Consider the following 256015-nt stretch of genomic DNA (forward strand, 5'->3'; position numbering starts at 1 on the left):
ATCCGAGACTCCAATTCGCGGAACTCAACCACGCATTCAATTCCAGTTTAATCTTTATCCAACACGCTCCCACGCGCTGCCACTGCTTCAACCGGTTACCCCTGCGCCATTTGCTTACCTAACCGGTGACTTTAGTGACGTCTCTCACTCATCCAGCCGGTTCCCTCACCACTCCAAGTCGAACCGGTGCGGACAATTCTGTTACAGGGCCTGGCACTTGGGGACGTGGGAAGAGTTCATTCGAAGAGCTCACGTCATTGTAGAAAAAGAGAGGGTTATTTGCGTCATAAAGTTTGTGGATTGTAAAATAGGGTGGTGCCGCCACGTAGTAAAGTTGCACAGGGATACGGTGCTACCTGTGGATGTGGTTCTGGTTCCAGCTGACCGAATTTCACTTTCATGTGGAGTGAATTTGGGTGAAGTTTTGAGGTTTTGCTTGCGGTTAAAACTAGAAAGTGAAGGGCATGATCTGGTGCTTTTGTATCCACAACCAGGCACAATGATCTTATGACGTGTAGAGAAGTAGAGCCAATAAGGTACTAAAAGTAAAATGAATTTACCTTCCCTCACTAGTTTTCTTTTTTTTTTTTTTGGGTGTGGTAATTTGCAAAGCTTACTCAACTACTAGCCCATTTCGAAAAGCTCTTCTTTCTCTAAGAGAATAATGATGATAAATATTTTGAGATTTAGACTTTAGCTATAATGATAGAAATCATGATAAAGAGGAAAATCAAGAAAATATAAAATCATAGTAAGAGCAACGTCTATGATATTTTGTGGTGGCGAAATAAATCATGACGATATGTAGGAAGCAATTTTATGGGTTAAATGCACGAAATTCATTTTATTAGGATATTGTCTTTCATTGTTGAGATATTGTCATTGTTTGTATTCAAATAAAAAATGATTAATAAGTAATAATGGAATAGTTATTTGAATGAAAATAGTTTTGACTTAAAAATGGCTTTTCTTTTTGCTGTTTTAACTGTTTTGTGAATGGATTGTTAAATGTGAGAAAAACAAAAATATTTGATTTTATCGACTAACCGTGGAGAAATTATTTCCATTCTTGAAATAGTTTTACGCTCCTTTTGTTGTGAAAATTCTATTTCCTCTAAGAGTTTTCTAATTAAGAACATTCGGACTTCAATTAAGATTGTAAATATAATCATTGGGATGGAAATCAAGAAATTATAAAATTCATTGTGAAGCAATGTGTATGACAATTTATGATAGTGTAATAAATTATGACAATTTAAAAGGAGCCATTTTACTTGTACGTGTTAAATACATGAATTGTGTATTTATAATTTTTTTGGCCGTCAAAATATTCTTGATGTCCCTGTTCAAATAAAATATGATTAAATAAAATTAAAGTAATTATTTTATGAAAATAACATTTGACCGAAAACGCTTTTTTTGTGCTATTGGTTAGCGTTTCTAAAGATAAAGAGCAACAAAATCTTTAATTTTGTCGTTTAGATGCCGAGAAAATCTTTTCATTAAAATACATTTTTTCTTTTTGTCGTGGTATATTTCTCGACTAACTATCAACACAATCTTCGTTTTGTCGTTTTATTCTTGAAGTACATTTATTTTCCGTTTGTCGTGATACATTTTTTTGATTAACTGACCATTCAAATTTTCTTCCGTCGTAACTAACTGTCAACGAAATCTTTCCTTTTTCTCGACTGACTGACCATTCAAATTTTCTTTTGTCATTTTATTTTTAAAATGCATATATTTTCCTTTTGTCACGATATATGTTTCCGGCTAACTAACTATCAACATAATATTTCCTTTGTCGTTTTATACTTAAAATACATATATTTTTCTTTTGTCGTGGCATATTTTTTCGACTAACTATCGACACAATCTTTCCTTTGTCGTTTTAATTATAGTGAATCCTAACAATAGCAATTAAAAGAATTGAAATCCCCACATATAAATTGGAAATGTTGAAGTGAATATATGAATTTAAGCCTAAAGAAAAGAATGTGAAACTTAAATCATAATGAAAGCCATTATACCATATCCATATTAGATTTGTAGTCTCCACGGTCAAATTTCCGCACACGCTCTCCTATTGGTACCAGGTCGGAATGGTTCAGAACCATGGACGCATAGGATAGCACCTCAAAATCAAAAAGACATCGCAGTCCACTTTCTTTCTTTGAGAAAAATATTACTCCGAAGAAACATTTACTAAATCTTTGTTTGGACATATATAAAAACGGTTTATCCCCTATTGGGTAGGCGTTCATTTCAATCAAAAATTACTCCAGACAAAGAGAGAGAGTGGTGTTCAACTGTGTGTAAAAAGAAATAGAAAAAAGAGAGGAGGAGTGATCGAGTATTACTTTTTTTAAAAAAAATAAAAAATTTTCAGTGCTATTTTTTGTAATATAATAATGATGGTCTTGATCATGAGTTGAGAGATTCTCGAGACAATTGAGAGTGAAAGAAAGTAAAGGGGAAGAAAGAAAGAAAGAAAAGAAGGACATAGGTAATGGCGAAACAGAAAGAAAGAAGAAGAAACTGAGGAGAAAAAAACAAACAGAGCACTAAACTAAACTAACAAGCACCTCCCTCTTCTACAGTTCTTCTTCTTCTTCTCTTTGCTTCACAACTTTTCCTTTCATCCCTTTTGTTCTCTAGATCTATAAACTCATCCCTTCTTCTATTTTCCCGATTTTCCCTGTCTTTACAGATTGTTTTTATTATGCATGCACTGGAAGAATGGAGCTGCTGAAGGAGTTTTGTTATTCTGATTAGCAGCTGAACCAATTTATAGTGGTAAGAAATGTTAGTATTACTATTACTTCATTCATCTTTTGCATGTTATTCAATTTGTGCTCATTTTTTTCTTTTCTGTTTGTAAGTTCTTTGTGCTGCCTTTTCAATCTTTGCTTCTTGAGATTATATCGAGATTCTGATGTATATATATGTGCATGCAGATAAGAAGCTTTTTGATGTGAGCAAATATTTGTGTCTATGTCTATAAATGTGTCAAGGGATGATGTTGTTTTGTTGTTAGGTGGGGATTTAGCGACTCTCTTTTCCTTTTCTTGATTGACTTTATTTTCAGGTTCTATTTTATTTTATTAAATTAGCTTAGTTTCTTTGTGTTGAGGGGTTTTGCTGTTAAACTGTTGATGCATCTTTGCTTCTTGGTCCTTTTTTTCCCTCTTTCTTGTTTTAATCAATTTGTTTTATATGATTATATAGTTGTTTTAGATTTTCTTTCTACTTTCTTCTTTATCTCTTTTACATGATCCATATGGTTCCTGAAAAATAGAGTACTGGAAAAGGAAGTGGCTTTCGTATATGAATAAAATGTTGTGCTTTACACTTCAGAAGTTTGAAGAGCCCTAAGTCAATGTACAAAGAAGAAACCTTTGTTAATGCATAAAGCAAAGTTCTTTTTCTGTCAATAACCGCACTGCCACCGAACTCAACCCCCTGGATTGGGATTCTGAGATTGGGGGGAGGAGAGGAGAGGGTGTTTTAGTGGTTTGGTTATGTCCAATCCTAGGCAGAAAGGTTAGATTCATTTGCCTTTTCTGTCATTTGCTTTTATGTCCCAAAGATTGAAATCCAAGTTCCAAAGTGGAGAAATCTTCTTCTTTCAGAAGTGTTTTCACCAACCAGGAATGGCATTTCGTCATTTTTCAGAAAATAATCGATAATGATACTGCCGCAAGTTTGGGGGCATTTTAGCTCTCACAAATACAGATACACTTGCACATGTGAACCTCATCCATTATTTGATATAAATTGGTGAGCATATGGATGAGTCTGTTCCAAAAATGGTAACTTTTAATTGTCCAATCTGATTATCTCTTTGGCCAGTCAAAATATTTTTCAAATTTTATTGCTTTTCCGTTTTTACATAAAAGTTTATCTCTTTCCCGTTATATTTTAATGTTTATTTGTTTCCTTTCTTGTTCTTGTACAATATCCACAATTTTGAACATAATTTTGGTCTATTCTGCCAAGTGGCTTTCTTTCATATTGCCAAGCTTTTGATTGGAAATAGCTGCTCTTTGTGCTTGTCTGTCACTAATCTGACTTGATTGTATTAGTGTGATACTAATATCAAATCTTTTATTTGCAGTGTGAAATGGAAGTATGTTTTATGGACTGGAGCGGTTAAAGTGAAGACTGCCTCAAATTGTATCATCTCCTTTTGGTTATTGATAATAATGGACATGAATCATTTAACTGTTGAAACTGAAGATGTTTTGGCCAGTGTGCTTGAGCTTGCTGCCAACAATGACATGGATGGCTTCAAAAGATGGGTGGAACCGGACCCAACTAGCGTTGATGAAGTTGGGTTGTGGTATGGCCGCCAAAAGGGCTCAAAGCAAATGGTTCTTGAGGAAAGGACTCCTTTGATGGTTGCTGCTACATATGGCAGCATCGATGTTTTGGAACTGATTCTATCTCTGCCTGAAATAGATGTTAATCGGTCTTGTGGTCTTGACAAGAGCACCGCACTTCACTGTGCTGCCTCTGGTGGATCCATAAAGGCCGTTGATGCTGTGAAATTGCTTTTAGCTGCTGGTGCTGATCCAAACTTGATGGACATCAATGGTCATCGACCTATTGATGTCATTATTGTCTGTCCTAAGTTCCAGGAAAGGAAACTTCTACTTGAAAAGCTTCTCAGTACTGAAGCTTCACTTGGTGACCACAGACTCAGGGTGTCAACAACTACTTCAAATTCGAATTCCAATTCACCGCCTCTTTCTCCATCCCCTGGTAATGGATCTCCATCATCTCATTCAGATTCAACTTCTTCTCCAAAGATTAGCGATCTTCCTGCCTCATCCATGTCAGAGAAGAAAGAGTACCCTGTTGATCCATCCTTGCCTGACATTAAGAACAGCATCTATTCAACAGATGAGTTCAGAATGTATTCATTTAAGGTTCGACCCTGCTCTCGTGCCTATTCACATGATTGGACAGAGTGCCCATTTGTCCATCCTGGTGAAAATGCTCGAAGAAGGGACCCGAGAAAGTTCCACTACAGCTGCGTTCCTTGCCCAGATTTTCGCAAGGGAACTTGTCGAAGGGGGGATATGTGTGAATATGCTCATGGGGTTTTCGAGTGCTGGCTTCACCCTGCACAGTATAGGACTCGGCTTTGTAAAGATGGTACAAGTTGCAATAGAAGAGTTTGCTTCTTTGCCCACACACAAGAGGAGATGCGCCCCTTGTATGTGTCTACTGGTTCTGCTGTTCCGTCTCCTCGCACGGGCCCCTCCAGCACTAATGCTGTGGATTTTGCTGGAATGAACTTCTTACCAGGTTCTCCTTCATCAGTTACGATGATGTCTCCATCTCCATTCACCCCACCCATGTCTCCTTCCACCAATGGCATTGCGAACATGGGATGGGCACAGCCAAATGCCCCGGCGTTGCATCTCCCTGGAAGCAATCTTCAGTCCAGTCGCTTGAGATCATCATTCAATGCCAGAGACATCCCTACTGAGGACTTAAACATGTTGTCAGAGTTCGATGTTCAACAGCAGCAGTTCCTTGATGAAATCTCTCGTATTTCTCAACCAAATATCAACTCAAGTTCTTTAAACCGAACTTCTCGTCCAAAAACCATGACACCGTCAAATCTTGAAGACCTATTTAATGTGGAGGGCTTATCTCCTAGATACTCTGATCAGGCATTAGCTTCTGCTGTTTTTTCCCCTACTCATAAGTCTGCGGTTCTTAATCAGTTTCAGCAGCAGCAGCAGAGCATGTTGTCTCCAATCAACACTAACTTTTCACCCAAAAGTGTTGATCACTCTCTATTGCAGGCTTCTTTTGGAGTTTCATCATCAGGGAGGATGTCTCCCCGAAGCATGGACCCCATCTCACCTATGAGTTCCAGGGTTTCAATGCTCGCCCAGCGTGAGCAGCAGCAGCAGCAGCAGCCGCAGCAACAGTTCCGGAGTCTTAGCTCGCGCGATCTTGGCTCCAGTTCAGCTGCAGTAGTTGGATCTCCAGCTGATACTTGGTCTAATTGGGGTTCGTCCATGGGGAAGCCTGACTGGGCTGTCAGCACCGAGTTTGGTAGGCTTAAGAGATCATCATCATTTGAGCTTGGAAATGAGGAGCCAGATTTATCATGGGTTCAGTCCCTTGTCAGAGACTCTCCACAAGAGATGAAGGAAAAGTCTGTACAGTATGTTGCTGGTGCTGCTACTTCAGCTGAGGGCGCAAATTTAGATCACCAAATTGATCAAATGGATCCTTCTGCTTTGACTGCATTGCTTGATCAAATGCAGCTTGACCATCTCATTGCTCAGTAAGATAAAAAAAGTTTATCTTTGCTGGTCTTGAGGTTTTGAAAGTCGCAAGGTTTTGGTAAATACAGCAAGTTTTCAATTTTTTTGGTTTTTGTTGCCGATGGCTTTTGGAAGATGGTAATTGCATCCTAAAAAGGTCCAAGGTGAAAAGGTCCAAAATTGTGGAGGAAAACCATTTTTCTTTATTCTAGTCTCATTTCAAGAAGATTTTAGAAGGATGAGGAAAGATTGGGTTTACTTGAGTAAGCAGGCCCTGTTTAGGTTATTACTCTCCTAATTACCAATATTTTTGCATTATTAGGTTCATTTGTCATTGTTTCTTTCTCTTTATCCATCGCCATAATGTTTCTTTGAAGTGGAGCTACTGATGCTTGGATAATCGTTATGGCGATGCGGTTGTTACTTTGAGGAGTTCATAATTTGTTCATTGGTTAACATCCATATTCTTTAGGGGGTAAAGAAAAGGAGCATGTTGCTGATGCAGATAATTTCTGTGGACTCTGATGTTGGAACTCCAAAATAATACCATACAGTTGTCAGAATTGCAGAGTAGAGGAGATGAAAGGACTACCTATAGTTTTATATATGTAAAGCATGTAACTTTTACTGTTATTGGTACCATTTATTACTCTTGATTCTATGCATGTGTTCTTTCTTCCTTTAATGCTAGTTGCATTTTTATTCCAAGTGTTTTCCTATGTCATGTCATCACATATATTATACTCTTGGCAATGGTGCTGATTGGAGAATTAGTTGAGCCATGGGAACCTGATCCATAGTGGATTCCAAATCCCAATATCCAAAAGCTGGATGTGAGTTTGTGGGAGATGTGGACATGGGAATATGGATGCAAGAAAAGGCTATCTACTTATGGATTCTACCAATCCGTGTGCAGATCAGATGCTTGAGAAAATGTTTTATATAATCTAGGAATTATGAATCTTTCTTTCTAAGAGATGATGATGATGATGGTGATGACAATGAAGCTTTTGCGCACCAAAATAAATAAATAAAGAAGGATGCGTTTATGGCAATGAATTGCACTCGATCTTCATTTGGTGATGCAACTTTTATACGGCATGTGGGTTCGATATTCTATGGTTCTGGATTTGATATTCTTGATAACAGATGTCAGTGGTAGAAAATGATTTTTACTGGGATCATCTCCACCTGTTCTTTCCTACAGTTATTTGCTTGAGAGAATCACATTCACCATATCTTGATCAGATAAAATCTTATTCCTTTTGATCAAGTGTTTTTCCCCTGAAAGGAAACTCGTGTATTCTCTAGCATTATCCTCTCATTCTCTAGTGTAAGCCCCTATTTCAGATTTTAATCAGGGCTTTTTGAGTCCATACACGAATACTAACAATTAGGGTAGGGCATGTTATTATTGACAGAACTCTTGTTAAACAAGAAGGTTATCCTTTTTAAAACGCCGTGATTCTCTTCACAGACAGTGCACAGTGAAATTCAAACTCGATTAGACACAGTTGTTTGTGAAATGACATATTATTGGTGTTATTAGGGTTTAGGTATTTGTTGTTTCAATAAATATTCATAAAGCTTTTTGAATGTATGCTAGAAACAATTTCTTCTCCCCCCCACCTCCTTCTAGGGGGAATCCAAAAACTCGTGATTTTGAGCGTTGGTGCTCATTCTTTATTTATTTGGTAAATAAAAGTTTGAGTGAGTTCGACTCCGATCACTACTACGATGGGTCAAGGCATGTTTTGAGACCTATAACTCGCTTACAGAGATTCTTACGGATCGCCCATAAATATCATCAGGAGGATTCGAATATACAAAATTTTTGTAAAAAAACAATCCGTTCTTATCAATTGAGGCAACTTGTGTCTGCGGTGGTGCTCGTTCCACGATAGCAGACTACCTTGCTAGCTAGCTAGCTTAGCGCAGAAGGCATGGTGCTTTGTCATCTAGATGTTGAGCAATATGCCATGAGAACCTACCATCCAATTAGAATGGGTCTAAATTTAATTCATTGAACCCCAAAATAAAGGTCTCTTTAATTAAAGACTAGTCATTTTCTTGAATTAACATGCATGAGAAGAAAATGAAAAGAAGAGGTAAAAGGGGTGGAAAAAAGTAGTGTCACGTCCGTGCTGTCTTTCGGTGCCCGTGCAACCGGGGAACTTTTTCCTTGTCCGTTCTAAGTTTTTCAAACTAGTACAAGAAGTAAACGGGAAAGAAACTTGACCCCCCCAACAACGCAAAACCAAAAAAATATTGACCACAAAGTAAATAAGTATATAAATATTAAAAAAAAAAGGCATAGAGTAAGTTGGAGAAAGAAACAAGACTGTGATAACAACATTTGATAAATTATTAAAGCAAATGGCCATGTCAAACAATGAATGACAATTAAGTCATTAACTAGTACCAACATTTGAATCATTTATGAATTTAACGTCCCATCAATCCCTAACTCTTTCCCCCCAAAACCCTGAGAAAAAAACAAAGAAAGGTAGCCCATCAAGTTGAAACAGGGGCTATAATATTTGTTAAACAAGAATGTTCCATGCGGCTGTGCCATGTTTGTTAGGCAATGCAGAGTACTTACTTTAAGAGTCCTCAGACAAAGGTTAAAGGGATTGAGATTCTCTGAGATCATATCAGGAAATGATGATGTTAAAGATGAAAAATGTACCACAACCTTCTTTACTTTTCTTTCCTTTTTTTTTTTGGGTTTTTTTTTTTAAAGTTTTGTTTTCTTCTTTTATTTATCGACCATTCGCTTCATATACATCCAAAAAAAAATTAGGATGAAAAATGTGGCACCATAGAGCTGAGATTGGTCACGTACGCAGCATTCAAATACGGAGTATATGTCATTTTACATGCATAGAAAGATACTTTTCATGGTCCATCAAGCACTACACAAAATTCTTCTTCTTCTTTAAATTTTATTTTCATGGTGATGCAAAGAGGGAGAAGGGGGGGGGGGGGGGGGTATAGTATTGTGGTTAGCCATGATCAAATCAATTGTCATTGGGTCTGATCCATTGGTAGGTTTAGGGTTTAAATATGAGCCACACAGTAGTATTAATATGAGTGGTTTTGGTGGATGAAGGCACCTAATTTTGGAAATAACCATTAGTAGCATCAAAATACAATGAGTGGAGCTAATTATCACCCTAAACAATTTATTCCGTGATGCGGTCCTCAAATAATTTTCAAGACTTGATTTTAAATTTTCATTTTAAAATAACATATTTTGTATTCTCAACTGCTTTTCATATCCCGATTTTATTTTAGATTTTTTAGCCTAAAAAACTAAAAAAAAGAAAAGAAATCAAAAGAATCTATTTCAATACTTTTTTATTCCGATTTTCTAAAACTAGCTATTATACACTAGCAGTTAAGAACGGCGCCGTTATTCCTTTTTCAAGTTTATATATATATATAACTAACAATTATTATCTTACTTTGCATTTACATTTTTTTCCTAATTAATTTTACTTTTTCAAAAATTTAACATCTGAAATATATGTTTTGGATACATGTTTTGGAAGGTTAAAAATATGTAAAGCAACATAGTTTAGAAAAAAAGAGAAGAAGTACTTTGATTGCGACGTGTGCCAAAATAGCCAAAACAACCATTATCTATTTTGGCAAAGAATGAATAATTGGTTTAAATTGAAAAAGTAATCCACTGAATTTTCTAGAGATATTTCTGTATTCCCGTAAAATAATACCTCGATATATTATTATATGCCATAATGGGTCAAAGAAATTTAAAAGGGAAAAAAAATGCTTATTCTTGTTTTTAGGTGGCATAAGAATCAACGCAATCACCAACCTTTCATGAAGGTAGGGCTGTCAACGGGCCGGGTCCGGGCCGGAATTCATTATTCCGGACCCGGACCCGAATTACTATGCCGGATCCGGATCCGACCCGTTTACCCAACGGGTCTTTTATTCTATGTTCCCAACCCGGATCCGGCGGGTTCCGGATCCGAATCCGGGTCTACCCAAACAAATTTACCAAAATTTATAATTTCTAATAAAAATGAGAAAAAAATATATTTGTAAACTAATTTCTAACTAATGCAAAGAAAAAACCAAATAAGAAAAGAAATCAAATTAACTTTATTAAAATACATCACCCTAATCAAATTATATTGATAAATATATATTTTTTAAATTATTAATTCATTTATATCCGGATCCGGGTCTAATACGGGTCGAAATACTATATTCCGTATCCGACCCGTTTTTTTGTTTGACAAAACGGATCCGGATCCGGATCCGGGAAACAGAATTAAATCCCTACCCATACCCGCAATAATTTCACGGATCCGGTCCGGATCCGGGTCTAGACCCGACCCGTTGACAGGCCTACATGAAGGGGTGCTTTTATCTCATTAAATTAGTCAGACTTTTAAGTGCGAGTCCAAAAACACCTCTTTAGGAGTTAGGCATGACTTTCCGCCTTTCTTAGGTGGAGTGATGAGGCGTGATACCAGACAGATTCCATTATCACGCCTTAAGGAGGTAGGTTGCGATCTCGCAGATGGCAGGTATAGTGCGGGTACTAAAAACGTTCACGCTTTTATGCTGCCCCCAGCCGTAGAGGGCAAGAGGCGTGATATATATCTTGCTATCAGTTCCACGTCTTTAGATTTTGCACACTGACACCTCTCATTAAAACTTGACAGAGAAAGCATGGTAAGGTTCTTATGGCTCTAATGTAATCTAACATTTGGCTTAAAAGGAAAAAGGATATGAAGAAAATCTAACCTAATTTTTCCTCCTCCTCCTTCTTTTCCTTCTTCTTTTTTTTGTTTTTTTTTGTTTTTTGGCAGTTTTACAAACACATTGATCATATGGATATCATTTGCCTCATACAGCTCTCAAGATGCTATTGATACAACAAAGAATGAAAGTAGTGATTTATACCTACTAATATTATGGCCATCTAATATTATCAGCCACATATTCCTAAATGATGGCAGGAATTCTTCCAAAACCAAGAAAAATGAGGCGGTGCAAATCCAGCTGTAATAAGCAGAAATTATCCCCGGAGATAGCGCCAAGGTCCTGTTCTGGTTCCTATCCTGCAGGTGTAAAAATGGAAATTAAGTAACAATTTACATATTTGACAATATTTCATGAAATTATAGTCTGAATGGAAATGTGAAGGGAAAGGTTCTCTCCTGTAGCTACAAGGGAAAAAAGAGTGTTTCTTTTCTATTGATTATGGAGAAATAACCATTAACCAATGCCAGATTACCTCCAAAATCCAGCTAACGCCCGCAAACTCATGAAGATAGATAATGCAAGCCATATACCAACAAAACCAAATCTCGAGGACAGCAATAGCAAGAGTATTATACTGACTGCTGCCACAGAAATCTGCAGGAGAAAATACAAGATAAGCTAAACCTTGTCTATGGTTTCTTGAGAAGCAGGGAAATTTCTTTTTAACTTGTGCTCATACTGGCAAAATATCATATGATAGACATGATGGACAGGAGTATGAGGAAATGCACAAGACCTCTCTCTAGACAAGCATCACGAATAGAAAGGAAAAGTTGAAGGGTTGAAACTTGCCATGGAGTAGGCAGAATAAGAAAAATCAGATGCTCCATAGTTTATTCCATCAAAAACAAAGGCCACAGAGTTAATTGGCTGCGTCACTACAACAAACTGCATTCAACCGTTAGTATACATTTTAACCGATACTGGAAACTTAAAAGAAGATCTTCGTGGAAAGCAAAATATACCGGGATGCCCAAACTTAAAAGATGGAGAACATTTATATCTGCTGTGAAAATTGTTGATGCATATTTCAGTATAACAATGACAATGAGTGAAAGAACCAGCCCAAGTACCAATCCCAACTGCAGAGTTGAAGATCTTGTCAGTACAGAATATAGATAGGAAAAAAATATAAGAAAAAGGCAGAGATGAATGAAAGTAACAAGAAGTTCTTAAAAGTATAAACAGTGGAAGTACCTGTAAGACACGAGAGGCAGTAGTTGTGGCTCTCTCGTAGTCATTTTTTGCAAATGCACTGGCAAGAATGGCCTACAAAACAATTAAAACAAAGCTACCTATGTCTTAACATCAACAAATCAAAAGTACATTCTAAAATTTGAGCAAAAAATGGGATAAAGCGTTGAATATTATGCAGAACAAAGGAATTAGTCCACTCAAAAGTAAGACTTAAACATGGTGTTCAATGAGTTATCTAGCTTCGGCCTTAAATGAATTAATCAGCTTTTCTAGTGCTTGGACTGCTAAATACTTGTTATGCTTGAAATGATATTTCAAATAGTTTGGACAAGAAACAGACTCATTCACATACATTTCACATGCTTATAGTTAGAATATACTAGTTATAGATGATCACGAACTCTCAGATTATATACATAACCACTATGGTTCCAATTTTCTAGACATTATTCAGCGGTCATCATCTTTAAGTTGAGTGTGCTTCTTTAAGCCTCAGATAAGCAAAATTAAGTACAGATTAACTAATAATAAATTGCATCATTTATCAAAAACAAAAGACAATTAATGTACACTGAATTAATGATCCTTACTTGTCCCGATACGGCCAATCCATCAGCAAGTAATGAGGTTGCCAGCCAAACCTGCAAGCAGACCTGGAAAGCAGCCATCGATGTTGATCCCACCCTTGCAGCCAATGAAGCTGCCAAGGTTACGCAGAATGTTGCTGCTATGACTCTCAATAATAGCAGAAATCCTGATCCCAAGTATGCAAAATAAATTAGTATTTCCATGCATATACATTTCCATCTATAAACAGGCGGAAGAAGTTAAGTGAATGCTTTGGGGGAAGAGAGGAAGAGACAAATAAGCATAGATGGTAAATCAGCCAAGAGATCAAATATAGTGTATTTGATTGAAAATTTCATGAAATAAATGGTTTCATTTGCAAAACCAGATACTGAGAGTACAAAACTACAAATTTCAATTGCTAGAACAGATGAAGAATTTAGAAACTATGTCATGTTGCAGGTAGACACTCTGCTAATCGAGAAATAAAGCTTTTATGAATTACTTAGCATCCTGGTTTTTCCTTCACAAAATTTTCATTTATTTTTAACAAATTGAACAATAGTATGTCTTTGCAAACTTCTTCCTTTGAAATATGCAAAGCATCATTTATACTGCAAAGAAGATTCAATAACTATCATGAAACTATCATCCCAATATATTTTTTCTCTTCTTTTCTCCTTTTGCAGGTATGGAGAAGGATTTGCATTTTTAGGGCCACGCAAACATACTTGAGTGGTGTCCGATTTCACTTGTAAACTCTGGGTATGATAAAAGTAAGAGATAATTGTTGTACAAGTTATATGTCAGTTATCACTTCCTTTTCAGCATGAGACTGCTAATTGCAGGTCTACAATATGTGCATGGATATTTGCCTACATCCCTGGTTGTATTCAATTCAAAAGGTACCAATTTATAGAAACAAGCATTGATGGAAGCTAGCTCTTTTCTTGCATTAAGGTTATGCATTCAATCAGCAACAACCCTGCAGTTCTAAGGTGATAAAGAAACTCCCCCATCATGCAGGTTACAGGAGGTATATGATGTTGGACAACACAAATAATGGATTGATGTCTTTAGCATCAGACATTACTCACCATTCTTAAGAAACCGACCCAACTGCAGATCTTTGATACTAGGGGCTAAAAGATCTACTTCACTCATTAATCTCCACATAAGTATTAGGGAAATAAAGTACCTGCAATTATTTAAAGACCAAATGAGAAGAAACTAAAATGAGCAAAGAATACAAAAATTACAAGTTTAGATAAAATTACAAATAATTTACAACAGGTGAAACTTAAATCTTACTGGGAGATAACATGGGCAATGGCTGCACCAGTAACACCTAAACCAAACAGGAAAATGAATATTGGGTCCAGAATTATGTTTGTCAGATCTCCAATCACTGCGTTCCAGTAAACAATGTCAGCCTAATTGCATAGGGTAACAATTTTCACATACAAGAGCAGATTGGTAAAAATCTGTCACAAAAGATAGTAAATGTATAAAACTAGTCTGATTCATTTGTCCACTAGTACCCCAAAAGCAAGAGAAACATAAATATTAGTCAGAAAAAAAAGGTGCCTAAGAAACTTCAAAGCTTGCTTACTGGTTGCATAAAGAGGGGTTTTTGTATCCTTGAATCCACGAAAGACACCCTGCATGGCCAAGGAAAGGAGGACAGCTGGAGCGCCAAGTGACCTCACTATTAAGTACTTTTGGGCTGGGTTCAGCATAGGTGAATTCTACATGGAGAAAACAAAGCACTGTTATTTCATTTGGTTGCAGTAATGATCATTGATGATACAATGGATACTGTGACAAGTAAGATAAAATGCTATTTGTAGAAATGTAAGCAATCCTGCATTAGATAATATTGTATAATCAGTTATCTTTATGAAACATCAACTGACTACTCCAAAACCCAATTACATTCTAATCCTTAAGAAAATTTTGAATTTTGAAAGTATAGAGCAGATACTCACACATTCAAGGCTAAGGAACAAACTTGACAATATTACAGCTTTGGGTATTAATTTATATCCTCATCAGTGAGAAATGAAAAAAACAACTTTGGTCATTACAATAATACACACCCAGTTGCTCTGTTTGCAAGAAACAACTGAATGACTCATAGAAATCTTGATAAAATTTGAATTGATCCTAGCTTAGGTATAGATCTTAAAGCAAAAGAAGTACCATCTCCCCAAATGGACAAATGACCTACATCTTGTAAGCTAAAGATTAGACTTGAAGAGAAGATTCTTCTTGTCCAAAACAAGGTTGATGAGTTAAATTTGAAAGTACCAATGGAGGTCTCAACAAGAATCTGGTACAATGCTTAATATTCACAATACATTCAACATGGTGAGATGTATAACATTCAGGTGAGGTATCATGTATTGCTTCTTACAATTCCATAAAATCTACTGATGAAGAACTAGGTGCAAGATAGGGATTAAACCAAAAATACAACTTAATATTTCTGTTCCACCAGACTATTTATCTTTCAAATTTGAAAGACATGAAGTAAATTAGAAAAAGCAAAACGCCCTGCTTAAAGAGTATATCTGATTCTTAAAGAGTTGCTCCATGGATTCTTTTTAACGACTTCACTCATATAGGAAACAACTTAAACAAAATTTGAATATCAACAAGAAGAAACTTCATTCAAGTTGAGCTATGAGATGTTCTGTTTATACTGAGGAGACCACCTAAAAAATGGTGAAGGCTGTGTGAAAGAACCATAAGTGATTACTAATATTAAGAAGATTAACTTACAGATTCTACACCCATGTAGTTTAACAAGGGTTTTGCAGCAAAAATGAGGAAAATTGCTTGGATGATACCAAGTATACAACCAATGAGCAATGCTGATGAAGCGGAAGAGTTATGCCTGCTGTTCCGCCTACCATCAACCACCTTCCCTTGGCTGCTGCTGAATGATTTGCTACTCAATTCTGTATCAAGGTAGAGAACATCGGAAAAGTTCACAACAGCAGGAGCAAGATTGCTTATTTAACTAACAACTGTAATCAAATAGATAACATTGAAAAAGTGAATTTTCATATTTTCAACAAAAAAGGAATTATCACAGCTCTTTTTTCTACGGATGGCAAAGAGAAAAATAGTCAAAGCCTTACCCACTTTCGGTAGCAACTCTTCCTTTTCGCCATCTGCAGCAACACCATTCTCCACTATTTCAATTTCTTGTGAATCAATGCTCAAACTTTTAGTAGCATCTTCTTCAGCAACAAAAGAAGTTGTCACACTAACGAGTGGGAATATTGCAATTTTTGATGCTTGGTTAAATACAGCAATTGCGACACCTACAGCTGCAAGTTCCACTGGACCTACATGCAGTTATGATGAATCAGTCAGACAATTAGGTTACCACTAGCGACTTTCCAAGACCCAATATGTAAAGAGCAAGAGGAAAGATATGACTTAGGTTGCATATAATTAATATTTTACAAGAGCTACAACGGTATTCAACATAACCAGTTCAGAAAAGAAAAAAGCAGAGAAGTACATTCCCTTTGCTGCTGCATTCATCTGAGAGCAGTTTAATAAAAAAAGAAACAAAAGAAGAAGAAGAAGAAGAAGAAGAAGAAAGTGGTGAATTGCAAACACAGCCACAAGCCTAGGTAGTTTTGCAATAAACATAGCTATAGTACTAAGAATCTGAAGATTTGAAATATACTTCAAATTAAACTAGCAATCTTTTTATATGATTTATCAAAAGCAGGTCCAATGCAAATTGATGTTTCAATGCCAGAGTAGCAGAAACCAAATCTTTTTGGTATTTATAAAAATGTCATATGGTATTCTTAGAAGGATAATTGTTTTCAGCTGATTGATGTTTTCTGGAGTGTCAAGTCCCTTTACATGTTTTCATTACCTCCAAAAGCACAATTTTTCACTATAGCACAAAGAAGCCTCAAGTCTTCATGTACGTTTTTCAATTATGGATGGAACAAAGAATCTTTATCGATTAAACAGGACAAAGTACAGCACAACTTTCAGAATGAAAATGCGATCACATAAGACCATCAGTAAAGTATCAGCAGTGATGAAAGAACACCAGGAAGAAAGGGAACAAACCTATATGACCAATGAAAGCTGTATCAACTAAAGAAGCAATTGGGTCAGCAGCTAAGGCCATTGCTGCAGGTATTGCAATCTGTGCAATTTCCACTCCTAACTCGTCCTTCTTGAAAACATTTCTGCACCACACATTATCAACTTCAAATTAAATTTCTATCTAACAAGAGACCTTATATTCCCTCCCCACCTAAAAAGTTAAAAGAGCAACCATCATACAAACAATTGACGAAAACAACACAAGCCTTTTCAAAATCAATCAGTACCTTATGTTCTTAAACAGACCCCATACAGGATTCTCGCCCATATTTCTATGCAGATACAAGAAATCATAGTCTGACATGGCTGAGTAAGGGCCTCCAAAGCTCTCAAGCTTAAAACTTGAGTAAAGCTCACCGCATTAACTTCAGCATCCCAAACACCCAAAATGATCAGAAAAGGCTCCAAGTTTACCAAGAACACTGAACTGGGTCCTAGGAAAAAGTGTCAAATAACAGAAAAGGAATTCAATTTCAGCAAGAAAACTTTACTGGTTTCTAACAAACACAACAAGAATACGGAAAGAAGAACAAACTCAAAGAATCAAGAACTGATCACCTAATAACTCTTCCTACTTTATGTAACGAAAAATTGAAAAGAATCTTGATTCTTGAATCCACAAAGAGTTCAAAGGAGGTACCCCAGAAAGACTTGGGAAAAAAAGTAAAAAACTCAAGTATCTAAGAATGCTTAACAGGCAAGCACTGGAACGGTCAGCACATGAGATGGAGGTTGGTTGGAAGTGCCGGTTTGATTCAGGGAGCGTATAGACCTTCCTCAGTAATGACAGCCCCAGAAAAGTTAAAGGAGGACTTTTAAAAGGGCGCAAGAGAGGCAGGTGCAATATTTTAAGGGGAGGGAACCTTCCACTGTCTGATATCCAAGAAAATCCCCAGCAATTCCACCACCTGTCCTGTGGGAAAATTCCATGCATGTACAATTGGATCGTCAGATGGAAACTAGCAAAAATTGAAAGTGGGTTTAGCATAGGATATCACCTTAAGCAATTGATTGTTCAGAAATGTTTCCAAGAAACAAGCCAAAAGAAAAATCATGCAAACGCGAGTTCTATATTGGAAAAAAAAAATTTTGAGAGCAAGAAATTATATATATCTCGGACTATGATGTGATAGTTGGATTGTTTAATTTCCTTGTGTTTCCTCTGTCACTTTCAAGATGTTATCTGAAAAAGATGTTTGAGTCAATTTTTCAGGTGTGCTTTCCCATATTCGTTTCCAACTTCGAGTGGTGTCCAGAGGATTCATGATCCAAACGCTTTGCACCAGTGATAGTGGCGGATGAGACCCACCCGCACGCAAATTGTTCGGATGTAGTAAGCTAATAGGAAAACAAACTCCATGTTTGTCAGTGTTGTTTAAAATGACGCAAACATCCATAAGGTTCTCTAAAAGTTTAAGTACCAATAATACCCCCAAGGTATAGTTAATAATAATAACCACTTTGCATTTATTTCATGGAGGCCTCTATACCCTTGACTATAAAGTTTTAATTTTTTTTTAAAAAGAAAAAGAAAAAGAAAAACACACACACACACAAGCATACGCACAATACTTTCAAAGTTGTAAAACTCCACAAAAATGAAGCAATAGAAAATTTCAAACCAAACATTCTTTTTACAGCTAGATCCAATCTCTCGGTCCCTGTGGAAGGAAATCTTGAAGGTTAGTGCTTTATTCAAGAATTACAAAATAATTTATAGTCACACGATATTGACAAAATCATAATTATTAGGAATTTACTTCATTACTAGTATCCAACAACTTGAAAGAGAGGAGGGATGGATTGGATGGTACGGTGGAGGGGTAAATTTGTTTTCTAAATCATTTTGTAAGTTTACGTGTCATTTCATTAAGCACAAAAGCAAAGAGGAGTACTTGGAGGGGTTTTTTTTTTGGAGTGCCAACAATGCATCATTAGTCAAAATTAATTCTATTAATGTGATTCTATTTCGACTGGCACTTGTCCCATGTGATTTGTCCAATCAATATGTTGATTCGAATTTATTTAGTGCAGCGAAGAAATTATTTGCTGTCCAGATCAGCTATTTAATAAGTCTATTAATTGATCTTTAATCAGCGAAAATACTTTAAACATGATCTACTATAGCACTCACTAATTCTACATTAAATATGGTCTTAATTATTATAGGGGGGGTCCTTATTTGTCCAACTGAAATAAGGTTTTTTATTGGTCAAAAATCAACAGTTCCAAGCGTAATAAAATTTCTCAAGCATAATATCGGGAGGGCACACTTTATCCGTCCATAATGCTTTTTTTTTTTCCCAAAGAGAAGGTGGTATCGCACTTTAGTTAGACTAATCTACCTCGTAGCTTGCCGAACCCTACCCGAGAATGCAAGCGCAATATCATAGCTAACTTCGAACAGATGACAGATAGGATACGACAACTGTGAGACGAGCCAATTTCGCTTGATTAAGCTTAAAAACTGGAGGACGGCAGGCTACTGGAAATCATGGCCTCCCAGTTTGAGACTAATTTTACCACACATTTACTGCCGTGTCCACACATTTACCACAATTTCCTTTTTTACCGTCACTGCTCCAAAAGGCCCAACAAACTAAAATATGGAGGAACCATCATTGTCAACTAGATACACTTACTAAAGAATAAACACCCAAGATGCAATATACCGATTCTTTTACGTACATTTGATAACATTGATCGCGTGACCAATGAGCAAGCAAGCAACCGGGTTTGAAACATCTCCTGCACTGCAACATCCAGAGAGCCAATGATTAGAATCTTGATGATGCTGGAGACAATTGTGTCCCTCGACCACACGTAAGATTTCATGGCTTGCATTCTTCAGCAGACAACACTGAAACCCCCAAAGAAACATATGCCCCAGATGCAATACATGATTGGGTAGAACACAGAAGAATTGCCTGATGAAAGGTGATCTTGCAGACCTTGCACTTCTAGATCTGCACATGTCTTGCTGTGATCTTAGCAATCACTCTGCAGCCCTGTGCCCAAAACTTAAAGCAAAAAGTACCAAATCCTCCGCACATGCCATTTATGTCTCAAAAATCATATTCAGCAATTATGTAGGTACCTACAGCAGAAAAGACCAATTATGGTGGGATCCAAATACTTTTTCATTGATTTCAATAATGCTGGAATCCATATTAAAAGGACTGCTAAGTATCAGACCAATAATATAAACTACTTGTAGCATCATTCCTTTATTTACCAAAAAAAAAAAAAATCATTGCTTTTATCTTTTTGCGGAAGGCAGCCCTTACTTTGTGATGGAACTGCATATTCTAAAGTAAAGGAGTTTCCATTTTATACCTTGATATCTCTCCAGTTCTTTTAAACTCTACAAGCAGCCAGCTCCAGCAAAGACAATTTGAACTCCTGCCTTTTCAAGTTCAGCAAAAACTTTTCGCTTTCTGACAACTAAGCAACTTCAATGCCATGCCAGACTTCTTGTAGAATGCACCAACACTGACTAATACAGAGTATTAACAATTAAACAGTACCTCAGTCTCAAAAAATGGAATATCCAATTGGCTTCATCATTTTGTAAGCAGAATAAGCTGCAAGTCAACAACAAACAGCCATTGCATTTGTAAACTCAAGGCAGCTACACAGCCAACGGTGCTATCTTGCAGATAATTAACATGGTGGACTGGAAGTCTGGAACTTCCAAATCTCATACTTCTGCTTTCCCCAACCTTAAGGAGAGCATCTCCAGCATTAGTAAGTACTCAAAGTTAAAACTTCACAGACTGGTATGCATGAATGAATCAAAAAACTGCCGGGCTATTATTGTTGAAACTCATGGAAGTGAGAAAGGGGTCGGGCGGGGGGTGGGGGAGAGTACCTTCTGGATTAAATCACTCTCACGCTGGAAGTTGATGGATTTTACTTGTAAAAAAGTGCTAAATTGGCCTTTTGATCCAAAAATGGGCAACCTCTCAGAAACAGGGTTCACTTGTTTATTAAAGGCATGAAGTTCCCTACCAGAGAAAAGAGAAAGATCTTGCATGAAGTCCCTCTCTCCTCCTACAACACCTTTCACTCTGGTACCCTGCCAGCCTCAAAATAATCAAGTTCAGCATCTTAATCAGAAGAAATTACTTGACCAAAAGAACATGTTCTCTGAATGGAAAGTAGCAATGATTATTCTTGTTATTGGTCCTTTATTTTTTCAGAGAATGAGATTACCAATTAATTATCACTTAATATTACAAATAACCAATTAGGTAGAAATACTTACCACTTAATATCACCAATAATCACCACAGGAACATTCCCCACCCGAAAAATGATGGAACCGTTTGTTATCTCTCACAATGATTAATCTTCCAGTGCACTTCGACATAAACTTAATAGCTGTGTGACAATCACCACAAACTCGCAAGTTCTTCATAATTCTAATTGGCCTTTCAGGTGGAAAGGTTATTAGTGCAAATGCAATAGCTAATCTTTCACTATGATACCTAATTGCTTCACTCTTCTCTTCATTGCCAACTGCTCGCAACACTTGACTGGTGTCCATAACATAGCCAGCTAGCTCCATTTCATTCTCTAGTTCCCCAAGTTTTTCATAAATTTCCTTAGATTTAAAATGTTGCCTTTCCCCTGCAGCAAATGTATGGACCCTATTTCCTTCCTCAACCCAACTTAAACCAGTTTCTTTCTTCACTCCTCGATCCCTTAACATCTTTCTGGCTTTGGCCGCTTCTTCATACCTACCAACAGCTGCATAAGCATTTGATAACAGAACGTTAAAGCCTGAACTTACTGAACCTAATTCAAGGATCCTATCAGCTGCATAGGCCGCCAACTCGGTATTACCATGAAGTCGGCAGCCGGTCAGTAGAGCTCCCCATACAGATTCTGTTGGTTGAATTGGCATTTCCTTGATAAGCTTCGTAGCCTCCTCCAATTTCCCAGCTCGCCCAAGCAAGTCCACCATGGAAGCATAATGCTGATCCCCTGGCTCAATGCCATACTCCTTCATTAATCCAAAATAGTAGTTACCTTCTTTGACTAGCCCCGCATGACTGCACGCATAAAGCACACACAAAATGGTTATAAAATTTGGCTTCATCCCACAACTCTTCATTCTCCCAAACAACTCAAACACCTTCTTTGTGTGTCCATGTTGAGCACAAGCAATCAACATTGAATTCCACATTCCTAAATTCTTATCAACTGCCTCATTGAAAACCTGACAAGCATTCTCTACAACGCCGCACTTCGAGTACAGAGATATCAAAGAACTTCCCACAAAACTCGAAGAATCACAATTCATCTTCACACACAAGCTATGCATTTGTCTCCCCAACTCCAGCAACGTAGAATTTCCACAAACACGAATCACACTTGAAAAGGTAAAGTCGTTTAAACTCAAACCCCCCTCCAACGCCCTCTTAAAAAGACCCAAAGCTTCATTATCCTCCCCCATCTGCGCATACCCATAGATCATCCCACTCCACGAGACAATGTTTCTCTCAGGCATTTCGTCAAACAACTTCCTCGCATACCCCAATTCCGCACATTTTGCGTACATATCCACCAAAGAACTTCCAACATACACGTCCAAATTCATTGCATTTTTCACTGCAAGACAATGCATTGACATCCCAACATCATGCCTACTCATGATCGCACAAGCCTTAACAGCGCTAGGCAAAATATGCTCATCTGGAGCAAACCCATTATAAAGCATTTCCCGGAAGTACGATAATGCTAAAATAGGCAGATCATTTTGGGCAAACGTGGAAATCATAGAGCTCCAGGTGGTTGATGACTTAAAAGGTGCTTCCTCGAAAACAAACTGGGAGTCAAATGGGCGTTGAAGCTTTGAATACAAGTTGATTAAGTGGTGGGAAACTAATGGAATTATCTGAATCCCAGACTTGACGATGTGGGAATGCAAGGCTTGGCCTTTGAGAAGGGAGCCTGAGCGAGTAAGGGAAAGCAAGAAATTGCATATTATCCTGAAGTTCTCCTGAAAACATTGCTGGTTTAATGGGTTTTTGGGAGGTTTATAGGGAAGGGTGTGAATAGGTGGTGATGGGCGGGAGAATTGGGGTGGATCTTGGAGGAGAGGGAGAACCATCACAAGGTGGAACTGGAGCTAAAGGCGCTGGTGTTGGGGAACCAACCGTCTGTTCGTTGGTACGGACTGAAGTGAAGGGACAGAGACACAAAATGGAGGGAAATTGTGGAATTTGGATTTGGCGGTTTGTTGAGGGATTTTCTCATAGTGAATATTTTAGCCTATTATTTGTAATTTTGTATCGTTTGTGTAGTTTAGGAAACTCCCCTTAAACTATAGTGAGATTCACAGTTTATGCTATAATTTTTATCTCACTTTGACTAGCAGTCTTTTTTTTTTTTTCCTTAGCTTTGAGTAATCGTATCCCTACCCTCAGCGAGACTAATTATCCCTACTTTTACTCTGGAATGAAAACCTAATTTAGAACTTTTCAAGACATTAAATACAAAAGTTGAATTTGAAATCTGTTATTGATCTTAAAAAAAAATAGATCTGTTGTTGGTATTAGCAACCCTCTTACCAATTGCACTAAACTCATGGCTTAAACTAGCAGTCCTTTGTACTAAGCTTTTTTTTTTTGGTGGGGAAGGACTTCGTGGGGTGGGATTTAGTCTGATAGTGGTTCAATGCTCATCGATTCCTTGTAGGTTCATTCATGTCTTTCCCTTAGATTAGGATAGAGTAGGGTAATATAGATAAATTGACGATAACAAAAAAAAAATTCATGGTGGTAAAGTAGCAAAGGAGTGAAATAAAATTATTGGAAAAAAAATATTAATATTTAATTACTTATAAAGAATGGTATACAAAATAATCAAACAAGAAAAAATTCATTAGAAGAAAATGAACAAAAAGATGTCCAAATAACTAGCATGTGAATGTGATTGTAATAAATGAATAATTTATTTCGAAATTTTTAATAAGCATATAGAGTATAATTTTTTTAAATTTCTTATATTGAAAAAATGGACAAAATAAATTAGAATATAATTGATTGATAATTTACTAATTATAAGTAAATGTAGGCATCCTAAATTTTTGGATGGGATGAATTATGACAAATGAAAACAATACAAAGTAATGTCGAATCTCCTATATTTAAAAATAAAATAGTAGTAGAACATAATTTTATGTAAACTTAATTATTTGATGGTACAAAATTTAGAAAAGGAACTAATGGGTGGAAGAAAATTTATTTGCTAAAAACAAAGAACACGACTAAAGAAAAAAAATTCAACATAATGGAGGGATAATTTTTTTCTCTTGAGGAGGTTAAGTAAAAAAAAATAGAGATTTTTGTTTTTTTGTTTTTTTTGGAGGAGGCGAGATGGCAGTGGATGGAGGAGAGAGGAGTTTGGATAGCAAATGTTTTCAAAAAAAAATTTCACTTGTATCATAAACACATTTGTTAATTCACTTTTTTATATTTTCAACCACTTTTTTATCTCACATACATCACATCACAACAAGTATTACAGTAATTATTTCAAATAATTATTTAGAATAATAATATTCTATCCAAACAAAGTTAATTCACATCACAACAAGTATTACAGTAATTATTTCAAATAATTATTTAGAATAATAATATTCTATCCAAACAAAGTTAATTTACCGTAGTGCCAACCTAACACGACTTCAGCAGCAGCGCTACCAGACACCGAAACTTCACTTCACACAGTCAAGACTAAAATCGCTAAATCCTTTCCCCTTTCTCTTCTTTTCTCGTCTCGTCTCCGGTCTCCCCATTTTACAATTAGCCTATTCGAAGTTCTTCTGCTATTACAGTGTACCACCAAGCACAATAATACAGAATCTGTTAGTATTCTATTATCAATGGAAGAGAAAGAACAACCAGAGTTGATGCTGAAACCGTCATCCTCCAACTTTATAGCAGAATCGAATTCAATGGTATCCGCTACACTGGGCAGAGTTATGCACACGCTACTCGACGCTCGCCCCAAGAAGCTCCAACATGCAATCTCCAATCTTCACTCCCCTCCTAAACTTGCCCCTCTTAGCAGTAATCTAACAAAATTTGCACTTTTTTTCCTGCAATAGTGATTTTAACTAAGTTAATCAGTTCATTTACTTGTTTTTTTTTTCTGGGTTTTTTTTTTTTAATTTTCAGTTTCTTTGGAGCAGTCATTGTTGTTTCTGCATAAGTACGTTGGGGATGCTGCTGAGAAGGAGGACACATTGGATGAAGTTCTTGTTCCCATGATTGAACATGTCTGTTTGGGATTCTTAGCTTCTTGTTTTCAAAATTTTGAGCTTTTTCTTGAAATTTTAGCCAGTTAAGATTAATATGATCTACTGGACCTCTTGTCTCGAAGATTTTGTATGCAAGAAAATAGAACTTTAGCTTAATTCTTTAAATTGTTATCTACACACTTTTCTACTGGTTCTTGGGGATTTTCTACCATGTTGTCTGTTTATCTGATTCTCGATTGATATTTAGCTTAGTTGTAAAAATTATGTTATCATTGTATCCAAACAATGTAATTCTGGGAAATGTTAATTTTTTCCTTTCATGGATAAAAGAAGATATTCCTGTACTTCAGTTCATCTTTTTGGTTTTTCCTTAAGCCTTTTTTTGTTTCTTTGGTATTTTAATCGTAGTGTTTTAATCCATTCTTTGATATGTCTATGACATCCATTTATTAACATTCTGTTGCGGTGTGTTTTATATGTTTCCTCTGACTTTCTCCCTGCAGTATTTGAAATTTAGGGAGTCAAGACACGGCAATCAGGCAATGGTGCTCCTCAATTGGCTTTTTCAAGATGAAGTTCTTTTCCAGGCTCTTGCAAGTAATCTAGCAGAGATTATATTGAGAAAAGATGACCATTATATTGCCTTAGGCTGGTGTTTTCTTGCACGTGATCTCATACAGTATGAGATTAGCATGAATAAGCTTATGAGCAATGGTAAGATCATTATTAGGTGATTGATTTTCTAAAAGAAGCATATTTTTGTTTACCTTTATTAGATGTTTACTACAGTTGTTCGTTTTTCATGCTATACTCGTATCTTAATGTAATTGCATTTCCTTTGTTTGATGACATTGGTGGCGCATTTAGGCCTGCTGTTCAAAGAATGGTGGTGGAGCTAGATGTCTTTGCTGGCTGATGAGTGATGTCTGTGATTGTTAATTCTGATTGTTAAATATGAGGATTGAGGCGACAGTGAGACTAACTTCATGATGCATGATAATAGGGTTTCAGATTGCTGTAAATGTTTAATACCAAATGGTTTCAGAATAGTAATAAAATGATACAAGAATAAAATAAAACGAAAGAATTGAAAACAGATGATGTCCTTACTGGAAGGGTGTTTGGTTTTGTAGCCATGCTGAAGTTTCAATGCACAGCAAAGGGTTGGGTTGTAAAGTAATAATGAGAGAATCTAACAACTCAGCTGAAGGATCCAAAGTTGTGCAAAAAGTCATGTAAACTGGTTATGATTGGACTGTTATTATTTAAAGTTACAATGGCCATGCCATTGTGCTTAGCATCATGCAAATTTGAAACTCATTTTGATGACTGAGATACCTACTGCACTTTTTGCAATTGGTAGAGCCATAGAGTTTTTTATCAAAAAAAAAAAAAGAGCCATAGAGGTTAATTTATTTTCTAATGCAGGAATACGGGAGAAGTACACAGCACTATTGAAGATTCTGTGTTCGTGTATCAGACATCTTTCAACCCTTATAAGCAGCGGAAGGTATGCTGTATATCCTATGTTCAAATGCTTGAGTGGCAAATTTATGTTAAATTCATTAGCTTTTGTGTAATGAGTTGTAATTGTAATGTTTGGGCACTTTCTTTATAGCACTTTGCAGGGAGGATTTGAGTTGCCAACTCGACTTGCAATTGCTTCGGCTGATTTTATTTTGTCGCTTACAGTAGCACTTACAAGGAAGGATCTGGTATCTGACTATAAGAAGGAAAAACTAATTAGTTCAAATTCTCAAGGTCGACCAGTTTCTTTACTAAATGTTGATTCTGATGAGGAAAAAGTGAAGGCAGACACAAAAGCTTCAGTAATCTTGAAGGACATGGGAACAAAATTGTTGCTTTGGGATCATATAGATGACCTGATTGTTCTTGTTGGGAGGCTTAAAGCAGTATGTTTTCAGCTCATTTTGCAAACGGCAAATTTTTATCATATCTTGCCCATGTTTGGTAGTTTTTTTGCATGAATCTGTGCTCTTTTTCATCTCTACTTTTTATGCTTAGTAGAATATAACAAATGATTTGAAAAGTGGTGCTTTAGACTTCTGAAAAAGAGAACATAAAATTTGAGAAGATAGCATATGATGTTTTTGAGATTGGCTGATACCTGTACGGGTGCATGTTTAATGAATCATTGATGATGAAGTGCCATAACATGATCATGTTAAAAGATGGCATATGAAGTTCTTAATTGCCAAGTTCTGTATGGATGCTTGTAGTTTGTAATTGTTGAACATCAAGAACCATGCTATGGAACTGTAGATTTTAATCTACAAGTTCTGGATGATGTCTAAGTCTTCTAATGGGAGGATCATTTTCTTCACTAGCAAGTTGTTTGATATACTTGTTAAGTAATTTGTTGAGGAATTTGGGCTTTGATTGAAATTATAAAACGGTTTATGAAGTTTTTAATTGAAAACTTTCATGCTATAATATGATATATGTATTTATTAGTTGACAAGTTCTGTCTGATGATTATAGGGCATTTGGTAAAACTGAAAATAGAAGGCTGAAATCTGACACTGAAATTTAAGTGCTGGAGTATTAATTTTCTAAATTCATTAAGTCATATCTGTTTGATAACCAGCTGAATTGCAAGCATATAATATGGGTTAACACCAATTTGATGCTTGTTTTTATATTAAATTAGTTTTGTTTTGATAGTAATTTTTTATACCAATAAATTAAATACTAATAGATAAAAAGTTTGTTTGTTTAAGATGAGTATGTGTTTAAAAATGTGTGTTTTGAGAGAAGAAAAATGCATGTTTCTGTGCATGAGAGGGAGATTATGTTTGAAAGTGTGTGTTAGAGAAGGAAATGTGTATTTCTGAGAGAGGGAGAAGAGTATATGTCTATTTATGAATGTGTGTGTGTGTGTGTTGGGGGGGGGGGAGAGAGAGAGAGAGAACCCACATTTGAAAGTGTGTGGGCGTGTGATATAGTATTTTTCAGTCAATGTTGCTATATTGGTTTAAAAATTCAGCAAATTAATTGGCAAAAGTTTCACTTAAAGTTTTGTACGGATAGTAGCTCCTAATGTATTCAGAAGTAAGAGGACTCTGTTATTAAACAAACTTAATATAAACAACATTTATTTCATTAAGTACTTAATGGGGTAATCAAACACCCTCAAGTCTTGAAATAAGATCTGGAGGATCTTTTTCTTTAGTACCGGCAGTTTTTTAATAATTTGGTAAATGTTTTCTTAAAGAATCTGGGTTTTGATAGAAACAACAGAGGACGAATTTAAAATGTCATTAGGATTTTTGCAAGGGTAGTTAAGTGCCTTGATTACCATGCAATTGAATTGTATAGTCACACAGTTGATTCAGTTAATTTGATATGTTATGTTTGTGCTGTTGCTAATCAAGAGTTTGGAATTAATAGGAGAAACAAGAATTGGGCTGAGTTTAATTCTTATCATCTTAGCCTACATAAGAAATTGAAGTTGATTTTTGTTGCTGGTGCTATTTTAGATGATATTCGACAGTTTTATTTTTATTTGGCTATGGTCAATCACTTGTGATGCTGAGAATTGCCAAGAATTATGCACCCAATCTTGTTTAATCCGGGTTGGTTCGTGTTTGTTATCTGTACCTTTTTAGGTTTTGAATTGCTTACTTGTTGACCATTTGAAAGATTAAAAGTCTCTCAATAGAGCATTTATTGTATGCAGTGGAGCAGAAAAAGCAGGTCATTGCATTCAAGGGGGTTGGAGAGGGTATTTAAGTGGTTACAAGCCACTCAAACACGATATGTTTGCTGTCAAAATGAGGCAGGTGTTTATTAAGTTTGTTAAGTTTTTCTCATCATTTTTATCTTCTTTTAATTTCTGCTCCATTTATATCCTGACAATGTTGAAGGCAGACATGCAAATGTTGAAGACTGGAGTATTGCTTCTCTCATCTTGTTGGAAACATTATGGCATGCTGTCACGCTTGGGAGATTGCAACTTTTCTCGCGAATACAATGAATTGTTGGATGAGTACTTATCTGGAACTAAGGTAAATGGCACCACAGTAATCCTGGTACAAGTATCTGAGATCTCTCCTCTTCTCTTGCATATATTTTTCCCTTTTTAATTTTTTGAGTTTGTTAATGTAGTTTTATGCAGACAACCATGCCCATGAACCTGCTGCAGATAAAGATAGTGCAATTGAGACCATAAAGTTCTTTTTGAACTGCCTCTCTCTTCTGTTAGGTCGGTTGCATGAGAAGCAACTTGAAACTGCACTGGCTGAAAATGGATCCCTGCTGTCTGAGGTTCTTATTTCCCAGGTAGCATTTGATGATACTAAACTAAAGCAATTATTTCATCATGGATGTTATCAGCTTCCCTATCTTTAAGAGCATAAGAGGGAAGGGTTGCCTGCCAAAAGCAGGGATTCTGTGTCAGGCTATAAGTTTTTGATCCATTTATTAAGTTAAACAAACATTTAAATACAACAAATGTATGCAAGCTCAAAAGAAATTCTTTTTAATTATAGATTTTTCAGTCTCGATGAAAACAAAAAAATCATGGATGTTTTAAATGGGCTTACAAAACCTTTGATGACTTAAGCATGAAGCTTGTTATATGATTATGTGCTTTTGATATTCTGTCTGCCTTTCCTCTGCAAGAATTGCCTGGAAACTCTCATTTCGATCCTTTTACATATATGAACTCCCATATGCTACTGGTTCTACATTGAAAAAAGAAATATCTTGGAGAACTTGACGTCTTAGCTATACTAACGTTCTTTGAGAAAGGAATGGGCGATTATTAATAACATAAAATAATAATATTTTGTGGAAAAATAAAGACACTATTTAAAAGAGATTTGGTATAAGATAGGACACTATTTCGCTTGCATTGTGTTGAAAAGTATTGTCGTCTAAAGTCCTGATTTGTGGACCATATTTATGGAAGATACGTTTTAGTTGGTAAGTAGATTAGTTCAGTGGCGAATATGTTTTGCAAGTGCAGAGCATTGAATATCTAGCGGAGTTGGTAAGTAGATTAGTTCAGTTCTGCGTATATGCTTTGCAGGTGCAGAGTATTGACATCTAGTGGATTTATTTGATACTTCAAAAAGAAGATTGCAAAAGAAAATTTATTTTAACTGGTAAGTAGATTAGTTCAGTTCTGCGTATATGTTGTGCAAGTGCAGAGTTTGAACATCTAGTGGAGTTATTTCATAGTTAAAAAAGAAGATTGCAAAAGCAAAATTAATTTAGCTTCCTCTGTTTAATTATCACCTTCTTTTTAATTTATTAATCACCTTAAAAATTTCCTTGCAGAATATTTTCTAGGTGTCATCATGATTTTATCTAACGAATGGTTCTAGTTATTGACTCATTTTATGTGGTCAAATGACGAATGAGATACTATTTGACTTGCTTAAAGCAGTTCTTAATTGGGGTTATCCACGGATGGCTTGTAGAAATCTCAATAAAGCATTTGAAATCTAGTGGGTGGTTTCCAATTGGTAAGAAACTTTTTGAACTTTCTTGAAATGGTCTCTGAAGTGCTTGGAGGAAAAATTAAATGACATTATACAGCATTTGAATGCTTCAAAGGTTCCCAACAGTTAAAGTGGTGCTGTATCACAATGTCTGGGAAATGTTGTGGCAGCTTAAGTCACACCTTGATCTTTGTGTTGTTAGTGGAAAGGTCCTAAAGTGTTTTAAAACACACTGAGTTAATGATTTATGTGATGGAATGGAGTCAGAAAGATGATATGGACCTTGTGGGAAAATTTTCTACATGATGAATGGAACCCAAGTGAATTGATCCTCTGCAGGGAAAAGCTTCTTTAACATCAATATGAACTTAAAATGCTTGTTGTAGCATATTAGTTGTTTACCTGAATTGTGGAAACCAATTGCAATAGTAAATTTGCTACTTTGATTTTGACCCTCATTCTGGTTATTAATTGCTCCTGTGGCTGTTATATATCATATAGCTTGGCTTGAAGTTGATTAAATGGACACAATTATGAACCCCTATGTGGAGATATAAATTGTGGAAACCAATTGCAAGAGTAAATTTGCTACTTTGATTTTGACCCTCACTCTGGTTATTAATTGCTCCTGTGGCTGTTATATATCATATAGCTTGGCTTGAAGTTGATTAAATGGACACAATTATGAACCCCTATGTGGAGATATAGAGAAGTCCTATGCAGTTTGGAATCTACCAAACTTGTTAGTGGACTAATATGTTGGATTTTTTGTAGTTTCGCTGTGCTGATGAGGAAGTAATTGATAGTGCTGTCTACATCTTCAAAGCTGCCATCTTTAGGATGCCGTATACTTCATCTGGGGACTATAATGCCAATAGGAGAGAGATGGATTCTGTTCTGCCAATGTTAATACATCTTCTGGATGAGCGGGATAGTGCTGCAAAAGCTGTTGTCAAGCTTGTTGCAGAATATTGTTCTTTGTAGGCCCAACTAAGTTTCCTGATTCACTTCCTTTGACATTCATTTTGGGTTTGAACTTCTAAGCTTTCTTCCTCATTTGTACATGCCAGGCGCTCAGACAATTGTCGTCTCCAAAATGTTCTGAAAGGGCTCACTTCTGGAAACTTTCCACAGAGGATGAATGCTATTGATGTTATCTCAGATCTTATAGACATATCATTAGAGTCTAGTAGCTCACTTTCAGATCAGATGTGGTACGAGACTTTTGTGAAGGGTTTTTAGCATTCCCCCCTCCCCCCTCTCAACTCCTTAATTGAAACTTAGGTCTTTCTGAATTCACAGGCAAGATATAGCAGATCACTTGTTGGAATGCCTTGGTGATGAAGAACTAGTTATTCAAACACGAGCATCTGCACTGCTTCCTGTAATTGGTCAGTTTGAAAACATTGAAGTGCATTTTCAAACTTGGAGCATTTTTTTAATCATTTATTTATTTACTTTTTGGTGCAAATCAAATATTTGGAGAGTTAAGGGTTATATTTGTTTATTTAAAATTTATGTTTTCACATCTTGGTAAAAAAGCTTTGGGTTATTATAGTAGAGATTTCGCCTCGTGCCCAGGTTTCACTATTAAAGGTTCTTGAATATGACATTTGTGTGTTGTCAACTCTTTGAAACATCAAAGAAGTAGCATGTCATGTCATGTCACTAAGCCCAAAGCCAGAAGGCTTGAAGAATGTTCTTCTTTCAATGATTACCTAATTCTGTTCAGCAGCGCTTGATCTTTTAGTTTGTTTCTTCTTCAAACACTTACTAATTTCCTCTGCTGGCTTGTCTTTGCTTTGGTTTATCCTCATTACTTTGGAAGACAGCAATTGTTCATGTGCCTACATTTCAATGTTTTGCTGATTCTTTTTCTTTTTAAAATCTGCTTCTCATTTTCTTGTATGGAGCTGCAAGGACTACAATGCCTCTGTAATGTAATTTTTTTTAGTAGGATTGGTTATCTAATTGCCTTGTAATTTTGTTCTGGTTGTTCAATGAGCTGTATATGATTACGGCATTACGGCTTGTTTAGTTTATCCATTAATGTGATTAATATCTTGGTAATTATAGAAGATAAATAAGCGAAATCCTAAGCAATATTCTAACATCACGTCCCTTGATGCCTAAGACCTTGTAACTTTATGCTTTTGAATAAACTTTCACAAAGAATTATTGATCATGTACTTTTTTTTCCTGCTCTTCTAAGTCTGGAATCTCATGGTCTGACAAGTTTTCTTTTAAAATTTTGAAGCTAGTTATTTTGCCTATGCATTTCTAAGACCAGATTGGAGGAATCACTTGTAGTTAAAACATCCATGCACCAAATTATAATCCATTGTCCCTTTTTTACTATTTTCAGCATTCTCCTTGGTAATCTTTTCAATCACAATTTTATGCTTCTTCTTTTGTAGAATCCTGTTAGCTTGTTACAATTTGTTTAGACTGTGGATCCTGGCTTCTCCTATATGTTCTTTTTGTTGAGTTTTTTCCTCTGGGTTAGGGAACATCATTTATTGATTTGTAGACAGCACCAAGATGAAAGCCAAACAAGATGTAACTTTTCTGTGATGTGGTCCAAACTCCCATATTTCTTGAAGTTGTCGGATGTCCCTCTAGGCTTGTATTCATTGATCAATCTATTCTTTATTTCTGCAGATCCATCACTAACTTTGCCTGCTCTAGTTCGTCTTATTTACACATCAAATGAAAGGGTACAGTCCTTGGCAAGTGAGACGTTATTAGTAGTGCTGAAAACTCACAAGGAAGAACCTGAAATATTGTGCTTGCTGCTTGATTGTCTTGGGTATGCATCAATCTTTTTGCTGCAATTAAGGTTCAATAATTTCTGCCTACTCTTATCTTTAACCCTGAAAAGCAGTGTGTGTGCAAAGAGTACATTTTCTTTTTGGCATGCTTTGAATGAATCCAAAAATCAAGGAGGAGCTGGCTGCCGTAAAGTGAATTGGCAAAACAGGAAACCTTTTTTTAGTAATTTGTACGTATATCGGCCAATCATAAAGTTTTTTTCCCCTTTAATAAAAAGACTTCTTGGGAGAAGGGGGGCAAATGTGTTAGGTTTGTTTAGTTTATAGCATTAATATTATTGACATACTTTGCCTCTAAAGCTTAATCTAATAGAAAGATATTTGTGTTCGTCTTATTCTCAAAAGAGCCAATGAAATTATTATTATTTTTGGGCGCCAATGAAATTATTTATCTTTTGTTTATCTGAAATTCTGCACTTCTGGCTAAAGCTTTTGAAGCGTCTACTTTGTACTTTAGATAATATTTCTCTTTGCAATTATTCTTTCTATCAGTAGACTTTATACTTTTGAGGCATGTCCAATATCATGCAATTTACAAGATATCATATAATTTGTTTAATCATGTCTAATTTGGAGTTTGGATGTCTAAATGATGAACTTTGCGTCTCTGTCTCTCCACCGAACTAGAAAGCAAACAAAGGAAAAAAGAGAAATGGAAGAAATTTACAAAGCACTATACCGGAACTTCTAGATTTCAAAGCGTATTCTTCTTTTGCGTATGTATTTTCATAATGGTTAATATTGACATGTGCAGCAATCTCTGCAACACTTCAGACCCTGATGCCACAGGAGACACACAAGGTGTTCATTTTTTCTTTGTTTTTTGTTTTTGTTCCTTTCATAATATTTCTTCTTTTTGCCTTTTGATCAAGGGAACTTGTGTGATATGTACTGTGATTCTTTGGTGATCTTAAAGATCATTAGTCATAATGGAAGTACTAAGTGCCATCATAGGTCTTGATGATTAGGTAACTGATTAAAGAAAAGTCATCAAATATATTTTTCAAAGATAATGTTGGGATGGACACGGTGCCATGAGATGTTACATACTTTGCTGTAATAATAAAATTGTTGCATGAAGCAACACCACACTTAAATTGTTGGTGGTTTATATTTGCCAATGTCTGGGTGTGAATTAGAGGGCTGGGCACCATTCTGAGTATGAAGAATAGTAAGAAGGAAGTCACCATTGGCTGCTTTAGGAAAGGGTGTTGCCAAAATATTGAAATGCAAAGCTCCTTCTCTATCTTAAAACCCTTAACTGTAAGAAACCAGGTAATCCTGATCGATGTCTCCCATCAGTGTACTTAAAGGTTAATCTATGTGCTTTGAGGCATTTGTAGACTGGGGAATACTAGAGCTCTAAGGAGTACTGATGGCTGGTTGTCATTACCTGTAGCTATGTTTGGATACTGTGCCTCTTTTCTTCAGCTGGTACTGTGTTTTGCACTGTCTCCAAATCTTTTTGGCTCCGGGTACTATGCCCTTGTTGTAGGTTGTTCCTTTTCAGTTTGTATCTTGAGAAATTTCTGTGTATGGTTCTTCTTCTATTGACTTTGTTCCATAACATCATAGATGTATCTGGGATATGTCTGAAGTATTTTTCCAGCTGCAGTTTGATATTTCAATTGGATATGCTTGAGAATTACTTGTAGCATGTTCTTAGTGCTGAAACACATTATGAGTTCATGTCTATTGAGACGATGAATTGAGATGGACTTCATGTTGGGAAGTATAATCAGATTTCTGCAGAGCTTGAGCTTGTTCTTGTTGGACAGAGAATTTTGGTCAAGTTGTTTGTTGAACCATGATCAATATTTATATATCTAGTTCCTGTGTGGTAAAGTAGAACATTCGCACTTGATGTTAGATTGAGTGGCTCTGTTGCTTGTACTTGTGTTTTTCTTGCTTTTGAATTAATGTAAGTGAGCCTATGACTGAATCCTATGCTTTAGAACTTGTTCACTTTCTATGGTAAGCGTTTTCAACATCAGTGAAGAATTGATGCTTCCAAATAATGCTACTTGAACAAAGTTCTCTAGGCAAGCACATGGTAATAATGAGAAAAAAGGGACTTATCTTAGCAATTAGTTTAGTGCTTATTTGCTTACCTCTTTGTTTCTTTCGCCCTCTCAAAAGTGTGTTTTTGTTTTTATTCTATTAGGAGCAAAATTGGACAGTGATAGGGTGCTGAAGCTGTTACCAGAGTGGTCAAAACTGGTAAGTTTGTTATCCTGTAATCTTTAAAGTGTTTTTCATATGTACTTAGTATAGTTTGTTGCTTATGTTCTTGTTATTTTTAGGTAGCTTCTTTTTTCACTTCCTTACCCATTAATTTAGATTGAAATGGGGTTGTTGACGCTAAAGGTTTTCCTTGATGTATGCTAATGCCGTTAATGTATTTATTGTGTTATAATCATCTTGTCTAGCTGGTGTAATAACAGTTGTACAATTCTCGCTTCCTGTCTGAAAAGTGGAAGAAACTCAGAACAACATTTAATCTTTTGGGTTGATGCTGTGTTTGACTCAGTGCTAGATCTGTCTTTTTTTTTTTCCCTACCACTTATCTAAACCAAAAGTTTGACCTGCAACAGGGATCCTACTTATTTAGTGTCAAGAAGGATGCCTCTTTCAAATGACAGTTAATTTTGTTGTAACCTTTAGTATTGATTGCTAGATTTCACATAACGTTGCAGTCAGGCTGCTTGCCATTTAGCACATAGTGCCAGCCATGACTTGCCCCCTTTCATGGATGGCACATTGCCTTGTGCCAATTAGGCCATTTCATGTGCTTTTCTTACCATTCACTCTGACTGTTTTCGTGAGCCTTGGAGACATCTCCTGACCACAGAAAATAATGTGCATTTGAGCTTGTTTATCCAGAAATTTGAATGTACCATGTAATTGGTTTGCTTAAAAAATTGCGTGATGTATGGAAACCATGCATCCCATATTGTTAGTTAAAGGGTGAAGCTTGGGTGTTTTTTAAGGACAAAGTTGTGGATTGAAATAGGATAATGTGGATGATATCTCATCTATTCACATGCATTTGATCACCAGAAGAGAAGTACATATCATATGGTAATGGCTTTTTCATGCAGCCATCCTTGAATGGGAGGTTGTGGTGATGTATGGAAGTAGGGTCAGATGTCACATTGTCACACCTTTTAAGGTGTCTCAAGGACAAAATCCTAACGCCTAGTGCACAAATAGCACCTGAATATCTGATGATGGATTAATAGCATCTTGCAATGTTTTTCTGCATTTCTACATTGTAGAGAGGAATTCAGAATCAACATGCATAGTTCTTTTATATTGTGGAAGCTTGAGGTCTTTGTACAATGCTGAAGCATAGTTTATGTAGATATGTGAAACTTGGCAAGGACTAAATTTCATATTCAAAGACTTTAAAAAATTTCCTTGGTTGTAGGACAGGACACGATTCCATCTTGTAACCAGTGTGGAATACCTCTTGTTGGTTTATCTGTCAAGTAAAATTTAGTTCTGGCTGATTGGTGTCTCAACTCTATGATCCTTGTTTTTGTACAAGCCACGGTGCTTCTATCTATGGAATTCTCAAATTTGATAGTGTTATGTAGGATAGAGTTATAAACGAGTTGAGAGTTGCAAAGAAGTAAGGGGATGATTAGGGGAAAATTTAACCTCTCGGTCTGACTAATGATCTGAAGCTGTAAATAGATCATGGAGTAGGGGCATCTGTATCGGATGAGTTATGATGGTCCGTTCCATTTCATTTATCGTCTCTCTCTCTCTTGCTTGTAAGTTTGAATTTTTCAAATTTGAGTTCTGCGGCCAATTCAGTGGCTTCGTTTTGGTTAATTTGTATAATCTCAGTTGGTTTCTGCAAGTTAATGGTTTTCTTTTGTGAAAATTAGGCTTTGAGAGATTCTTGGTTTCCATCACTTGCTGCTTGTAAGTCCCATTTTGTATGTTTATCAGTTACAGTGTGGCCTTTCTGGCTTCTAATGTGAAGGTCTCCCAGCCTCTCTCTGATCTTTGTCCTCTTGAAAGATGCTTTTTCCTCTTAGAACTGTCATCAGTCTTCTGCAATTCTTTAGGCATGTTTTCCATTTACAGCTAAGAAGCTTTTATTTGTTTCTGAGCATCTTATGATTCAGCATACTGTGGCCTTTTATCATACACTGTTTACAGTCCCTAAAGCACATGAGCACACTCATGGAGTTGGTCTCTTAACCATTACTTTCCATCCATATTCTTCTTATGCTTGTTTCTTTCAAGTGCTACCCATCTCATTCATATACTGCCCTTTTGGTAATTTATTTATTTTTTGAAGTCAGCATCAAATCACAGTTCCTCCACCCTTTCCCTTCCATTCATTTCTCATAAAATGTATTGAGCAATACCGTACGCAGCTTTTTTGCTGAAAATCTGTTGGGCACATGTATTCGCTCAAAATGTTCACATAGGTAGAATACGAAAGGTTGTCAGATAGTTGCATTTTACCTGTTTTGGCAATACTGACTTGTATGATTCCTTTTCCATTGCCTTTGCACCAAATGTTGAAGTCCTTATATTTGGATTTCCAGTGTAAATGAGTATAGGTGAGTGAAAATTTTCAGGTTGAAGATTGGAACGTGATGATCAGTGCATTGTTAGACAAACTCTTTGCAGAGCCATCAAACACAGTTATTGTGCGGTCTCTCAGTTACATCAGTGAACACCTGGCAGACTTGGCTGATTTGGTCTTTGATCAACTTCTCCTGTACACAAAAGGGCAGAACAAGTATGTATATCTTGTTTCATAATTCTTCAATCTGATCCATGGGAATCATATCCCGGAAGTTGGTAGTAGTCATTTGTTTTCTCAAAAAGTATCATTACCTTAGGAGCTGCTATTTTCTGTTGCATTTGGTTTGTAATCCTAGGTTTATGTTACTATCTATGAACCTGAATAGGAGATTAGATCGATTAGAACTGTTGTTCCAGTTTTAGGTTCTCTGCATATGGCTTCAGGTTGGTTGATGAATTGCTATAAACTGATTTACAAATTTTGGTATAAAAGGTTTTCCTGCCAGCAGCTTTAGTGATTTAGTTATTAACCACATTTGGTCTTCAGTAAGGGAAGCGGCTAGGTCCTTGTTTAGTTACTTCTAGTTGAGTGCTTTCTGAACTCAGTTTGCATAGGTCTATGGTGCTCAATAGGGTTCTGGGCAATTTTCAGTCTCTTTCTTGCTGTAATACTGCTTTATAAATCTGTATCAAATCCGACAATTTATAATTTAGAATGGAGCCATATGAACTCTCAAAGCTCTCTCCCTGGATCTCATGCATCAAAGATCATTCATCAGCTGAAATAACCTAAACCGGAACTGTATAAACTTCACAATTCAACAAGTGTGCTTCAAAATTGGAGTTTCCTTTCTTTTTTTTTTTTTTTTTGAAAATCTAGTTGGCCTGTCTCTTATTGAGATAATGTTACTTGGTGAACCACTAATGTTGAATCATGACATCTGTCCTGCATTTCTTGGCTAGATTTGCATCAAACTTGTTCAGGCGTTCTATTTTTGTTACCCTCTTATTTTTGGTTCTCTCTTATTTTTGTTCCACTGAACATGGTCGGGTGTTCTCTTTTAGTTGCCCTCTTATTTTCGGTTTCCTGGTTGTCTATTTGGTTAGTCTCAGCAAAATTTGTCTGCTTTATGTTTTCATTAATTTTTTTTCATAATACACGGTATTATTATTGCTACCTTCTATTGCAAGTATTGCTTTATCATATGTAGCTATTCAGTGGAAGGAATTTTTTGCACTATCTTGGTTCTTCCAAATTCACTTTTTGTGTCATTTCCTTAAAGAATGCAAAAACTTTTGAGCAGAGGAGAGCATCAAATTTTTATCATGTCTAGCTAATACAACTGCAGAATTCCTTGCACCTGATTTTTTCCATATTAACTTTTTGTGTCATTTGTGTAGAATGGAAATGGCAAAAATTTGTTAGCATGTAAGAGCATTGAAATAACTTTATCATTATTATTATTAATTTTCTGATAAGCACTTATATTTCTCTGTTTGAGCATAATTTGTTGCATGCGTTACTCTGCATGAAACGCTTCATGCTTTGCCATCTTTCTAATGCAACTAGAGGAACTATTGGTACATGTTAGCATGTCTGATACTGTTTGAATCCTGTTCTTGGCAAATCATCATTCTGTACATCATGTGATCAACAGTTGTGTTCGTTTGGTTTGTTGTGTTTAAAGCATCAGAAAAAGTTATTTTTATCTTCTTTTCTTTTCTTTTTTTCATTTTATACATTAAGTTAACTCTTCTGGTTTTTATGTCCATTAAATTTATCTCCTTCTTTGGCAGCATTCTGGAGAGCGTTTCCAAAAGGGAGAGTGGGACCTGTCAAGATGTTGATTCTTTCAATTCTCTTTTTAGTCGCCTTTGCCCATTACTAGTAATCAAACTGCTCCCGCTAAAAGTTTTTGACAATCTCAGTTCTCCTTTGGTTTATGGGCATTTGAAGGAAAGTGTTGTGCATGGTACGTCTACTGTTGATTTGTCTCTTGCTATTGGTTTTTGGTGCTTCATCCTCATCATTTAATAGATATATATACGCATGTGCCTAGTAGTTAGTCTCAAGCCCATGCTCCTCTTTCTTATAAATAATTAAAAATTCCATTGGCCGATAGCTTGTAGTGATGTTATTCGAACATTCTATTAATCTTGTGAACACTCCTGCTGTCAGGACAAGTGACCGATATACTTGGAAATAAGAGTTTAACTCTATGTGATGGGTGATGATTTTATAGATAAACAGTTAGTCTTAAGCCCATGCTCCTTTTTCTTTTAAATAATTACAAATTCCATTGGCCGATAGCTTGTAGTGATGTTATTTGAACATTCTATTAATCTTGTGAAACGCTCCTGCTGTCAGGACGAGTGACTGATATACTTGGAAATAAGAGATTTAACTCTTTGTGATGAGTGACGCATTTATAGGTGGATAAAATGATATTCTTTTTTTTTCTTATAATTTCTGATAGGCCTTTTGTTGCTCGCATTTTTTCTGAAAAGATTTTGAAACAGAAGATTTGACAGTTTTCTTATTGATACTGAAGGAGAATCCATATGGATATCACATTGCCTATTCTCTCCCTCTTTTTTTTTTGGCTAGAAAGATATTTAGTGCCATTCAATGTGCAGTTGTTATCGTTAGTATATAATTCCATTGTTCAGATATGCAATTATTCATTTTATAAGCATTTTGCTTTTTCACTTTGAATAGGTAATGGCATATGTTCTAACTTGAGCTTTTATGTACTTTGTTCTGCCTTCAACCAATGAGTAGTCCATCTGCTATTTCTTTGGACTTACATTTGCTTTCCCGCTATCTATGCTTCCAGATACTGGACGTCTAACCATAGATGATAGTGAATGCATTGGTGCGCTGCTAATTGATAGGTTTGTATATAAGAATAGGAATTCTGGAGCTTCTACTTGTAAAAAAAGATTATTAAGTTTATAATTTTAAACCTTTTCAGGGCGTTCAACAAGTTTGAATTCGAAGATGTTCGGAAACTTGCAGCTGAACTTTGCGGGCGCATGCATCCGCATGTATGTAAAGAAGTACAAAGTTTATTTTATGTTTTAGCTTTACACTCCTGCCAAACTCCGTTATCCGTGCTGAATGGTGTTAGTTTCTTACATGTGGTTTCAATAACTATTGTCCAACTCCCTACTGTATGGTAATGGTTGTCTAAGATATTGTTCTAATGTGGGTCTTTCACCTTCAAACTGATTAGTGGCCTCTAACCATGTTTATGGGAAAAATTGACTCAATACTTTTCTCTACGGATCAAGGGAACTGCCTGGTGGTTATGGGAGTATGTTAATTTTTGCACTTTGGATTTGAAGTTTGTGAAGTTTGTGCATGACTATTGCTTGTGTTGAATGAGCAACTAAATTAGACCTTATCTTAATCTTAAGGTGGATATCTGATTAAGACAGAAAATGAAAATAGTAGAAATTGAAGAAGCCATAGAGAGGTGGTTTTGCTTATGCTCTGAATCAAAGATCAACATGGTTATTTTAAGTAAACAGTGAATGAGATGGTTGTTTCAAGAAAATAGACCCTCTTGATTGGAATGGTTACAGTGCAATGTAGGTGCATTTTTAAATCTCTCGTGTAATGTTTGTGCACAATAATAAAGTCATGGACTTCTTACACGTTGCGGAACTGGGAAGACTGGTTGGTTGTTGAAGCAAAGCAACTTGTCAATTGCTGTACTATTTGCTAGTAGAACTATAGCAAACCACCACAAGATTTGGTTTAACACCCTTGGGGGAGGGGAAGAATTCTGGTATATGATTGGAAGCAAAAATGACTTTTATCTGAGCTTGCTTTACAGAGAGTATTGAGTTTCAGAATCGTGCATTTGAGTTTCAGTTTTCAATTGACTCCTCCTGTTTATGACTTGTCCTTTCATCGCAATCCACAGACCACCAGAATAGGCAACCATTTAGCGTCTCTCCATGAGCGGATACTATAAATGTCTGTCTTCCATTTCATTTGCATGTTGAAAAACCAGCTTAGACATTCTTTTCCCTTGTAAAGATTTGCCCAAAGACCATAACTTTTTGTGGAGCTTGCTGAGCAAGGTAGCAACATGGACATGAACTCCCTCAACAGGAGGGTGGCCTTGACAGCCATCTGTAGTGAAAGAAGTTGGCTGAAGAGGTTCTTTTGTTGGGAACAATTGTAAGATTTCGTAGAGAACCATCAATAAGTGTCCTATGTTTCTCTTCATCATTGCATCCCAAACTGATGTTACTGAATATTCTTTTTGCTGCCCCAGCTTGCAAAACCTAAACGTGTTTCCTCAGCTACAAAGTCTTGCCAACTGCAGCATTCTTATTGGACAAGACTGAGTTCCTTAGTAAATTAGCCAGTTCAAGGAAACCCATGCTTCACTTTACCTTCAAGGTTTTGAATTGAGCATGATCGAATAGTGTGAATCATCTACTTGGCAGTAACAGTGAGTTACCAGAATTGTCTTGCAATTGCACCCCCACCCCAAAAATTCTCCTCATTTTTATTCTGTGTCTAACCTCTCTTTAGTTCTTAGTCAATCCTGAATAGTCCTACTTTTTCAAGTTGGGACTCTAAAACCATAATACGTTGCTGTCCTTTAAATACTTTATATACAAAATGAATGGTAGTCTAACATGATCCTCCTTTATGCCTTTAAATTTCAAATAGTCATTATGGTGGCCTGATGTATTTCTTACTTTCTTTTGAATTGTTTTTGTTTTCAGAACTTTCTTATTGATGAAGGAAGTATAGCATTGCTTGCACTCTTTCTTATTGTTTTTACACAGTTAAAAGTTGTTGACATTGCGCAAATAATGTGTCCTATGGCCAAAATTACCTTATGAGTACAATAATATAGATGAGTAATTGTAAATTAGTGCATCTACAATCTATTAAGTAATCCCTTTTTGTTAACGGGACATGTAGATGGGGGAGGTTGCTGTACCAATTGTAATAGAACTTAACGGAGTCAATTTGATTACTTCCTTGATGTGTTACTAGATAATTCAGTATTGCTGCTCCTTACAAACATACTCATGACCAAATGGTGTTCATAATTATTTTTGTTGAAACCATAGTTTAGTTTGCACGAACAGGTAACTTGATAGGCTCTCCTTCAGCTTTGGCTGCATTTTCTCATACTGGATGTGGATTAGGCTTCCGAAATTTGTGGTGTGCACTGTGGATGTGTGTTTCAACACTTAAACCACTATAATACTGACCATGGTGATGCTGCAGGTTTTAATTCCATTAATTTCTTCACAACTAGAAGTTGCTGCAACAGCTGAGGACACAATGAAGATAAAATCTTGTCTTTTTACAATTTGCACTTCGCTCTTGGTATGGAAGTGCATGTTGTCCACACATTTGTTATCAACTCTTTTTACAACTTATAAATTATCATTTCAACCTTTTGATTATAGGTCAGAGGCATGGATTCATATAAGCATCCTGGCATGAGTGTAATAAGGAAGACTATAAATACCATTTTATCTTGGCCTTCGATGGATAAAAACGATGGTGAGTGCTTGATGATCTCTCATAAGGTGTAAACTTTAAATCAGATTTCTGATGGCTGCTCGGGAATCTTCAGTCTTGAAAGCACAACATGGATGCATTGATTGCCTGGCATGGATGATGTGTGCTGAACTAGAAGGTTTGAAGCGAGGAAGAAGTTCAACTAAAGATGAAGCACGCATGATTGATATGGGCCTATCTTCAGGTTGGATTTGGCTTCTTGTGTTCTCTTTTCCTTCTTAAATCATCTGGAAGAAACCTATTTATGTTAAAAGCCACTCATGCAGGGAATGTTGCTTTAGAGAGCTCAGTCTGCAATTACGTGATTGGACTATTGACTGCCAATGCTAATGATTCTGTTTCTTCTGGATTGGCTAAATGGAACACGGAATCAGAAGCAAAGATGCACATCTCATTTCGTCTTTGCATGGCTAATGTCCTCATTAGTGCTTGTCAGAAGGTTTCAGAGTCTGGCAAGATGCTATTGGCTCAGAAAATTCTCCCACCTGTCATTTGCTCCACCAGGGTATTTCGTGTTATTATTTCACAGGTTTTCCTATATGAGCTTGTCATTCTTCCTGCTCATCTCTTCATTGTTGGCAGGCAATTATAGAATCTGAAATTAGGGCTGCCTGCAACCAGGTTCTCTTCTCTGCGGTGTACCATTTGAAATCTGCAGTTCTTCCTTACTCCGCCGATATTCTGAAGATTGCATTAACTTCACTTACAGATGCTATGGAAAAGGTAATACGGTGACCTTTAATATGTTTGGATGTTGCTCATTGGAATTGCAATACAAGCACACATACACATGCACATGTACACCTGTGTGCTTTTTATGCAGACAGATGCATGCACGCGCACAGAGTTTATAACTGATGTACGACAATTGTAATTATTTTACCAACCATAACTCAGCCAATATGGCCAGGCCTAAATGGTGCTCTCTCTCTCTGACACACACACACAGAGATTTAGGAAAAGTTCAGAATGATAGGAACAAAGGAGGATTTAAAGGCATATATAGTCCTTCCCTACCCTTCCCCCTCCCCACCACCCCCCCCCCCCCCCCCCCAAAAAAAAAAAAAACCGCCCAAAACAATTTCCATCTCTGACACTCATGCACCAAGATGTGTAAACTGAAAGGGATTTGGTTTGAGGAAAGAAAATTCAACATATTGGAGGAATTTTTTATTGCTCTTGAATCTCTGATGTCTGGGTTCAGTAATAAATTTTTACTGGAAAACGTTTTGTTTTCTTTCTGAGGTGCGTGCTACCTTTTGACGTTCCTATGAATGTTTGTATCCTGTCCATTAGGTGAGGATAACAGGTGCCAAGTTATTGGCTTCTCTAATGGCAAGTGAGGAAGCTGTTATCGACAATATTTCAGGGGGACTGCTGGAAGCAAGAACATTGCTTCAAACAATATCCACATCAGATCCTTCAACGGAGGTCAGGCAACTGTGCCAGAAATTGCTTGCATGTCTGGCGTCCTAGTAACTTGTTTTTGTTAGTTTTCTTTTTAGTAGGCTTCTGATGAGGCTAAGCATTTTTGTCCTTTTATCCGTGTATATTAGGTAGAGTATGGTCCAACGTTGAAAAACATAAGCTGGATGTATGTTGTTTACACATCATGTACATATCTGATGAATGGCAGTGATATTCTGCAATTTCCTCCATCTCCGCCTGCATTTTATTTCTGTTTGTGCTGCCAATTTTTTTTTTTTTTTGGGGTCACATTTCAGCTAAATCGTGGAGACATGCATAGTATTTGATGACCTGCGAGGTGGAGATGCTCCATAATAAGAAACTTAGAGCTTACCTGGAAGAGATATTATAGAAAACCTGCGTGTTTATAGATGTTCATTTGATGATTCAATAAGAATCATATACCTCTGTTTTTTCATGCCTTGATTTTTAACCAAGCCGTACCATTCAGCCTCTAGCCTTCAGTTAACTTCTTCAGAACTTTTACCTAGAAGAGGTATCAAAAGCCCATGTTTTAGATGGTCATTTCGATTATTTAATTTCTTGTGAAGGAAAATCCCCATCTTTGTTATTGGTAAAGACAGCTTGTCTGCCATGGGGATTCACAAGTCTTTCTTCTCCTTATAGTTGCTTTCGATCTGCATTTGGTGGAGGTATATAGTCAAGATAGATGCATAGATATGGTACTTGGTAGATGCATAGATATGGTTCTTGCATCCTAGGAGATACACGTACACGAAAGATCAACACATGCCCCTGACCTTATAGACACCCCATGTAGTACAATTTAATCAATGTTTCCAAAAAAATTTTTTTTTCGAAACGATAGAAATTTTATAACATCATAAGCTGTACAATTTTGGAGCAAAGGCTCCTATCTTTACAAGAGTGCATTTAGCACTATGGAGTGGCGTAATTCCACTTCATGTCACAAAAATTCAAAAGAGCAATTTTGCTCAAACTGTAGCATGGGCTATCAGTTTCTTCATTCAACCTCACAAAAGAGCACATTCGAAACCACAAGGACATTTGCTGGACATCCTCCATAATAGCAACTATCGCTATATTCCCAGTTTTTCCATTTTGAAATTGTGTCATCATCTTCCTGTTTTCAAACTGTATGTTGATTTTCCTCCATCCTTTCCCTGCTGCCTTGACCATGCATAATCTCACTGCCTCTGCCAGGTCTTGATCTTTGTTCCCTGACTATCTTTCTCTTAGTGACCAAGCTGCTATCCCTTGGTTTGCAGCATTCAAAAGCTGTGATGCCAATGCCAATATTTCCAAATATCTTTGCAAAAATTCAGTGTTCTTATAACTTGATTGTTGGTGAAAATTTTTATATTGTTTTAAATAACTTTTTTTAGAAAACTAATTAAATAAAAAAAATCAGTTTACAAAATAGTTAAATTGTGGTCATATGCTCTTAGGACCAATCCAGGTCTATGGCGATGTTTACCTACTTGAGAATATTCAGCAGTGAAAGGTCCACCCATAGAACTCGCAAGTGTAGTGTGAAATCATAAAATTCCAGCCCCACTCAGGTTATGTTTCTAAACTAATCATGAAATGGTGATTGTGTTAAATATGTGTTGACCAAAATTTTAAAGTATGCTGCTCTTTGTTAAGAGTTTTGGAATTTGAAAGCGTTGCTTATGAAAGTTAGCATATGCCATCTGATCAAGTTTTGGAGTTGATGCAAGATGTCGGATAATCGGCAAAACTACCGGTGCAACGCCTGTTCTAGAAAATGTAAGAGCTGCTTCTATTGTTGTTATTCTTGTGACTTCAACCTTGATAGATATCTTGTGTGCCTTTTTTCAAGGCAAATTGGAACATTTAAGTCATGAACATCGATTCACTTGTGATACATGTGGAACAAAAGAAGACGAGCAATCCAATATTTATGCTACCTGTCACTACCGGATTCATAGGACTTGTGCTTTGCTACCAAGAATCAACCATCGAAAGCCTGACCAGCATCCTCTTTCTCTTTGCATATTCCTTTCCTATAGAAATTCTGCAATTTCCTCGACCTTTGCCTGTATTTTGTTTGGCTTTGTCCCGTCATTTTATTTGCTTATTTCAGCTAAATCAAGGAGATGTATAATATTATCTCTGATGTTTGCCGGAGAGGTCCAATTTCATCGCACTCCCAAGCTTGAGGACCTGTGGCAGCTATTGATCATATAGTTAGTTAATCCCTATAGCAAATGATCTCAAAAAATAATAATAATAAATAAGTGCATAAAAGATCAAAGATTCCAAAATCTGAGGAGTTGTTCACAAGACAAGACTGGCTCCACCACTGTCCTTTACTTTACTCAGGGCATAACATTTCTCAAATGGTCCAGTCAAGATCAGCAGCACTCCAGCCAGGATAAGCATTTTTGACGTTTTGCCGACATTAAAACGACAAAAGACATGGAGGGGGAGCTGAAACACTTTAGCCATGAAAAGCATCCTCTCATCCTCGCTACTCAGCTCCAGCAGGATGATCAGAAACCTATTCATAGTAGTGTCTGCTACGGCTGTCAAAAACCAATTCTTGAAGAGCCCACATACAAATGCAGCGAATGCAACATCTTCCTCCACAAAACATGTGCCGAGCTGCCAAGGGAGATGTTGCATCATCCCCTGCACCTTGACCATCCACTCAAACTCCTGCCAAATTCACCTTATCCCAAAGACAGAAGCTGCTTGTGCGACGCCTGTAGACAACCATGGAATAGCTTCGTCTATCATTGTTATCGTTGCAATTTCGACCTCGATATCTTGTGTGCTTTTCCTCAAGGCAAATTGGAACATCCTAGCCATGAACATCTACTGACTCTGGTACAAAGAATAGCTTCGTTCGCTTGCGATGCTTGTGGAACAAAAGAGGAGCAGCAATCCTATATTTGTACAGCCTGTACATTCTGGATCCATAGGAGTTGTGCCTTGTTGCCGACTATCAACCATCGAAAGCCTCATCAGCATCCTCTTTCTCTTGCATATTGTTTTCCGATTGAATATCGTAGATATGAAATTCCGTGTGACATCTGCTTCAAGAAAATACCCTTCCAAAATTGGCTGTACTATTGCGGTCCCTGTAGATACTTTGTCCATCTCAAGTGCATGACGAATGACAGGATTCTACCGTAAGTATTCTTTTTTTTTTCTTAGTTATATAACAATCCAGGAGATTCAGTTCAATGATTATAACATTATAGAGAACTAACTTCGTGGTAAGACACTGAATTGATTGATATTCAGTCCATCTATTGATGTAATCACCTTTAAACATCTACTTCTGTAGAAGCAGGCGTGGAATGCATGGACCAAAGGGTAAGGAATGTTAGGACCGGCCAAGAGTAAACAAACCAAAATTAGAACAAAATAGGCGGTATAACCGACCATATAATAATTAGGCGGTAGACACCAATCATATAATAATTAGGCGATAAAACCGACCATATAAAGAGGTTGTGGCAACCCAATAAAGACAAATAATAAAGCAAATAAAAAGCACAGAAGATTTACGTGGTTCGGTCAAATTGACCTATGTCCACGGGCGAGAGGGGAGCAATATTTCTACTATGAAGAAAAAATACAAAAGCCGTAAGAAAGTGATTTCTAGACCAATAAGGCACTTACAAAAGGTTTAGGAAATATTCCTAAACTCAAAATAAGAGAGCCTAAAATAATTGACTATAAATGGGGTAGATGACTTAAGAAACTAATAACCCATATAATGCTCTCTTGAGTGGTGCAAGTTCAAACTTTCATAAGGCTCCCTTATTTATAGGAAACCAAAGGAAGAATTCCTTTGGCTTTTGTTGACCAACGCATCGTTCAACAAATCTCCACCTTGATGAGTCCCCAACATCGAGAGATTATAAACTTGCTCTGGTACCAGTTTGTTAGGACCGGCTCAGGAATAAATAAACTAAAGTTAGAACAAAATAGGCGATATAACCGACCATATAATGATTAGGCGGTAGACACCAGCCATATAATAATTAGGGGGTAAAACTGACTATATAAAGGGGTTGTGGCAACCCAATAAAGATAAATAATAAAGCAAATAAAAGGCACAGAAGATTTACGTGGTTCGGTCAAATTGACCTACATCCACGGAGGAGGGAGGAGCAATATTTCTACTATAAAAAAGAAATACAAAAATCCTAAGAAAGTGGTTTCTAGGCCAATAAAGCACTTACAAAAGGTAAAGCAGATATATGTCCTGCCCTGGTAAAGCACATTGGCAGGCTGTGAAGTGGATTCTCAGATACTTGCGAGGTACTTCAAATGCATGTTTGCAAGGTACTTCAGATATATGCATGTTTGGTTTTGTAGACTCAGACTACGTTGGGGATCTTAACAGGAGAAGATCACTTTCTGGCTATGTATTTTTTTGCATTGGCGGTTGTGCTGTTAGTTGAAAAGTTACTCTACAACCTGTCGTAGCTTTGTCTACTACAGAAGCAGAATATATGGCTGTGACCGAGGCAATCAAAGAAGCCTTGTGGCTGAAGAGTTTATTTAGCGAACTTAGTCTACATTAAGGTGTTACTGTTATTCACTGTGATAGTCAAAGTGCTATACACTTGATTAAAGTTCAGATGTATCGTGAGAGGACAAAGCATATTGAGGTGAAGAATCACTTCATTCGGGATATCATTATTGAGGGAAAAGTCCTTATTCAGAAAATCAATACTAAGGACAATCCAACCGATATGTTTACAAAACATCTTCCACTTTACAAGTTCAAGCAGTGCTTGGACTTGGTTGGTATTCGTTGTTGGTGATTTAGTCCCATTGGGATTTATATGGAGAAGGTGGAGCAAGTTTATAATCTCTCGATGTTGGGGATTCATCAAGGTGGAGATTTGTTAAACGCTATGTTTTCAGAACCGGACCGGATAGCGACTCGGCTGAGGTCAGGGGTCAGGGGTCAATGGGTTCGACCAGGGGTCGATAGGGGTCGAACCGGATGACGTCATAAATAAAAATTATTTAAAAATTAAAATATTATATATATAATATCTAATAATATATTGATATTAATAAAGGTGTATTCATATATATTTGATGTTTCAAATATATTTAACAAGAAAATACAAAGAAATTAGAACAATCAAGTAGCAATTTATATTATTTAATAAATATTAACAAGTTTAGAATTTAATTAAAAAATAACATCAAATTTTAGGACAATATTTATAAAGTATCAAATATTTGAGGTATATCAATAAGTTTTAACAATTTAGGGGGTCAAAACATAATATTAAAAAGTTTGAATTTTTTTTTAAAAAAATTACTGTTGAACCGGAAAAATCGATTTTTGCCCGGTCAAACCAGGTTTTGATCGGCTTTGACCGGGTTTTTAAATTTCCGATTTTTTAATATGACTCGGACCGGCTACCTGGCCGGTTCCCCGTTCGACCGGCCGGTCCGATCCAAGTTTCAAAACAGAGGTTAAACACCACGTTGGTCAACAAACGCGTTTTTTGCTTCGTCCCACATCGGTAGAAGCCAAAGAAATTCTTCCTTTGGTTTCTTATAAATATAGGAGCCTTATGAAGGTTTTAACTTGTACCACTCAAGAGAGCATTATATAGGTTATTAGTTTCTTGGGTCATCTAACCCATTTATAGTCAAATATTTTAGACTCTCTTATTTTGAATTTAAGAATATTTCATAAACCTTTTGTAAGTGCCTTATTGGCCTAGGAACCACTTTCCTACGGCTTTTGTATTTTTTCTTCATAGTAGAAGTATTGCTCCTCTCTCGCCCGTGGACGTAGGTCAATTTGACCGAACCACGTAAATCTTCAGTGTCTTTTATTTGCTTTATTATTTGTCTTTATTGGGTTGCCACAACCCCTTTATTTGGTCGGTTTTTCCGCCTAATTATTATATGACTGGTGTCTACCGCCTAATCATTATATGGTCAGTTATACCGACTATTTTGTTCTAATTTTAGTTTGTTTATTCCTGAATCGGTCCTAACAAACTGAAGAAGAAATACAAAAGTTGTAGAAAAGTGGTTCTTAGGCCAATAAGGCACTTACAAAAGGTTTAGGAAATATTCCTAAACTCAAAACAAGAGAGTCTAAAATATTTGACTATAAATGGGTTAGATGACTCAAAAAACTAATAGGCCATATAATACTCTCTTGAGTGGTGCAAGTTAAAACCTTCATAAGGCTCCCTTATTTATAGGAAATCAAAGGAAGAATTCCTTTGGCTTCTACCGATGTGGGACGAAGCAAAAAACGCGTTTGTTGACCAACGCGTCGTTCAACAAGGAAGATGAGGAGGATTTGGTCCAATTACCTACCAACGATTTTGTCCAAGAAATTAGACATATTTTGGAGAAAAAACAGGGCCTGGAGATTGTGCGAGTTCCCAAGAAAGTGCAGGTCAGTTGTTGCCAACATACTTTGGCTATTGTGGACATCCAGAAACTTATCAAATCAAGAAATGTTGAACGCATAACATGCAACAGATGCATTGAACCTGTTGTTTCTTTGTGCTGCCAATGTACTCGATGCAATTATTTTGTCCACTTAACCTGTGCTCAATTACCAGAGGAACTGCAACACCCAAGTCATGAGAAGCATAAACTTAAGCTGGCTTTTGTTTCATATGTATGGGGGATGATCAAGCGTAGCGCTTGCAATCTGGACTGTAATGGCTACTTATTCAAGTGTGACACATGTAGGTTGTATACTTTTGATGTCAAGTGTGCTTTATTACCCTCCACAATCGATCACAAAGCCCACGAGCATTCCCTTGTTCAAACGTATAGGGGCGATGGCAACAAATGCAACTCCTGTGGAAATGTTGTTCGTAGTTTTCTTTATGCCTGTGAGCCTTGTGGTTTCTATTTGAACTATGAATGTGCTTTGCTACCAGAGAGTGTCAATCACAGGTGGGATAAACACACTCTTCCCCTAAGCTTTCCTCCTTTCAGTGACCGCCCTGATGAATTCTATTGTGAGATTTGCGAAGAAGAAATTCATCCCAGACGTTGGCACTATCATTGTCGCGAGTGTGATCAATCTTTTCACCCTCGTTGTATCCCCGGACTTGGTGTGACACGAAATTGCAATTTTGGGCGCATTCTTGAATTTGGAAGACATCCGCACCCTCTCAAGTTAGTTCGTGAAGGTGAATATCGTTCCACCTGCGACTCTTGCCATGAACGGATGTATGGCAACAGGGTGTTTAAATGTGAAACTTGCCAGTTCTATATATGCATTAAATGTGTAGCAAGAGTAGCTGATTCTGGCAAAGTCGCTGGTCCTGCTAAGATTTCTGAGTGGTGTGTTTAATTTAATGTACCCTATTTGGGAAAAGGCAAAAGCAGATATCCTTGTTCAAAAAAGTTGTATTGGTGTCACTCTTCAAATTGCAAAGTATATTGGGAATAAAAAAAGGTTGTTCTGTCTTCTACATTTGTTTTTTTTTCTCAAAGAGGTGGATGGTAGGGATCACTTCTCTTATAACTTGTCCTGCAACATATATCTATCGACTCAAAGTAGGCAGGTAGGATAATATTGCTAGGAAGAAAAGGGCAATAGAGGAAGAAAAGTTGACACTACAAACGGCTAAGAAATATGTTAGGAGTTAGGACAGGACAACTTAGGATGCTGAGGATCCCTACTTTGAGCCAAAGCGAAAGGAAACTGTTATAGCAGAGACGATAACATCAGCGGAAAGGAAAAGATTCCAAACGTGTAATAGATTAATTTTGGATTCACCTTTTTCTATGTACTATTAAGAAGTTCTTGGAATTGATCCAAAGTAGAAACACAACCTTTCGTCAAGCCATCCTCATAGTAATTTTTCCCATCTTAGCTTTGGTTTCGACATAGCATATCACAGAAATGGAAGAGCTGAAACATTTTAGCCATGAGCATCTGCTAATTCTAGTGAAAGGGTAAAGAGATGAGATTGTTCGAAAATCAATTTGCTATGGCTGCCAAACGCCAATCCTTGCAGAGCCCACATATTCTTGTGGAAAGTGTAGCTTCTTCCTTCACAAAAGATGTGCTGAACTTCCAGAGGACATTTCTCATGCCATGCACCCTCAGCACCGCCTCATCCTTCATGACAAACCGCCTTACAGTGGAGGCAGCTGCTTCTGTAATGGCCGCCAACAAATGTGGAGCATCACTGTAACCCTTGTGTATTTGCCCTCGACATCATATGTGTTACCATTGAAGACCGTAAATTGAAGCATCCAAGCCATGTACACGCTTTGACCTTCAAAAACCAGCGGGCCACGTTTCGGTGCCATGCCTGTGGGAATATAAAGGAAGATATGTCGTATTCATGTACTAGTTGTCCGTATTGGATCCATGAGAGCTGTGCCTCTTCACCTGCCACCAAGAAACACGAGGATCATGATCATCCTCTTTCTCTTGCCTATTGCCTTTCAGATGATCATATTGGCTATGGATTTTCCTGTGATATCTGCAACAGAAACATTATGGCAGATCATTGGAATTACTACTGTGGCCCCTGCAGACACTTTGTACATCTTCAGTGCATCAAGACACAGAAGAAAGGATTAAAGTATGTATCTCTTTCTCTAGCTACACACACGTACGTATTCATTTTTCCTTGAGTACACACTGCATATATGTTCAAGGTAACCAGTACATGATAACAATTGAACACTTTTTTTTTTTTCCTTTTGGGACATAATGATAGACACATATTCCTATTTTGTGTGGGGTAAGTTTGGGCCATGGGGTAAAGAATATATTGAACCTAGTCTTCGAAACATTTGACATTAATTTTAAGCGGCTTTAATTATAAGCGCCAATGGGCTAAGTCCTTAGTCTGTGGCAACGAAAAGATATAGACCTGTTGCTGGAATTATTGCGGTGGCCCATATAGACATTTTGTGTATCTTAGGTCCATTGAAACAGAAAGGAAGAACTACGGAACGTACCTGCTCTGCCACTCAGTTAATTTTTACTTTTTAATCACTCGCTTATCTCACAAAAGAGGTACACTAGTAGCCAATTGTGTCAAATTTTGCCATTAAACTACTTCCTATTTTCTTGTTGGTTTCTGAGTTATTGTGTCAATTTATGAAAATTTCATTATGCAATTTATTCATAGACGAAAGAGAACGAGGCAGAGGACAAAAACTAGGGAATAGATTATCATATTACTTTAAGGCTATTGGAATTAGAATTGGAATTTGGTGGTAAACAAAAAAAGTGAAATAATTTTAAAATAATAAAAGTATTTAATTCTTTTGTATTTGTATTTTTTTAAAAAAGAATTGAGCTCTTTCTCTTTCTCTATCTCTCCTCCTCCCCCTCTCCATCTTTCTATTTTTTTTTCAATATTAATAAGATTGCCAATAAGAAAGAAATTAACACTTTGACCTTTTTTCGTGATACTAAAAAAAAGAAGAATCACTCTGAATTTTTTTATTATTTTTATTATACAAAGAGGAGGGCACTTTGTTCTAAAGTTTTTTAACTTGCTAAGTTGGTTTAATGGTAGGATAAATTACCTTAAAAATAATTCTATGAGGTAAATTGATAATGAGGTTATAGTTTGTTGGGGTAAAGTGATAATAATTTTAAGAGTTAAACATGTCTTTTTATTTCAATTAACAAGTTCCGTTAAGTTTGATCGTTAGTCTTGGGAGTAAAGTGACTAAAAGATAATATTAAGGAGAAAATTAATAGTGACACTAAACGTTAAAGGGATAAAGTAATATTAACCCTGAGTTTCCACCTCTTTCAAACCAACCAGCAGATACTAAATACTAAATAGGATGTAAACATATTGGGCCTCACTGGATGATGGTTATCCCACCATCAATTATAATCCCTTTAATCTGATGCACCATTCCTTACTTTGTCTTTTGTTTTCTTGTTTCTCCATTTCTTTTTCCAAAACTTGTTACTCCTAGTTTTTTTCTTTTCATTCCTTTCCTTTTCTTTCCTTTTGCTTTATTCTGTCAACAAAATGAAAAGACGTTTCTCATCTATTCTTTTTCTTTTGTTACTTCTTTTTTTGTACTGTTGAATCCTCTCTCTCTCAATTCACTTTCCTTTTTCGCTATGTTCTTTTGTTTTTCCCTTTGTTGAACTCAGATATGTCATTCGTTTTTGTTTGAGAGATGAAATTGGCATTGGATTATTAAGAGATTTAGGAAAAGTCAAAAACAGAAAACCAAAAAAAAAGTAAGCAGAAAGCTAAAAAAAAAAAAGAAGAAAGAAATAGAAAATAAAAACCACAATTCTAATTAATTTTCCTGGTTTTTACTAAGTTGGATTGGTTTTGGATTAATCTTCTATACATTGACAGTGTACACACTATCAACTTTGAATGAATGACAATTATAAAAAAAGTTAAATTTAAAATTCAACTTTTGCACGTATACCATGGATTCAATGGTAATAGTGTATATACGGTATATAAGATTTATTCTAGGTTTTTAGGTAAACTAAGACCTTTGTACTTTTGGGTTCTCGGTTGGATAGGTAAAATCAACAAATTCAGTCCGAATTTCAAAAAAAAAAAAATTGCACATTGCACGCAAGTAAAAATTAATATTTGACTTTTAGCATGGCCAAGCATTACAGTGATGCATCTCTAGGGAAATGAATAACCAAAAAAAGAAACCATTTTACACAGTCTTGGTCGACTGGGTATAGTTGTGGTTTGTTACAAATATATTCAGTTGTTGTAGTCCTTACAAAATTTATTACACAAAAAAGAAAAAAAGATACAATAAATGTGCACTAGATCATATGAAAGGTATGATAATTGCGTACAATTTACACGCGAAATGTACAGCTGCACTTGATCCATTACCATTTCAAAGGATGATGTTAATGCCAGAATCCATTTTCAACATAAGTTTACTGTATCAATATGGGAAGCTTATCCATGACCATATATGCTTTTCAAAAGAAAACTAGCATTCTGTTTTGTGTGATGCCAAATCTTTTCCAGAAGAATTGGCAGCTACCTTGCTTTTTTATTTAGCAAGCTAAATAGCTAACCTTCTCTTCTTCTTCTTTTTTTTTTTCTTTCTTTTATAGTTCAGGATGTTCCCAAATGAAGTGGAGTAGAATATATATAGAAATCTAAATATTATCTCACACTTTGAAAACCAATGAAGAAAGAGAAAGGCTCGAAAGATTCTCAACAAGTTTAGGGGTATGAACCGGATTGCAAAATGAAAAAAAAATAACGTGTAGTAGTATTAAATTTGGCTTCACCTCTTCTTATGGAATTGATGCAAAGTAGAAACCCAAATTAAAAACAAAACATAAATGATTGAGGCCAGTGTAAATCAATGCCCTCCTGTCACCCTATAAACAAACCATTCAAAAATTATAATAGCTTTCCAAATAATACAAAGAGAAACTTGATTACGCAAAGTAGTAACCCAAACTTAATTTCATCAAGGCATTTTCACATAGTTGATCGATCATAGAAATGGAAGAGCTGAAACATTTCAGCCATGAGCAGCACCTGCTGAAGATCCTAGAGAAAGCGGAAAGGGATGAGACTGTTCAGAAATCAATCTGCTATGGCTGCGGAGCACCCGTACTTTCAGAGCCCACATATTCCTGTAAAGAGTGCAGCATCTTTCTTCACAGAAGATGTGTTGAACTTCCAAAGGACATTTCTCATGCCATGCACCCTCAACACCGCCTCACCCTTCTTGAGAAGCCTCCAAATAAAGAGGGATCTGCGACTGTAAAGGCTGTGGGCAATCATGGAGACACTTCACCTATCACTGTAACACTTGTAATTTTAACCTCGACGTCTTGTGTGCTACTGAGGACCGAAAATTGAAGCATCCAGCTCATGCACACACTCTAAAATTCGTGCCAAAGCCAGTCATATTTGAGTGCCATGCTTGTTGGGAAAGAAAGAAAGATGCATCATACTTGTGTACTAGTTCTCGTTGTCCATATTGGATCCACGAGAGATGTGCTTCATCACGTACCGTCAAGAAACGCAAAGATCACGATCACCCTCTTTCCCTTGCCTATTATCTTTCGGATGATTACATTGCCTATGAGTTCTCTTGTGATGTCTGCGACAAAATGATAGAGCCGAATGATTGGAATTACTACTGCGGCCCATGTAGACACTTTGTGCATCTTACGTGCATCGAAACACGGGACCAACGACGGCGCACAGTGCTTGAGTACGTATCCATTATTCTTACCCTTTTTTTTTTTCATATATCGCACTAGTTTAATTTATTCTGTTGTTGGACTTGGGCATTAGCGCTATTTGTTTTTCAAATCCAATTTAAAGAATAATTTCACCATGCTTTGATGTAGATCATTTCCACCTTAGTCTGCAATAATTAGTTCTTTGAACTTAATTATCATGTTTGAATCTTACGTGCTTGCTAATTCTGATGCCTCGGCCTATATATTGTTTAGAAGGTGGCTTCGACGAAACACCATAATGCTGCCCAGGGACGATTACTTTAAAAAAGTTGGAAGGGTACGGAAATGGGAGGGGCCGCTGGGACCTCGGAGAAGATTCATCATGTGAGCAATCTGTGGGCATCCCGTGGTTCGTCTTGATGTGCCCGAGCACGCTACCACAAGAAGCAAAGAAATCACATGTGAAGCTTGCACTGAACCGATCATTTCTACATGCTATAAGCGGGTAACCTCCGATCACTTTCTTCACGACATTTGTGTCATACAGCAGACTGCTTTGTATCACCCACCCAATCCATCTTGTAATGTTCCGAGTGGCAAACCAAAAGTTGAATTGACATCACCTGCAAGCACTTATGGCTTTTTCAAGTGTGATGCCTGCAATTTGGATTCCAATGGTTACTCGTTCAATTGCAAGGGATGTAGCCTCCGCCCAGATGTCAAGTGTGGAAACTTACCAAAAAAGGTTTATCATGGATCTCACCGCCGGCACAGGCTCATCAGTGCCAGAGAATATCCAGTCCCGAACCAAATAAGGTGCAAGGGTTGTGGTGATTTCGTTACTTGCCTATATTTTAAGTGTAATCGTGATTATTGCAGCTTCGTTCTAGGATATGATTGAGCTCTCCTACCCAAAAGAGTGAAGCATAGGTGGGATAAGCACCCCCTCGTTCTAAGCTTTCCTCCTTTCTTTAAACAAGCTGATAAATTCTATTGTGAGGTTTGTGAAGAAGAAATCCATCCCCGGCATTGGCAGTATCGTTGTAGTGAATGTGATCAATCTTTTCATCCTCGTTGTATCCCACAAGCCAGTTCATCCCGGAACATCAAGTTTGGGATCACTACAGATGTCGGTGCACATCCGCATACTCTGAAGTTAGTTCTGGAAGGCGAATATCGTTCCGCTTGCTCCTCCTGTAAAGCATCATTGTACGGACGCCGGGCATTCAAGTGCACTGCAACTTGCAAGTTCTACCTCTGCCATGATTGTGTTGCTGAGAGATCTGCTGATACTAGTACTCATTAAAATTTCTGTCTATGGATCTGCACTCTTGATTACTAGTATGACGTACATATCCGTCTCTCAAACATGTATACATATGTGTCTCCAGAATCAAGTCTGGCTACCTGATAAATGTCCTGTAATTAAGATGTGTACTAATGTTCAAGGCAAGTGTGACCTCGTTACATGATCCTCCAGGGATGCATCTAATATAGAAAATCAGAGTTATTTTGGAGGCAAACAGTCGCTAATTTGACATGTAGCAACCCAGGGCCGATTCCAGCACCGACAAGCTTCTAATGGCGACTCCTCCTCGGGGGTGTTCGTGGGTCTGGTATCTGACTCGTGAACCAAAATGCTGGCCACATTAGTAACATCGAATCAGTCATTTTGTGATCCGTATTCGGATCCACCAATGTGGATATCTGGATATTCGGGTATCCGTATTATGCGGATTGAATCAATCGAATATCCAATCCGTATCAGATTTTTAAAATTTCTTTTTAAAAAAAAGTTATAAATTTCAAAGATAAAAAGTTACATATGAGTTTTTAGTCAAAATTAATCCTTTTTTCTATTGCAATGTAACGTAACTTCCATATATTTTTTCTTATTTTGATTCAAACAAATAACAATCAATATTTCATCTACAATTTTTTTTTATCCACAATTTATATGACGATATGTTTAAAAACTTAATACCATATGGAAAAGAAAGCCTATTTTGAAAAAGAACATAAATATAAAAATAAGAAACAAAACATAAAACTATTATAAATTAGTGAATTTAATGTATTAAAAATTCTTTTAAAAAATACTATGCAGATTGGATAGAATCCGATCAGCCTAACTTCTTGATTCGGATGTGATCCGATCTACTTATGATTCGACAGACCAAATATCCACTAATTCATATCGAATCACCAGATTTTTCGAATTGCTGGATCAAGATGCATACCCTTCCGTCCTGTCTTCCTATAAGAGCCTTGGGTCTGATGGCGGGCCGGTTCTTCTTCTACATCCGGCTTGGGCTAATTTTCGCTTGTTTTCGTATTTTCTCTGTTATTTCTCTCCTTTTTCTTTTTTTTTTTTTCTAATTGCTTTGCTCCTATGAATAGAATTCTCAAGAAAATATAATCTAGCAAACTAAAGAAAATATATTAACTAAATAAATGGTGAACAACTCACAGAGACAGTTGTTAATACGCTTACAAAATCTCCTCAAACTAAAAAAAAAAAAAAAAAGGTATTGCAGATCGATATTGTCATGTTTGGGACAAAAGTCCTAGCGGTTGGATTGAGAATATATCCTAAAGACGAAATTAACTTGGACAGTCCAACTGTATCACAATATGTCATCCTTAAAGCCCAGTCCCTATTATTTATTAATTTTTCTAGTCATGGAGACGGTTTGGGCATGGTTGCAAACGAGTCGAATCGAGTCAAGTTTTGGCCTAATCGAGCCGAATCTCGACATAATTTCATTGAACTCGAACTCAAACTTGAGCTCGAAAAAAATAAAAAAAATAATATTTTTTTCTTAATAAATAATAAAATATTAATGATATATATGTAATTTTACTATTAAAATTTAAAAAATCTAAAATATATATATACTTAAAATAAAAAAATAAAAAAATATATACTTAAAATAAAAAAATAAAATATATATATACTTGAGCAAGTAGGTACACCAAATAAAGAAAATAAAGAAAGGGGTTCGTTCTAGAAAATCCCCCTTATATACTTAAAATAAAAAAATAAAAAAATATATATATACTTAAAATAAAAAAATAAAAAAAATATATATACTTAAAATAAAAAAATAAAATATATATATATACTTGAGCTCGCGAGTCTAATGAGCTTAATATTTTGAGCTCGATTTCGACTCGAGCCAGCTCGAACTCAACTCGAGCTCAATATTGATCGAACTCGAGTCGAGCTAGCGGTTCGATTCGTTTGCAACCCTAGGCGCAAGAACACTTCCTTTATCTTTTTTTTCTTTTTTCGATTTTGTTTGTGTTATTAATCAGTGGTAAACAAAATATAACTCATGACATGCATATTCTAATTATTGTATTTGATGAAGAAATGCAAGATATGAAAATGCAATGCAAAAAAATAAATAAATAAATAAAAATTGCCCAAGTCACTGTCAGGATAGTCTTATTCCCTTCCATCTTCTTATTAGTTGTTAGGGGCTATGCATTTGTTAAACGATGACCGTCCTATTTAATGGTCCCATTTTGTAATAAATTATCGCTTATCAAAACAATTTATGGACCCAAACATTAAAGAACTTCAAAAATGACTTGTACATTAATGTTTATTTTCAACCTCTTGAAAACACGTATAGCTGATTAGAGAAACTGCAATATTTTACAGGCTTCGACATGATAGTAAAAAAAAGAAAAAGAAAAAGAAAAAATGACTATTTGATTGTTTGGTGAAAAAAAAAAAGGAAAGGTCAGATCGTTACAGTATATTTTAGATTGTGGTTTTTCGCAAAAAAAATTTTACAATTTCAATGAACACATTTCTCAATCATAGTTTTACCTTTACATACATCAAATTGCTATATTACATTTTTTTACAAAAACTCCTAAAAATAACAATTCAAATGGAATTTTTGACATAAAAAGTCATCGTCTTTAGAAAACTTTATGTTGTTCGATCAAATCTATACACATATATAAGAAGCAGTTGGAGTTTACTCTTTGGCGCAGTTTTCGCCTTGCACTTTCATCTGCTTTGTTTGTGAGGAAAATTTGAGAAAAAAAGGGATAAGTTTCATTTGCTTCGTTATGCGCATGGAAGCATCATTTGTTTCTCTGCTCTAGGAAATTCATGTGGACAGACGGTGATATCATGGAGCAATGGTTTACTGTCAGAAGCCATTAGCATTCTTCTTCATAAGCCAACCATCATTTGTTTCTCTGCTCTAGGAAATTCCCGTGGACATACGGTGCTATCATGTAGCAATGGCTTACTGTCATGAGCCATTAATATTCTTCTCCATAAACCATTACTATTCTTCTTTTATCGGATTACAGTCAGATGGTTGGAGTGTGTGCAATCAAAGGTTCATTAGCTTTGTTGGTGAGGAAAAATTTAAAATGGAGGCACCTGTCTGTTGCCATGTAGAGGGAAGCACCGTTTGTTCCTTTGTTCCAGAAAATTCATTATCTCATATAGATAGATGGTGGTTTTGTGTCATAACCCATTAACGTACTGATATCTTTGAAATTGCATTAGTGTCACTGCATTCTTTTTGTGCGTTCCAAGTGGAGTTTTAGTTTTCTGCCGTCTGTCTTTTCTTTGTGTCAAAGAAGGTAATGACTCTATTTCTCTTCGAATATATAATGATTCTATTCTTGTTGCATGTTCTGTTCATCACCTTCCATTTTCTTCTTTGCAGCTTTTAAACAATTTCCACCTCTTAAACAACTTCCTCTTTCTTTCTTTTGTCGACTTCTAGCTTCGTTTGCTAAGTTTCTCCTTTCCTGCTTGTTATATCTGCAACTCCATCAGCTGGTTGTTATCCGTGCAAGTTTGCTCACCAGTTACAGGTTCGGTTTTATATGCATGCTTATTTTTGTCATTCTTCTGTTTATTGAATGTCTTATTGGTTTTGAATGGCTAGATGTTGCATTTTCCTTTATTGCCTATATGACTCTTGTTGTCTTATACATTCGTGTATCTTTATACATCACATTTTACTACCGAATAACACTATATGCACTGCAGCTATGAACCTGTCTACAAAATTTGGATCTAACATTCTTATAAATCCACCGATCCAGCAAGCTTCTGAAATCAGAACATGGTAAACACTACTCTCATACTATAAAACTCTTCCCAACTATTCACTGCTTATTTACATTTACATTGACAACTTTTACTTCAACAAAAACACACCATGCAGGGCAACAAAAAATGAATACCAAATTCGACATCTAATGGCTGATAAAGCGTACAACGATCGAGCAAGATTGCTACCATTACCAGATGCAGAAGAAATGACTACAATAAGAGACTACCTTCAGTTCCCTTTGGTAAATTTCACTTAGAGAACTTCTTCCCATAAACCACACAAATCAATTGTTCTATACAAAAAAAAATGAACAACCATATACATGTATGTCACAGCAAAAAGCTTATTGGGTACAAGGAACTCCAAAACTACTTGACAGAAGTAAAAAATTCTGGTATAATGCTTGCCCCAGATGCTTCAAATCTGTACGTTCTATTCCAGAGTGGCCAATTGTCTGTGTATCTTGCAACACAAACGTCCGAGTCAGTCCAAGGTATGATGCAAAACTCCACTCTAAAAAACATTTACAAATTGCTATATACTGAAAAAATTTATTCCTCAACACTCTTCACTTCAAAATAGATGTCGATTAACTGTGCAACTGGAAGATTACACCGGAAACATGACTTTGGATCTCTATGGAAATGATGCTTCCCAATTGCTTCCTTTTACAATACAAGAGATTCAGCAACAAGAGCAGCAGGTAACCATACATTAACTGAATACATTCTAACTTGCTATTATTACACAAACACCTACATATAACGTACGCTCATAACAACCTATGACTATGTTTTCCTTGTAGAACGCACTTAATTATCAAGCAATAGAAGAGAATGTGAGCAGCAATATAATAATTTGCTTCATCAAGAAGATTGCTTCAAACTATGCCACTCCTTCAAACTATGCTCCACTAACCAATACCAAATACTCAGCCATTATGGTACACAAACTTCCCAACATGACCAACACTTCAGAGAGCAGCTCCAGCGGCCTTAGTGGAGAAAAAAACACAACAAAAATGCTCATCGACTCTCCACCACACCCAGAAACAACCGAAGTTGCACATACACCAGAATCTTCAACAAATGTAGACAGCAATCTCCTGACCGAAACTCAAACTGACAAAGAGCCCCATCAAAAAACAACGAACCGACAGCTACAACAATTAGGCTTTCAACCCTTTAACAGTTTTGAAAGTGCAAAAAGCTCTAAGAAGCTTTAACTATAAATATGTCTAAATATGCCTGCATGATCCTGTAAACTGGATATAGACAATGATCCACATAAATCTATCCTTTTGAAAAGACCTGAAAAATTATCTATATCACAGACGCAGTCCAGCGATCTTTTGCAAAATATGCATTTCACTTAACTCCTCAACGCAATAATATAAAAAAAAATTCCCATGACGCCCGCGCATCGCGCGGGGACCTCACATAGTATACTATTATAACATATACTACAAACTACTCATGACCAAATGGATAGTATAAGATATACTACAATGCTTTCAAAAACAAAAGATCTATTACTAAAATAACTTAAAATCACACACCCTCATTTACTTTTACTAGTATTTAAGCCAAAAATATCTTATTGGAATCAAGTTAGGATTTTAATAATTTTATTGGAGTTAAGTTATGGTAGTTTTATTATTTAATAATAATATTTTATTATAAAATTTCTTATTATTGTAAGATTTGTTTACCAAGTCACGTGACTTATAAATATAGAGTTTTATTATTGTATCAGTTGATAAGAGTAAAATTTGAGAGTCTTGTTTTTAGTGTGTAATTAATATATTATTATTGATATTTATTTCTCTTTCTCCAACACACACTAGTATGTGTGTAATTTGCCTTCCTATTTACATTGATTTTATGAAATTTATCTCATATAAACTTTTGGTGGAATATTTTGGGTTCTACATGGCTATGTGGGGCACGAATGATTCAAGAAAGAAATATTAGTAATATCCTTATGTGTTTATTCAGAAATGTTATTGAATTCTAACGTTTAATTACCAATGCCAGTTTTGAAAAACTCTCGTGCATCAATTTACTATTTTAATGTGATAATGTTTACTACCAAATACTGCAAGCCATACAAAAATAATAATAATAACAGATATTCTTTAGGATAATAATTAAACATGTTCAATAATTATAGACCTAGAAATGAGCAAAGTTATGCCTTTATATTTATTTGAACACAAAAGATGTAGCAATCTATTTTTTCATGAATGAAAACTCAATTTTTATAAAAGTTACTCTATATGGCAAAAAAAGCTCTATATGGATAGAAAAATAATTCATACGAAAATTTGATTTTTGGGAAAGAAAAAGATGACACCATAATCCCTATATCAACAATTTTGTTCCATAATTTTTTAGTTCAAGGACAAACCAAAACTACTAAAGACAAGTCCTCCTAAATTTGTGGCCAATTGTCAACAACGAAATTATGAAAGTTAGAGATTTTATGCGTTAAAATATTACATACTATTGATTCGTTTGGCACCCCTGTTTTTTTAATAGACAAAATTTTTTTCCCCAACTTTAACTATAGGAACTTACTAAAAAAACCCTAAGTTTTTTTTTTTTTTTTAAATCCCAAATTATTCAAAAATACATACCCATTTTCCTATTCTATCGCCACCCTTCTTAACTATTTCACTTTTACCATTGCTGCCCCTACCTTACTTCACCACTGCTGTTGCCGTCTGCACTAACCGTCTCCACCTCCGCTTCCATCACTCTAGCCCCACCACCACCCCCTACCCCTATGAATTAGAACCCCTTAGTAGAAAAAATTTACCATGTAGCAGAGAAAAATTAATACTAAACTCACTTCTTATGACGCGCCTTTAGGTATCAAATAAACACACATATTTGTCCCACTCTCTGTCCCATTTTTTATTATATTGCTATTTCTCCTTCATAAACATCATATTTTAATTCTTTTTTGTTTCCTTAAAATCCAATAACTATTAATTGAGTAATACACAAAATTTAACAAACTCAAAAAATCAAAATGCATAAAAAATGAGATTTTTTATGAATTTTCTGCTGTATTTTTTAATTTTCTATTATATATTGCTTTTTTGAAGCTGTTGTATTTATTTTTTACTTAATTAATAGTTATTGGATTTTAAGGAAATAAAAAAGAATTAAAATATGATATTTATATATAAAAAATAACAATATAATAAAAAAATGAGACAAAGATTGGCATAGAGTGTGGGACAGAAGATCATTTGCGATGTAAAAGTGCACACTCAAATTCAGTAAAACCTACTATCATTGCAAAAGACAATTACTAAACTACGTATCAAGTAATCATTACTTGAGAAGGAGTTAAAATGCATCATTACTTGAGAAGGAGTAATCATTACTACGTAACAAGTAATATGTTTTTTCATACTTGCACAGCTCGAGAAGGAGTTAAGATGAAATGCTTATAATAATACTAAACTACGTATCAAATATTAATCATTACAACTTCTAATTTTTATCAATCAAAAAGCCCAAAAAAAAAACTATGTATAATTCATAATTGCCAATAAAAATATATCATCAAAAGGCGAACTAATGCTAATTGACATACTATCTTGAGGGTGGTTCGTGCAATTATCCGGAAACTACAAGAACAAAGTAGTTGTTTGACAAGAAGATTCGTCATCTTTTCTTACTCTTTATTCATTTCCAAAACTTTTCTAGCTTCAACACTGGATTTCCTCACGAAGACCCGTTTTCTCACCTACTAAAAAATTGCCTCTTTGTTACTTTAAAGTGAATCCACCCCCGCTGGTTTTTTATTCGAAATTTCTGAGTTCTCTCCCTCGCAATATTTTAGACAGGTCAAATCTCCTCAAACCCCACCCACCCGACATTAAAACCCAACTGACTAATAAAAACCTTAAACTACCATTCCAAGGTCAAGTCTCCTGATCAACTGAAAAAGTCTCACACGCCTCATCTCCAACATTTTTCTACCCCCATTCTTTCCCTCCCCAAACCCAAAAAACCCTCCACTATAAAAAAATCCGTCGAGATTCACAAATTCATCCATCCAGTTCTTCAGCGCTGCTACTGCAATTTGCATCTTCATCGTCTGTTATTTTTGTTCCAGTGAAACAAAAGAAATGATTGAGCTGTTTTTCGCGGTGGCTTTCTCGGCGATGCCGTTGACACTCTACGTCCCGCCGATCCGAAGCTTAAACTTGTTCGTCGAGTCGTTGGTGAACCTGCTCCGGCAAACCACGGCCTATACTCATCGGGTCTTCCCTCGTCTCCGGACTGCCGTCTCCAGATTGCTCTCTAACTATTCCACCTCTCGCCGGATGTAGATTGTAAAAAAGGTTCAGTTTTTCCTTTTCGAGATTCAACACATCCAAACCGGCCCTTTATTTTCTTTGTTAAGAGTAATTTAATCGCAGGATGAGTGGGATTTTGGATTGAATACCGATACTGGCAAAAGCAGATCAATAATCACCTCCTTTTTTTTTTTTTTTCCTTCTGGAGACTGGAGATTGTATGAGCAGATATAATATCATTTTGTACCTTTTTTTCACTGTGAATTTGAGGTGAAATGTACATGATCGAAGAAAAAGGAAATGCACTTTGTATGATTTCCTTTTTATTATTTTTGGTAAATCCGATGATGGGTTGACTTCATCTCTTTTTTTTTTTTTATTCTTTTTGGAGATTTTCTGCCAATATTGGAGTAAATGACCATTTTGTGGATATAATTTTTTCTTATTTTTTTTTATGTAGATTGATGAGTTAAATCGGCTTCAATCAGTTAGTAACCAAACAGAAAACAGAATAAACAAAGAACTAAAGTTAAAGAATTTTAAGATATTTGATGTTGAATTACCACTATCTGCCATCAGTATTCTTGTGATTGAATTTGAGATGGTATTGATGTTTTGGTTTCTTGTTTACAATGAGAAACCATCAAAAATTGTTTCTATTTGCATCCTAGGGACATCCCATTAGTACTAATTTGAAGCTACAATTTGGCTGTAAATTGTTCCCTTGGATTTTTATCACGTGGCTAGGCATGTCAATGAGTCGGGTCTTATCCAGATCCAACCTAGATCCAATATATTTGGATAGGATTTGAATTTAATTTCTCAAATCCAGACCCTACTTAGACCCAGACCTTGTGAGAGAGTCGTGGGTCTGGATAGGGTCTGATTTTCTAGAATTCATATCCAAATTCAGATTCATACCAGACCTTATCCAGATCCATATTTATTTAATTAAATAATATATATATTAGTAAATTTATAAAATAATATAATATTTTATGGCTATTGGATCGAATACAGTAAGATTTTATGGCATTAGAATCTGTATTTAGTATTGGTGGTTGGGTGATTGATGAGACTCGTGGCAAATTGCTTCTAGATATGGTTGAAACATTAGTGATTACTGATGATTGGATTGAATAAAAAAAAATGAGTAAGTGTTTATAAATTTTTTTATTCTATTATTTATTTGCCATCGATTCTTAGTCAAATGATTTTTATCTCATTGACTATTTTAGTGCTGGACTGCGAGACATCTACCAATATTGAAGTTTAAATAAGAAAAAGAGGTACAGAATTACATTTTTTTAATAAGACTAAATATTTATATATGTTATAGTTGTTTTCTTTTTTTAAAAACTAGTCCTAGTTATCATTGTAATTGATACAAACTTTTTCAAGAAAAGGAGAAAAGGTAAAGGCAAACAAATGAAATATTGGATGTGGATGCAGTTGAATCTTTGAAAATATATAGAAGTAGTCAATAATAATTCTTTCTTTGAATTCACAGTATTGCATTCAACTTGTTGAATGTTAATTTTATTATTTAAAAACAAAAATTGGATGGTATTTATAGTATTTATGAACTCTATATTTAAATACATTTTTACTTTAGTATGTTCAGAAAATATCCATGGATGCCCGTTGGTATGGATTACTTTTTCAGATTCAAAAGGGTATGGATCTGGGTCTGAGTCTAACTAAATTAAATGGGTCTGAATCTGGATCAAAGGGATCCAACCTGGACCCTATCCATTGACATGTCTACACATGGCAATAAAATATTTCAGCCAAAAAAAAGGGGTACAAATAGAGTAGATTTCTCTTTTTGGTTTTGATGAGGGGTGGAGGAGGTAGGAGATTCTTTTTTTTCTTTTTTGGGTGGGAGTGGTGTGCGCAGGGTATTGGGCAGTTGGGGTACTTTCGTGGCAACGTTAGCTACTTCTGCCTAATTCAGTTGCAGAAACATTACGCTATTAGGTTCACCAAATTAACTATCCTAAGAGCAGAGCAGTAGCAGAAAATCCTAATTAGTATTTGGATTATTGTCTTTCGTGACTAATTCTTCCAAATTCTCCAAGGCTTCATTTTTATTGAGGAATTTGATAAAAAATTTAAAATTTATTCAAATCGTTGTAACTGTTTGGATTTCTTGATAGTCATTTGGATTTGTAATACAATGATATTATTAAAATATATTTTAAATGCTAGAATAATTAATAATTTATAAATTTAAATACCTCTTAAATAATATAAATAAGGATTCAATAGAATTTCAAATCTTTTGTCAAATATCTTTGATCCAAACGCAAGAGCCTTATCATATCTCCCCTAATGGTCATAGTTTACGTGTGAACTTGACATGCGTGCATTTACTTTTAGCATGAAAAATGTGATTTGGTTGGACTGGTTGGTGGTCGATATTTGCTACTATTAGTAGTATTTGATTTGCCTTTGGATTTCAATTTTCATGTATAAACATGTAAGATTGGTCCAGAAGCTGATGGTTGCCAGATGTCAATCTTTTAAATCTTCATCGACTGGATAGATGAAGTGATATGTGCCACAGATTCGGTAGGTGAACTTGATAGGCAGAGCTTTGGCCCTGTGGCCAAGTCTCTTTTACAATAAAAAAAAAAATTAAAGTAGATTTTAGGGCATTTTTTTTATTTATTCAAATCTGTATATTTATTATTATTTGTTTAATTTAATTTAATTTATATATTTATTAGCCCTTTTCATAATCTCTTTAACTTCTGCTCATCTGACAAGTGTTTGATGGGTTGTCCACCCACCCGGCATGTCACATTTCTACAAAGGGCCTTACAACTCCGTTTCCTTCAGGTTCTTCCTACTTGTCCTTGAGAGGAAACACGGTCCCCCCCGCCGCGGAGGGGAGGGTTGGTGTCGGGGAGGACCTGACTGATGCATGTCATTTCACGGACTGGTATAATTAAAAAGAGTAACATTAAAAATGTACTTGAAGGAAAGAGATGAAACGTTGATTTTATAAATACCCATTATGCTGTATATAAGTTATATTAGTAAAAAAAATAAAAATAATTAAAAGTTAATACACACATTTCATCACTGAAAAAGTTCACATTTAATAAATTCGGCAATATAAATAAGCAACAAAATTGTACTAATGATGAAAACAGACTAGTCATCCCTTTTAGCATGATGTTTGCTATAATTCCTGTAATTTTGAACAACAAAAATTTCAAATTTTGTCTTCCTTTTTCATCTTTCCTCTATTAGGTATATCAATTGATGTTATTTTATAAATACAAGTCATCGTTCATTATTAAAAAAATTTCAACAATTATTTTCATTAATTAGTGCTCTAATTATTTAATCATTTAGATATTAATAAAGGAGAATGGAGGGAAAAGAATGGCAAAATTCGAAAAGTTTTTCATTCAAAATCACAAAAATCATGTCAAAAGAGTGACTAGTCTATTTTGCTGAATCTTGTGATCATTATTATAGTTTTGTTATTTATTTGTGTTGTCTAATTTATTAAATGTGAACTTTTTAAGTGATGAAATGTGTGTATTAATTATTTTTATTTTTTTATTTACAACTTATATACATGCATAAGGGGTATTTATAAAGTAAAAATTTTATCTCTCTTCTTAAAGTATTTTTTAATATTACTTTTCTAATTGAACTAATTTTGTTATCAAAACCTTAACATCAGGAAAGGTTTGTTTAATTTTGCAAACTTCATGAGAAGCTAGTGAAATTGTCAGAAACTTTAGGAGAGATTTCTGAAATTATCCCTATTCTAAACTCTTTCGCCTAATATTCCGAAAATCTTTTGCGTACATTTGATTAATTCGTCCTATTTTAATTACTAAAAGATGTTGCTATCCTTGCCAATTTTTGCAATTGCCACTATGTAAAGGGGTTGGACTTTGGATTATGTGAATTTTCGTACTATTTGTTTTTGTTTTTATTTGGATGCTGTTACCAGATTGGGGCTAACTGTTTCTCTACATGATTATGATGTATTTTGATATTCCTTTCCCAAAAAAAAAAAAAAAACAGAAGAATGAAAGCTAGAAAAAGACACTAGTACGTGGCGATAATTACCGACAATTGTTGATCGAAGGATTGATTGTAGTAGGATAATTGCCGACAATAATTTCAGAAACATCCTCTAAGATTTCCAACAATTGCACTGATCTCCCTCAAATTTTTAAAAATTCTACAAATCTCCCTAAAACACGTTAGCTTGTAATAAGTCAAGCCCAATTTAAAAATTAAACAATAAAAAACTGGGTTCAAGCGAGAGAAGACCATATGATTCTAGAGATGCCCTTCATATGTTACGTTAGTTAGCTAATCTATTATAAAAGCATAAATTGTTATTTAAATAAAGTACAAACTAAGAGGTGTAAGTACAAATAAGGGTACTATCGAGCCGAGTCGAGCTTGAGTAGCACCATACTCGAGCTCGAATTCGATCAGAATCAGTGCTACTCGAGCTCGAACGAGTAAATAAATTTGGACTCGAGCTCGACTCGATAAAATAAAACTAAACTCGAGCTCAATTAAATATCAAGCCTGATTTACTCGAACTCGAGCTCGAGTTTTGAATTAAATCTATAAATTTTTTCTCAAAATATATAATATAAATATAATATGAATATATAATATAAATATAATATGAAAACTCGATTAAGCTCGTCGAGCACTCGAGTATTTATTTTTGGAGCTCGAACTCTTCTCTTTGAATGTAACGAGTAGAGCTCGAGCTCGATTTGACCGAATTCAAACCAAGCTTTTGATCAAACTGCTCGCAAGCTACTCGCGAGCGGCTTGACTTGATTGCACCCTTAAGTACAAATGCTTGCAAATGTAAAGTATCAATTTCAAGCTTCTACAACTATTTGCAACGGTGGCTCTTTACAACAGTTACTTCCAGGAATACTTATATAACAAAATCAACAAACAATCACAAAGAAATTCTAGAGAGTTTAGATTAAAGAATTGAGGTGGAATCACTAAAAATATAATAAGAAAACTAGTTTAAACCACGAACTGGAATAACAAGGTATGATCTTTTCAAGCCATAGAAAAAGGCTTGAACAAATATTGCATTGTTTTAGTTTTAAATTGTGATTATTTAGAAATTGGCGTCCTTTTCTCACAATAAATTAGAATTTTTTTTAGTTTTAAAGTGTGATTATTTTTATTTATTCGATTGGTTACTGATTTAATTGATTAAGTCCACTTAGTTGCCACATGTCTTATAACCTGTAAGGCTATCATCATTTCACCGGGTTTGATGTAAGCATTGGAACCCAATTTTATGATAAGGGAGGTCTTTGAAATTTTTGAAACCTTGAAAGAGGCCGGTGCAAGTGTCAGAAACCTCAAGGAAGGTTTCTGAAATTATTTCCAAATAATATTCTGTTTGCATCATAAACATGTTTTTCAATTTATATTTTTATATTTCTAATCACCTTTTATCCTGTATGTATACATTATATCACAAAAAATGTTATAATAATTATTTTAAATGATACTCTATCCAAAACATACTCAATAGCAGCCACACTATCCAAACAATACTTAATCCAAACATACTTGAATCGATTTCTTTGTCATCTTTTCAATATCAAAAAGGCACCCGGACAATAGCAGCCACACTATTCTTAGAGTGTGATATTCATCTTCAGCCTTTCTGCTTCAAAGAAAGGTGAATGCTCTTCTAAACGAGACATGCTTCAAGGTCAGTATCATGACTCGGGTTCAAGGAGCCTATTATTAGGAAAGCTCAGTCAACCTTGAGGTACTTGGAAAAAAGAAAGGACAAGTGAAAAAATAGGTGCAAAGCTGGAATGAAGAGCCGTCAGAGTTAAATCGACAAGATGGAATGAGAAAAATATAGATAGATTTTACTTCGGACAAATTCTTGCTGTAACGTCTAACCTAATAAGCATTGCTTGCTTCATTTCACCTCAAGGAAAACAAAGCATAAATATTGCACCATCAATCATTTATCAGAAATAACAAGAAAAGAAAGAATTCTGTATCCCTGAAACAATGACAGATTTTTCCCTTTCAATCTTTGAACGGGAAGCTGCAAAGCTGGATTAATCAATGGGCAGTTGTCCTCCGGAAAAAGGGCTTTCTTGTCAAGTGCCGGGTTGATCATTAGTTGAGTGGTCGTTTTCACATTGGATCAAGCTTTTTCGATCTTTATGGGGAGATTTTGTTTGCTCAGAATGGAACCCAAGCAGGCTTCAAAAGATTTTGATGGACGCGGACGCTGCTGCATGTACTAATCAAGGACTTCCTCTAAAAGTGATTTATCGATTAAGTTTGCAGTAATCGGTTTGTTGGGTATGAATTATTGGATTGAGTTAGGCTTTCGTTTGAAAGTCCTCCTGTTGGTTTGATCCACTAAGGGCAGTCCAGTCTTGTTTCTTCGTTTTGGATGGACGGACCAAAATCTGTCAAGAAACCCTTGAGGTCAGTCTGATGATTAGTTGAACCCATGAAGATGAGCCTAAATTTGGGATCAGTGGTTTCTGTACTAATAATTTCACGGTACAATGTAAATAATGTCGTCACTAAAGTAATAATGCGCAAAAACACACCAAAATTTTTCCCTTGCCAAAAAATTTGTGCTTCAAATTCAATTCCAACCATTTAATTTTAAGGTAGTTTAGGTCCCACCATAAATTGCTGTTTACAATCCATTCTGTGATTGCAAAGGCTTTTGAACCCTTAATTTGTCCCATCCCTCCTGTAATCCTGCTTACATTGGAGTATTTGGATACCAAAATTATTCCAAATAATATGTCGCTTGCATCACAAACACATTTCTCAACCTACCTTTTTATATTCCCAATCATCTTTTTATCTCACATACATCATATCACAAAAAGTGCTACAGTAATTATTCCAAATAATACACTATCCAAATAATAGTAAAGTTCATTCATCACTAGAATTTATTTGGGAGCTGACTCACAACATTGTAAAAATTTTCAAAAAATTAAAAATATTCCCAACACACTTACTTCTCAATTGGTAAGGACACAATAATACTTTTTCTCATAAAACGTGCAATTATTCCGAAAAGCGACTAATAGTTTCTAACGCATAGGCGTAGCTTGACCTGTGACAGTGATACCACCCAAACTTTTTATTATCGAAAACAAAATAAAATAAAATAAAATAAAATGCTTCCTAAAGCAACCGTTGAGATTGTTGGGGTTCTTTGTCAAGTTTCGAAAGTGCTAGACAGCTTTGTACATATGTGGTCTATTATCAGACTTGCATTTTTATATTAGCTTTGGAAGTAAGTTGCTTTTGTACATCCCCTGTGGTTTGTAAATATATATACATCATTGTTGCTAGACAGCTTGTAAACGGCTAACATCTGATTGAGCACAGCAAGTTTGACCTCTTTAGCATCAAAAGTGCAAGCTAAGTGATGTATTTTTAATCCAAGTGACAAAGAACTCTGGTGTTTTTTTTTTTTTGTGGGTGGTGGGGGGGGTGGGGTTGGTGGTAAATAATGGAATTTCATCCGTTCAGAGAAAATTGCGTTAATGGCAGCAAATACATAGTTATCATGCGATAGAACAACAAGGGATACAAATATTAGTGTTTGGATTGCATTTTCATGGAAAAATTATTGTAACGATTTGATGTATGTGAAGAAAAAAGGTAATTGAGAAATGTGATCACGGAAAACGATGTAATTTTCCGACGGAAAATCGCAATCCAAACAAGGCCCTTATTTCCTTCGAACATTAAATAAAAAAATCAATGAAAATATACACCATAAATCTCCAAAATTTCTAATATTGATAAATCTATGCAGTTCCAGTACATAATCCGTGCATGTTGTTTTCCACGGTAAATATTCTAAGTTTCAAGGGACAGTTTAGATTTAACCAAATTGATCTGAGCAAATTCAGAAAACAAAAAATTGTCAATCTTCAATATCGAACTCTGCTTCTCTATATCGAAGATGAAGTGCATTACTGCATACCCTTTAAATTTAACAACAAGTGTAATAGTTTGAATTCTGATTTGCGGTTAGCACTGCATGTTAATGTGTTAGTTATATGATTGCCAACTCAACTAAAGGGGGTTGGTTTGAAGTGTAGTGCTGAGTAAAATGCTGATTAACTTGAGATTCGTATCAAATTAGGCTAAACTTGAACTGAAGATATATGCAAAGTTGTAAATGATGGATGAACAAAATTTTAAGAGCGGGACGTGTCCATAGCTCTGAAAGTTCCAAGGGGCCAATCCGAAAGTCCGCTGAAAAGCATAGCCTTTTGTGATGTTCAGTGGGATGCTGGTACTGATAGCGGAATTTGCAAGTTGTTTGTTTGAGGTCTCTTTTCTTTGATCTGAAAACGTCTTCGCCATTTTTGTTTTCTTGTTGACCACTTGCGACCTCATACAAGAAGACACCTGTCATTGTTGGCAAAATCTGGTCAGCTGGAAACGGCATTAAATTACATAACCACGTTGGAAACACCTGATTTAAGGGTAATGACAGTTCAGATGATTTAGACATCCATAATAATCCATCAAGTGTGAGGCTTGTTGTGATAATGGCGAGCCAGATTCTTAATGTCACTTTACACACCAAAGGAAGAAACCAAAAACCCGCAAACATGAGTTAATTAATGGATTGCAATTTTCCTCCAAAAAAAAAAACTTTTACGTTTTCCGTCTGTGAACGCGTTTTTCAATCACCTATCTATCTCGTGTACAACAAATTGCTATATTACAATTTTCTACAAAAACTCTAAAAAATAGCAATTCAAACGGGCTCTTTGCTAGATAATGGCAAGTTTAAGAATAACCAAAGAAAACGTCATTAAACACAAATTTGTAGATTAGAGAAAGGTTAACATGATGTTTGGAGATCATCTGGACAAGTTGGCCTTGATGTTTCTTGTCTTGGTGCAGGGTAAGACAGTCAAGCACGGGATCAAGGTGGTTATTAATTGCCAATTGAACTCGCAGAAAGATGGTATGCGATTTGTGCTTTGTAGCCGATGCAGAAAATCTGCGAATCAAAATCGCGAGTTCAAACGAGTCAAAGAAGACGACTAAAACTTTCCAAGAAGTGGAGACTCCTTTTAATTTAGCTCCTCTTTTTGGATAATTTCTGTTTTCTATTGATTCTGCAGGACTTGCCTGCGACAACATGGCTAGGATCTATCATGAAGGGCCAGAAAAATAGAGCGTAATTTGTCTTGCTGATAAGGATATTTTTTTTTCCTTTTTTGAGGCCAGAAGAAAAGAGCATAATTTGCTGAGACGCAACTAGACAAGTGGAAAAAAAGAATTATGATTCTCTAGCTTACTTATCCAGATAATGATCGACGTTTAAATGTCGTAATCATAGGGAGATGTTGATGATGGAGTTGTAGAAATAATAATTAAGTTCAGTACTTAATAAATAAATATGTTGCTTCCAATTTTTATTTGCGCTCAAATGAATGAATCACTTCAGATAAACTAAATCTTAAATGTAATCACCAGTGCTCCCGAGAGTTGAGCTGAGCGGTAAGATAAAAGGAATTATAAATAAAAAGTTGTCCACTACAAAAAAAAAAAAAATGTAATCATCAAATAAACATGTAGAAATGAGTCAAAGTGTTTAATTAGAATGTGTTGACCCCGGAATTTTTTAGCTTTATTCTTTCTTCCACATGATTGAAGAGTTCCTCTTGTACACAATTGTTGTTGTGGGAAAGTGTAGATGCAGGTCCCTTGGGTAATTTTTAGGTAAGGACTTATATGGATTGATTGAGAGGTTCTCAAATCAATAAACTTTTGCTGAACATATACTTTTTTTTTTGTCGAAAAAAAAAAAAAGTATATGTTCAGCAAAAGTTTATTGATTTGAGAACCTCTCAATCAATCCATATAAGTCCTTACCTAAAAATTACCCAAGGGAACATATACTTGATTGATGTAAATACCTCAAAATTGTTCTTCAACCCTTAATTTTGTAACACCCAAAAATAAATAATCGAAGAAACAATCACATCCATTCTAATTTTCCGTCAGGGAGAAGTACTCAAGTTGTATTCTTCCTGACGATGATTGGCTAATACTTCTGACCACTGAGTATTTATTTTGGTTTCGATCTGACTTGGGGTTGCGCGAGCGACGTGCATGCAGATGATACGTCAATTTTTCTCTTTTTTCGATAAACAAGGGATGATGATAACTTACAAAAACCAGAAAATCAGGGCTAATCAGCTTGGGAATTCCCCAACTTTTATTTGTTTAATTAATGGATTAAATGCCTTCTATGCGTACTTTTTTATTATTATTATTTCATTCTTTTGTTACTTCTAATTAAATCAGCTTAAAACTTGATTTGGGCGTCCTACCAACTTAAGTTGGAAAATAAGTGTGCATCGTGATACTTGTGAAATATGTAACATTGGAGATAGTTATCTTAAGTGCACTAGAATTGAAAGTTTTGTGAAATAAGTGTGCATCGTGATATTTGTGAAATATGTAACATCGGTAGGTCGGCAGATAGATAGAAAGATAGATAGATATATATATATATATACATATATATATATATGTATGTATAGAAAAACGACATGTTTCACTTTTCATATTTGACAAAAATATTCTTTCATCTCTCATTTTAAAACAAAGCAAATTCATTCTTGACATTTAAAAATTAAAATTATTACATCCTTGAATCTAACTTTCAATATGAATCAAACCATCCAATAACCAATAATAAATTTCGCAGATAAAATTGATAGATCACTCGATCAATCTCATCACATTTACATGACATTTTTTGAACCAAAAGAAACAAAATTAAAAATTATAACATAAACAGGCTGTTCTTTGTTTTGGAATAATAGAGTTTTTTTGAATAAATTTTTTTGTGTATCGTTAGTATACTCTTACAAGTTTAGATGTATACCATACATAAAAATTTGGTGTTTAAATTTAAATTAAAATAATGTGACATGTATTTAGACCCGTCAATGTATACAATGTATGAAAGATTAATCCATTTTTTATGTTATAATTTTAATGTTTCCTTTTTGGGTTCATTAAATTTTACGTGAATATCAAGTTGAATTAACCAAATAATCCATCACCAATTATACCCTCGAAATTTGTAATCAGGATGATGGATAGTTAGATTCAGATTGTTGATTTCAAGGATGTAATAATTTCAATTTATAAATGTCAAGAACGAATTAGCTTTATTTTAAAAGTGAAAGATAGGATATTAGGCCCAAAAGATAAGGGCATGTTAAAGAACTGACTTACAATACTGCACTCTACCCATTAGGCCCCCAAAAGAGAAAAAGATTAGGACACAGTCGGACTGCAAAGGCGTAATAGACAGAATCAATGGAAGGAAATATGACGATTGCCAGATTGGACGCCTAAGGGAGTGTTATGTTGAATGTTGCTTCACTTTCATCAGAAGGGAATATAACTCTGTCAGCCATCAATTAGCACAATTTGCTATTGATTTGAAACTTGATCTTTGTTGGAAGGAATCCTTCCCCCTGTGGCTGACCAAAGCAGCACAGGAAGGCTTTAGGACTGTTGTCCCTTCATTGTAATATCCATTATGATTATACAAAAAATTATTGTTGTAGTTTGGAAAAAAAAAAAGAGATTAGGCCCCCCAAAAGGAAAAAAAAAAATCAATATCCAACAGATTTATATCAAGAAACAGTTTTGGAATTTTATTGTAACAGAGAATATCTTTTTACAATTGGAAAAACTATTTGTTATATCATAAAATGACTTGTAAGGAATTAAGGATATTAGTTTAAAAGCTCCATTTTTATGTCTTTACATATTGGATATTTTCTACCACTTATAGATTTACCTTTTTATAAAAATAAATAAATAAAATGAAATTGATAATAAAAAGCAAATGCCTACCACTAAGGCTCAATAACATGGATAAACCTAAACTCTCAATGCTCTGGGATTCAGAGGTCTCTCAATAGTCTAGGATTCAAAGGTCCTGGGTATTAATTCCCCTTCTTCCTCCTTGCTTCTTAAATCTCATTCCTAGCCTGTTATAAATAAAATTTTTTTAAAAAAAACTAAACTTTCAGTGAACGTTGAGGAATCTTAGAAAAACTGGGTGAGCCAAAGACAATATAGCAAGAGAATGGCAAATCCAAGGAGAGCCAAAGTTGTACTAAATGCAGAGCAATTCTAGAAAATTCGGGTTCAATCCAATCCACAAGCCTTCCCTTCACTTTGGTAAAGTAATTGTAACATAATAAAAAGGTAAAACCGGAAAACCCTTTATTTTAATTTTATTTTGTGAAATTGTATCTCTCTTATTGAAAAGGAGATCAGTATGGTTTCGTGTTAGATGCGTCATGTGCAATTATAGTAGTGTGTTTTTATCTTTTCTATTGTGCTCTGTTGCAAAAAAGTGACCGGCCGCAAGTGTACCAACTTGCAAGACCATAACGGCAACACCCCGTGTCCTGTGCTGTGGGACGGCATATCCTTTTTGCGGCCCTCGTGAAATCTATAAAAGGCCCATCTGTACCCTCTTCAATCCTTGAATCATTTCATATCATCTCTTTCTCACAAGTCACAACACCGGAGCTTCAGACACAAGAATCACTCTCTACATCGATCTTCTCTCTTTCCCCTTTCTCCTCCTCCTCCTGCTTCTAACCTCGATTTGTCATGGCGGAACAACAGCTAAGTAAAGCCCTTACTAGGGCGGAGTCGTCTATTCCAGATTTTGGTCCTCCTCCAAGGCCTAAAAGGAACAAATATTCCTTGGCCTGTGCTCTTTTAGCCTCCATGACATCAATCCTGCTTGGTTATGGTAAGATCAGCTTGCTCCTAATGTTTACTTTTCCTTAGATTAAATTACCTCTCCATTTCTTTCAACAAATTTTTTTTTAAAAAAAATAAATTTTATCCTTTTTCAGTAAAGTTTCCCTTTTCATTTCCTGATCCCTCCAGCCCCTGTACCCCAAAAAAAAAAAAAACAATTATCATGAGTTTGTCTTTTTTTTTTTTTTTTTTGCTTGTTGAAGAAATTCTTCTACTGATGTAGTAGCATGGATAATTTCCTAAAACCCTCCAATCCCACGAAAAAAAAGGAATAAATAAATAAAGAGAGAGAGAGAGAGAATTATTATACTTTTGTCTAATTTTTTTTTTTTTGTTGGCTCGTTAAAGAAATTATTTTGTTCTTGATGGAAGTAGAACATACACTTGAGGAAATTTAATAGGTGGAGTGTGTACTGAAATCTTTTGGTGGTCCATGCACATGCAGACACAGGAGTGATGAGTGGAGCCACACTTTACATAAAGCAGGATCTTCACGTCTCCGATGTACAAATAGAAATTTTGGTGGGAACCATCAATATATACTCTCTTGTGGGGTCAGCCATTGCCGGAAAGACGTCCGACTTGGTTGGCCGTCGATACACCATAGTCATCGCCGCCGTCGTCTTCTTCGCCGGGGCCTTTTTAATGGGATTTGCCACCAACTATGCTTTCCTAATGTTTGGCCGTTTTGTGGCCGGAATAGGAGTCGGCTATGCTCTCATGATCGCACCCGTATATACCGCCGAGGTGGCTCCGTCATCATCTAGAGGTTTTCTCACTTCTTTTCCCGAAGTGTTTATCAACTTTGGTACGTGGTCTTTTTCTATTGACTCATCCACCATTATTATATTACTATTAATAATAATAAAATTGTTGCTTGTCCCGAAAAAATTGTTCGTGTGGTTGGTCCACTACAAGTACATTTATTTGTATACGTACATTTTTGTCGTTTTATAATTATGATAACGGGCAGAGGAAGGAAAATGTCATCCTTGGAAAGGGACCATGCTAGTCTAATCTCCCAACCATTTTGTTCATTCGTGTTAGTTTATTTCAACCGGGGTTTCGGATGGGAGCCGTCTCACTTACACTATTAAAAAAAAATTAATTTATATTGACTCGTTAACTTAATAATTTTTAGATTGATGATTTATATAATCATCTACATTTATCTAAAATAAACAACAAGACAAGATGTGGATATGAAGGAAACCACCTAATGTTGTTGCTAAGAATTATTGGTTGGATGTGTAATTTTGGATCATCAACTTATTATCAAAGAAGGAAATGCCATATCTTTTCTTGTTTGTGTAGGTTGTGGAATTTTTGACTTTAAATTTTGTCTAACAACACTAGGAGGATGAGTTTTTTTTTTTTTTTTTTTAATAATGGGGGCTACTTAGCTACTAGTTGGCCCTATTATCCTCATTAGCTCAACCGTAGTTATAACTTTTTGATGACTTTACTTCTCAGTGCAAAAGTGCATGGAAATAAATACGTGACACGTACATAGTGAGACATTAATTTACTCTATAGCCCTCTTTTTGTTAAATGCCTTTTTTTTTCATATAGATTTTTTAATCCTATCATGCATCCTCGGAGCCTTCTCACTTGTCCCCAGCCGAGCCTGAACTTTTTCTTCTTTAATCCTTTCACCTATTCCCATACCCTTCTCACCCATAATACTGCGTTTGATAGGAGAGATTTGGCCGGAAAAAAAAAAGTGATATAGGAAATCAAATTTTCAACGTTTGGGAGATTCTTGATGTTAAAAAAGAAAGAAAATAGGCTAATTTGGTTAGATCTGTTTTGACGCTACAGTAGAGAAAAGTTTTCTGTCTATTTTGGGTTGATTTGGACAGAAAGCAAAAGTGTGCCTATGAATTTTTTTTAAAAAATGATTAATTGAACAAATTTTTAATGACATATGTATCCAAAATCTTTTTTTTTCTTTTTTAAACTCTCAAACAACATAAAAAATTTCTTTTTTTTTTTCTTTCATTAACTTAAGATTTCTTTTCCTTTTTTTTCTACCCTAAACTTCCAAACTAGCCATAAGTGTCATCGAACAGTGGAGAAAACTCTGCATAGCCTTTCTCTCGCCATTGAATCTATATTTGTTAAATACTTGATTGTCTTTCCTTCATTTTATATTTTATCCTTCAAATGAAAAGACTAAGGAGATGACTCATCTTCTCATGTCTCTTAACAACCACTAGAATTCGTTATTGTTTATCTTCTCATTGTTTTCAAGTTGTGAAGAGCAAGGAGGAATCCTAGGATTCCAGAGCTTCCGTCCTGAAAAGTCCCGAGTTGTGTGAAGAGTCTCATGAAAAGATTGATTGCTGGACTTTAGATCTGATAAGAACAGAGAATAAACTAACAAGACCTGCAAGTAAAACGGATGATTATCCTACGGGATGACCTAACACATGAATAATAGTACACTACTTCGCAAGAACCGCAAGTTTTTTCTTTTTTTTTTTTTCCTTGGTTCCTTCAAGGCTAGTGCGATTGACGGTGATTAGGTGGGATCGAGAATCAATACAAACCCTGCCAGGTATCACTATGGTTACGTAGTTATTTGAGAGTCGGTCATTATAGCAATCGACTAAACCCAAAACTTGATAACTACAAGCATGAAGAAGCATCCAACAAGGCAAAGACGCCAATTGCAACAATGACCTATCACTTTTTTTTATTCACCAAGCAACATATTAATAATTCCTATGGTCACCACGCTTTAATTCTTGACAACGTGGAAAACATTGCATCACCTATCACGTTGGATGCTGTACCATAACTTTGTAACGTTGTTGTTAAAAGAAGAATATAAGATTCAATTTCAGTAGTCAATGATTTTTTTTTTTTTTGTGTTTCTTGAATGCAACAGGTGTCTTGCTGGGATACGTGTCTAACTATTTTTTTGCCAAGCTTCCCATTAACTTGGGCTGGCGGTTCATGATGGGGGTTGGTGCGCTGCCCTCAGTGCTTCTAGGCCTCGGGGTCTTGGCCATGCCGGAATCGCCCCGATGGCTGGTGATGCAGGGCAGACTTGCGGATGCAAGAAAAGTTCTGGACAGAACCTCCGAGTCTCTGCAAGAATCACACGACAGATTGGCTGATATCAAGGAAGCCGCCGGCATCCCTGCCGAGTGCAATGAGGACGTTGTCGAGGTGCCCAGACGCAAGAAGGGCGGTGCGGGCGTGTGGAAAGAGCTGTTCATCCACCCTACACCCAAAGTTCTGCACATTTTAATCGCAGGCATCGGTGTACATTTCTTCCAGCAAGCGAGCGGGATAGATTCCGTGGTGATGTACAGTCCTAGGATTTTTGAAAAAGCGGGCATCGCGAGCACTAACGGGAAGTTGCTCTGCACCATAGCTGTCGGTGTAACCAAAACCATCTTTATCTTGATTTCCACATGTTATCTGGACAGGGTCGGTCGGCGTGTATTGCTTATCGCTAGCTCTGCTGGTTTGGTGGCATCGCTCTGGGGACTGGCCATTGGATTGACGGTCATTGATCATTATCCAGGACAGAAGCTGACATGGGCCATAGGCATTTGCTTTTTCTGCACGTTGTCAAGCGTGGCGACCTTCTCGTCGGGGATGGGTCCGATTGCTTGGGTGTATAGCTCTGAGATTTTCCCTTTGAAGTTGAGGGCACAGGGGAACAGCATAGCCGTGGCCATCAATAGGGTCACTAGCGGCATAATCTTGATGACCTTTATTTCTTTGTACAATGCCATTACTATTGGGGGGTCCTTCTTTTTCTACGGGGCAATTGCATTTGCTGGCTTTCTATTTTTCTGTACGCTGCTTCCTGAGACAAAGGGCAGAAGCCTTGAGGAGACGGAGGAATTGTTTGGCACCTTTTTGAGGTGGAGGTCGAGAGCGAGAGAGGTGGAGAGCAGGAAATGGGAAAATGAGAAGAATCGTCCTATTTAGATTAGTAGGTTGGAGGACATCTTGTTACGATACTTAGTTGGATGTTGAAATAATTATGATGTGCATTGCTTGTGTTCTAGTGGTGATGAAGCCTTGAGGAGGCGGAGGAATTGTTTGGCACCTTTTTCAGAGTTCAAGAACGAAAGAGATGGAGAGAAGGAAAATGAAAAGAATCCCCTCCTACTTAGATTGGGTTGGAGGGCATCTTACCATACTTAGTTTGATGTTGAAATAATTATGGTATGCATTTCTTGTGTTTTCTAGTGTTGAGGGATTAGTACAGTCTAGTAGCATCTGAAGTGATTTTGCATTTCACTTCGGAAATTTATAATTAGGGGAATATTTTGGAATTTCCCTAATTCAAGTCTATATATATATATATATATATATATATATATGAATATATGTATGTGGTTTGATGTTTGAACAATTCTACATCTTTGTGCTCCCTTTCCATTCCCAAAACAGTAATTAAGGAACCATCCTCATTGAAACTCCCTAATAAGTTAGTACTTGAAGTGTGTGAATTGTGAGGCGTAAAAGTCTCCCCTTGAATTATAAATGTGCGATTTGATAAACCGTCTTTGAACATCAATCTCTTCAAGAAATGAACTTTACTATATGATTCCCAACAAGTTTCTATGGTATGTGAAGTATGTGATTTGATATCTGCTTTTAGCTCCATGAGTTCAATTACGGAACTTCAATCTCTTCAAGAAATGCGCTTCAATAGTTTTAACAAATAATCCGCTCAAACCCTTTATTTATGTGGTGGACCCTAAAAGATACGACTAATCGCTGACAATTATTATGTTTAATGGAAAATACATGTGCGGATCAGGTGCAGTGATTGGTCATAGCAAGAAGTACCAGGAGGTCAAGATTTCGCAATGATGATCGCACTGACTAGAAACATGGCTGTACAATCTGATAATCACAGTGTTGGCGGGCACAAGTCTCATCCTCGCACTCAACTTGTTTTGAAAATTCAGTGCATGCGCCAAGGAAACGTCATATCCACTTGCATCTATTTGGAAAAAAAAAAGTTCTCATTGCCTAATTTAGAACTCATTTTCTTTATGGAAACTTTCAAATTTTACACGGTCGTTCCTTTTTCCGGGATTAGGTTGGATAATAAGATCATTTGCATTATTTATTGTTGAGATAGTAATTGGAGAACAAAATTATCTTAGATTCATACCGAACCAAAAAATGATTTGTTAAAAATTTTCCTGTTTGGATTGCAATTTTCTGAAATTTTTGTTAAAAAAATGCACTGTAACAATTTGATATATGCGAGATAAAAAGGCGATTGAAAAATATGTTTATAAAAAATATAAAAAAAAAAATTCTGATAAAAAGATGGCTTTTCAGATAAGGATCCAAGGATAGGCGGAAAGGTGGAGAAGATTCAAAAAAAGTAGTCCCTTAATAATGATGCAAGAAATGTATGTTGCTGCTTTTGCCATGTAAAATGCAAACTTTCAGATGGAGATGTATCTGTGGCCAATCTTTTTCCTTTGTGCAAAAGAACTTCTTTTCTCCTCTACCATGGGACTGCAATATATTATGAGTCCAAGCTTTGTCCATCCCCTTTGGGGACCTTGTAGGATAACTCAAAGCCGTGTACAACAGGGGAAAGGGCAAAGAAAATACACTTTTATTTGTTGGCTTGCTGACAAAATGGCTATCTGTCAAGTTTTTGTATGGACTCTTCCAAATAATATAAATGACATCAGATTCTCTTCGGAGGGTAGAAGAATGACATTATTGTCTATATATACGTGTTGCATTTTATAACCGTATAATAATAGCTTTTAGAATGAATGGTATTCATTAAGGCCTCTCTCACAACTGTTTTGCACTTTTTGATGGTTTGATCGGCCTTTTTTGTGGTGCTTCGCCTTTGCTGGAATTAGCAAACGCGAACAGGTCGGCTCTAGTTAAAGCACGCGAATAAAGGCTGGACTGAAATTCAAGTCCTAATCGACAACGGAAAATTGCTAGACAACAATACTGTAGGACCTGAATCATCTATAGCAAATGTTTGCAAGTTGCACGTTTACAACAAGCATAGAAGATAAGGTTAGTAAAATTCCACCTCATCATCATTAAAATTGTCGTGCTTTTCATTTCACGATGTACCAAATCGTTTGTCATCTTATCAAAATCAAAATTACTTTTGATTGTTTTTCCAATGTTATCCCCACCTTTATTTATATTTCATACTAAATTCAATTTTTGAGTATAATTTTGGAAATAAATCTACTTACATCACCATCAAATCACTATTTTTCAAAAATTAGAATCATAAAATGCAATAAATAATGAAAAATGTTATTTGCATTCCCACCATTTGTTATATCATATAATCTAATAAATAAAAACATATATATATAATAAAAATGATAGTGAAAGTGCAAATAATAAAAAAGCGAGTGTAAATAACATTTCCCTAAATAATTTGGGAATGAGGGAGTAGTAAAATTAATAGACCATCTCTTGTTGCCGGCTACTTACCATGATATCCAATGGAAGCTTAATAGTAATGACTTGCTATTAGTGTTATTAGACCCGGTTTCGGACCGGTCGAAATCGGTCCAACCGTGAATCGACCCTCTTTCTGAAGTGTTTGTGGTATAAAATCATTTTAATGAAAAATCAGTCAAAATCATCAAAAATCGCCTAAACCATTGACCCGATTCAACTGTTTGATTCGATTCTCAAACTTTTCTTTCTTATTTTTCCAAACATAATTTGAGTTACTTAAATTGTAACACTTTCATTTATTAATAGGAATAAGAAAATGTCACACGATTAGTGTAAATATCAAAATCACTCTCATTCCTAAATGATCTCCAAATCAATATGTTTTCATCCCTATGATATCATTAATTTAGCATCAGTGATTCCAACTTGCATTATATTTCTTTTAATTTAGTTTCAAGTAGTTTTGGAGAATGAACATATTTTAACTATGAATTTATATTTTTATATTTAATTATTAGTTGTATATTTAATTGCAAGTCTAATATTTTTGAAAAATTTTTCATGATTGGCCAAATACAATCAAGAACTTAATTTCAATATTTCTGAAACTTATAAAAATATCAAAATGATTGTAACATCATGCTAATGTCAGCAGGTTTTTTAGAACGATCCGATCGATTCAACCAGTTAACCTTTGACCCAATAGTTTAGCCGAGTCGCTATTCGATCCGAGTTTGATAACATTACTTGCCATTGATGACTAGACATTCAGATTGTATGTAGGCATATCAATGGATCAAATTTTATCTAGATTCGACCTAGACCCAATGTACTTGTGTAGGGTTTGGATTTAATTTTTCAAATTCAAACCCTACATAGACCCAAACCCTGTACTTGGGTAAGGTTTTAATATATAAAATATTCAAACCCATGAATATTTATAAAATATTCTAATATTCTATGGTCATTGAATCGAATACAGGAAGACTTCATGATTATTTTTTTCAAACTAATCCTAGTTGTCATTGTAATTAGTACAAAATTTTCCAAAAAAAAAGAGAGAAAGTGAAGACAAATAAATGAAAGATTAGACGTAAATGCAGTTAAAGTTTAAACAAAAAAATTGAACCAGTCAATAATAGTTATTTTTTGAGTTCATAATAGTACATTTAACATCTTGATATTAATTTTATTATTTGAAAATAAAAATTGAATGGTGTTTATATTATTTGAAATCTATATATTTTTAATATGTTTTTACTTATAGTGTATTTAGAAAAATACAACGGGTACCCATTGGGTATGGTCTGGATTTGAATTTATTTTTTCAGACTCATAAGTGTTTGAATCTGGGTCTAACTAAATTTAACGGTTTGAATTTGAATAAAAAATATCTAACCTAGACTTTACCCATCGACATGTCTAATTGTATGTATACCTCTTGTAAAGTTAGTTATAGGAATGAAATTGTTGCAAAAGATTGGCTTCATTGTATATAGCTCTATTGTCTATTGGTTAATAATGTTCGGACGGTGGCCTCGTGTGAATCTGGACTGCTTTTGTCGTTGTCCAAACTCTATTGTACTCATATAGACATAGATTTTATTGTCTGCTCAATTTAAAATAAAAAAGTATTCCATAATGGATCTGGGCCCTTTTTCTTATGAAAAAGTTGAAAAGGAAAATCCTAAAAGGAAAAAAGTAAAAAAAAAAAAAGGAAAAAGTAGAAGGAAATCCTTAAATGGTAACAGGCAACTGAATTATCTAGGTCTGGCCCATCAACTTTCTCTTCAACCAACGTCAAGGCGGGCTTGGACCCTTTCTGGATCTGGATCACATTATTGACATTCGTCAGTAGTCACTTCGCCTTTGTCATTGAAAATTGAAGGGTAAAATACCAAAAAATTCCATGTGATTTGACAAATATTCAATTTAACTCTTTCTGATTTAAAAATTTACACTATAATTCACTATAATTTTGACTAAATTGAAAATTGGACAGAAAGCATAAAGTCTAACGGTTGTGTGTGAAATATCAATATTGCCCCTACTATACGTGAGATGCTTTTCATTCAATTTTCAATTTAGTCGAAATCGTAGAAAGGTATAGTGTAATTTTTCAAATTAGAAGGAGTTAAATTAAACATTCAACAAACCATAGGGAGTTCATTTATATAAGGGCAATATTGACATTTCATGTATAACCGTTAGATTAGATGCTTTCCATCCAATTTCAATTTAGTTGAAATCACAGGGAGTTATCGTGTAGGTTTTCAAATTAGAGGGAGTTAAATTGAATATTTAGCAAATCACAGGAGTTTTTGGGTATTTTACCCAAAATTGAAACACCACTTCCACAAATCCCCATGCTGTTTGACATAGGATATATCCTGAAGATTTATTTGTTGGATAAATTTTTCCTATAATATATACTGTTAACGTTGGATAAATGATAATTATATAAAATTAAATTTGAAATTCCACTTTTACACATATTTTATGGGTCTAATGGTGACAATGTATACGTTATCAATGTATATAAGATTTACTCTTATTTTTTCACCAACTTCTCCTCAAATTTACTTTCATGCAGTATAAATGTTAGTGCGAAAATCTCTAATCCAACTCAAAATTGTGCATGTATTTCTCGAATGGCATGGAATTATAGAAAATCAACTCATATATCCACATAGCAATTTCTTTCTGAGTTGTACATAACAATTGGCCTATGTCCCAAAACACAAAGTAAGAAATGCGCCAGTCCTCTTCCTTTGGCAATGTCATCCAATCTCTTTTCTGTTGGAAAGTTTTCAGAATAAAACGTTACCTCTACATAGATGCTAGTTGATTAAATTGTCAATACATAAAAGGCTTGGTTGTCTAAATAAGTTTGTCTTGTGATGAAAAGGTCCGTAAATACTATTGACATGTGGAGTAATGCAAACGCCAAACATGAGAAGCTAGACATAGTGCCCATCACCTATTGGTCTGCTTGCAATTTGAAGTTGTCCAACTGAATTATTTTGGACCAAGGTCCTTGCAATGTTAGTAAAGCATTTATAGACTTGTATGGGATGAAATTTGTATTTTATGCGCCAACATTTCTCTTTGAAAGTACAATTAGAAACACAAGTGGAATAATAGAGCATAACCTTTACTCACAGTACACTAAAAGAAATTTAGACATTTTGTGACTTGTCAAATAGTTGCAAGTCATATGACATGAAATTGGTGATAATCACAAAAAGTATGGTTTTTAAGCCACAAATAACAGCCCCCAGCGGGTAGCTCGATCAGTGTAGTTATTCCTCTTTAGGCATGCCTACCAGAGTTCGAGTCCCGCTGTTAACGCATTCGGAGTAGGTTGGGGTGCCCGCCCTCGGGCCGCAGAGGATTAGTCGGGTCGAAGGCCCGGACACCCCTGTGTCGACAAAAAAAAAGAAGAACAGAAATGACATTCAATTATGAGTTACAACTGATTTTGTAGCTTGTAAATGAGAATCACGGTTTACATAGTTACAATTGATCTTGTGACTTAAAAAATCAATTGTGAATATGTAAATAGTGACCCTTATTTATAAGTCACAAGATCAATTGTGACTTGTAAATGAACGTTATTTATATTAGTTATAACTTAAAAACAACTTATTGCTACATTCACCAATTTCATGTTATAAAAAGTAAGTTTTTTTAACTTGCATTAATCTGACAGTCATGAAGAGTCTAAATTTCTTGTAGTGATAGTAATAATTCTGGGTGTGTTTGTGTAGGAGATTATTTGAGAAAATTTATTTAAAATAAAATCACAACACTTTTTTGTGATATGATGTATATATATGACATGAAAATGTTATTAAAAAAAAAAATTGATTGAAAAATGTGTTTATGATGCAAACCAAATAAAATATTTAGAAAAAAAATCCACATCCGAAAGTAGTAGTTTTATCTGGAAAACATCCAGGGCACACTCAGCTATAATTGGTGCATGTATTAGGATCCCAAGGATAGTTAGTAGTTACGATAACAAAGTGTATGTACATGATCCTGCATCTCCTTTTGCACTCCTCTGGAGGCTCTCCTACGCAAACTCGCAAAGGTCGAAACCCCTTAGCTAGCTATGTCTGCCCATGTAGCAGTTCTTCCAGTTCGTAGTGCAACTGACTAGGTTTGTTTTGTCTATTTTATGATCAAGAAAATAAACGTACGTGTACCTAGAGAAATAGACAGAAAAAAAATGAAACTTTCTGTATGAGAAATTATTGGTATATTAATAATGAATGCTACTTTATTTTGCCAGTTCAAAGTTGAACTTTCTTTACGAGTTCAAACTTCCAGATTCTTGCTGCAAGAAGCTTTTCATTTGTTTTTTCCTGTTACGATATCTTCCAGATTCTACCTGATCTACCACATTTAGAATCAAGGTCATTTTCCTTTCATACATGCTTTCATAGTGGCGAAATGATAATATGCCACAGCCCATGTTTTATTTCCAAATCAAATTTATGCGGAAATGACAAAAACTGCTCTTCCTAAGTCCAAATTGCATTTGGACTCAAGAAGAGCAATTTTGGCGTTTTATACAAAAATGACTGTGGAAAAAGAATGGGCTGTGCCATGTACAGCAGTATTCATAGTGAGACAAGGAAAGAGTCAGGAGGTTACGTTTGTGAAAGCCAGTTGAATCCTTAACGGAATAATCAATTGACATTCAATCTTCATAGAAATGCCCCGTTTGACAAACAAGTTTTTGGCCAAATTTGTCTGTCACAAATTTTTTTAACAATATTAACTACAATAATTTCAAAAAAACTTTTCAAAAATTTTAAACTATACATTTCAAATTATCAAAAAATTTACACACTTCAAAAATTTTTTCTACAACTTCTACAGTAAGTTACAGTAAAGTTTTAGACAAATACTTAAAAAAAACTTACCCTTTGAACAGACTTTGTCAATTGAGAATTAATGTTTTGGCAAGTTACATACTATAAAGTATAAACTCCATTGGAAAGGAGGTTGCTTATTTCCCATAACCAATTGAAAATGTTGCAGAAGGGAAAACTACAAAACCATATGGGCAAAGAACCTGATCACTCCTACCTATTAATTCTCAGTTCATCGGACATGAAAACCTTTTGCTTTCTGCATTTTACATAATAGCAATACAAGAGCAGTAATTATTTCTTGCAAAGAACCATGTAATTAATCTTTAGTAAGAGATCCCCTATGCTCTTAACAAAGAAAATTACATTCGCATCTGAAAAAAGCAATATATTGCTGTGTACAAGTTCCCTGAACATTTGGTCCAAACTCTTTGCAATATTTGTCATTGCAGTCACTGTCGTAGCAAAAAACGAAAAACCATCCCCTATACCGAGAGCATACTGCTGTATCTTGGCTTGATGCAGTCCTGGGATGAACTGCAACCAATATTCACAAATTGGATTACTAAACATCAACCCGAATAACTAGCTAAAGCGATTTTGACGAATTTAATTTAATTTAATTTAATTTTTTTATCAAATTTCTCAATTCAAACGAAGCCCGGATAAGCATAAAACACTTATATGCCACGAAAGCGATTATTCTTTACCAATCTTCTTGTTATCGTGTTTCCAAATCATGAAATTCTAGGGGTTTACAAAAATTAAAGAATCACAATGGTAGAGATCAGTTATCTACTTATCTTTTCTTATTATCTTTTGTTTTTTTTTTTTTTAATTTGTTTGCTAGCTATAAAGTTAGTAGGGGAAGTGAAAAATATGGGTGAGCAAATTCAGTAAATTAAAACCATATAAAATAACCTCTAACATATCAACCTCTAAGCGTGGGAGGATGCTATACTCGTAACATATCAACCTCCAAGTGTAACTTTACAAGCACATGACTATTTGTATATACAAGCTGTTGTTGCTTAATATATGTATAGTTTTGTTTTTCTTTCAATTGAAATTGGTACCTTAATTTTCTTTTTTACTACAAGAACTTAATAGGGGAAAGAACCATTTTTTCAATGAGATTGAAAGATGATATATTGCACATGGATTATCAGAGCCTATTCCCAAAATCTTATATCCTATCAGATGTGATAAAAGTACTAAAACTGATAGTACATCAGAAAGGTTGCATGCATGGGATTAGAGATGTTGTATTTGATAAATCAAATGCAATGTAGATTTAACAAAGCAATTTAAATCCAAATAGGCATGACGGAAAAACTATTCACAAAGGGAATGACAAAGCAAATTAAGCCCAGCAAAAGCTATGAATTGATATAAAAAAGAATTATTGTTGAAAGAAGGGTTGGAATTTAGACTTACCACATATGAGAAAAGCCATAAGGAGGATGCAACGGAAGTGTGTTTTTGTCTCTGCCATCTCAAAAGTGCATAAGCTCACCAGAAGATCGTATATATCAGTCCATCTTTTTTCTTTCTTTTACGGTAAATTATGAACACATCGACCATATCCCAGTGCTTTATATTACCTTATAATTGTAACGTAAATGCTTTAAAGTGGACATAAAAATCTCAATTAGTTAAATTACTATTTAGAATGACTTGCTGTATCTTAAATTAATCCCAAAAATGCGGTTGTTAGTGTACTGGTTTAATTGATTAAATGCATATACTATGAGAATTAAATTGTCACCTCCAACTTAAATACGATTTATAAGTACCTAAAATTAATTGCTGATTCATAACTTCAATTTTTTATTTCAAGTTTCTTTTTAATCTTTCCAACTTTTTAAACAATGCAAAAACCATAAGCTTACTTAATTATTTTTTAGCTATATTTTCTCTACAGAAATTGAAAATTTTTTGCAATGGTTGTAACAGTTATACAAGCATGTTTTACATTAAATTGTCTAATGGTTAAACTTAAACACTAACATTGTAACTGATCATATTGTCTCAACCCAGAGATAAAACGTTTGATGAGATCTAAAAATAGAATCCTTTGTTTTTACAAATAGTTTTTTTTTTAACTCTCTATATCTATCCATTCTTTGTGAAGGGATTTCTTTCATCTTTTTATTATATTCTCTAATCCTAGAATACTAGTTCATTATAAGTTGTAAGATTAGACTTATCTTGTAGGACAAAGAACAGTTAGTGTTGTGCAAGGTTTTCACCATTTGATAACCAACTTCTAGGACTAGTTCTACAACTTCATTGTGGCAACTTGTAATTTACTTTGCTGGTTCTACAGTCTTGATTTTCCGTATTTATCCACTTCTACTGTGTATAGCTTCAGATGCCAGTTATGCAAGTGGAACGGGAAACGTCTGCGTTACAAGGACTAGTGGTTAATCCACATTACATAAAAAAATGACTATAAGACTGTGTTCGAAATTGACAGATGTGATGTTTCTTCCCACTACTTTGGACGGCCATGATTTGGCCTCAAAATTTTGTGCGGCTCAGATCACGTCTGGTAACTCAATTTTCACGTCAAGTGTGGAGTCCACAAAAATTTGTTCTAAAGTTACGTCGTGTGCAAAGAAAGTTACACCGTGTGCAATTGATGTTACTCACAGTGCAAAATGCACACAACCCGCACAAACGGTTGCACCCGTTTGTGCCCCTTGTCCCTTTTTTATCGTTGCCAATTGAAAATGATGCTGTGTTACCATTGAAACAAAAGGAAAGTACAACAGTAAGATAATAGAATCAAGCACCTAAGTTGTTCTTAATTAGAGCATTTAATCGACATGACTTTCGACAAAAGAAGAAAAACAAAGCATTTAATTCAGGACAAACTCCACTTTGTGCTGTGAAACTTTACATCATAAACTTGTATCAATTTTTCACGTTACATCATAAACTTTAATTTTAGACAGTTTACAGTCTAATATCTTAATTTTGAACATTTTACACCATAAATTTTCAAGTTTATCTTATTTAAGTTTAGTCAATGACAACTTTTGCAAAACTAATGGCAAAGAGGATCCAACAGATCAGTGATAATGTGCCGAAAGTAATCAAATGATGCCAAAATATCATGACAAAAAAAATATACATTATTATTAATTTATATCATCTTTTATTTCGTTAATTTTGCTAACAATATTAGTAATTGAGATCATATAAATACATGATGATGTGCTAAAAATGGTCAAAAATGTGACAGCCCCACCTCCCCCTAAGGCGAACCAGAGGGTTCGGCGGGCCGCCTGCCCATCTCTCGCCGGGACTCAGTCGCTCACTACAGTTCTCAAACAGATTACAAGATAAATCTCAAATATTACATTAAATTCTCCACTAATTACATATCCAAAAGCGAAGCGTCCACGCTTCCGCTGCGCCACTCTGATCCATGATCCAATTATTATACAAGAGGAATTCCACAACAATAAAATCACAACAAGCCTTCCTTCGCCACGAGCCCTGTGGAGGGGAATAAAATATTTTTGGGGTGAGCTAGAAACTCAGCGAGTAACCGGTAAAATCAGTAATCAAATCGGTTTAACAATAGTTCATTTCAATGATGTCATAAATCAAATGATAAGTCCAGAAACAATTACAACATTTACAAAACATTAAATATGGAGTATCAATAATTCAAGAAACATGTACAATGGAAAGCGATAGTAACATTCATGAAAAGGATACGTTCGTTCTCCTGCCATTTCCTTTTTTTTTCCATTTGAAATTGCATTTTTTCATTCAACCTTTCCCGGACATCGTCCAGGCTCCACCAACCTCCACCAACCTACAAAGGTAATACTTGAGTATACCAAACGTTCACCCAGGTCCCTAATCGCCCGACCGAGTCCGCTTCTGGCTCGAGACGACCGGTAACAAGGGGCAATGGCCAGTTCAGCCCAAAAGGCTTACATTCATGCGCAAGTAGCATTTAATCATTAATCATGAAAATTTCACATTTATTTAGGTCGAGTGCGATAAAGTACACACTCGCCCAGAAAACTTATTTTAACAATCATTGAAAGCACTTAACACATTATCAATCCATAATAACAAGCCAATAAGTCAAGGAAATATATCAAACAAGGAACACTCTCATATAAGCACGCATGATATGCACGAAAACAGTTCAAAAGTAACTTTGGAAACAGTTCAAAAGTAAATAATGCAAGAAACGTTTCACAAATACTTTGGAAATAGTTTAGGGTCACTTACCTCCACTGCTTAGAAATCATCCAGCATATAACATTGCCTTGCTCAAATCCAAGTCTTAGATCACAAAATCAATGCAAACAAATCCCTTCAAAGTTCGGACAGCACTTCCCCTGAATTTACTAACTTTTCCAGCCATCATTGCTTCATTATTTCCTCATTCCAACCCAAAGGCACACACACAACAACAAGTTCATCCAATAGCCATTCGGCAAGCTCCAAGTAGTACTAGTACAAGTCAAGCTAGGGAAAAGTCCGGAAATGAAAGTTAAACTCAAAACCAGAAAAATAGGTTTTGACGTCATTTTGCGATAATGGTACCAAAGGCGCTACGATTGTCGGATGAAGGTGAAAGACCCACCGTTTCGAAGCTAAGAGACAGGGCTACAATATTACAGAAGGTCACTCAACCCATTTTCGAGTGTAACCAATTCAAAAATGCAAGATACCATACCAGAATCACAAAAACAGATTCACAGAACGCATTCTAGCGGAAACATCATAAAGCAGGCTATCCAAGTCCAAATCCAGAAATTCCAAAACCGGCTGAAAGCTAAGAAACTGGGTTAAATTTCATCATAAGACCTCAACAACCAATTCGGAAGCAATTCCAGCCAAAAAAACCAATTACAGGCGCAATTCTTACATTCGGGTAAAACCAGAACAGCAATAGTAATTTCGAATTTTCTCATTCTACGCTACTCCGATTGACCTGAAATTTTGTAAGCACCTCTAAAATGTCATTCCCTAAAACTTTCATGTTTTAATACAAGGCCAATTCGGTCTCTAACTAGGAGCTATAAATTCGGGCAGAATGTATTCATCATAACCCTAACTTTCCAAAATTTCTTCCAAAACAGAAATTGGTTGCAATTATCCACTTTTTCCACCTTCTAGAATCATTATATACCATTTCCAATCATCATAGATAGCCACACAATCATGCTCATATTAAAACAGAAAAATCCCCAATAATTATAAAACTTCACCAATTCAACCAAAAATCAAGATATAATCCATAAAAATGCATCTTATACCACCACCAATCATGAATTGAACATCATTAGAGGAAGGAGAGGGGTCCTTCACAACTCACCTTAGCAATACTAGAGATAGAGCAACTAGTCACCTTAACTTTCCAAACAACTTCACAACCAAGCTCAACTCCACCAAACTAAGAGGTTTTATGGAGTAAATTCAAGTTTAATCGGTTGGAATTGAAGATTGAGTGAGATGAGAAGCTAGAAAGTTGAGAGATTTTTCTTCTTTTCCTTTGAGAGAGAGCCGGCCATGAAGCATAGAAATAGGATGATTTTTGGGTCAAAATTGAGTATTAGTAAAGGTAAGAAATAATGGTCAAAGTCCAAGATTAAATCACAAGGTGACACTTGTCACCTTTTTGGTTTAAAACTTATCTTTTTGTCTCTCCATTACAAATATCTTAACACCTTGTAAAATAATATCACTTAATACAAAATTCCAACAAGTTGTCAAAAATATAATGCATTTACCGCACTAGCGGGTCCCACGTCCAAAATACGCTCTTAATTTCTCAAAAACTAACCGATACTAGATACTAGAAAAATCATTTTAAAACTATCTTTGCTCATAAACTTTATCTGGGGAATTTTTCTAATAAAGAAAATGTAGAAAAGGCGGGCGATTAAATAAAATAAACCCTAGAAAATTAGAAAATTTTCGGGTTCTCACACTCATTCTTTTCGGGGCGTCACAAAAAAAGTCAAGGGATCGTAGTTGGAATAAAACGACACGCTGTCATTAATTTTTACCACCCTTTATCTCATTAATTTTGCGAACATAATCATTGATTAGATTTAAATAGAATAGACTTCAGAGTTTAGGGTGCAAAATATCCAAAATTAAGAGTTTAAGGTGCAAAGTGTCCAAATTTGAAATTTAGGATACAAAATGAGAAAGTGATATAAGTTTAGAGGCGTAAAGTGAAATTAATCCTTTAATTCATGAATCAAACGCTAAAAACCAGCTTCTCAATTTGCCCCTTCTTGTATCTCTTGCTTTTGGTTGAATGCGTGTATTTTGCTGCATAAGAGCAATGATTCTTCGACTCTTTAATAAGAGATCAGATGTAAAATAACAAGCATAACCACATTTGCATACCAAAAAACGAATTTCAATTTCAAATTTGCATTTTGCATTCAGTTTAATTAATTTTTGGTCTGGGCTCAGGGCAGTAGGCTGATCTGCAAAGGGAGTTGAAGCAAATAAAGAGATAGGTGTGGTATTTGCGCCTTCTGCTGATGGAATTGTCAAATAAACTGTGAACTGCAAATTAATTTTTGTGGTGTCAACTCAAAGACTATAGAACAATAATCATACAATTCAATATGAGTGTAACGAACCTAAATGGGATAATAGCCATTCTTTCTTAAGTTTGAAATTAGATGGATGCATGTAAATGATCATTAGTCACAATCTTAAGTACGTAGCAAAATATGTTGTGTTTGTGTAGGTTATTAACGTAGTGTATATATTGATTATTATGGTGCCCTTATCTGTTCTCCTAGTACATAAATTATATATGGTACAATTAAAACTAGTCATTGTGGAGGCTTTGTATCTTCAACCAAAACTGAATGCTCCTGATCAAGCCCAAGATCTCTATATGATTTTGAGGAGTCTAATACTTCACTTTTTTTTTTGCAACAAGCTCAAATGGTCATGTTGCTTTTTAGCCCTTCAAACGAATCAAATCGGGTTTCGATTTATACAAACTAAATTCAACTTAAATACATCCGACGGAAACTCAAACTCGAGCTCAATATAACAGTTAATGTCGAATTCGAATTTGAACTCAAACTCTAGTTTGAGGCTAAATGGGTTTGAAAAAGTATAAATACCAACTCTAAAAAATAGAAGAAGAAAATTATTAGGTTGACGAGTCTTAAAACCATCACCTCAATACTAGAGCTCGGCTAGAATATTTAAATGAATTACTCGAGTAAAACCAAAAGAGTGTATTAGTTCACCCCTTTTTTTTCATTTAAAGGTTATGAAACTTAGGAGTTATTTTCTTTATGAAAGCATTTATACAACATTAAATGTACACTTTGTTCTCCATGTAAGATAATAATTTGTTCTCCATGTAAGATAATGTTATTGTTTTATTTTTATTTAGTTCTTTTGGGGGCAAGGAATTGGTTGATATAGAGTCCAACTCAAATTTTAGAGATGTTTATGCAGTTTTGAATCATTTCAAGCGTTAGAATCATATGCACTCCCCATTTTATAGATGCTTATTTTCTTATTTTATTATATTTTTTTCAAAACTATTTTATACAGACTTGCAATTCCCTGACAATTCAAATTTTTACCAAAAAATAAAAAATTATCAGTAAACATTTTTTTGTTGACTTTTAGTCACATAACTGAAAAATGACACCAATTCTAGTGACTCAAATGCAAATTCCCAAAACTATTTTTATTTTTTATTTTTTTTATTTCTTCACAAATTCCAGATTTCCCACTTATTTTTCGAGCGCTAGACCCTGAGCGCCTTCAAATAGAAATACACTTCACTTCCGTCTGAGAACGTTCCCGGCCAAGCCATAATCCCATTTGCTTCCAAAACCTTCAAAGTCTAATTATTTCTCCGGTAATTATCTCAGTTTGAGTTTCGGGCTAATCGTTTTTTTTTGTTTAGTGATCAAATAATGTATACTGTTCTACATGCTTGTAGGGTTAGTTGATGGACTAAAGCTGCTTTAAAATTTCGATTTCCTCATAACTTGGCTTTGCTGCGGAGCTAATAACGCGCGATTAAGATTTTCTCTTGTTTTTTTTCCCTCTTAGGGTTTTGAAAATGTACAAAAAAAAGGGAAATTAGTTGAAAATGCTTGGTGTTTAGGTGATGAATGCATGCTTTTTTTTTTTTAAGTTACAAATTTTGATAAATTTGTTGTGATGTTTGAGTCACTGATGACTTTCTGTTGCTGATTACTTTGGAGGTTTGTTTTTCCATTTTTTTCCTGCTAAAATGTGCAATTTGGTTTTTTTAATTTTTGAGTGCTGCCACTCTCTGCTATTATGCTTTTTCCCCTTATTCTGATTTTTTTGGGGGTATAATTTTGACTGAACAAAATGTATTACGGTAATTTAATTGGCTTTTCCCTTGCAAAATATGTGAAAGAGGGCAGACAAGCTCAAAAAATATGTGTTTAGTTAATGGAGCTTTTGTAAGTAAAGTCCCGTCCTTGGTTCGGGAACTTTTTTTGGCCCCCGGGTGATGTCCAGTTATCTGGCTTGTTATTTGAGCTGCTGCAATTGAATTTACCATGTCATCTGATTTTCTGTTTGTATATGTTTTCGAACTAAACCAAGAGAGTGTTTTTCTGTAATTTAATTTGTAATGCAATGACACTTCCGTAACGAATTACTAACTGGAATAGATGGTCAGGAAGTATATGTATGGTTCTTGAAGCTTTGTGACGGTCGTTTATGGCTTCCGAGATTCCTGTACCGTCAACCGTGGCTTGGAGTTGGGTTATTGAAGCGCTATCCAGATCCAAGCAAGCAGATACGTCCCTTTTAATAGGTGCGAATAAGTTCACCTTGAATTTTTTTCAATCATAATTATTTGTGTTAGAGCTTTGTTGGCACTTGTGCGATTCAGATATAATTAAAAAGGCTCCAGAGGTTTCTGATGATGAACTGGGGAAGAATTGCAGAGAAGTCGTGTCGCTGAGAATCTTAGAGAGTTTGATTGTTAAGGGGAATCAAAACAAGAACAAGGATGCTGCTACAGTTGGTCAAAAACTTGAATTGGATCCGTCAAACAATTGTGAAGATGTTCTTCGACAAATATCAGAGGTGTCCTGCTTTCTACTTATAATCTGTTTTTGACTTTTTTAATCTTACTTTTGGAGGCATAGAATGTTGTTACAAACCTTTCTCATTGATGCATACAGATGCCCGAATCTCTAACTTGTGCTTAATTGTATTTAAGATGTCTGCGATGGATCTCACTGCAGTTGCACCAGAGATGTTGAATGGGGATGTTCAGTCCTTTATTGTGCACAAAAGAGCTTCTTTACCCAAGCCTGCTTTGCAAAAGGTGAACCAGCATAGGTTGATCTCTGTAGAACTAAGAAAACTTTTTGTATAGATGTTCTCTGCTCCTTCTTAATCTAGAATTGTCGGGATATTTTGACAAACAGCTTAAGGATGCCATTCTTGAAGGCAGCCATTCTATTCTTTCATCCTTAAAGGAAAGAAGTGGATTAACAGTTACAACTCAGTGTAATGATGATATATCGGTAAATGGTGGCAACTCCAATGTCCTTGCACAGAGACTTGAAGATTGCAGCATAAATAACAAAGTCACTTTGCCATATGGAAACGCGGGTTCTCCCACTCATGATAACATGGATGACGAATCACAGGAAAACTTGCCTGATACAAATCTTTTACCTGCTAAGAGGAAAACAGCTGCTATGAGAAGTGAAATTGTGGAGATACAAACCGATGGGGACCAAACCACATTGGATGATTGTTGTACTTCCCATGTGCAAGCCACCAAGAAATTTAAGCAGAATGCCAATTTCACTGAAGACACTGTAGTCCAGAATGCAATAGCTCCAACCACCCATGGACCTTCAACAACTTTATCTGAAGGAGTTGTTAGATATATTGAAAAAGAAGGTTGTAATTCGAAAAAAGAAGTCCAATGTGGGTCTTCCACCCCTCAAAATGTGGATGATGATTTAGAAGGAAATTTTCCTGAGAGTAATTCATTACCAGCTAAGAGGAATAGGACAGCAATTGCTGCTGAAAATTCAGAAGGGAAAACCTTGAAAGACCAAATCCCATTAGGTGATGGTTGTGATATCCGTGGGGAAGTTGTTAAGAAGTTTAAGCAGGATGGGAATTCTATGATGGACGACATTGATGAGGATACTGTAGCTTCACCCGTGCATGGGCTAATGAAATTTTCATCTGAAGGAACTGTCAAACACATTGAAAAAGAAGGTTGCAATTTGGAAACAGAAGTTCAAGTTGGAGGCGTTGAGTCAAATGGATCTCCTCATGGTGATGATGATCAGCATTATCAATTAAAAAGGATTGCACAGAGTAGTCATGCATTTCATCAAGATCATTTAGTTTGTGATCTGCAGGTTCCTCATGATGATGCTAAAGTGGCTGAATTGCATGCAGAGTTAGATGGCCAAAACAATAGTGTTGATGAAACCAATGGACACGATCAAGGTTTTGAGCTGCAGACAGAAAATGCTACATCTTTGGCGATGGGAGTAATGGAGAGAAATAATAGCCCAGAGAATCCTGTGCAGAATTTTGAGGGTAATTTTCAGCTAAGTTTCGGTGGTTCTGGATCCAAGGATGATATGCAGCACAATCCTGATTTTGATATGACTAGTGACAGTGATGACTATCGTGACGAGAGGATGGATATTGCCATGAAAAAGGATGCTCTCTTGAGCTCTCAGTGCACAAATAGTCAAGATTCCTTTGCAACACAGGCAAAGTATTGTGTGAAGTGTAACAAAGAAGGGCAATTACTGGTTTGTAGCTCCGACACCTGCCAGTTAGCAGTTCATTCCAGCTGCTTGCCTTCTGCTGCCCATTTTGATGGAAAAGGAAAATTCTACTGCCCTTTTTGTGCATATTCTCGTGCAATCTCGGAGTACATGCAAGTTAAGAGGAAGGCCTCATTTGCAAGGAAAGACTTAGCTTCCTTTATTGGTGTGCAAACTGTATGTCAACAAAAGAAGGCCACCATGAAATTGGGGAGAGAAAGTCGAAATGAGTTGCAAAAGAATGAAGGTAATAACAGTGAAGACTTTGTGAACAAGGTTTCTGATTCTCATTGTGGGGTTAAAATGGGTAACAAGCATCAATCAGAGCCTCCATTGTCATGTTCTAGTGATCATTCTCATTCTGGAGAAAAGGTTGTGTCTCCAAGTGATGGAATGCCCAATACCTTGGTGAGCGGAAACTTGGAAAGGAAATACATGGAGCCACAGTGCCAATTGCTTGGAGTGCAAGTTGAGCAGCCAGTTGTTGCTCATCCTGTACATGGATCTGATGTTGATTGCAAAGAAGCTCACATGGCTGATAGGAATGAGGGGAATGCTGGAGCCGAAGGCAAGAAAGTTTCAGAAATTCCAGAGTCAGCTTTACCTCAGGAACCTGTCTGTGGACCAATTAGTGAAAGCTCTGAAGAAGACAATGAGAAATCTGTGAGAAGTTACTCCATAAGATTGCGAAGGCCCATCAAGAACTAGTAAGTATTCTTCTTTAATGCACGAGCTTGCTTAAGTTCGCTTTATTGCTGATAGACAACTCTCATCTTTCTTCTTATTTACAGCATCGACTAGTGCTCTCAGTCAGTGCTGAAGCATTATGAGTTTCACTTCCCCTTCCTCGTCCACCTTTTCTCTTGTTCTCCACTGTCTATTTTATTACCAGAAAGCTTCATATAGAATATGGATGTCCATTGATTATTATTGACTTGTGTAAGAAATCTGTATATTTGACAGTACTTATCCAGCGATTCCTCAACTCAGGCGGAAAATTCTCCCATGGACAAAAGCAGAGGAAGAGAAGTTAAAGGTACAAACTACTTCCCGAGTAGTAAAGATGAAAGACATCATGCCAATCTCCTTTTCCCCTCTGGCGTCTACAACTGGGTCTTGTCAGTTCAAAATTGTTTGACATGTTTTAACTTACATGCCTCCTTTGCTTTATTTTCTAATCAAAATATACCTTCTAAGCTTTCCCATTTACTCATCAGAGGATCTTTTACAGCTTATCAAACCTAGTACGTATTTCATCTGGAATTCTCAAAACAATATGAAAAATAGGATGGAACGTGAGACATTCAGAATTAAGAGTAGTAAAAGATCGGCGCTTCCTCATTTTTGGGATTATTGGAAAGCTGTCATCTTCAAGGTTGGATTTGAAAAGTTGGATGAAAGGAAAAATCCTATAAGTAGGTCTTTTCCTTGAAAGGGTCAGACTATGTGGAGATGTTTAAAATAACATCCTCTAAAATTTAAGCTTTTGGATAAATAAGAAAATGTTGAAAATCACCTGTGCATTTCTTTTTCCAGCTTTGCTGAATGGACCTTTGGGCTGGCTACTTATCCAATTTGTTTGTTTGGATGGGATTTTACAATGGAAAATTCTCAAATTATAACATGATTTACAGTGACCATGAATCTACCTGCTACATGATTGAATGCTCTTTTCATACTTTTCCTTTTGATCAGTACTTTCTGTCTTTAGTTTCTTGTAAGTCCTGAATCTGAATCTTTGATTATCTTGCTAAAGACAGATGAGCTGTGTTGTGAGCAATCCCCGGGGAACTTGTTATCGCAAACCATGATGTTTTGTTTTTTAATTACCATACTGCTGTATTAGATATTTAAAGTTGAGCCTGAAGACCTGTACTTAACGTGCTATAGCATCTTAACTTAAAAATGGAATTAAATAATCTTTATCCAAGCCACAATGAAAAGTACATTTATTTTTAAGATTTCAAAGGCAGAAATTTTTTTTCCAAGGCTGAAATCATTAATGACATTGGAAAGGTTAAAATTATGAACATGGATCTCTACTGTTACAAAGTAGATTAAGAAGATTTGGCCCATGCTTAAAAACTTTTTCCTTCTACAAACTCTTAGAATATTGCCACGAGCAAATACATCTTGTGGCAATATTCTAAGAGTCAGTGGAAGACCTTTTAACCTTCTTTTTAATGTAAGAATGGAATAAAATAGTTCTTGTCCAAGCCAGGATGAAAAGTATGTTGATTTTTGAGATTTGAAAGGCGGAAATCATTAATTATATTGGAAAATGTTAAAATTATCAGCATGGACTGCTGCTGTTATAAAGTTAATTAAGCAGATTTGGCCGTGCTTAATCTTGAACTTCCTTCACTGAATCTGACAATATTGCCACTAGATGTATTTGTTATAAATGTTGCTTTTACTGCTGCAGGAGGGGGTGCAGACGCTTTCTAGTCCGCACGATCGAAGTATTCCATGGAAGCAGATTTTGGAATTTGGAGGTGATGTTTTCCAGAGAGGTCGCACCACAATCGACCTCAAGGATAAGTGGAGAAATATTTGTAAGGGAGGTCCAAGATGAAAATGATGCATCTTGTTATTCTCGGTAAATTTTTGTGGATATAATCTTTTGAGACTCTGGCTGTGTATGTTCATAGTATCTTGTATCTTGGACCTCTAAACTTTGTTGTTTCCTTTTTTGTATATTTATGGTTCTTGGTCTCATTTTCACTCATCTGAAACGTACTAAGGAAAGTGCATCTGCTACACCTGTTGGTTTTAACAAGTTTTCTATTCCTTGGCCTCTCTTGCGGATCAATAGGATAACACGCCTTCCATCCTGCTTGCTTGGATGATGGAATGTTTATCAGATAGAATTGAATAACAAAAATGCCCATGTTTATGGATTTAAAGAACCTGTGCCCAGGGGTGTAAACAAATTGTAGCTGCTCGGGCTAAACTCCACTTGAGCTGGACATTCACCTAAGTTTGACCTGAACTTGAGCAAACTGGATTATCTGACATGCTTGAGCTCGGGCTTACATGCGGGTGATGTTCGCAAGTTTGTTGAGGTTAATCACGGATTATATAAACATATTTCTTTTTTATTTTACCTGTTCTTCGTTTGTGTTTGTTTGGTTATATCATATTTCTCTTGAATTGTCAGGGTATATCTCTTCTTTCTGGCTATTAACGGTGATCGACTATCAAGATGTGTGTCAGAACTCAGACTCTTGCTGTTTTCTGTTCCCTTGAGACTCGTATTTTCTTAGGGATCCTTGGCTTGATAACATCGAAACAAGGAATCATGCCCGTGCCCTATTTTATAACCATCACATGCAGAAGCTTAAATATTTTTGTCATTGATGAATTCAATTGTGCCCTATATTTTTCTTTGAACGTGCTAGGTTTAGTCTTGGGCTCCAATTTGCCATGCATAGTATGCATGTGGATATGCATATTCCACAGGAATGATAAAGGCGACGGGGAAGCCTCGGGTTTCAAGTTGTGAATGTCAGGAAAACATGTGATAATTGGGATCTCTCGTGATTGCCAAAAATATTTAGAGGTGGCTGTCTTCTGACTCTTCTTAATAGCTTTCTTCCAAGTTATTCAATTTCTTTCAATAACACCCCACTCTTCATCTCATGGCACTTCTATGAAGACCCGCTTATTTTATGCTATTTTTTTTAAAATTTATTTTCTATCATTCTCTCTCTTTAAAAGAAGAAAACAAAAAACCTTAGTGTATTAGTAGCCCGTTTGAGTGCTTCTTCAGGAATGTAAGTTGGTTGTGATGTGCGAAATAATATGTGGCTTGCATTTACCATAGCATTAAACTCAAACCAAAGGGCAAGTGAGGTGATTCTTCCGGTTCAACCGGTCTGACCAATCCCGATCGAATGAGCTCCAAAGTCCAAAACCCCTAAAATATAAAAGGAAACGGAACAAATAGCCAGTGTAAAAATTCAAGCGGAAGAGCAATACAGAGTTTTTATCAGCTATACATGCTCTTGGAAACTGGATTAAATCGTCCTAGTTCTCTGGCATTGGAGCATTGAAGTCCATACAAATTTTGTCACAAAGGTTTCAAACCAGGTCTTGAATTTGGTCTTAAAAGAAGTAAAAACAGAGAAAATGCCCTCCTTGTGTGTGTTTTTTTTAACACCCTCTGGCCACGGTCTAAAGGGCTTAAGCCCTCTTCACAGAGGGATTATGGGATAATAAAGTTGGCTCTTAAGTCATCTCAAACCTCGTATTACATGCATAAATGCTTTATTGAGTTGTAACCAAAGCGTCTATTAAAAATTTTTTGGCAGAATCAGGTTTGATTATTGTTACCTTATCAATCATCTGTAGAAATTTCGTTGTATATATATAATTGTTTTTCCTTTCTTTTCATCTTGAACCACAATGACCAAATGTTTAATTCTTCTAAGTTATTCGACGGTTGCCAGTATGATACTGTAGGAAAATGACAAAAATCTGGTAAAGATTATTCTTGTGAAAAACCTTGGATTCTTTCACTTGAAGCAGTTCATAGTCATACGCACTATTTTTGGCCATAATGACATGCACGAGCCCTCAACAGGACTTTCACATGCAGCATTCTTCACACTTATCATGCATGCAGTACGTGCACCAAGTCTGTAGGACTGATGGATGCAGTGTTTGAATTTTCAGAAATCAAGAATTCAAACAAAACTATGGAACAGTTTCCACCAAAACTGATGGAGAATACACAACCAGAGAACGAGGGATATATGTGATTGTACGCTGTTCAGTGTATGAAGAGTGTACACTACTCACGACTTAGCCCCAACGGTCACATGAGCTTCAAAACTTTCTCCAAACGTGATACCATTTAAACCGAACTGCACTGAGACACACTATACATATCCCGCGCCTAGCACTCTCATCATCCATTCTCACTTCAACACTAAGCAAAACCACTCACACTTAGCTTCCCTAGTTGCTTCAAAATCTATAGCATGGATGGTTACCGAAAGACTACGTTAAAGCCATGGAAGAAAGGCCCTGCAAGAGGAAAAGGAGGGCCTCAGAATGCTATGTGCGAGTATCGAGGAGTTCGACAAAGGACTTGGGGGAAATGGGTGGCGGAAATCAGGGAGCCAAAGAAAAGAACAAGACTGTGGCTGGGGTCTTTTGCCACGGCGGAAGAGGCTGCCATGGCATATGATGAAGCTGCGAGAAGGTTATACGGGCCAGATGCTTACGTCAATCTTCCCCACCTGAGATCAAACTTCAACCCTTTGAACAAATCACAGAAGTTCAAATGGTTCCCTTCCAATAGCCTCGTCTCGATGTTTCCTAGTACCGGTTTGCTAAATCTGAATGCCCAACCTAGTGTACATGTTATTCACCAAAGACTCCAAGAACTCAAGGAAACAGGATTATTATGTCAAACATCTTCAGCAAGCACATCATCTAGCAATCCCAAGAGCGACGTAGAATATGTGGATGATCATCCCCATGTTGAAAGTCTTGAAGGAAAAAATAATGACGAAGTGGAGCACCCTTGGGAAAACAAGTCACTAAACCAAGAAGAAAAGCCTCAGATTGATCTAAATGAATTCCTTCAGCAACTAGGAATACTTAAAAAAGAGGACCAGCCTGATGTAAGTGAAGTACCCTCAAACTTCATTGATAAAGATTTCTCACCAAAAGACGATGACGTATTCACCAACCTTCCTGAAAATATTTTCAACTGGGAAACGCCAAGTGAACTACCTGGAATTGAAGACAATCAGCTAGTGGAAAATAGTAGGTTTCATGTCGACAATGATAATGATGACGATCCCAGTTTTCCTCCATCCATTTGGAACTTCTGAAGTAGCCAGCAGAGGACATATTAGCTCCCAATAGTAAAGACCATCCAAGAATACACTTATACCTATATGTTTATAGCTCCGCAGCAGATCTCCTGAGAAAAGGAAGGTTTGGGACCCCGGGGGAGGGAGGGGGGGGGTGAAGGCACTTGAGAGAGAGAGATCATGTACTTTTTCGCCAAATACTAGATAAGTGTAATCACAGGAGTAGAAGAGGAGCAAGATATTAGGTGCTAACTAGTGGCAGGCAAGCACGCGATCATATTCCTTGCTATTCAGTAATAGGTTATTAACACTCGAACCCATATCTGTCACATTTTTGTACTCAAAAGAACTTTTCACATTAAATACCCATTTATGCTTCATCTTTGCAGTTGACCATTGGTGGTCCATAAAACCTAGGAAAGCCAAGTAACATAGTCTACAACTGATCCGAGAAATTGAAATCAAAGAATCAAAGAATATCCATAAAGCGTCCAAGCAGCAGCAGATAAGTGTCAAGTTAAATGCGCACGAAAATAAAACAATAATACATGCATCGGTGCCCAACATTTATGATTCAGTAAAAGGAAGAAATATAAACATCAGCCAAAACATACCTATGGGATACTTGACTTTCTCACAAAATTATGCAAGTTTTCAAGTAACCCTAAAGGACATGAAAGTTACACTCCAAAGGTTTAACCACATTCATAATTCATTACCACAGACTCGCACAATATTTATCATTAAAATAGCTTGATTGAATTCTCGAGGATCTGATGCCGTTGAACTATCACTCTGTGATGGTGATAGTCTCATGCTCTAATACTAGGAAGACAAGAATCATAACTGATCAACATACACAAAGAGAAGGCGTACAACCAGCCAATATGACAAAAGAAGAGATTCATCATAAATTCCTTTAATAAAGTTACTTTTGCTTTCTGCTGATTGTTAAATTAATCTCAAGTCATAGCTGATCTGCAGCAAGCCACCATGTGATTTTCTTACAAAGTATTATGGCATTAATGCCGCCTATAAATATGGAACTATATTTCTCACATCAACCAAGGGAAATTCTCATGGAACTTTTTCACTTATTCATTTCCGTACTCTGAAGCACTTAAATATTCACCATGTTCTTCAAAGTATTCAATCATCCGCTTCAAAAATTTGTCACTACTTACTGTTTCAGTGTCACAGACGAGACAACATTGTCTCCTTGCCCGTGTCACCGCAACATTCATTCTTCGCCGGTCACTTAGAAATCCCACCTAAAAAAAGTTCTCTACATTATAATCTTTTTGCAAATTGAAATACTGGCCGCTCAAATGGCAAGGGCAAACAAGATGATGAAGATAACAAGACTACCTCTTTCTTTGAGTTTGACCGAACCATTGAAATGATGATGGCTTCTTTTTCTCGACCCTGGAAGCCATCAACAGTAGAGATCTCCATATCTTTTAGTTTGTCGTGATTGCATTTCAACATCTTCAAGAAGACAACCTGTGAAAAGAAGCAAGACCATTAGGACCATATACAATGGAATCATATCAGCCTTAAGTCATCAGGAACTGTATCTTATGGAACATAAGTAATACCTGTGCTGCATAAGGTGTAATAATACCAATATCTGAAGCTTGAACCCCACTCTGAACAAGTCTTCTTGCATGGGCTATGGAAATCTCAGCTTCACCCTCATTTAATGTGCTATCTTCCTCATCCTTCTTTTCTTCCATGTCACAACTGTATCACAGTGCATTAAAATTTCTAAACATTAAAAACCAGCAATATAACTAATTCCAGAGCTATGGAACTGGAAGCGAAAGCTTTGCATGAGAAAAATATTAGCAACTCTGTCAAAACTTCTTAGAACTTGCTTGTCCCTGTATGGTAGTGGAGTGAACTTTGTTGTTCTTCCTTGATCACTTTTCGGAGCCCAACATTAATTTGTATAACACTTAAAAGTAAATAAAACTTTGTGAAAAGGGTGCACCAGGATGCTTAATCCTTAAGCAGGATACAATTTGGGGCTTTTAGTTATGAAGGGCATTTGTACTGGCTTGTGTACAAAATGTACATTTTTCTTTGGGTAAAATGAAGAGACAAATGATACTCCTACACTTTTCAGCTTCTACATCTATGAAGAAACTAAAACTCAATAAAAGTCGTTTTTGGACCATCTTCTTAGCAATTATTACAAAAATTCCATGAAACATGCAACCTAACAGATAGCACCAATAGCACCATACCCAGCTATGTCTATGATAAGAAGGGTTGACTCGGTTGTAGGTGTCTTATTCACACTATCAAGATCATATAGCATATGTGCAGCAACGCTTGGGTGGGCTTTAATCTGTAATAAAGAAGAAAACAACATCAGCATAATGGATCACTTTTTGTCAACTTTTCCATAAGCAAGCATCGCCTTATAGGAAAACAATTGCATTACTAATGCACCAGATATAATTTCAGCACCTTACTGTCATAAAGCTCTTGAGATGACCAGTTCATAATAAGTTCATGCATGCGGTACTGGACAGTGAGCATGGACATGACTTCATTTCCATATAATCCAGCAAGTCGTTCAAAAAGTGTTCTCCCTAGTCCTTTCTTCTCGGCATCGACACTTTGAATGGTTGGAGGAAGCTGGAGATGATCACCTGCAAGAATACACCTTGACCCCTGCAATATCAAAAATTGTTCTCAGAGCTGCCTGCCACAAGTAGTCCATCATATTGAATCCCTATTTTTTCATGATGTAAAACAATTATTTCATACATAATGTAATATAGAAAAGCAAATTAACCAAAACACACCAACCACCAAAGCCACAATACCCACCAAAGAAAAAGAAAAAGATGGGGCAAACAGAGAAGAAAAGCAAAACAGTTGATAGCTGCAACATGTCTCTATAATATATGAAAAAAGCACATCACAAAGAAATATCACCTTTGCATGGCTGGATCTGAGCCAATTGAGCAAAACTTAGTACATCTAAAACCACTGCACTCTAGTCTGTGACCTCAAAAGCCAAAAAAATCATAACATTGATGCAAGCAGGACTACAAAAAGTAAGGCTTTGACAACAGACTCACTTCAACTCAAAGACTTCCTAAAGCTTCTGAGCTGCCTCCATCAAAAGATCCCCCATTGACCCAGTTTCAAGTATGTGAAAAGAACATAGCTGAAATGCACTTCCCACATTCCCTAATTACATTCCCTAATTATAGCTTTAACTACATGCTGGCCTTTGGATCTCTCTTTCCGCATAGTAACATCAGGGACATTTTCTTCCCACATGCAAAGGTTATTCCTTTTAGAAAAACAAAGTCATCACCTACCAGTGCAGCATCTCAGTCCAGCTTATTTTAATTGTCAAATGTAATTATTTTCTTCTTGCATCTGACATAAATTGCACATGTTGGTTACTTTCAAGAATAATCAGAATCCCTTCTGAGAACAAGTCAAATCAAGACATCATTATTTCCCTCTAAATCTTCTTGGGTCAATTACAGGCATTCACCACCACTATGATCTGCTTATATTCTAACTTTCTATATCAACCATCCTAAACTCAAGACCTCATGAAGAACTGTAAATAAATCTCCATATACAGATGCAAGGAAATTTAGGATTTTTTTTCATTTTTCAAAATTCATATAACGTATAGCTATACTTGCTTCAGTCTTGTCCTTAGATAATCCTTCTGAGTGCTTATAACAGCAAAAGCAATGAACCTTAATAAAGTAAATCGAACAATACTACTAATTAGGACTTCATCAGTAAAAACAACAGAGACATGGAAAAAAAATACAGACATGAAAAGACAGCTTCCTGTCTAAGTTTACCACAACAAATATGCAGTTTAAATACATAAGCTTGTGGACATGCAATTCGCGTTTTGTGTCCATTTTCTAAAATTACCTTCAGCAAAGCAATCCAACACGCTATTTCAAGTGCCTGAGCAGCTTCATCAATGATAACCAAATCAAATGAAGTACCATCCAATTTTTTAGACAATGAGCCAGTCAAGGTCGTCAACACCACATCAGCATTTTTAATTACATCTGTCACAGCAAGCTGCTGCCTTTTGCGTTCTTCTTTCGAAAGAGCCTTGAGCTCCCTCTTAATATCCCTTTTTGTGTTTCTATCCTTGGCTTTTAACAGTTTCCCATTCAGGGCCTATAGAATTCCATATTCGAGAAAAAATTAAAAAGTAGATAAATGAAGGAAGAAGAGGAAAACAATGAACAGAAAATCCAAAATGTAAAAATCATATGCATAATCAAATTACAAATGACTATATCAAGAATACATCTTTTCATGATAAAACTTGACGAAGAACAAAAAGATATCTTCGTACCAAAAGGTTTCAAATTCACTTGAATTTGCAAAGATGCCTTAGTATTGTAAATAGATACAGCGAGGAACAAACTGTCGCACAACCATCAACATCACAAAAACACTAAAAGGAAAAATTCAATGACTGAGAACCCATCAGAGCTGCAAGTGTACAGCTGGAATATAAAAATTTGTAAATTTGCAATCTGATTGATTTTTTCCCAATAAGAACAACTTTATAAGAAATGCAAAATTCATATTAAACTCAATCAGCAATTTCGCTTTACTGACCCTCCAAGCAAACAGCATCGCTGTAGCTATTGAGGCATATGAATTCAGCTTACAAGGGGTGGTATGGGATCTGGAGTCTGGGAACACTTAAACCATTTGATCAAGTTTGCTACCATTAAGTTCAGTTTTGCTACAACACCAGCAGCTCCAGATTAGTTGTCCTCCATTTCCAAATGCGATTTCTATGCCATGTATGGCCATGCCTAAGGGGCTAGTGTAGCTTTACTTTGCTTTCTACAGCTAGATTCCCAATGTTCAACCAAAAATCACACTCCAAGATACTGGATGAGCCCAATTTCAAGCATAGAAAAGATCAACCTCTTAGCAACTTTGAAATGGTTCCCATCAATGCAATCTCTTTTATCAGGGGTGGAATAAGTTAACTGGCAACTATCATAATTAGAACATCTTACCTTCATCTCCTTGCGGATGTCATTTGCAAGAGCACTATTATCCCCACGAAGAACCTGCATGTAAACATTGAATCAGAACTAGGAGTAGGACCTTCCTACACTATATATTGCAAACCAATGAGAATTAGTATTGGTAAGCCTCAATAGAAGGAAAATGTCAACATCAATCCTAGAGTGATTATAATTACAAACCGCAAGCAAAAGTAAACAAAGAAAACCTCTGCAAATTCTTGTTGAAAGATTAGTGTATAAATCAGTCATATTGCAGAAAGAGTGACTGATTAATCATAATTTTGACCCACTAACTGAGAGTACATCAAAAAAAAAAAAAATCCTTCCTCTCTATTATCTACATAAGATGAAGTGGGAATGAACATGGTACTATAGCTGGTGAAAGATCCAACAAGTATCAATGCACTAAAGCCACAACTATGGCTCCACATGCTTGGCCATTGAAAGAACATTTAGCAATAAGAACATGCTTGGCCCATTGGAAAGAAAATTTAGCACTAAGAACATGCTTGGCCCATTAAAAGGAACATTTAGCACAAAGTGTGGGGTGTGTTAAAGTTTACTAATCAGTAAATTGTCTTTTTCTCCATCTTAAGTTATTAGATGAAGTAGTAATTCATGGAGATGCTTAGCAGTATAAGATCAAATTTTTTTTTAAACAATAGTAAGCTACATGGAAAATGCAACATCTAGAGACAATAACAACTAAAGAAGCAGCAACAAAAAAAATTACAAATGCTTCAAATCTATGGTAACTGCATGTTCTCATAACCAGAACCTTTAACCTACAGGAGAATCAACTAAAGATGTCCCATGGTCCACCAATTGTCCGGGAACACAAAGGTAAAGGTACCTGTGCGTCTAGAGCACTCTCTAATACTTGTGGAAGTAAACGTGCCGGGTGCCCAAATCTTACCAACTTTACCCTGATCAACAGATGGAAGTAGAGAGTTATTTTGTTGGTTTGATAAAACTTACAAAAAATAAATAAATAAATGAACAGATAAATGAATTTTCTGGAATGTTAAACCAATACAACAAGTTTCAACTTGATTATGCAATAAGGGTAAAGTGCATAACAAGAAACTTAAGATGGGAAAAAGACTTTCAGATGTCCTCCTCCTCGAGGGGAGAAAGGAGTGGATGAAATATCCTGAACATATTTAACTATACAACAATTCAACTTCCATGTGCAATCATCTTACTTTCCCAACCCTGTTTATGTCCTCCCCTTTGACCAAGCACGTAAAGATGGATTAACTATACATCTGTAAAGGTATCATAGAGTACGCTTCTACTTGTGATTTTCACGAAACTATACCTTAGTTACCATCATTCAAGCACTTTGAAATTAAAAATCTATGAGACTACTCATAATCATGAAAGGCGTTTTGCAAAATTTGGTAACTAGCAATCTTTAACTCCTGATAGTGGACAACAGATTGTTAGACATATATAGAAAGATAAACAAGTAACTTCTCACTTTACAGAAGGCTACCTAAACAATAAAATTGAAAATTAAACTTTTTTCTGTATTGAAAAGTTACTTTATCTTATTCACAGAGCGTCTAATGATCTATATATATGTGTGTGTGGGTGTGTGTAAAACATTCTTAGTTGAAAGTATAGCAAACCAATTTGGACCGGTTTACTTGAAGATGGAAGTACATTTACAGAAACAAAGTATCATCTACAATATATCTCCCTCACAAGGGACCAGTTCGTATATGGAGCACAAAAAGGTACCTATGAGGGACTAGTCGCTCAACAATGTTATCCACAGCAATGTTTGAAGCAGCACAAGCAAGAATCTTTGATCCACGTTTCACTTCTTGTAAGATAATTTCCACCACTGTAGTAGTTTTCCCTGTACCAGGAGGTCCATGCAACAAGAAAAGGTCCTTGGATGAAAGAGCCTTTGAAATGGCAGCTTTCTTAGAAGAGGGGAAAAGGAGAGAGGAACACACTTCAGTCTGTAGATGACACAAATTATAATAACAAGAGTAACTGAGGCTCCCATGTCCACTGTCTAGGGATACATGCCTCAACATATATTAAGATTATAATGGGGCAGAATATGTTAATCCTCCAGTTGCATGTATCAGAAAGACAAAAAAGTGATCAAAGAACTAAATGCAACTTCATGTGCTACAGATACAGATATGGATACAAACAAATGTGGAAAGCTGAGCAAGAGTTCTCAGCAAATTATTCAACAAGAAAGGTTGGTTCGAGTCTGGTCTCAAGTATAGTGCTTGTAGAAGTGTTTAGAGAAATTTTAGAAGCACTTCTTTTATTATTTAATTGGTCAAAAGCAGTCCATGGTCAAGCTCAAAGTTGCAATCTTTTAGCTTACATGGCACTACATCAAGAAGCACCAACCTTTCTTATTACTAAATCCTTCTTGACAAGCACTCAAGTTCTGAAGGTAATGAGCATGGTACCATGCCCATTTCCCCTGGATGCAGCAAAATATTCCAAATTTGTGCATCTAAAACCAAAACAGACAATTACTCTCCATGAACAGCTTTGTACATTCCTAGAAATACAATTTACAGATAGCTAATAACTCAATCCAAAAGTCCTAACTGTATAAAGCAGATTCTACAGCAGCAAAAACATATTTGATCAACTTCATGACAGAAACATGGCATATAATCCAAAACCCAATTTGGACAAACAATTTTCCCCAATCTAACTATGAGATCAATTTTCTATTGTGCAAGAACAAGCACATATATTGATTCATATCCAAAAAATAATCTTCCATGACCATCTCTCAGTCTATCACCCTCATATGTAGATCTCGACAATTGTCAAATAGACATTCACAGGACAAAGAAGACAGAAAAATATAAACCTCCTTGAGCGGATATATACTAAATTGACACTAGAAAACAAGAAACTCTAAGCTTGCTTCTGAAGCTTAGTAACCATGATCTACCATTGCAATCAAGTTCAAAGAAAGGTGGTAAGCAATGCTTAGTTGCTGTTTAAGGTCCATCTCTGCCTCTCACCCAAAGCACATCAAAAACAATGGAAACAGGAACCAGAAGATGCCAAGATTTAAAATCCACTATTACTACATGAAATCACTAGAAACATATTGCTGGTGTTGGCGGTTTAGAAAACTTTCATTTCAAATGTCAAAAAGATTTGAAAAGAAAGAGATTCCTATTGTGATTTATTAACATTGACAGCTTACAAACAGCCAAAATCCCCTGTTTGACACTAATCTCTACAAGCTATAAGAGATTTCGAGTTTCTTCTACAGTCAGACACAGGGAAGGGGGGAAGAAAATGAAAAAGCATCAGCTTAAGCGACATTCGTTTAGCAAAGTTTGGGCTGAATCATTGCAAGGTAGCATTGAAGACTAAAAGATAATACCCTGATATAGTAGCTAGGCAACGAAACAAACACTAGCTGTATAAGATGCTCCAGAAACTTTAACAGGAAAAAGTAAATCAAACATATTATCGTAGTGGAATACAAAACAGACAACATTTTTGGCTAGAAGCAACAAGGCTGATGCAGAAATATGCTTCCATGAATTCAATTTCCTTGAAACTTCAGGAGTTTCTGAGGACTACTGTGACCAGAATAGAACAAGTAAAAACAATATGTCTAACTTAAAAACGTAAAGCATCCAAATGGAAGAAGTGCACGAATGTCCAACTAATAAAAGAAGGTTATCTTCTTAACCTGAGAATGATCAAGGTTAGCATTATAAGGGGTGATTTTGGCATCCTTTTTTGCTATCATAGGTGGCCTCTCTCCAAACAATACAGGAACCAAGTCAGCAGCAGGGCCCTTTTGCACTCCTTTACTCAATTGTACTAATGTGTCTTTCATCCGCCGATATGTAACCTACCAAAATCCGTAACTGCACTTGTAAAGAACTCCCTAATTTGAGGAATAAGTATGTAACCTGTTCCTCATTCGGGTAACTTGAGATAGCATAATTCTGATGACTTATCATTGACAGTTCATCAAGGTAAAAACCTCAGAAAACATGCTTATATAGCAGTCTCAATATTCAAAATCGTTAAATTTATTATCAAATTGACTTGAAATCTAAAAGCTTAATCTCAAGCAGAATAATGAAAACTCTTAACAAATATACAAGATAGAAAGAATAAAAGAATCAGAGTTCTGTCACTGTGATTTTGTTGCAGCATCATTGGAAAGGAAAAGGGGAAAGTGTAATTGAAATTTTTAGGAAGATTTTCTATTTCTTTTTTTTTTTAATTCTTAAAGTCTATGAAAAAAAAATCATTATTGAGTGCACCTCATTTGCCACTTTCTCTAGGCGTAGAGGACTATTTAAACCATCTTCAGGTATGTCATCAAAAGCCACCGTAATAGATGAATCCTGATCAGATCAAAATCATCATCAAAAGCGAATAGTGCCACTAATTAAAGAAACTACTACACGTCAAGTGCACAGCCAGAAATTAGACAAGTTCCACGTCTAAAGTACCTTAAGTCTGTAAACAACACCCTGTCCAAGGGAAGGAGAGCCGGGGTCAGCCTTGTTTGGCTTCAAAATCACAACATCATGGGGGCCAAACTGCAAGGTGAAGTAATTGTCACCAACTGAAGAACAGATTTTAAAAAATCAAGAGAAATCAAAACTTTGAGCATGAAAGAAATTTGTTTGCTACAGCACTGTGAGTCATCCAAAGAACCATTTCAATACCATATCAATTTGTAGCATACCAGAAGGCGCGTAATCAATGTAAATTCTCAAAAATTCCAAAGTTAAATGGAACAGAAGCGCTCAGGAAGATAGAATAGTGTACTGGCTGTCTATATGACACACAAGCAAATAAAAAACCAATATCCAGAACTAGTATGACCTCCTCAAGCATGTACAAAACTAGTTATTTTCGATTTTTTGTTCTAGTTCAAAGCACATATTTTCATAGAAAACAGAAAAACACATACAGCAGTAACTAGTATGCAAGAAAATCAATGACATAATCAATTTGAGAAGGTTAACCACATGTTTCTTCCACCTTAAATTTAGCAGGTTCGCTTGCATAGTGCAAATGAAGAAGGCAAGAATTGCTTTATATCCCACAATATATCATTATAAGAAAGATTCCATATACAATGACTCACTTTGTGAGCAGGAAGAACATCCCCTTTATTGGACTGCAACTCCAGAAGAGTCTTGCCCATTAGCCCTGTCTACAATCAAATGCAACATTCATACCATGTTTTATAGCACAAAATCCTGTCTTACTCAACACATGATCTTCACTGCATGGGGAAAGAAGTACTACCTGAACATCTACGCACTTCAAATTAAGAATAGTGGATCCCTTCTTCTGAGAAGTCTCCAAATTCCTTGTTGCACCAGAGCTCATTGATGCAGATATCTCAGCTTCCTTAAACAATAACATATCATCACTGTAAATAAAGTGAACATGCCGCAGTCGGATCCAGATATATTTGAACAATAATAGCAAATATATGCATTTACATGTGGAATGCGCGTCTCATAAGAAATACACAACATCCTAATTGCATGTTGCAGGATTAGAGAAACTAAGTCTTGGACTGAACAATACAGAGAAACAATCAGAACTAGCCTATACCGGAGAAAATGGTTACTTTCTAGTGTTAACATGCATTGTCATTATGGGGATTTTGAACAAGACGACCTTTATCGTTTAAATTTTTTAATTTTGCATTTATCAAAAAAGTATGGCAGTACATTCATTTAGAATTTCTACCCTGATTATCTGCAAATAAAGTACATCCTCAATCATCAAAAAAAACAAAAAAGTAACCTCTTTTTGTACCTTTTACCGACAAAGAGAGCTTAGGCTAGAAAAATCAAGTGGCTTTGATCATGTTTGAGGCCTATTAGCCACACTCTGCCTATATCAACGTTTAATAAAGACAGTTAAGAGTACAGTAGGAAGCCTATCAGACAATATAGTTCAATTCATCAACATTTCCTAATTGTTTTTATCAATAAGGACAAAAGGGAATTCTTTAATTGTTTCAATAGCTAATCCAGTGTATACTTCAACTATTGTTTCAGCGTTCAATCGCAACCAAATGCTAAAAATGAACACCCCCCCCCCCCCCCCCCGCGGCGCCCCCCAAACAACACAAAAAAATCTTGCAATAAAACTACAATCAAATAGAACCAAATCAAATGATCCAAAAAAAGGAAAAAACTTCGAAGCCAAAAATGGGATTCCGGAAGGACTGAAGCTAAAAAAAGATAGTCACTGAAACCTTTTCCATATCGATTAAAGGGGTCATAATGGAGACGAATTGCTCCAGAGTTATATTAGCAGCAGCTTTCTTCTTCTCATTATTGCTCTTTTCTCCTCCTCCTCTTCCTACTTTCTCCATTGATTTGATTACTGCTTTTCCCACTCTTCTCTAAAGGACGTAACGACGTTCTCTGGGTTTTAGCAGGCTTTTGGATTTCTTTCTCTTTTTTTCTTTTGAAGGATTTCTTTCTTTTTTCGAAACTTTTTTTCTTTTGCTTGATTTTGCCACTTCGGTGAGACCAAAGTGCCCCTCGAAATCGAATATAGCAAGGTGGGGTAGGACTTAGGACTAGCAGATTGTATTTTGTGGCAAGAAAGAATCCAAATCTATTTGGAAAATTTTTCTATAATATATTGTATCACTTTTTTTAATATAATATAATACACGTGAAGCAAAAGCACAATTAAAAAGATTAAATATTAGTTAAAAACGCGCTTGTGATGCAATAGATTTGCTTCTTCAAATAACTCTTAACTCGTGATTTTCTAATTTAGAGAAGATTATGACAAAGAATTAATTTTTGCCCTTATTTATATTATTTTTCAAGACATGCCTTTTAACATGTATGAACCAACAAAGTATACAGCCAACATATGACAAATAATGTATATATTACCATTTTTTTTTCGAAAACGATTAGAAATATTTCATTGATTATAATGTAGAAGGATACAAGTATGCACATATCTATACAAGTGTCACATACCACTCAGGGATGATGAATTTCTCATCTTGAGCTTGTAGCTTAAATGACTATATATGGTCTTCATTAACGGGACAAAAATAGCACATATAAATTAGCTTGCTCAAATTTTTTTTTATCCTCTTCCTCCACTAGGGTAGCCAACCAGATATCATGAGCTGTATGGATTGCAATCTGCTTCAGGAGTTGCCTCTATTTCATCTGCATGTCTATGATCTTTCTCCACTGTTTTATTGCAGCTTTGCTCATGACTATCTTGACTGCTACAGCTGCTGCAACTCCACACCTTCTTTCCTTCAATGCCCATTCTTCTATTGTTCGAGTCTGCTCATCTGAAACAGTTACTCCCACCCCCAATGTAACTGTTTCCCATTTGCCTCTGGATTTCAATCCTGGGACTTTATCTTTCCTTCACTACTCACTGAGTTACTGCATCAGGTTTGTGATTGATCACGCTAGATTTCCACAATTCAATAATCTACTAATTAAAAAGAAAATTACAAATGAGCTCCTTTCTTAAAAGAAAAAAGAAAAAGATAAAAAAACCCTCCCATTTATAAGCCTAATAAAATTTTCAATAATCATCAACAAATTATTTTTTTCCTTTACGAATTTTTTTTCATATGCACCCGCGTAGCATGCGCCATTTCCATTGGTTAATTTTACTCCTCTTTAATATGCCAACCAAAACAAATTCCAATGAAGCTTGTTATATTTTTAAAAAGGCAGCATATTCTTTTATTCCAATCCAGTTTACTAAAAACAAGTTACGTGCAATGCATCTCTCACAAAAGCATATTTCAGAAGAGCAAATGTGAACAAAAATTTCAGCCAATTGCATTCACAGCTAATGCAGAGTCTCACGAGCCAGGCAGGAGCGGCTCCAAGAAAAGTTGGTTTTCAAAAGAAACATGTTGTGACAGAGAAAGAAAAAGGCACTGCACTAGGACTAAGTTGCTTATGTCAACTGAAGATTGGTTATTTATTGCTAAAAGTAGTTCTGCAAAACCAGGATACTAAGTTAACAGGACAACAACCGAAAACAAGCATTCGAATCTAATATATGCAGGTTGCTCTGCAACTGAATCATTCAAATACTGGAGCTCCCTAGAACCTTGTTGCCAGCATCAGCTGCAGCCACCCCAAACAACTCGAATTTGCTTTCTAATGTGTCTTTGCCTTCGACAATACATCAACCTACAGAATTTCCTTAAAGGCTCAACATGAATGAGAATTCACTACATGGAAATTCAGAGCAGCCTTCGTAAATGACGAATACATACATAATGTCACCAAATTGATAACCTTAGCCATTCAAAAAATAGGGGCACTATTCCTGCCACGGCTGTGGCAAAGTGATAATCTCATCAAGGAGACCCTAAGCAGAGCTTCAAAACCTCATTTGTATATAAGGGCATCACGTCCTGGCCCGACACCAATGTAATGAATGGGTACACCCACAAGTTCTTCTATCCTTTCAACATACTGATGTGCAGCCTTGGGTAGATCCGAGTAGTTTCTGATAGAAGATATATCACACTGCCACCCTGGCAAAACTTCATATTCCACCTATATGTCCATAGCATAAATCAAACTAAGGTTGAAGATGGAAAAAAAAAAAAAGCAATCAACATCCAGATGCTAATAGCTGAAAGACAACCAACTAGGAGGTGGAGCTATAGAATGTCAGAAATTAAGTAACCCCATTTGTCCAACAGAGTCAAGATCATCCAACACTCAACCAGAAGAGAAATTTATCCAAGCTGCAGACAATTCTTTTTAGGCATAGCTAAAAACAGTAGTATATGTTTTTCTTCTATGCAACTCTCGTGCTAAAGTGTAGCTCCACTAATGCTGAGGAATTATATCTTTTAAGTCATTTTCTTAAACTACCAAACGCACATAGAATACCCCATCCTCCTGCATTGGAAGGCATATTCATCCAGCTAACCATGTACAAAACTCTCTAACATTTATCCGGTACCACAATAACCCTCTAAATGAATTGACCTGAAGGACCTAGGTACCGAGAAATCATGTCAACTATTTAGGAAAAAGAGAGAGCTTACTTTGACTTGCTCCAAAACTCGAAGATCTGCAGGGAATGATTTGATTGGAGCACCATCAATTTGTCCATATGAAACACCTAACTGAATTTCAGGTAGATCTGATAAAACATCAAGTTTGGTGAGGTTCAGAGAAGAAAAGCCATTGATTTGGCAGCAGTATCTGAGAGCAACTATGTCAAGCCAGCCACAACGACGAGGGCGACCGGTTGTTGTGCCAAATTCTTGTCCAGCAAACCTAAGAAGGTCGCCACCTTTCCCCAAAATTTCTGTTGGAAAGGGTCCTGAACCAACTCTAGTAGTGTAGGCTTTAACCTATATTTGAAATGTTGGATAAAATAACAAATATGGTATGCTTAAGAAACATTATCTTATTGAAGAAAAGAGAAACTAAAATTTCACTTACCACTCCAATAAGATCACCAACTGCTCTAGGAGCAATTCCAAGACCAGTACAGATACCTCCAGCTGAAGGACTGGAAGAAGTTACAAATGGATATGTTCCAAAGTCAACATCTAACATGGTTGCCTGACCACCTTCCACTAAAATTTTCTTCTTTTGAGAGAGAGCTTCATTCATGACATGCACAGTATCAGCGACAAAGGGTTCCAACCTCTCAGCAAATCTCTTGTACCGTTCAACTTCTTCCCTGAGCATGTCAGGGCCATAGTTAAAACCTTGGAACCTTGAAGCTGCATCTGATAATAAAAGATCAAGCTTCTGTGGAAAAGTATCCATATGCCTCAAGTCACTTACTCTTATACCATTCCGGATAACTTTGCTTGAATAGCAAGGTCCAATGCCTCTCCGGGTGGTTCCAATAAAGGATTTGGCAAGCTCAGCTTCTCTAAGTTCATCAACAACTTGATGAAAATCAAATAACAAGTGAGCACGATCAGATACCAAGATCCTTCCTTTACAAGAGACTCCATTAGATTCAAGACTGTCTATTTCTTTAAAGAATCCTGGCAGGTGCACCACAACGCCATTGCCAATAACACAGAGGGGTTCCTCATTAAGAATTCCTGAAGGAATAAGGTGAAGGGCAAATTTTTTGCCTTCTGAGTTATATATAGTGTGTCCAGCATTAGCTCCACCCTGACATTAAATTATGTAGTCATTTATCATTCATTAATTGATCAAGATCAAGAAAAGCTCCACAATGTAAACACTCATGCAAGGAGAAAGGCCTCCAATTCAAGTATTATGAGCAAGTACATCTCTATAGTACATCTCTATACATCTACACCCCATGAGAAACAAATGTAATTACTACACATCTGGGGAAGCTATATTAGATGCCAATTTTTGTGGGAAAGAATGCACTTTTTTATTTCTTCAGTAGAATAATTTATGCTATACATCTTCTATGACAAAAAGAACACTGTAAAACAACCAATAACAAAAAAAAAGATGTCAGCAGCATATCATAAAAGGATTCATCATCTAGCCTTCTAAAAAGTTCAGCAACAAAATTTTGATGCCATAAGCACACACAAGAACTAAGAATTCTTATTTACTTGAAAGGTTAAACAAACATTTTGGGATAAAAAAATGAAGAATGTGCTTCCTGTCTTGCACACTTCAGGCATCTTGATACAATTTATCTTCAAATTATCTTTTACTATCTTTGTGAAGGCCAAAAAAGATGTCCAATCTGCAGAAGAGGCTAAAGATACACTGACATCCAGTAGAAGAGTTTTTATTGGCCATTTGTGCCAAAGAGGAAAAAGCGAGTATCAATAACCAAGATCACACACCAAGAATGAAATTTTCAAACACAGAAAATGTTAGAAAGCATATTACTTTACAACCAACATATCGCTTTCAAGCTTTATCATGACAGGAATAAAAGCTAACGCAACAATCAAGCTGAACTTGTAAACTCTTCCACAACTGGAAACTTAATATAAGGGTCTAAATGAGGCTAATCCAACATTAGACCAGTTAAGCATGGTCTAATTTCGTTTAGGAAGCTATAATAGAGTTGGAGCTTGGCTTGATTATTCTGCAAGCAGCACCAACAAACTAACCAAACTAGCTGCAGTAGCTAAGTAAGTGAATTTCAAGTTCGAGACTTCAACAAAATCTTGTCAGGGCTGTGAAATTAACAAAGAACCAATTTCCAGCCAGTTACTAAACTGGAACCAAACTCGAGTAGATTATCAAGTAGCTTCATCCATGTTTCAAATATAATTCAATCAAAGAAATCAGGATCAAGCTCCAAACTTTAACCCTCATTCGAATAATTAAAAGGGTAACCAAAATTAAAAGCTTCTTGCAATTTCAGCAACATTACCCAAAAAAAAAAGGATTGTAAGGTAAAGAAACGATTGTAAGTTACCTGACATCGAGCAACGACGTCGAAATGCTCAGCTAAAATATCAACGAGCTTTCCTTTCCCTTCATCGCCCCATTGGCAACCCAGCACCCCCGAAACTTGACTCAGGGACTCAATTCGACTCAGCCCACGGGCGCCCAACTCACCCACCTTCTGCGGCTGCTTATCCACCACAGCATCCACCGGCTTGGCTGCAGAGGAGCAAGCGGGGCTGAACTTTACCACTTTCCTCAGACCCGTCCCGCCAAAGGGAATTCGGTAAGATTGGGGTCCATTGAATGGGACTGCTACAGCTGCTCTGGTGGAAATGGAATTAGTATCGAGTCTTAAAGAGGAGGACGATGAGAGGTTCATGGCGTCGGCGGCAGAGGTAGCGGCGGCGATGGCGCTGAAAATGAGAGTAAGGGGGTAAAGGTTTTGGAAAATCGAGAGAGAGAGAGAGAGACCGCTTATGTAGCCACCAGCCGGCCACCACTAAGCTATTCAAAGGGCCCACCGAGATTTCTTAAAAAATTACACACTCGTTCAGTCCCTATCGATCTCCTTAAACTCATTTGGATCTCATTAGATTAGAATACTATAAATAAAAATAATAATTGACAAAAAAAAGACTACTTATATGATTTTCGTACTAATAAATTTCGTTGTATATCCCAAATTAATTTTGGACAAGTTAGTAGTAAGAAAAAAATAATGAGAAAATGAAAATCTCGTTCTTAAAAATTGCATTCTCCCTTGTAAAAGAGTTTAGGAAATAGTTTAACAAATGCAAATAATTCATGATCTCAAAATATTTGAATTGTAATTTTTTTTCAAAAATTTTTTATATTTTTTATACACATATTTTTTAATTACTTTTTTATTTCACCTATATTAAATCAATCACTACACTGTATTTTTTTTTTACAAAAACTTCAAAAAATAATAATTTAAACGGATTTTAGTCTTTCTCTTCTAAAGAACTCTTGGAAAGAATTTGGCCAGTATTCTCACAAATATTCACACGAGGGCATCAATGCTTTCCTTTTGATATCTGGCTCTTATTTCTTCTTTATTCTTCTTGTTGTTTTGTCCTAATATGACTCTTATAAGTTACAATTAGCTATTAAACCAAAAGAGAAAAGGAGTAATTATCATCATTGATGTTATTCTGACAATAAAAACTTTGCTCAAAAGGACCTGCCCAAAAAAAAAAAAAAAAAAAAAGAGAAGACATTGCTCTAAAGTCTAATCTGCTTTATAATTTCATTTTTCTATTCATATCAGAAGCTAATTACTCCAAGCATCAGATTTAATAGGAAGACATTATGCTCTAGTCACACCATGTGTTTTGCAGTTTAACTTTGCATATTATCAATGACATTAATTTGAACTAAGCTTTTCTCGAGGACTTTTTTTTTTTATAAAAAAACTGTGTATTTTTTATTACTTTAATTAGTTATACTAAATTTACTAATACATTTATACTAAATTCCTAATTGCACTTAATACGATAACTTTTTTTTTCAAAAAAATAAAGGCACAAGCACAATAATGAATTAATGATTGTATTTGTGCTAAAAGTGAAAACTTGACTACTTAAATTGTATTTATTTCATCATGTTAGATTGTATTCAAATAACTTTTGTTTGATTATTTTTATGAGTTTCAATTGTGAAATTATAATAAATAATAATTTGACGATGTGTTAATATTTTAGTACTTGATTATTTGTTAAAATTTAACTATAATAAATTTTTATTAACTCCATGGGTGCCCCACGGGGGGAGCGGGGGACGGGGGACCCCGCGCCGTTACCATCCTTAGCTCTAAAGTCTAATCTGCTTTATAATTTCATTTTTCTTTTCATATCAGAAGTTAACCAATCCAAGCATCAGATTTAATAGGAAGACGTTATGCTGTAGTCATTTTTCTCCAGGACTTTTTTTTTTTAATAAAAAACTGTGTATTTTTCATTACTTCAATCATTGGAACATATCCCTGCAAACCACAGATTGTAGAAAAGCCATTGATTTGGCATAGTCCCATTCAACAGTTTCAGATATCTAACATGCAAAGCGATTAAGACAATGTGCTACTCTATCAGCTTCTTTTCCATGATTTGTGCTAAACTGACAATTGAATTAGAACTGTTCATATCTTTGAACATTTTTTTCCCCACTTAAATGTGCAAGATGTTTAGAACCTGCAGCAAACAAATTAAACTTAGAGAATAATAAAAGATCACATCATTGACATCAATGGAATAGACTTTGCATTTCAAAGAAATAATATGCTTGTTTCTATAAGCTGTAAGGACTGTATAACCTATAGTAAACAAAGATGGATTGCTGTTTTATTTTCATCATTTTGATCTATATTTGTACAAAAAGTAGAATAGCTACCTCCATGTATACAAATGAGGAGAACAAACATTAAGATAAAGGGAAAAAAAGAAAAAAGAAAAAAGATATTTCTAGTTCTGGAAGATTAACTAAACAGGAAAATTGTGTGCTTGTGAAAATTGTTGCTCAAAATTCAAGTTCATGGGATGGAACTCTTCTTCAAGTGCTGTACAGTGGTTGCGACATCACCAGGGTATCATTCTCCAAGCCATGCCAAGAACCATTTAGCTGCTATATCCTATGATAGATTGTACAGTTAATACAACTGCCCTTCTATGATCTTATCAGGCATTCTCTAGGTAATCCATACTCTTTCCCATGGTTCAGCTCTCGTCTCCAAACATCATTGTGTAACTTGTAGTGCAACACCTTATCAAGTAAAGACCGGTTCAATGTCAACAAACAAGTGTTTTGGGACCATGAAGAGCAAGGGGAATACAGGACATAATATAGCAATGAGAAACAAGAATAAAAAATCTCAAATCAGTATGGTAAATTACTGTGTGGTTACCCTTATATAACTGACACTATGGAAGGACTGTACATGATGATTTGCAAGCCCATTTCAAGATTCAAGAAGCACAATTGTTGTTAACAAAGTTCTGACCAGTTAAGTGCATTTTCAGAACTCCCGGCATCTTTCCTTCGTTATTTGAACCTTTACTGTTCAACTATGATGAATGTTGTCTATACCCAAACTTCAGAACAAATCTCGTTCTCATGGCCCTTCTTAAGATGAGAACTCAGTCCCCCACCCCCCAAAAAAAAAAAACAACAAACTAATCTATCTAGGAGTCATAAGAGGGATTTATTCGGATCAAGTCCAGCCAACATCAAATCCTCAACATGCCAATGTAGACAATGCTATATCAAATCTGTGGTGCACATAAGTCAGATGTTCTACTGTAGTAAGAAGGATAGTGCAGGTTATTTCCTAACTTGTTAAAATGGATTTCACAGAAATCAATTCTGTTTCTTTGTCTTTTCAAACCCCTTGTCCCTTCTGTTCTCTCTTCTCCTTCTCCTTCTCCTACTCCTCTTCCTCTCTCCACTCTCTCTTTCTCCTCATCAAAATTTACCTTGCTAGCTGCTGTACATTAGAGGTGCAAACACTACAGAACACAAGAAACTCTTGTATCTGGTCTGCACACAACTTCACATGGTTATACTAAGATTTCCCAGAATAAAGATCTTAGGAGTAATAATTATTCAAACAATTGGAAACAGAAATCAAGTTAGTTTTGGCTACAAAAGAAAAGATGATTTTACTAAGTTGTCTTGACCTTGTATCTGCTAATCATTTAACACTGGAATTTAATCGAAATTAAGACTGGATCTGGGAAGTTAAATCAACTAAGGAATACCTACACTGCATGCATGTGTGTGTGCATCCCAGTTTAAGGAGTTGAAGAATTTGTTTATTGCCTGAACAAGTTTGGGATAGGAATCCAAGTTCTCATGTTTTCAAAATTTTTCAAATCTTTAAACTTTAAATTGGGAGGAGTGGAGACGAGGAGAAGGGAATTGAGGAGAAGGAGAAGGAGACAAGGACAGAAGGAGTCAATAAGAGGAGAAGGGGAGCGAAGAGGAGAAGAGAGGATGGGACACGAAGTTTGAGATGAAAAAGAAAGAAGTCGACTTTAGTAAAACCAACTTCCCTTATTTGGAAAGAGTAATGGAAGCATTACTCTTTTTTTTTTGGATAAAAAAAGAGTACCATTTTGATTAAAAAAAGGATAGAGAAATAGGCTTCAAGTAATATACCTGTATGAGCGTGGAAAACACATCATCTTCAAGCAATTTGGAGAACTCAATAGCCCAGTCCTCTACAAGCCCAAGAATATTTTTTTGTCTCTCAGCTTCCAGAAGAACAGAATCACGATACAAGAATCTCTGCCATATCTTCCTTACATTTTCCAATTTGAATTTTATTTCTGTCTCATTGAAACTCTAAAGAAAGTCAAAGCACCAATGAGTGAAATTCAGTGACCTTCTAGATGGAATATAATGATTAATTCGCTTCTTAGCATCAACAAAAAAACTGTTACCCTGAGAATGCTAATCAACTTCGGAATTTCATCTTCTTGTATCCGAACAGCAAAGCTTTCATAGTTTAGGACATTCTCATATGGCAGGTAAATCCCATCCTGAAAATATGGAAACAGAAGAATATTACTTTATTTGTTAATAGCCGGTCTATATTGCAGTATTGTTTCAAAGAAGGAAGTAGAAGAATAGTAACTCCAGGTGCTCATAACTTCTGAATCCTACAGTTTGGCACAACTTTGTAAATTAATATGTATAACAGTTTGGAATTTGATATGTACATGCTGGCTCAGTTCCTTAACCTCCAATATAGCAGAGAAACAAGAATTGCGTAAGACACAACCTGAATGACCACGGGGATGCAGCCCTGAAAGATACTATCTTCGATACGGCCACTCCACCCATCCCCAGGCATAACCCCACAAAAAATAGAACTTGCCAATTCCTTGTGATAATGATCAGTACGTAGAGGGGTCACCACCACATCTGCTGTGTGCTGATTCCCAAGTTTCCCTTTCTTGTTAGGGCTTGATCCAAACTCTGCAGCTACTTTCTGCCTAATGCCCATACTATACCTGAAATTCAGAGTTTATATGGTATTAGAATTTTAAGAAACAGTAATACATAAACTGAGTTCAAATGACAGCCTCATATACTAATGTGCCGGCACATCACATACAGGCTTCTTTAAAAACCATTTCAGATAATTTTCAACTGTCCAACCTAGAACTTTCAGGCTGACTTACGTATCTTCTGGTCTTCCATGTTCATAAGCAGGCCCTAGGTTTCCATTAAAGTAGAAAAGGGTCTTCCGCTTCTCATGAGGCCTGCATTTGATATGTCAGCTTGCACTACGTCAAAATTCATTGCATCAGAGCACTAGAGCTGTAAATTAAAACCAGCCTAAATACTAATGTCATGTAGATTGAAAGATGTGTTTACCACGACCAAAGTTTTGATTTCAGTGAATTTCCATCGGGGTGTTTCCAAGCAGGAAGTACAAGATCTTTATCTGGATCAAAGCATGGATGGTTTCCTCTTCTTTCAGGAGAAATGGTGTCCCAGTTGTCACCCCAATATGCGGTTGTTGAATGATTATGCTTTGAATTTGTATTCCCCCAGTGGACCAGCATCATGCTGTTCCATATTTCCTTTGGGGCATAGCAAGCACCTTCATCCCACATAAAGGACTGGCTTGAGACATGAGCATGGCATTATTAGCATAAACACTATAGAATGTTATTCCAAAATAAGGGAGCAGGAAGACAAATAAAGCTCTGCCAATGGACCTATAAACTGACAATTTTCGGAAAGAGTTAATGATACAGTACCCATATATGATCTCTTCCAGATGAGCGGTTCCAGTAAGGATACTGTGCAATAATGTGATCAGAAGCCTTCTTATAGAACTCCAGAGTAAGAGAACTCCTCAAGCCAGAATGGTCCTGGAATTGATATATTATCAGTACACCATCAAATCATGTTTCTAAAAGATTCATAGACATAAATAATCCACAGATATAATAAGACTCCATATACACACAACATAGAAATGAAGAAATATTTGTTGCCTCTATCATTTTCCTACATAGTTTCCCATGGACCTAGACCAATAAACTGCATCAGGAAACAAAAAGTAACAACAAATCTAAGGTCAAGCAATCCAGACTTTGATTGCAAAATACCTATAGCATGGCTTGGTCAACTAAAAATATGTCACAAACAGTTATAAGCGGAAAAGGGAGGAGGAAAGACGTTTAAAAGATCGCTGCCCGCAGTCATAAGGTGTTTATCAAACAGATTTTCTAGTTCGAGTTATGTCCACAGCTGGATTGCTAAATCATTCTCCACTTACAACCCACTTAGCAATATTTTCATGTACACATGCTAGCATAAAGATGGCACAGGCATAAAGAGAATGAAGCAGAGAAAGTATAGATTACTTTGATCTATTCAATTTGACTAAAAAAATTTACCCATGTAGCTTAGGTTTCCTAGTTAGGAATGACCAAGGGTTGACCCAGAAGCCGAATATGTTAATTTGTAAACACTAGCATCCAAAAGCCAAACAAAGATGGCATAAAACATCTGAAATCCCTAGCTGAGACAGGATGCTTCAAATTCCAAAGAGGAACCAAAAATAACAACACAAATGTGATTGTGAAAGTCAATAAATATATTCTCAGGATTTTAATTTTATCCCTCAGACAACCTCAACAACAGAGCATAATAATATAGGAAGCAATGGAGTAAGTTGCGAAAGGAAAAGAGACACATATGCTGCATTAAGTGGTATACTGTATAGAAAGGAGATTGTCACTGCACAATACCTGCATACTTATATGGGGAGCATCATCGGCACGAGTTATTATACAAGAATCAAGAACTGGAACAAAAAAGTAATCCGCTTCTTCACCATTCAATGTTCGGTGAGGACTGGCCAACAAACTCTCATAGAGTGCCATCTATAGTAAGAGTAAGGGACAGAATAATGTCAATATTGCCATATAACATCTTTCTTTAGATGCTTTGATACACTTTCAGGAATACCTGTGCACCATAAAGATGATCGGTCCATATTGTCGCATTCCTATGATCATAGATTCTATTTATACACTCGAGCTTGAAATGCCGACCCTGAAATTTACAATACAATAAACAGAAGCCTAAATATTTCCATCTGGAGTAGGAAAGATTACAAGGGTTAAGATATAAGCAACCTGACCTCCAATAGAAGACTGTTAAATTCTGGCGGCAAATCGTAAACATATATGAGAGGCCTTTTCTTTGCCACTACAGCAGTTAGATTGTCTATTTTTCCAGTTTGTTTGTCACTATCTGGAATTTTGATCTGAGCTGGTCGAAGCCACTTGGGCCATTCTGCAACAGAGGATAAAACAGAAGGAATACTGCAATCTGTCCCGTACCAGCCTTTGTCACACTGCAGAAGTCACAATGAAGGGATCAAAAGAGACAGGTAAGGTCAAAATCCATGAGTATATCAGAGCCTGTGTCATTTGTGCAGCTAGACTGATATAAGTTTTGCAAAAGGAAACCAACAGTGAAAGCACACAAGTGGATTTCCATACATCAGTTGTGTGAGGATCTCATGCAGGATATACACTTTGGTTTCAATTTTTTAGTAGAATGTCATCTTTATACTGGGTTTTCCTGCATAAGAAACTGAGGAACACACTATGAGCTTATTGTAGTGTAGTGTATGTCAATGGCTACTGCTTGATAATATTCAGAACTATATAGACGAATTTCATGGCAGTACTGTACAGGTTCTTGTGCAGATCAAACTATAATTAGAATTGAAATTATTAAAATAGATATTAAATAAGTATGAAAGTTCCACATCCCTTGTAAATGATCATTAGTTTTACCTGACAAAATCCACCACGGCAGTACCCATGACCAGCACATTGGTTAATACAAACACTTTGTACAGACACCTCACAGAATCGACCCCAGAGGCCATCATACTTGCAATCACATTCTTCTTTGAAATGCACTTTACCATCATAAGCTTCCTTTGGATCCACGTTACACCATCCTCGTCTACTTCCATTAGTTGTGAAAATGTCAACATCAGCTTTTGTCCAATCAGCAAGAGACGGACCTCCAGGTTCAGAAGGCGGGCTGAACTAATTCATAAGAGTCTTGAATCAGGAAAAAATTACGAGACGACTCAAAAATATTGTTACATCAAAGGATTTACTTATGCTTACTTAATCACAAACCCACATCCCTCTGCAACAGGACGATTTGGGTATTTTGTGCCTTCTCCACAAAAGCACATTGCTCTTGTTGTGTCACAATGAGCTGAGCAAATCGACACAACCCATCGCCCATATGGGTCCTCTTTTGATCCAGAGTAATTACAATTTAGTTGCAGTCTTTCAGAGCATCCTTCCCCTGTCAGCCATAGAGATCACATGACAATATTGTTGGATGAGTGCTGAAACAGCATGAGCATTCAAATTTTCAGCAAACAGGAAATAATATGCTACCATGAATTGTTCTCTATCCAAATAACTCGAAATGAATTAGAAGCAGGGGAAACACCACTAGAAGATTCTGATTATATTTATAATATTTACAGGAAACTCATGTTATGAACTACTAGAAAAATTTAAACCCAAACAGGAAAGAAAGGTTTTATTTACTAAATTAACCAGAAAAGAAAATGTTCACAAGACAAATAAAAAAGAAAAGAAATCCTATAATGTAAACGAGCCAAATAATATCCTTTTACAGTCATAGAGTACAAAACAAACAGAATACAGCGAGGAAGATTTATTTGACATCTAAACACAATTAATGTGTCAAGTTCCCCATACAAGCACAGCCAAAACAAACTTCAACATTATCTGTTGTTTTAATCAAGACTCACCACCAAACCCATGGAAGCAGCTACACTGACCCAATTGCCTATTGCAGATGCCTTGCCCGCTGCAATCATTTTTGCAGCTCTTGCCACCAATTTCCTGATGCCGCAATATTGTGTTATATTAACAGAGGTAGCATGAATTGGACTCAAACTCTAATAGCAACACAAGTTTTTAAAGGTGCAAAGTTAAAAACACCCAATGCAGCAACTGTACAGATGCATAATGCAAACTCCAATCCGTTGATATCAGAACTAAACATAGCGAAAACTTGAAAATAATCAAAAGTAAACAATCATATGCATGTCTAAGTTAAATGGTTGATTTATTTTCCAGAGACGGGGCCAGTTGAAGAAATCCTTGACGACTACAAATAAGTAGTACCTGGACAATTTTGACAGCAGCAGTCTTTGAGTCGCAACCAGATAACCACCTCCCTATTTCTGCTTTCCACGGAGCACCACGATAGACAACAGCGTTTCGTGAATCAGCAGGATATTGGATGTTTAAATCAACCATTGACTGTTGCTTTTGATTCTCATCGTCTTTGCCTCGTTCAACAGGCCCACTTAATTGCTTGCTACCATCAGTTGAGCCATTCACCGGCATATTACCACCATCTGATATATTATTAGGGACAACAGTTTTGCCTTCTTGTCTAGATCCAATTACTTGAATAGATGAGTTCTCAATCATGTCAACCTGGCTAGCCCCAAAATTGTCTAGAGGACTCTCTGGAGAAAGAAAAAAATGAACCACTGTCACTAAGGCCACTACTGTAGCAATAACTCCTATCAGGGACCATGAGCTCCATTTTTGGAAGGTGAACATCATCCCTGAAAATCCTCTCCACCTTATGTATGCCAAAAGTCAAATCTTTGACTTTCACCAACCAATCTTCTACTTCATCCTCAGGCTTGTGGGACAGTTTTACCAGTTACCAACTTCAATTAGCCTCCGACAATTATTTTCCTATGAAATTCCAGGAAATGTCAAAAAAATCATGAAATCACAACATACCCTGAGATACATGGTAAACAATCAAAACAGCCAAATTTCAGCAGATTAATTCATCATGCAAAATAATAGGCACAATTTTGCATCATCACAACGTCTTTTTCATGAACAGAATGTTTTAATTTTGTCAAATGAGATGATCAATTGAGGTCAAGCCAACTCAAACAGATGGAAACACAGCAAAAGTTGCCAGCTTTGGCAAACAGATTCCAACTCAGAGTGGCTATTCTGTCCATCACAAACAAAATGTGAATTCAAGAAAAATGCTGACTCTTCTGAACTAAGACAGCAGACCGGAGTCTGAAATGCCTTCTGCAGATCTCAATTAACCTCAATATTAATATAGAATCAAGAACCCTTACCAGAAACCGTTCAATTCAATTGAAACACACACTGAAAATTTTCAGCTGAACTTGAAAATACAAAAAATGCAGAAAATCCCATAAGTCTTGTTGAATTTCACCGGCAAAAACACACACTATAGCAAAAATTAATAAAGGGATTACCAGTTGAATAGGGAGAAATTTGTTTGTTTATGATGCAGCCCAGATGAAAAATACTGCCAAATTTTGAATGCTGACTTCGCATATGCATATGTGGGTGGGTGGGTGAATACATACATGTACGATGAAACAACAAAAGGGCTTGGTATAAACGTCTGAAACGTCTTATGTTCTTGTGTCCTTCGGTAAATACAAGCAAGCCGCCAAGTATTTTGGCTGGAAGTGTTTGAACACAACTAATCAGTGAAGGTTGGAATCTGGAAAGGTAGCAGTTAAAATGACAGAAAATACCCCTATTTCTGGCATGTTTCCACGTGAATCTAAGGGCAATATGGGAATTTTATTTGCATATTTACAACAGCTTTTGGATATTTTTGGACATTTACTATTTGCATTTTCTCAATATAATAAATTATAGTAACAGGCGTTCACGCCTTGACGCAGAACTCTAGTCTAGTGAGCTTCGTGACATTTTCTTACGAAAGTAAGAAATTCGACAAATAAATCTAAATTTCCGGACAATGTTCAAAAGCCGGCAACTTTTGAAGACGCCTAGGAGACTTATCTACCCAAATCCATCCTCCCCAAGACCGATGTGAGATTGAAACCCCGACAAGGGCCAAGCCTTCACGGGCTGTTGCTGCTAAGAAGTAATTACCCCCCATAAATCCGAGTTAGACGACCCCAGTGGTATATTTCTTCCTGACATTTTCTTACGAAAGTAAGAAGTTCGACAAATAAACCTAGATCCCCGAGTAATCTTCAAAAGTCGGCAACTTTTGAAAACACCCAGGGACTTATCTACCCAAACCTAGTCTAGCGAGCTTGAGGGGACATTTTTGGAGCAATTGCATTTAAGTAGCTTACCTAGCGCTCTTAGACAATAAAGTAGCTCATGAACTAGGGCATTTCGCTAAAATATCTGACTGTTAAATTTCTGTGGAATTTTCTCATACTTTTATTGAACAATTCGTATTCGACAAATTCTAGCAAATTTAGGAATAAAATATTTTTTGTTATAAAGAAAAGGGCAAACTCGAAATGTTGTCTTGTTATGGTGGCAAATACACTCAAGATTGTATCCTTCAGAATAAGAGGTCGGTCTGATTTTGAGTTTATTAATTGTGAGCTATAGTCTAATTTATGTTAATATTAGTCCCATTATATGTGTTTCTTCATTCGAACTTGTGCATTTTTGTACTTATGATTATCATGTTTTAGAAAAAAAAAACCATATATATATATATTTTTTGTATTTTGCCTCCAATCTCATTATTCTATAAGTTTGCATTTAAAGTGTGAATATCCCATTCCATATTAAAAATCATCTCATGATCCACACTGCTAAAGTGTTTAAAAAGTTGAACGGACTTCAAATTTTCTAATGGGATTAAAACAAAGTGAAATAATTAAAACTCTTAGTCAATACTTTGGTATTTCACCGTTAATGTTGCTATAATTTTAAAGTGAGTAAAATGAAACTAATAATTATAAGCAAAAAGGGAGTTGAAAGTGAATTACCCTACTTTGTTTTCCAACAATACATCATTGCAGGCCTAAACGAGCATTATTCTTGTTCCTCACTAGTATTTTATGGTTGAAATACACATTGTTTTATGTAGATTAATTGCATCGACGACTACACAATGAGCTGTCTGGATTTGAATTTCTTTTGAGATGCTGCTGTGATTCAGTTGCATAATCATGTGGTGGTAGAGATCTTGTCAACAAATCCTCTTTAAAAAAAAAAAAAAGAAGAACACATACTTGAACATGGAGTACATGTCTACAAGAATGATCACAAAACAGTTTAATTGCAATTGGTAGTTTTCTAATGAAGTCAACTAATTTGCCTTTACTTGATGATGAATTAAAAATCCACAACCAACGGATCTTGGTGCAAGCAGAAGGAGCTTGCATCTCTTAATCATGAGGTCTCAAATTCGAAACTCATGAGAATGGAAAAAATAACGTTGAGAGAGCTTCTCCCGTAAAGGTCTGACACGGCTCGAACATGATTAGTAAACCGTAAAACGGATGCGAATATCTGTGAATTATATCAAGAGATCTTGTCAACAAATCCTGTTTAAAAAAAAAAAGAAAAAAAAGAACACATACTTGAACATGGAGGAAATGTCTACAAGAATGATAACAAAATAGTTTAATTGCAATTGGTAGTTTTCTAATGAAGTCAACTTCTTGATGATGAATTATAAGTCCACAACTTGTTTGGCAACTTCCAACTACAAGAATACGCGGATTCGCTTGCCAATTACAAGAATAATAAAATAGAAAAGCAGAGCCATTGGAAAGAAAGCCGCTTGTTTTTTGCAGCTCCTTTTGAAAAGTGAAATTAAGGTTGAGTTTTGACTCTAAACATTCAAACATTGCAATTCACCACCTTTTTTAGCTTGAAATTGACAAACAAACATACTCCTGAACCTGATTAGCGAATTTCAACAATACCGGCATATTCTTTGGAATTTTGAGCAGTTTTGATAATTTACATGTCTTTTAGTGCCCCATTCTCATGAAAATCATGGGAGAGTGTTTAAGTGTTAATTTATGGAGGTAATGTGACATGTTTCTTGAATCCTTAAGTAGCTGCTGGAAACTAATTAGTTTAAACATTCCCATGGAAAGACATGTAATGATCTTCATGTTTAAACTAATTTATGGACGTAATGTGACATGTTTGAACTAATAATGATCTTCATGTTTATTACGTACATCTTTTTTTATGCTGTCAAGTTAAAGAAAACAAAATAGTTTAGTGCTAATACTAGGAACAAAACACCTCATTGAACTTGATTTTGAGGTGTGCCCCTCCTTACAAAAATGCTGAGTCCAAACAATCTCATGTATACAACATGAATTCTAAACTAAAATCTTTAATTAACAATTGTGGCGTTGAGATCTTTACCAAGGGATCAAATTACAAAGAGGCATTAAAGGGAGAAAATGATAGGGAGTACTAGTCAAAACATTTTATTATTCAGATGCAGTTTAAAGGGTTATGCATATGTATTGGCTATTACAGGCTGAAAGGTGGCAATGGCATTGACTTTTCTCCTCCAACGTAAACAAATAAAGGTTTCTTTTCCCATTACAATTACAAACTTGTGCTCGCCAACATCATCTCAACCTTGTAGATTCATTTAAAATGTATGATTGAGCATAAACACAAAGAAATGTGTACTTTTAATTAACTCCCAATATGTCCTATTCCTCACTATTGTAAATGCATTTTTTTTTTTTTTTTTTTTTGCATTGACATCTGATTTCATGAGGTCATTCCATCTTGTGTTATACACGTTTCCTACTACATCACCAGATGATAAAGAAAATTTAATGCATCAATCGCCAATCCCTGTCAATAATGGTTTGCTGGCTATGGCCAACAATGCCCCCAGTCGCTGGCTTTGAAAATGTAGGCAGTGTTAGGGAAGCCAACTACTATTAATTAGGATTCATCAACTTGTTGCAGTCTATATGAAGTTGTAATCCTATGTAACTTTCATCATGCCTGTTTCTGGAAATATAAAACTGGTTATGCAGAATATTTTTCAAGATAATTAGTGCAACCCATGATGCATCACAAGAAATATCGACTGAAATGCTATGACTTACAGCTTGATGTCATAAACTTAGCAGCAATTGATAGAGATTAGGCACAGATAAAATAAAAAGAGTTTGTTATTAAATGAATTAAATTTGAAAGCTTTTGCCATTTCAACTTGTAGATCATATTGACTAAATGCATCCCTGCACATTAATTCATCGCCAAAAGTTTTGACAGAATTGCTTTTGCTGGGATAATTTGAAGGAAGTGGAAGTAATTGGGCTAGATTTTGCCGACCCTATGTGATTTTTGGCGTATAGCTCACAAGATCTTAATTGAACACAACGCATTAGGTGTATACTTCGCAAATTGTGGTCCTATATAGCCTAACTAGATTTAATTAGCTTAAAAATTAAACTTTAAGTAGATAAGAGAGTTTGAGTATATGTAGCATGTATATAACTGCTGCCCATAATAGTCAAGCATAACCAAAATTAGAAGAGCATAAGTTCTAATTAATAAAACAAAACTCATAAAAGAGCAAATACCCCAAAATTTGCAACTTTGAGTATACGTAACATGTGACGTCTTGGGGGAGGATTGGGTTGAATTGTAAGGTAAGAGGAATTGTAAGTAGGAAGTCGTGGGTATAATACCTCTTATTTACCCAAAAAAAAGTGACGTCTTGCTTTTTTCCATATATGCTTGTATTCTCTTTCTTAAATTTCATATATACAGAGTAATTGTAGAAGTCAAATTGATTTTTAGCATGCATGATCTGAACTAGTTTTTGAAAAATGGTAGGTGTTAGAGTTTTTAATCAGACTATCAGAGGATCATTTAGAGAGTGATATTATAAAAGCCACTACAAGTACTTCAATCACTATTTTGGTGAAATGACTCTCATAATTAAATGGAACTTCAAGCAGCTTATTATCCTACTATAGATTTGCAGAACAAAGGATTCAATTTCGTTTCCTACTATATATTTGCAGAACAAAGTTTCTGCTTCAAAATGCAAGGTTGACAAAAAAAGGTGATAATACAGCAAAAATACCTACTGAATACACTGTGTGTTTGGATTGAGATGATTTGAGATAAAATAATTTGCTTCATAAATTTCAATCACTTTTTTATCTTTCCAATCACCTTTTTTTTTCACATACATCATATCACAAAAAGTGTTGCAATAATTATCTCAAATAAATCATCTAAATAAACTCTTATCCAAATAAACTGACTTCCGGCAAATTTCTAGCTTGTTGATCGAGTTATTGCTAGCTTTTCCAAGACCTTCCCCTAAGGATTAGTATAACATTTTTTATATATATAAATGTTAGTAGTTTTGTTCTTAATTTTTCAATTAGTACTATATGTTTGATTTTATTCCTTTTCTCCATATATTTTCATTAGTAGTTTTGTTCTTAATTTTCATGTATGTATATATATAGAATAATCAGGATACGGCATAGGGCTGAACTGCAATTGACACATACGCAATTTAACGGGGTCAGTCGAAGGCAATGCTCCAAAAGAATAATCCTAGGTTTCTGCCTGTTTCAACCAAATAAATCTGCCAAACCAGCTCTAAATCTAAACATTTCTTCTTCTTTGTTTCAAGTGTGTTTCTATAAATAAAAGTATGTATGTTACTTGGTTCGTCTTTTTGGCAAATGATGGAGTAGGAATTTCCTCTAGGAATCAAGGGGCGAAGGCGGTTTTGTTGCTTCAATGGAAGCAACTTTGGACGTCTGAACGAAGTCCTTGCACAAAGTGGGAGCATAGCGAGGAGGATGAAACTCGTCAACCCAAACTTTTGCAGGTTCTACAATGGAGTTGTGAGAAGGGTTGATGAAGGTGGCAATGCTTATTCTGGCAGAACTTGAAGTCTACATGCATTTCCTTCCTGAAGGAGGATGGTTATTAGGCTGGGATCACAATGCTTTAGCAGTCCCAACTCCCAAGGTCAAGCTCGGGTCCGGGCACGGTGGATAATAGTTGCCCACCACCAATTGAACTTTGCTCAACTCTTCCAAGTACCCAGCTTCCAGCCCCAATCCTTCACATATCAGCTCTAGAATTCTTCCACTTAGTGTCCTCATTTCTACTACGTATGTTGCAACCACCTCTCTATACCGGGTTAGTCTTGGAGGCCAACTTTGCATGCATTCATCCAGGGCCAGGGTGACAAGAAAGTTTAACATTAGATTAATACCATCTTTTGCAAAATCAGAGCTGTCCATATAGATCCAGCCCGGCCGGCTTAAATCTCCATCAGATGCACTAGAACCCTTCTTGTTCTCTGCAGACATGTTGAAAAATTCCTTAAACACGGTACTCATTTCCCTCGCCACATCTTTAGATACTCCATGGTTGATCACCTGGAAAAATCCATATTCTTGACCAGCTTCTACAATTTGTTGGACTATACCCAATTTTTCTGGACTTGCAGTTGCCTTTTAGAGGTCAACTACAGGGACTGTGTCGCAAAAAGGAATGGGAAGCCGTCCTGGTCGATCCTCCAGCGGAAAGCTGTAATCACCAGGCACAGATTGCACGTCAAACCATCGCAAAACTCGCTGCTTCTCCATCCATCACAATGTCGCAGTACCTGAAGTTTAATTGAGCATGATCCAGATCTAACGACCTATAATGCTGAAATACATACAATATAGCAGTATTGTAAAGTGACCACTGATTAGGGCATGGAGAATTTCTTGTGCAAAACCTGGCCATCCCTCAGGGTTAATTCCACTTTGCACCATTCAATCATATCTAGATTATTATTTTGGTTCTTAAATTTTAAGATGCGACGTTTTAATTCTAAAGTATAAAATTCTTAGGAAAAGAAAAGGGAGAGTTGGCCCCATGAATGGTACTGAGGTCTCCTCTGGACACCATGAGTAGGCAGGCTTAATTGGTATTTCACATTAATTACACTACGGTAGAAATTGTTTTGTGCATAACGAGTTATATCGTGCGGCCCAACTTGGATTATATTATCATATTGCCACTGTATGTCAATTTTTCCCTTATCATTTGACAAGATGTAGCGTTTTCCGGAAGGTGTAACATCATTTGTACATGGTGTAACATCATTTGTACAAGGTGTAACAATAGAACAATAGCGAGTAACACTAGAACAACATTTTTGTGGGTCCCACACGGCGTGAAAATCGAGTTACAAGACGTGATCTGAGCCGCATAAATTTTTGAGGCTGCCGTGAATTGCCTGGGACGGTTGCCTCACCCCTTATCCTTTAACCCTATGTTGTGTCAGTGGCTCTGTATCGGGTGTATCCATGGAGCCGCTTTGGTTCGGCAGACATTGACTTATCTCTCACGTAAGTAGTACTAGAACTAGAAGGAACCAGACTGTGCAAGCACAGTCTAGTCCATCTATAAAATTATAGCTAAAATTCATTACACTATAATTTGCTTTCAAATAAAAAAAATTATAATTGTCAAAAAATGAGTCTAAAAAAGTTTATCTTTAGTGGAATGTTCCAAAAATTTGCTCCAACTTGATTATTGTGATGCAATAGAGATACATATTATATTGTATGGACAAACAACAGCAAGAAATTCAAAAAGCAAACACATGAGAAATGCAAAGTGGTTCAATATTAACATAAATGATATATGCTTCATAAAACTCAAATATCATGCTATTATAATTACAAATGTATAAAATTTCATCACTATTTCTTTTTCAAACAAGACATCATCATATAAAAACTTCTATCTTAGAAATTCACAATAAAACTTGCAAGAAAGTTGAATGGAAGGCTTTTAAATGCATAAAAAGAGTACAAAAATTCAGTACCAAAGAATTAGTAAAGGAAGTGCAAGATTCAATTATGCATTAAAAAGGAATTAAAACATCAGAATTGCAAAAAATAAATTTTGCATTTAGATTTAAGACAAACCACACAAAAGAAAAAATCAATTTGTAGAACCAAAATAATGGAAGGATTAATGAATATCAAGGTGATCAAGCCAAAATAAATAAATACACCTAGGTAATAGAATAAAGAGGCAAACAAAGAAAAATGATAAAGGCTAAATAAAAAAAGTTAATAAATACAGTTAATAAAAAAAAAGTTAAGTCCATATTTGGCAGCATGAAACGAGGGAAGAATAGGAATAAAAAGAAAATGGGATATACCAGACAATAGGAGTAGTGGAGGTAAAAGATCTATTGTCTATATTTCTCCTAAAAGAAAAAGATGATCACGATTTTTGAACAATGGAATAAAAGAAATATCCATTCCCGTGCAAAGAAAAATATACATTCAATTAATTATAGAGGAAAAAGGAAAAAATGCATTGATTGAGCAGAACGAGGAGAGGCAGGAAAAAATTAGGATGAAGAAAACAAAAAGAAAAGAAAAAGCAAAATACTAGATTAAAGAGTTAAAATTGATGGAATATGAAGTGACAGTATAAATCAGTTGATTGTTGTGACACCTCTCTATGGTCAACAATAATCATCTAAAAAAATAATGAGAAAATAATTTTAGTATAATTAATTATAAAGAAAAAATTTGAAAGGGGAAAAAGAAAGATGAAGAAAAAAAAAGGGAGATGAAGGTTAAAAGCAGAGGCAGAGAGGAAGAAAAGAAGAATTGGAAGGAGAGATATTTATGACTTTTGACTAACCAAAAAAAAATAGTGGAGCAAAAATTCAACTACAAATAGAAACTGATATTTGTCAAAATAAGAGACTATACACGTGGCAAAAAAAAGAGATTGCTAGAGTAACCTCTCTTTCTTTTTATATATAAGCTAGACAATTTTCTTTCCTGATAATTAGTTGGTGATAAATTCATAAAACTTTCATAGTAGTTGTTGCTTTTTTTTTTGTCTTATTTAATTCAATAGATTGTGATGATTAAGTAGGAAATTAACTAGGATTTAGGCCTTTCTATTAATGATTTCTATAATTTTTTATTACATTCTAAATAGATTGCTTAAATGAAAACTCCAATGACTGGTAGTTGATAAAATATTCTTTACAAATTATTTGAAAATATTTTAAGAGTTCAAAAATATTTTAAAAAATAAACCAAGAGACATATTGTATATCCATTTTTATATCCTTATGAAATTAATTATTATCTTATTTGTTGCAATTGCAATTGTAAAGAGAACTTTTCAATACCGAAGATTGTTAAAAAAAAAAGCTTCATAATAAATAATCAACAGAAGATTGATAGTTGGATGATAGATTGATTACTCATTTTAGGACAAAAGCTAATTTTATTTATACTCTTTAGGTGGAGTATTTGCAAATTGAGAATCATTTCTCCAATAATTTAAAAGGCCATAGAATTGTCCATCCTCATTCCCTCCTGTGCAAAAGGTGCCACAAAAAAAGAAGAGATGATATGTTAGTAACTTCATTTCCAAATATTGAAAGTCACACATCAAGCAACAATAATCTACTAATTACTAAAATTTATACACTGAGCGATACTTTTCTCAGAGTTTCTTCAAATATTTTGGGTGTAGACACTTGCCTCTCATTAGCCTCATCATGCAAGGGTCGTATTGATGATTTGCAAGTAGGAAATCAAAATTCTATGACAAATAAGGCAAATGAAGGGCTGAAATCCTTTATCAAATTCAAGAAACCAACCTGTAGTGTGATAATGGCTGGAGGATATCCATCCAATCATTTCTTCAATATAGTTTTGATCTAGTAAAGGTAAACGCATATCCTCAAACAATTATCAATATAGTATGCTTTATCACATGGTCCGATTGTTGAGGATATGCGTTTAGCTTTACTAGATCAACACTATTAATATCAAATGGATTTCAAGGGAAGCAAATAAGGTCGTGCATAATTTGACCAATTAAGCTAAGAATGCTAGCCTTTCTAAATCTCTTTGGAATCTTTCTCCAAATTTTGTCAAGCAAATCATGTTGATGATTTCCAGCAACTTCAGTAATAAAACTATTAATTCGTTTCTAATCAAAAAAATAATGGCTTGCTTCAATTGGAAAATCAAATTTTAGTGAAGAATGAGGTTGAGTTTTTTTATTGTGGCAACAAAGGTGTCATCTTATAACCAAATTCAAGAAAACAAACTAAAGTGCGATGATAAGTTGCTTGGATTGGGATTAGTTCTACCACAATATAAATCAATCAAGCTGGAGTATGATAATGGCTTGCTTGAATTGGGATTAGGTCTGCTAGATACCACACCACACATAGCATAATAAGTCTTTAAGACAGAAGTATTTTTCAAAAGAAAATGTTTCAAATATTCAAGATTTCGAAAATAACAATTGGGCCTTGTTTTATATTAGTTTCAACTCGAAGAAAATAATTAGCATTTTAATTTTTTAGTTACAGGCTCATATGACCCAATCATATGATCCAACTGTAAGGAGTTGGGCTCATTTTTATGCAAAAGTTAGAGTGTTCACATGTGAGGGATGAAAGCATGCAACTTGTGTGAGATCCAAATGCAAGTCGCACATATGAAACTAGCAACTTGTGGTGCGAGAAGAAAATATGAATGGTGCAATATTTCCTCACAAATGTAGGAAAGAAAGCAAATCTAAAAAGCCAATATCGAAGATTGATCTTGATCATGCAACAATATGTATTTAGAATATGCTAGCTAAGAATGGCAATGGAAAGATAAGATAGAATGATGATAACAAGGAAGCATGGTGGACAAAAGAGAGAAGTTTCAGAGATGAATTGACTTATTTATTTCTTGCATGCCCATTTTTTCCACTTTATTGCTCTTATTTATGTTTCTTCAATCAGTCGGTTATCATCATTCATTCAACCCTGCGGGCCTAATTCATCCTAGTAGGGCTTGTCAGTTACATGTATTATCCCAAATAATATTAATGATATATTCCATAGTTGTTCATTTATAATTGCATTCTATTTAAATTTAGCATGAACTTTTACATTTGCACTATTTTTAGATGAATTTCAAGAAATAAAATTTATCTTCTATTAATAGTTAAAAGATGATATGTACCTTTTGAAATATAAAGCAAGAAAATTAATTGAATTTGTGAAATTTTTTGCTTAATTATGTTTTAGAATTTTAAACTTGCTCAATTTCACTTTAACTGGTTAAAACAATCCATTGGATATATATTTGATTTTGTTTAAGAGTTTTAGCTCCCTATAGCTATAAATACTCTAGTACCTTAATAGCATTTTTTTGTAGTAAAAAATCGTTTCACAATATTTTAACTACCATTAAGAAACTTACTTATTTTTATGAAAAAATTCCCTCCACAACTCCAAACAAAATACCTTAAATTTTAGCTTAACTAATGTTAATACTATATGAACTTATATCACTTACCATAATAATATTTTTCTCTAAGTTTCACTATTATGTTAATTGAGTGTCTTCTTTAATCACTATTGGTTTACATGTCAATCTTCTAATTTTATGAAATCCATATCATCCGCCACTAACAAGAATTTTATAATTTTGATACGTTCAACTATTATGTAAATTGATTGTATTCTAGGATCTTTCTTGGTTTACATGTGAATCATGATTTAACAACCTATAGTTAAAGGTTTTTCAATAATTTTATAAATTTTCAAGCAACTATTCAAGGTTTTTGAGTGTTTTACAATTTAATTTGGTGGTTGGTAACTTCTATGCTTGTAACTTATACCTCAAAAATTTTGCTATTTGCTTGAAGTTTTTCACTACGGAAATTTCAAAACAGTAGAACTAAGTCTATGTGTTCTCTGGTCCACATTATTGAATGGACCACAATTGATTGCAAAACTTGCGGTAAAAAACAAAAAAAACCCTTTGTAGTAAATCAAATACACAGAAAAATCTCCCGTGGTTTCAAAACGTATAAAACGATATCTCATGCTTTAAACTAAATTGTAAATTTTACCGGATTTCGTTACCTTTACAATTTAGTTCAAAACATAAGGTGTCGTGTTGTATGTTTTGAAACCACATAGGACTTTTCTATATATTAGATTTATCACAGTAGGTTTTTTTGTTTTTTACCTAAAACTTGTTTAAATTTTGCACTGAAAACTGAAAGTTTATGAAGTTTATATGGAACAAAGTAACTAACGCAGTGTATATCCTCACAGATGTTCAGACCATTTGATTACTTGTACCTTCATAGCTAAGAAATAAATAAACTAATAAATAAGATGGATATCCATATAGCAAAAAAATTTAGTTATAGAGGTAGAGCAATTTATATTGTGAAGTTGATATGGAACAAGATAACTAACACATGATCAAACTATACAATTAGATGGATATCAAATAGCAAGAAGAATTAGTTATACAATTAGAATTCTTTATATTGTGATTTGTGTTGCATATCTTTATATGATATGCTAAACCTAAGCGAGTTTCTATATGTTTGACAAAATTGTTGCAAAAAGAGCTGAATGTTAATTGCTCTGAAATTAGTCAATAGATATTCTAAACCTAAGCATGTACTGATTGTTCTTAGAAGTAAAATAGATTTACATTTATAATTTTAATTTTTGAATGTGTAGCTATTTTTTATTGTAGTCAATAGACACTTTTGTGAATTCCACACTTTGTTTAAGAATTGTAAAGACCTCAAGGTCTTTAATCCTCTAATTTTGATGGTTAACAAAATAAATGATGAAGTGACTAATAGTTTAATTGAATTGAATGATAGAATACATTCCAAAAAAAAAAAGTGTGCATTATTGGAAAAGGAAAGAAAAGAAAAAGAAAAAAGAAGCCAAAAGTTAAAAAATGAATATCAAACGTAGTGGTTCAGATGCAATTAGGGCTGGAGCTGAACCAAATAGCTCGGCTCGAACTCGTGAGCTACTTGGTCAGCAGCTCGAGCTCGAGCTCGGTTGACCAAACTCGATCTTGAGCTCGAGCTGCTTGTTAGAGCTATCGAGTCGAGCTCGATTTTGGAAATATAATACTCGAGAGTTCGACGAGTTCTATCGAGCTTTTTATAATATATATTTTAATTTTTATTATTATGAAATGTCAATAATATCCTTTATTTAAAATTATATATAAAATATTAATTTTTATTACTTGAGCTCGAATAAGCTCGATTGAGCTCGAATTGTGAGGACTCGCAAATTTCTTGTATTTTTCTCAAAAATACCCTTTTATTTGAAAATTATTATTTATCAAAGCCCATTACCCAAATAGTTCACATTAAGTGTAAATAAACCTAGAAAATAGGATTTTCGCTTCGGTTTCAAGTTTGGAGAAAAATTAGGGTTTTTGCGATTTTTCGCCGGATGAATTTTCGGTACAGAGTAAGGATTAAATTTGGGGATTAAAAGTGACTTTTAAGTGAGAAATAATATGTGAGTAGTAGCAATGATATAAGGTTAGTGAATGAGAAGTAAAAACCCTAGTACGTGAGTTTTTAAGAGAAACGGCGCGAACCGGCGGGTCCCGCGCATTACCGTTTTAACGCACCACTTGACCACCATTTTTCTTACCAAACAACCTTATTGAACTTGAGCAAAATATCTTCTCTCTTGGCAGCAAGATTGACCGAATTTGAGGCTAGAAAATAACAAGAAAGAAAGAGAAAAAAGAAAGGTGGTGGTGGCGACACTTGTCGCCACCATAGAGCTTCTTGACCCAAGACAAAGACCATCCATTTAACACCAAAATTCAGCAAATTTCCTCTTCATTTTGCTGCTGCTGGCCGAGAGGAAGGAGAAGAAAAACACCAAGGGAAAACACTCCATTTCTTCTTCAATCCAACAACTAAGTGAGAAATCAAACAAAACAAACCGATTAAACTTGTCCTTGAGTGATTAGTTAGTGATTTGTGGTGAGTTTTTGGAAAGAGAAAACTTGGGCTATACTTAGTGAACTCTAGTCAAGGTAAGAAAGCTTATCTCCTTAAGTTTTACTTTCAATTTTATTAAATTAAGCTTAGCAACTTGATTTTGTAGTGGAATCATGGATATTATCATGTTTTAGAAGTTTTTCCCTTTTTATTTGATGAACTAGGGTTTGGGGAAATTCTGCCCAATTTGATGTATGATGTATATATATTGTAATTGAGGTTTTATAAGGTGTTTTGGTAGTGATTGGAGTGAGAAATTAAGGAAAGTTCCACTAAAAACTAGAAATTCCAGAATCTGCAAATTTTCCCCAACATTCTGTCCGAATTTGTAACTGTATGTTAGAGGCCGATTTGGCCTTAGGTCAAAGAAGAAACGTTGTAGAGAATGGTATTTTATAAGTGCCTACAAAATTTCAGCTCAATCGGAGCAACGTAGGTCGTGAAAAGTCCAAAATACCCTTACTGTTTTAAGTATTTCCCCAGCAGTCCGTGTGATCAGTTAGTCCAGTTCATCACGTTTTTTGACTAGGATACGTACTGATTTAGCTCTTGGCCAAAACATGAAAGTTGTAGTATTTTGACTTAGCTTTCAAATGCCTCTAAGAACACCTGAATTGGACTTTTGTACACTGAGTTATGTCCATTACAGTGTAATGCGATTAAACAGCCGACGAATTGGTTTCTGGTTTAGTAATTTGAGAATTTGACCAAGTTACATTAGAAACTGGACTAAGTGACCTTCATGAACATTGTATCTCTGTGTCTTAGCTTCGAACGGCATAGGTTGTGCCTCAATCCGATAAGCGTAGACTCGGATATGTTATTTCCGCATTCACACGTCGAATCTGTCTTTTGCTAAATTGAATTTCTGCACTTGTGATTGTTGTGATTCTTGTTATTATGATATTGTGAGCCTATGGAACGGCTCTTGACATGAATTGCTGATATATGTGATGTTGGGTTGTGGTTGATGAAAAATAATGAAGCCTAAATGGCTGGAAAATTAGGTAAACACAAAGGGCATGCTGCCCGAATTTTTATTCGAGGACTAGAAAACTATATTAGCGACTTGAGTAAAGGTTAAGTGATTATTACTTGAACTAGCAAGGATCTTTGCTACTGTGTTTCTCGAGTGTTATACGTTAGGACTTGGCCGAACTTGTACACTTGAGGAAAAGCCTAATGGCCAATGTAAACTTGAATTTCCTTGTACTTTCAACTCAAGTATTATTTCCAAGCATCTATGTTACAAAACCTTATGATTTGAAAAGCGAGCAAGTTTTCACGAGTGTCTTTCAAATGAATTTCAATTGGTCGATTCTTAATGAACGGAACGTTTAAGTTTCGAATCCTACTCGTATTTCAAAGTTCTCAAACTGAAATTTTCTCGCAGATTTGGACTCCAAACTCGGAGTACCACCTCGACGCGAGAACTAGAAGCACTATCATTCATTTCCAGATTCTGGAATTGCTAGTTTTTAGTGGAACTTTCCTTAATTTCTCACTCCAATCACTACCAAAACACCTTATAAAACCTCAATTGCAATATATATACATCATACATCAAATTGGGCAGAATTTCCCCAAACCCTAGTTCATCAAATAAAAAGGGAAAACTTCTAAAACATGATAATATCCATGATTCCACTACAAAATCAAGTTGCTAAGCTTAATTTAACAAAATTGAAAGTAAAACTTAAGGAGATAAGCTTTCTTACCTTGACTAGAGTTCACTAAGTGTAGCCCAAGTTTTCTCTTTCCAAAAACTCACCACAAATCACTAACTAATCACTCAAGGACAAGTTTAATCGGTTTGTTTTGTTTGATTTCTCACTTAGTTGTTGGATTGAAGAAGAAATGGAGTGTTTTCCCTTGGTGTTTTTCTTCTCCTTCCTCTCGGCCAGCAGCAGCAAAATGAAGAGGAAATTTGCTGAATTTTGGTGTTAAATGGATGGTCTTTGTCTTGGGTCAAGAAGCTCTATGGTGGCGACAAGTGTCGCCACCACCACCTTTCTTTTTTCTCTTTCTTTCTTGTTATTTTCTAGCCTCAAATTCGGTCAAGCTTGCTGCCAAGAGAGAAGATATTTTGCTCAAGTTCAATAAGGTTGTTTGGTAAGAAAAATGGTGGTCAAGTGGTGCGTTCAAACGGTAATGCGCGGGACCCGCCGGTTCGCGCCGTTTCTCTTAAAAACTCACGTACTAGGGTTTTTACTTCCCATTCACTAACCTTATATCATTGCTACTACTCACATATTATTTCTCACTTAAAAGTCACTTTTAATCCCCAAATTTAATCCTTACTCTGTACCGAAAAACATTGGATTGTATATATTTTGACCTAGTTTACGTATATCGAGACTTTGTACCTTGATTTCTATCAATGTAAATTATAAGCTTGAATTGCGGATATTATTAATGGTTCTCGTTGTGTGCACGTGATTCGAGTGAGTGAGTCCTGGCGAGAGTTGGGCAGGCGGTCCGCCGAACCCTCTGGTACGCCTTAGGGGGAGGTGGGGTCGTCACACGAATAAGCTCGATTGAGCTTGATTTGAATTAATTACATTTAATTAAACTCGAGCTCGAGTTCGAGCTCGAGTTCCATAAATTGATGTCGAGCTCGAGCTCGAGCTCGAATTTTAAAAGCTTGACGAGCTCGAGCTCAGTTATTTTGCGAGCTACTCGAGCTTGACTTGACTCGACAACACCCCTAGATGCAATCCTTTGGTTCGGCCGTCTGACAAGAAGATAGTAGCACTGGCAACCTGCGTACGCGCGGTTAAGACAATGTAACTTTGGTTTGACCGTGCTATTGGGCATCGAATACAGTGAATTTGGATTGGCCATCATGTCAAAATAATGACTAGTTTTTTCAACAATTTTTTAAATATCTTTTATTCTTGAATTTCTATTATAAAATTCAGACCATTGAGGATGCTAGTGAACTTCATTTTTATCATCTATAATACTAGAGTATTGATTCTTGTTGTACCACAAATTATTTGAGTATTTATATGAGATTTCTCATTAAAAAGAAGTAAAATTTTGGAGAATGTGATCCTAGATTGTAATATGTTGAGATTACTCTATGGAGGAGTAAAAATTTTAACTCAAGAGTTGGTGAATCCAAGAAGAAAGATTGATTCTCAAGTGCATATTAGTTTGTCATCTCACCTGTTGAAAGAGAGGGATATAAGGATATAGTGAAAAAATAGTCTTGAAAAAAACTCGGGAATGAATATAGATACCAACGAGAGTGATTGAACCACTACAAATCTCTTGCTTTTAGTTTCTCTTTTCCTACCCCTTTCATCTTTTAATTGTGGTTTTTATTAGCTTAATTTGATTGATTAGAATTTTGTTGCTTTTTCTTCATCTTATTAATTATTTACAAAATTTCATCTTCTAGATTCTTCACATTAGATGAGGTCACTCTAGGACTAACAAATTGTGATGACATTATGATAAGATAAGGCTTTTGATTGAGATCTTTGGATTGTGCTAAATACTTCCCTATTTCCTACTTGTTATCAATAAGCAACTTCCTTGGTGCCTGCCCATCTATAGGTGGCAATTGGGCAGGTTAAGAAATTATTGGACTAGTTGAAAAATGTGTTATTGATATTAAATCATCGGTTATAACCCAACCCCTTCAACTATTAAATGGGTGTACTTTTGGAGTGGATCTAGTTGGATCAACTAAAACCCATAAACCCAAAATTACCAAACATATTTTTTGGTATGCACCTTTAAACATTCACACTTTTATGTCCATATCTACAGACATTTTTCACACACTTTCACTTCAAATATATGTAAACTATTTCTTATACATTTTCTAACAATCAACTCACACTCACACCGCATATGCACACCATTCCACTCTTTCTACACACTTTCTCTAAACATATATATGTTCCACTATTTTTTTTTTCTCCCTTGTTATTTTATGATGATCATTTTACCGTGTGGATCTCTTTTCGATCCGAATGCATGTTGGTGCATGACATTATAATTCTATGTAGAAATCAAGTGATAATGGATTTAAAATAAAGACTCCATCTGGGGAAAATTGATTAAACAATCCGCCAAAAAAGAAGCCTCAAAAGGCAAAGCATCAACCCGAATTGATTCTAATTCCCAAGCCAATCAACTGGAATTCAGTTAAAAATGCAGAAAAGAAAAAAAAGCAGAGAGAAAAAACAAGGAACGATGGTAAATAAACCCCACACAAGATACAAACCAAGCACAAATGGCCCCAGAAGACCCCAAATATATATATTATATATATATAGCGTGTATTTTTTTAGAAGATGATATATGTCTCTCAAAAGCATATATATTGTGCTAAGAATCAATAGCTACAATTAACAGTGGTTTTTGAAGGTTGCCCGATAGAATCCTAACAAATGTTTTGAAAGAAATAATAAATAATTTCCTCTAGAATAAGTTTAAAATATAAAGGAAAACATAGTGCATGTACAACTAAACAAGTAATATTATTTGTATGGGAGAAAAAATCCCAAAAATATATTAAAAACAACTAAATATTGGGAAAATATTAGGAAATACAAAAGAAAATGCGAATCTCTCTTTTATCATCTGTCATAACATTAAAAACTTCATAGATTATATTTCAAGATATGCTGTGGAGCCTAGATGTCATGTGTGGTATAATACCCACATAATTATCATTATTTTCAAAAGATGTTCTAAAGGAATACTTCTGAAACATGTAGAAAAAAAATAAAAGTAATACTTCTTAGGACAAGGGGTACTAGTTAGCAGCCAGATAATCGATACTAGTGTTAAAGACATACTCAATATCTGTGCAATTTAGAAATAATCAAAATAAATTAGTATTATATAAATTTTTTTTTTACATAAACACAATTTATGTAAATTTATTAAAGAACTTTGATTATAAAGGTATAGTAATTTGGTAATTGCAACACTTAGAGTGATTACATTGGCAAAATGTGATTAAGTAATTAAGGTAAAAATTAGTTTCTATAAGAATAAAATTAGAAGTTCAAAAAATGACAAAAAAATAAAGTTTTCACCAACTGCCATCCTTCTAGCTTTATATACTATATAGATATAGATAAACTATATTCTTGCCATAAACAAAGGATATGAGGATAACATCAAAAGCTGTCCTTCACCAATGCGGAGTTTCGCTTTAGTTGATTAGTTCTCAGTCAATTGTTTCTCACCGGATACAGTTTAACAACAAACTTATGGGGTCTTTACATGAGATCCATTTAATGTGGGATTTTGGCACATGATATAGCTTCAAGCTATTGAGTGTTTTTCTTGTTGAAAACCTTCTTTTTGGTTGAAGACTCGTTGCAAAAAGATTTTTGGTGTGCTATTACTGTATTCTACTTAATCTAGCTTTTGTGCATTTCCATTTTGGTCTGTTCTCTTCAAGAAAAAGAAACTGGATAACCATTTTCTGAAGTTCTATATGTTCAGTAGCTGAACCTTTTCACGTAAGCATGATTCTAAAATCAATTAATGCCATAACATGGGCTTTTTCCTCAAGTATGAACTTTTACACCAAAAAAAAAAGGATGTACAATTAGATATAGATGTTCATCACCTTGAATCAAGCTTGTGATGCTGCTACTTCTCATTCTTCGACTTTGGTGCTGTTTGTTTGCTAAATAAGTGATACTTGGAAGCTTCGGAAACTCAAGGAAGCACCTAAGTTTCTTTATTTTTTTTTTAATTTTCAAACTTTGAAAAATGCCATCTAACTGCTTTTGTAAGAACATTTTTTTTCTTTTTCATGTGTAGATAATCGTATCATTTAAGCATTGATTCTTGGTTTTGTGATTACTTACTAATATACTTAATTTCTGCATACAAATTATTCACTTTGTGGTCGCCAATTTTAAGCATATTAATTGGATTTGATGTAGTTGATGCTGATTGTTTAGTCTGAAGTTGTTGGTTCATTGTTTTCTTTTCTTGTACAACTACTGTATATGAGTATGTAATCTATGCCCTGAAGGCTTAGCTTTCTGCTATTCTCATGCAAAGTTCATAGTTACTTATATATTTATTTCTTCTGTACACATTCATAAATTACTTCGATATCTTTTAAATGCTAACTAATGTGAATATTACTTTTGAACATATTTCAAGTACCATATATATAGAAGAGAGCACTGCATGATTAGGAAATTGCTGCTTTTACCATTTGGAAGCCACACTATTTGTTTGCTTGAGAAATTTATTAGTTACTATACTTATTGGTGGCTTGTTATTTTTACCATGTTAAGGTTAACTTCTTTTGATCCTTGTCTATGCTGGTTTTCACACCCAAAAAATAGTTTTCTAACAGTAGCTCATTTTTTATGCTCTGATTTTTGGGTAAGATGAAGTGTAGTTTTTGGTCATATCAGTTTAAAAAATGATTTCATTGCAAGTGAAGATTCTTTTTTCCTCCTAATTAAAATAATTAGGAATTAAATATGAATAAAGATGAATTGGAATCTGGTATTCAGTGTGGCATTTCTCATACGTTTTTAGATCATGTGTGAATGTTTAGGTATAGAATCAGGGGTGCATGGATCTATGTACTGGTCAAAGAAAAACTGCAATTTAAGGTATAGCAACTTTAAAAAAAAAAAAAATCTATAGTAGAAATTTATAGATTTGCCCGCACTGAGGAAAAAAATACATTGTAGGTAATAGATTAAAAAAAGAAAAAATGTTTTTGTCCCAGTAATTCCTAGAAAGCCAATATATCTATGTGCCTAAAGTGATTTGATAAAACTCTCGTAGAAGAATTATGTTAAAAATACAAGTCCAAAGTTATTACTAGGAATTTAGTTCACTAGTGAATTTTTCAATATAAAATACTATATTTCAATGACTTGTAACACATTTGTGGGAAGAATTCGATTTATTTTGTGCTCTGACCAAAACAATATCCTAGCCCTTCAACATAGAATTGTATAGTTATTGCGAAAGATTATATGCTATAGGTAGTTCCTAATATATACTGAGTGTACACCCTCGTACGTTTTCCTAATTTTAGAAACTTCCTTTGAGGTTTTTTACAATTTCACTGACTTCTCTTAAGATTTAAAAGTTCAGACTAACTTCTTCTGAGATTAAGATTTTGATAACAAAATTAGTTTAAATAAAAAAAAAAGTACTTCAAAGAGAGAGATAAAATTTTTATTCCAAAACATGCCTTTTATGCATATGTGCAAGCTGTGTTAATAAAAGACTGAAAACATATTAATAAAAGGGAGAAAAAGTAAGTACAAATAACAAAAAACCAGAAATAAGTAGCAATTGGCTTTTTCTACAAAGTTGGACAAACGGCTAGTGCATTGGGTTACAATGGCTATTTTTCCGATTCTTTGCCATTTTGTATATAAAGGCAACATGAAGCATTATAACGGATCTTATTTTCACTCGAAGCAACAAAATATGAGGTAGGAAAATGGTGCTTTTTGTGTAGCAAGCTGAAGGTGAAATATAGGTTGCAAAACTGTGGCCTTTTTAAGCTAAAGGGTGAATCATGAAATTTAAATATTGCAAGTGTAATCAAGGCAACTGTGAAGATTTTTTAGAGTGAAAAAATCAAGATAAATTATTGTTAGGTGTATCAATTTATGAGAGTGAATAAATATTTGGTATATGAATTGGCACCATTTTGTAATTGCAAGCTATTGTTCAATCGTTAAAGAAATCCCTGTCCCCTTACAGCTATTTCCATTAAAGAATAATTTTAAAAGCCTACCCTGAAATTTTTGACAATCGTAGCCACCTCGCTTGAGGTTTGAAAATTACACTTATCTCTCTTGATGATATGTAAAGACTATGATATCCTTTACAAATTTTCAATGAAAATGAGTTCAAAAGAGAAAATGAAAATTTTTTTTGGGTAATATATCTTTATCTTAAAACTCTAATGTTATTTAATTTAGTACATTATACTTCATTTCTGTTTTTCTGATTAGATTTATTAATCAATTTACAAAAAATCAACCAACCAAATAGGGAGTCATTTGTTAAAATAAGTATGTTAAAAAATTACTTAAACAAAAAAATAAGTCCAAAGTATCAAGAAAGAATGCTTTCAAAAGAATCAAAACATGGCTTAAATTTTTTTACAAAAAACTAACTTGAAATTTTCACCTAAGGGATAATGGTGATAGTTGACATTTTGGCGAATTTGTATTACATATCAAAGAGGGGTAATATTGGATATTCATTAGATTTTTTTTTTGCCTACATCATCAAGTGTTTGCTGAAACATAATTTTTGGAGAGGTTTCCGTAATTTTTCAAATCTCAAGAAAGATAGTTGCGATTGTCAAAAACCTCAAGGAATGTTTCCAAAATTCTCTTCCGTTAATTAGTTACTTGTATTTAATTAGTACTCTAATTACTTAATTGTCATATATTAGTTTCTAATAAGACATAATATCTTAGGTTATATGAATAACTTCTTCCCACATGATACATGCAATTGGATCCAAGATACCGACAAAAGAGGTCAATGTTATTTTGCAAACATCAGAAGAGACCAGTGAAATTGTAGAAACTTCAAAGGAGGTTTCTAAAATTATTCCAATATTTGTTCTAGAAGGAACTCTCGGGCCCAGGTTTTATAGTTTAGGTGCATCTATTTCCTAACCTTCGGCCACCAAGTTCAGCAACTAAAATAAATAAAATATAGTACCATATCTCCATCATTGTAGGCCACCTGCCAGCGAAAATTATACGATGGATTTAAGACTAAGAGCCGATCGACTTGTTCTCATATTCCGTGTCTAATGTATTCTCATCTATGATCTAACGTACGTAGTATAACATCAAAATCGTGTTTTTTTTTTTTTTTTTTCCAAAATCGTGCTTTTGATGTGATCTTTTTCGTGACTTAATATTCATCCAAGAGTACCAATCTTATTTTTTTTTCAGTCAGATATATATTTTTGAATACATACATGTGCCTAAAACATATATAATTTACCAGTATGCTTTGCTTTGTACAGAATTTTCGCCATTTGAACTTTTAGAGAGAATCCCTATTCTTTTCATCCAGTTCAGCCACGAGATCTTCCATCAAAATCAATTATTGTTAGCTCCTTTGTCGTTAGTCATATATGGAAAATTCATCCTCAAGAAATGCCGAAGATCGAGTCCAGTCGAGCAAATTTGACAGGTGAAGCTAGAGACTTCAATATCTGCTTATCTGATTTGGGATGACTTCCTGATTCTTGCCAAGCACCACACGCTTGTTACGTATGAAGAAGACAAAGCTTACTAATCAGAAAAAACGCGTGGTGTTTGTGACGCTCAAAGAATTTAAATGGGAAGCCCAATCATCATTAAATTAGAGAAAATTATTCAAAACGTTTTCTCACATTTTATTAAATAAATTTTTTTATCTTTTATTTTTAAATTATTAACTTTATGTCCCTTATAAATTCAGATTAGCAAAATTTGTTTCCGACCTAAGATTCTGACCTTTTTTTAGTCTGAGATTACCATGTGACCCACATACAATTAGTTTTTATGCGCAAAAATGTTAGATCACATTTTTCTACTGAAAAGGTAAATATGGTTCGTGTCAAGTCTTATATACTTTTTTTTTTGGAGAAAAGATGAATATGGGTCAGGTCATTTATTTAACTACAAATACAATCTAACCATTTTGCTCTAAAAAAAAAATCATGTGTAGGTCACGTGATAGATTCAATATAAAAAGTGGTCGAAAATAGACTATTGACTTAATTTTGTAAGGGACGTAAAGTTATTATTTCAAAAGTGAAGGAACAAAAAATTCATTTGATGAAATATGAGAGACGTTTTGAATGATTTTTCCTTAAAATTGAGGCTTTCTTTTTTTATTCTAACAATAGACATGAAAAAAAACCAAAATTAAAGCACCCACCAGCATAACTATTTTTGTGAAAATGATAAGATTAACCTTAACATGAGATTTAAATTTTGATTGTTGACATTAAAATCGATCATCCGCTTGCCATAGGTGTCATTCAAGGGAAGGAAGTATAAGTAAAAAGTTTTGGACTACTAGACGCGGAAAAGTGGAAGTAGAATATTTCATTTTTATTAAGTGAAGGATTTTTCTTTTTCCTCCTTCACGATAATAAAAAAAAAAGAGATAAAAAAAAGCTATATGATGATCTACTTGAGTTCTTGTAAATAATATCTCACTAAATTAATGGATTGATTTGAAGAATTCAAGTTTAAATAAGATTTGGGAAAGAGATGAGTTGGATGGTTTCGATGAAGGAGTACAAATAAGAGGTCCTAAATTCAAGTACCCTGACTTACACTAAAAAAAGGGGAAAGAGTTTAAATAAGATCATACATTCTCTAATTCTCAACTTGAACTCAAATTTGACTTGCTGAACACAAAACTTTGAATATTTATTATTTTGGCTTGACCAATTCTATATACTATGAGAATTACTTCCAAATTCACAATAGAAGTCTTTTTTTTTTTCAAACCCACTTCAGAGTGTTTAAGTATTTTTGAAGTTAATTTGTCATAACCATTATAGTAAGAATATTTACACTATTCTTCCATATATATTTTTCTCTTCCATAAATTTTCCATTTTTCTTTTTTTTGTGCACCTTATAATTATATCTACGTCTAAAGAGTGGAATTTCCTTCTTAAAAAATATGAATTTCGGCACACTATCCTCCCCAATAAAATTACAAAGTGAACCATTATCCAAAATTGTAGACTAGAATTTCTTAAGAAATAAAAGTCTCAAGATAATTTACTTCCCAATATTTTAAAAAATTTTCTAGTACATAGAAAAACAGGGTGGGGTTAAATCTATACCCCTTGATACTAAATCCATACTTTAAACACTTATTAGATTTTATACTCTTGGATTTTAAATTTATTTGATGATTTTTGTAGTTTCAAGAAACATATATATTATATAATAAAAAAGAGAACAAATGGTTACATTGTAAAAGAAAAATATTTTCAAGTATTTTACAAGGGCTTAAAAATATGTACTAATTTAAAATTTAATTTAGCAATCCAAAATTTTCCATTACTAATGAGCATGTAAATAGAAATGTTCACAAATTTCAATTCCATAAAATTAAAATCAATTGAGTTCCAAGGTGAAATATGCAATCATATTGACTTCATACTAGTAATATTTACCATTTTTTTGGGCAAAATTCCGTAAACGAGGTGGGGATGCCAACCCTAATTTTATTAATTATTTTAAAAAATTTAAAAAAATGGAGAAGGTTCGAACCTTACCTCCAATACATGTCAAGAAACATAAATTTGGAATGAGAGAAAGAAGAAAAGGAATTTCTGTATAAGGCTTAAATAAAGATATAGGTGTGAGTTTTTTATGTAGAAAAGATGTTATTACTCTCTCTTTTCATTATGTAAAAAGATAATTAAATACTATAAAAAGTGTTGATTTAATGTATAAAAGTTAAGGGCATAAGTGCTTAATAAGTATATAGGGTGTGGATTTAGTATAAAGGGGTGTGGATTTAGCCCCTCAAAAAAAAAAAGAAAAAAAAGGAAGAAAGGACAAATACTAGTGGTATATCAATTAATCTAATAGCCTGTTTAGGATTGGCAATGCGTACACAAAAACAAAAAATGTTTTTAAGTAATCAATTTCTAAAGTATTTTGTAATCAATTTCTAGTATGTTTTTATCCATTGAACTATCAAAAGTGTAAATTTTGGATAATTTTATTTAATTTTATCCTTAATTTTGTCAGATTTAATTATTAATAATATATTTCGTGAATCATGTGAATTTTGATAATTTAATAGATAAAAATATACTATTAAAAATTGAATGATCAAATCTTTACTATTTAAAAATTGAGTGACTATATGGATAATTTGCTCGTAAGTTAATGGTGCCCACTTTTTAGTAATTAAAAGAGCATTTATTAGAAGCACATGTGTCATTTATGAGCCACCGGTCTCTGATCTAAAACGCGGCCGCAGAAAACCCGAAGCAACAAATAGCAGTAGCACCTTGAAATTGGTAACTGCGAGTTTATCGCAACGCCGCCTCTTCTGACGACACTCAGCTCTCCTCTCCTGTCCCCGCCCGCCCCGCTTTCCCTGTTGCTGTTATATTAAATGTTCAAAAAATAATTACTGACTTAATACTCTCATTTAATTATCATTTATATGAATCCGATTCTTCGTATTCATCTTTTCCCCAGCATCGAGAAAGTAAATCGCCCATCTCATTTTCTGTAAATTGTCTATTCAAATTATTGCATTTTATTTATAGATATATGTTTTTGGGAGACAGCTGCAGTTGCATAGAGAGAGAGAGAGAGGTAGGGGTAGGGGAAAAGATGGTGAAATTAGCGGCAGCTGTAATAGTGCCGTTGGGCGTTCTCTTCTTCCTCTCTGGCCTCGTCATCAATCTCTTTCAGGTACCTATTGCATCCTCCTCTTATTTTTTTTAAAAATTTTATTTCTGTATTTAAAAAAAAAATTTAAGAATTTGTATCGAAAAATGAATAATTAATGCCTAAAAGTTAGGGTTTCCAAAATCTTGGTTTTCGTTTCATTTAGATGTCTGGTAAGTTTATGCATCAGGTTTTTTTTTTCTTTACGTTTGAATTTCTCTTTCATGGATGAAATTGATTTAGGTCAGAAAAATTCGATATTTTCAATGCATTTCGCGTGACTATCGATCCTTCAGTTGAAAGTGCGTGAAATTTGTGGATTTTAATGTATGAGTGACGAATTTTTTGGTTGTGGGATAATTTTTCAGGCGATATTTTTTGTCCTGATAAGGCCACTATCCAAGAGTACGTACAGGAGGATAAACAGAGTGTTGGCAGAACTACTGTGGTTGGAGCTCGTTTGGATAGTTGATTGGTGGGCTGGAGTTAAGGTAATGATGATTGTTTTCCTTCATAAGAGAAGTGTTATTTCTATTTTTGTTAAAGTTAGCTCATTGCTGTAATTTTGATCTGGCTGTTATATTCTAGGCATGCAACTTGATGGGGCTGTTTAACTCGAATAGATGTTTTAAATAAGGTGCTAATATAAGGTTATTCCAGTAGCGGCACCATTTAGTTAAGGAGGTTAAGTGTGAAGCAACGCATGTGACATATTGGAGTTTGGGAATTGGCCATTCATGTGTGTGTTTTTGTGTATTTTATCAAGATCAAGTAATGCTGAGACTGATTAGCTTTGTACTCCTTTTTAAGTACGGAAACAACTGTCATCTTAAGTAAATTTTTTTGTATGTGCTACTATGGTCTAAAGGAAGTCTCTCAAACTAGAAGTGGGCTGGATTATCGTGTGAAGCTTGTCTTTAATGCAATTAAAGATCTTCATCTCCATTTGAAACATGATGAAACCTACACTTATTGCTGGTTAAATTAATTTTTATAACTTAAGGCATTTGGCAACTCGAAGGAAGGTGTAATAAATGTTTGAAAGCAAGGAACTTTGTATGTGCATAGAAGGAAAGCGAACATTCAGGAAGCACAGTGTGGCTTTGCTTGTCAAGAAACATCCACATGTTCTCTTTTATACCCTTTAGCAACCTTTTTGGAACAACAAAGGGAATCTCTAATTTGGCACATAAGTCGTTAATTTGAATATGCGTGACCAGCTTGAAGTGCAAGCAGCAGTGAAAGTAAAGGCCTTCTAGTGCTCAAATTTGAAGTCTGAATGCTGCCAATTTAAAATCTTCTATTTAGCATGTCAGAGGGTGGTCACAATGCATAAAGCTAGGTTCCATAAAACATACCATCTTAATAGACAAATTTCATGGCATATTACTTGCAAATCATTAATATAAAATATTAATTTTTTTGGTGCAGATTCAACTCTATACAGATTCTGAAACCTTTAAGTTGATGGGTAAGTGAGAGGGTATCCATCTTCCCTCTGTGTGTGTATTTTTTATGCTTGCTGCAGTTCTTCGCTCACTGTTGTTATCCCAGGATGTGTGATTAATGCATTTGTTGTGGTTAACTTTTATCAGGTAAAGAACATGCACTTGTTATATCTAATCACAAGAGTGATATTGATTGGCTTGTTGGATGGGTTCTGGCTCAGGTCTGTTTCATATCTGCTGCTTTTCCTTTGGCCACCTGTTTTTTACTGGATAAGTAAAGTAAGACATGTAATAGCAAGATGGTATTTCCCATATGCAAGAATTGAGTGATTACGTGTGAAGTTCAGAGAACAAGTTCATTGAAGAGTCTATTCATGCAAGAATGATTTCCTAATCCAAGGCAACAAATATAAAAGCCCAGCATTATCCACCAGTTTCTGGATTACTTGAAAACTCTCTTATTCCTCTCATTTCATATTACCGAAATCACTTCACTGGTGCACTGTGTCTAGCTCTTATAATTCTATGTATTTAGTCTGCCTTGGTCCAGCAAAACATGACATCTAGAACATTGCTTGGCATAACCCACCGACATTGGAATATACTTAACAGCAGCCATCAACATTCTTGATCTAGTTTACAGTATATATAATGTGTCTTGGCCATGCGCTTTCATAAGAAAAAATAGCTACTCGCATAAATCTGGCTTTCCTCTGCCATCTATGCTTTGCCTTCTTTGCTGTATTTTGCAGTGTTTGGATATGTGAGAGCTTGATATTACACTTAGAATTCGTTATAGATGCCTGTTTGAACTAATTTGTATGTAAACTAAGCAGTAAACCAGTAGACAAGGATTGTACCATCTTTGTGTGAAAAAATAGTTTATTTCCCTTATGCAGTAATTTTTACCTGAGGAAGACAAACTGAGATACTCCGATAAAATCTGCAGTATGACCCCAACTTTTTGGTTCTTTGTTGTCGTTATTTGCTTCTACCTATTGCTTTAATCTTCAATCTGTTGAACAGCGATCAGGTTGCTTGGGTAGCACTCTGGCAGTCATGAAGAAATCATCAAAGCTTCTTCCGGTAAAGGGTTTTATTATGACATTTAGCATATGTGATGCAACTCTTACTACTCTGTAATTTTGTCATAATTGACAAAGTTGTTCGTGGACTAATTTCTTCTGAACATGCTACTGTTATGAATTTCATGTGTTCTTTTCTTTTGGTACATGTATTCTAATTGCTTTTTGACAATATACAAAAAGCTTTTCAATGATGCAAGTACTTTCTGAGAAATTAGCATTTGACTTCGAAATTGTATTTTGTACTCCATTGTTATATGATTTTGAAATAATTTCTTGGAGTAAATCCTTGTAAAGCATATTGCTGCTACTAGAATAGTTGCACAAAGAAGAAAATTGCAATAGGTGTTGATTCGATTTTCAAATTTTTTTCAGAGAACATGCTTTTTGTGCGATTACATGTATTTTGGATTCTCAACTATTTCGGATAAAAGCAGTCACTAAATTTTCCATGTTGGAAGCCCATTTTGTCTACGTGATGTACATTGTGGACTTTTGTCCTGTATAATTTTGGGCAAACATATGAAATGCCCTGGTAGTATGCATGATTGGGGGAAGAAACCTTTTTCTGCTGCAGCTAAAGAAGCAGAACTGAATCTTGCCTACTTTATTCTATTTTGTGTGAAATTTGTTTTTGGCAGATGAAAGGTGCTCTGTAATGATTCTTTCATATTCAAGTTAAGAGGGTAACAATTCAGGAAAGGAGAAAAAATGAAACACATTTTGGATAGAGTATTATTTGAAAAAATGAAAACACTTTTGTTTGGATAGAGTATTATTTGAAATATTATTTGGAATAATTAATGTAGCACTTTTTGTGATGTGATGTATGCGAAATAAAAAGGTGATTGGAAATATAAAAATGTTGGTTGGGAAATGTGTGTATGATGTAAGGGAAAATTATTTGAAAAAATTTGGTATCCAAACAATTTTAGCATTGGTTTTTGTAGGTGATGGATGTACTTCTACTTAAGTTTAAATTTGTATATTTCCATTTTGGCTGGACACTTCTTTGTTCCTTTTGTTGTACATTTCCTTGGAGCTTCTGTTGTGAGTTTACATATTCAATGAGAATGATTTTGTATTCTATTTTGTGCAGGTCATTGGCTGGTCCATGTGGTTTTCTGAGTATCTTTTTCTTGAAAGAACCTGGGCCAAAGATGAGAGCACTTTGAAGGTATGGTAATCTAAAGCAGGTTCTTGACTGCCTTTACTTCTTATTTGTGTTTGAACATACAGGTTTTGGTAGCATATGTATGCTTCTTTTTCCTTCTCTTTTTTTTTCTCTTCCAGTTCATTGTTTTGGAGCCATCCTAATTGAATTTGTCTGAGCTTTTATTGGCTTCTATTTACAGTCAGGGCTTGAACGGCTAAGGGATTATCCTCTGCCCTTTTGGCTAGCGCTTTTTGTTGAAGGGACTCGTTTTACACAAGCAAAGCTCTTAGCTGCTCAAGAATATGCAGCATCATCTGGGTTGCCTGTTCCTAGGAATGTTTTGATTCCCCGTACTAAGGTTGAGATCTAAATTCACTCTACTCCTTAAAAAGAGTTTGTAAAGATGTTAGTTTTAATGCTGCTATTCTTTTTGTTTGTGTTCTTTTGCTTGTCCTGAATATTTCATTTTTCGCTTAGCTTTATTTGCTTGTCTTGATTTTCTTCTCTGTCTAGGTATATCAGTTCAGTTCAACTGACAGCAGATGGTTAGACATGCTCACTCACTTTATAACCATATTCATGTTGTAAAGGACCATCAATATTTTTTCCCCATTAGTATATTTTGACTAGTGTAAGGCCACTTTCATCTTAACTTTTAGCAATTCTAATCCTGTAGTGAAGGATATTGCGTCTTTGAACCTAAATATGCCTTTTGTTTTTCTCTTCTTTGCTCATAGCAGAAGTTGTACATATTAGAAATGATTCTGAACATATACTTTTCATGTTTTGAAGTAGGCTGATCTCTGTGAAGCTTGTTTGTCAAATGATCTTAATTGAATTTTATTTTATTCAACCTAAAAGATACGCCAGTCTGTGCTAACTTTCTTCCCTTTGTTTAAGACCATCATAAGGATTCTTAAGTTCCGAACGTGATGGTTCTAAATGAAGGCAAGAAAGTTCTTTTCACCCACTTATTTTCTCAAACTTACTGCTGTTTCTTGATCATTACTTCCAGGGTTTTGTTACAGCTGTCAGTCACATGCGGTCATTTGTCCCAGCCATATATGATGTCACAGTTGCTATTCCCAAAAGTTCACAAGCACCAACAATGACACGACTCTTCAAGGGGCAATCTTCGGTGGTAAGCTGCAATTCTGTTTGACCGTCAGCATTGAGTTTATCCATTGAAGCCTAAATATGGCATTTTACCATTTTACACAAATACAAATAGAGAAAGCCTCAAGTACTACTAGTATCATGTTCAAGGAAATCAAGATCCTTTTTTTTTCGTGGTAGTATTAATGCCCTGGAAAAAATATACAAAAAAGATGTGACATTGTTTACTTAAAACTAGGCATTTACATACCCTTTAAACATTAATTCAATCTAATTGAGAGTTTAATACCCAGTACTAGAACAGAGTTTGCATCCATATCCAGTACTTGGATGTGTATCTGCATAGGGTACAATGGTTGAGAGACTCCAATGTATTGAGTGCTTTTCAACCTGTACTGGGTGATAACAGTTTAGAGTTCTGCAGGTTCATGTGCATCTCAAACGGCACTTGATGAAGGATTTGCCAGAAACAGATGATGATGTTGGTCAATGGTGTAAAGATATTTTTGTGGCCAAGGTGCACTCTTGGTTCCTTTATCATTGATAAGTTTAGTTGGATATTTGTCATGCCAAAATTTTGCGGGCGGCCTTTCATGACAAGTTTCATATTCATCTATGCTTATCTAATTCATTAATTTTTGCTTCTGCAGCGCCTATTCTTTATTTGTTTTTATCGTAATAACAGTTAGAGTGTTATCTTAACTGTGGCTTGCCTTTTGTTCACTATGTGATAACCAGGATGAGTTATTGGACAAACACAAAGAACAGGACACTTTTGGTGAGCAACTGTTGAGAGACATTGGTCGCCCCAAGAAATCACTTCTGGTAAAATGCCGTTTATCAGTTTAGATCATGAGATTTGGCTGTGGTGGATCATTTCATTCACACGTCTTTAAAACTATATGCTAACTGCGTAATGATAACAGGTGGTGGTCTCATGGTCTTGTCTGCTGGCTTTTGGGGTCTTGAAGTTTCTCCAGTGGTCATCACTTCTTTCCTCGTGGAAAGGTCTCACACTTTCAGCAGTTGCCTTATTGGTGGTTACACTTATGATGCAAATTTTGATCCGGTTTTCTCAGTCTGAGCGCTCAACCCCTGGTAAGGTTGCCCCAGGAAAGCCCAAGAATGGGGGAGATTCTTCAGTAAGTGTACAAAAGCAGCAATGAAACTCAGCATCTTATCAGGCCTTAGATAAAACTTGTGACTTCAGCCTTCATTTGATAGAAACATGTGGCATTTGTATCATGTAGTTTATCATTCCATTTTAAATTTGTATTTTTTGACGGTGAACTTGGCTGGGACCGATTTTTGTATGAAAGATAGACATCGTCTGCATATCAATTGGTGAATTGCTTTCCAACTGGGCTGATCTTATGCAGTGTGCAAAATGAAAGAGACGCGCATTTCAAATATACGCTCTTCATCTTAACTCTATCTATTTCAGTCAATCGGAATCTGAAGCTATTAGTTGATCGTACGGTGGGTAGGAGCCCGAATGGACCATGGTCTTCATTTAATTGAGCTATTGGACAAATGTATTTAGTTGTAGGTTGGGGGGCTGTAAGTTTTGTGATTGTCCTAAACTTTTCTTTCATCGGTACTAAAAATAAATTTTCTTTGAAGGGCTATAGTTTTGTGATTATCATCTCTGAGCGTTGAGATTTTCTTGCCATTCTTTGTCATCATCTTAGCTACTCCATAATTTGGCGTTTAATGGAACTTAATGTGGGAATTAACTCTTTGAAGTGTAACTTTCAAAAGGAGGGTATATGAAACTTTCTCTTCGGGCCAAACGCTAATAATAATCGGGGAAATAAATCTAGGGATAATTACACATGCCTCTCCTAAGGTTTTTATTAATTGCAGGAAGTTCCTCTTGAGTTTTAAAAATTATACCTCTCTCGCCTATTTTCATTATTTAATATAATTCACAACATCCAAATCACTCATGAATAAACGTTTATCTTTGCTTCGAAACCTCTCTTTATATCAACTAAAAATGTCGAATCAAATATTCAAAAACTTATCTATAATTTCATATTAATACCAAATTTTACTTAATATCCAGCAACATTGTATTCATTAATATCTCTAAACTCCAATTCTATAGCTGCTACCTTTCCAGTACAAATTAGTCTAAGTCATCACCATTAATACGAATTCCCAATATACTCCATCAGCACAACGTTTAAAATCAATCAAATTTTGTCTCTGTAGGAATACCATCAGTAGGAATTGCAATAGAAAATAGAAACGCAATACAGTTATAAATATATTAGGAATATTTTCTTTCCCATAACAACCATAATAGTATAATATTTATTTAGTTCTTCTTAGCCTTTCCATCCTCAATTTTTTATTTTTTTATCACTGCCATTATCTTCATCTCCAGCTAGTTTAACAACTAAATCATCACTCAACCTATTGTTTGACAAATTCAATTTGTTAATACCTGAAAAAAAATTGAAAATAGAAATGGGTATAGAGAAGCTATTTAATAGTGAAAGAGAAAGAAATGAGAATATACACCAAGATAGATAAACACCGGTGGTTGGTATGCATGGTGGTTTTGTTGATAACAACAATACATATTTAGTCAATGGGAATGGATAAATAAATTCGAAAGGAAGAAAAACGTAAGAGAAAAAGAATAGAGTTAAATAGGGAAGGCTGCTATTTGAATCATTGGTTTACAATAGATGAGGGAGGTTAATTTTTGGTAGAGTTTTTCAATGAGTTGACAATTAAATGAAGGACGTTGTTGTCTTTTTATTACACCAATGGAGGTCCCGTAATTATGAAAACCTTAGGGGAGCCAAGTGACATTGTCAGACACCTTAGGAGTGGTTTCTGAAATTATCCCATAAATTTATAATACATCATCAAAGTGCTGGAAAAGTCCGATTCTTCTAAACAAATCTGATTAGTACTGCTACTTTTTAAAGATTTCGTGAGTGAGCTTTCAGCATGAAGTGTCTTATTACCTTATGATTCAGCATTGACATCACTTGTAAGTTGTAACTGTAGAATCTGGTAGTATACCTATATATTAAGTATAGTATCATCCAAATTGCGAATTTCAGCCTAATTTTGAACTTAAAATTGAGAAAACTGTAACGATCTTTGCTTGCTGGACTATTCGGATTAATGTCAAAGAATAATTTTTCGATTCGTAAGCAAGGAAACTCAGAATCTGCTTTCAATTAAAAAGAATGAAAAAGCAAATTCATAACAAGGCCTTTCAATCCACATATAAAATTTTGTTTCTTTCCACTTGAAATCAACATGCTTGAATTTCACAGAGCATTGTTTCTGTTCCAGGATACTGATCAAATCAATAATTGACTACATTACTTTCATTAGTTTCCACTGTATATTGGCCTAAATTTACAACTGGCATTTGTCATTGTGAACAAAAACATTTATTTGCACCACCCGTGATCCCCTCCTTGCATCTCCAAAACTCAGCAGTTCCCAGCCGGACTGCATTGATATACTCCTGGATTCCATGTGCTGGAAAACCAGGAACTAGGAGACCAAACAATCTACATACTAGTAGCAGCAGGCCTTCTCTGTATTCTGGTCCATATATATGGGGAAGAAGAAAGCTTCTTACAAGTTCCCAAAGGGCATCAAGCCTTTTTGTTATGAACGCACGGATGGAGAAGTAGTTTTTATGTGGTTCTTGCGGAAATATCTGCATCATAGGCACCAGGAAAAACTTTTTTGAAAGAATTTATTGGGCAGTTTTTGACAGGAATATTAGAGGACAATCAAATGTTTACCTTTCCTTCATACAGGCTGTTATAGAAAAGGCATGTTCCAAAGTGTCTAAACAATAGTGTTGTGTCATCATCATAGGGAAGCGTGGGCACAATGTCATGATTATACACAAATCTGTAGTATTTTATATCATAGCTCTTAAGCTGCTCCTTGACAAAGTCTCCAAATTTCACATCTCCCACTCTTGGCTGCCCAAACGTGTAGATTGCCTCCAGTCTTTCCAATATACAAGTCTCATCATGCAATGCCAGAACTGCCGGAAAGAGGATAGCAAGTGCTCCTCCTAAGCTGTGTCCAGTTAGAATAAATTTGGTCCGACTGTGGGGATGAAGAAGTTTCCTGAGCTTCTCTTTGATGGTATAGTAAGCTATCGGTTTTTTATTATCATGGTCAATTGTAGGAGGCCAACTTTGATCGTTCTGTAATCCTAGAGCTTTGATGAAGCCACTATGGACTTTTCCCATACTCTGGAACTTGTACCAAGATAAGTCAAAGTCTGTACGCCAATCATCTGCATTGAAGAGTTCGGTTCCTCTAAAGGCCACAATGATCATATCAGGATTAGCTGTTTTATCATGGATTATGAGCCCTTGTGTTGAATATTTCTGTTGATACTCTGCAAATATTGTGGTGAAGCAAATTAAGGTCGATAACTATTGAACAATCTTGATTATTAGCACAATGTGATGCTTACCATTCCAGAAGTCATATTCCCCTATTAACTCCATCTGCATAAAATAGCAGACAATTAACTTATGTATAGCTAATTTAGAGACTTGCACAAGTTATTGGTAGCTACCAGATTTCTAGTTGTCTTTTAAAAATTTCTTATCAACCATATATTTTTAACTTTGAAAATGAAGGATGGCATTAGTAATCTGAAACACTATATTACCTTCCATTTATCTTCAACGACAGCTTTGATGAATGCTTTATTTTCATATGCAATTTTAGAAGCCATTACAGACAGCTCTGCAAAATATTTTTTGTCACCTGGCTTGATGTTCTTATCCAATTCTACTCTTCTGTCAAAATGCCCTAGAAATGACATAAAGCCAGCTGATCCTTCTGCTGGCACCACCACCTTCCCTGTATGCCAGATACATCTATATGATCACTTCAATTTTCATGATGCAACAGATCAACATGCACACAAGTAGTGCATGCTAGGGGTGTAGAAAATGAAATGGACAAATAAACTAACCTCGCAAAAGATTCAGTAGGAAAAGACAGAAGTTTCCATTACATGCAAGAAGATTTAGCCACAACTCAAAGATTGAACCAAAAACAGACAAGGGCTTTGCTGCGAACTGGAGAACATTTTGAATGAAAATTGAGAAAAAGATATACACTCTATGCTTGAGGCTCGTCTTCTTCACCCTGAGGCACTCGATGAATTGTTTGCTCTCTATGTTACCAGAAATTAGGAAACGAATGAGGCCTATAAGGCTTGCTTCATCAGGTTTCAGCACCATATACTTTTTACTAGTTTGATCATTGGAGGCTGCCATGGTGTGATGGTAATAGGATCAAACAAGAAGAAGATGGTCAAATGAGATCTGATAACAGCAATTGGTATATAACAGTAATTGGTATATATTCTGCACAATACTAGCAAGAAGCCCTTGCTGGACCCGAACCTAGATGCATGCTTGCAAGAAGCAAAGAATAAGTGAATAACCAAGGAACTAAATTTTTAGATTCCTTAAAACTCTGAAATCATACATTCACTTCATATATCAGTACTAGTTCTAGGCGTATAATTTAAAGAACAAGCAAACCAAATAATATCGGAAAAACTAGAACATGTAAACCAAAGAAATGTTGACTAACATTTGTCCTACACGTAAAGTGCACCAGTGTATTGATACAAGTTTTACTTTGATACGCAGAAATCTAGTACCCGTGAAAACAACTTGAGAGGGCAAACTAATTCTTTGCTTGTGCTGTTCTTAGCCAATAGGCAGTCCTTTATGACCTAGCAGTTGGAAATTGGAACAGTACTTTTGCCTTCGCCTTCAGGACTGCAGCACGTGATATAAACGGAGTAGATCCCATAAATTGTCAATTTGGCCTGTCACTGGAAAAATCATAACAACAATTGGTATGAAATGTGATCATCAGACATCATACACGTTACATAGGATATTGCCTTTTTTCTTTTTTTTTTTTGGGGTTCCTCTACTTTAATGCATGTAGGACACAACTTAAGTAGAAGAAAACGGATTTGCTAGCCCAAACAACCAAACCACTGGGGCCAATCTCTGAACTCATATTATAAACTCAGAAGAAGATCAACCCTTTGTTGTTCTTGGGCTCTCCAACAGTTGAGCCTTGGATTCTTGAATGGTAAAAATCTAGTGATGCCAGCCTTGTAGCATTCACTTAATCTTAAGGCAAATGGACAGGTACCCCTGCGATTATCATGCCCATAACCCTAAACAATCGAGTGATGCCCCTTTCCTGGAATTCCCGCCCCAATGCAAATCCAACGATGAAGCTTCTTATCAGCTCCCAAATGGAGTAGCATTTATGACCATTGGTACGAGCCACAACGTTGAGAAGTAGTTCCTGTTAGGTTCTTCATCAAGAATCTGCAGTAAAAAATGCCACAAAAATCATTTCGATCATCATCCTTAGTGAAACACGGCATCTATATATAATTTCTTCACTTCAATATGTTTTAAATCTACCAATTGTACTTCTTCACAATGTAAGATTTACAGATTTCATTCGTATAACAAATTTGTCTGGAATGGATAGACCAATCTAGAGACGATAATGATGGTCGATTCATCCTAAAATTCAAAAGATGATATTCTTATTAAAAATTTAAAAGTTTTTTTTTTTAAATCCATCTAAATAAATCAATTAATGAATTAGACAAGACTTACTTTGCCATTGTAAAAGCTGTCGAAGTATAGGCACGTCCAAAAGTGCTTAAACAAATCATGGAATCATCTTAAGGAACACTAGGCACCAAATCGTTGCAATAAACAATCCTATAGCATTTAAACTCATGCTTTCTTATCTGGTCTAACATAAATTCGCCAAAATTTTCATCCCCAACCCCTTGGTTAATTGGCCAAACGTGTAAACCCCCCTCTAATCACTTCAACAACCACGCTTCTTGATGAAAAGCCAAAATCGCTGGAAATAGAATTGCCAGTGCACCACCCAAGCTGTGACCTGTGACTATGAACTTACCATTGTCATTCTTCTCCGGAAGATTGCTCAGCATTTCCCTGATGGCATAATAAGCAACGGCTGGTTGTTTAACATGGGATTTTTCTAAGTTCTTGGGCCAACCTACATTTTTCTGTAGGCCAAGAGCTCTCGTAAATCCACCGTGCACCTCTCCTACTCCCGGAAGCTCATACCAAGAGAGACCAACGCCTGCAAACCATGCATCTGAATCAAAGGTTTCAGTTCCTCTAAAGGCCACAACAGTTGGTTCCTTGCCTTGTTGTTGATCTCGAAACATGAACGCTTGTGTTGTTGCTTTCTCTTGATATTCTACACAGTGAAACTGTTGGACCAGTTGATTAACTTGCAACTTATTACCAGCCATTTTTCATATACCTAAAGACCAATTTGATTATATACTAGTACTAGTTAGACAGAGATTATGAAAAAACCAGCAATTAATAGCAACGGAGCTACGACTTATGGTCAGTGGAGACAGTAATTTTCTCCTGGAATTGATGTCATTATTATGCAATAAGAGAGTTGATTTAGTGTTGTGCATTTATTTGAATTTTTATGCTTTAATCTTTCTATAGTTATTTCTTATTCAAGGAAAAATTAATTTTGTATTTTAACAGCCCTAAAACAACTGTACCATAAGAGAGACATCTAAAAGAAACATATTGTTGAGGGAGCTAAGATGAGAATTTATCAACAAGTAGGGGAACAATATCAAGGGAGAAGAGTAATTTTCAAATTGTGCACCTTCTATAGAAGATGGCTCTGCCTACGGCTGTTAATGCCTTTGTTCTTCATCTTCGGACTAGAATCCAATTATCACGCTTTCCACTAATTTTTTGACTCAAATTGCCACCCTTATGTCTGGGGATCTTTTTTTTTTTTTTTTTGAGGTAACATATGCAACTCTTTCTATAATTTTTTTTGTTTTTGTTTTTGGGTTAGGAGAACAGTTCAATATTATTCTCTTATACTTATGATGAAAAAGTTAAATAAGTCTATTGAGAGCAAAGTAGGGTAGTTTAACTGAAAAAATGTCAGTAATGGCAACGTCAATGTCACTTGAGAACATAAAGATTAACGAGGTATAGAAAATTACCATATCAAAAATCGCAAGCTCCCAGGAAATCCATCTGGAAAATTGTTGAAGAATTACATTGCCTCTATACTTTAAGTGATGACAGCATTAGCTAAAGAAAGAAGAAAAAACAATGGACATAAATAAAATTTTTGTCAATACATTTATAGTTTTTTTTATCTTCCAGCGAGTAATCCTTCACCATAGTTTCAATGAAAGCGCTGTTTTCATAAGATGTTTTGGCAGCCATTACGGATAGTACAGCATTGTGTCTACTATCTCCATATTTAATGTTCTCATCCAACATTGTCTAGATATCCAATAAATGAGTTATACTCGGATGATGTTGTGTCGGGATGCTTACAACTTTGCCTACCATGCACCCAAGAAAAGGAGGAAAAAAAATAAGGAAAAAAAAGAAAAAGATATAAAATTGGATTCCAACTGAGTCTTATATTGAAATAAGTAACAACCAAAAGCGCATCTTTAGTGGTTGGTGAATTAATGCGCAAATAATTCAAGAGAAATGATGCAAAATCTTAAATTCTTTACACTTCTTCACCATTCAAGTAGTATCTGTTAGGCAAACCTTTTATTGGGGACTCTTTGCAATTGCAACAGCAATTTTACCAGACAATGAGCGGATTAAATGGGATTGATGAATTTAGGTGAATGAGATTGAATATTAATAACTATCAAAATTTATCCCCTTTTTATGTATTTTTGTCGTAGTGTCTACATTTGTTGCTGTTTTAATATCTACATTTGTAATTTTAATCCTGGATCTAGACCTTGGTCAGGATCTACTATTAGCTTTTGTTAAACCATGCACAAGAGTCGATTCTTAGAAAAGCTTGTAATTTAAACCTTGTTTAAGAAATTCTATACTTTTAGGATAAGGAATACTTTCAACCAACTATCTCTAGAGTAGTTGGCCACCAGGGAGTATAAAGTAGGAGTAAGAGTAGATGTAGAATTTATCGTAATTTGATATCTTTTTTTCTGTCTCAGCAAATTGCTTTTTTTTCATAAGGGATTGTCATGTCTTTCTACGGAATCGCGGATCTCTTTATTAGCTCCTATTTGTGGTGCACAATTTTCTGAAATGTAGGCAATGGTTATGATCGATTCGATAGAAAGAAAGGCACAGTATGTATTTTTTGTTTGTTGGGGATTTCCTGAAAAAAATCATCGCATATTCTTCCGATTCCTTATAAAAGATATTTAGTCCATTCGAATAGAAGTTAAAGAAGGTATTTTTGCACGCCGTGTCCTTTATAGTTTATATGGAAATTTGAGGCCAGGGGACCATTCCTTAACTCATACCGATGAAAATTTGACTCCATGAGAAATTGAACAAAAGGCTGCTGAATTAGCCTATATCTTGTGTGTACCAATTGAAGTATTTTGAGAAATACATGGAAAAATAGATGCTTTTTCAACAAGAGGGAAAAATGCAACAATCTTTTTTTCGATAACATAAGTGTGAAGTTTCATTAGAAGGTTTATTCAAGCTAAAGCGGGCGAACAACCATACAAAAAAAAAAAAAATACTTCTAACTTTTGCTTCCAAGGGGCATTTAACATTATTCGAGTATGTGCATCTTACTGAAGGAGGAGGAAACTGCACTATGGCATACTCCAACAACTTCGACACGCAAATTGATTCACTGTATTGATTTACATTAAACATTGGGTAAGGATTCTGAAAGTTTGATTCAAAAACAAACAAGGAATCGATTAAAACCAAGTGAAGTGGTTGACCGACCTTTGTCTGGAAATGGTAAAAGCCATCATGATTGTTTGCCGGACTCTGTCTGAACCTAACCAGTCTACTGATTTGTCTTAAAAACTAGTAGGAGATGAAACCATTTATGCTAAACGGTTGAGTTTTTAACTCTATGTTGGTACTTATTATCACCTTTAATTAAGAAAAAAAAAATTGTTGGTAGCAAATTATACTGGAGACAGGAGAAAGTGGACCATAATTTCCCAATCACATGGTAAAAGAAGAATCATTAGTTCCAAATTCCAATTCTCGAAACTCAGTCAATGGTCACAAATCAAATACTAACATGCACAGTGAAAGCAATGGTTTCCATCTTAAGAAATACTTTACGATGAAGGAATAACCAAAAAAAAAAAAAAGAAAGAAAGTTTCAGAGGAAAGACAGAGAAGTGAAAAAAATTGAAAACAAGAACGAGAAGAAACATGGTTATTAGCTAGGTAGGAAATTCGTAAGAAGAGTGAGGTACCCCGAGTGAAGTCGAGGAAAAGCAAGTAAATGTTGCGATTTCTGGACAAAAGGTCAAGCCACTGCTCGAGCGCAGACCCGAAGGATGCCAAGGGCTTTGAAACTGATTGCAGAAATTTCTGAGCCAAGATAGAAAGAAATATAAGCCACCTGCGTCTGATAAGCAACTTATTCCCTTCTGTGCAGTCAACAAATTTTCTTCTATTCACGTTACCGAAGAACAAGAAGGCAACGAGGCCAGCTTCCTCTGCCATTGAATTTTGTTTGAATGAAAATGGATCAATAAATTATTTTCATATAGAAAATTGATGGCCATGCATCAGGCAGGCACATATATATAAATGGAGTAGGAAGGAGATTTTTATTATTGGAGTTGTACATGATTAATTTCCTGGGCCTAGCTAGCATTTGTTCATTGTTTATAATGATTCTGCTCATGCATATCGAAAACGTTCTTCAATGTTTTGCCACTTTTGACTAATACCTGTGTGTTCTACACTGATCACTACTGATATAGCATTTTGTTTACCCCTTGTCAAATTGATTAGTTTCATAAATCCAAGTGAAGTCTATTGCTTATTCCAAGTTGAACGTTCTTTTTGTTCGAAGAATAAGGTAAACAGATTTCTTGTAAGGTCTTTATGATAAGAATGAGCATTGCCTGGAAGGTCAGTGGAAAATGTTCTTTACGTTCGATTATTGACATACAAATAAAAATGTCTGAAGGTCCTCTACTAGGATGACACAGATTCAAGCCATTATTAGTCAGGTTTTTTACATGCATGATTGGCACTAGACAAAAAAAAATGAGGAGGAAGAACTCCTGAGCCCTTAACATGGAATAAACTTGGGGGTAGCTACCCCTATAACATCTGCATGTGTTTGGACCCCTGCTCTAGCTAGCAAATCCGCACTTCTATTGCTCTCCCCCCAGATCTGTTGGAGTTTGCATTGCCAGTCTCTAACTCTGCTTCACAAGATTAAATATTGGCGATGTGGTTCCTACTTCTTTTAGAAGTTCTAGACTCGCTTTACAGTTTGTTTCCAGGGTAAACTTCCTGTGTCCTTGATCCCATGCCATGTGCAAACCTTTCAAGATGCCCCAGAACTCGGCTGTGATATTGCTTGCGACTCCTAAATAGGCAGAGAAGCCCCTTTCCATTTTCCCCATGCAATCGTAGCATCACGACAAGTTCATGTTCATCCATTCTGCCCCAGTATGGATGCTATTGTTGTCCACTTTTCTCAAAGTCTCAACTATATTAGATGTTGGCTCAAAAATTTACAAAAAAAAAAAAAAAAACTGTTTTAGACACGTAATTGACTCCTAAATTCTTTGGGAATGCAGGAAAAGTGGAAGCAATTGGCAGAGCTGGGATTTGTAGTAAAATGTAGACATCAATCATTGTAATCGACAAGGCACCTCCGGCATCATTCTTCTAGCAAGCCCGTTAATCATCATACTGCCTAATGATCATAGTTCCATACAGATAATTGTGGCTTTTGATATATTTAATCCATTTCATGCACATTTGAATTTTTTTTCTTATACAACTTAATTTTGTGGAATACTTTATTTTTTTTTTTCTGAGATTTGACCAAATCTGACCTTTTTGCAAATTCAAAATAATGATATGAAATTAGAATAGCATGAAAAACTAGACACTTCTTAATCTGTCCACCGAATTAGATACTTTAATCAGTTTTGATTTGATACTAGTCAATGAAGATAAATATCCGTATGGAACTTCGTTTGGTTAAGTTTGGGAGAAGCGACGAGTGCCCATATATGATCTGCCATCCACGAAATTCCCAAGTGAATTTGCATGCATGGTAAAAAAAAAAAAAAAAAACCATACTCTATTGCACCTGATTGACTTCTAGAAATTTCAACTTTTACAGAGTATGGATCCTAGTATCTTATATGACCTTCTACTTTAGCACTTGAACTAGATAAATTGTTTATACCAGGGAACTCCTAGTACTACAAAAAAAATGAAAATTATATTTTGTACGACACATGACCCTATGCAGTAGAAACAAAGTAAAGAATATTTCATCTCTTAGATTTAAGCTATTCCAACCTTTATTCTCCGTTTCATACTTTTTTTTTGTAGTTGAACGTTTATGATACATCCGTTGCACATGGAATCATTGATAAAACCTTTCAAGTTCCACCACTCGTTCCTTGATTCTGTATGACACCAATCTTTGGGTTCTGCCCGTCAAAAGAAATTCAATAAGAATGGAAGATATATCTACTCCTCAGCGTTTTGGTCAACTCAAATCGGTATAAATAATTTATTTTCTGCCCAAAACAATCTTTTTTACTGGTCATTATTTTTGCTCTAAATGTACTCTTTTTTAAGAATTCATGTACTTCATGCTGTTAATTGAAGACCAAGTGCAATATTGATCCTCTTGTATGTTAGCATTTGTATTTCATATTTCATAATGAATACAAGAATTCTTGAGCTCGCTGAGCTTCTTATTTTTGGTATCATCACAAGAATCCAATTTGGAGACGTATGATTTGCTTATCTTTCTGCATGCAAGAGTGATAATCACACATTACACTTCGGTTTGTTGGTCATCTTTCTGTATATATTGGTTGTAAGTGGAAGAGTTCTTGACAAATTGAGTGGAATTTCTAATGCTTGTTTTCACACACTAGTGTAGTTTTCGTAACAAATCAAACTTCCAGTCCAGTTTCCTAAATTTCCTTTCCACAGAAGTACGAGTGATAATCGTTGCTATCAATTTGCTAATCTTTGCAGATTCACAGTGTTCTTACATTTGCTGCTGATCCTTATTTCCTGGAAAACGATATCCGGGTGAAGCCTGACCTGGATGCTTTAGGTGCTCTTGGTGATGCCGGATGGTACACTATCACACAAATCAGTCATCGCATCGCGCGAGCCTGTTTTCAACAAGGCAGGAGTAATTTTATCATGTGGGGCTTCTTTCCTGTCCAACTTGATGATGGACATAACAGTTTCTGGAACAAAGGGTTCTCTGCACCTTCATGACTTCGTTGTCAATTTTGAAGAGGACAACGCTTCATTCTCTACCAGCGTGGAGACAGGGTTCGCCGAATTCGAGACCTGGTGGATGCCCAATCCGAGCGAGCATCTTATCACCACAGATCTTCCACAAGAAGCTCACCTGGTGAAGGAGTTTTCTAGGTTGGTTGGACTCATCAAAGCTGAAAGTGCGAAGCCGGAGATGAAATGGCCAACCCTCAGCAGGAAAACACAACTGGTTCTTGACGCAGTCGAGACTTCCATTGACAAGGGCCTTGAATCTATTAAAGTATGGCATAGTATGAATTAGTTCAACCCAATAGTGATTTTACATAATTGTTAGGCATATTATTGTTCATATATACATGTAAACATGGGATGGGGCTAGATGGTCCATTACTCCCATCATTGGTAATTTTTATTCGTGAACGTAAGAGACCTTTCATGATCGAAAACAAGGATATTTCAACTGTTGATTTTATGGTTTTAGTGATACGTGAGTCCTTAGGTATATGCAATAAGCACTCATCAAGTTACATATACCAGCAGATAGCGAGAGGGTTGAGATCTTGGCAACGGGGCAAGAGTTGTAAGAAACAATTTTGTTCTTCTTCATAAACTCGAAATTGGGTCAAATCTAATACTATCAAATTCAATGGCTTTGCGAGAAAACTAGGATAAGTAATAAATATTGGGAAAGCTGCTTGGTTTCTGTCCCATCCCAATTTGTAGGTCTATGTTTTCCTACTTCTATTTTTTATTTTTTGGGTGGTTGTATCTGGGGGGGAGTTTTTTAGAAACATGTTTTTAAGGAAAAAAAATTCTAATCGGCACATTTTTAACCAATTTTATTTTCTCAAACACATTTATTTGATAGAGTAAAACAGTAAAAATTTTTGTAAAATTGTCGCTATGAAAGGAGCGATGTGTAACGTATAACAAGTAACTCCAAATGGTTTTGTACTTCTAGGATAAGATTGTGATGTAAACATGTACTATATAATGTACGTAAAAAAAAAAATCTCAACTATGGGTTTAGTTGTTTCCACTTGATAAATTTATCACTTCCATTTACTTTCCATGTTTCTACTTCTTTTCAAATAGTAGGAATTTTTCTTTCTTTCTTTTTCTTTTTTTTTGGAAGGGACCTGATAGGGTATAATTTGTTAGTATTTTTATTATTAATTTTCCCTTCTATCCCTGACAAATATTGTGTTAATTGCTGATATTTATTCATATTTGGTATTTGGAATCAATTTCAGGAATGAAGCAGAAAACTACCAAAAAGGAGGGACTTTGTGAAAAATATGGAGACTTCTAAGGGTTTCAATCCTTGGGCCCTTGAATTGGTGGGGGACCACAAGCTAGTGAAAGGCATTTGGTCAATTGGGCTTCAAAGAAAGCAACGTAGAGAGACTTGGAACAAGAAGTACTTGGGAGGCTTTGTCCACATGTGTGGGGACCACCTAAATAGCTTTTAGTCATCTTTCTTTTGTTGCTTTAAAAGGGGGACAACGTACAAAAGCAAGAGATATCTAGGGCTTTAGTTTTAGTTTTTTAGTTTAGTTCTAGTTTTCTTTCTTTGGACTAGCCTCTGACACACGCCAGGTATTCGACAATATTCCCCAACGGGGAGATTTTCTCATGAGGCGTGGTTAAGCTTTTCTAGTCAAGGGGACAACTGACGATTTGGTTCGACAATTACTGTGAGATCGAATCTGTTTTAATTATTTTCTTCATTTATTGGTATTTATATGTTCCTTGATTTTAATTGCTATGGCCTTGTGTATGATTGATTAGTGCGTAATAATTAATTATTCATATAGGCTATTTTTGCTAAATAGGGGTAATTGAATCCGTAATTGTTCGTTATCTCTACCTCAGTAGCAACTGGCGTAATTGAGGTTTATGTCAGGGGAGCATATGATCTAATTTAAACAAACCCTCGTAGCGTGTTTGTTGGTTAGGATTGGGCCTTTCTAATTATTAATGCAATCTAGAAATTAAATCCTACGGTCGTACCTAGGGTTATTTTTGGGTTAGAGAAATAGCTAACGGTCGTACCTTAGCTATCGAGAAATTAAGGAAGGGTTGGTTGTTTATCGCGTGCATGACAACTATAACTAATCTATTGCTAAATGTTGGAATTATTTCTGCATCAATGATCAGTGCATGAACCATTTCTGATGTGTACCCTTGGCTAGAGTTTCCCCAATCATTTCTTTTAATTAATTATTTTCTGCAGTTAATTTATTTAGTTAGCATTTAATCCAAAACCCCCCATACTTTGGACTCTAGAAGAAACAAATTATCCCCAGTCCCTGTGGATTCGACCCTACTCACCGCTATATACAAAATCTGTATTTTTCTCGAGTAGGTATTTATTATTGCACAGGTTCGGCACCTGTCAGGACCTATCATCATTCTTCTGCTAAGACTGTTAGTCATCATACTTTCTAATTTTGTTTTAGGGAATTTGCTTTCGGGTTGTGATGAAATAATGTATGTTTTGGTAGGTTTTAATCCATACGTATAATTTTTTCAAAATTAAATGTGTGGAATACTTGAGTATCGAATTTGGAGGTTTGACCAATCCTGTCATTTTTTTCAGCTATACCGAAACTAAGAATTGCATGGACAACTAGTCAGTTCTTTGTACATCTTAAAGTAATCTATCTTGCGATCTAATAATCTTTATGAATTCATTGAGATGGCTTTGCCTGTAAGACGTTACAACCGCCCAATATACGTATGTGTGTCTATATATATATATATATATATATATATTTATGGCACATGACTTTTATTACCACTTGATTTTAGAAAGCCTACGGATTATTGTTTCTATGTAATTCCCGCGGTTAACAGCTACAACTACTTTAGTTGTTCTTTCGAGTTTCGATACTGCTCCATCAAAGAAATCCAGAAAGAAAATTAGAAGACATCTGTTGTTTTTTTCTTTATTTTTTATTTTGCCAAACGATAACACAAGAGGGAGAGAGAGAGGCAAGAGAATGGAAAAAAGGGAGAGAGGGAGAAGGAGAGGAGGAAAAAGAAAAAATGGGAGGGTAGAGGGAGGTGGCGGCATTGGAGATGAAGGGAGAGGAAAGAAAGGTAAAAAGAAAAGGAAGTAAAACAAAAAAAAAAAGATAATTTTGTATACATTCCTTCAACACCCAATTACGTAAAAATTTTTCTACATATTTTACAGTAAATTACGATAAAGTTTTATAAAAACTAATGTATTGGATTATATTCTATATAATGAATAATGGGCAGGCGTGTATGCAAAAAGAATCCGCTGGAAAAGCTTGATGGCAAAGATGATTTGGAAATGGTTAACGACCAAGATGATTCAAAGTTTAAATTTAGAAAAAATGTACTATTTGAAAAATATATTGTACATTATCTTTACCAACATGTGTGGACTTTTCAAAATAATATTTTAAATTTATATTGTGATTAAAGTGATACAATTTCCAACAAACAATTTTACAATTTTATTTAAACGCTTAACCATTTGAAAACATATTGAAGGCTTATGATTACATCTATTCTTATCAATTTTATAAATTAGGGCTTGCATTCGTACTTCGTATACCCGTTTTTTTTCTAAAAAAAAAATGTTTGTGTGTCTATATATATATATATTGGGCCTTGATGCATCGAATGACACACCATCAGTGGGCCCACATGTCATGTCTATTACCACTAATTATTACTAATATTTATGACAAAGATTTATAACAAAGCAAGGAAAGGATATAAATCACCAGTTGTAATCAGACTCATAGAACAAACACTTACCATAATTCTGTACAATTTCCATGTTTGTGGCGGGTCTTATCCAGAGCAGATTTCCACTGATCCCGTTTAGGAAACTTCCACCAATATAGTGGCGTCCTAATCTTTAAGAGTAAGGTACCGTTACCCTTCTCCAAATTGGAAAGTAAAGAAACGTGTGCTTTCTTCTACTCTCAAGATTTAATTTTGATATCTATATAAAGCCTAGCACCTGCTCATTTTTATTCATCTTTCTCAAATTCGAATCTTTTCACCAATGATGAGAATCCTATACAATGAAGCCTTTGGACATGTCGAACCTGCAATCCCCATTCGCCGAGGTCGTGGTCGAGGTCGTGGTCGAGGTCGAGGTCGAGGACGACCCCCAATGCTTAACAAGAAACCTTTGGTACAAGCAGAACCTAGTTTTGCTATTTGTCGAGGTAGAGAAAGACCCCCAAGCCTTCACAAGAAAATCTCAACACAACTAGAGCATGGTATTCGTCGAGGCAGAGGAAGACCCCGAAAACAACTAGTTTCAAAACCAATAATCGATTTACTCCCAAACCATGTATTCAAGAAACCGCGGACTAAAAAGAAATTTGTAAGGGTGAGTAAATAATGTTCATGGAAAAAAATGTTGATACAACTTTTGGCCATAGGATGGACTAATATCAAACTGTTTTATGTTACCAGGGTGCTAATATCTATCTGCCATCAAAATATGCACGTCGCCAAGCACTAGAGCTAGAGGATGGTATACTTCAAGAGTCTATTCTTGATTTTGATACGTTCAAACCTTTTGTAGATGGGGAAGCTAGTCCTTCCTCACCACCAAATTGTATATGTTATCAGCCATTCTCCGAAATTGAGATTTTGGGTTCTGTTCCTGATCTTGATATAGGGGAATTGGATGAGGATCTTATCTCAAACTTCTTCGAGGACATCCCAGATGTTTCCGCTACTGGAGGATGGTGCAGGTTTTGTAGAAAATGAGATACTGCTTCTCTTTTGTTTCCAGTTTTTATGTATTGGTTACAGCACATTACTTTCATGTACACATGCTTTTCCACCCTTCGTTGAAAGGGTGATATATTCTGATAAAAATACATGTTTTATTAAATTCTACTATATAGTTAGTTTGCTGCCATGTAAACTAAATCCAAAAGAAAAAGACAGAGAAAACTTTACTTGAAACATGAATGAAAACCATTATGGTCTTCTATGTCTAGGGCCTGAAAAGTTGGGATTTTCCAAAGCTCCCAACAAAAGGTGCACATGCATGACGGAAGTTCGCAACGTTACCTTGTTTACCATCTAAGGAAGTTTCTTAAATTCCTTGCATTGTGTTATTCACTCTCTAATACAATGTAACAGATTGAGTAGAGTTGAAATGTTTCTCTAGAAGCCTTCAATGATTTTGCCCTTTTTTTTTTTTTTACTTTCTTTTCTTTTCTTTCCCCGATGTTTTCCTAGTACATCCTTAATTAAGTTAATTAAGTGTTTTTTTTGCTAATGGTTACAAAACAAGATATTTGCATTTGCTCATCAACCCATAGAATTTATTGTAAGTGATTCGTATTATCCATCCTTGTATCAACAAAGAAGAATTCTATGATCCCTTTATAAAGCCATTATTTCAATTTCTAATTGATTTATATTTTACATTATAAAAATTGCTATAATCTACGTTAAAAGCACTTATTTCACTATCCAATAGCGAATTTAAAGGCTATGAAGCCTAAAAGAGATAGTAGAATTTTCCATTCAAAAACGATAGTATAGTGTGGTAAGTCTTGCCAAAAACTAGAATTCTATATATGATTCCTTTTTAAAATCATTCTTTCAATTTGTCACTAACTTATATTTTACAATGTAAAAATTGCTATAATCTAAGGTAAAAGCACTTATTTTACCATCCAATAATGAATTTAAAGACAATGAAACCTAAAAAGGATAGTGAAATTTTTTTTATTCAAAATTTGTAGTATATATAGCGTCAAAAGTCTTGCCAAAAACTAGAATTGCTCAATGGCAAGTAGGAACCAATATCTGAAATTTAATGGTATATCTTGTTCATATTTATAACTGGAAAGTCTTGATGAATGAATTTACTATAATTGATCATACAATTAAATATAGTATATTATGTATCTGTTTTTTAGTAAACAAAAATATACATAATAAACTACACTCAAATGTAAAAAAAAAAAAAAGATACATAATATGCTATACTCATATGGTTGTATACTAACAAATTGTAGTATACTGTTAACAGTCTTAACAAAAAAACTAGAATTTTGCTCAATGGAATTGTATGGATCTATATCAGAAGTCCGATGCCATTAGTCTAGCTTTACATCTCGTTCATAATTTGTAAGCTAATTGTCTTGATGAATCATATGAAATCCTTTATAGTACATAGATTATGATTCATGGAATGTATTGACATATAATACTTTGATAATGGACTACTAATAGACATGCTAACTAGTTGGGTTATAAATGTGACATTTTTCAACGTTGATATGGTTGCGACTATAGAATGATAGTCTAAAACTACTAACTGGGTTTTTTGAGGACACAAGAGCCCCAAGTGAAGTGAATGTCACACATACCCTGCATCGGCCATGAAAAAAAAAAGAATTTGTATATACTCTAGGGTTATAGGTTACTAATATTCTCTAGGGTTATATATTACTAAAATCTCGATTTAAACATTTAGGATCAACAATTTAGGACTTAAAAGCTTATCAGTCAACCCAAACTCAGACTATTACGCCTTTAATGGTAGAAAAAAACACCATAACTATTGGTTAGCAAACTTTATTTTAGTGTATAATAGAACCATTCAATCCAGTGCTATCTACGTCAATATTGATTTTTTTATATTTTATTCATAATTAAATAAATATTGACACTTTTTTAGAATCTATGTCTAGGAAGTTGATCTCAATATGGGCGGAAAAGTTTTACAAACCAAAATAGAGAAGACACCAAGTATCTCTCTATCAATCTCATATCCTAATCAAAAGCAAGAACATTTTCATGTAAAAATAACTAAGAATGAAAGCACACAGAAATTGGAGAAGAAAGAAAGAATGTCGTTACAATGTTCTATGTGGATTAATTCTCAATCATGAAAACTACAATTCATGGTTGTTCAGAAGGTGGTCTTTTTTTTTTTTCTAATTTTTAGCTCAATCTTAAATGTATAGCAGTGATGGATATGTATTTTCAAGTAGGTACCAAGTGCGAGATTATTTTTCAATAAGAATGGAAGTAAACGTATGTTGGTGTTAGCTAAGATAGATGAGAGAAAGGAGTCTTTGGAGAAAATCAAATAGTTGGTGGCATACGATATTATGTTTGAGAGTGGCATTTGATAAAGGTGGTCGATAGATTACGTTTTGCTATACCAACTAGGAAGTACATCCACAGTTCACATAGTTGTATTAATGCCTGTTATATAAATCCCCAATTAGATATAAAAGTATTTTAGAGAGGCAAAATATGGGAATAGAGTTGTTGTATATATACATGAGAAAGATTAAAATTGAAGTAGAAATATAATTTAAAAGTGAAAAGTATTGGAAACTTGAAGATCACTAGGGAAGTTGTCCTCGATGAAAACATGTATGGAAAACTGTAGAAACTAAATAAATGTTGGAAACATACTTAATAACCAAGTCTTAGAGCAAATGCAAACAAGAAAACACTGGAAAAAGGTTGTTATTATGATGTCCAAAAGTAAATGTAATTTGCTAACACTAGGATTACATAGAGTTAAACACCTATCCATCATTTTTAAATATGAAACAAAATTAAGTCAGAGATATACAACATCTAATTTTATTTCACCCTGAACAAAGACAACAATCAAAGAATAATTCATAGTGAACTACACATTATTTTTCAAGAAGAAGAAGAGTATGAAAAACATAAAGGCATTGAACCAAACATCTGTCTGTATTTTTCAATTACCAGTAAAAGTCAAATTAAACTCTAAATAACATCAGTATGTTAATCTCCTAATTGATTGTGATATGAAATCGACTTAATGAAACAAAATGAATGAAGAAAGAACTTTCCTCTAGTTAATGTTTGTTTAAGTTGATGTGGTTATGGTTTATCTATTTCAACCTATTAAATGTTGGCTTTTCGATTTCCTCTATGAATCTACTTATAAGAAACCAATGATCATGCCACGACTTGTTACCAAAGTTTTCAACAAATATTCTTTTTTTATAGTATGTGAGGCTCACATGAGATTTCAAATTGCATTGCAACTCAAATAAGAATCACCAGAACTTATTACCCCTTTAGACTCTTGATATATTTATTACACGTTATTTGCCCTAGCATTGCATGCAAGGTGTAGACAAGTAGGGATTGTATAAGCATCATATAAGTAATTCATCTTAGAGTACAAGCAGGGCATGCTTATTGGAGTATGAGTTTACTAAAGTGTCCTTTGTGAGATGATGATTACATTCGTAAATGGTGCTTATGTATTGTTAGTGATAGTTTTACCCTTTTAACTACTTGTTTAGTACAATGGTAAGATAAAAAGGAAGTGGGGTGAATTGGGGTAAAGTCATCCGATTGAATTAAATGTATTTAAGATGATATTAATAGGCCAAAGTAGAAGAACCATTTGAAAACTATTTGTGAATTGTAACTGTAGCAAGTTTTGTGCTCTTCATGTTAAAGCTCAAAAAACATTAATTGAGTTCTTCCAATAAAACACACTCATTTGAACCAGCAATTGCAGCATGTTGAAGAACTCATTAAAGTGTGGGAGATTAAGAATCATTTGAGCTCAACATTATAATTATAACTGAAGACCCCCCCCTCTATCTTCTCCACCATTTGTAGATTAGTTTCTGAACTAAGTGGCAAAAACGACGGTCATTAATATATAAAATTGTGGGTTCAGATGTTTCCATTTCACACCATCAGAGTCAGATTTGTAGAGGTATGCTCATTTTCACTCATGTTTCTCGCTTTGTGAACTGTATAGCTTTGTTTGCACAATAAAATTCCCGAATTAGCTTTTGTTGTAGCTATCATAGGTGAGTGAAGTGTGGGCAGATTTTCTTGTTAGATTGCATTTTGTTCCTCAAGATACAAGGTAATCGTGTATTTCCACCTGATGCATGGCATCTATTGTTTAAATGTGATTACATTTTTATTACATTGATTACTACTATGTGGCGTCTTTAAAAAATGTGTGAATGATTGATCTAGTTTTAAAATTATATAACAGATGACGCAATTTTTATTTCAATAGTTAAGTGCATGAGATGGTGTGTGTGGATTGAAATTGCTATTTGAATGGACAGGTCTCTATATTCATATGGTATGTTATTTTCTTACTGAATTTAGTTGAACTCATGAAACAGAAGTCTTCGAAAGTAACAACAAAACCAAGCCTCACTCCGTAAGCTCTGACCACAATTATTAAAACTCAAAACTTTGTAAAAGGTGCTTAGCCACCAATCAAGAAGCACCGTACCTAGAGAAGCAGAAATCTAATCGTGTCCATTCTCATCCCTACTTTTCAATAGAAAGGATTGTGAGACTGCTACCTCAACTATTTACCTACTTACATCTCAGGACTACTACATGATCTATTTATCTATGTGAATAATATGAGGTTGGATAGTAGAACCATTCAACATCAACTCTCAATCTGAACTACAACTATGTCTATTATCCCTTCATTATGGTTGCGTAAACTTTTATAAATCTTTCAACTGATTATCTACTATAATAGTATGCAATGTTTTTATCTACACATGGTATGACATTTTTGGCTATCATTAATAGTATGCCTTGCCTAAGGTAAAAACAAATTGTCCAACATTACCAAATTATTTAATAACACCATAGGTATAAATTCCCATGCTTTGCATGGGCCTTCTCCCTAGTATTGTAATAAGATCATGGGTTAATGCATTTTTTGTGTGTTAGTTATAATTATTATAGCTCATAATTATTAAGATTTTTGTGTTATTAAGATTTAATTAACTTCTAGGAAGGATAATTATTATACTATAAACACTTTATATGTACTTTTTTAAAATATTGGATCTATATTTCCTGAAAAATATTTATTTGCAATTGTATAATCATTATATTATCAAGACAGTAGCAAATTTGTTTATGCTTTGTCATCAAGGTAACCAATAGAAATAGTACTTATTGAGACTTATCTATGTCCAGACACAATTCAGATATAGGTTTGATAGGTAAAGAGAATTATACATTTTATTTAAGTTTTCGACACCCAAATCACTAATCTTGACTGCCATCAATGCTAAGGTAGAAATGCCTCTAGTGTCGTCATTATTATACTCCCTGTATAATTTCCATTTTCAAATGAAAATAATGGCTTAAGTTAAACAAACACTAAACTAGATTATATTAAATAAATTTTAATCAAAACTTTTCTATCATAGTGCAAATTTAGGTTGAGTGCCAATATATATACACAATTATACCATATAAGTATAGTAACTTGTCAGAAGATAGATACGTACTAGTGAAGAAGACAGTAATAACTACATACAAATAGATACCTTCTATGACTCCTACAGAAAATATGTAGCAAAATAGATTACGTAATTACTAATACATTTTAAGTTATTGATTTTTTCTAAAAAATCCCATAGCATGTACATGCACATGCAAAATAAGCTTGAGTCCGAAGTTAATAATATGCATAAGAACTATATATATCATGCATACAACATTTGCATGCATAACCTTTGATAATTTTCTTATTCATAGGGCTAACCAAAAAATGACTTTTAAATAGTGATAAACCATCTTTAAATTACATAGTAAAAAAAATTCTGATTATCTAATATCTTGACTCTTGTCATTTATTAAGTCATAATTCAACTAACAAAATTTATAATATCAATCGAATAAAAGATTACAACAGTACATATCTACAAAAACTAAGTAGCAAAAAAACCTATAACATTGCAATTTTATAAATACATACAAAGTAACAAAGTAATTCATGTATCTAGACATTAATTGGAGAAGTAATAAAAAGTCAATACGAATAAAATAATTTTCTAGAAACTCTTTGCTTTTATTGCCTGAGTAATTGCCAAAAAAAAAAAACATTAAAAGTATGACTAGGTATAATTGGACTATATATGTGTATATTATCACTACTAAGAAAAGGACTAAATCCAATTTTTGTAAATTACAAAAAAAGAGGTTATAGCATATTGATCTTTTTAAATTTCTTAGATGGCAAGATTAGTAGATGGCAATCATTAAAGCATTGCATGACAAGCTAAGTCGAGACTAACCAAGATGATAGACTAAGCAAATTCAAGAAATCACTAATAATTCCATTAGAGAAGCAGTAAAAGTACTCCACAAATTCAAACAGAGCAGTACAAATGTTATGCTAATAATTGAATTAGGCTTCCCATAGAGTAATCAACTGTTGAAAGGCAAGATGGACTCACGAGGGCAAGTCCAACAACCAACACCTCTACCACTATAGCACTAAAAAGAATCACAAAGTACCTTTACTATGGTTCCATAGTAAAAGGATTCCTAGACACCTAAATAATCAAAAAACCCCCTAAATGCATAGGGGATGATTGAGTACTATAGTTACATTTGATTCTTGTTCTCATATATTAAGGATGTTGATAATGCTTTGATTGTAGAAAGCTGAAAAAAATTGGTCATAAAGAAGAAGGTCAAATCAAGACTATATTCAAAAGATATTTTACTCAACTTGGATATAGGTTTCAAATATTAGTGATTTTTCAATCATTTAAAACTAGTATATAGGAGCGAGCACATCCAGAGACTTACATATAGGTATGTGTGTATGTAAATATTCTAGTGTATAAAAGATAATATGCAATAAAATCATTTAGTATGCAAACAATGATAGTTATTTAATATATAGTTGCTAGTAGCTAATGTTTGAAAAACTTATTTGATTTCTGGAGACAAAAAAAATATCAGGAACATCTAGTAAATTATATTTTTCTACTCTATTATTTTTCTAAAAAAATAGATTTATATAACAACGAGCCATTAGAGAGCACCCTAAGTTAAATTAACTATGTCAGTGTATACTTCATATCAATATCAATATTGTGAAGTGTTCACATGGGTTGGTAAAGGTAAACTAAAGGCCCGAGTAATGTAGGTTCAAATTTGCATTCTCTATGCTACACTACTATTTGAACCTACGAACTTGCATTAGTTCAATTGTTAAGATTAAATCATGCACTATACTATAGTTTTAATTTCTAATCGAACTTAGTTTTCTTACTTGAACCTTATACACCTACTTCTATATATGTGGAGATTGAGATTTTGTCATTTTAAAAAGTAAGCACATAACCATGTAGAGTTTAGCTGGAACGGACAAGCTTTTGACATTTTGTTTTTGTAATAATAAAGAACTTTAGTTAGGGCATATCATAAGAATATAACAACTGTAAAATGTCAAAAGATTCATTTCATTTAAATAGTAATTCAAAAATTATAAGATTTATTTCTAGATTAAGAACTCAAAATTAATGTGATTTTAGATCAGATCAGTAATAAATGCAACTTATTTAACGTAATAGTTTTTGACATAAACTCAATTTGCATGTTCTAGTTATGGTGTTTTTTTTTCTAAGAGACATTGACAAATAATATCTGACTAAAAGCACATTCAATATATGTCTTAATGAATGAATAATTAACATTAGTTGTTTTCTACTCTGAATTTGAATTTATATATAGTAGAACTTTTTGTGTTTATGAATCACATAATTTTAACTCTCTAGATATTGTAACTACTAATCCATTCTAATATGTCTAATGAAAAATAAAATAGGAAGAAAAAGTAGCAAGAGCACAAATTAGGCAAAGTAATTCAATATTAGTAGCAATGTATTTGTTATTACTTGAAAAATAATCTAAAAAATTACTCTTGTTTTCTAAATTTTAATACTTTTCTTTAGTATTAAAGTTAGACCATAATTTAGATATATTATTACAAATAAAAAGATATAAATAAAATAACCGTATCATATAGATAATTTTCGACTGTGTAAAGTATTTATAATCCAAACATGCCTAATTAAATCGTCTCTTGATATGACATCAAAGATGCTTTACTTGTAACATTGTTTATCAAAACTATCAATAGCATAATCTGATAATCATTAATCACTATTATCTTATGATGGATGAAGAAAAGTAACCTCTTTAAAACTAGAATTTAGTATATTATTCATACATTAAATGTATTTTCTTTATCTCTTTTGCCATTGAGTAGTCATTTATGAAGTCTTTATAAAGACAAAATATTATAGAATTTTTTGAAAAAATTATATATATATATATATATATATATATGGCAAAAGTGAGGAACACTTTGAATGATTTTATCTTGATTTTGTCTTAGACATTTAGTTACAATATACATTGAGAAATCAGTATTACAAGTACTTGAGAATTCCATTTTCAAACTGAGATGTTTCTTATAGTATTGCATACACCTAATTAGAATGTTCAAGTTTTATACTAGTATCAGTAGGATATGATACATACCAAGAGTATTATCTAAATGGCTAGCAATATTGTTCAAGCAATAATTTTCCTACCAGAACAATTTTCACTCAAATGCCTAGACTACATCTATGAAGTCAATACCAACTTGACCCTATCTACCATTCGTTTAGTTTTATTTTCTCACAAAGCATCATCATTGCCACAACTAGCACTATTATCCCTAGAACAACCATCACAACAAACACCATGGACAAGAACATCATCACCACTACACCAATTCATTGTAGTTCTGTGCTTCAAAACTTGTCCTCTTTTTTCGATATATTTTTCCCATTCTAGAATTCCTCTCATAGATAAAAAAAAAACCACAATTGCAGTCACAAAAACCATCACAACAACAATGCTACCTAATACTCTAGTTTTCAACAACAAATAGAGCAGGAAACTATTTCCCTTATCATGCAAGAAGAGATTTATTGTTAAGCTTTTGTTTGCAGAAGATGTATAATAATCTCTTAATTAAATTAGGAAGAGAGATGCATCTCTAGAAAAACACATAAATAGTGCTGATTCTAGAATAACTTATCAAACATAAATTCGACCCTTAAAATCCTCCTTAATTTTTTAATAATCAATTGAGACAAAGATTTTTCCAAGTTGTGGGTTGGGATGATAGTGAGATTTAGGACATAGACTGGTGAAGGGATGGTGTAGTGATAGTAGTGGTTGTATGAAGGGGCTAGAAATTTGTTGGAGAAAAGGGATAGGATAAGATGGCTAAAAGGCTTGTAACTTGCATGAGTCATGAGAGTGACCCTGGAGGGTTAAAAAGGCAAAAATAGAAGTTGTTAAGTGAAATAGCCATTGGGGTGCAAGAGAACACTAGATGTATAGGAAAGAAGGTCGATAGGAAATGAAGTGGAGGAGGACAGGGAACTTAGTTGAAAGAAAAAAACGTTGAGAAGGAGAGAGAAGAGACAGAATCAAGATTATGAGACCCATTTAATTTTTTTTACCAAAAAGGGTAATTTATGCATTTAGGTGAAAATTACTCTAGAAGGAAACTTTTTGCTCTTGCAATATCACATATGACTAAACAGTTTTCTCATGATACTTATTTATACCTCATTTATCTAGAAATTGACCAAAGTTTAAGCAGACTTTATTAGTATAGTGGAACTAGTTTTTTCCCAACATAGTTGTCGTTTGACACTTACCTTACTATTTCCTTTCTCCTATAATAAAAAGCATATTCGCGATGGTTTTTTCCTTTTTCCTGTAATAAAAAGAATATTTGTGATGATTTTGAACAAATTTTTTTTTTTGTTGAGAGTGATAGTTTTGCTTTTCTCTCCTTCTTATTTGAGAAAATTAATGGATTTTGTTAGTAGTTATATGTTATTCTTCTAATTGGGCCACATTGTATAACAAATGTAAAAGCAAAAAAGGGCCATAGTGAGTTGCAACTTGCATGAATAATCAATTTTGTACTAGAAGTTCACTATTATTTTGTTTATAGTACTGAAATTTGGTGCTTGATATTCCTATAAATTGGTTAAAGCTACATTTACACTTACAAATAAAAGATTGTTTCTTCTCAGTTTAGATAGTCATGTAGAAGCATTAGTTAGTTTATCATACAAGACTATGATAATCATAGTTATTAAATCCGGCCCCGTCTGATGGTTGAACCGGTTAGCCTGGTGATCTGGGCATGAGATCGGATTGGGTCTTTAGTTTGACCGGACAAGTAATTAATCTGGTCAAATCCAGACAAATCCGGGTCAATGCACCTGTTTACCCTTTGTTTTTTTCTTTTTCAATTGCGGCTCTTTGTTTTTTGAACCAAAATGCATATATGTTTTTGATAGGATTTGTACATTAGGTTTTCATTTAAATATATATAGACTTTACCGCTTGGTTAGTTTTTATTTGATAACTAAATATTTTTTAATAAACTTGTTTATTTTTTTATTATACAACTAATCCTTTTAACTTTTAAACTGACAATATTTTATTAGTTAGAAAATTACCATTACCTTGTTTTTTAAATAAAAATAAAATAATGAACAAATAATGCTATATTTTTGAAAACAAGTGATATAAATTTTGTTTTATACTTGACTATATTATTTATTTATTTTAAAATATGATAAAATAAAATTAAATCTTCTATTAATATCTATATATTTATCGTATATCTTTCTAAGTATAATAATTAGTATCTAAAAGTACTTTATTATATATTTTATGTATATTGAAATTACTATTTTATATTTATAAATATTAAATTAATATTCATCGGTTCAACTAGGGGTTTAATAACTATGGTGATAATACACTACATAGGATACACAGTGTAATCTTCAAATCTTCAGAGGCAGTGCATAATAATTAGTATCTAAAAGTACTTTATTTTATATTTTATTTATATTAAAATTACTATTATATATTAATAAATATTAAATTAATATTCATCGGTTCAACCAGGTTTAATAACTATGGTGATAATACACTACATTAGTACATAGTGTAATCTTCACGTCTTCAAGGGCAGCGCATAACAGCATAAAGTGTCAGGGTTATTTCTCAAATTCTAAGGTGTCTAGCCCCTTGTTTCCAAATTCGCACATCAGACACCCTGTTGCTGTTATGGCATTCCCTCTCCCATTGTCAAGGGTTTAAGAGTGCTGCATTCACGCCTAAAGCCAACCGCTGAAGCCTTAAACCCTTTTGCTGCTTTCCTTCTTTTCTCACGTATATATAAATATAAATATAAATAGTCCTGCTGCTGCTGTTGCGGTTGCTGTTTGCTGAAACTCCTGAGCTTCTCTGCCCAAAATCCCGTGTCCATATATCCCTTCTATTAATTCATTCGTTTGTTCCTGTAATTTGAATCTGTTCGAGGTTGGAGGAGATTAAGGATGGCTCAGACTACTGAGGTAGCTAATTTTATCTCCTTAATTACCATGTCTCAGGAATATTTCTTAAAATTTTAAGCTTCTGGCTAGCTGCTTTTCTTGAATAGGAAAGTAAAAACTCTTCCTTTTTTTTTTTTCAAATTTTCGTGAAGTTTTAAGTAAATTTGAACCATTTTCTTAGATATGATTATATTGGGTTCTCGGGGCAGTGTTCACGAATGATGTTTTCCCCTTTTTTTATATAATATTCATGGTCGTTGGTTTTTTGGCCTAAAAAAGGTGTTTTGGCGTTTGGGGTCTATAATTCTTGAGGTTTTTATTGGATTTCAACTTGAAGTTTGTGATCTTTTTTTCTCTGGGGAAACTAACTTTTGGGTTCTGGGTGGTTTTCTGCAAATTATCTTCCGGAAGTATCTTAAAATGTAGTCCTTTGCAGTCATTTTCGGGTATTGTAACACAGTAAAGGAAAAAAAAACTCATTTTTGGTTGAAGTAATGAAGTCTAAAGTTGGAACACAAACTTAAAGCATCTATTGTGTTGGGTTTTCATTGTAATAGGGTGGTGCATCGCAGGCAGTGGAGAAGGTTCTATTTAGTTTTATGACTTCTGAGGAGGTCAGGAAGCATAGTGTTGTAAAGATTAAAAATCCTGTCTTGCTTGATACCGTGGGAAGGCCAATGCCGGGTGGGCTATATGATCCAGCCATGGGTCCTTTTGATGAACAGTCTCCGTAAGTATCCAAAGAACCTTTCCTTTTTTGTTTCTATCTAGTTCGAGCTCAAAGCAACACTCTTTTGTATCCTTTTCTGTGAAATTTAGTATATAGAAGAATGTTTTATTGGTTGCGATTTAGTTGGTTATGATTCAAAAAAGTAGATGGGCCGATGTAAGACTTGCTAATCATTATCTTGCTTAATAGTTTGTTTATTGAGATAGAAATGAATGGGATAAAAGGGGTCTTAAATGTGGACCTAGTGCTATTTCTTAGTGGCACATTGTTTCTGGATTTGTTGCTTTACCGTAATTTTGTGATGATGTTTTTACTTACTTGAAGTATGTACTTGGTGCTATTCTGCCTTTGCTTAATTCGACTATGGGATTCTAATTTACCAACACTTGGTACTGCAGTCACTTTTACCCAAAGAATTTCTTGTCAATATCTTCTATAGACATTTGTCAATATCTTCTATAGACATTTGCAGCTGCACTTTATTTCTCCATGTTCTACTATATCCATTTGATATGGATGAATTTGAAGGAGTTGCAACGTTAAAGAGCTATTTTGGTGGTTTTTTTTAATGGAGATTAAGGAGCCCTTGTTGGGTGACTTTAAGAGTTCATACTCCATCCTTTTGTGTACGAAAACATATGGAGTTCTCTTTGGTTGTTCGTGTAATGGATTCCATTTTTTGTTGTGCTTGTAAGCTAGTGGGATAAACCCCTTCTTAAGAAAGTTGCTTGCCTATTTATGAATCAGGAAAATTGAGCGATGATATCTCCACTGTTTCTGATGGATTAAGCTTAACTTGACCAAAACATTCAATTTTCTCTGACTTAAACTGAAAATGGTAGCGGATAGTGATTCATGTCTTTATTGCATGTGTTATAGAAAGAAATGAACTTTTTGTCGTGTCAATTGTATACAGGTTTTAATCTTCTTGATATGGACAAAACTTCTGTGATTCCTTCAACTTGTTATTTCTGGATTAATATGAATTATCCTATTTCTTGGTGCCAAGGGATGTTGATTGTGCACACAATGTTTGAAGAGGATGTGATTCCTAATGCTTGGGTGAAAAAGTGGAGATTATTCACTTGTTTCTAAAATAACCGTTATAAAGTTCGGTAATTCAAGGGGTATATGAATTGCATTAACAAGAGAGGAATATTAAAAGCAAACCTCAACAAGTGGATGCTTTTATCTGTGGCTGTTTATTTTTTGTTATATATGTATGCATGCTGGTTTCAGAGCTTGTCATAGAGTGATTGGGTTGGTATATACTTACAATTGGAGAATTTGGCTAGTTTTTGTTTTGTAGCAACACTCTTATGAAAATATTGAGGTCTTGAATAACTTTGCAGATGCAAATCTTGCGGTCAGCGGTCATTCCACTGCACTGGTCATTGTGGTCATATTGAGCTTGTTTCACCAGCCTACAATCCTTTACTTTTTAATATGCTGTACAACCTACTGCAAAGAACCTGCTTCTATTGCTTTCATTTTCGATCAAGTACTGAAGAGGTATGTCAATTGGTGTGGTTAACATATTGGTGACCTGCAGGTGTAAATATTCAATAACCTTTTTTGTTCACTTTATCCTTCATGGTTTACTTCGTTTAGGTTTTGTTAATTTGCAACCTTACTGATGATTTTTGCTCATTATATGTGCATCTTATCTATTAGGTGGATAAATGTGTGCTTCAATTGGAACGAATTGCAAAGGGTGATGTCATAGGTGCAAAAAGGTTGGATGCAGCCTCTTCAGCTGACTTAGTTAACTCAGAGGATAGTGAAGGGAGCCATGTATCTTGTGGTAATGTCTATCATGGTGCAGAAGAGCATATGAAACAGCCTTCTTGGGATTCTTTTCAGTTTACTGAAGCTATGTCTGTTCTAAATATGTTTCTGAAGCCAAAAGTTTCCAAGTGTGGTAAATGTGAGGCTAAAAATCCAAAGATCAAGAAACCAACCTTCGGATGGTTTCACATGGTATGCGCAACTACATCCATTTATGCTTCATAAAGGGTAGATATGTTCCTCAATGGCCAATCATTTTACCAACTCTAATACTTATTTCGTAGACTATTTGTTGTTAACCATGATATATGGTGGCTGCCACTGCATATTGACTATTTGGTCTTGGGTTAAGAAATATGGCATTTGGTGAAGTCCGGGGACCAGACAAATAGATTATTTTGTATGAACAGTTGTTGGCCCTTTTGGCTTTAGAAATCTTACATAATTTCTCCCTAAAAAGTTGTGGCTGGGAAATATACAGTTACAGGCTTCTTAATTTACATGAATGAGGAGGAGGATAGAAAAATGCCATGGATGGCTGTTTGATTTTGGAAGATAATTTCATGTGCAGATTAAGTATGTTGCTCTTGTAAGATGTAGTAACCTTTGAAGCCTTGGATTATTAGCCTTTTTCAAATCTCATGATCTGGGATGTAAAGTACCTTTTCAGGAAATTTGAAATGAGATGTTTGACACGGTTATATCTCCGTGTTTTGCTGAAAAAGATTAGAGTTGGGAACTAAGAGAATCTGGTCTTCAGACATTTGTAGTGTTTATTCGACCTGATGACTTAGTTTTAGAAAAATAGGAATGATTAAGTTAACTTATATATCCAATTGGAAAATGCTTCTGCACATTTAGTTTTACTTATTTTCTGCAGATATTGCTTCAAGCTACTTTCTTATGGATTACCATGGTACTGCAGAACTGCAGTTTGGGAAGGCAGTTTAAAGTTTAGGGTGATAAAAGTCATTAAAACATGTTTTTACTGGTCTCCTTCAGTGTAAATAAGACAGCAATTTATGCCTGTATAATATATTGCCAAACTATAATTTGGTTATAGTTTCTCCTTTTCTGATCATTTGATGCAAATGTTCATATCTCCCTTTTTCCTTTTTAGGTGGTGGTTGGGCCTGCTCCCATGGATTTTTTTTTTGGGCCGGGGGGGGGGGGGGGGGCACTGTGTGTTTTGTTCAATTGTGATTCTTATGGTTTAGTAACTCAAACTATTGCAACTTCGGTAGTATTTGCGATTGAATTTTCTTGGTATTGATTTGTTAGGTTGTTTCGAATGCTGAAACTCGTGCGAACATAATTCGAGGCCACAGATTAGATGGGTTTCGCTCTGGTGGATCCGAGGAAAGATCTTCTTCTGAGGTTGTAAATGCTAATGACTCTTTGTGGGAGGATGATTCCCAAACAGGCAAAACTGCGTCATTTACTGTCTCTGATGGAATAGATACTCCTGTGGCAAAAAAATCTCCAAATCAACTTGGAAGAGTGGGTGAGGAGTTGAAGAAGCAGAAGGAAGCCTTTTCAGAGCATATTTTACCATCTGAGGTATGATTTCTTTGAACATTGGTGAGTTGGGGGTAGAACTTGCTAGCATGTATCTTTATATCTTTGACATCTTCCAGTGTTAATCCTTACCATCTTCATTATTTTATTTTTTTGTTCAAGGCAAAATTGTATATTTTATTGATAAACCATGATGCTTAACAACTGTCTTTTTAGACCCTGTATGCAACAGACAAAAATAAAAGCTAAATTAGCTGTCTATTTGCAAACTACCCTGACAAGAAACAGATTGACAGAGCCTAAGTAAAAAACTTGTGAGAAAAACCAGCTTTGTTGCTAAATCCGAGGTTTCTTCTGCTCTCCTGATCACTTTTCAACCAGCTATGAGTTAGCACAATTTTTTGGAACGAATAAGCAACTGAATTGAATGTTGTGTTATTCGTGCTCCAAATTTCATACACAGTTGTTGCCAGATCCAGCCTTCTTACTCTACAAGCAAAGGAGCTTGAAGAGTTATGCTTGACTAACTAATTCAGTTCCTCCTGCCATGAGCAGCATAAAGCCCGGCATAATCTCTGGATCTTCCTCCAGAGGCAGAAGAACACTGAATCTGAATGCTTCATGAATTCTTCCTTCCACACTCTGCAGCTTGTATTTAATATTCAATGTTATCATTCTTAATGTCTTAATCTATCTAGAGCACATTGCTTTTATTGATCTAGCAGCGATAATGTTGAATATATTTAGGAACAATTCCTTTTATCCATATAGCTTTGTACCCATCTTACAGCTGGACTCTCAATTCTAACAGCCTTTTCCCATCTGACAGGTTAGGGATGTGGTGAAACGACTGTGGGAAAATGAGGCTCCCCTCTGCTCATTTATCTGTGACCTTCAGCGGGAGCAACATAACTCAGCTGCCGGAATCGCAGGTTATTCAATGTTTTTTTTGGATTCCATTCTTGTTCCACCAATCAAATTTCGTCCTCTGGCCAGAACTGGTGATGCAGTAAGTATATTTACATGTTTATTCAAGTAGTACAATGCGTTTTCTTGATTACTACTGTGACAGGTTAAATGAATAAAGTTCCTACAGTTTGAAGTTTAATTTTCCGTTCAGGTAATGGAGCATCCTCATACTAATTTGTTAAGCAAGGTGCTGCAATCGAATATAGCTCTAGGCAATGCTTACATTAATAATGCTGAGCGCTACAAGATTGTCAATCGTTGGATGGATCTTCAGCAGTCTATTAATGTTTTATATGATAGCAAAACAACTACAGGTGATATTTCATTCTTGATAATGTCATTCATATTATAGTGGGTTTATGAACTTTTGGCCTCTGCTATGATTTCTGGGGAAGTGGAGATTTATGTTATTTGTCATTTCTAAAGTAGAACGGGTTACTATGCATGACGCAGACTGGAAAAAAGCTGGTTAAGACATAATATTTTCACTTCTTTCCAGTTAATTCTCTGTTAATGTTGTACGCGAGAGATTAAATTGAAGAATTTGGTATTTGGAGTCATAGTTGGTCATTTAGATGGGACTAGTTCTCTTCCTTTATTTAAGTTGATGAAATCTAAATCCTGAATCAACTATACTAGCTAAACATGGGGAGCATAGTGATATCATGCTCTGTTGGTGAAGGTACCAATCCTTGTTAGACTTAGGAGTGATGGTTAGGTGCATTATAAGGTTCCTTATTCTTTTGGGCCTTGATTTTGAAGAAAAAGAACAGAAGGAACCTGTGTATGTATGCAGGCGTAAGACCACTTAGATTTATCATTTCTTGGGAGCATCAGTTGCTTGACTTAGAGCCTTCCAGTTGCTCAGCTTTGCCTGTGTTTGTGTGTGTGTTTATTTTTTATTTTATTTTTTTTATAGCTAAAACAACTTCAGGCTGCTAATGTGTTTCTTTTAATGCATGTATGCATCTACTATTAATTGAACTTGGATGGCAAAGTTCCTGCTGTGTGTTCTTTCTAGATACAGAATATTGGCACAAATGTGCAAAATTGGGATATAATTGGCTGTAATCCATGCTTTCTGTCTAGTATCCATGCTTTGTGTCTAGTATGCATATTGGATTGATTTGTTGGTCTGGTGCTTCATTTGGCCCTCTAATCCAATATAGTGAATTGCTTTGCCGTTAGTATTGACTGTAATGAGATTAATTGCACTTCATTCTATATGTTAATAAAGTAAAATAGGAATACCCTACGTGTTGTCAATGCAGGCTTTGGTAGACACCTTCTATAAGGTTTTCTAACTTGATTTTCGAAATACAGGTTCTTAAGGAGGTGGTGGCCTTGGCAGCTTGGCCTCAGTCCCCCTTTTTGAGTTCAATTAGCACCTGCTAGTTTGGGAATTAGAATGTGGCAATTTCAGCTTGGCACCATCATTTTTGACTTAGTTTATAATGACATCAATGACTAAAAACAGGGAATGAAATTTCAACTACTTTAGAAGTGAAGAGGTGTTGCTTACTTCCCCTTATTTATTGTTAGTCTGTTGTAGTGGATCTTGAAGCTTAACTTGGCCAAAACATCAAATAGTGATCATAATGAAGGCAAATATTTTGTACAGGGTGAAAAGCTATTCTTGAATTAGGTTAGCTGTGGAAAATGTCTGAAACAAATTTTATTCATATTGACTACATCAAGTCATTCTGAGGGTACCCTCAATTTTAACATGTAAGAATTTTACTTGGATGTAGTCTCTTGGAAGCTTTTTAAGGTAATTGCTCCATATATGTGATTTGGTTTCCAATTGTTTCTTGAGCCAATATCATTGGTGATCATACGAGTCTTTCTTTGCATCAAGTTCTGTTCTTTACATTCATAGAGATGGATTCCTGCATTTCAAAAGTCTACAGATGCTTTTGTCTGGTAACTCTTGCTTGGTGTGTGTAAAGATTGGTATGTTGATGCAAATTAATCATGTGATTTTGGTACTTCTGGGTAACTTGATCGGTGTGTCTATTTTCTTTGATTTTTTTTTGAGAGTTTGATTTTGTTGCATATGCTGCTAACTGTCGCCTTCCTACCATAACTAATAGCAGGTCAAAGTCAAAAAGCTGGGCCTGTAGGAATTTGTCAGTTGTTGGAAAAAAAGGAGGGTATTTTTCGACAAAAAATGATGGGAAAGAGGGTGAATTTTGCTTGCCGGTCCGTTATATCTCCAGATCCTTATCTGGCAGTCAATGAAATTGGGGTTCCTCCATATTTTGCTTTGAGGTTAACTTATCCTGAGGTATGGCAGATCTTCAATGCTATAATAGTGACTTTCTTTTTTGCTTTTTGAACAAGTGGATGCATTAAGACCATATCATTACCTTCTCTGTGATAACTTTAACACATGCAATGAGGACATACAGTCTTGAGAAACTAGGTATTGTCCATTATGATATCTTGTGTGTCTTTGGATAAAGTACTATCTTCCCATGTTTAGATGCATTGGGTGTGAGTTTCTGACTTAACATACCGTGTTGAATGATCAAGCACCATAAGATGATTTAAATGAAGAATAAGCATAATTCTAGCAATTGATCTCTGAGTAATGAATGGTTTTCTGAGCAGAAACTTCTAATATGTTTCTATCTTATTAGAAGCACCAGATGGTCTTGCATATCTTTTTAGAACTCCAAATGATCTTGTAGAACATGTTGTGCAGCTGACATGGCTATTCCTTGTTGATGGCCACCTGGATCACCCTAAATTGGGTTCTTTTTTTCTTGTTTTGACTTGTGGGGTTGGGGTTATTTTGGAAAACAACACTTGGTTTCTTTCATTTTGACTGATGCTTTTATGATTACTTGGTAAGATATTGTAAGTTATCTAAGGAGTTTTACGGGAGAAGTTAAATGCTGCAAATCTAAGTTGAATGATGCCTTTTGCTGTCCGTAGGAGGAGAAAGCCCCCTCCTCCCCACCACTCATATGTGCACAATTACAGTTAGACAAACATAATTAGTAGTTTAGGATTAATTCCCAAAATTGTAGTAACATAGAGTGTTCGATCTCTTGTTGACTAGATTCTTTTATATCTTTGATTTTGGTTCAAGGGCTTGTTGATTGTCATATGTTTGAATTACCTATGAGAGCCAAAAAAATGATAAATACAGAAGAAAATAGCTAGTTATTTTCTGATCTTTGATTCTTTATATTTCCTTTTCTTCAATAGCTGAGGAGGTTTGCTTAATGTGGCTGCAGAGAGTGACTCCTTGGAATGTTGGCAAACTAAGAGATGCCATAGTTAATGGTCCAGAAATTCATCCTGGAGCTCTATCCTATACTGATAAAGTGTCTACTGTAAAACTTCCATCAAGCAAAAAAATGCGTATAGCACTATCTAGAAAGTTGCCTTCTTCTAGAGGAGTGGTAACACAGCTGGGGAAGAATAGTGAGCATGAATTTGAGGGGAAAGTTGTCTATCGTCATCTACAAGATGGAGATATTGTACTTGTCAATCGACAGGTATGCTTCGTTATATTTCTGTATTGTGTTATTTGCATATTATGTTGTATCCTAGATTATGTATTTCATTAGGTTGAAGGGGAGGTGTGTGGGGTCTACTGGCATTCTTAGTCTCTGTCTTATCACCTCCACTCAGGCTGCTGACCAATGCATTCACCAGTAAATTATCTGATAGGTATCTAGCCTTCTTGTTGCACAACTGAATGACTTTTAGCACCAACGCATAAAACTGTCTTTAGTTTACATGCGATAAATTCTTATTTGGAAAACTTGATTCACTAATCAAATGAGGGTTTAAATACCTCTCCTGAAAGCCAATCTCCATGTGCGGGGATGTAGCTGTACCTCAATAGTTTCATTTTTTTACCGTCTTTAATGGGATTATTATCAAATATACATTACATATGTTTTGTTTTTATAATCAGCTGGGACTAATTAGGTGAACTGGTAGTTCTAAACAAACCTGTTCTGATTTACAAGGTGCTATAGGATCTTCTCTCCTGTATGCTGCTTATTATTCACCTTTTTTGGGAATGACTTGCTCTAATATCAGCTTAATGAACTGGGTAGTGTATGGCGTGGAAACCTATTGGAGCTTAAACTGCTAGCAAAATTGATTCTTAAATTATTATAGTTACAGAATATCCTTGTTCTTAAATTCGTATAGTTACAGAATATCCTTGTTACACTGGACCAAATGTAGGGAAAACTTTACGATACCCTACTGGTTAGAATGTTTAATTTTGATCCAGTGAGTGGCTACTTTGTCTGAGCTGTATGTTTTCAAGGCTACAAGACTTTGGTAGAATCTACTTTAACCCTCTGAGGACTGGCAACTTTCTTCCTTTCTACTCTTGGCGTCCCAATACCTTAACTTCAAATTCTCTCAAACCATTCTTCCTTTTTAGAGGCGGATACTTTGTGTTTCTTCATTATAGGTCAATTCTTTTCAAACTCTGCACTTATTTTGTTAGTCAAAAAAATGATCTGTCAAAGTAGTAGAAGGGTTATGCTTGCATCTGGATTCACTTGTTAATGTTGTTACCGAGCTTTCCTGTCAAGATGCTGTTTATTTATTATGATTGATATTTCTATGGCAGCCTACTCTTCACAAGCCAAGTATAATGGCTCATGTAGTTCGTGTGTTGAAAGGGGAAAAAACTCTTCGCATGCATTATGCAAATTGCAGGTTGGCCTTGGTGCTTTCAGCAATGTTAGCTTTTTTATGTTTCAAGATTTATTTCAGTGGGCTGACATATGATTGCAAGTGTCCCTCAGTTCATACAATGCTGATTTTGATGGAGACGAAATGAATGTTCATTTTCCTCAAGATGAAATTTCTCGTGCTGAAGCTTATAACATTGTGAATGCCAACGAACAGTATATAGTTCCAACCAGGGGAGATACTGTTAGAGGCTTGATTCAGGTTTCTGCATCTATGTGAATGTGAATCTATGGAATTTAATTGTAAAACCAGTTTTTATTTGTCAGTTAATCTGTTTTTCCATTAATGTTGAACATCGAACTTCTGATTTTGTTTATGCAGGATCATATTGGAAGTGCCGTGCTTCTAACTATGAAGGATACTTTTTTGACTTATGATGAATTCAATCAACTTCTTTATGGTTCTGGTGTCTTTACAACAGGGAGTAGTTGCACTTTTAGCAATTATTCTGGAAAAATTTCCATTGTAGATTCTGAAGGTATTATCCAGCCTATCTTGCCAGCTGTATTGAAACCAAAGCCTCTGTGGACAGGGAAGCAGGTTAGATAAGTTATATACAAGCAAATTCTTTCTCTATACAACACCATATATACATACATGGTGAGACTAAATGAAAGATATGCCAAAGTCACCTGGTTTTGGGAATCTACCTGTATAGTCTAATGGCCTATCCTGGTACGGCACGGGAATCTGTTCCTTTTGTTTATTATAACGAATGTTTGTTGTGTGTAGGTTATCACTGCACTACTGAATCAATTGACAAAGGGGTGCGCGCCTTGTTCTATTGAAAAAGAGATGAAAATTCCGAAGCAGTATTTTCCGACTGAGACCTATGAGGTTCAACAGAGTGAAAATGACGATAAGGAAAATGACGAAAAGAAAGCTGATAATTGTTTATTAGTTTGGAAAAATGAGCTTGTTCGTGGTGTTATAGATAAGGCACAGTTTGGCCAATTTGGTCTTGTGCACAGTATACAGGAGCTTTATGGGGCAAACACTGCAGGCCTTTTACTTTCTGCACTTAGTCGACTATTTACAATGTTTTTACAGGTGGCTTTTTTGGTTCATGTATCTCTCAGTTTTCTGGATAACTGTATTTACACCTGGTGCACGGTGGAAGGATGTGATTTTTGTGTGGTATTTATGTGTTTTAGATGCATGGCTTCACATGTGGGGTAGAGGACCTTATAATATTGCCTCATTTTGATTTGCGAAGGAAGGAGGAGCTTGAGGGTGAAGATGTTGGTGAAGATGTTCACTGTGAATTTGTCAACTTCAAACGTGGACAAATAGGTAAGATCTCTTATTGTGTTTGCACATTGTGCAGTTTTCTGTAGGTTGCCCATTTCACACACACTTTGGCTGGTCTAAATGGAGTTGAGTTTGGGCATCTTGTCGATTTTAATGTATGGGTGTCTGAAAAATAGAAAAGAAAGTTTTTAGTCTCTTGACTTGTATTGGGGGAGTCCTAGCCTTTCTCAGATAACACAGTTTATTCATTTGTTGCTTGTACTGTAGCTTTTTCATGTTCTATCTTTTCCTGATGTGCTGATGAAATAGCTCTTAAAATTAAAAATCCACATTAGTCTTATCAAACCACTAGTTATATAGAGCCACATCAATGAGTTCATCATCTTGTCCAGTTCTTGAACATATTAACACAGAGGTGGAAGGGTACAGCACCTTGAAGAAAATTCATGGTGTATCTGGAAGATTATTTTTGGGGCTAATGTATGGATGAAATTAGTTTATGAGACAAAGGATCGTTGGAAGTGGGATGGTTAGAAAGGAAGTGAGCTGATAGATTACTGATCAGGGTAGTGCATTGATGAAATCAGATTAAGAAACAAAGGATGCAGGGGGTAACATGGTTAAAAGGAAGCTAGAGATGGCCTAGTTGAAGTTGCTACATTGCAAACAAGTAGCTTACCATCTTTTTCTGAAACACTGGACAAAGATGAGACAACTTCTTTCTTAAGTTAGTTAAATGATGGTGATGCAAGGAATTTTTCATCTAGATGCCTGACTAATTATTCTATGTGACATTCCTAATGCCTGAAATGTTGCAATCAGGGCAAATATATGTTCTATGTCAGTAAGGAAACACTGCAATTGTTCCTGTCGGTGCTGGTGATTTCATAGGAGCATCATTTTTAGAATATTTTAGTTTTCCATTTTTTTTCATTTGTATTTTGGTTCTTTATACATTCTGAGTTTTCTTCCATCTGTTTCTTCTTGATGATTCTTGTGTTACATACATTCATGGCTGGCAGGTCCTTTAGAACTGCAATTGGAAATTGAGAAAGTAATTTGCCGAGACAGAGAAGCTGCTACAGCATCATTAGACATGAAGATGAAAAATAAACTTACTAAGAAGGCTTCACAGATCAGCAAGGAATTGCTTCTTAAAGGATTGTTAAAACCCTTTCCTAAGAACTGCATCTCTCTTATGACAATAAGTGGGGCTAAGGGTAGCACGGTGAGTTGGTGCAGTTTAACGCAGAAACCAATATATGCTGATACTTAGAATTAACTTATGCTGCTTGTTCTGTGATTGCTGTAACCATTGATCAGAGAGTCCATTATATGGAAAAGCAGTATAAATGAGTATAAACATCAAAGATAGACTAAAAGTGATCCATTGTAGAGGAATGTTACATTTTTTCTTCTCTTTATATGAATATTTCTGGACATCCCATGTTTTTGGTGCCTTTAGGAGGCCGCCTTGATGCAACTAGTTCTTGGTTGGAACCTCTTAGGTATTAGACCATGCAACTAAGTTACAGTTGTTCTTTCCCATGAATTTATTTTGTTTGTTGTGAAAATTCCCCTATTTTTTATGTAGATCATGTGTGTATGTTTGTATTTATATTTTTTGTTTTTTGCTTTCTGGTGACTTCTGGGTGTCTAGTATGGTTTCGGATCAACTAAATTGTCTTGGTTCCATTAGTTCATGGGAAGCTTAGGATTTATAATGGACTTAATTAAATTCAAGGCAAGCTGCTCTGTTCTCTCTCTTATTTCTGTTGATTAGCTTCTCTTTTATCCTGCTCATATGACTTTCTTCCCTGAAGAAGATATTTGGTTTTGCCCGACCTTATCAAGCTAAAAGCCCGTTATTGTATAACTAAACTGGATCTTGTGGCTACAGCCTAGATCTGTCTGTAAAGGTCAATTCCCATTCTAAGTGCTACCTAACATTAGAGACCACATATATAGCATTATGTATGCTTCTATCCAACATCAGTTTGACGTTACAGCAGCCAAAGAATTCTACTACTGTGAGCATTGGTGGCTTGAGTAACAAGGAGCTATTTCTTGGGACTCAAGAGTTTTAAACAAAATGGTTTCTTAATTATGAAAAGTTTCTATACTGCTCTCGGTTACTTGGCTGTAGAAAGGGGATATTCGGGATATGCTCTTCAAAAACTTCTATCTCTGATTACTGTTTCGGGCTGATGGGGGATTTCTGTTAGCAATAGAATTATCTGTACCTATACACTTTAGATACAAATATTTGTGGATTCGAACATTAGAAGAATGAGAGGAGGACCTACTGCATAGTCCAAGTACATGTAGAATAATTCCTGATTGTTGCAAAATTATCGGAAGTATATACCATCCTTCAAGTCTGAAGAATCTGTTTGTGTTTTTTGTGTTAATGTCTGAAGAAGCCCTATAGTACTTGTCGGCAGAGCAGGCATTAAAATGGTTGTTATATTTATTAATGCCCCAACTTCATACAATGGTACTATGTGTTAATCCCATGTAATATCAACCCCATATTTCTAGTAGTTTAACCCAGTCATTTTACAATTTTTTTTAATGTGGTTCTGATAGACTGAATTTCTTATTGGTTCTTGTGTAAATAGGTCAACTTCCAGCAAATATCTTCATACCTAGGGCAGCAAGAGTTAGAAGGTAAAAGGGTTCCACGAATGGTTTCTGGAAAGACTTTGCCATGTTTTCCACCATGGGATTTTACTTCTAGGGCTGGGGGCTACATCACGGATCGTTTCCTTTCTGGTCTTCGCCCACAGGAATATTACTTTCACTGCATGGCTGGTCGTGAAGGGTAAGTGAATCAGTAATTTCTGTTTTATTTGGTACGAGTTCTGATAATGTTTCATTGTTTTTAGTTCTTGCCCTCTCTCTTACTTGGCTTGTATGCTACTACATAATTTCTGTATGCTTCTCTCTTTTGGTTAGGATTACATCTTGGTGGGTGGAATTTGTTTATTTGAATCTGATTACACCTTTTTCATATCATCTTCCTATTAAAACTTTGATGTTTTCCAAAATCAGTTATTGGGATGTTTTATTTGTTATCTCAAGGTAATCTAATTTTGGTGTTTGACAATTGGGATTTTGGAGAGTAGCCTGGCTTTCTGTTTTGAGGTTTATAGTTCTGTACTTGACGTTTTTGACATCAAATATGACAAATTTGTTCATTGGGAATGAAATTTTTATGCAGCATGGTCATAATAAAGTTAGTTTTTTTTTGCTTGCAAAGTATTGGTATACCAAATTTTGGATTGCACTAGTTTTCTTGAGTGACTGCAAAATTAGCTCAGTTTTGAATATTTTCTAGGGATAATTTCAGAAACCTCACCCCTGAGGTTTCTGACAATTTCACAAAGCTCCCCTTAATATTTCGAAATTACACATACCTCCCCTATTGCTGCAAAAGTACTCTACTACCGCTATATAGTATACTTAATGACTTTTTTTTGGTTCAGAAATTCCAAGAAAAACCAAAATTGACTCTCTCTCTCTCTCTCTCTCACGCTTCCTCCTTTATACCTTACTCTTTCTTCCATTTCCTTTTTTGCTAAATTCCTCTTTGCCTAATATTCTTCCTCCAATTCAAGACCAAATTCTATCTATCATCCCTTGCCTGTATTTATCCCCCTCCTCCTCCCCTTCTCCTTCTTCTTCGTTTTTTTTAATCTCTATTCTCATCTCTTTTTTGCAAATATGATTAGGTTCATCCTTCTTATCCTTTTAATTCTAAGTGTAATGGGTTTGATTTTTCTGTGTCTATTTATTTTATCCAATGTTGGTTGATTATGGGTGATAAAACTTAGTGATGTCAAAAGTCAAGAATTTGAGGGATGGGTGGGCTTTAGAGAAATGGGTGGTTGAAAAAAAAATAATAAAGGAGGCTGCAAAGAGAGGAAGACAAAAGAGCTGTGCTATTGATTGTTGATGAAGTGTTAGTTTTGGGTAAAATTTGAGGTCGAGTTTTATCCAGTTTAGCACCAAATGACGGATTTAATTGACTTGTGTAGTAAATGTAGGGGTTGGGGCTACTGGAGATAAATTACGTTGTAGTATTTTGAGTGCAAGAATTATTGGAATTTATTTTGATTTAAATTGGTATGTTTGCTTGGCTTTTGTGGTGGTGTTGCTTGGAAGAAGGCAATCATTATAGTTGAAAATTTTTTTCCAAACTTTTATTTTTGTTAGAAAGAGTTTGTTGGTTTTGGTGTCGGAAGAATAGCAATCAACAAAGCTTTTTTTATTTTTCCATTTTATCTTTTTGACAAAAAGGGTAGTTTAGGATATTTGAAGGAATTGGTAGCCTATTGGGCCTATTTGGAAGCATAAATAGTGAAAGCAAAGCAGGTGAGTGTAAAAAAAAAAAAAAAAAAAGCTAAGCCATTTGAGCTTTGAGCACATTGTCAGCATATTTTTGTGGTCCAGATTGAATAACAAAATATAGCATAATGTTCTACAAAAATCAAGGAGAGATTCAAAATTAGTAAATATGATTTATCTTGTATCTCTGCCTTTGTTTAAGGTGCCCCTTATTTTTGTATTTTTTCCATCTTGGTTGTAGTAAATAAATACATCCACTTTGTGCAGTATCACTGGTTTGCTTTTTCTAATAACACCATTCTGGCACACATGGTTTCTGTCTCACAAGAGTCGTGGTTGAATGATAAGTATAATGATGTGATGTCCAGTTTGTGTAAAAGGTCACTGATTGATTAAGAGTTTCAGAGTCTTTGGCTTGACTACACATAGCAGATTTTGAGCTGGTTAACCGCAAGTATTCATGGTTTGGACCTCAAGATCCTCTTTTAGCTGAGTTTGTCATATTTCTCAATTTTTCAGTCAATCAAAGCATTAAAAGATATCTTATTGGATGTGCAGAAGTATTGATGCCTGATGCTTTCTCTAGTGGAATCCGCACTACAGTAACTGCTTGAGCACAAAATTAACATTTGATTCTTTTGCTTATCTGTCCAATCTTATCCTAGTTGATTGTGATTTATTGCTTATCATGAATCACTTTGCGTCCTTTGTTTTTATTTTGTCAGAATTAATTGTCCCTTTTACAACTATTTCAGGCATATGTATCCATCTTTTCCTCTTTGTTTTCAATTATAACTACTATTATCTCTAGGATGAAGGCTTGTACTTTTGACATTTCTAAGATTGTCTACAGCTACTTGGAACTAAAGGCACTGTGGTTTTAAGAACAGAATAGTAGAAATCTCAGTTCTCTAACAACTGTGGATTTGGTACAAACCAAGCATTATCTCCTTTTGTGCATACTGCCCGCACATGCAAGACTGATCAACCATTTGTTGGAACAGCGTTGATACTAATTTATGCTGATGGGTTTCCACTTAGATAGTTCATGAAGGGCCATTTAGTCTGTTAACTATGAGGCCAAAATCTCTTGTTCCATTATTGTCTGAATTTGTACACTGTTTCCAAAGTTGTTTACTTACTTTACTTTTTGAATTCCATTGCATCCTTCTAGTGACTTATGGGTGATCAAATGTATCAACCTAGTCATTAGGAAGTTCAAAAAGAAACACAGCAATTGCTTCTTCTTTTTTTGTCCTGGATGACAACTGACAAGTGTGCTGATGACATCTGAATCTTGTGCTTATAGAGTAATTTGGTGCATGTGGGAACCTTCATCCTGTTTGTGGTGCATGTTGCTGTCAGTGATCATACTTCTGATAACTTTGAATTTTAAGAATTATGTTTATTGTATCTATATTCTTTATATAAATGTAAGTTTTCCTTGAAAATGCTAGTGTCAGGCCTTTCTCACATGTAACTATTATCTTATTTTTCACCCAGGTTAGTCGATACTGCTGTTAAAACGTCTCGCAGTGGATACCTCCAGAGGTGCTTAATAAAGAATCTTGAGAGTCTGAAAGTTTGCTATGATTATACCGTCCGTGATGCTGACGGATCCATTGTTCAGTTTTATTATGGGGAAGATGGTGTTGATGTTCATCGGACCAGCTTTCTCAAGAACCTCAGAGCGCTGGCTCTTGTGAGAACATAAGATTCTTTATTCTGAATCCTCTATGTGTTTATTGCTTTTTAATCTAGAAAGTACATGAAAAATGACATGATTATTTTTGTCATTAACCATGTTCAGAATCAGGTGCCTGTCCGTCAAAAATATGAACGTGAGCGTGACTTCAATGCTTATATTGTTGAGTTGCCAGATGGGTTGAAAAGAAAAGCTAAAGGTTTTCTAAAAGGGGTAAATACTGATTCTCACATGGACTTTATGACATTGCTTGCACAAAAATATCTCTCAAGTCTTGCACCTTCGGGGGAACCAGTTGGTGTCATTGCTGCTCAATCTGTTGGCGAACCATCAACCCAGATGACGTAAGATTCATAAAGTTCTTCTAAATTATCGTTTTCATGTTTGATCAGTGTAAGTTATCTTAAATCCAAGGGCTTTGGGTGAGAAGACTTGAAAGCAAAACTTCTTTTTGTTTTTAATGGTTATATGTAAAACCTTGCTATTGACTACGAGCACAGAAAGGGTTCAATTCTATGCTACTCTTTCTGATGCAGAAATTGTTCAATAAAGTATACACTCTCTCAAGTATTAGGCTTAAGATCAGTACACCTCTTGCCTAGAAACTATTTCTCCCATGTGTTTGACAAGTACATACTGAATGGCTGGTTTAAATCTTATCACCTTGAGGAACGGGGTGATGGTTGACTTGCGTTAAAGATTGCTATAAATAATCTGAATTGCTAATTAGAAGATTGAGATAATGATATGAGCGTCAATGTGCATATCCGTTGTTCTTACTATTTCTGAGGGAAAAAACAACTGTCATTCACAGATTCAAGACACTTCTGGATATGATAGTCAATGGATTGCTGCAATCTATAAGCTCTGTTTAATGATTTGTTAAAACATTTTTTTACAGGTTGAACACTTTCCATCTAGCCGGCCGCGGAGAAATGAATGTGACCCTTGGTATTCCCCGTCTGCAGGAGATTTTGATGACTGCTGCTCAGGTTATCAAGACTCCCGTTATGACATGTCCTTTTCTGCAGTTTAAGTCCATGTAAGTTGTTCTAAGCTTTAACTAGTTCAAGGTAGTAATAATTTTAACCTCGAGAAAACAGGGCATGCTTTCATACAATAACTATAATTTGATCAGAGAATTCTCTTTCGGTTTGATGGATGGACTAAGCAATATAATACATCACAAAACTTTTTAGGTGAAAGTTAATTTGAAAACTTAATCATGGTTTTAGAGCTACCACCCACACGAACCTCCAAGATTTATAGTCTGTAAGGCACCATCCAAATGGAATATATATACATGGTTGAGTGGTTGTAAGACAAACAGAGCAAATTACTGTCTGGTAACACCCCCTGCTCTCCAGGGTTTTTCAAACACAATCAAAATAAGCATGCAGAAAGCTGAATATCTGAAGATTTTGGATACCCAGTTCTCTTGTGGATATATAGATAATCTATCTATATGTTTACAAGCTTATGTAAGTATATATGGGTGTTATGTGTGTACGTCAAAAAGAAAGAGTTCGTTTAGTGTTAGCTTTTCGACCAGGCACGTTGGATGCGGTGCATAAAATGTGGCAAAGAACTTGCCTGACATTTTGGCTGGACATGCATGTGTTATTATTGTTTCTCAGTCAGTGAACATTGTTTGATATTGGTGACCTTTGGCTTGTAAACTTTTGTGCTACATGGTCAAACTTCTTTGAAGCTATACTTCTGTTATTTTACCTGAGGCTTCCTCCTCCTGTTTGCCTATGGCCCCCGTTTCTATTCCCTTCCAGTGAATAATCTCTTGAAATATGCCACTTTGCAGGGATGATGCTAAGTCTCTTGTGGCAAAAGTCAAGAAAATCACTGTTGCGGACATTATAGAGAGCATGGAAGTGCATCTTCTGCCACTTTCTGTCCTCAACAATGGAATTGGAATAATTTATAAGCTCATGATGACCTTTAAACACCATGAGTTCGCTTCATTAGAAGATTGCAAGGAAACTCTTAGACATTCATTCTTGAGGGAATTAGAGGATGCGATACAAAACCATTTGGTATTGCTTTCCAGGATTAGTGGAATAAAAAATATAATGTCAAACACACGTTCCAAAGGAAATGAGACGGATGAGGATGCTTCTGGTGTGACATCTCATGAAGAGGGAGATGATGAAAATGATGATGGTGATGGTGGAAAGGGCAACGATGACATGGCTGAAGATCTTGGATCTGATGCACAGAAGAGGAAACAGCAGGCTACTGATGAGATGGACTATGAAGACATCTCTGAGGATGAGTCAACTGCTGATCATGAACAAGGAAAAGATGGTCAGTTAAATGATGAGGGTGAAATTAGGGAGGGTAAGGAAGCCATGGATGTTGATGATGATGCTATTGAAATGGAACATGATAATGAAGAAATGTCAAAGCCTAAATCGGGCAACAAAAATGGAAAATCAACACTCAAAAAGAGGAAGAAGGCGGAGAAAAAATTTGTCAGGAAGGAAACTGATAGAAATATATTTGTGGAAGTTGAAGGGCAAAAGTTTGAAGCCCATTTTGGATTTACCAACGAACCCCATATCTTGCTAGCTCAGGTACTTTATTGTCTTTACTTCTTTTAAATGTGTTACATTTATTACCTGTAGGTTAACCTTAGACATAATTGCTGCTTCTGAAACAGTGACCTTCATTTATTATTCCCCCAGTGACTCCTGAGATACAATACATCTCACAAGCACTCCATAGCAGGCAGAACTGATGAACTTCCAATTGTAAAACCATTTTGGAGTTCTAGTCGGCTGCCTTTTTAAGTTTAAATACTGCATCACGTTATCTTTACTAGATGAAAATTGGTTAACTGATGCTTGTTAATAGGTATTTAACAGCAGCTGAATATTATGTCTGAATGCAGATTTCAAATGAAAATTTTAATAGATCCCTGTCTTATCATAGTTAGGCTGCAAGTTGAAATTGCTTTCTAGATTTATTTCTCTGCGCTGTTGTCCTGATCTGAATTGCTTTTTTTTTTTTTTTTTTTCTCTTCTCTCTTTTCTTTCTTTGTCTTATAGCTTGTTGTTTGATAAATCATTGATTCCACAATAATTTCTTGCCTGGGGTGCAGATTGCTCAGAAGACTGCGAAGCATGTGTACATCAAGAGCTCCGGCAAGATCAATCAGTGTAAAATGGTTGAACATGATGTAAGTGAAAATACAGTCATCTGGGATGCGAAGAAAGTGGATAAAAAAATCAAGGCAAAAAAACAGATGAAAGCAAATGTAGATGACCTATTGCCTTATTGGGCTCTCAAGGCTGCAGGTGTTGACTTCATTCCTTTCTGGGAAATGCAAGATGATCTTGACACTGCACGTATATATTCTAATAGCATTCATGCGATGCTGGAAACATATGGAGTTGAAGCTGCTAGAGCGACCATCATAAGAGAGGTGAAGAATGTTTTTGGTATCTATGGAGTACAGATAGACTACCGGCATTTAAGCTTAATTGCGGATTACATGACTCACTCTGGTGGCTACCGGCCAATGAGTAGACATGGAAGTATAGCGGAATCTCTATCACCATTGGCTAAAATGTCTTTTGAGACAGCTGGAAAATTTATAGTTGAAGCTGCATCTCATGGGATGACTGACAACTTGGAGACACCATCTTCAAGAATTTGCCTTGGCTTGCCAGTTAAAATGGGTACTGGGTGCTTTGACTTGATGCAGCAGTTGGATACTGATATCAATGTATAGGATTTACAAATTCTGTTTTTCTCGAAAATAACGTATAAATTATAAGGGAAATTGTCATCTGATTGTTTCACCTGCATCTTAAGTAGATATTGATCTACTTTTACCGTAATGCCAGTGCAGTTTTTGGATTTGAAACTTGTATGGAAGAGTAATTACTGCATGCGGATGTGCCAAAAAGAAACAAAGGAAAAAAAATGAAATTTTACAACAAAACGTGTCATCGATTTTCCTTGGTTTCAGTTTTGGTTCGTGCTATTGCGATGCCTCTCTTCATCCTTTTTGTTGCTTTTCGTCTTCTTTGACGGGTTGAATGTGGATGCAGCACTCTCTTTTATTTTTATTTTTTTGTCTTCGTGTTAACATTTTCTTTTGTTCTAGACTCTACTAAACTAGAAGCTGGATTTTCCCTGTTGCTACATCAACGGGCTTCTAGTGTCACCATCTGCTGGGATGACTGTCATTGATAAGTCCCCTTAAATTTTTAATTCTGTAAAGTGTTTCAAATGTCTTATTTAATTTAGTGTCAATAGTTCAAGTGAAAACAATTCACTTCCTCCAATGTTGTAATTCGCAACTTTGCCGACAGATGGAATAATTCTTACTATGAATGAAAACAAATTGCTGATATGTTACAGAATCAAATCCATCCCCAGTTCTCTAAGCTCCAACCTCGGATGACTCTCTATTAGATGGAAAACCTCCCCCTATGGGGAGTTTTCTTTAAAATCTAGCAGGGAACTTCTGTTTTCCGAATTGGGATCGGTGAGAGTTGAACAGAAACACTTCATCTGGGTGGCTAGCATGGACTGGATTCCCACGAAAAGTAACCTTCTGAGCATAAACATTGTTCAATAGGAGTCTTGGCCCTTCTGTGACAGCCAACATTGTTCATGTCCTTTCTGGTTGTCCGAATGCAAAATATGTGTAGGAAAAGCTGGGAGTTCCTAACCACGGTCTTTCCTTGAATGATCAGAACTTCCCTACCAAACTGAAGGAGGCCTGCTTGAATTCATCAGCTTCCCCTTCTTTCAGTGTCAATGGGGCACAATTATTGCCTTTGGATGCTGGATCCTTTGGAAACAAAGGAATAAACTTTTTTTCAAACCTCAATCTATGATGAAAGATTCCTTCTAGATCAACCTTGCTTTGGCATCAAGAGTAACTTTTTTTGGGGCCAACAAATTCGGGTGTTGTAAAGAAGCAGCAGCAAATCATCATTAAATGGGGACCTTTAGAACCTCTTCTTTTATAAATTTAACACTGACGGAAGATCATCCTTGGAAAATCCAGGTAAAGCTAGTGCAAGTGGACTAATTCGCAATTACATTGGTGAATGAGTGGAAGGATTCTGCAGAAACATGGGAATTGCCTCAAAGATTGCTGCTGAACTCTGCACTAAAAGACGGACTCATTTTAGCTCAATCCTTAGATATCTCCAATTTACAGATTGTCGAGCTTAGCAAGGATTCACATGCTAACAATCATGAACTCTTCTCTATTATCTCTGATTGCAGGACGATTATGCAGAACTTCCGGACTGCCTCTATTAAACATCTGCAGAGAAGCAAATAAATGTGCAGACTTTTTGGCAAGAATGGGTGCAAAGGATGAGCTAGTTTTCATTAATTTCCCTTGTAAACCTTCTTGTATTTCTAAGTTATTAGAAGATGACCGTAGAGGTTTCTGTCTGCCTCGTTTTGCAAACTCCTCTTAGACTATCAAGTACTGGTCTTTCGTACTACTCTAAAAAAAAAAAGAACAAACAAGAAGAGTGCAAGTTGCTGATTACTCGATTCTAGCCCATTGGCTGTGACTAAAATGGAAAATGGGTTCAGTGATGCTAGGGAATGAAATACTGATATGCTGAATGGAGAATTATGGGAATGCATTTTTCTTTAATGCCATTCGGTCAGCCGTCAGCCTATGCTAGTGAGCTAGATCCTCTACCTAAATGTGACTCCGCCGCTAAGTGAGCAAGGGTAGAAGCATAGAAGATTGCTATGATCCTCTACTGCATTGGTTCTATGAATTCCAAAGACAATGCAGCTAATACTTAACATCGTCGTATTGGCTAGTTAGTTTAGGCACCGTAACAGTTGTGCACGGTTACTGCTTCTCTAGTGTTTTATGCCGAATGTTGATCTATTCTAAGCGTTTACCTGTAGAAAAATGGAAGCACTTGGCCTTATAAACCATTTTGAACCCAACAGTGTAGAAAATTCTCCCTTAAGCATGCATCTGGTGGCAAGGTTTAAACTGCCACTCAATACCTGTCTGCCCGGATGCATAGCTTAAAGGTTACAAGAAATGACTAATAGCAATTTTCCAATGAGCAAAGCCTATAAATCAAATGCATAAAAGCATGGCACGCACATGAATATATTAGGTGAGCTTTAAATGGATAATATTTACACAGCAGCCAAGGTAAATGTGTAATTATGACTCTGAAAACATGTTCAATTAAAAAATGGAAATTACAGAACAAGAAAAGGGAAAAGAAAAAAAGATTAAAAGAATCCCCATGGCATGCATGGACAAGTCTCGCTGCAAATAGGAGATCTAAGAAGGAAGACACTAAGAAGAAGGTTCTGCACCATCATGGAGAGCACAACATACTGTTGCTTTGTGATGCCCTTGGTATACTCTGATATCTTCACCAGAAGCCATTGACCATAATCTAGCTGTAGTATCAGAGGAAGCTGCATTTTTTGAAGATTATATAAAGTCATTAACACGATAAGGCAGATAAATAAGGCAAGAGGCTCCTTCAACCCCAAGTCTCAACCAAAAACTTGCAATTCCCAATATCCAAAAACTAAATAAGCCTTTCTTTTAATATTTTCATAAAAGGGGAAAAAGTAAACTCATACATGTTCAAGCCATCAGAAGATTATATCACATGGAGGAGTTAAGAAACTTCAAGAGCACAAAGCATTTTTAGTAGGAATCAGATAATGCTGGTAGTTTTAGAAATGGCATGGTATAAGGATTAGTGGCTGAAGACTTTTTCCCACAATATAAGTATACAAGCCCTTGTGGCACCATACTGTCAAACAGAGTTAGGATAAGGTCAGGTCATTCATGGAGACCTAAAAAGTAAAAAAGTTTGTGGTTATATCCTTCTTGGCTGCTAATGATCAAGAATGTTGTCATTCAGGTAACTAAACATACGCCAGTATCCGCTCACTTCTGATGTGATTACCTGTGATGAGATAAGCACCATCAACAGAGAAAACACAGTCCCAAACCCAGCGCTGATGCCCTAACAACCAGAAGAGCAAGAAAAATATTGTAACAGCTAGATTGAAAGGTCCATATGACTGCAAAAAATGAAAAAGACGTTTCAATCAGTTGTTGATCCAGACCTCTTAATGTTTTCTCCAAAGTAAAGCCATCAACATTCCATATCTTGACAGTGTGATCAGATGATGCAGTGGCCAAATACCTGAAAGCGTAGCCTGTCAAAAGAAGAGTACAAAATAAACTAGAAGAGACACGAACGTACATTGCCCTTTCTATGTAAAGAGAATATTAAACTGAAAACTAAAGTTGCCCTTTCTATGTAAAGAGAATATTAAACTGAAAACTAAAGTATCATGAGAAAACCCTTTCTATGTATATGTATACATGTGTTTTTTGTATGTGTGTTTGTGCGTGTCCATGTATATCTATATATAAACATAATGGGGTGTGTGTGTGTGTGACAGGAAATGTAATTTAAAATTGATACCGGTGAGGCTCACAAAACTCAGGGGAAAGAAGGCATTTAAGGATGTAGCCATCATGAGCCTGTAACTTATGTAGTGGCTCAAAGTTGGTCATAGTCTGCAACAAAAAGTCCACATGAGTCACTAACGGTAGGCTGCATAGTGCTTCTTATGGAAGAACAAGGTAATAATCTAATGGTTGTGAACCAAAAGAAAGGGGGGAAAAAACTAACAACAGTAAAAATCTGATGAAGATACCTGGGTGCCTCGCAACAAGCGCCACACATAACAAGTTCCACGATTGTTTGCAGCGACCACCAGACTTCCATCCCACATTACCGTCAACGATCGCACAGCGGTATCCACCTCAGGAACCTGAGATCAGAAAAGTCGTATGGAAATCAACTAAAGAAACATAATACGCATGTATGAGAGAGAGAGAGAGCTTAAATTGCAAAAGGAATGGCTTTAAACTCCCTGAATCAGTTTAGCCAGTTGGCCACAAGTTTAGGAAATTTTATCTACACACCTTTTTTTCGATGGAACCATATATAAAAACTAAGCCAGAAAGCAAAAATTGATTCTCAAATTCTGACACGCTCATGGCAAGCATAACAGGTGACTGTTATCCAAATAATTACTAAGAAGCAGAACAGCCAACATACCAACTCACAGCTGCATGAATTTGCAGTCAAGTCCCAGACACGTATATTGCCATTTTGGTCCCCTGATATCAGCTCAGTCTACAATTTCAAATCATCAGAGTCAGCTAAAGGAGTAGCAAGCCAAAGCAGCACCTTGCATGCACAGGAAAAGTTGACCTTATAGCGATGGAACATTGAGTACAGTATTCAAGGACTTCATCCTAGTGCAAACCATCAGTCGTGCAGTACACCAGATCGAAGAGTTACAAGTGAAATTCAATATCCAACACTAGGATGCACCACAAATAACTACCTTCTTGGTTCAAAGATGCAACAGCATTCTACCGACCAGCCACAGATCAAATCAGATATCAGCGATCACTGTGAAGCTCTAATGTTTCCATACTTATGCCATTGGTCCTTTTTCTATGTGCGTGCGTGTTTTTTTTTTTTTTTGGGTTGGTGTGCGAGGAACCAGGGAGAGGGTAGTGATAGAATACGCAAATCATTCCTGTAGAGGTCAAAACTATTGATAGCCAAAGCTATATTCCACATAGAATACCTCCACATCAAATTTTCAATTTCTAAGGGCAAAACGAAAGTCCAAATGATTCCCTAACCTCCTAAACTGTAAGTTGGGGGTTAATAAAAGTCACATAAAAGTTGGATATCATGCCCATCACATGTTGAACAAGTTTATCAAGTAAAATATCTGTCTATCCATTACGACCCTAAAAGTGCCAACAAAGCCTTTGCCAGTCCAAACTTAACACTGACTTCAAGAACAGATGAAAGAAAAAGGAAAACTTTGCCAACAATGCTGAACTCCTGATTAACAATATTTAGACAAGCAATTAAATCATAAACTATCACAAAGATAAGAAAAATCAGTAATTTGCCACCACCAACATTAGGGAACAAATGTGAGTATGAGAAATTCAGACAATATCTGCAACTTTTTACCATAAAAAATTCTCATACATCACCTGATTCGGGTGCAAAACAACTGTATTCACAGCTGCACGACTTTCATATTCTCTTTGACAGCCTGGTGCCCTATAATAACAATCAGAGTGATCACTGGTCTAATTTCCATATAAGAGGAAAGGACATCAAAATAAACAATTCAAGAAGTTATTTTTGCATATTAAATGTACCTCAAGTCCCATATCTTTACTGTCCCATCTTCAGATCCAGAATACATCCAATTCCCATCACATTGAAATCCCACTGCCATAACATTATTTGTGTGTGAATCATAGCTCATTACCTGCCATAGACCAGAATAGAATTTCAAATACACCTATAAATACAGAATACCCCTGAACGGATTCATAAAAGAGAGAGATAGAATGATGAAGCCAAATAAGAAAAGGTCATTAGAAACATACAGGCTGCGGGCTATTGGAGTTAACATCAAACAGTCGAATATGTGGATTTCCTGCAGCAGCCAGAAACCGTTTATCTGGAGTAATCTCAAGCCGATTCACTTGCTGAAGAAATAAAACTGATTCATTAGATTCCACAACACCATTATAAGTTCATAATTGGAAGTCCAGTTTCTACGGTACTCTTTAGGCAACAAAAGGATTTATACAATTATTTCCAGTTCTTAGCCTGTCATTTTGAAGATTGGCTATGAATAAAACATGCGTCCACAAAGCAGTAAATAAACAACAGGCTTCAGCAAATATCTTATGCTTTCAGAATATAAACCTCTAAATTTTTTCTAGACCAGAAGTTATATCTCAAAACAAAAAGGGTACAGCAATAAGCCAAAAAGTCTGGGAAAAAGATTTCAGGAAGTAATCTAAAGGTTCCCTACTTAAACATTTGCTACTGCAACTCTTCAAAGTATAGCAACCAACCTACCAAAATTTGGTATCTCAGGAAACTATAATTCAGTGAGAGAGAGAGAGAGAGAGAGAGGCCCCACAGGTGTTGCACACGTAAAAGTGAATAATGTGTGTCTCCAATTGATATTTAATTTTCCTGTAGCTCAAAAAAAAGAGTAGAATCTTGGTTGATGTAATGTCTTCATCAACATTCAAGAAGTAAAGGCATGTTACCCAATAATTAATTTGGCACAGAAGCTTGCAGAAGAAGCATTTAGAGGATCAAAAGTCTCAATACGGTGTCCTGTTTTGTTTATGGTGTTTGCAACAGTTAGAATATAGACCAGCCATTTTTAGGCAAATATTTCCCTGCCACTGATATGCTCTTATACCTGACTTTCCATTAATGCTTCATTAACCAGTTTTGGAATCAAAGGATGAAACGAAATTCATTGGGATTATGGGTAGGCTCACTTCATTATTTGATTTGGTTGCTTATCCACATCTGATTGGTGCTTTGGGTTGCCAATATGCACCTTAACTTTGCAAACATCTTGTCTATGTTACGCAGTTATTGACTGATCTAGTATTTGATTTAGTAAAAGACAAATAATTATGGAAAGTATAAAAATATAACCAATAACAGGAATACCAAACAAGAGATGAGGAATACCAAAAACAACAAATAGACGAGTTATCAACCAATTTCAAATATCAAAATAAAATAAGCTCAAAGATTATTCAATCAGTAATGCCATCCCATATAGCACATGGAAACCATAACAAGAGATACTGCTCAGGCTTTTCTTCTTTTTCTCGATACTAAAGCATTCTTGCTCAAGAAGATGCATACAAGAAATATACACAGCTGTCCAAGAAGTACATTCAAGCTTATTAACTCTTGTAATATTAGGTAATTAGTCACCTAAATTTCACAACTTTCATACACATAAATGTACGAAACATACATTCTAAAAGATATAAAACATAGAGACATTGTTTGCGAATAACGAAAAAAAAATGATCAACTTTAAAATGAAAGGCAAGAACTTTGTAATGCTTACAGATTCCGGGTACTGGATAGTCCGATAGCAACGCCCACTTTTTGCCTCCCAGAATCTAATTGTATGATCATAGCTTGAAGTTGCCAAGATCACTGATGGCTGAGTCATCCTATCTATCTTTCCATCGAAGTTCAAATTTTGCAAAGAAAAATATCAACAAGAAAAAAATAATTATCTCTTTATATCTGCATAAAATAGGCATAATTGAAAAGAGAAACGAACTTTGAAGGAACTAACGAAAAACATTAAAAAGGGTTGGACGGGAACGAAATTTGGATTAGTGGGTTGTCAAGGAATTCACCTGAGAAAGCTGTAGAAAATGCTTAGATCATTGGTTGACTCAACGCAGTTGCTCTACATTAGGGTTTTAATGGGGTTTTGTCAGAGGATATGGTAAACTAATGATAGAGAGATTGGCTTTATTTTGGGTCTCTGGGTCTCCGGCGGACAGGGTGAGCTCGGGGGAAGAGGTAACATCTCATGGCAGTGGCTGGGAACGAGAAACATTTGGGACTTCCATTTGTTGGGGATTTGATTTTGAGTTACACTTTGCTATTTACAAAAGAGAAACCGTCATTTCTTTTTCTTCTATTTATTGACTCTTTTTTTTTCGGTTCTTGGCTTAACTGCGTTTCGACCCTTAGAGTTGGACCAAATTTTATGAAAACCTCGTAAGGTTTAGAAAACTGCCAAAAGCCCCTATGAGCGAGTTATTGTTACGAAGATTATTGTGCCAAAGCTACGTATAATCTAAATCCACACTCTGTCATTCTTGATAGGGCCTAATTGATTTTGTTGTAGTCTCCTTACTCAATCTTTTTGTGCCTAATTTATTTTATTTTGCCTCTTTAGCCTTGTCTTGTTACTTTTTAACTCGAAAAGGAAGAATGCGAACTCTAACTAAATAAACAAAATGTGAAAGTTTATTTTAGGAAAGCAATTGTGCATCCCATATAACCTAAATCCTACACATAAGTTAATATAAAGAAAAAGAAAATATCACTCTTGTCCTATTTTTGTAGTGAGAAACTACGATACGGTGGTTTTCCGTAATGAAATCACTTAGAATAAACTTGCTCATTAGCTCTCCAAAAATACTTCCTTTTTGAAATAGTCAAGGTTAACTATATCTACCTCGTTTCGTGTGTTTGGAAGAACCGCTAACATATCTTTTAAGTTTTAAATAAGCAGTGAAACCATTTTGATTTCAACAAATTTAGAGTACATGATAGTAAAATGTCACTATTGAAAGTATAGGAGGCACATGCAATCAGGTCATAGTTTTAGAAGATAATGTTCAATTAGTACTCATATAACATGAGTTCTTTTCTTCTATACCCTTAGGTGGGATGAATATATTGTTGTTTGGAAAAATTTTATGTGAAGTTGAACACAATTAAAGGTAGAAATGAGATAAAAAATTGGTGGTAGGTCTCAGAATCGAACGCTCAACCATGTCTATCTTAGATTTGGTCATCAACTAGATGGAGAAAGGAAAAGATGAAGGAGGAGAAGGGAACGGAAAAGAGAGAGGAGAGGTTGGTGGTAGGGGAAGGAGAGGACGAGAAGAGAGGAAAGGGAGAAGGGGTGAGAGAAAAGGAGGAGGGGGGCTAGGGAGGAAGATGGGAAGGGGAAGAAAGAGAGAGGGGTTGGTGGGTAGTGATGGAGAAGAGGTTTGTTTGGAAAGGAGAAGGAAGGAGAGAAAGGAAAAGCTGGCAATAATAGAGGTGGTGGCAAGCAACGAAAGTGGTGAAATAAGGTGGGGTGGAAGAAATGGTTATGGAGGGTGGTGGTAGAAAAGAAAAATAAATGTGTGTTTTTAAGTACTTTAGAACATGTCTTTTCTAGAAATTGGGGTGTTTCAACAAGTTTCTATAGCTAAATTGAAATCTAAAATAAATATGTAAAAAACAAAAAAGGTGCCAAACGGCCCATGTTAGCATTGCTCCCATGTAGAAAAATGATGTAGAATTTTCTCAATTAAACTCATCTATGTCCCTTTCTCAATCAATATTTGCCTTTCGTCCTTCAACCTTGATATAGACCAGCAGCCACCCTCCACCTCCCATAACTTTCTTTCCCGAAAAATTCATCTCCTTCTGCTCTCCCTTCCCCTGGCTATTCCTATGCCCTCATCCCACTCCTTTCTTTTATTCTTCAAGACCAACTCATCATGTATACTTGTGGAACAAAGAGAGCCATCCTAACAACAAAGAGATATATCTACTAATGGTATATTATTTAGGTGGACAAAATAATAGAATAAATCTTTTATGCACTGATGGTTTATACATTTTCACTATTTTATATATGATAATTAACTCAAATTTAAATTCAATTTTAAAATTTATATGTGTCATGTATTCAACCGTAATAATGTAGACACTGTACGTGTATATAAAATTAGCTCAAAGCAATATGTAACTTTTTATTTGGATTTGATTTCTAAGTATTTTGTCAAATTTATTTGTGGTTCAAGGATAATCCAAATGTCCTGTAATACAGATGGGTTCATTGGAAAGAAACTGCTAATAGATGTGGTGGCCCGGGTAAGGAAGGAGAGGGCATGGTTGTAAGACGAAAGGACGGGGAAAGAGGAATAAAACAAAACATATGACATTCCAAAAAAAAAAAAAAAAAAAAAAACTAGATGAAGAAAAAGTATCAGAAATTACTCAACAGGGAGTTAAAAAAAAAAAAAAAAAAACTAGAGCTTGACATGGCATTGGTGATACAACTAGTTATGATACTTATCTTTTTTCTCTAATTTCAAGGCCCTTAAGTTCATGCATACCTACCAAATTAAATGCACATTAGTACAGTAGTAGCAAAGTTAAGTTGTTTTGAAACTAGCGTCCAGATATTCGAATGCAAGTTCTCAAGACTGGGTTCAAAATTGTCTAAGACCAGAATTTGTTTGTCCCAGAACATTTAGTCTAAGCTTCAACAAAAAACTGCTATAACCTTTTCATAATTGGTTCTTTTTCATGAGCCTTTATATAATAAGCCCTGTCAAGTAGGGAGTCATTGGATTGCAAGAGTTTCAAATAAAAATCTCAAATTTTATTTTACTTGCATCATACACACAATTTTCAACCACAATTTTACCTTACATACATCACATCAAAAAAAATGCTACAGTAATTATTTCAAATAACCTTCCATCCAAACAATCTATTTGACTATCTGTCCAGATTGGACTTTTTTCAGTCCTTGTTTTCTGTTTCTCCCAGTTTCAATAATTTGCACTGTTATATAATACTGAAGGGCAGAATGGTCCAACTCTTTGCATTTGGTGACCTTAGCAGTGACGACAGAAGCTAACAGATCACCGTTCAATTATCAAAAGTCAAAACAAGTCCGATTCAATTTGCTACGAATAACAATAACCGAATACGAATTCGGAAACATCCAGCTCCCTCCTACTGCCTCAACCTCTAACTCTATATATATAGCTGCTTGGGATCTTCTTTCTCCCAATCACTTCTAGCTGTAGCAGTTGCAACTCACTAGGTAGCTATTAGCTATAGGCAGCCTCCAATTAAAATCCAATTCCATGGCTGAAGGAACTGCTCATTCCACACAATCCCTCCCTCTCCAAGACCGAGTAGCCATTGTCACTGGCAGCTCCCGAGGAATCGGGAAGGCCATAGCCCTCCATTTAGCCTCACTCGGAGCCAGACTCGTAATCAACTACTCCTCCAATCCTACTCAAGCCAATATCGTCGCTTCCCAAATCAATGGTAACTCCACCAACCGTGCCATCACCGTCAAAGCCGATATTTCAGACCCTACTCAGGTCAAGACCCTCTTCGACTCTGCAGAGTCAGCCTTCAACTCCCCTGTCCATATCCTCGTAAACTCGGCAGGCATCATGGACCCCAAGTATCCCACTGTTGCGAACACAACTATTGAAGATTTCGACAACATCTTCAACGTCAATGCTCGGGGGGCTTTCTTGTGCTGCAAGGAATCCGCCAACAGGATCAAGCGCGGTGGAGGGGGGAGGATCATTTGCTTGACGACGACCTTGGTGGCAGCGTTATACCCCGGGTACGCGGCATACGTGGGGTCCAAGGCGGCCGTGGAGTCGATGGTGAAGATACTGGCCAAGGAACTGAAAGGGACGGGGATTACGGCCAACTGCGTCGCCCCGGGGCCTATTGCAACTGAGCTGTTCTTTGAGGGGAAGACGGAGGAGATGGTGAAGAGGGTGGTGGATATGAATCCCTTTGGAAGATTGGGGCAGACGGAGGACGTGGCTCCTTTGGTTGGTTTCCTGGCAAGTGACGCAGGGGAGTGGGTTAATGGACAGATTATTCGAGTCAATGGCGGCTTTGTTTAATTAAACTTAATCCACTAGCCAGTCACTATTTTCATAGTCAATGTACCTTTTTCACTTTGACAAATTCGGGTAAAACCTTTTCTTGTCTTTTTTTTTTTTTTTTTTTGCTTCTAAGTTTTTGGCTTATGATCTGTATTTTGAAACACAAATTCAGGGAAGGGTTGTTTTTTGTATCATCCATGGTCAAATGCTTTGAAACAATTTACAAGGTTCTAAGGGACTGTTCAATATAGACCCTTCCCTCGAGGGGCATAGACTCTCATGAGTAAGGATTTGAAGAGTGTAATTTGTAGCGACGATGAATTTTTCCAAAAGAAATAGAGATGTAACCATTTAATTAATTGGACTTTTTATAATTGAATTAAACAGCCAATAATATTGTTACAACATATAAAATATATCGATCCTAGGGACACCGAAATTCGCATTTTGTAAAAAAAAAAAAGAATAAATAACAATGCTTCATGAAGTAAAAAAAAAAAAAAAAGAAGGGGAATTTGTCCATTTTATTCTTATCACAAAACAAGCTAGGGTTGGAGAAAAAAAAAATTGGGGAAAATGGTGAAGAATGCCTTCAAGGCCTCAAGAGGCTCTAAAATACATTCATACAAAAGAAAAGTGTGTGTGTGTGTGCACCCCCCCCCCCCCTTTTTTTTTTCTTTTTTGAGTCCAGAATCCATTCTTGATATTGTTGTCTTTTATGGCTAGATAATTCCTAAGCGCTTCAAGGCATGCTATAATCACTCTCTGTGAATCACGATATCTTAAGTCCAAAAGAGTTGGCATCTGAAAATCAAAATCAGAATATTATTAGATGTGTACTTTAGGCAATCATTCTTTCTTGGCAAGGAAAATGTGGGATTTAGGAAGCGGGAAGGGAGTAGGAAGATTTGAATCAAAACCTCTAATTCCTCGAGCATTGTATAATACGTAGTATCTTATGACAAACTTTTTTACTAGTAAGAATTTGAATTATTCAAATACAGCGCATTGAATTATTGTTATTAATTATCTGCTCATCCTAGGAGATGGTCAGAATGCCAATATGGCTAACTATAAGTGGGAGATCTCCATGACATACATCCATAAATTGCTAATATAATGTTTTTGTGCTGTTTTTCTCTTAATTCTTTTTTCATCTTTCACTACTTATATATGCATTAGCTTATAAATTACAGAGAAGTTTTAATCTCATTCTTCGAATCTTCACAAGTTAGTCTAAACATTCTTTGTTTCACTTTCAACGTATGTGAAATGAGAAGTTGTCAAGTCAGGTCCAGTGTGCAGTTTCCTCTAGCTGTAGAACAAAAAAGGAAAGAAAAGAAAAAAAATGCTTAATACAACGATGTCTATATATACATAAACATAGAGATTTCGAAAATAATGTAGATTTGCAACCAGGCACCAGCAATTGTTAAATTTGACTACCAACCAATTTATTTTCTTTTATTTTTTCCTTTTTGTAGTTTTTTAATGGTACAAATTTATTAGCCAAAAATGACTGGATTCGGAATTGACTGCTCCTAAATCGTACCAATCAGTGTAAATATCTGTCAAGTTCTACTACCTGCCTATTTTACACACCCTGATAGCAAAGCGCCATAAATAACCAAATCTAATTTAATCCTTTTTTTAACGCGTCTACAAATAACTATTTCCTTTTCTTTTTCTTTGTACGTGTCTGCAGATAAGTATTAGTACACCTACCATACTAAAAAGTCTGAATTGTCCTCAAAATTGTGCCGGGGCTCCCATAAAAAGAAAGAAAACAAGTAGTATGATTGGATAGAAAATTATTTGGGATAATTTTTTTTAAAAGTACTGTAGCACTTCTTTATTGTGATGTATATGAGATTAAAAAAATGATTGAAAAATATGTTTATAATGTAAGTAGATAAATTTGCATAGGTAATTTACTATCCAGACACACTTTATATAACTTAGCAATAACAAGAAAAGAACAACGACCAGAGTCATTTCTAAAATAGATCGAAAATTAGAAACATATGACGTGGTAAAATATCTGTACACCTACTCCACAACATGACAAAAAAAAAAGAGAGAAAAGAAGAAGATTGCATACCAAGCATTAAAACGGCAAGCTTAATTCGCGAAATTGTTGATAAATGATGTTAATTCAATTTTCTTTACGCGACTTGTACGCGTACTAGGTAAAACTAGTCAAACTTTTTTCAGTCAAATCCCAAACCAGCCAACCAATTCCCTCTAGAGGAGTTGGCCACCACATTAATGTGCTTCAATATGAGATTTGGGCCTTCCCATAGAGTAGATTTCCCCCTCCCCCACTCTCGTAGGAGTAGGAGTAGGCTAGATATATGCCGTTACACTTAGTTGGGTCTCTCCATATAGTAGATTCCCCCGTCCCCTAGGAGTAGGAGTAGGAGTAGGCTAGACATGTGCCGTTACGAAAAAAAAAATAAAATCCCACACTAGCCAAATGAATCCATATAAGGAGAAAACCTTTTTCCCACTCATGAATCCTGCTGATGATATAAATATGGGCAGTTTTGATCCACGGAGGAACCGTGTGGTATCCCAAAAAAGCTCATTCATGCATGGCGACGGCGTGTAAATATAAATCGCTTCTTCTTTCCTTGATACTTCCTCAGCCTGGCTGACTAAATCTCTCAGCCCTTCTCCCCCTAGAATCTGTATGTGGATAAAAATGTCTACTAGTAGTATTGCTGAAGAGGTTGCCACTCAAGAAACCAACACTCATGAGACTAAAATCACCAATGAAATAAGCAGTGGTGAAAGTCCTCCATCCCAAATACAGCTCAAAGAACAGAAACTTTCTTGCCGGAAATTCTCAAGATATGACTCCTTGGACGTTGAAGCCAACAACCTTCATCCCATTAATCACCATAGCTCCAAGGTTTGTTGTTCCAAGACAGTAATTTCTTTTCATTTTATTTTATTTTTTCGCTTTTGGGGGCGATATATGTTTGATCTATGATTTAAAGTGATCCAAAGAGTTTAGAAACAAGAAATCGATTACCCATTGAAATATATATAAATACATCTATGTTTTATGGAAATACAAATATGCTTGTATTACTCTAACTTAGAGTCAGAAGCAAGCACGAGTGGTAAGCAACTCAACCATTTATTCTTCACGATTAAAAAGTTATTTATACTGCGGTTTAAAGATTTATGAGATTGATATGGTTTGATTTATCTTTGTTCTTTTTGGGAATTGTTTGTCTAATTAAACCCTTTTTTTTCGCTTGCTATTTATTGCAATTTGAAGAATGGAGGATGGTTAGTAACCTTGCATTTGGCTTTCCAAAGCATTGGTGTGGTCTATGGAGACATTGGGACATCGCCTTTATACGTACTTTCCAGCACCTTTCCAGGGGGAATTAACCATAACGATGATATTCTTGCTGTTCTCTCTTTGATTTTGTACACCATCACTTTGATCCCGCTCATCAAGTACGTATTCATTGTGCTACGCGCAACCGACAATGGAGAAGGCAAGACCTAGCAGCTATTTCTTTAAATAAGTTTTGAATTTTCTTCACTCGGCAGCTGTTTTTACTTCATCAGAGCAGTTTGAAACGAATTCTTGCAAGTTTCTTTTTCAAGAGAAAATAACAAATGGAAAGGGTTTTCACAAGGAAAATAAAAATTGGTCTTACCAAAAAAAAAAGTGGAGTTTAATTTTTAGACATTGTACATACTGTCTATAATGTTTTCCTTTTGTAGGTTACCGTGATTAGTGTTAAGTGCAGATTTGTGTCACTCATAATTGAGAAGATTTGAAGAGATATCTTGCATACGTGCTTCTGTGACCAAAATATGCATAGTCATAGAAGAAAAGAAACGCTTTTGTTCTGTAGATTTGGGGAATGTTAAACTAAGGACACTTTTAATATCAAAGTTCTGGTGGCTATGGAATTATTATTTCGGTTGGAAACTTTTAATAAAGTTATTGAAAGATAAAATTTATTTTTGTAAATGGAGATAATCATTTTAAATTTTTAACATTTACACCATTTCATCACTTATTTCTATAAAAAAAAAAATTTTTTTGTCTTGTGTATTTAGGTGGAACATTCGCAATGTATTCTTTGATATGTCGTCATGCCAAGATTGGATTGATCCCAAGTCAAGAACCAGCAGATCAAGATGTTTCGACTTTTCAGCTGGCAAATCATCGGTTGCTAAGAGCATCCATATTCAAATCCAAGCTAGAAAAAAGTAAATTTGCCAAATTTTTCCTCCTAATAATCACAATGCTTGGTACATCCATGGTGATTGGGGATGGTATTCTCACTCCTTCAATTTCAGGTACGTTCTTCCTTTACCTCATGCTCGTGTGACTTTAAGCTGTTCTAAAATAATTAGTATTACCTATTTGCAGTTTTACATCTCTTTATGAATAAGTACCATATGCGCTGCAAAAAGGTACATGGTATTATTCCTATTATTCTACCTATGTAATTGGCACGTAATACCATCCCGTCTAGGGAGGGTCCAACTAGACCAATGAAGGTTAGAGGAAGAGGATTCAACCTCTAGAAGTGCACTACTACATATCTTTTGAATTTTATTGATATTTTGTACTTTATTTGATAGCCAACTCGCCTAAAGAGAGTTGATTGACACATAATATATAAGTACTGTAAATATAATTCTGGTATATTTTGTCTCCAAGATCCACTCAACTGATAGCAACAATAGCGAGTTGATCATGAAATTTTAATCAGATTTCAATTCCCTTCGAGTTTGCTTCCAAGACCCACTCAACTGCCAGCAACATTAGCAAGTTGATCATGAAATTTTGTTCGGTTTTCAATTCCTTCAGAGTCCACCCCAACCAAACAACCCCATCCCCCAAAAATAAACATCCCAAAGAAAAAAAAAAAATCAAATGCGCATGGGTTCTGTGAAAGTTACTATTTACTCGCATGTATAATAGGGTAATGCCATTGATTCAGCTGCAGTAAGTGGGATAGTACAACTGCTGAGGCACTGCAAACCATACGTATGTAGTCCTTATTGGGCTCGAGTATCTCAATAGCTCTAGCCAGCTTGAATTATATTTCCAACTAGGCCTCATAATACTGATTAATTTCCCCTCACTCAACTTTATGAAATTTGAACAATTTGTACTGTCAAAGATTAACATGTTCTCTGACATTCAAATTGTAAAAATGCAGTCTTATCAGCAGTAGGAGGGATCAAAGAAGCTACCTCTGCCATGACAGAAGGTACTATTGAACTCAGAAATTAACTTAAAACTTTTGTGTTGTATCAATAATATCACTATGTGTTTCTTGCTTGCCTTCTTTCTGCAATATCAACAATATTACTATGTGTTGTATGTATACTGCATTTTAAAAAAAATTTACATGTGCAACATGCATTTATCTATGTTGAATCCAATGGTTTGTATTCGTACTTCAGTAACTATATCATTTATTATTTTTGGGTTTGTAAAGCTTGAGGTACTTATTTTGTTCTCAAGAAATTGAGTTTTGTTCTTGTAGAGAGGATTGTATGGATATCAGTTGGAATTTTAGTCTTCCTATTTATGTTTCAAAGAATGGGAACGGACAAAGTTGGCTACGCTTTCGCTCCAATAATCTTTGTTTGGTTCATATTCATTGCTGGCATTGGCATCTACAACTTCATCAAGTATGATCCTCTGGTTATCAAAGCTCTGAACCCAAAATACATCTTAGACTACTTCAGAAGAAATCATAAAAATGCTTGGATTTCCCTTGGGGGAGTGGTTCTTTGTACAACAGGTCAGCTTGTATTTCTCTCCATAGAATTGGATACCTCAAGAGGAAATGTTGCTCTATTCTCTGAACATCTTTTCCTGAATTACCTACCACAAAATGCAGGAACTGAAGCATTATTTGCTGATGTTGGTCACTTCAGTGTTCGATCCATACGAATCAGCACGTGTGCTGTGACTTACCCTGCACTTATATTAGCATACACAGGACAGGCTGCGTATCTTCGCAAGAACAACTCAGATGTTTCCGATACCTTCTTCAAGTCTATTCCAGGTTGATAAATTTGACTATTAGATATCCTTTTTTTTTTGTCTTTTCTTTCTTTCTTTTTCTTTTCCGAATTAGAAATTGCATTACATTTTATTAAGCATGAATAAAAAGCTCCTAATAAGATTGGCTCAACGAAGCATCGAAGCCAGTCATGCATGACAATTCATAAATTTGATTGCCATACCTATCCTTAATATAGAATTGGACTTCCAGGGATGGAGGAAAGGGCAATTATATGCTTATAATTGCTAAGTAGGTGCGAAATTTGTAACACAGGTCCCATGTATTGGCCAATGTTTGTGGTGGCTATTTTTGCTGCAATCATAGCAAGTCAAGCGATGATCTCTGGGACTTTTTCGATAATCCAACAATCACTATCACTAGGATGCTTTCCTCGGGTGAAAATTGTTCATACATCAAGCAAGTATGAAGGCCAAGTTTACATACCCGAAATCAATTACCTTTTGATGGTGGCTTGTGTAGCTGTCACTCTTGCATTTAAGAATACAGTCAAAATCGGCAATGCATATGGTAGGTCTTCTTTTTTCTCGTTTCCTTTTTTCCAGGAAAGAAAGTTTTCGAATCTTAGGTTGTGTTTGGATTGCATTTTTCATGATTTTTCATGGAAAAATTACTGTAACGATTTGATGTATGTGAGGAAAAAAGATAATAGGGAAATGTGATTACGGAAAATGACGTAATTTTCCGACGGAAAACCGCAATCCAAACAAGGACTTAGTTCAGCGTCTGATGTTCTAGTACCATTTACTCAATGCAGGGATAGCTGTGGTTTTCGTGATGACCCTCACATCGGCATTTCTAGTGCTCATCATGATTATGATATGGAAAACCAAAATTCTTCTTGTTATTTTGTATGTTCTGGTCATTGCATCAGTGGAGCTTGTCTACCTAAGTTCGGTTCTCTACAAGTTTGATCAGGGCGGCTACTTGCCAGTAGCTTTTGCGATGTTCCTTATGTCCATCATGTTCACTTGGAACTACGTTTATAGGAAGAAGTACTACTTTGAGTTAGATCACAAGGTCTCTCCAGAGAAGCTAAAGGAGGTAATCATCGATACAAACTCTTACCGTCTGCCTGGGCTTGCAATCTTCTATTCAGAACTTGTCCATGGCATCCCACCAATTTTTAAGCATTATGTCGAAAATGTACCAGCACTCCCCTCCGTCCTGGTTTTTGTATCCATCAAATCGTTGCCTATCAGCAAAGTTCCAATGGAAGAGAGGTTCCTTTTTCGTAGAGTAAGGCCTAATGATCTGAATGTGTTCCGCTGTGTGGTGAGATATGGATACACAGATGTGCGTAACGAGCAAGAGCCCTTTGAGAAATTGCTGGTTGAAAGGCTGGGTGAGTTTATAAAGGAAGACTACAAGTTTTCTATTGTTGAAGAATCTCAGGGAAACCATGAAGAAATGGACAGTGATGGATCAGGCAATGGTGAAAATGTTGACCATGATCAGGAGGCAGTGAAAAGAGACATTGAAGTACTGGAAGAGGCATGGCGTGCAGGCATTGTTCATTTTGTAGGGGAACAAGAGGTGGTGGCAGGAAAAGGAGCTAGCTTAGGGAAGAGGATTTTGATAGATTATGCATTTAACTTCTTGAAGAGGAACTTGAGGCAAAGCAATGAGGTGTTTGATATTCCTCAAAAGCGAATGCTCAAAGTTGGGATGACTTACGAGCTGTAGGACATATTCCAAGTTATAACTACTAGTGTAATTTGCCTTCTTTTCACCCTCTAAATTTCTTCCCTTTTACAACTCTCTTTTTCAGATACTATTGAAGCAGTACAATATCTTAAGTTCTTTCTTTCATCGATGGAATATGTGTGTATATATATACATATATATATATACATCGATGGAATGTGTGTGTGTCTATATATATATATATATATGTACCCCAAAACGTTAAGTGATTTGTATTGAATATAAGGAACTTTACCGTGGCGAGTAAAGACTCGATCAAAATTATACAAAAGTGTTCAATGATATTGAAGATTAATCACTTCCTCGTCTTGATATATGTCTAAAGCATAATTACTAATTTTATATGTACTAGAAATAGTTCAAGTACTTTGCGTGTAACTCTATTAACTCAAATATAACATCTCTTAGGTATATTTTTTTTTTGTGAAATTTGATTGTTTACTGATTAATAGAATATTTTATATTTTCAATTTCCTTAACCAATTGTTGTTAGAAAGACTATTCAAATACGAACTCTTTGATATATTGATTTTTTAATATATTTGAGCTTTCTTTTTTTTGAATTTATTTTGAGCTTTTTGGTAAATTATGGATTCAATTTTGATAAACAATTCTTAATACCGTTATGTTCCACCAAATTTGCTATATACTCACAATATTTTTACCATTAAATCATAATATTATTTTTTTTTAATATCATACAAATGATATTGTACGATAATTCAGAATGTGGATAATAGTATTTGAAACTTATAGTGAATCTACCTTTCCTATTTTGTATGCTTACCTTATGCTTTCCTATTTTGTATGCTAACCTTATGCCTCTATGCTTACCTTATTCAGTACTTAGTTCTTGTGTTTGTACTGGTAAAGTAAACAATAATAATCATCCATTAGATGAAGGAAGAAAACAACTATTATGACTGAGAACAATAGTTTATGGAGTCCTTTTGGCTCCCTTTAAACTCTTGTATTATCTATTTTATTTATTAATAAAATAAGGGATTGGCATCTCTCCCCATATACGGGGTTTGCCATTAAAAAAATATTATTATGGCTAACAAAATATTTTGGAAAGCAATTAACCAAAGAACGGGAAGTTGACTTTATAAAACCTAAATTAACTAAATTAAATGTGAAGCAATAGTTAAGGCTACTTTGATTTGACAGAGATAAAACAAATTTGCTTTACACTTCATATAAAGTAGTTTTCAACTCATCTACATGTTGAATGAATTATGCCTTACTTTCGAGATATTCATAAAACAAGTGTGTTTGGATATAAGATTATTTGAAAATTTTTGAATAATAACATTGAGTTTTTGTAATGTAATGTATGTGAAACAAAAAGGATCATTGGAATAATAAAAAAAACTAACAATGTATTTATAACGCAACCAAATAAAACATTTTGCAAATAAGAAGCTATCCAAACAAAGATTGGGAGAACATAATTTGGCATTTTATCAAATAAAAAAAACTAAAAAAAGTTGACTATTGTTTTGTTATAAGATAGAGCAAATTCTCAAATATTTTGGTAGTTTTGAAGAAGTTTTCCCAAATAGTGAGAAGTTGAAAGAATGCATTAACCTAATGCGTCTTTTAAAAAATGCATTCATTGAATGCATTAAAGATGCTTAGACAAATAAAATAACACATTCTATGTCCGTGTCTTTTAAGGAAATAAGGCATTGCGGATTTTATCCTTTGAGAAGAGGCTTGAAAAATGCCATCTTTTGAGAGTTAATTTTAAAAAAAAAAAATCACTCATTTTGAGAATTTAGTCCATTTATGTCTTGCCTATTTAGCCTAACTTTGGTCCACCAATGAAGTGATAGAATGGGAAGCAGCTTGAAAAACCTTTCCATCAATAAGTTGCCTGTTTATGGTGAAATTCAATTTGAAGGAAGAATGAGTTGGGTGATTCGAGACAGGACGTCTAAAAAAAATATGGTGAAATCCAATTCTTCAAGGCATCCCATGTGTAACCGTGTAGTCATTTAACAACTGAAGAAAAAGCAGAAGAGTGGGGGGAAACCTGCTGCAGCCTCCTATACTACATTAAAAATTTGCTTAACAATTCAGCAATCTGTTCTACAGCCTAATCTCCTAGCCAGATGGAAAAAGTCAAACTTCCGCTGCACTAGATACTAGATAGTAATCTTGCTGCTAAAGCCATGCAAGATTTAAGAGTCCATTTCAAGTTTTCAACACGACAAATCTCTCGACTTTCTTTTGTATATTTTGCAACTGATTGAATTCAAAAACAGGGAATTATTGTATTTCAACATATTCAAGAACTTAAAATTTGTCACATGCATGCTGATAAGGGTGAAGATTAATCCCCAGTTCTTTCATTCTGAGTATCTCATCTCACTATATCTGATTGTATAAGAAATAATGGCTTTTGTTGGACATTTCTTGACAACGTAACGTTCCACTACTTCTTCTCCTGCATGGGATTCTAATTCAGCTTGGATTCATTATTTAATGGTGTTTCCAATATTTTGTGTTAAAACTTCCCAGAAGAGGAAATTATTAATTCAAGCTTAATTTTACTCATCATTTGCAGAAGCTATTATGTTGGGAAAAAATTGTTCTATACTACTAATCCATCATATTACCCCCAATAGGTAAACTGATAATCTCATTAAAACTTAATTACTTCTGTTTGGAAAACTTTTTTTTTTCAAAAAAAAAAATTTCTCAACAAAAATCCTGAATGGCTTTTTTTTTTTTAAATCACACTTGCACTCTTTTCTAGCTTTTTTTTTTTAAAAAAAAAAAGAACAAAAAAACTGTCAGTACAAGGGATCTGAGAGTTGGGCCGTTGGTTCAGTTTTGGGTTTAAATTGTTATCACCAGCACACAGTTGTCCAACGACTCATAGCTTGTAAGGAAGTTCTAACTAGTTAAAAATGGTTAACACGTGGGATTGATTGGGATTTTGGAGCATGAGCATTGGACCCTGTATTTGAACATCTCACAAGATTGCGCTGGCAAAACCAAAGTTCTAAATGGGCTACTTTTGAGCCCGGTTTTACCATCTTCTAAACTTGTACAAGCCCAGAACTTCTTCTTCTTCGTCCCATTTTTTTCGGGGGATAAGTTTTTTTTTTTTGAAGGATAAGTTTAACTGCAAGATTTTACTATAAAGATTCTTAAAACAGTAAATTGTTTTGCACTTAGATTTGTACTCCATTTTCTTGGATAGTAACTAGCTTGTGGTATGGATTATACACATATGTACATACACTATGATACCTGTATAGTACTATATTAAATTAAACAATGCAAAGATCTTAATTCATATTAGGGATAATTTCAGAAACCTCCTCTGAGGTTTTTGACAATTTCACTGAGCTCCCTTGAGATTTGAAAAATTACACTTACTTCCCTTGATTTGATAGTTTTAGTAACAAAACCTTAAAATATTATTGATTTGGTCAAATTTTCAAATGAATACCAAAAATGCTCTTGTGTAATGAGTTTTAATTTACTTTCCCATACAATTATAAGATTATATAGTATAATTAAAAGAAAAATGTGCCAAATTTTTATGCCTATACATACTATTTGATAAACAACTATAATAATAATTTTATCACTATGATAGAATACTTTTGATGGTATTTTACTATGGATTTAAATTTATAAGATAGAAAAAAAATTGAAATAATTCATTTAGAGTTTAAGAATTTTTTGAGTAGTGAGATTATTATAATTTAGTAGTAGTTTTGGGCCATTTCCTTTTGATTTAGCATTAGTTTTAATACCAAAATATAGAAAACAAAGATCAGCAAAAACATTGGATTCAATATAAAGTTAATTCATCAAAAAATCACTAGTTTGACATTTGGTTATAATAGAAACTATAGGTAATAGTGGTTTTTTTTTTTTGTCGAAACGTTAGCTTGTTTTATATATATAGAACTGTAAACTTTACAATATTTTGGACAAAGGTCCAATCAAAGGAACAAAATATCCTACGGATCACTGATGCCTAGCATCTAAAATTGGGATTCACCCATTCTTCATCTACCCAGATGTTTAGAGCATGAATGCTCAGTTTGATACTTCCTATTTTCCTAGAATTAGCAAAAAGAAATGAGCACTGTTGAAACAAAGTACCAATGGATCTAATGTCCTCAATTAGGGTGGCCATCATCTGGTTGTTGTACGTTGCTGCTGTTATATTTTCTACCAGCTTGCAATTGTCAAGTTCTACTTTGACATTCCTCCAGCCTTGGCCTGCAACTTTCAGCAGAGCTAATCTGACCGCAACAGCTTGGTCTTGTAATGTATCCCCGGATGACCTTTCTCTAAGTGCCCATGCTGCTTGCAGTTGTCCCAAGTTATCTATGGCTGTGATTCCAATCCCCACTGCTGCTTGCCTTCTGTCCCGATGCGTATGGATCTTCAATGATATACCAGTGTGGCTCTCATGTTGAACCTGGACAGTCCGTTGCTGTATCGCTGTTTCCTGAGTGCTCCTTCTTGAATTTTCCCCTTTGTTAGCTTCATTATATTCAGACCACTCCTGCTGTGCCTTCTCAATGATCTTGAAAGACACCTTTTCCTTATTATTAAACTCTCTATTATTCCTGGATTTCCATATCTGCCAAAGAATGTTAATGGTAATATTCACTTGATCCTCCATACCTCTACTGGCTTGAGCTTCCTGGATTGCGGACCACCATTTGGTGAAGTTGTCAGACAGATGTTCTATTCCATCCCACTGCACTGGCGCCATTTTCCAAATCTCCTTCACTTTAGCACATTGCAGCAGCATGTGTTCTATCGTTTCCACCTTCTCACCACATCCAGTACATATGGGTTTCCCTAACTTTGTTCTTGAGAAAATTGCCTCCTTAACTGGGAGACCCCCATGCAAGCATTTCCAAATGAAAACCTTTAGTTTCTGACTTACCTTCTGTTGCCACAATGAGTTCCATATCTTGGAGTTAGTTCCTTCAAAGCTTGTTCCTGCATCCTCCTTCCTTCTTGTGTACTTGTTTTCCTCTGCCTTCAGCCAAGCTTTATAACCAGAATGAACTGTGTACTGTCCAGCCTGGGAATGCATCCAGAAATAGCTGTCCTCACATCCTGTTACACTTAATGGTATACTCAATATTCTCTCCGCATCCTGTGAATTAAACGTTTTGAATACCAGGACTCTATTCCATCTGTTGTGCCTGATCAAGTCAGACACTAATGTCAGTTGACACCCCAATGGCCTTGTAGTAGTTGGTTTCCCTTCCACTGTTCCTGGGATCCAATTATCTTCCCATATTCTGGTACCTCTCCCATTTCTAATCTTCCTCCTAATTCCTTCTTGCAATTCCTTTCTTACTCCTGCTAAGCTCTGCCAGATCCAAGAAGCATTTTGCGGTACTTTTCCATTGAAAAGTGATTGCTTGGGGTAGTACTTCTCCTTCAGTACTCTACTGACTAACAAATTTGGCTGTGTTATTAGTTTCCAGATCTGTTTAGCCAATAGAGCCTTGTTAAACAGCTTCAAATCTTTAAAGCCCATTCCTCCATTGCTTCTCTTAGCTGTCAACTTCTTCCAGCTTATCCAGTGCAACTTTTTTTTTCCATCAGCATCACCCCACCAGTAATCAGCCATTTTCGAACTGATTTCTTTACACATCTTGTTGGTTAGTCTAAAGCAGGACATAATGTAGGTAGGCATTGCCATTGCCACAGCTTTAATCATTATTTCCTTCCCTGCTTGGCTTAACAACTTATTCCTCCATCCTTTCAGTTTCTTATCTATTGAGTTCCTTACGAATCCGAATACCTGCTCTTTTGATCTTGTTATTACCATTGGCAACCCAAGATACTTGCCTTGTTCAACCTGTTTAATGGATCCCATCGCCTGACATACTTCACTCTTCACAGATGGCAAGGTGTTTTTGCTGAATAAGACTGAGGACTTATCCATATTAATGAGTTGCCCTGTTGCTTCTTCATACACTTTGAGGATCCTTTTCAGCTTCTCTGCTTCTTGTTTGTTAGCTTTACAGAATACCAAGGAATCATCTGCAAAGAACAAATGCGTTATTGTAGGCGCCTTCCTGCAAATTTTTATACCTGTCAGCTCCTTATCTATCTTAGCTTTCTGCAGCAAACTTGATAGTCCTTCTGAGCAAAGCAGAAATAGGTAAGGGGAAAGTGGGTCGCCCTGCCTGATACCTCTTGAGGGGGTGACAAACTCCTTGTGCTCACCATTAATATTGAAAGAGTAGGTTACTGTACTTATGCATGCCATGATCCAGTTTACCCAAGTTGAGCAAAAGCCCATTTTTTCCATTATAGCCTTCAAGAAGCTCCATTCCACTCTGTCATAGGCTTTAGACATGTCCAGTTTCACTGCCATAGAGCCCACACTACCTTGCCTTTTGTTTTTTAGATAGTGCATTAACTCATGAGAAAGGATGACATTGTCTAGAATTTGCCTACCTGGTACAAATGCAGATTGACTTTTGCTGATGCATCTACTTAGAAACGGCTTTAGTCTGTTAACAAGGATTTTTGCTAATGCTTTATAGACCACTTGACAAAGACTAATAGGCCTATACTGGTTAATCTCTGTAGGACAATCAACTTTTGGGATCAAGGATATAACCGTATGGTTTATGGCTTTGAGAATGACTCCATGATGGAAGAAACCTTGGATTGCATTTACCAAATCCTTTTTAATAAGACTCCAGAATTTTTGAAAAAAGAGGGGGGACATGCCATCATTTCCAGGAGCCTTATTAGGATCCATTGAAAAAAATGCATTCTTTATTTCAATTTCATCCACTTTTTTGGTCAAATTCTTGTTCATATGTTCAGTTATAGTTATAGGTAATAGTGGTAGTTCTACAATTTTATTGGTAAAATTTTAAAAAAAGGAATAAGAAGGAAATAGAATAAAAAATAATTTTAAAAGTCATTGTGTATAAACATACCAAACAAGGAAATTTCATTAAAATATTTAAAGATAGTATTGTCATTTTAAATGACAAAACAGGTATGTGTAATTTTTAAAACCTGGAGGGAGCTAAATGAAATTGTTAAAAATCTCAAGGGAGGTTTCTCAAATTATCCCTTCATGTTAATACGTATAATTAGGCTCACTTGCAGGGTTGATCTTTATCATGTTAGCAAAAACTTACAAGAGAACATATACACCTGGGATAAAGACATATTTTTGTGGTAGTTCTCAATTTAGAAAACCGTAGTGTTGAATTGTTTATTCATGGGATTTTGCGGTACAGGGGACAAATATGTTTGATGATCAGAATACAAGTTTCAAGTGGCGCGCCTTTCGAAGCATATATTTATACTATACACTCGTGCAATCTCGAAAAGTGAATAATATTATAGATCCAGAAAGAATTATGGTCAATTTTTTCTGCTGGCTAGGAAGTAAAGTTGGGGATGAGGGCCTCAGCAATTATTCTTTGTTAGAACATAAATGATGAAGATATAAACTGGGATTAAAGTCTAAACTATGATAGGGTGGTGCAGATGAATAGTGGCTACCATAGTCTTTCACTATCTTAATAAGTACCCATCTTTATTGTTCACGTATCAAAATCGATTTGTAAAAGCATCAATTGAATTTGGTCCCGGTTTTGGGTCCTTGTACTTCCTAAAATATTTGAAATGATAAGCAATTTTCAACCTTGGGAGTTCTTCTGGTGCAAGAAAACAGAACTTGCAGTTGGAACAGGAGGAGCAGAGTTTTTCACATCCCAAAGGAATTGCCGGAACAGATAGAAGACTAGGGACCTTTTTGTTCTTGTTAGGCTACTTTCTGCCTCCATTTATGTCCTTTGCCGCCCATATGTTTGTGTGTGAACCAGACATTTTTTACGTCCCATTCATCAGTTTCCTAGTAATTAATCACAATAAGAAAAACTAATTGTAAAAAACCAAGAAACGTAGGTTATCTGTTCTCGTTTGGCATGTTACTCTTTTCCTTTCTCTTTTTTTTTTTAATATGCTTTTCCAACTTAATGAAGAAGTATCATACTTTATTGTAATCAAACTTTATTGTCAACAGAAGTAACGTTTCTGTTCATCATTGAGAAGGGTAAACAATAATTGATAGAATAAACTTAATGAGAGTTTAACAATGTGAAATCTCTAGCTACCATTGGCTATAAAGTAATCTTTAGGTGAAGCAATTCTAGATAGTGTAGTCTATAGGCACAATGAACTCGGACGTACTAATCAAACTCAACTCCCTTAAAATATTGTGGATGCCTAAACTAAATCAGTGCATATTCAAAGCCTAAACTCACTTTGAACTCGGACGTACATGTGTGGCTTTGAACTAAATTGGCCCTATTGAATAGCATTCTTTTATTTATTTAGCCCGATGCAGTTGACAATGTAAACAACCCGAAATTGGAGGAGGATTGGATTGGATGATAAATTGAATGGAATTGTAAGCAACACGTGCCGAATTCAAAACCTTCCAACGAATCCCCCCTTCCACCCCCCACCAAAAAAGTATACAAGTCAAAGAAAACATATATTTAAGCGAGTTGATCCTGTTCATAGCTTCTTGGTTGGAGTTTATGTGCATTGGAATAAAATTCAGTATGTAAAAGGATATACGGGTAAAGAAGTACACGTACACAGAATATTTGTGTTAGTACATATATTTGTCGTATTAGTTTCTATTTTTCAAGTGGGAGGCGCCAATTTCTTAAATATTAAATCCCTATATAACATAACGTGAGTGCATGCATGTTAAACACAAAATGTGTTTTCTTCTCTAATTGAAATGCAAAAGCATGTATACAGTACGAAAATGAAACTTCACTAACTTTAATAGATGGAGGCAGGATGTTTGTTTAGGGGAACAGATTATAAATAGGGTAAAAAACAAAAAAGCCCCCTGTAATAAACCTAATACACAGAAAAGCCTCCCATGGTTTCAAAATATACAACACAACCCCTCATGCTTTGAACTAAATTGTAAAGGTGACGGAATCCGTTAAACTTAATGGAAATGGTCAAAATGACCAAAATACCCTGATATAATTCAACAAAAAAACAGCTCAAAAAATCATTTATTTTATTTTCTAATTAGAGAGAATTGAGAGTTAAGGGGTAGAATAGGTATATTTGATAAAAATTAGGTATAAAAAATTTTTTTAGCTTCCAATATGTCATTTCCGTTAAGTTTAACGGATTCCGTCACCTTTACAATTTAGTTCAAAGCATGAGGGGTCGTGTTGTATATTTTGAAATCATGGGGGGCTTTTCTGTGTATTAGGTTTATCACAGGGGGCTTTTTTGTTTTTAACCCTTATAAATATCTAACTCAACTAAATGATCATGAGAAAAATTAAAAATACACAAAAAACACTTTATTTGAAAGTACTATCTAGATGTAATATTATCTACATAGTAATTTCCCTATACAAAATTCTGTTATCATCATGTAATTACGAAGTAAACCACTTAACAAGTCACTTTTTTTTAGGGTTAAAAACAAAAAAGTTCCTTGTGGTATACCTAATATACATAAAAGCCTCCCGTGATTTCAAAACATACAAAACGACACCTTATGTTTTGAACTAAATTGTAAACTAACAGAATTCGTTAAACTTAACGAAATGACGGTTTCAGCCGTTAAACTTACCGGATTCCATTAAACTTACCGTTAAGTTTACCGGATTCCGTTAAGTTTTTTGTTAAGTTTAACAGATTCTGTTAAATTTAATAAATTCTATTAGTTTACAATTTAGTTCAAAACATGAGGTGTCGTTTTGTATGTTTTAAAACTACGGGAGTCTTTTCTGTATTTTAGATATACCACGGGATTTTTTTGTTTTTAACCCTTTTTTTTTAATAAGGGGAGTATTTTTTTAGCAAGTGAGGGGTGTGATTTTAGAAACATAGAGGGAGAAGAGAAATTTGAACCCATGATCCTTAAATTCTCGACCTCAATCTAACTTAACAAGTCACATAGTTGCCTTGGATGTGAATAAGTCTTCATCCATCCCAAGTTCATTAAGAAAACTATCAAAGTGTAGTAGGAAAGCACAAAAGATTATTATGTTTGAAATGAGAATTTTAAACCTATAAGATTGTGATCAAGATTCATCCTACGAAACTGATAGGGAATTAGGATTACAAATGATGATTAAGAGATATACAAGTCAATAAATAAATGACCTAAAAAAATCTTCCCATAATAGTAGCGAGCTAGAGATTGAAATTCTATTTTAATTGGTATCTTACTTTTTGCTTTGGAAAAATCGTTCAAATCATCCTTCATATTTTGTAAAATGACTTTTATCGTTCTTCACTTTTAAAAGTGTAATTTTACATTCCTTACAAATTCACATTGATCAAATTTGGTCCCTACCTAAATTTTCAACTAGTTTTTGGCCGGAATCCACCACGTGCCTTGCACGTGATCATTTTTTAGGGGCAAATTTATCAAATCAAATTTCACATAATTTGATTTTTTCGTCCCTCACATTTTACAAAATGAATTTTTTCGTCTCTCACATTTCAAAAAATAAAATTTTCCATCTCTCACATTTCACAAAATAAATTTTTTCATTTCTCATTGATCATGTGTATGAATAGTTTCTTTTTTTAAAAAAAATTCATGTATATATCTATTTGATTTCACTTGAACAATACAAATAGCATGTAATATATTTGTATTTGATTTAATCTACAACTACAATTAGCTTATTTAGATGAAATTAAATAAAGATATATTACATGTTATTTGTACCGTTTAGGTGAAATCAAATAAACATATATATATATATGTATATATATATGAGTTTTCAAAAATGAGAAAAGACTATTGCACACATAATCAATGAGGGATGAAAATTTTTATTTTGTAAAATGTGAGGGATGAAAATAATTTATTTTGTGAAATGTGATGGACAAAAAAATTCATTTTGTGAAATGTAAGGGACTATGGATCAGATTATATGAAATGTGTTTGACAATTTTACCCCTAAAAAATGATCATGTGTAAGAAACGTGGTAGATTCCGACAAAAAACTAGTCAAAAATTTAGATAGGGACTAAAATTGACCAATGTGAATTTGTAAAGGACGTAAAATTACACTTTTAAAAATATATTAAAAAAAAGATATTTTACAAAATGTAAGGGATGTTTTGAACGATTTTCCCTTTTTTTTGGGTTAAGAAACTAAAGATTGGTATGTTAGAGGGAAACTAAGATTGATATGTTAAGGAGAAAGTTGGGTATCAAATTTTTTTAACAGTGAAGTGTGATCCAGTTGATAAGAAGACGTTGATCTTCTTAAAAAGAATAAATGGGTAAAAAATTTTGCATTAGGGGGCAACATATTTGGAATTTTTTTGAAACTGTCATAAATTTCCATAACTAATAGTGTGTTTTTAAAAAATTTTGGGGGATCCATTGCTAACTTTCCATTTGCAAGTTTTGAGTACTAGGAATAAAATAACACAAGAAATGTGTTTGGGACCCTCGAAAAGATAATAGATATACTTCTTAATTATATCAATACGTATGTAAATTTCCTATAGTTGTAATTAGCAGGGCATCCTTATGAAGATGGAAATTGGTGGACACTTTTTTGCAACGAAGGTCAACTTCACCATCCCCGCACTAAGATTTTATCGAATCATCGTCAGTCGGCAAGTCGCCCATCACCTCCGCGGTAGGTTCGACATGGAAAACGTTGACTGCATGGTCAACCATGAAGTCAACAAGTATGTTTGTTTTGTTTTTAATTATTATGAGCTGCAGCATATTTCAACAACGTTAATATCAGAGTCATATAAAGAAGGGAAAAAAAATACAAAGAACTGAAGAAGAAAAATTAAAGTATCATGAATAGTACAGTATTTGTTTGGTGAAACATTTCCCACAACCCCATCAATAAATTAAAATGTGTAATTTTCATCATGTTATCTTGTTCTACCCCTAGTTTTTTTTTTCCTATGGACAAGGGATATTTGAATCCTTAAAATTAAACATTATTAATGGTCAAGAGGATCTTTTATTTTACCTGGAACAGAAGGTAAATTAGAGAAGAATTAATGGACAATAAATTTTATATGCTTAATTATGAAAAATTAGCATCAATCCTAGGCCAGGGGTAATGTAACAAAGATGTAATACTTGGAGTTGATATATAACATGTCATGTGTGCATTATAAGGACAGAAGACAGGAAGCTGATCAGTCTATATCTGGTGGAAAACAGACACACAAGTCAAGCAGTTGAAATTGACAAGATTATTATGGTTTACAATTCAATATTGGACGATCGAGTAAAATGTTACTTTCGTGTCTTGATAACAACTAGTCTTACGGGGAACAAAAAACAAAGAAAGAAAGCCGTACAAGTGAAATTTTTTTTTTGGGGGGTAAAAGTTAGGCAAACGTGCAAGATATGAGTTTGGATTTTTGTTGCAAAGAGAGATATGGGTAGGTGAATTTAAATACTGTGTCACTAATCTCCTCCCCCTCTAAACTGCCTTGTTTGAATTGTGATTTTTTATAGAAAAATTTTTATATTTTCTGTGAACACATTTTTTAGTTATTTTATTACCTTACATATATCAGATCGTTGCAGTATAATTTTTTTATAAAAACTCCTAAAGTTAGTAATCAGAGGGGGATTCTTGATTACATCCAAATGAAACCAGAAATGAACTTTTGCTGTTGATCATTCCGGTAAGACTAATATTCAATAGAACAAACTAAGACCAGTCTTTTCATCAAGGGGGCATCTAGAATAAATGATTAGATATGAAAAATAAAAAGTTAATATTTATTATAGTGATAGTATACACAAGTAAGCCCTGACAAATAATAATCCCGATTGGAAATTATATTCTAAATTTTACACATATATCATGTATCTAGTTGTGCTAATCTATATAAATTGTTAGCGTTGGAGAAATTAATTCTAAAAAATTAATCAACAAATATTCTAAACCTTCCCACTCATCCTTTCTTTTTGCTGTTGAATAATTTGTTACAACTAATTCGCAATATTTAAGTATTTTAAGAACTAAAACCATTCTTTTATTCGATGGGGCATCTAGAATAAATGGCCAGATATATAAAAAAAAAAAAAATTAATCTTCAAATGTGCTGACTAATAGTGTTCACTAACCCTCTCATCACACAGGAACATTTCACTAAAGATTTGAAGATTTAAGATATTTATTGCCAATTCTCATAGAATAGGTGATTACAACTCTAAAGAAAGTAGTACTCATTTCAGAGTTCTTTTCGTAAAAATAAAAGAAATGTTAGTTGGTTAAATTTTGGGAACTTATGCATTCCCAATTATAACGTCCCACAATTTCTTATTTAGCAGGAACTTTTTTCAACAAAACTTGCAGTTCTGTGTATTTGACATAGGAAATCCATTTTTCACACTACAAGGTTTATTAAAGTTACATGATATCAAAGCAATGTTTGGGTCAATAAATATTCAAAAACCTAGTGGAGAAAAGAGGCATGAGATGAAGAAGGTTAAGAAAGAAATTACGGTCCATGGATCTATTTCCCACCTCGGTAAAAGGCAAGGTAGCTTTTTTTTTTTTTCTTTGGTTTTCTATTAAAGGGGGATAAAAAAAGTATATAGTAGGAACCTGTAAGGTGATATATATTTCACCATTCAGCTCCTTTTGAAAAAGGTTGAGTGCTAATCAGTCTCCAGATTGCTCCTCATCACCATCACATTTTGGCCATCTTCTACTCTCTCTCTTTCTCTCTTTTTTCTCTCTCCTCAAAGCTCACCTTTTCACCATGACTGATCCTTACTCAAATTTCTACAATCAATGGTTCAAATTCAACACTCCATACCCTTTTTCTTCCTCAATCTCCTCAAATCATCAGCCTCCTAATTATGTCCAAAACTTCTACTACTCAAACAATTGCATTCAGTACAATGGTACTAGCACCTCTTTTCACTCTCACAACAGCCCACCAAGCTCACCTCCTCTAAGAGAAGCCCTTCCTCTCCTCAGCTTAAGTCCAACAAGGCATGATCATGGAGCAATTTCAGAAGAGCCCTGTTGCCAGGAAATGGATATGGAAAGAAGTAGCAGCAGTAAATCCAAAGAGGACAGCCAAAAAACCCTCTTTCCCGGAGCTGTTCATGAGGTTCATGAAGAAGCTGAAGCTGAAGATGATGATGAAGATGTTACTGTAGCACTACATATAGGACTACCAAACCCTAGTGCAGCTGATCTGGCTTCCGTACTTTCTTCTTCAGCTGAAACCACTGATAAAGATCATGATCAAGATGGAGATGTCTCAGCTGCTGGATACCACCCCATCATGAACAGACTCAACAAGGGCCAGTATTGGATCCCTACTCCTTCCCAGATTCTTATTGGTCCTACTCAGTTTTCCTGTCCAGTTTGCTGCAAAACTTTCAACAGATACAACAACATGCAAGTAAGTCAATTTCACAGATCAAAACAGCCGCAGGAAATATTTTTAACTCCAAAGCTTTCTCTCCTCCTCGTTTTATTCTTCTTTTTTCTATTGTGAGTCTCCCTGCCCTCTCTCTCTCTCTACTTTTCCTTTTTCCAAATACAATTCCTAAACTCAATAAGAACAGGCTCCCAAATTCCCAATTTCTAATCCTTTTTTTTCTAAAAGCTTGAACTTTAAGAAAAGGATTAGATATGGATATGGAGGAGTTGTTAATTATTTCCAAAATTCCATTTACTTTAAAAGTACTATTGGATTTTTGGAATTAACTATTCGGTATTTATCAATGTTCTTTATGACTTCTTTCAATTTCAATGCCATAATTCTCCACACCTGATCCAACTGAACTAAAGCTGCTAGGTGCGTGAGCAGTGAAGTCATTTATGTGATTGAACAACACAGACAATGTTCCTTGTTGCTTTAGACATTTCGAAGTTTGTTGTTGTCTGCACACATATCTGCACTGTGCATTCCAACTGAAAATCTTGCAGTTTTCCGGGATTTTTCCTTGAAGTACTAAGGAACAGAATCCCACCTCTAAGCTTTTATCCACTGTCCCCACGGTCGAGACCAAAACTACAGGTTGCAAACCAGCAAACCCCATTCTTAAGAAATCAAAGCCCTTTATCATCTGACGCGAATCTTCCTAGCTCCAGTCAACTTAATATTTTGTTTAACTAAGAACTACTATCTTATTTTTGTCTATGATATGGAGATCTTACCATCATTATAGTAGTATCTCCAAACAAATTAGGAAAAAATCAAGAATTCTGTTTTGTTTTCTTCCAAGAACCATTTCATTTAGCTATTTACAATTAAATTTCTCGTTTTGTGTAGAAATGCTTCCTATAACTACTGATATGCTCTTAGATCCTTTAGTCATGATATTCAACATTTACATCCTTTATTTCATCGACGAGGATGTTTTGCATTGTCTTTTATTCCTCCATTTTGTATTTTTTCCCCTTTTATCTGGCAGAATTCTTCTAGACATAAGTACTGTTAGATTCACCAAGAATTTTTCAATGTGTCGGTGATGCAGATGCATATGTGGGGGCATGGATCTCAGTACAGAAAAGGGCCTGAATCTCTAAGGGGGACTCAACCTACTGGAATGCTAAGGCTCCCTTGCTATTGTTGTGCACCGGGTTGCAGAAACAATATTGATCATCCAAGAGCAAAGCCACTAAAAGATTTCAGAACCCTCCAAACACACTACAAAAGGAAGCATGGGATCAAGCCCTTCATGTGCAGAAAATGTGGCAAAGCTTTTGCAGTAAGAGGAGATTGGAGGACTCATGAGAAGAATTGTGGGAAGCTCTGGTATTGCATTTGTGGGTCGGATTTTAAGCACAAGAGATCCCTCAAGGATCACATTAAAGCTTTTGGAAATGGACATGGAGCTTATGGTGTCAATAGCTTTGAAGAAGATGACGAACCTGCTTCTGAGATCGAACAAGATGATGACCAGTCCATGCACTCATGACCACAAATCCAGAAATATAATGGTGGTCTAGGGTACTCAACTAGCAACTAGCAAGTAGTCGAACTCAAGTAGGATTTACATATCAATGGTTTCTCAAGTTTGAAAATCCCTCAAAGCTTTTGATTTAGTTAGACTTGCAACTAGTTACCTCTCTGAGTATTACTCAGCCATTAAGGTAGTAATGATTCAAGAGTTCAACTTTCTAGCATCTCCCCTTCCCCGAGGATCAAGAAAAAAGATAAAAAGAAAATGAAGGATCGGTCATAAGTTTCGTTTAGATTATGTTCTCCATGTAAAGACCTTTTCGCTTTCAGTTTATGCTTTAATGATGTTTTCTTCTAACTGTATGATAGCGTGATACTCTATTATTGCAACCTATGATAGAGGACTTAACAACTGAAATCTAGTGAAGAAAGACCAAGTTTGACAACATTGTGCATAGCTACTCACCTATCAAGGAACTAGAGTTATACTTAGCAGAAGCAAAACCATATGGGCAGTGGACACGGGAAACATAGTCCCATAAAGTACGGGAAAGCAATGCCAAAAGCTTCTGGCATTTTAATTAAAGAAGTAAGGACTGGAAATTTTTTTTGTTTACCCAAGAATTGGGTATTTAGCTTTGGTTGGACAGATAATGATAAATTCTGTAGGACGGAGTTTTCCCAGAAAGAACACCATCCGGACATGGAGAATGTTTTCTGTTAGGACAAAAATAGAAGGAGTTTTTCCAAATCCATGCATCTTCAACTTCATTTCCATAATGAATGAGTAGTTCCAAATCTTCCAATTTTTCATTCAGACCTCTATAGTGGGGTTCCATGAGTAACAGCTTTCGCAGTTTATTTTTCCTTTTTTTTAATATACATTCCAAAGCCGGCTAGGTCACAGTTAGTAACGAAGATAGGGTAATAAGCTAGAGTAGCTTCATATTAATCTTGTTTATGTGATAAAGTAACCAAAAATCAAATTTCTTAATTAAAAAAAAAAGGAAGAAGAAGGAAAAGATGCCAAAAGTCTGGCTATTAATTCTTGCTTAAAATAAGTCCAAACCTTTTTTTGGCTAAATGAAAAGTTAATTTGAGGTTTTCTGGTTAGTTTTTTCACGTATGCTTTTCAAAGGGTTAAAAGTTTAAACTTAAGAGAACTCACTGCCAAGAGTACCCGGGAAAATCTGTGCCTTTGCTTTTTGTACCTAGATATTACTTTTTGCCTGTATACGTACTGAATCAGCAAATCCAAATTTGTCCTTGCTAGTTATTTGTTGGTATTGGTAAAACTATGAGAGGTGATAAAAGGGATGTCCAGTAGCTCAAAATGCACATAGCAACTGTTTATGGGGAATACTATGCATGCAATAGGAATGATCCATCCAAGTGGGAACATATATCTTTCAATCATCCACATGAAGACTTAACTAGGCAAGTAGTATCATAAATAGATGGTATAAAGGTTGTACATATTCTTAGGCAAAAGGTGACTGGATAACATGACCAGGCGAGCATATTTGATCCAAAATCTATTTGAGTTGGGCTTTTCATCCTGTAAAAAAAAAAAAAGAAAGAAAGAAAGAAAATCAGCTTTTGGGGTGCGTATGATGCCCTTTTGCTTTGGATAGTGGAGTTGTGTATCATGTGATTATTCATGGTGTTGGAACATATACCATTTGAGATTCACTGTTGCTTGGAAAAAAGCAAATGATTAGCAAGAAGCTAGAGAGAGACTGGAGATTGTCCAATAGCTAGATGGATAAAAAGATGAGGTACAATTTCAAATGGTTGTTGTACTAGTTGTTGTACAGATTTAAAAGCTAAAGATCAAGAATCCAACCAACTTAATACATGATTAAGGATGCAAATTTTATACTCTTATCATACTATGTTTAAAAAAGAAAAAGAAAAACAGAAAAAAGAAACTAAAAAGGTTCTGTAACAGCTAGCATTGAGTGAATACTGCTGGCTGGTGGGGGAATGAGAGAGAGACACGAGGAAGAAGAACTGAAGAAGGGACGAAGTGCAACAGTATAGAGCCTACGGCCTAGTTTGGAGGGTTGGTTGGTTGAGCAGATATGAAACATACAAGTACTGTTATCCCCTTCAGTTTCAGTACATGAACAGGAAAACCAATCTGATATATACTGTAGATTGAAGCGACATTTCAATAATTAATTTGACTGATATCCCTTTAGGTTCTGAAGCCTGAAACACTCCTACTGCTTCTGCTGTTTCCGTTTACTGTTTAGAGTCTAGTGAGTGACCATGTATGAGTGAGAATGAATGAGTGAATAGGTCATGGGAAAAACAATAATAATGGGCAGTGGGGAATACTAACGAACAAAATATTACGAATTCTTACCATCCTTTTGTCTGCATGAACATAAAAGTTTCTCTGCCGGGTGCATCAACACAACTCCAAGACCTGCATCTCTACCTACTGTCAGCCTGCCAATTCACCAATGTCTCTCTCTCTCTCTCTCCCTAACGTTATTATTTTCGATTTTTTTCACGAATGTCTATGGCACATTGGCACGGCACACTCGTTCAATTAAATCACATCTATCTAGGGATGTTCACGAGTCAGCAACCGAAATTTTGGAAACAAAATATTTTTGAAATTTGAGAATCAATTTTTTGAGACCAATTTTCTATTATTGTCCAAATCTTAGTTTGATAAATTGACTATTAGTAATTAGATTTCGATTGAAAAATCAGTAATTCGGTAATGTATTCTTAGTATTCATTCTCAAACTATTTTGTCAAAAATTATAATTGGATATATTTCAATTCTATCAAAATCTGAAATCCAATCTGGCTTGGATCAGCCATTTTTTCGATTTTTTTCCAAAATTTGAACACCTCTACATCTAACCTAATAATCTATCATGTGAATACACATATTTATAATAATTATTTTCTTCTATTTATACATTTTCATATTTATTTTTATATCTTAAAATAATCAATACCTGAACCATATCATAATAAGTATCCACTTGGCGCTCTGACCCAATTATTATTATTATTATTATTATTATTATTATTATTATTATTATTATTATTATTATTAGTAGTATTATTATTACTACTATTACTACTATTACTACTGTTGTTACTATTATTACTATTACTATTATTATTATTATTATTACTATTATTATTACTATTACTACTGTTGTTACTATTATTACTATTACTACTATTACTACTGTTGTTACTATTATTACTATTACTACTATTATTAATACTATTATTACTATTATTATTACTACTAGTATTATTATTACTATTATTGTTATTATTATTTTGTCAAATGGCACATTTGCTGTTATTCTGTAATCCATAAGCCTGTTTTTACGGTTTTCACATTCTTGTTATAAAATGTTCTACAACAGAGATAAAATTGTTCAATATTAGAAAAGACACACATTAATTTGAAAACTAAATTGTACTCACAATTAAATACATGCACCTCGAAAACATTTCGAACAAGAATTTGACTGCGTCTCTGCCATCAATTATTGAAGATATTGGAAGCCAGAACCCATTTTTAATGATAAATGAGATCATTTTCCCCTTCCTATCCAAAACTTGTTTTGAAATAACCAGCTTCTCAACATCTTTTTGGTTGAAATAGGGCATAAACCTTGGCTTTGAGTGGATGAAAGCAGAATTCTTTTAAAATAAATAATACCCGTGAATGGCAATAAATAGGTACATGGCTCATCAGCAAATGCCATAACCCCTTTCCCTCCCTAGCTCCCAATTGTGTGGTATTCTGTCATTTTGATGAACTTTGATTACAGCACTTTGAACCTTTTTTGGAGTGTACACCCATTTTAACCCATGCAATGCACTTGGGAACAGTATTTGCACCTGTTAGGTAAGTTGCTAAGTACCTTAATTTATTACAAAAAACATGAGATTTAAAATTTAAAAATCCTACAATTAATACATTTTATAATTTATTGGCCAGAGATGCATTAATTAGGTAGATAAATTACAAGTGTATTATCATTATACCATAATAGCAAGCCTTATTACATAGAGAGAATAAGAACTGGTAATGGTGGTATATATTACCAGGTGTAGCGAGTATGAAAATTAAATTAAATTAACAGAAACATCTGCTTTGGGGTAATAGTTTGATTAAAATCCCAAGAAACTTTCTTCATCTCCTATGCAGCTTCTCAAGAGATTGTTGATTTATATTAGTGATGATAGACTAGTCTTGAACCACCCGTGGATATTGCATATATACTGCTACCGAAAGTGGAGTTTTCAAGGAGACCAAGCATCCCAACAAGCTAGAAAGAATATGGGTATATGTTTATCCTTCCCATTTGTATTCATATTCCAGTACAAGGGAGACAGCTTTGTTCCCTTGGCTCGAATCACTAGCCTTTTTCTTCCATAATTTTTAGTTCAAGCCACTCGTTTCTATTCTCAAGATGTAGTCCACACTTCATGGGTACTAGCAAGCTTAAGTTGAAGTTTTGTTCCTGTTACTCAGAGAGAGAGAGATCTTTTAGATTAGTCTTTTTCTTTTTTCTTTATGTATTTTTCAATTCTCTATGATATGACAGTATTGCTTCATGGAACTTTGACATGCACAACATCTACTATTAGATTATTGATTTTCGAAAAGAAAAAATCTTCATTAATCGTAAAGATTTCCCAAGGTTGGTTAGGAAAGAAAAGAAATTGTTGTTAATATATTCTTCTTTTTTCACTAATCGTTTGGAACTTGCTTATTTTTTAGCATTAACAGTAATACTCGTACCTCTTTCCCGAGTGATGAATTTCTCTTTTTTTCCTTTCCCTTTTCTTGGAACTTTTGGAGTCAAATTGCTTCAAATGGAGCAACTAAATTATTTTGCTTCTTGGTTTTAACGTAATTTTTTGGTAGATTTTCCAAGTTAATTCCTTGAAGTTTTTCGTCCTGAATTAAGTCCATTATATAAATGTAAACTTTAAAAAAAAAAAAGAACAAAAAGAATCGGCCAGTTAAATTATGACAAGCCATGTCCAAGAACAAGAAGCTAGAGACCTCTTTCCGTATAATTGACAAGAGACAACTTTGTTGGCAGGGCCCCTGAAGAAAAAGATAAAGGGGAAAAGGCAAAAAAATGATTTTGACCCCATGATGATCACCTTTGAAAAGAAGAAAATAATTGTAGAAAAATAAAAGAAAGACAACAAGTAACAAAAATTCTTCTTTTGGACAATACCTGGTGATACCCTTTTTCCCGTTATCATTATCCAT

General features: G+C 35.2%; 22 protein-coding genes and 2 pseudogenes across 38 annotated transcripts; 14 read left to right on the forward strand and 10 right to left on the reverse strand.

Moving 5' to 3' along the window:
* Positions 1 to 2356: 2356 nt before the first annotated feature.
* LOC113775769 (zinc finger CCCH domain-containing protein 30-like) lies at positions 2357 to 6992 on the forward strand. 4 transcript variants are annotated; one of them, XM_027320775.1, is made up of 4 exons: positions 2357 to 2506; positions 2711 to 2796; positions 4118 to 6310; positions 6763 to 6992. In XM_027320775.1, the coding sequence occupies exons 3-4, from the start codon at positions 4206 to 4208 to the stop codon at positions 6767 to 6769; spliced, it is 2112 nt and encodes a 703-aa protein (XP_027176576.1). In that variant the 5' UTR covers positions 2357 to 2506; positions 2711 to 2796; positions 4118 to 4205; the 3' UTR covers positions 6770 to 6992. The 4 variants fall into 4 exon arrangements, with proteins under 4 accessions (XP_027176576.1, XP_027176577.1, XP_027176575.1 ...); XM_027320776.1 differs by lacking the exon at positions 2357 to 2506 and having other exon boundaries at positions 2523 to 2805; XM_027320774.1 differs by lacking the exon at positions 2357 to 2506 and having other exon boundaries at positions 2523 to 2796.
* Positions 6993 to 10954: 3962 nt separating this feature from the next.
* Positions 10955 to 18190, reverse strand: LOC113772976 (protein DETOXIFICATION 42-like). 8 transcript variants are annotated; one of them, XM_027317482.1, is made up of 15 exons: positions 18002 to 18190; positions 17644 to 17911; positions 17231 to 17437; positions 16965 to 17086; positions 16004 to 16213; positions 15642 to 15820; positions 14470 to 14605; positions 14169 to 14265; positions 13955 to 14055; positions 12881 to 13044; positions 12291 to 12362; positions 12059 to 12175; positions 11886 to 11981; positions 11566 to 11687; positions 10955 to 11389 (listed from the first exon to the last, which is right to left on the reverse strand). In XM_027317482.1, the coding sequence occupies exons 3-15, from the start codon at positions 17305 to 17307 to the stop codon at positions 11347 to 11349; spliced, it is 1536 nt and encodes a 511-aa protein (XP_027173283.1). In that variant the 5' UTR covers positions 17308 to 17437; positions 17644 to 17911; positions 18002 to 18190; the 3' UTR covers positions 10955 to 11346. The 8 variants fall into 8 exon arrangements, with proteins under 8 accessions (XP_027173283.1, XP_027173288.1, XP_027173287.1 ...); XM_027317487.1 differs by having other exon boundaries at positions 17724 to 17916; XM_027317486.1 differs by having other exon boundaries at positions 17231 to 17425; positions 17699 to 17916.
* A 3089-nt stretch (positions 18191 to 21279) lies between these two features.
* Positions 21280 to 23121, reverse strand: LOC113773773 (putative pentatricopeptide repeat-containing protein At5g52630). Its single transcript, XM_027318388.1, has one exon. The coding sequence runs from the start codon at positions 23119 to 23121 to the stop codon at positions 21280 to 21282; it is 1842 nt and encodes a 613-aa protein (XP_027174189.1).
* A 1697-nt stretch (positions 23122 to 24818) lies between these two features.
* On the forward strand, positions 24819 to 45336 carry LOC113773125. Its single transcript, XM_027317671.1, has 24 exons — positions 24819 to 25084; positions 25193 to 25293; positions 25779 to 25989; positions 26704 to 26785; positions 26894 to 27188; positions 28976 to 29078; positions 29167 to 29303; positions 29404 to 29577; positions 31518 to 31723; positions 31814 to 31957; positions 32046 to 32134; positions 33405 to 33552; positions 34329 to 34375; positions 35739 to 35794; positions 38176 to 38339; positions 39923 to 40098; positions 40963 to 41020; positions 41101 to 41173; positions 43389 to 43490; positions 43574 to 43670; positions 43744 to 43872; positions 43955 to 44193; positions 44271 to 44411; positions 44985 to 45336. The coding sequence occupies exons 1-24, from the start codon at positions 24898 to 24900 to the stop codon at positions 45162 to 45164; spliced, it is 3339 nt and encodes a 1112-aa protein (XP_027173472.1). The 5' UTR covers positions 24819 to 24897; the 3' UTR covers positions 45165 to 45336.
* Positions 45337 to 47723: 2387 nt separating this feature from the next.
* On the forward strand, positions 47724 to 52476 carry LOC113773774. The gene is made up of 3 exons (XM_027318389.1): positions 47724 to 48295; positions 48454 to 48482; positions 51362 to 52476. Exons 1-3 carry the CDS (start codon positions 47778 to 47780, stop codon positions 52474 to 52476), a joined length of 1662 nt encoding a protein of 553 aa, XP_027174190.1. The 5' UTR covers positions 47724 to 47777.
* Positions 52477 to 56623: 4147 nt separating this feature from the next.
* Positions 56624 to 58730, forward strand: LOC113773775 (annotated as a pseudogene).
* A 7612-nt stretch (positions 58731 to 66342) lies between these two features.
* LOC113775344 lies at positions 66343 to 67093 on the forward strand. The gene has a single exon (XM_027320176.1). The coding sequence runs from the start codon at positions 66562 to 66564 to the stop codon at positions 66763 to 66765; it is 204 nt and encodes a 67-aa protein (XP_027175977.1). The 5' UTR covers positions 66343 to 66561; the 3' UTR covers positions 66766 to 67093.
* A 12196-nt stretch (positions 67094 to 79289) lies between these two features.
* On the forward strand, positions 79290 to 84051 carry LOC113774584 (putative polyol transporter 1). The gene is made up of 3 exons (XM_027319145.1): positions 79290 to 79588; positions 80045 to 80407; positions 82493 to 84051. Exons 1-3 carry the CDS (start codon positions 79444 to 79446, stop codon positions 83548 to 83550), a joined length of 1566 nt encoding a protein of 521 aa, XP_027174946.1. The 5' UTR covers positions 79290 to 79443; the 3' UTR covers positions 83551 to 84051.
* A 14692-nt stretch (positions 84052 to 98743) lies between these two features.
* LOC113772998 lies at positions 98744 to 104480 on the forward strand. Of its 3 annotated transcripts, none has more exons than XM_027317515.1 (7): positions 98744 to 98814; positions 99616 to 99753; positions 99832 to 100028; positions 100165 to 100272; positions 100376 to 102459; positions 102716 to 102788; positions 104178 to 104480. In XM_027317515.1, exons 2-7 carry the CDS (start codon positions 99657 to 99659, stop codon positions 104325 to 104327), a joined length of 2709 nt encoding a protein of 902 aa, XP_027173316.1. In that variant the 5' UTR covers positions 98744 to 98814; positions 99616 to 99656; the 3' UTR covers positions 104328 to 104480. The 3 variants fall into 3 exon arrangements, with proteins under 3 accessions (XP_027173316.1, XP_027173317.1, XP_027173318.1); XM_027317516.1 differs by having other exon boundaries at positions 98756 to 98814; positions 99608 to 99753; XM_027317517.1 differs by lacking the exon at positions 98744 to 98814 and having other exon boundaries at positions 99682 to 99753; positions 99887 to 100028.
* Positions 104481 to 106703: 2223 nt separating this feature from the next.
* On the forward strand, positions 106704 to 107675 carry LOC113776535 (dehydration-responsive element-binding protein 2F). The gene has a single exon (XM_027321721.1). It carries the CDS (start codon positions 106738 to 106740, stop codon positions 107596 to 107598), a length of 861 nt encoding a protein of 286 aa, XP_027177522.1. The 5' UTR covers positions 106704 to 106737; the 3' UTR covers positions 107599 to 107675.
* A 774-nt stretch (positions 107676 to 108449) lies between these two features.
* Positions 108450 to 119122, reverse strand: LOC113772875 (DNA-binding protein SMUBP-2). Of its 2 annotated transcripts, none has more exons than XM_027317370.1 (15): positions 118894 to 119122; positions 117927 to 118031; positions 117763 to 117831; positions 117119 to 117208; positions 116927 to 117010; positions 116341 to 116505; positions 114384 to 114571; positions 113491 to 113563; positions 112626 to 112679; positions 111505 to 111762; positions 110056 to 110262; positions 109830 to 109933; positions 109179 to 109323; positions 108949 to 109083; positions 108450 to 108851 (listed from the first exon to the last, which is right to left on the reverse strand). In XM_027317370.1, exons 1-15 carry the CDS (start codon positions 119011 to 119013, stop codon positions 108675 to 108677), a joined length of 1974 nt encoding a protein of 657 aa, XP_027173171.1. In that variant the 5' UTR covers positions 119014 to 119122; the 3' UTR covers positions 108450 to 108674. The 2 variants fall into 2 exon arrangements, with proteins under 2 accessions (XP_027173171.1, XP_027173172.1); XM_027317371.1 differs by having other exon boundaries at positions 117927 to 118053; positions 118894 to 118908.
* Positions 119123 to 120592: 1470 nt separating this feature from the next.
* On the reverse strand, positions 120593 to 124485 carry LOC113773252 (adenylosuccinate synthetase 2, chloroplastic). Its single transcript, XM_027317857.1, has 4 exons — positions 124050 to 124485; positions 122111 to 122803; positions 121708 to 122019; positions 120593 to 121207 (listed from the first exon to the last, which is right to left on the reverse strand). The coding sequence occupies exons 1-4, from the start codon at positions 124398 to 124400 to the stop codon at positions 121037 to 121039; spliced, it is 1527 nt and encodes a 508-aa protein (XP_027173658.1). The 5' UTR covers positions 124401 to 124485; the 3' UTR covers positions 120593 to 121036.
* A 1823-nt stretch (positions 124486 to 126308) lies between these two features.
* Positions 126309 to 134521, reverse strand: LOC113773098. The gene is made up of 15 exons (XM_027317633.1): positions 134394 to 134521; positions 133255 to 133842; positions 132876 to 132969; positions 132211 to 132397; positions 131866 to 132121; positions 131202 to 131417; positions 131027 to 131113; positions 130807 to 130941; positions 129808 to 129921; positions 129419 to 129666; positions 129223 to 129303; positions 128820 to 129051; positions 128479 to 128577; positions 128195 to 128380; positions 126309 to 126799 (listed from the first exon to the last, which is right to left on the reverse strand). Exons 2-15 carry the CDS (start codon positions 133702 to 133704, stop codon positions 126704 to 126706), a joined length of 2481 nt encoding a protein of 826 aa, XP_027173434.1. The 5' UTR covers positions 133705 to 133842; positions 134394 to 134521; the 3' UTR covers positions 126309 to 126703.
* Positions 134522 to 139886: 5365 nt separating this feature from the next.
* On the reverse strand, positions 139887 to 140543 carry LOC113773776 (hyoscyamine 6-dioxygenase-like). Its single transcript, XM_027318390.1, has 2 exons — positions 140427 to 140543; positions 139887 to 140333 (listed from the first exon to the last, which is right to left on the reverse strand). The coding sequence occupies exons 1-2, from the start codon at positions 140541 to 140543 to the stop codon at positions 139887 to 139889; spliced, it is 564 nt and encodes a 187-aa protein (XP_027174191.1).
* Positions 140544 to 159772: 19229 nt separating this feature from the next.
* LOC113774561 (1-acyl-sn-glycerol-3-phosphate acyltransferase 2) lies at positions 159773 to 166449 on the forward strand. Of its 2 annotated transcripts, XM_027319104.1 has the most exons (12): positions 159773 to 160025; positions 160108 to 160234; positions 160579 to 160701; positions 161642 to 161681; positions 161806 to 161879; positions 162685 to 162744; positions 163843 to 163920; positions 164099 to 164257; positions 164915 to 165040; positions 165440 to 165532; positions 165754 to 165840; positions 165942 to 166449. In XM_027319104.1, the coding sequence occupies exons 2-12, from the start codon at positions 160154 to 160156 to the stop codon at positions 166179 to 166181; spliced, it is 1161 nt and encodes a 386-aa protein (XP_027174905.1). In that variant the 5' UTR covers positions 159773 to 160025; positions 160108 to 160153; the 3' UTR covers positions 166182 to 166449. The 2 variants fall into 2 exon arrangements, with proteins under 2 accessions (XP_027174905.1, XP_027174904.1); XM_027319103.1 differs by having other exon boundaries at positions 159773 to 160234.
* Positions 166450 to 168240: 1791 nt separating this feature from the next.
* On the reverse strand, positions 168241 to 170338 carry LOC113775993. The gene is made up of 5 exons (XM_027321061.1): positions 170003 to 170338; positions 169694 to 169887; positions 169493 to 169526; positions 168801 to 169414; positions 168241 to 168712 (listed from the first exon to the last, which is right to left on the reverse strand). Exons 1-5 carry the CDS (start codon positions 170307 to 170309, stop codon positions 168419 to 168421), a joined length of 1443 nt encoding a protein of 480 aa, XP_027176862.1. The 5' UTR covers positions 170310 to 170338; the 3' UTR covers positions 168241 to 168418.
* Positions 170339 to 171907: 1569 nt separating this feature from the next.
* On the reverse strand, positions 171908 to 172369 carry LOC113773777. The gene has a single exon (XM_027318391.1). The coding sequence runs from the start codon at positions 172367 to 172369 to the stop codon at positions 171908 to 171910; it is 462 nt and encodes a 153-aa protein (XP_027174192.1).
* Positions 172370 to 177580: 5211 nt separating this feature from the next.
* Positions 177581 to 178668, forward strand: LOC113773778 (annotated as a pseudogene).
* A 15768-nt stretch (positions 178669 to 194436) lies between these two features.
* Positions 194437 to 215543, forward strand: LOC113776293 (DNA-directed RNA polymerase I subunit 1). The gene is made up of 21 exons (XM_027321420.1): positions 194437 to 194641; positions 195178 to 195350; positions 196703 to 196862; positions 197025 to 197330; positions 198420 to 198698; positions 199486 to 199665; positions 199777 to 199939; positions 201722 to 201912; positions 202871 to 203134; positions 204235 to 204323; positions 204413 to 204560; positions 204681 to 204899; positions 205092 to 205409; positions 205514 to 205652; positions 206633 to 206838; positions 208232 to 208434; positions 211464 to 211662; positions 211771 to 212009; positions 212567 to 212707; positions 213482 to 214253; positions 214781 to 215543. Exons 1-21 carry the CDS (start codon positions 194624 to 194626, stop codon positions 215411 to 215413), a joined length of 5040 nt encoding a protein of 1679 aa, XP_027177221.1. The 5' UTR covers positions 194437 to 194623; the 3' UTR covers positions 215414 to 215543.
* Positions 215544 to 217764: 2221 nt separating this feature from the next.
* Positions 217765 to 223210, reverse strand: LOC113774718 (target of rapamycin complex subunit LST8). 3 transcript variants are annotated; one of them, XM_027319319.1, is made up of 11 exons: positions 222965 to 223210; positions 222664 to 222776; positions 221156 to 221257; positions 220922 to 221034; positions 220751 to 220820; positions 219786 to 219863; positions 219379 to 219495; positions 219144 to 219238; positions 218779 to 218858; positions 218616 to 218675; positions 217765 to 218112 (listed from the first exon to the last, which is right to left on the reverse strand). In XM_027319319.1, exons 2-11 carry the CDS (start codon positions 222769 to 222771, stop codon positions 217988 to 217990), a joined length of 948 nt encoding a protein of 315 aa, XP_027175120.1. In that variant the 5' UTR covers positions 222772 to 222776; positions 222965 to 223210; the 3' UTR covers positions 217765 to 217987. The 3 variants fall into 3 exon arrangements, 2 of the variants coding, with proteins under 2 accessions (XP_027175120.1, XP_027175121.1); XM_027319320.1 differs by having other exon boundaries at positions 222664 to 222780; XR_003468828.1 differs by having other exon boundaries at positions 218081 to 218112; positions 219157 to 219238.
* Positions 223211 to 226106: 2896 nt separating this feature from the next.
* Positions 226107 to 227216, forward strand: LOC113775518 (NADPH-dependent aldehyde reductase-like protein, chloroplastic). Its single transcript, XM_027320432.1, has one exon. The coding sequence runs from the start codon at positions 226220 to 226222 to the stop codon at positions 227006 to 227008; it is 789 nt and encodes a 262-aa protein (XP_027176233.1). The 5' UTR covers positions 226107 to 226219; the 3' UTR covers positions 227009 to 227216.
* Positions 227217 to 229684: 2468 nt separating this feature from the next.
* Positions 229685 to 234882, forward strand: LOC113775747 (potassium transporter 5-like). Its single transcript, XM_027320742.1, has 8 exons — positions 229685 to 229904; positions 230280 to 230505; positions 231080 to 231322; positions 232195 to 232245; positions 232525 to 232785; positions 232885 to 233052; positions 233326 to 233580; positions 233828 to 234882. The coding sequence occupies exons 1-8, from the start codon at positions 229695 to 229697 to the stop codon at positions 234754 to 234756; spliced, it is 2343 nt and encodes a 780-aa protein (XP_027176543.1). The 5' UTR covers positions 229685 to 229694; the 3' UTR covers positions 234757 to 234882.
* A 3898-nt stretch (positions 234883 to 238780) lies between these two features.
* Positions 238781 to 241552, reverse strand: LOC113773779. Its single transcript, XM_027318392.1, has one exon. The coding sequence runs from the start codon at positions 241550 to 241552 to the stop codon at positions 238781 to 238783; it is 2772 nt and encodes a 923-aa protein (XP_027174193.1).
* A 6949-nt stretch (positions 241553 to 248501) lies between these two features.
* Positions 248502 to 251004, forward strand: LOC113776072 (zinc finger protein WIP2). The gene is made up of 2 exons (XM_027321146.1): positions 248502 to 249228; positions 250310 to 251004. The coding sequence occupies exons 1-2, from the start codon at positions 248575 to 248577 to the stop codon at positions 250751 to 250753; spliced, it is 1098 nt and encodes a 365-aa protein (XP_027176947.1). The 5' UTR covers positions 248502 to 248574; the 3' UTR covers positions 250754 to 251004.
* The last annotated feature ends 5011 nt before the right edge of the window (positions 251005 to 256015 follow it).

This window comes from Coffea eugenioides, chromosome 6, assembly GCF_003713205.1.
Source record: "Coffea eugenioides isolate CCC68of chromosome 6, Ceug_1.0, whole genome shotgun sequence".
NCBI lineage: Eukaryota > Viridiplantae > Streptophyta > Magnoliopsida > Gentianales > Rubiaceae > Coffea > Coffea eugenioides.

Bases quoted from the DNA above. Each gene is read 5' to 3' on its own strand.
- LOC113775769 (XM_027320775.1), top strand. From the start codon at position 4,206: ATGGACATGAATCATTTAACTGTTGAAACTGAAGATGTTTTGGCCAGT.
- LOC113772976 (XM_027317482.1), bottom strand. From the start codon at position 17,307: ATGTCAGACTATGATTTCTTGTATCTGCATAGAAATATGGGCGAGAAT. The intron at 11,982-12,058 runs GTATATTTTGCT...GGTTGAATGCAG, and splicing joins TTTTAAGTTTGGGCATCCCG to TTTGTTGTAGTGACGCAGCC. The intron at 11,688-11,885 runs GCAAGTTTCAAC...TTTCTCCTGCAG, and splicing joins CTTATTCTGCCTACTCCATG to ATTTCTGTGGCAGCAGTCAG.
- LOC113773773 (XM_027318388.1), bottom strand. From the start codon at position 23,121: ATGGTTCTCCCTCTCCTCCAAGATCCACCCCAATTCTCCCGCCCATCA.
- LOC113773125 (XM_027317671.1), top strand. From the start codon at position 24,898: ATGGAAGAGAAAGAACAACCAGAGTTGATGCTGAAACCGTCATCCTCC. The intron at 35,795-38,175 runs GTAAGTTTGTTA...GAAAATTTTCAG, and splicing joins TACCAGAGTGGTCAAAACTG to GTTGAAGATTGGAACGTGAT. The intron at 40,099-40,962 runs GTACGTCTACTG...CTATGCTTCCAG, and splicing joins GAAGGAAAGTGTTGTGCATG to ATACTGGACGTCTAACCATA.
- LOC113773774 (XM_027318389.1), top strand. From the start codon at position 47,778: ATGTTGCATCATCCCCTGCACCTTGACCATCCACTCAAACTCCTGCCA. The intron at 48,296-48,453 runs GTAAGTATTCTT...CTACTTCTGTAG, and splicing joins ACGAATGACAGGATTCTACC to AAGCAGGCGTGGAATGCATG. The intron at 48,483-51,361 runs GTAAGGAATGTT...CCTTATTTATAG, and splicing joins TGGAATGCATGGACCAAAGG to GAAATCAAAGGAAGAATTCC.
- LOC113775344 (XM_027320176.1), top strand. From the start codon at position 66,562: ATGATTGAGCTGTTTTTCGCGGTGGCTTTCTCGGCGATGCCGTTGACA.
- LOC113774584 (XM_027319145.1), top strand. From the start codon at position 79,444: ATGGCGGAACAACAGCTAAGTAAAGCCCTTACTAGGGCGGAGTCGTCT. The intron at 79,589-80,044 runs GTAAGATCAGCT...ATGCACATGCAG, and splicing joins ATCAATCCTGCTTGGTTATG to ACACAGGAGTGATGAGTGGA. The intron at 80,408-82,492 runs GTACGTGGTCTT...TGAATGCAACAG, and splicing joins CGAAGTGTTTATCAACTTTG to GTGTCTTGCTGGGATACGTG.
- LOC113772998 (XM_027317515.1), top strand. From the start codon at position 99,657: ATGGCTTCCGAGATTCCTGTACCGTCAACCGTGGCTTGGAGTTGGGTT. The intron at 100,273-100,375 runs GTGAACCAGCAT...TTTGACAAACAG, and splicing joins CCAAGCCTGCTTTGCAAAAG to CTTAAGGATGCCATTCTTGA. The intron at 102,789-104,177 runs GTACAAACTACT...TTACTGCTGCAG, and splicing joins CAGAGGAAGAGAAGTTAAAG to GAGGGGGTGCAGACGCTTTC.
- LOC113776535 (XM_027321721.1), top strand. From the start codon at position 106,738: ATGGATGGTTACCGAAAGACTACGTTAAAGCCATGGAAGAAAGGCCCT.
- LOC113772875 (XM_027317370.1), bottom strand. From the start codon at position 119,013: ATGGAGAAAGTAGGAAGAGGAGGAGGAGAAAAGAGCAATAATGAGAAG. The intron at 118,032-118,893 runs GTTTCAGTGACT...TTATTGTTTAAG, and splicing joins CTTTAATCGATATGGAAAAG to GAAGCTGAGATATCTGCATC. The intron at 109,934-110,055 runs GTGCTGAAATTA...TCTTTATTACAG, and splicing joins AAGAGCTTTATGACAGTAAG to ATTAAAGCCCACCCAAGCGT.
- LOC113773252 (XM_027317857.1), bottom strand. From the start codon at position 124,400: ATGAACCTCTCATCGTCCTCCTCTTTAAGACTCGATACTAATTCCATT. The intron at 122,020-122,110 runs GTAAGTGAAATT...TTTCAAATATAG, and splicing joins TTGGTGATCTTATTGGAGTG to GTTAAAGCCTACACTACTAG. The intron at 121,208-121,707 runs GTAAGCTCTCTC...ATGGACATATAG, and splicing joins GAGTTTTGGAGCAAGTCAAA to GTGGAATATGAAGTTTTGCC.
- LOC113773098 (XM_027317633.1), bottom strand. From the start codon at position 133,704: ATGATGTTCACCTTCCAAAAATGGAGCTCATGGTCCCTGATAGGAGTT. The intron at 129,922-130,806 runs GTATTGTGCAGT...TATCAATTCCAG, and splicing joins CTCCCCATATAAGTATGCAG to GACCATTCTGGCTTGAGGAG. The intron at 129,667-129,807 runs GTACTGTATCAT...GTCTCAAGCCAG, and splicing joins CTGGAAGAGATCATATATGG to TCCTTTATGTGGGATGAAGG.
- LOC113773776 (XM_027318390.1), bottom strand. From the start codon at position 140,543: ATGGAGAAGCAGCGAGTTTTGCGATGGTTTGACGTGCAATCTGTGCCT. The intron at 140,334-140,426 runs GTAGTTGACCTC...GGATTTTTCCAG, and splicing joins CTTTTTGCGACACAGTCCCT to GTGATCAACCATGGAGTATC.
- LOC113774561 (XM_027319103.1), top strand. From the start codon at position 160,091: ATGTTTTTGGGAGACAGCTGCAGTTGCATAGAGAGAGAGAGAGAGGTA. The intron at 164,258-164,914 runs GTTGAGATCTAA...CATTACTTCCAG, and splicing joins TTTTGATTCCCCGTACTAAG to GGTTTTGTTACAGCTGTCAG. The intron at 165,841-165,941 runs GTAAAATGCCGT...TAATGATAACAG, and splicing joins GCCCCAAGAAATCACTTCTG to GTGGTGGTCTCATGGTCTTG.
- LOC113775993 (XM_027321061.1), bottom strand. From the start codon at position 170,309: ATGGCAGCCTCCAATGATCAAACTAGTAAAAAGTATATGGTGCTGAAA. The intron at 169,527-169,693 runs GTAATATAGTGT...TATTTTATGCAG, and splicing joins TCGTTGAAGATAAATGGAAG to ATGGAGTTAATAGGGGAATA. The intron at 168,713-168,800 runs GTAAACATTTGA...CCTATGATGCAG, and splicing joins ACAGCCTGTATGAAGGAAAG to ATATTTCCGCAAGAACCACA.
- LOC113773777 (XM_027318391.1), bottom strand. From the start codon at position 172,369: ATGGCTGGTAATAAGTTGCAAGTTAATCAACTGGTCCAACAGTTTCAC.
- LOC113776293 (XM_027321420.1), top strand. The intron at 201,913-202,870 runs GTATGGCAGATC...ATGTGGCTGCAG, and splicing joins TGAGGTTAACTTATCCTGAG to AGAGTGACTCCTTGGAATGT. The intron at 204,900-205,091 runs GTTAGATAAGTT...TGTTGTGTGTAG, and splicing joins CTCTGTGGACAGGGAAGCAG to GTTATCACTGCACTACTGAA.
- LOC113774718 (XM_027319319.1), bottom strand. From the start codon at position 222,771: ATGACTCAGCCATCAGTGATCTTGGCAACTTCAAGCTATGATCATACA. The intron at 221,258-222,663 runs GTAAGCATTACA...TTATTTCTTCAG, and splicing joins CTATCCAGTACCCGGAATCT to CAAGTGAATCGGCTTGAGAT. The intron at 218,113-218,615 runs GTAATCACATCA...CAAAAAATGCAG, and splicing joins TGGTGCTTATCTCATCACAG to CTTCCTCTGATACTACAGCT.
- LOC113775518 (XM_027320432.1), top strand. From the start codon at position 226,220: ATGGCTGAAGGAACTGCTCATTCCACACAATCCCTCCCTCTCCAAGAC.
- LOC113775747 (XM_027320742.1), top strand. From the start codon at position 229,695: ATGTCTACTAGTAGTATTGCTGAAGAGGTTGCCACTCAAGAAACCAAC. The intron at 232,246-232,524 runs GTACTATTGAAC...TTGTTCTTGTAG, and splicing joins TACCTCTGCCATGACAGAAG to AGAGGATTGTATGGATATCA. The intron at 232,786-232,884 runs GTCAGCTTGTAT...CACAAAATGCAG, and splicing joins AGTGGTTCTTTGTACAACAG to GAACTGAAGCATTATTTGCT.
- LOC113773779 (XM_027318392.1), bottom strand. From the start codon at position 241,552: ATGGATCCTAATAAGGCTCCTGGAAATGATGGCATGTCCCCCCTCTTT.
- LOC113776072 (XM_027321146.1), top strand. From the start codon at position 248,575: ATGACTGATCCTTACTCAAATTTCTACAATCAATGGTTCAAATTCAAC. The intron at 249,229-250,309 runs GTAAGTCAATTT...TCGGTGATGCAG, and splicing joins ACAGATACAACAACATGCAA to ATGCATATGTGGGGGCATGG.